The 207175-nt window shown below is 45.5% G+C and overlaps 3 protein-coding genes and 1 long non-coding RNA gene across 14 annotated transcripts; 2 read left to right on the top strand and 2 right to left on the bottom strand.

The window, feature by feature from the left end:
• Positions 1-9129: 9129 nt before the first annotated feature.
• Positions 9130-24319, bottom strand: LOC144320810 (uncharacterized). Its single transcript, XR_013386451.1, has 2 exons — positions 23901-24319; positions 9130-9936 (listed from the first exon to the last, which is right to left on the bottom strand). It is a non-coding gene; the product is annotated as an uncharacterized LOC144320810 (long non-coding RNA).
• Positions 23983-87280, top strand: EXD2 (exonuclease 3'-5' domain containing 2). 2 transcript variants are annotated; one of them, XM_077909764.1, is made up of 9 exons: positions 23983-24134; positions 39139-39527; positions 52110-52366; positions 56534-56660; positions 64908-65239; positions 66245-66351; positions 66591-66726; positions 72670-73026; positions 76344-87280. In XM_077909764.1, the coding sequence occupies exons 2-9, from the start codon at positions 39180-39182 to the stop codon at positions 76558-76560; spliced, it is 1881 nt and encodes a 626-aa protein (XP_077765890.1). In that variant the 5' UTR covers positions 23983-24134; positions 39139-39179; the 3' UTR covers positions 76561-87280. The 2 variants fall into 2 exon arrangements, with proteins under 2 accessions (XP_077765890.1, XP_077765891.1); XM_077909765.1 differs by lacking the exon at positions 39139-39527 and having other exon boundaries at positions 24020-24134.
• Positions 82787-95755, bottom strand: LOC144320809 (uncharacterized). Of its 9 annotated transcripts, none has more exons than XR_013386449.1 (4): positions 94442-94963; positions 93272-93940; positions 92385-92586; positions 82787-91650 (listed from the first exon to the last, which is right to left on the bottom strand). XR_013386449.1 is itself a non-coding variant. In XM_077909776.1 (3 exons), exons 1-2 carry the CDS (start codon positions 95577-95579, stop codon positions 92565-92567), a joined length of 624 nt encoding a protein of 207 aa, XP_077765902.1. In that variant the 5' UTR covers positions 95580-95755; the 3' UTR covers positions 82787-85585; positions 92385-92564. The 9 variants fall into 9 exon arrangements, 4 of the variants coding, with proteins under 4 accessions (XP_077765902.1, XP_077765903.1, XP_077765901.1 ...); XR_013386448.1 differs by having other exon boundaries at positions 93272-93841; positions 94011-94963; XR_013386447.1 differs by adding an exon at positions 93047-93134 and having other exon boundaries at positions 93272-94963.
• Positions 92615-186518, top strand: GALNT16 (polypeptide N-acetylgalactosaminyltransferase 16). Of its 2 annotated transcripts, XM_077909767.1 has the most exons (16): positions 92615-92712; positions 95435-95724; positions 154461-154618; positions 158025-158123; positions 159232-159299; positions 160047-160112; positions 162188-162309; positions 164545-164632; positions 166234-166318; positions 166599-166702; positions 171664-171790; positions 173061-173153; positions 174832-174915; positions 179896-180037; positions 180731-180853; positions 184353-186518. In XM_077909767.1, the coding sequence occupies exons 2-16, from the start codon at positions 95548-95550 to the stop codon at positions 184488-184490; spliced, it is 1674 nt and encodes a 557-aa protein (XP_077765893.1). In that variant the 5' UTR covers positions 92615-92712; positions 95435-95547; the 3' UTR covers positions 184491-186518. The 2 variants fall into 2 exon arrangements, with proteins under 2 accessions (XP_077765893.1, XP_077765892.1); XM_077909766.1 differs by lacking the exon at positions 92615-92712 and having other exon boundaries at positions 95227-95724.
• Positions 186519-207175: the final 20657 nt, after the last annotated feature.

Below are 207175 nucleotides of genomic sequence, written 5' to 3' on the forward strand. Positions count from 1 at the left end.
TTGGATGCAAAATTAACCGTAAATTAGGCATGATACAGGTAACTTATGTTTGTTGAATCTCAGATGCTAAAACAGCTTTCAATTCCTCAAATAATTTTTGCCTTTTCTCTTTTCTTCTTGATCATTCTGATGGGAGGCTTGTGGATTTTATTAATTAAAAAAAACAGCTTTTGTTTTCATCGGTTATTGCCGTTTTTATTCATTTTCTATTTTGTTGATTTCTCCTTTTATCTTGATTTTTTCCTTCTATTTCCCCTAGCCTTAATTTGATCTTGTTTTTTTTTAATTCTTTAAAGTGAAAATGTAAATTACTGCTTTTAGATCTTCTTTTCTAAGATAAATGTTTAAAGCTGTAACTTTCCCTATAAGCAGTGCTTTACCTGTATCCCACAAATGAAGAAATATTTTCATTATCATCCATTTAAAAACATCTCCTAATTTCTCTTGATTTTTTTTGACTTGTGGATTATTTAGAAATATGTATACTGATTTCCAAATATTTTTAGTTTTCTTAGAATCTTGTTATTGGGGAGCCTGGGTGGCTCTGTTGGTTGAGTGTTGGCTCTTGGTTTCAGTTCAGGTCATGGTCTCCAGGTTGTGGGATTGAGCCCCACATCAGACCTCCCTGCTCAGCCTGGAATGTGCTTGTCTCTCATCCTTTGCTCTTACCCCCACTCACACTCATTCTCTCTCTCTTTCAAGTAAATACATACATATATACATACATACATAAAATCTGTTTTTAAAATCTTGTTATTTATCATTTAGTTCCAGCGTCAGAGAAATTTTCTTAAAAATTTTCGAAATGTTAAAAATGTATCAGTGCTTGTTCTATGGTTTAACATATGGCCTATCCTGGTGAATATACCACTTTCACTTGAAAAGAATGGTGTTTTGTAGTTTTTGGGCCTCCAGTGCTATTAATGTCAATTAGGACAACATTGTGTTGTTCAGTTCTTATATGTCTTTGATGATTTTCTACCTGGTTGGACTGCCAATTGGTTAGAGAGAGATGTTAAAATCTCCAACTACAATTGTGGAATTGTCTTTTTCCCTCTTAATTCTGTCATTTTGGGGGGGAATCCCTGGGTGGCTCAGCGGTTGAGTCCCTGCCTTCTGCCAGGGGCGTGATCCTGGAGACCCAGGATCAAGTCCCACATCAGGCTCCCTGCATGGAGCCTGCTTCTCCCTCTGCCTGTGTCTCTCCCTCTCTCTCTCTGTATCTCTCATGAATAAATAAGTAAAATATTTTTTTTTAATTCTGTCATTTTTGCTTCATATATTTGGAAGCTCTGTTATTACGGATAAACATATTTATGATTGTTATGTCTTCTGATATACTGACACTTTTACTATTGTAAAAGGCCCCTTTTTGTTCCTCTGATACTTTTCATCTTGAAATCTGTTTTATTTATTTTTCAAAGATTTTATTTATTTACTCATGAGAGATACACAGAGAGAGGCAGAGACATAAGCAGAGGGAGAAGCAGGCCCCCCAAAGGGAGCCTGATGCAGGGCTTGACCCTGAGACCCCAGGATCATGACCTGAGCCAAAGGCAGATGCTCAACCACTGAGCCATCAGGTGCCCCTTGAAATCTGTTTTATCTGATATTAATACAGCTACTCCAGTTTCTTATGCTTACTGCCTGCATGTCTTTTTTTTTCTATTTACTTACAAATTATCTGTGTCTTTGTATCATACTTTATTTATAGTATGTATTTTATAGGTAGTAAATAGTGGCATTTGTGTTTTTATGAAGTGTTTCTGCCTATCTCTGCCTGTCAGTTGAAGTGTTTAATCCATCAGCATTTAATGTAATTATTAATATGGTTAGACTTGGGTCTTCTATTTTATTATTTGTTTTCTGTTTATCCCTTCTTATCTTTTTGTTTTGTTTTGTTTTTCCTTTCTTGTCCTTTTAATTATTTAAATATTTTAAAATTTTAATTTTATCTATTATCTTTTTAACTATATCTCTTATATTACATTCTTAGCAGTTGATCTAGGTATTTCAATGTACATCCTTACTTTTCACAATCTACTCAGAATTAATATTTAATCATTTTAAATAGAATGTAGAAATTTTACAAGTCTACAGATCAACTTTCTTCTTTTTTTTTTTTTCTTCTTTTTTTAAAAGATTTTATTTATTAGAGAGAGAGAGGAAGAAAGTGAGAGCACCTGCCGGGTAGGGTAGGGTATGGTGAATGGCTGAGGGAAAGGGAGAAGCCAGGCTCTAGGATCATGACCTGAGCCAAAGGCAGATACTTAACTAACTGAGCCACCCAGTTGCCCCTGCAGATCAATTTTCTACGCCCTCATTTCTTTATACTATAACTGTCTTATATATTGCAACTACAAATGTAAACTTCACAAGGCAATTTTTCACTTTTTAAAAAATATTTTATTTATTTATTCAAGAGAGAGAGGCAAAGACACAAGCAGGCTCCATGCAGGGAGCCTGACATGGGACTTGATCCTAGGACTCTGGGATCACACCCTGAGCCAAAGGCAGACACTCAACTGCTGAGCTACCCAGGCACCTGGTAATTTTAACTTTAAACAGTCACACGTGTTGTTGTTTTTTAATTATGAGAGGAAAAAAACCTTCTTGTGTATTTAGCCAGATATTTGCATTTCTGATGTTCCTCACTCCTTCCTGAAGGTCTGATTTTCTACCAGGTATCATTTCTTCTTAGCTCAAATAACTTCCTTTGGTCTTTCTTGTAGTACACTTTTGCTGGTGATGAATTCTTATAGATGATTCTTCTTCTTCTTCTTCTTCTTCTTCTTCTTCCTTCTTCCTTCTTCCTTCTTCCTTCTTCCTTCTTCCTTCTTCTTCTTCTTAAGTAAGCTCTATGCCCATCGTTGGGCTTGAACTCACAAGCAGGAGTTGCGTGGTCTACTGACTGAGCCACAGGTGCCCCCTTTTGGTTCTTCTTTCTCTTTCTTAATCTAAAAGTTTTGTTTGTTTGCCTTCATTCTTAAGGATGTTCTTATTGGTATAGAATTCTGGGTTGTCAGCATCTTTAAGCATTTTAAAAATGGTCATCATGGGGCACCTGGCTGGTCCAGTTGATAGCACATGCAACAATTAATTGATCTGGGGATTGTAGTTCAAGCCCCAAGTTAGGTGTAGAGATTATTTAAAAATAAAATCTTTAAAAATGGTAATTCATTGCCTTCTGTCCTCCATTTTTTCTAATAAAAGTTAGTAGGGTTTTTTTTTATTCATTCTCCTGGATATAATGAGTCATTTTTCTCTTGCTGCTTTCAAGAATGCTCTTTGTCTGGTTTTCAGCAGTTTGAATATACTATGCCTACACATGGTTTTCTTTAAATCTATACAACATGGGATCTGCTGAGATCTTTGAGCCTATAAATGTATGTCTATCAATAAATTTGGGAACTTTTTGATCACTTGATTGTTGTGTCTTCAAACATTTTTTCTGTCTCTTTTTCTCTTTCTCCTTTCCTTTTGGGACTCAATTTGATATACGTTAGATCTTTTGCTCTTGGCTGGGATCTCTGAGATTTTGTTCATTTCCTTTCCAATAATTTCTCATTTCTGTTTTTCATATTGGATCATTTCTATGAATCTATCTTGAAGCTAAGCTGACTCTTGTTATTTCTATTCTGCTGTAATCTTATCCAGTGAATATATTTTTAAAAATATTTTATTTATTTATTCATGAGAGAGAGAGAGAGAGAGAGAGAGGCAGAGACACAGACAGAGGGAGAAGCAGGCTTCCTGTAAGGAGCCGGATGTGGGACTCTATCCCGGAATTCAGGATCACGCCTTGAGCCGAAGGCAGACGCTCAACCACCAAGTCACCCAGGCATCCCTCCAGGGATTTTTTTTTTTTTATTTCAGATACATATACACCATATATATATATATATATATATATATATATATATATATATATATATATATATATTAGATCTGGAATTCCATTTGGTTCACTTTTATATCATTTCAATTTGTCTGTTTACAGAGATTTCCTGTTTATACACTACGAACATTTTTCCTTTACATCATCAAATATAGTTTAATATTAGTTTTAGGGGCACCTGGGTGCTCAGACTGTTAAGTGTCTGACTTTGGCTCAGATTATGATCCCAGATACTGAGATCAAGCCCCATGTCAGGATTCCTGCTCGGCGAGGAGTCTGCTTTTCCCTTTCCCACCCACCCCCTACTTGTGCTCACTCTCTCTGTCTGAAATAAATATAATCTCTTTTAAAAATATCAGCTTTGAAATCTTTGCTAATTGAGCAACTGTGTCATACTGCTGTCCATGTATGTTGATTGTCATTTCTCTTCAGAAGATGTGATATATAGTCTTGTTTCTTCATATGTCAAGTTTGTGGAGAGTAGATTCTGTTATTTTCCTTAAAGAGTGCTATTTTATTGTTGTTGTTGTTGTTTGTTTGTTTCAGCATGCCATTAATTTGGATGGACTTAAACTCTAATTTCTATTTCCAGGCTGCAGCACAAATCTCCATTCAGTTGTTTTTCCTTTGGTTGGGCTACTTGCAGACTGCCCTGAGCATGTGGTTCAGGGGTTCACTAGAAGCTGAACAGTGTTTAAACACAAATTATGGGGGCACCTGAGTGGCTCAGTTGGTTAAGCTCAGGTTACGATCCTGGGGTCCTGGGATTAAGACCCACATTGGGCTCCCTGCTCAGCAGGAAACATGCTTCTCCCTCTCCCTTTGGCCTGCCACTCACCCTGCTTGTGCTTACTCTCTCTCAAAAAAATAAATAAAATCTTAAAAAAAAACACACACACAAATTATGTGGCTCCCCCTCTCTGGTTCTATCCTTTGTTGGATTACCCTCTCACTGTCTGGCAGCTGCAGATCCCTCCAACTCTCTTTGGTTGTTCAGGCCACAAAGACTGTGGATTTCCTCTTAGTATTTTTGCCTAGGGAGCTCTAGCTAAAGCTTGCCCTCAGGTTAAAGACTATTAAAAAAAAAAAAAAATTCACCCTGTGCTTTTTCTTGTAAGTGTTGATTCCCTGTCAGAATCTATGTGCTTTTGTTCACTCTCCAATGCCTTCAGGGAGTTGGTTTTTGGTGTATTTTGTCAAGAGTTTGTGCCTTGTCCAGCACTAGGACATATCACAAGTCGATAACTCCAATAACATTTTATTAAGCTATCCATTTTAACTTAGGATACCAGGATCAATTACCCACTGCCAAAGATTCTTGCGTATCAAAACTTTCTGAATACCACTTCATTTCTGCTACTCATTATAATTGTGCCCACATTGGCTTTTTATTTTTACTTTTTAAATAAGCTTTTTATTTTATGTAAATATTTATTTATTTATTTGAGAAAGAGAGAGAGAGAATGGGGGGGGGCAGAGGGAGAGGGAAAGAGTCTTTAAGCAGACGCTATGCTGAGCATGGAACCCGACACCAGGCTCTATCTCATGACCCTGAGATCAAGACCTGAACAGAAACCAAGAACCAAGAGTCAGATGCTTAACCAACTGTGCCACCCAGTCACTCCAATAATCTTTTTTGTTTTAGAATAGATTTAGATTTACAGACAACTGGTGAAGATAGAATAAAGGGTTCCCCTATATCTCATACCCAATTTCCCGTTATTAACTTTTTATCTCAGTATGGTACATCTGTCATAAATAATGAACTTATATCATTATATTGTTAACCGAAGTCCATACTTTATTTAGATTACCTTAACTTTTACTCAATATCCTTTGTGTGTGCCAGGTTTTCATCAGGGATGCCACTTTACATTTAGTTCACACGTCTCCTAAGGTTCCTCTTGGCTGGGACTTTACCTTGTTTTTGATGACCTTAACAGTTCTAGAGTACTAATCAAATATTTTGTAGAGTGTTACTCAACTGGGATTTTCCTGATGTTTATCTCACAATTAGACTGGGGTTATGTGTTTTGAGGAGGAAGGACACAGGTAAAGTGCCATTTTCATCACATTTTATCAAGGGGGTATTGTTATGGACTGAATTGTGTCTTCCCTCAGCCCCACAAATTCTAATGCTGAGCCCTACACTCCAATTTTACTATATTTGGAGATAAGGTCTTTAGAAGGTAATTAAGATTAAATGAAGCAGTAAGGGTGGGACCCTAATCCAATAGGATTAGTGTCCTTATAAGAAGAGACACCAGAGATTTCTCTTTCTTCATCACATGAGAATACAGTGAGAAAGTGGCCATCTACAAACCAGGAAAAGAGCTCTCAACAGAAACAGAATTGGTCTGCATCTTGGTCTTGGACTCCTCAGCCTCCAGAACTATGAGAAATAGATTTCTGTTCTTGAAGCCATCCATTTCCTTTTGTTATAGCAGTCCTGATTTATATAGGAAGGCATATACTTTCAATGTGACTTATAACCTTGATAAGCTGGCTGAGGTAGTTTTGTCAGGTTTCTACAATGTAAAGTCACTCTTTCCCCCTGCCTCTTTTCATACTATACTCTTTGTTGTTGTTTTAAATATTTTATTTTTAAATACACCCAGCATGGAGCTTAAACTAACAACCCCGAGACCAAGTCCCATGCTCCACCACCTGAGCCAGCCAGGCACCCCCATACTGTACTCTTTGGAAGGAAGTCCACATATTATCTCTTGACACATGTAGTCTTTGACCTCTGTTACTCCAGGATCCCTATTGCCATTGAAATCAGGGGACCCATCTCAACTATAACTTCTTTCATCAAATATGTCTACAGGAAACAGCCACCACACAGGTTACAAGTTACAGGGATACTGGTGCCCAACCACCAATTTATTTCTCAATGCCTTAGTGGAGGGAGTATCCTCTGAAATAGTGAGGGAGTGGCAATACATACATGATAGATCTACTCCAACATTTCTATCTCCTTAAGATCTTGAATTCCTTCTTTTAAGTCATACCAGCAAGTTCTTGCATCTCAACTTCATTGAATGTAGGCCACTACTTAAAGTTTCAGTCAATCAACCATTAGAGCCATTTCCAGCCACACAAGCTAGCACATTAACTCTAGAATTGTGGTAAAAGTGCTCATCAATTGAATTGAATTGGTTAATAATTCAACTGAATCTGGTGTTAGATTGTCTTCCTTGTTTATTTTCTTCCTGGAAAAATAGAATCCATTCTTTCACATGTTCTCCAAATCTGCAAATATAAATGAACAAGATATTGCAATAAATAAGCACAAGTCATTTCTTCGTAGTCAGAGTTGGAACATGTTGAGATCTGACCCTAGTTATGGATCTAGAGCATTGGTCCTCTACTGAGGATGATTTTTTTTCTCCCAGGGTGCATCTGATTGTTGTCACAACTTGGGCTTGGGAAGTGTCATTGGAGCTAGTAGGTAAGAGGTCAGGGATGCTGCTAGATATTACAATGCACAGGACATCCCCTCACAACAGTTATCCATAGCCCAATATGTTGAGAAACTCTGATCTACAGGTAACAAGGAGTGTTTGGAGTGGAATTTGAGGAAAATAGACATCACTCAGATAATGTTGTTACAGGGATTTTAAGCAAGGGATGGAAGGCTGTCTCCACTGATTTTGGAGGCTTAGAGAGATTTGGGCACTCAAGAATCTTAACTTTGAGACAACCCAAATGTCACCATTTCAGTTTCAGTGTCTCACCCTTCTCTACCAATGCTGTATCTTTCACCAGAGATTTTTGGCAAGGCTATAAAATCAACTTATGTTGTAATTTTGATATCTGCAAAATTAAACTTTATGTTCAATTTTCAGCAAGATTAGTTTTCAGGTATAAAAGATAAGGGGTAGGGGATCCTTGGGTGGCTCAGCTGTTTGGTGCCTGCCTTCGGCCCAGGGCGTGATCCTGGAGACCCAGGATCGAGTCCCACGTCAGGCTCCCTGCATGGAGCCTGCTTCTCCCTCTGCCTGTGTCTCTGCCTCTCTCTCTCTCTCTCTCTCTCCCCGTGTGTGTGTGTGTGTGTGTGTGTGTGTGTGTGTATCTCATCAATAAATGAATAAAATCTTTAAAAATAAATAAATAAAAGATAATGGGTTGTTTAGGGCTGCCATAAGAAACTTTCTCTGTCATTGGACTGAATGTTTAATGACTTGAACTTTCCATTTTTTTTTAATTTTTATTTTATTTATTTATGATAGGCACACAGTGAGAGAGAGAGAGAGAGAGGCAGAGACATAGGGCAGAGGGAGAAGCAGGCTCCATGCACTGGGAGCCCGATGTGGGATTCGATCCCGGGTCTCCAGGATCGTGCCCTGGGCCAAAGGCAGGCGCTAAACCGCTGCACCACCCAGGGATCCCCAGAACTTTCCATTTTTTATGTAGATTTTTTGGTGGCTGCAAATGAAGCCACTCTCAACCTAGAGTTGTTATGGTCACCATTACCATCAGCTAGTCATATGTGGCTCCAAATCATTTGCTTTAGTGGTCGCTTCACCACAAATGACTAAAGGTGATAAGTTGATCATTTATGATGCCACAACATCCCATTTCCATCGACAGCTTGCTCAACATTCAATTTGAGTTTAAGGGTACAAAAAAAATCAACCCCAAATCCTATATATATATCTCAAAGTCTGTTACCTAGAACCACTCTTGGGGTCATTTACCATATTAGTCAGTACTCAGGAAAGAAACCAACTATACTAATTATCTTAACTAAGAAAGTTTATATAAAGAGCTATCAAAGGGGTGCCTGTGTGGCTCAGTTGGTTAAGCATCTGCCTTCGGCTCAGGTCATGATCCCAGGGTCCTGGGATAGAGCCCTGCATCGGGCTCCCTGCTCAGTGGGGAATCTGCTTCTCCCTTTCCCTCTGCCTCTCCCTGCATACTCATCTTTTTTTCTCTCTCAAATAAATAAATAAAATGTTTAAAAGAATAAGAGTTATTGGAGGGGCACCTGGGTGGCTCAGTTAGTTAAGCATCTGACTCTTGATTTTGGCTCAGGTCATGATCTCAAGGTTGAGATAGGGCTCCACATGGAGCTCTGCACTGGTTGTGGAGCCTGCTTGGGATTCTCCTCTCCTGTTCCCTCTGTCCTCCCCCCACCCCTGCCATGCCCATACATTCTCTCCTTTCTCTCAAAAACAAACAAACAAACAAACAAACAAACAAACAAACAGGACAAAGCCCAGATCTTTAAAAAAAAAAAAAAAAGATTTATTGGAGATACTACAGGCGTTGAAGAATTGAAAAGAGAAGTAGAACAAAGAAGTAGTAATTGCAAGAAGTAGATGGGGGAAATAAAAGGTCAGGGATGGGATTATTAGGATTAAACACCTGAAGGTGGAGCCCTAGAGGGCTGGAACCACTGTAGCTCAGTGGTCGGCCTCTGCAGTGTCGAGACTCAGATCTCCGAGGAGGATTGCTGCCTAGCTGGTACTGGTATGTCTAAGGAGCATGATGAGGCTAGTTCTGGGAATATGGAAAGGAGTCCAGAGCTGGAACCAACTGCTGCTGCTGGCACGAAGAGCTGTTGCCTGGGTGACTTGAATAGAAACAGGAAGCGAACAAGAAGGAGCAGTCCCTTTTCCCTTCTTCCCGCCTCTGATCTCCCACTATTGGCAGAACCTAACAGAGAGCCAGGCTGGCCACAGAAAAACATGAGAGGCAGAAACCCAGCCCCAGCACCACAAAACAGAGCATAGATGGGTGACTTTGAAGCTGAGGAACAGTTTCTTCATGACCAACACAGTTAGATAATCATTGCTCAAATTACACACAAAAGGATGAGGGGGAAGCAGGAGTCTAGGGCATTTCACAGATTTCTAGCAGGAGTAACTAAATGACTAGTGGAGAAAGAGATAGAATGAATGTGGAGAAGGGAGTCAGAAAGGAGCTAGTTTGTACCATGTGAAAAGATCTGCTGGGGTTGATGAATTTAGTTTGAGAAGTCTGGACTCTAATGTAGTACAGTTCAAAATGTAGTCTTTGGATTAGTTGGCCTGCAAAGAAAAAGAAAAGAAAATTGCAGTAACATATATATATATATATATATATAAAATATATACTAATATATATTATAATGTAATATAATATTAAATATATTAATATATATTATATATATAAAATCTATCATTTTAAAAAAGATTTTATTTATCTATTCATGAGAGACAGAGAGAGACAGAGACATAAGCAGAGGGAGAAGCAGGCTCCCTGTGGGGAGCCTGATGCAGGACTCCATCCCAGGATCCCGAGACCATGACCCAAGCCAAAGGTAGATGCTCAACCACTGAGCCACCGACGTGACCTAAAATCTATCATTTTAATCATTTTTATAATTGTGAAAAAATACATATACAACTTAAAATTTGCCATCTTAACTATTTTTAAATGTATAGTTCTGTAGTATTAAGTATATTTACATTGTTTTGCAACTATCACCATCATCTATCTCCAGATTTTTTTCCATCATCCCAAACTAATGCTCTGTGCTCAGGGGTGCCTAGGTAGCTCAGTTGGCTAAGTGTCTGCCTTCCGCTCAAGTCATGTTCCTAGGGTCCTGGAATCAAGCCGTGCATCCAGTTCCTTGCTCAGTGGAGAGCCTGCTTCTCCCTCTCCCTCTGCTGCTCCCCTAGCTTGTGCCTCTCTTGTCCTCTCTCTCTCAAATAAATAAATACAATCTTTTAAAAAAACAAAACAAAAACAGAACAAAAAAACCCTCTGTGCCCAATAAGCAATAACTTCCCATTCCTCCTTCCCTCCAGCCCCTGGTCATCTCTATTCCCCTCCAGTCTCTATGAGTTTGACTCTTCTAGAAACCTCATAAAAGTGGAATCATGCATTACTTGTCCTTTTGTGTCTGGCTTATTTCAATCAGATAAATACCTTCAAGGTTCATTCCTATTGCAGCCTGTATTATAATTTTATTCCTTTTAAAAGCTGAATAACATTTCATTTTGTGCAGTTTGTTTTTTTTAATTAATTAATAATTAATTAATTAAAAGTAAGCTCATGCCCAGCATGGAGTGCAATGAGGGGCTTAAACTCAGGACCCTGAGATCAAAACCTGACCTGAGCAAGAGTTGGACACCTAACCAACTAAGCCACCCAGGTGGCCCAATGCACTTTGATTATTAGTATTATTTTTAAAAGTAAATTCTCCTCTCAGTGTGGGGCTGGAACATATGACCCCAAGATCAAGAGTAACATGCTTTACAGACTGAAGCAGCCAGGTGCCCCACAATGGTTTTGTTTTTTTTTTTAATCAATTCTCAATAAGGTAAAAGTTTGTGCCAGAATGTAAAGTATCTACGTCAGCAAGCACATTTTTGTAGGACAATTTCTTCAGTGAAGGATGCCATATGCTTTATGTTTTAGAGCAAAGTCCTTTTCTCACTGCAGTCCAACACTTTGAATAGCACTAGGAGTAGGTATTTAGCTTTAAGATGGAGATTCAGGAACCATTACCCCATAAAAGAAAATAATTCAAACTAGCACCAGAATGTAGGTTTTTTTTCGCATGATGTAATTTACAGCCACCTTCTAGGAAGAAATTAGAACTTCTGATAAAATGCCTACATGAAATTCTAATAAAACTAAAGAGATTAAAACTTCCGAGAAGCCGCTTACCCACCCACTCACCTGTCAGTTCAGACTGTGGTGAATTTCACCAACTACTCTTTCCTTTTTTATATCTAATTTAAAATGATTTTTTCTTTCATTTTTTAAAGATTTTATTTATTCATGAGAGACAGAGAGAGAGAGAGAGAGAGAGAGAGAGATGCAGAAAGAGAAGCAGGTTCTCTTGCAAGGAGCCCAATGTGGGACTGGATTCTAGAACCCCAAGATCACACCCTGAGCCGAAGGCAGACGCTCAACTGCTGATCCACCCAGGTGTCCCTAACTATTTTATTTTCAAGGAATCTCTACATCCAGCATGGGGCTGGAACTTAACCAGCTGAGCCAAGCCCCTAAAATGAATTTCTAACCAATCTTTTTTCTTCCCAAATATCCCTACCAAAAGTAAATTCTTGAAATGGACTTCTTAAAGGATAATAGTTAAAAGAAGAAAAAGGGAAATTATGACTCAGATGCAGATATGAAATAAATACATGTCAAAGATTTAACTTAACTCATTAATTAATGAAGGAACTGGAAAAGGTGTTACAGTCAGTTTAAAGGAAAACCCAAAGACCAAATACCTAAGTTCATCAAAAATGTTGGAATATGGGATGCCCAGGGGGTACACTTGGTTTAGCCTTGGACTCTTGGTTTCAGCTCAGGTCGTGATCTCCAGGTCCTGGGATTGAGCCCCACGTTGGGCTCCCTGCTCAGTGCAGAGTGTGCTTGAGACTCTCCCTCTCCCTCTGCCCTTCTTCATCCTCTCTAAAATAAATAAGTCATTTTTAAAAATGCTGAAATAGGGGATCCCTGGGTGGCTCAGTGGTTTGGCGCCTGCCTTTGGCCCAGGGCGTGATCCTGGAGTCCCGGGATCGAGTCCCACATCAGGCTCCTGGCATGGAGCCTGCTTCTCCCTCTGCCTGTGTGTCTCTGCCTCTCTCTCTGTGTCTCTCATGAATAAATAAATAAAATCTTTAAAAAAAAATGCTGAAATAAATTTTCTCAGTAGACACAAAGCTGGCTTATTGAGGGATGTGTGGGAGCAGGGTTGTCAATAGAAGCTTCACCTAACAGCATTTATTTATATTTATCTAAAGATGATAATTATTTACATTACTATCAGTTTTCTACAAATTAATCTATATCTCTTCAGCATTGCATAAGAGCTCAAAGAGTATAAAAGGCAAGAACTCTATAGAATCTGATAAGTGGAAAGGATATGCCTAGGACAATGCACTTTTCCATTTCCTGATTATATTTTGGTCCACTTAGAAATATCCTACTATAAGTCTTCTCCCTTGTTACAAGATAGTAAAGAAATTTTGATATATGCTCATAACAAAATTATCTGAAATTTTTTCTTTTTTTTTTTTTTTCTTTTTCTAAAAAGTTTACTGGGTGCTTGGGTGGCTCAGATGGTCAGGTGTCTGCCTTTGGCTCAGGTCATGATCCCAGAATCCTGGAATCCAGCCTTGCATTGAGCTCTCTGCTCAGCAGACAGCCTGCTTCTCCACCCCCCCGACTCCCCCCCCCACCTGCTGCTCTACCTGCTTATGTTCTCTCTCCCTGTCAGATAAATGAGTAAAATCTTTTAAATATTTATTTGTTTGTTTGTTTGAGAGAGCATGGGGGAGAGGGAGGGAGAGAGACACTCTCAAGCAGACTACCTGCTGAGAGCAGAGATCATAACCTGAGCCTAGATCAAGAGCCCGATGCTTAATTCACTGAGCCATCCAGGCACCTCTCAACATTTTTCTTAAACACTTGGCTTCTAATATTGGTTGCTGATGTGGGAAACTAAGGCAGAGGTCTTGAAAATAAATAATTTTCACTGAATCCTGTTTTTGGTATGACACCCCTATTCTTTTTTTTTTTTAATTTTTTTATTTATTTATGATAGTCACAGAGAGAGAGAGAAAGAGAGAGAGAGAGAGAGAGGCAGAGACATAGGCAGAGAGAGAAGCAGGCTCCATGCACCGGGAGCCCGACGTGGGATTCGATCCCGGGTCTCCAGGATCGTGCCCTGAGCCAAAGGCAGGCGCTAAACCGCTGCACCACCCAGGGATCCCCCTATTCTTAACTAGACAAGGTATCTTCCACTTTATCCTCTATGCTTTATCCACTTATTCCTCACTTGGCAGCTAGAGAGGAAATCTGGTGGTCTAACTGCATCCGAAATAGACTTTTAACCAATTATTCTTCTTTTAGTCCCAACATTATTGCTGCTTCTTGAGGTACCTGGTGTTGCCAGTCCCTGAGCCTTTTGGGGGTTCCCTGGGGCAAACCAGGCTTGCTCCTGGCCTGTGTTTTGAAAGATATGGAGTCTGCTAAGTAAGTTCCCACTATCCTGTTTTCCAGCTTCCAAAATGTTAATGATTTTATCTCCTGTTCTCCAAGAGACTGACTATACAAACAGACAATAGCCAGACCATATATGACAATAGCACTCTGACCCATAACTTCTACAGCTACCAGCCTGAGAAGCCAAACTGCAGCCTCCAAGGCAAACAGCCTAGAATGGTTAGAACTTGTCGATGAGTCAGTTTCCTTATATTTTGCCCCCACTTCCAACACAGCACCAACCAGAGAAAGCCAAACCAATCACCTAAGAATCCTGGCTTCAGGGGCACCTGGGTGGGTCAGTCAAGGCTACTCTGCCCTCAGCTCAGGTCAAGATGCTGGGTCCTGGGATTGACTCCCTGCACCAAGCTCTCTGCTCAGCATGGGCATGGGGTGGGGGTGTGTGTCCTGTTTCTCCTTTTCCCTCTGCCCCTCCCCCTTCTTATGTTCTCAAATAAATAAATAAATACATCTTTAAAATTTTAAAGAAGAAGCCTGACTTCTAGTTAACCCATCTCCAGCTTTCCCGTAACAATGACCACCAATCAGAGCATATCTGAAGTCATCCCTGTTTTCACTATAAAACTTTCCCACTTGTCTTTCTGCCATTGAGTCTTTGCCATGTTTGCTCTCATTTTAGTGGTTTTCTTTTTCTATAACTTTTTTGCCTTGAGATTTTGTTTTTTCCAATTTTTAAAAAAATATTTTATTTATTTATTCATAAGAGACAAAGAGAGAGAGGCAGAGACATAGGCAGAGGGAGAAGCAGATTCCCTGTGGGGAGCCTGATGTAGGACTTGATCCTGGAACCCCAGGATCAGGCCCTGAGCCAAAGGTGGGCACTCAACCACCGAGCCACCCAGGTGCCCCTATTTTTCCCATCTTTAAAGAGAGATTTCACTAGGATGTGTAATTACATGTGGTTCAATCCATCATCTTTAACTGGAGTTCTCTCGTGCTTCTTGCTCTGTGACTTAGATGACAGCAATCTACCCTTTACCCTTCAGCTCCAGAAGGCCAGGAAATAACCTTTGCTTTTTCACTTGCAAAACTGGATACAAAATTCAACACCTATTCAGATTCCTCCAAAGAATGTACTGGAACAAAAACATTGGAGAATGATAGACTTTACTGAACCTTGTCTATGAGAGATATAAGATGAGGTTACATTACAAGTACATAGAACTTCAACTCAACTCCCCAAATACCTTAAACATTTCGTTCTCCCCCAAAGTCTCTCCTCTGAAATATCTTTCTATTTCTCCCAGGAAGTTGGGAACCTTGCTGACTCTTACCTTTATCTCTGACTGGTCCCCTGAATCTTCTAATGCCTCACCCTTTTACTCCACAAAGCAATTCACTTCAACACCCATGCATACCACTTACTACAAAACAAAAATGCTGATTCACCAGGATTTCAACCCCTATTGTTGGGTGAATTTGTCCCATGGCAGGGAGAGTCTCACCCTCATTAGCCGGGGCCTTATGAAGTTCTTTTCCAAGCGATAGTCTAGTTCCAGCTCTTTAGGGGAGAGAAAGTAGATAAAGATATGGATCTCTCTAAACCACAAAAAAAGGATACCTCTTCTCATTTGCTAACAAATTATCTTTTTGTCTTTCCAGCTAGCTTATAAGCCTCTTGAGTGCATAGCAACATAATTTTTGTAATCTGTATGATACCTAATAATATTATAAAAGTTTATAGAAGGGATAAGTGGGGAGGGAGAATGAATATAATTGAGATGTTAGTAAATAGGATTGGGGTGTCTGGTGGCTCAGTGGTTGGGCATCTGCCTTCAGCTTAGGCCATGATCCCAGGGTCCTGGGATCAAGTCCAGCATCGGATTTCCCACAGAGAGCCTGCTGATCCTTCTGCCTAGGTCTCTGTCTCTCTCTGTGTGTCTCTCATGAATAAAGAAATAACTTTATTCATGAGACACACACACACACACACACACACACACACACAGAAGCAGAGACACAGGCAGAGGGAGAGGCAGGCTCCATGCAGGGAGCCCCACGTGGGACTCCATCCCTGGTCTTCAGGATCACACCCTGGGCTGAAGGCAGCGCTAAACCGCTGAGCCACCCAGGCTGCCCAAAATAAAATCTTAAAAAAAAAAAAAAAACATAGAAGGAAATAGGATTTTCAGAAAAAGCTTATTTAGTGGTTCCTCTAAGCTTTATCTTCAACACACTAAACAAATCCAATAAAGTGTTTTCACTTTTCATTTGCTTGTTTGTTAGTTTTTAAATATTTTCTTTCTTTATTTTAAAAAATATTTATTTATTTTAGAGTGGGAAAGTGTGCACACGTGGTGGGGGGAGAGGCAGTGGAAGAGGGAGAGAGAATCTTAAACAGATTCCCTGCTGAGCATAGGACCCCCACCCCCACCAAGGTGGGACTCAATCTCATGACTCTGAGATCATGACCGGAGCTGAAATCAAGAGTCCAGCACTTAACTGACTGAGCCATCTAGGGACCCTTTAATATTTTATTTTATTTTTTAAAGATTTTATTTATTTGAGAGAGAAAGAAAGCACAAGCAGGACTGGCTGGCAGAGGGAGAAGCAGGCTCCATGCTGAGCCGGGAGCCTGATGTGGGACTCGGTCCCAGGACCATGGGATCATGGCCTGAGCCAAAGACAGATGCTTAACCCTGATATTTTATTTTTAAGCAATCTCTACATCCAACATGGGGTACGACCTCACAACTCTGAAATCAAGAGCTGGTTCCACTGACTGAGCCAGCCAGGCACTCCATGTAGTTAACAGGTTTTAGTTGACTTGTATGGTATGCATTCATCATTAATACCTTTCATTTCATGTATCAGTTAGGGCTTCTTCGCTGATAACAAAGACTTCACTATAGTGGCTTAAAATTAGTTTATGTTCTAATATAAAGAAGTCCAGAAGTAGGTAGTTCAAGGTTGATGTGGAAACCACAGAAGGCACCAAGGATCCAGGCTTCTTCTATCTCTCCATTCCACATTTCTGGGGACTTGGCGTCCATTTTCCAAGTACCACTGTGGTGGAGAGCTGTTGGAGCTCCAGCCATCAAGTCCTACTCTTAGCAAGAAATGAATGGAAGGGTAACGAAGAGGTGAAAAAGGTCCTGTGGCAATTGTCTGCCCCCCTTTTAAGAACTATGTAGAGTCCAGTGCAAAAACTTTTGTTTATACCTCTTTGGAAAGAATTTAACCACATAACCATACCTATTACCAATGGAGACAGAAAAAAATTTTTTGAATGCAATTTAAATGTATTTTTTAAATGCAATTTAAAATATATTTTTAAAATGCCCCCTGGAAAAAAAAATGCCCCCTTACTTTTTTTACTAAGCAGAAGGGAGAATGGAGATATTGGGTAGGCCACTAGCACCTCCTACCATAGTTCCTCTTGAATTTTCTGTATATGACATCCCAGTGTTTGACATTAAGTTATCCTCAAAATCAATGAATAAATGAATAAAGCATTTTTAGACAAATCAAGCAGTTTATGGCATGGTATTTTAAAATGAATTGACTTTTCTAGAGCAGTTTTAGGTTTACAGAAAATTTGAACAGAAAGCAGAGAGAGTTCCTGTAAACTACTTCCCCACCCCAACACACACATCCACAGTTTTCTCTACTATTAAATCTTGCACTAGTGTGGTACCTTTGTTACAATTGATGAACCAATCTTGATACATTATTACCAACTAAAGAGCACAATTTATTTTAGAGTTTTCTCTTTGTGTTGCACAATTCTATGAGTTTTGCCACATGCATAAAGTCATGCATCCACCATTACAGTATCATACAGAAGAGTTTCACTGCCCTCAAAAATTATCTGTGTTTCACCTATAAACCCCTCTTTTCTTCCCCAGAAACCCCTGGCAACCACTGATCTTTCTCTTTTTCTTTTTCTTTCTTTCTTTCTTTCTTTCTTTCTTTCTTTCTTTCTTTCTTTCTTCTTTCTTTCTTCTTTCTTTCTTTCTTTCTTTCTTTCTTTCTTTCTTTCTTTCTTCTTTCTTTCTTTCTTTCTTTCTTTCTTTCTTTCTTTCTTTCTTCTTTCTTTTCTTTTCTTTCTTTCTTTTTTCCTTTCTTTCTTTCTTTCTTTCTTTCTTTCTTTCTTTCTTTCTTTCTTTCTTTCTTTCTTTCTTTCTCTTTCTTGAGAGAGCTCACATGCATGTGAGCAGGGGCAAAAGGGCAAAAGAAGAGGGAGAGAGAAAATCTCAAGCAGGCTCCACACTTAGAACTCAGTGTAAAGCCTGACATAGGGCTCAACCCCACGATCCTGAGATCATGACCTGAGCCAAAATCAAGAGTCAGACGCTCAGCTCATCCTTAATTGAGCCATCCTGGTGCCCCACTGATTTTTTTTACTATTGCTGTATACTTGCCTTTTCTAGAATGTCATATGGTTGGAAACATACAGTATGGACCCTTCTCAAACTAGTTTCTTCCACTTAACAATATGCATTTAAGATTCTTCTGTGTCTTTTTATGGTTTGATAGCTCACTTCTTTCTATTGCTGAATAATATGCCATTGTCTGGATGTGCCACAATTTGGTTATACATCCACCTATTGAAGAACACCTTGGTTGCTTTCTTTCTTTCCTTTAAAGATTTTATTTATTTATTTATTCATGAGAGAGAGAGAGAGAGAGAATGAGGCAGAGACACAGGCAGAGGGAGAAGCAGGCTCCATGCACCGGGAGCCCGACGTGGGATTTGATCCCGAGTCTCCAGGATCCCGCCCTGGGCCAAAGGCAGGCGCCAAACCCTGCACCACCCAGGGATCCCAGCCTATATCTTCTTCAGTGAGGTGTCTATTCAGAACTTTTGCTCACTAATTGGGTTGTTGAATTTCAGAAATTCCTTGTATATTTTGTATAATAATCCTTTATTAAATAAGTGCAGATATTTCCTCTCAATCTGTGGCCTGTCTTTTCATTCTTTTGTCTAGCCATTTTTTTTGTTGTTGTTGGCATAAAGTTGTTCATCCTATGTTTTATTTTCTTAAATTTCTGCTTATTTTGTTATATCCTCCTGTTTATTCCTAATATTATTTATTTGTTGGTACTTCTCTTTTAACTAGATCAATCTCACAGAAATGTTTTTTCTTTATTAGTCTTCTCAAAGACCTAACTTTAGTTTTTGGCCATCTGTATTACATCTTTTTCTATTTTATTAATCTTTGTCTTGTCTTTATCTTCTTCCTTCTATTTTGAATTTATTTTTTTGTTTCTTCTAATGTATTAGGATGATCACTTAATAATTTTTAGTCTTATTTTCTACTATAAATGCATATAAGGTTATTACTTTACCTGTATCCTATAAATTTTCATATATAGTATTTTTATTACCTCTCAAGTCTAATATTAAAACTTTCCAGGGGGCAGCCCAGGTGGCTTAGTGGTTTAGCGCTGCCTTTGGCCCAGGGCCTGATCCTGGAGACCTGAGATCAAGTCCCATGTCAGGCTCCCTGCATGGAACCTGCTTCTCCCTCTGCCTGTGTCTCTGCCTCTCTCTCTCTCTGTGTCTCTCATGAATAAATAAATAAAATCTTTTAAAAATACTTTCCATTGGAATTTCTTCTTTGATCTGTTATTAAGATGTTTTTTAAATCTCCAGGAGCAATTAGGTAGCTCAGTTGGTTAAGGGTCTGACTTCGGCTCAGGTCATGATCTCAGGGTCTGAGGATTCAGCCCTGGGTGAGGCTCCCCACTCAATGGGGAGTCTGATTGTCCCTCTCCCACAGCTTGTGTTGTCTCTGTCTCTCTAATAAATAAATAAATAAATAAATAAATAAATAAATAAATAAATAAAAATCTTTTTAAAAAAAAGATGTTTTTTAAATCTCCAAATATGGACAGTAAAAATAATTTTATAATTATTATTATTTTAAAGATTTATTTATTCATGAGAGACACAGAGAGAGGTAGAGACAAAGACAGAGGGAAAGGAGGCTCCATGCAGGGAGCCCACTGTGGGACTTGATCCTGGCACTCCGGGATCATGCCCTGAGCTGAAGGTGGAAGCTCAACAACTGAACCACCCAGGGGTCACAAAAATGATTTTATTATTGACTTCTAATTTAATTGTAATATGATCAAAGAATGAGATCTGTATGATAGCAATTTTTTGCTATTTATAGAGAGTTGCTCAATGGGCTAAAAAAATTTAATTTTCTTAAATCTTCCTTGTAAGTTTCAAAAGTATTTGTGTTCTCAAAATGTTGGGTGCAGAGTTCTATACCTGTTCTTTAGAAAATATTAATTAATGGGGTATCTGGGTGGCTCAGTTGGTTAAGCATCTGACTCTTGATTTTGACTTAGGTCATGATCTCAGGGTTGTGAGATTGAGCCCTGTATTGGGCTCTATGCTGAATGTGGAGTCTGCTTAAGATTCTCTCTTTCAAAAAAAAAAAAAAAAAAAAAAGGTTATCTCTCTCCCTCAGCCCCTCCCCCACTCCTGTACATGCTCTCTCTCCCTCTTAAAAAAAAATGAAATGTTAATTATGGTGTTGGAGATATTCCTGCAATGGCTGGTGATTCTTGGATATCATTACATATGTAGGTGCTATTGATCGAATGTTTTGTCTCTTCTCAAAATTCACATGTTGAAAACTAACCCCCAGGCAGCCCGGGTGGCTCAGCAGTTTAGTGCCACCTTCAGTCCAGGGCGTGATCCTGGAGACCCATGATCAAGTTCCATGTCGGGCTCCCTGCATGGAGCCTGTTTCTCCCTCTGCCTGTGTCCCTGCCTCCCTCCAATCTCTCTCTCTCTCTCTCTCTCTGTGTCTCTCATGAATAAATAAACTCTTAAAAAAAAAAAAGAAAAGAAAAGAAAACTAACCCCCTCCTGGTATCAGGAGGTGAGGGCTTTGGGAGGTGATTAGGTCATGAGAGTGAACCCTCATGAATGAGATTAGTGCCTTATAAAAGAGGCCCAGGAGAGTTCCTTATCCCTTGGCCAAGTGAAAGCACAATGAAAAGATAGCAGTCTGTGAAGTAGATAGCAGGCACTCACCAAAATAAACCTGTCAGCATCTTGATCATTGACTTCCCAGCCTACAAAACTATGAGAAATCAATTCTTGCTCTTTATAAGCCACCTGCTCGATGGTATCTTGTTACAATAGTCCAAAAAGACCAAGACAAAGAGTGAGGTACTGAAAAGCTGATGGGGAATCCTTTATGTACAAATGGGGCTTGTTGGATTGGACTTTCAACTTAGGGTGATTGCTTATGGACCCAGACAGTTTATTATAGTGTAGGGGTGAAAATATTTTTCCTCTACCCTTCTAGATAGTTCTGGCTGGCCTATTAATTAAATTGACATAAGACAGATTACATACATAAGACAGGAGAGAACAAATTTAATTATGTACCTATGAGAGCCCTATAAGAACGAGACCCAAGGATAAAGCAGGCAATTGAAGCTTATATGCCATCTTAAGCTAAAGATTAGGATAGGGGCCCGGGGCTTCAAATGGGAGGAGGGTAATTCACAGGACAATAAGAAGAGCAGATATATGGTAACTAGATATTTGGCCCGCCACATATTAAAAAGTTATTAAAAATTATCTCCGGTAATAGCTCTTTTTCTGGGCTAGACCCCCATTCTAAATTCTTTCAGATAGTTAAGGGAGAGGTAAAAACTTTTCTTGAATCTGCTGGGTCTTTTTTTTTTTTAAGATTTTATTTATTTATTCATGAGAGACACAGAGAGAGAGAGAGGCAGAGACACAGGCAGAGCGAGAAGCAGGCTCCATTCAGAGAGCCCGATGTGGGACTCCATCCCCGGTCTCCAGGATCACTACCTGGGTTGAAGGTGGCGCTAAACCTCTGAGCCACCCCGGCTGCCCAAACCTGCTGGGTCTTAACTATCTTTAACTCAAAATAATCCACATGCTAAAGTGGCATATGTTGGTGTCATGTATTCTGCTCCTCCTCAATGGGATCCCTCAAATATCAATATTCTGTCATTCTAATCAAATTCATCTTATAAAGTTACACCGAGATTTGTTTGTCTGCTGATACCTCCACTCATATTCTTTTTTTGTTTTAATATTTTATTTATTTATTCAGAGAGACAGAGAGAGAGAGAGAGGCAGAGACACAGGCAGAGGGAGAAGCAGGCTCCATGCAGGGAGCCTGACGTGGGACTCGATCCCGGGCCTCCAGGATCACACCCCAGGCTGCAGGCGGCGCTAAACCGCTGCACCACAGGGGCTGCCCTTGTATTCTTTTTCTTCTTTGGGTTTATAAACTTTTCACTCCTTTACTTTCATTAAAAAACAAACAACTTTTTATTGAAGTATATATGAATTCAGGAAAGTGCCCACAAATAAGCAACCTGAACATACATGTAAATCAGCACTCAGATTGAGAAATAGAACATTATCAGCGCTTTGTGAGCCTGCCGATGTTCTCTTCCAGAGTCATTACTCCATACTGACTTCTAACAGCATAGGGATTTGGGTAGTTTCCAGCTTAGGGCTATTGCCAATGACAGGTATGGGCTTTTTTATTTCCTTTTTGAATTTTTCCTTTCAGTGAACATATGTTTTTTTTTTTTTAATATTTTTTTTCAATTTTTATTTATTTATGATAGTCACAGAGAGAGAGAGAGAGAGAGAGGCAGAGACACAGGCAGAGGGAGAAGCAGGCTCCATGCACCGGGAGCCCGACGTGGGATTCGATCCCGGGTCTCCAGGATCGCGCCCTGGGCCAAAGGCAGGCGCCAAACCGCTGCGCCACCCAGGGATCCCCCTTTCAGTGAACATATGTATACACTTCTGTTGGGTGTATACCTCAGAGTGAAACTGTTGGGACCCAGGCTATACATATACACAACTTTAGTTGATATTGCCAAACAGTTAAACAAAATGACTGTACCAATTTATATTCCCTCAGCAGCATATTAGAGTTTTGGTTGCTCCACAACCTTGTCAATACTCGGTATTTTCTGTCTCTTTCATTTTAACCTTTCTGGTTGGTATGTAATGGTATCTCATTGTGGTTTTTATTTGCATTTCCTCTTTACTTTTGTTTGTTTGTTTTTTTTTTTAAGGTGTTTCAGGATGGAGAAATTAAAATGCAGGGGATTAATCCTCTATATTTGCCATAAATTTCTCCCTTATGGGTACTTACCTCATGGAATTTAGAACCTCTTCCTATATGGAAGGTAATATAATATAGAGAATGAGGGCAACAAGCTTTGCAAGAAGATATACTGAGGTTTGATTCTCAGCTCCAAACTTGAGAAATTTATTTAACCTTTCTCCATTTTATGCAAAATGCCACTAATAATAATACTGCTTCAGGAGGTTGTTTTAAGGATTGAGATAAAATACATAAAGCAATTTGCAAAGTTCCTAGCACACTGCATGTACATAGTCAACAAATGGCAGCTATTATTACACCTTATATTCTTTATGTTCATCTCGTTTCTCCTGCTACACTTCTTATGACAGAGTAACAATACATAGCACCCATTAGCCTCTTCACATATAATAGTTGCTGATAAAGACTAGTTGACTGATGATTTTAAATATAAATATAAGGTATTGTGGTTATTGTTATAAAAGATAGCATAATTATTATTATGGCAATAGGATTAAATACACTGCTAATCAAGAATGCATTATGTAAACAAGTGTCTCTCTTATTTACCTTTATCGTTAAATACAGTCAAGAAAATTAGTGTGATAGAGTAACATTACTTGAGCTAATTAGTAATAACAATTAGACGTTCCATGTTGCATTTGTGAGGGTTCCAGAGGCTTCTCCTGTTAAAACTAAAACCTCAGCGGTTTAGCGCCTGCCTTCGGCCCAGGGCGTGACCCTGGAGACCCCGGATCGAGTCCCCATGGAGCCTGCTTCTGCCTCTGCCTGAGTCTCTGCCTCTCCCTCTCTGTGTCTCTCATGAATAAATAAATAAAATCTTTAAAAATAAGTAAATAAAACCAAAACCAATACAGAAACAAAAACACCCCTTTCCAATTCTAACAGACCCTTTGTTCAGCAGTGGAGAAACTGGGGAGGGAACAGCTGGCCCAGCAGCTTCCGTACGACATGGCGCCGCCCATGCGTACCTCCCTGCTAGGTTTACGTCCTCCAGCCCGCCGCAGGACCGGAAGTGGTTTCGGCCCTAGTGGATCCGGGTGGGTGCGCGCAGGTGGCCGAGGAGGGTTCCAGGTCCTCAGCGTGAGGTGCCGCAGGTGTTCAGGTTGGGTCCTGGGTCGCAGGTAAGTGAGACTGAGGGGCCCGCGGGGCCTTTCGCCCGCCTGGTGCGAGGGAAGGAGGGGGCTTCCAGTGCGGATCGAGGAGAGGCGTTGTGGAGCTGGAGATGTCACTGGGTGCGGGGGCGACTTATGCGGGGACCCCGCCGTCCCGCAGCGACTTGGCCCATCCCTTCTTCCCCTCCCCCGGCGCAGCCCCCCGCCCCCGCCCCGCCCCGCCCCCCGCGGCGGTTCGGCGCCCAGGTGTGCAGCAACGGCTCTCGGCGCGGGCCGCGGCCCACCGCGCGCTCCCCGGCCGCCCCCTCGGGGCCCCTTCGCCTCTCTGGGAGCACCCGCCAAGCCTTCTTACGAGGCTTCGAGACCCCGTCAGCCTGGCAACTCCTCCGGCGCCGCGCGCTCCCGCCGCTGCGGTCGTGGGGACCTGCCCCCGCCCCCGCCCCCGGTCGCCACCCCTTTCCTCCCAGACGCACCCGCTGCTGCGGGCCCTGCCGGGAGCCGCCGCTCCAACCTGGAAGCCGGGAGATGGCTGCAGGCTTGATGCTTGCTCAGTGGATCGGCAGCAGACCCAGCCCTTTCTAAGCTCTTGAGATACTGATTGGACGCAAACTCCCTTAGAAAACGCTGCATTATTTATACTGTATTTTTAAAAATAAAAAAAAATTTTTTAAATGATCTCTACCCCCAGCGTGGGGCTCCCTCGCACAGCCCCAAGATCACGAGTGCGGCCTGCTCCACCGGCTGAGCCAGCCAGGCACCCCCCACCCCCACTCCAATACCATATATATATTTTTTTCTTTCTTTTTTTTTTTAGTTGTATTACATGGATAGAAGGAACTGCACGGAAGATTTTGTTAATTATCAGAATTAGGAAGTGCGGGAGGAAAGCAATCTAATGCGAGAAGTACTGAATTGTCTTGGTCAAGTTGAGCTTTCTTTTTTTTTTTTTTTTTTTTTGAGTGCGTTTAAAAAAAAATTTTTTTTTTTAATATTTATTTTAGTTGTAGTCCACGCATACAGCCTTTAAAAAAAATTCAGGGCAGCCCGGGTGGCTCAGCGGTTTAGCGCCGCCTTCAGCCCAGGGCCTGGTCCTGGAGACCGGGGATCGGGTCCCAGGTCGGGCTCCCTGCGGGCTCCCTGCGTGGGGCCTGCTTCTCCCCCTGCCTGTCTCTCTGCCTGTGTGTGTGTGTGTGTGTGTGTGTCGTGTCTCATGATTAAATAAATAAATCTAAAAATTTTTAAAAAAATAAAATTCATGTGAGAAATTTAAACAAAATGGTTCCTTTTTTTTTTTTTTTTTAAATGGTTCCTTTTTGATCTCTTTCCATCTCTATCTTCTTTAATCTCTTACCTCTAAAGTAAGAACTGTTACTGGCTTGGGATGTGTGTTTTTTGTTGTTGTTGTTTCTTTTTCTTTACATTTTTTGACAAGTATTCATATTAGTTACGTATAGGTAAGATTTCATGTTAAACTTTTACTAATACATATTTTACAAATATGGCATATTGCATATTGCACCTATTCAGAAACTTGACTTTTAATTTTGTTATAAATATTTATTTATTCATGAGAGACAGAGGGACAGAGACACAGAGGGAGAAGCAGGCTCCGGGCAGGTGGCTGGATGCAGGACTTGATCCCTGGGGACTTTCAAATCATGACCTGATGGACCTGAGCCACCCAGGTGCCCCAGAAACTTGACTTTTATTCTTAAAAATGGGGCTTAAAACTTTTTCTTTGTCCCTATGTATGTAGAGATCTACCTTATTATTTCTACTTGGTCCATAAATTCCGTGCTGTAAGATTTTGTAGTATGTGAGATTCCATAGATTGCTACAAACACAGTGTGTCAGAGAACCTCCTTCCACATGTGTCTCTGTGCCTAGGTGAATATTTCAAACCTGAGATTGAATTGCTGGGTGGGAGGGTGTGGACATTTAATGCCAGACTGCCCACCAACAGTGCATAATAATGTCTATTTCCCTAGCTCTTTTAAACATTAAAAATATTTTTTATATTTTTTTGAGAGAGAGAACAAGAGAGTGAGAGAGAGAGCATAAGCAGGGGAGTGGCAGAGGGAGAAGCAGGTTCCCTGCAGCAGGAACCCCGATGCAAGGTTGGATCCCAGGACTCTGGGATCATGACCTGAGCTGAAGGCAGATGTTCAACTGACTGAGCCACCCAGGCACCCCTCTTTTAAACCTTTGATGCTATTAATCTTTTTCATTTTTTGCCAATCTAATGGGTGAAAAATGATTCTAATTTGTGTTTTACTTTGTATTTCCTTAGTTACTAGAGAGATTGGATATCTTTTCATGATTGTTGGCTGTTTGTATTTACTCTTTCAAGAAATATCTCATATCAATTGGGTTGGTTTTTTATATATAGTTTTTAATGTATTTTGGATATAATCTTTTGTCATTTATATTTGTTATCTTTATTCCCAACTTAGTGCTTTTTATTTTTTTATTTTTAAAGATTTTATTTATTTATTCACGAGAGACACAGAATGAGAGAGAGGCAGAGATGCAGGCAGAGGGAGAAGCAGGCTCCATGCAGGGAGCCCAGTGTGGGACTCGATCCCGGGACTCCAGGATCAGGCCCTGGGCTGAAGGCGGCACTAAACCGCTGAGCCGCCCGGGCTGCCCCCAACTTAGTGCTTTTTAAAATTGATGCTTGTCTTTTAACTACATGACATTTTTGTCAAATCATAGTTTTAAATTTCACAATAAGTGTATCAGTCTTTTACTCTGTGTATTTTTTTTAAAGATTTTATTTATTTATTCATAGACAGAGAGGCAGAGACACAGGGAGAGGGAGAAGCAGGCTCCATGCAGGGAGCCCGATGTGGGACTTGATCCCAGGTCCCCAGGATCACACCCCAGGCTGCAGGCGGCGCCAAACCGCCGCGCCACCAGGGCTGCCCTACTATGTGTATTTTGTATCTTGTTGCTGTCATTCCCTACCAGAGCTGTTCTCCAGTGGGAGATATTTTGCCTGCTAGGGGCTAGTTTGGTAATGTGAGCAGACATTTTTCGGTTGTCTAACTGGGGTTGTGGTATGAGGGCATCTGCTGGGTGGAAACCAGGGATGCTGCTAAACATCCTACAATGCAAAGGAAAGCCCTCCACAACAAAGAATTTTTCTGGACTAAAATGTTAGTAATGCTGAGGTTGAAGAACCCTGTTCTACCCTAAGACACAACAACAGGATTTTCTTTCTTTTATTCCTTACTTTCTTTTTTTTCTTTTTAAGATTTTTTATTTATTTGAGAGAGATGAGGGGGAGAGATTGAGCAGAAGGGGCAAAGGGAGAGGGAGAAGCAGACTCCCCACTGAGCAGGGAGCCTGACACTGGGCTCGATCCCAGGGTCCTGAGATTATCACCTGAGCCACCCAGGTGCCCCAGGGTTTTCTCTTATGACTGTCTTTTCTCCTATATATTATGTGTTTGAGTTTTTCTTTTATTCCTCTGGATGTGTGTGAATAAGTGAATGGTGTGAGCATAATTACTGTTTTCCCAACAGTGTCACCCTGAATATTAAATGCATTCTTGACCCATTAATCTGAAATGCCACATTTATCATTTACTACTTTCTCACACATACACAGTCAATTTCTGGACAGTCTTCTATTCTGCGGCCTAATTTTCTGTTTTTTTTTTTACCAATACCACAATATCTTAACGTTGAATATATGTTCTATTTTGATAAGTAGTAGGATAAATATTCCCTTATGATTATTACTGTCATTATTTTATTGAAAATTGTATATTTTATCAGCTCACATACTCATTTAAAAAACTATTTTGGGAACTAATCCTAGAATTTCTTTTCCAGATTTTTAGAATTAGCTTGTTAAATAATTTTTTAAGTGACTTTATCAAGATGTAATTTACATAACTCATTGTTTAACATGTATAATTCAGTGGTTTTTGGCGCATTCACAGTTGTGCAGACATCACCACAATTTAATTTTATTTATTTATTTATTTATTTATTTATTTATTTATTTATTTATTTTTAAAAGATTTTATTTATTTATTCATGAGAGACACAGAGAGAGAGAGAGGCAGAGACACAGGCAGAGGGAGAAGCAGGCTCCATGCAGGGAGCCCGACATGGGACTCAATCCCAGGTCTCCAGGATCACACCCCAGGCTGCAGGCAGCACTAAACCGCTGCGCCACCAGGGCTGCCCCACAATTTAATTTTAGAACATTCTCATCGCCCCAAAAAGAAACCCCTGCCAATTAGCAGTCATTCCCCAGAATGCGAGCCCTAGGCAATCACTAATCTTTCTGCCAGTTATAGACCTGAATATTTTGTATAAATGGAATCATACAATTTGTGTTATCTCATGACAGGTTTCTTTCACTCAACATAATGTTTTTGAGTTTCATCCATGTTGTAGAAAGTATCAGTACTCTTCTGTTACTGCTGAATGGCATTCTATCCTATGGTGTATTTGTTTCCTAGGGCTACAGTAACAAAATGACACAAACCGGGTGACTTAAAATAACAGAAATGTATTCTTCTTGCAGTGCTGGAGGTTTTAAAGTCCAAAATCAAGGTGTCAGCAGGGCTTTGCTGTCTTGATGGCTCTAGGGGAGGGCCCTTTCGTGCCTCTTCTTAGCTTCTGGTCGTTGCTGGCAGTCCTTGGGATTCCTTGGCTTACAGCTGCATAACTCCAACCTCTGCCTCGGTCTTCATATGGCTTTCTTCCCTGAGGATCTGTCTTTACATGGTGATTTTCTCTATGGGAGCCTGTTTCCGTGTCTCTTCTCCCCTTCATGGAAGGACACCATTTCTATTAGACTAAAGGCCCACATTACTTCAGTATGAACTCATTTTAACTTGATTATGTGTGTAATAAATTTTCAGTAAGACTCAATTTTTAATAAGGTCCCTTTCACAGGTACCATGGGTTAGAACTTCAGTATATCTTTTTCCAGGACACAGTTCAACCCATAACCTACTTTATCCACTTGTCAGCTGAAGGGCATATACGTTGTTTCCACTTTGTGGCTATTATGAATAATGGCACTATGAACTTTTGTTTGGACATTTGTTTTTGTTCCTTTTGGATATATACCTAGCAGTGGAATTGCTGGGTCATAAGGTAACCCTATGTTTAATCATTGAGGAGCTGCCAGAGTGTTTTTTCAAAGCAGCTGCAGCATTTTACATTCCCACCAGCAATGTGTGAGAGTTCTGATTTCTCCATATTATTGATACACTTATTATCTGTCTTTTTGTTTAGAGCCATCCTAGTAGGTGTGAAGTGGTATCTCCTTGTTGTTTTGATCTGTATTTCCCAAATAGCTTTTCATGTGCTTATTGGCCATATGTCTATATTCTTTGAAGAAATGTCTATTTAGATCCTTACCTGTTTTTAACTGGTTTGTCTTTTTTATTATTATTAAATTGTAAGAGTTCTTTATATATTTTAGATACATGGCTCTTACCAGATACATGCTTTGCAAATATTTTCTCTCATTCTGGAGTTGTCTTTTTATTCTCTTGGTGGTCAATTCATTTTTTTAAAAGTATTTTAAAATTAAGTTTTCATTGCATTTATATGTTATTTTGAGCATTTCTGTAAAACAATCTTCTCTTCATTAAAAAAAATAGAGTAATTATAGTACCTCTTTCAGAAGGTTGTTGAAAGGATTGTAATGTGTACATGATTAGATATAATGTAAGGTACCTGGCACATGCTACGTGCTCTGTATATGATAGCTGTGATAATATATTTCTGCTCTTCCAGTCTTCTATATCTTCAGTAAATTTTTCTATTTTTCTTCATATCAATCTTGCACATTTCTTTTTGGGTTTATACCTAGGTTTATGTGTGTGTCTATATGGTTATTATTTTGCGTGTGGTTTTTAAAAAGTATATATTGCTATTTTGGGATTTTCATCATATTTTTATAATGGTTTTGGAAAGCTATTGATTTTATATTCATCAAACTTTCAAAATAAATTGTAAAAGTTATACTTTGTTTACTTATCCAGGTGAGTTCATTGTAGCCATTCTGTTAGGAACCGTGGTTTTTTGTTTTTTCTTTTTTTAATGTAAGAGCTACACCCAATGCTGGGCTTTATCTCATGATCCTGAGAGTCTTGTGCTCTGGTTATTAAGCCAGCCAGGTGCCTCACCGCCCCCCCCCCCCCCCCAGTTCTTTTTCATTCTGCCTTCTTCCACCCTGATTTGGATCTTCCTTTCCAGGCTCTAGTATTGTGAGTCTTCCAACAGATCTTCCTGTCTCTTGCCTTGCTCTCCTCTAGTCTAGCACCCACATAGCTGCCATAGTAGTCTTTGAAATCTGAGTCTGATCCTAGCACTTCACTTGTAAGTCAATTACTGGCTCGCCATTACCTATAAGGTTTTATCCTATAAGGTACCCTAAGGCCTCTCATGACTCACCCTAGATCTGCTCATTCCAGCACCATCTGTCTTTGTTTTCTTCTATTCACATTTTGCTTTAGCACATCACTGTCCAATAGAAATATAATGTGAGCCCCATCAATAGTTTTCTAATAGCCACATTAAAAATCTAAAAAGAGGGGCAAAAATAAATAAATAAAGAAAGAAAGAAAGAAAGAAAGAAAGAAAGAAAGAAAGAAAGAAAGAGGGGCACCTGAGTGGCTCAGCTGGTTAAGTGTCTGACTCTTGGTTTCCACTCAGGTCAATGATCTCAGGGCAAGAGATCGAGCAAGCCCCGTGTTGGGCTCTGCGCTCAGTGGGGAGTTGGCTCTCTTCCTCTGCTCCTCCCCACTCTCCAAAATAAATAAAATAAATCTTAAAAAAAAAATATATATATATATATAAAGAATTAAGGTGAACTTAATTTTTTAAAATATTTATTTATTTGAAAGAGAGAGAGAGCATGAGCAGGGTGAGGGGCAGAGAGAGAAGCAGGCTCTCCGCTGAGCAGGGAGCCTGATGCGGAACTTGATTCCGGGACTCCAGGATCATGACCTCAGCCAAAGGCAGACACTCAACCGATTGAGCCACCCAGGTGCCCCAGGTGAACTTAATTTTAATAACATGTTTTATTTAACCCAGTATATCCAAATATTATTTCAACATAGATATAAGAAGGCAATGTCGGATCCCTGGGTGGTGCAGCGGTTTGGCGCCTGCCTTTGGCCCAGGGCACGATCCTGGAGACCCGGGATCGAATCCCACATCAGGCTCCTGGTGCATGGAGCCTGCTTCTCCCTCTGCCTGTGTCTCTGCCTCTCTCTCTCTCTGTGACTATCATAAATAAATAAAAATTAAAAAAAAAAAAGGAGGCAATGTGGAATTCATATAAAGTGTAATAGAGGTTACTAAGGGTTGTGGGGGATGGAATGGGAAGTTATTGTTTGATGTCTATAGACTTTGTGTTTGGGATCATGAAGAAGTTCTGGAAATAACTAGTGATGTGCAATATTGTAAATGTAGTTAATGCCACTGAATCATACACTAAAAAAGGTTAAAATGGTAAAATTTTTTGTTGTATGTATTTTACTAAAATAAAAAAGTTCCACCTCAAAAAGCTGATACGGAAATTTTCAATGAGATACTTCTACATTTTTTTATGGAAGGTCTTCAAAATTCTGTATCTAATACTTACAGTACACTTTAAATTCGCTTGAACTTTTTCACCTGTACCGTGGTTCTTCATGCCTTTCGTGTCGTTGTCCATGTTGTTCCCTGTGCCAGGAGTGCCATCTGCCCACTGCCTGTGCACCAGGGGGACTCAGGCTCACTTCTTAGCCCCAGCGCCAGTCTCCCATACCCTCCTCAAGTGTTTGTGTTAGCTCCCTGGGCTCCTTCCTCTCTGTTGTCCCTGTGCTGTGTGTTCTCTCCCTTCACTGCAACCTGTTCTCCAGGTATTTCTCCTTTTCTAAATCCTGAATTTTTGAAAGCAGATTGTGCCTTTCAGTCCTTTTTACCTAGAATCCAATGCAACGTCTGGCTTATTGAGAGTGCTGCATACATGTTTGCTGAATGAACCCTTTGGCTGGAAAAACACCCACACAATAACATCTCCATGTAAAAATGAGTTAATGCCTTTTTTTCTCCTCATGTGGAGGTACCCTGCTTGCTCTTTTGGTTTCCCTGTGAGGCCCTTCTTCTACATGGGCCACACAGGCAAAGAATAAGTTAGGAACCATACTATATGCCTGGGAAGTCTGGATCTGAGAGAGCCCTTCTCAGTGGAAGCAAATCAATAATACTTCATTTTTAAAACGTTTTCTACTTCAATATCACTTTAATGTTATGAAATATGGAGAGGGGTACCTGGGTGGCTCAGCGGCTGAGCATCTGCCTTTGGCTCAGGTTGTGATCCTGGGGTCCTGGGATCAAGTCCTGCCTCAGGGTCCTCATAGGGAGCCTGCTTCTTCCTCTGTCTATGTCACTACCTCTCTGTCTCTAGGTCTCATGAATGAATAAAACAAAACAAAACAAAAAAACAAAACAAAACAAAAAAACCTTAAAAAAAAAGAAATGAGTGTGAAATGCAAAAATAAATGTAAAAAAATGAATAAAAACACGTGAGAAGATGTTATTTTCTTTGAAAACAAAAATTCACTTATCTATGCAAAATGATGTTTAAGCTGAGAGGGAATACACAATCAAGATGCAAATTGGGCTCAAAGGATGAAACATTTGACTGAAACAAACAAGACAAAATTTCAAAGAAAGAAATGTAAAGCTTTGGATTTAAGTGAAAATATAAATTATAAATATATAAAATGGGGACTTAATTTGGTATCAGTGAATTTTAATTTACCACAAGCTTTATAAGACCCACTGTTGGGTTTCTTCTAATTAAAAACAAGTCATTTCACACAGCATTAATAAAATCTAGGGTCTAGACACTAGGAAGTAGTAGTACTGGTGTCCACACCAAGTGGATCCTGTCTCAAGTATTGAATACCTACCTGGGTGCCACATTTTAAGAGCTAAGTTGACAAATTTGGAGATGTTCAGAAGGACCTGGCCTCAATGGTGACCCTTCCAGGTCTCAGGAAGGCTGCTTGGATTATGAACAATGTTCTGAGGGGAGCCATAAAAGTTGTCTGAACATATTTCACAGGCTTTCAGGAGGGAGCACACATTGTCATTTCAGGGGCCAGACTGAACATCAAAGAGAGGAATTTCTGGGGTGTCTGAGTGCCTCAGTCGATTAAGTGCCCTACTCCTGATTTCAGCTCACATCATGATCTCAGGGTTGTGAGACTGAGCCTCATGTCCAGCTCCACACTGGGTTTGGAGCCTGCTTGAGATTCTCTCTCTCCATCTGTTTGCTTCTCCTCCCCTAAAAAACAAACAAACAAACAAACAAACAAACCCTAAACTAAAAAGTGAGCAGTAGGGAACTTCTGTAGAATACAAGGACTTTTCAACATAAGGTAATGAAGTCTGTTCTAGAAGTATTCAGGTAGAGACCAGGTCGTGATCTGTTAGGATTACCATGGTAAGGATTCTTAACTTGTGCAGGAGCTGAATTTGTCTCCTGAATTTTCACTCTATGATTCTTTGTTTTCCTTTAATAGGAATTCTGTGGTTTATAGAGCCCAATAGTGTAAGAGTTAACATTTATTGAACTCCAATATGTTAGCCAGTTATGCATAAGTCAGGTGTATCAATCACCCTACTTAAAGTGATTGATACACCTAACTTAAGCCTCACAGGAGTCCTATGTTGTAGGTACTATCTCTCTCATTTTACCAATGAGGAAGTGGAGACTTAGAGAAGATCAGTGAATTGCCCAACTTATATAGCTAACTGGATTTAGGGGCTGGATTTGAACTAAGGTATTTGACTCTAGGGGCCTCGTCTTTATCCTCTACCTTATGCTGCTCCTTGAACACCTTAACATATTTGTTTAATTCATCGAAATGTGATTTATTTCATTTTTTATAATCACATCTTAAGTGTTAAGTGGGATATTTATATTGTCTATCTCTAAAAAGCATCAATTAAAAAAACGAGTACTTTTCTAATTATCAAGAGATACACATACTTGCACGAAATTTGATAAATCAAAACTATAATCCTACTACCATTAGGTAACTACTGCTGTTGGTTTAGTGTTCAATTACTGTGTACAGTTTTATTTTTTTATTTTTTAAAATATTTTATTTATTTATTCATGAGAGACAGAGAGAGGCACAGACATAGGCAGAGGGAGAAGCAGGCTCCATGCAGGGAGCCTGACATGGGACTCGATCCCGGGTCTCCAGGATCACACCCTGGGCTGAAGGTGGCGCTAAACCACTGAGCCACCCGGGCTGCCCTGTGTACAGTTTTAAAAAGTAAATTAAAATAGATTGTTTCAGACATGGGAGATGGTAAGGCACCAAAGACTTTAGATTCCATAGCAAGCCTTGAGAGAGATGTCTTAGTCTGTTTGGACTGCTAAAGTAGAATATCACAGCTTGGGTGGATCCCAAAAAAAGGGACATTTATTTCTCACAGTTCTGGAGGCTTGAAGTCCAGGATCAGGGTGCCAGCATGGTTAGGTCCTGGTGAGAGCCCTCTTCCACAAGGCAGACTGCTGACTTCTCATTATATCTTCACATGGCAGGGATGAGAGGCAGGCAAGCTTTTATAAGGGTACTAATCCTGTCCATAGGGGTTCCACCCTCATGACTTCACTTAATCACCTTTCAGAGGCTCCACCTCCTAATACCATCACATTGGGAGATAGGATTTCAACATACGAACTTTAGAGGGACACAAACTTTAGGTTTGTAACACAAAATTTTATTTTTCTCACTTCTGGCCCAGTATTGAACCATACTGCTTCTTTATAGCATCAAGGCTCAGTTAAGGGGAAAAATATTTTTTTCATTGAAATAAAGATTGAAGTAGAGACATTTATCATAAAATAGAACACCTTGAATTGAGTTTTATTCATTCAATGAATATTTATTATTATGAAATATTCAATATTGTTATCAGCTCTGTGCTAGTTACTGGGGATATATATTATATATATGTATATATATACTATATATGTGTGTATATATACACATATAAACTGTATATATGTATATACCGTATATATGTGTATATATATATATACACATATACAGTACATACATACATATATATGTGTGTGTGTATGTGTGTGTGTGTGTATATATATATATATACTGTTGAAGAAGCCAGGTAAGGTCCCGGTTTTCATGGAGTTTACAATCTATTGTGAAAGACAGACGATGAGTGCACCAACAGTTATTCATCAGTCAGACCAATGGGAAAAATTTGGAAATATCACTGGATTTTTTTTTAATATAGCTGAATTTTTTTTTTAATTTTTTTTTTTATTAATTTATGATAGTCACAGAGAGAGAGCGAGAGAGAGAGGCAGAGAGAGAAGCAGGCTCCATGCACCGGGAGCCCGACGTGGGATTCGATCCCGGGTCTCCAGGATCGCGCCCTGGGCCAAAGGCAGGCGCCAAACCGCTGCGCCACCCAGGGATCCCTATAGCTGAATTTTGACAAATGTGTACACCTGTGTAATCCAAGCCTCCATCAAGACATGGAATGTAAAAAAAAAAAAAAAAAAAAAACAGACATGGAATGTTACACAATTCTAGAAACCTCCCTCTTGGCTGAAATACTCTTCCCTATAATTTTTCATGACTGGCTCTTTGATACTCAGTGCTCAGCTTAAATCTCTCTTCCCTGTCACCTACCATCACTCACCAGAGGCAACTATTGTTCAGATCTTCTTCTATTTTTTTAAATAAAATTTTATGTATTTATTCACAAGAGACACCAGAGAGAGAGAGAGGTAGAGACATAAGCAGGCAGAGGAAGAAGCAGGCTCCCCACAAGGAGCACAATGTGGGACTTGATCCTGAACCCCAGGATCATGCCCTGAGCTGAAGGCAGACGCTCAACCACTGAGCCACTCAGGAGTCCCTGTTCAGATCTTTTTCTACCATAGACTGATTTTAGTTGTTCTGGAACTTCATATAAATACAACATACAGTATCTCTTTTGTATTTGGCTTCTTTCATTCAGCCTAATATTATTTAAGATTCATGCATATATCAGTAATTCTTTTTATTTTTGCTAAGTAGTATCTCATTGTATGGATACCAACTGGACTGTTTCTGGGGTTTGGCTATTACAAACATTCTTATACAAGTCTTTTTTGTAGATAGATTTAATTTATCCAGCTTGGGACTCAGAGAACTATACTAAATCCATGTTCTCCATCTTCCAACTCTTCATTACATGGATGTTGAGTTTCTCAACCTATCTTCCATGTCTCTGTTATGTTTTCTACATCTTTCTCTCTGTGCTACATTCTGTGTGAGTTCTTCAGATTTATCTTCAATTCCCTAACTCTCTCTCTCCTCTCTCTGTCTGATCCAGGATTTAACCTTTCTATTAAGTATCGAACTTTTAAAAATTTTAACAAACATTTTTCATTTCTAGAATTGCTACTTTTTGTTTGTTCCTCTTCCTGTTTCAGATTTTATTTTCCTTAATTTCCCTGAGTGTTATTATTTTAAAGTTCCTTTCAGATCTCAGATATGGTTTTTTGTTTGTTTGTTTGTTTGGTTCTTCTGTGAACAGTTTTTATTGGCTTTTTGGATTTTTGGATTTTGGTTTTGTGTTTATTCATTTATGAGTGCTCCTCTAGGGACTGATCTTCTGTGGAAGTCCTGCATGTTTGAAACGGACAGACAGACACAGTCCAACAGAATTCACCAAGTCTAACCATTTTAGTTTCTTGGCTTAGGGTTTTTTGTGAAGATAATGTGAACTTGGGCCCTGTACTTCTTCACAATGCAGGCTTGAGAGTCTGCCTTCCCATGAGGACCTCCACTCATACTTTCAGCCTTGGGCAGGTGGCTTGCCTGGACAGTAGTGGGTGAACACTTTCAGGTTTCTGTTCATAGACAGGGTAGCACTCTCCTGGGTCCCAGCTGTGCCCTGGGCTTGTGGCCTAGACTTCTGGTCATGGGCTGGCAATATACCCCAGCACTGGGGCTAGTATGAGTTCTGGTCTCTGCCCAGCTATATCTCCCACACACTGTGGGTTCCCTGCTTCCATTTCTGGCACCTAATGATTTCCTTTTCTTTTTTGAGTTTAACTCTATATTATACTTTTGTCTTTTTTGTGTCTCCCTCCGCCCCCCCCCCCCACCGCTTTGTATTGTTTCCAATGGGAAAGGGAGGGTTTTGTGTTTGTTTGTTTGTTTGTTTTAAGAGAGAGCACATAAGCACAAGCAAGGGGGGCAGAGAGAGAGGGAGAAGCAGACTCCCCGCTGAGCAGGGAGCCTGATGCAGGGCTTGATTCCAGGGCCCTGGGATCATGACCCAAGCCAAAGGCATATGCTTAGCTGGCTGAGCTACCCAGATGACCTGGTGTTCTTTTTTTTTTTTAAGCACCTTCTCATTATTTTAATTAGAAATTTGTGCACAGGGTGTAGCCCCGGTGGCGCAGCAGTTTAGCAGCAGTTTAGCGCCGCCTGCAGCCCAGGGCATGATCCTGGAGATCCTGGATCTAGTCCCATGTCGGGCTCTCTGCCTGTGTCTCTGCCTCTCTCTCTCTGCATCTCTATGAATAAATAAATAAAATCTTTAAAAAAAAAAAAAAGAAATTTGTGCAGATTCTTTTTAAAAAAAATTTATTTACTTATTCATGAGAGACACAGAGAGAAGGCAGAGATACGCAGGCAAAGGGAGAAGCAGACTCCTCCCAGGGAACCTGATGTAGGACTCGATCAGAACTCTGGGATCACGCCCTGAGCCAAAGGCAGACGCTCAACTGCTGAGCCACCCAGGCATCCCCAGATTCTTTAATCTCATTAAGCCTTCAGTAAAAGTACTGGAGAAAGTACACATGAGTACTTAGCACAGTTTCTGCAGTTACTTATATATTTTTAAAACAACACAGCCATTTTATTGTTTTCATTAGCAGTGTAATAATTGTGATTTTATTTTTCATCTCCAGTGCCAAATATCTCTGTAGGCATGATTATAGGCCAGGGTTGTTGTAAATATTAAATGATTTAAAAAATAATTGTTACTTTGAAATTTTGAAAAATGATGAAAATAGTACACATTCAATAGGAAACTCTCAGCTCTATAGAAGTGTAGGCACAGTCTAGCAGATCACTATTTCTTTGGGCATTATAGATTTTAGGCCAGTGCCCACAGATGGGTGGCACAGAGCCCAGAGTGTTTTTGTTTGGCTGGCACAATGTTTTAAAAACTGTAGATTTGAAAAAAAAAAAAACAAAAAACTGTAGATTTGTTGCTGACACTTAAAAATAGTGACATTTCACATAAAATTTAGATATCTGACTTTTGTTGAATAATGGAGTTATCTGACTGCTTCCCAAACAATATCAATCACCTTGTGTTAAATGGTGTTTGTCCCATGATTGCTCTCTATGACTGAGGCCAAGGGCTGCTTCCCATTTATTATTATACATTTTTCTGTTGTTAGTTAAGTAGTACAGAAATAGTACTATATAACCATTTCTCTGTCAAAAATAGGAAAACAAAAGATAGATGGTGGAGAAAATCACATGTGATAAGAAAAATGGAAGAAAGACTATTTTGTGGGGTTTCCCTGACTAAAGCAATCTACCATTCTTATTTTTTTTAATTGTATAAACTAAATGAACATCAAACTGATCACACAGTGGTCACCTAAGGGTAAGAGGATTATAATTCATTTTGATTTTTCAAATTCTGTGCAAGTGTGTATATGTTCAGACACTCTGTTATCCCATGATTAAGTGAGCGCTGGGCAGCTAGTAGAGGGTAGAGGGGTTTTCTCGGGTGAGAATGAAGATAGAGATGGAGTACAGAATGTACAAAAGTGAGGAAAATAAATATCCCTCTCTGTGGAAATCTGTAGCATTTTGTCTTAGTTTGTGGACTGGTAGATTATGAGTGGAGCACTTTTTAGAGGAAAACATGTTTCCATCTGGGTTTGAATTCTATATGTAAATATATTGTTGCCACTTGTTTTGCAGATTGTGGGATTAGTGATATGCTTTCCTAAACAGCACAAAAAATGTTGAAGATCTCTAGATACTTAATGGCTTTGACAATGACCACCCTCGTCGGTGTGGCCGTGGGGGGGTTTGTCCTATGGAAAGGCATCCAGCGGCGGCGGAGGAATAAAGCGAGCCTTGACGCTGGGCAGCAGTGGCTTTGGCAGCAGCAAGCACCCGGTGGGAGACAGCTGCCCCCTCCAGAGGAGGACCAGCTGCGCCCCAGTGCCCCCAGAGCCTCATGGGAGGAGAGGATCCTCGGAGCAAAGGTGGTGACTGTGTCTCAGGAGGCCGAGTGGGATCAAATCGAGCCCTTGCTTAGGAGTGAGTTAGAAGATTTTCCAGTACTTGGAATCGACTGTGAGTGGGTAAGTTAAAAAGCAAAAATAAAATGTGTAAATCTTTTCTGCTTTTCTAAGTTGGGACCTTGAATAGTCAAGTAGAGAATAAGATTAAAGGAGAATTAGCTTGTTCTCAACTAGCTCACAAATAGAATTTGGCAGAAGGAGAAGCTGCTTCTCTTCTCAGGACAGGGGAGAGCTTATGATCATGAGTTCTAGAGTGGCACAGATCCGTACAAGTTCCATTTTGACCACTTATCATTCTTTGAACTTGGACAACCTACTTACCCTCTCAGTCTCAGTGAATTTGTGTCCAATAGGGATGTAATGGTCTCTCCCTCCCAGGGCTTTTCAAAGGATTCAAATGGACAAGCCCTATAAAGGGTTCATGATGATTTTCACATATAGTAAATGCTCATTAAATATTAGCTACTATTAATATTTTTTTTACTATAAATATTTTTAATAGTATTTTCATAAGGATACCATGAAGTAGTAGTTACTTGAGATAGAAATAGAAGTTAGTTAAGGAAGTCTCCTTAAATGGGAATTATTACACAAAGTAACATTTTAAGAGATAACAGTTAAAATTTGAAATACTGTTTACTTGTATCATCTTGTTTAATTTCTACAGTAATCCAATGTAGGAAGAACTATTATTATTTATTTTTTTTATTTTTTAGGAAGAACTATTATTATCTTTGCTTTACACTTTACTTAAAAAGGTAACCACTTGAGCCCAGGTCTTTCTTAACCATGTGGTTAATCTATCCTTTGTTCTTTTTTTTTTTTATTTTATTTATTTATTCATGAGACACACAGAGAGAGACAGAGAGAGGCAGAGACACAGGCAGAGGGAGAAGCAGGCTCCATGCCGGAAGCCCGACATGGGACTCGATCCCAGGTCTCCAGGATCACACTCTGGGCTGAAGGCAGGCGCTAAACCACTGAGCCACCTGGGCTACCCTCCTTTGTTCTTTCTTAAGATGTTTATTTATTTGTTTGTTTATTTTTAAAGATATTATTTGGGGCCTGATCCCTGGGACTCCAGGATCACGCCCTGAGCTGAAGGCAAACACTCAACTGCTGAGCCACTCAGGCATCTTAAGATATTTATTTATTTATTTATTTATTTATTTATTTATTTATTTAGCTAGCTAGCTGTGAACAGGGGGAGGGGCAGAAGGAGAGGGAGTAGGAGATTCCAAGCAGACTCTGTGACAAGTACATGAAGCTCAACATGGGATTTAGTCTCGCAAACCTGAGATCATGATCTAAGCCAAAATCAAGGGTCCAGCACTTAGCTGACTGAGCCTCCTAGGCACCCCATATCTGGTTAATTTTTCTAATAACTTCTCCTTTGAGAGAGTTGTTACATTGTAGTGAGGAGGAGCCTATGGTGCATCTATTCTTCCTGTCTTTCTGATTCACAGAGTGAACTTTAATCTCCTTGAAACAGAAGATAGTATAAAAGAAATAAATTATAGTTATCATTTCTTACTGATTCAGTAGAATGCCTTGCCAGGATTCTCTGATGTATGTCTTCTGGATATCTAGGATTTGGCCTAGAGCCAAGACATGGAATCAGAAGAGACTAAGCAGAATACTGCTGGAAAATCAGATCACAGCATGGTAGGAGGCCTAGCCTGTGCCAGTGTGGTGATGACCAAGGAACATGTGACAGCATGGGCAAGGTTTAGTAGTCACACAAGACCTCATACGTTGGCTACTGGGGGGTACATTGTATCCACAGTAATAGTAGTTGTTTCTACCAATAACCATGGGCAATCAGGAAAGGATTAGACACTTCTGCTATATTCTGTATAAGAAATTAAATCATTTTAGAAAGATTTACACCAACAATAATAGAAGGAGCCATTGCTAAATAGTGAGCTTTAGTAGATGAAGAGAGTTCACTTTTGCCATTTTCTAACTAAATAAAGTATAAGTGCAGCAACAGGGTAGTCTGAAGTGACTAGTTAGTGATAGCATTGTTTAATTACTGTAGCAGAGGCATGGATAAGTTAAAGTGACAAATAATCCCAAAACCTACTTCATTTTGGCTTTGGGTAAATATTGAACTCTTGCTGGAGGCCACATCTCCTTCAGGTATGATTCCTTTTCCCTGATTGCAGCCACAGAAAAGCTTTAGGAAAAAAAATCATCCATTCCTTTTTCTCTCCATTCTTCCATTTCTTTTCTTTTTTTCTTTTAGAGATGGGAGGGGCAGAGGGAGAGGGAGAAATAGACTCCCCACTGAGCAAGGAGCTGATGCAGGACTCCATCTCACAGCCCTGAGATCATGACCTGAGCCAAAATCAAGATTCAGACACCTAACCAACTGCCCCACCTAGGCACCCCTCTCTTTTATATTTAAAATATTGGTGTCTCCCTGCATTCATTCTCCACAGTTTCTTTAGGTCTCTTTTACAGTCCCCTTTTTCTTTATTTAGTTTTATCTAATCTGTTTAACTTGCCCCTTAAGTCTTTTTTTTTTTTTAACCTTTTTTTGGTGAAATAAGACACATCAAGAAAAGTGCATGAAACAAAAATAGCTAAATGATTTATCTGAAGAGAACAGCTGTGTAACTAGAAACTAGGTCAGTAAATGAAAGATTGCTAGTACCCCAGGAGCTCCCCTTATAAGCCCTTATAATCATTGTCCCCCAAAGGGTTATCATTAAACTGATTTCATAATATTCACATTCTTGTTTTTATTTATACTTTTATTACTTAAGCATGCATCCCTAAGTACTGTAATTTGGATTTGCTGGCTTTTAAAATTTAATATATGTGAAACGGTCGACTTATTTTGTCTCTGTCTTCTTTTGCTCAACATTATGTTTGTGAGATTTGCCTATGGTGTGTGTAACTGTGATTTTTTGCATATAGTAATCCATTGTATAAAAATATCATGATTTATTCATCCATTCTAATATTGATTGATATTTGGGTTGTTTGTGGTTTGGGGCACTTACAAAGAATGTTGCAGTGAACATATGCACTCATTATTATTTGGCATATGCATCTATGAGTAGAGTCCTGGATCATAGAATTGTGTGTATATGGATAATGCCAAGCTGTTTGCCAAGGTGGTTTTCACTAGTGTACCCTCCAATTAGTATTGTATGAGTATAACCATTGTTCCAGTTGTTTTCAGAAGTGGTTCTACTGATTTAACCTCTCACCAAGACTATATGAAAATTGTCTTTGTCATATATCTTGTCAATATTTGATACTGTCAGATTTTTATTTATTTTTAATTTTTATGTATTTTTTGTAATGTCAGTTTTTAAATACCAACCATTCCCATGAGTATGTAGTAATATTTCATTGTGATTTTATTTTTTTAAAGATTCTATTTATTTATTCTTGAAAGACACAGAGAGAGAGAGAGGCAGAGACATAGACAGGGAGAAGCCAGCTCCCTGTGGGGAGCCTGATACAGGACTCGATCCCAGGACCCCAGGATCACACCCTGAGCCAGAGGCAGATGCTTAGGCAAATACTAAGCCACCTAGATGTCCCTCATTGTGGTTTAATTTTCATATCCTGATTACTAATGAGATTAAGTATCTTTTCAAAAAATTTTTTTAATCCAATATATTTAGTTATACCATCTTGCATTTTTTAAAAGATTTTGTTTGTTTATTTATGACAGAGAGAGAGGCAGAGACACAGGCAGAGGGAGAAGCAGGCTCCACACAAGGAGCCCAATGTGGGACCTGATCCTGGGAGTCCGGGATCACGCCCTGAGCAGAAGGCAGATGCTCAACTGCTGAGCCACCCAGGCATCCCTACCATTTTGCATTAAAAAAAATTTTTTTTGGAAGTTTTTATTTAGATTCCAGTTAGTTAACATACAGTATAATATTAGTTTCAGGAGTGTAATGCAGTGCTTTAATAACACTTCCATTTAACACCCGGTGCTCATCACAAATGTGCTTGTTAATCCCTATCACCTCTTTAACTCATTCAACCCACTTCTCCCCTCGTAACCATCTGGTTCTCTACAGTTAAGAGTTAAGGGTTCTTTATATATTTAGGATACTAACCCTTTATCAAATATCTTCTGCCATTCAGTAGGTTGTCTTTTAGTTTTGTTGATTGTTTTCTTCACTGTGCTAAAAAGTTTTTATTTGTTTATTTTATTTTTTGATTGAGCATCTTTTTTACATTTTATGGATCATTTAGATATCTTCTTTTATGGAGTATCTGTTCAAGTGTCTTGTCCCTTTTTCTTTGAATTGTCTTTTTTTTTTTACCGATTTATAGGAGTTCTTTATATATTCTGGGTATGAATCCTTTGTGAGTTAAATGTTAGTACAACTAGGACAACCTAGTACAACTAGGTTTACCTTGAAAAGGTAAACATTTCCTCACTGCTCAGCCATGCCACTTCACCACAAAAACAAGTGTCTGTATAAGAGTAGATCTGTTTCTGGGCTCTCTAGTGATCTATTTTTCTATTCTTGCACCTATCATCACAAAATATCTTAGTGTTGTTTTATCTTGACTCCCGATATCTGGGACAGCAAGACTTGCCATCTTATTCTTTTTCCAGAATATCTTAATCTTGGTCCTTGACATTTTCTTATTTATTTTTGCTTTTCAGGTTCTACAAAAATTTTTTTGATATATTTGTTTAAGATTTTGTTTATTTATTCATGAGAGACACAGAGAGAGAGAAGCAGAGACACAGGCAGAGAGAGAAGCAAGCTCCATGCTGGGAGCTTGATGTGGGACTCGATCCTGGGACTCCAGGATCACACTGCAGGCTAAAGGCAGGCGCCCAACAGCTGAGCCACTCAGGCGTCCCCAACTTTTGATATTTTGATTGAAATTGTATTGCATCAATACATCAATTTGTGGGGAATTAACTTCTTATAATATTGAGTTTTCTAGTCTAAATATTTATATAGATCTTTAATTTCTCCTAAAAATCTATTTATAGTTTTCTATGATTTAAAAAATTATTATACATGAAATCTTAAAAAATTTTTGTGTTTCTGGTATAAAGAAATGCAGTTGATTTTTATATGTTTCTCTTATATTAAGGAACTTTACTAACCTCATTAATTCAAATACTTGTAGGTTTTTTGAGTTTCTGTGTACATGTACACTATTACATCATTTGAGAAATGACAGTTTTATTTATTTACAGTCCTTACACTTTTTGTTTCTTTTCCTATCTTACCGTAGTGACTAGGATCACAGTGTAGTGCTTAGTAGAAGTGATAATAGTAGGCATCCTTGGCTCATTCCCTATCTCAAAATGATAGCTTTCAACATTTTCATATTGAGTACGATATCTGCCATAGGTTTGTTTGCAGATCCCTTTACCAGATTAAGTACATTAAATTCTATTCTTGATTTGTTAAGAGGGTTTTTTTTTGTTTGTTTGTTTATGAATAGTTGTTGAATTTTACCAAGGCTTTTTCTGTGTTTTCTTTCTTTTTTCTCTGCGTTTCTTTTTAAATTATTTTTATTTTTATTTTTATTTTTTTTCTTTTTAAATTATTTTTAAAACATTTTTTTTGAGGTGGGAGAGGGGCAGAGGGAGAGAGAGAGAAAGCATCCTCAAACAGGCACCTGGCTCAGTGCAGAGCCTGATGGGAGGCTCACTCTTACTACCATGAGATCATGACCTGAGCTGAAATCAAGAGTCTGACACTTAACCAACTGAGCCACCCTAGCGCCCTTTTTCTGTATTTCTTGAGATGACTATGTGGGTTTTTTTTCTTTCTTTTTTTTTAAGATTTTATTTATTCATGAGAGATGCAGAGAGAGAGGCAGAGACATAAGAGGCTCTCTTAAGGGAGCCTAATACAGGACTTGATCCTGGGACTGCGGGATCATGCCCTGAGCCAAAGGCAGATGCTCAACCACTGAGCCACCCAGGCGTCCCTGTAGTTTTTCTTCTTTATTCTGTGGTGGTAGTGAAATACATTGATTTTTTAATTTCTGGAGTAAATTCAACTTGGTCATGATGTCTTATTCTTTTTATACGTCACTGAATTCATTTTGCTAATGCTTTTTACAGAATTTTTTAAAAACTATGTTCATGAGTGATACTGGTTTATAATTTTCTTTTCTAGAAATGACCCTGTCCAATTTTGATAAATAGTCATGCTGGTCTCATACAACAGGTTAAGGCTTTCCTTATTTTTGCATTCTCTGGAAGAGTTTGTATAAGATTGCCATTCTTCTTTTCTTAAATACTTGATTAGAATCTACTGGTAAAGTCATCTGGAGTATTTTTTTTTTTAGGGTAGTGTTTGAATTATGGATATAATTTCTTTAATAGTTTTGGAGCTATTCAAATTTCATATTTCTTCAGGCCTTTTAAAAAATTGTTTAGTTATAAGTAGATAATCTCTATACCCAGTGTGGAGCTCAAATTCCTGACCCCAATGGGGATCCCTGGGTGGCTCAGCGGTTTAGCACCTGCCTTCATGCCCAAGGCGTGATCCTGGAGTCCCAGGATCGAGTCTCACATTGGGCTCCCTGCATGGATCCTGCTTCTCTCTCTCTGCCTGTGTCTCTGCCCCTCTCTCTCTCTCTCTCTGTCTCTCATAAATTAAGAAATAAAATCTTTAAAAAATTCCTGACCCCAAGATCAAGAGTGGCATGCTCTTCCAGCTGAGCCAGCCAGGCGCCCCATCTTCATGTCTATTTTGAGAAGTTATATTTTTTATCTAAAGCTGCTTTCAAATTTTTAAATTATGGGCATAGGGCAGCCCGGGTGGCTCAGCGGTTTAGCGCCACTTCAGCCCAGGGAGACCAGGGAGACCTGGAGACCTGGGATCAAGTTCCACGTCAGGCTCCCTGCATGGAGCCTGCTTCTCCCTCTGCCTGTGTCTCTGCCTCTCTCTCTCTTCTCTGTGTATTCTCATGAATAAATAAATAAAATCTTAAAAAAAATAAATTATGGGCATAAACTTGTTTATAATATCTTCAGACAGGTTTTCCCCCATTCTGAAGGGTATGTAGGGATGGCTCTCTTTTCATTCTTGACATCACTTATTTGTGCTTCTCTTTTTTTTCTTGATCACTCCTTCTATGCACCTATCAATTTTATTAGTCTTTTCAAAGAAGGAACTTCACACTTTGTTGATCTTCCTTATTATGTTTGTGTTCTATTCATTGATTTCTGCTCTCTCTCTCTCTCTTTTTTCTGCTCACTTGGGTATAAGTTTCTGTTCTCCACTTATTCTTCAAACTACTTTAATCTGACTTCCTACTATATCATGTCACTGAAACTGATCAAGTTGATAGCTTTCTTGTTTTTTTTTAATATATTTTTTAAAGATTTTATTTATGTATTCATTGAGACACAGAGAGAGAGAGAGAGGCAGAGACACAGGCAGAGGGAGAAGCAGGCTCCATACAGAGAGCCTGATGTGGGACTCGATCCAGTGTCTCCAGGATCACACCCTGGGCTGCAGGCGGCGCTAAACCGCTGCGCCACTGGGGCTTCCCGCTTTCTTGTTTTCTAATCCAGAAGACACTTGTTTGGACTCGTGTTATTCTAGCTCTCAAAAGCATCTGCATGGTTCCTACATAAGATATTCTTCTTGGTGTTCATGACTTCATACTCTCTTGTCTCCTAGCATACTGTTCTTTCCTCTTTTTCCTCTTCTGATTTCCCTTTTACCGTACATCTAAATACTGAAGTGACTCAAGTATGGTCTCTTCTGTATCTGCCCCAGGGACTGCAAACTCATGTGTCTGAAAGTTCCAGACAGGAAATGTAAATGAGTGATATGGAGTAATGGTTTGCATTTTTGAACGGAAGAGATATTCTTAAATTTCATAAAGAAATAGGCCTTTTCCTTAAACACAAGGTCTCTATGATCTTTATTTTCCTAGTTTTAATAGAGATATGGATCCTGAGAAATATTTCTATTAGAAGAATAGTGATGGGGTGCCTGGATGACTCAATCATTTAAGCATCTGACTTTGGCTCAGGTCATGATCTCTGGCAGGCAGGGTGGAGAGGAGGGTCCTGGGATCAAGCCCCCATGGGTGCACTTTCTCCCAAGTGTGTGCTCTCTCTCAAGTATGCATGCTAAGTAAATAAATAAAAATCTTAAAAAAAAAAAGCAGTATATAAACACTGGTAAATGGAAAATGATAGTTGGCTTCAGTGTTGAGAAGACATTATGGTAAAGTAAAGAATTCATGCCTTATGTAAATGAGGAAGCTGCTATACAGATTAAGCCAAGTGTTCCTGGATTGTCCAATTCTTTAAAGAGAAACTTTGAATATAGATTTATTTTAAAAATGTGAGCTTTACTAATTTTTAAATTTTGGTGCAAGTTTTTAAATATGTGGAGACCAAAATAATAATAATATTAAACATGTCTGTGGATCAGCAGATGCATCCATGGAACACCAATTTATGTCCTCTAATCTACATTCTTCTCTTAAGTGATCTCATCTATTTTATAGCTTTCATATGCTGATGACTCTCAAAATCAGAACTCCAGGCTTTTATATCCACCTACTTGACCTCTTCCCTTCAATGTCTAATAGTCATCTCAAACCTAACATGTTCCTAACAGATTCTTGAGTTTTTCTCTTTAAATCTGTATTATCCTTAGTCTTCTCTACCTTTAAGATGAAAATCAGGGAGACATCCTCTCCCCTAAGGGCTGACCAAAAGAAATGATGAGATTGAAAGTCAGATACAAACAAAGTTATGGTATGCAGAGTTTCTTCAATGGCAAAATATATAGAAATTCAGGGAAGTGGTTACAGAAACAAGAAATAACACAGCATGCTACCAGATAGAGACAGAGGTATGGGTTTCCAAACCCCCCTGAATTACTCATGTTAATGTACAATTATGCATAAATCACTTGTACAAAATAAGGTTTCTGCCATGTTTTAGAAGCTAAAATATGCCTTTCTCTTGGGAACGTGGAGATGAAGATGTTAAATTTCTTTCTGGCCCTTGCCTCCTGCCTGATTTTTTTCTAGAGTCTCTGGCTACAGATGTCCTTGCTTAACAGGGGCAAATAATTGGTGCAACAAAGACTGAATAAAGTGAAGGTCATTTTCTGGAAGGCCATTGTTCTGCAGGCCCAGGCCTCAGGCCTACTGGAGGTCTACTCCCTTTTCCTTATTATTAACCCTTTTCTAGTAATACTACCTAATGCTGTATCCATCTACTTCTCTACATCTCTGCTTCCCCTACCCAAGCCTCAAGTGACTCTCATCTGGACCTTTGTAGTATCCTCCTGACTAGCCTCCCTGCTTGGATTCCTGTGCACCTACAGTCAGTCCCTCCCTCAATAGTAACCAAAGTGAACTTTTAAAAGTGAAAGTCAGATCATTTCAGTCTTCTGCTTAAAACCCTTTCATTGCTTTGAATAAAACAGAGATGGCTTAATTACTTATCTGTACTTAAGGATTTACATGCTCTGGCTTCTCAGCATCTCTGATTTGTCTCCTGTTCTCTTCCCATCTTATTTTTTTCATCCTCTTATTATTACTTGCCAGCCTCATTAAGCCTTTATTCTGTTACTTGAAAAGGACAAGCTCATTCGTGTCTCAAAGCCATAGTCTAAATTTAACTGATACATAAACTCTACAGACTAAGGACGCTCATTAGTTAATCTGTTTAAGCCCAGAAGATTGTCCCAAATCATTCTTTACTCTCTGCTGCCATCATGGGGTCATTTAAAGAATTGTGGGCTTTTCCAGAAAGTTTTATCAGCTCTAGACTTCTAAAAATCATGAAGCCAAAATGGATTATCCAGGGGCCCTCAGAAAGGAGACTCCCTAAACCAGTGCTCTCTAAGTGAATTACTGAATATAGAAAAGTGTTGGAAATTTTGTGTATAATTCTTTTTTTTTTTAAGATTTTTATTTATTGGGATCCCTGGGTGGCGCAGCGGTATAGCGCGCCTGCCTTTGGCCCAGGGCATGATCCTGGAGACCCGGGATCGAATCCCACGTCGGGCTCCCGGTGCATGGAGCCTGCTTCTCCCTCTGCCTGTGTCTCTGCCTCTCTCTCTCTCTCTCTCTCTCTGTGACTATCATAAATAAATAAATTAATTAATTAAAAAAAAGATTTTTATTTATTTATTTGACACAGAGAGAGAGTACAAGCAAGGGGAGCGGCAGGCAGAGAGAGAGGAGGGAGCAGGGAGCCTGACGCAGGGCTTTGTCTATAATTCTTGCTGGCACATTCATTAAAAGTTTTTAGTTTTGTGTATATCTAATGTCTCTAGCAGGGCAGCCCCGGTGGCTCAGTGGTTTAGTGCCGCCTTCGGCCCAGGGCGTGATCCTGGAGACCCAGGATCGAGTCCCACATTGGGCTCCCTGCATAGAGCCTGCTTCTCCCTCTGCCTGTGCCTCTGCCTCCCTCCCTCTCTCTCTCTGTGTGTGTCTTTCATGGTTAAATAAATAAAATCTTAAAATAATGTCTCTAACATGTTAGTATAATACCACATGTTTATAATGTATAGATACATATTTATATATGTCATGTGTTTTCCAAACATTTTTATGAGTTGACTAATTTTTTAAAAAATCATGGGGCACCTGGGTAGCTCAGTTGATTAAGTGTTCAACTCTTGATTGTGGCTCAGGTCATGATCTCAGGGTGGTGAAATCCAGCCCCCTGTTGGGCTCCATGCAGGGAAGGAATCTGCTTCTCTTTCTCCCTTTCCCTCTGCCCCTTGTCTCCTGCCCCTCCCTCAAATAAATAAGTACATCTTTATTTTTTTTTTTAAATACATCTTAAAAAAAAAAAAAAGAACAGGAACCAGTAAGTCAAGTTTCTTGTAGGTCTTTTTTTTTTTAAACTGAGAATCTCTTTTTTTTTTTTAAGATTTTATTTATTTATTCATAGACAGAGAGAGAGAGGCAGAAACACAGGCAGAGGGAGAAGCAGGCTCCATGCAGGGAGCCCGACATGGGACTCAATTCCGCGTCTCCAGGATCACACCCCGGGCTGCGGGCGGTGCCAAACCGCTGCGCCACCAGGGCTGCCCCTCTTGTAGGTCTTTTTTGACCTTGGTTAAGTGCTAAGAAACAAGACATATTAGAAATGAAACTGGCATGCTTTTATTTGAGAATCTGGAAATAGCCCTCATTGATAAAACATTACCTGAGAAGGGAAATCCTAAGCCTCTCATGAGTCAAACTGTGGTTTTACTTAGTGAAAAAGAAGTCAAAGATGAGAGCCCTCTCAGTTTTGTTTCTTTCTTTTTTTTAATTTTTTTTTTTTTATCAGTTTTGTTTCTAACAGCAGCTCTGTGATCTTGACTATTTCCTCTGTGGTTTTGGTCACCTCAACGATGAAATAGCCTACCTCTGATTACTTGTAACTCTTTGTTTCAGCCAATCCTTTGGTATTTACCATGTCATTTCTGAGGATGTGAGCTTGTGTGTATTGTACTCTACCAATAAGGCTATAATCCCTAAGCCACGTTCCATCTCTTGCATAACTTTATATCCACAGTGGCACGTGGTGCAATGGCTGGAACAATGATAGAATGGTAGTGAGAGAACCGCATTGCCCAAAGCAGGGTTCCCCACTGTGAATATTTCAGGCAGATGATTCGTTGTTGTGAGCAGCTATCCTGTACATTGTAGAATGTTTAGCAGCAGTCTGGCCTCTGCCTGTTAGATACTTGAGCACCCCATCCCCCAACTTGTGACAACCAAAAATTTCTCCAGACATTGCCAGATGCCCCTGGGGTGGAGGAGGGGGTGCAAATGAATCTTGGTTGAGAACTGCCCTTCTAGATCAGGGAATTTGGGTTCTAGTCCTGACTTTGTCATTATCCCTCCATGTGTAGGCAAACAGCTTCACCTGTAGGTCCTAAATTTCTTCTCCCAAAAAATGAGTAGATTGGGATTTATTGGATGTTTAACCTGGGTTCTGTGGATAGCTTTAGGGGACCTTTCATTAATGTGAATTTTGCATGTAAATTTTTCTGAGAATAATATTTTAGCTTTCAGCATTTTTTCTCCAATTATATGTTACCTTAAAAAGATTAAAACCAGGTCAATTAATATATAAGGTGAATTTCATCTCTTAAGATACAAGGATCTTAGCTTATGTTCAATATACTTTTTTTTCCCTCAGTGAACACCATTTGTGATCATAAAATGCTGAGAAAGCACTTTGTGCTATCAGAATATATTATATTGGCAGATACCACTTACTTATAGTACTGTATTTTCTACCTTTTTTCAAAAATTGGATCTTGAGACAGTAATGATAAGGTAAATGAGTCACATTCCTAGTGTGTGTGTTGGAGAGTCTGGATAATGAAAAGTATGTGTTTATCATTTGGCACTCTATTCCTTAGCCTTTTTTCACTTAGGCTTTTAAAACCAACACGTCTCATGTGACTCAGCTAGCTCTCCTCTGTGTCACTACTTACGGCCATTCACATTTCAGGCCCATATTTGGGCCCTTTGTTTAGGCCCCATTGCATTTGTTTGCCATAGGCTCATCCTTCAATTTGAACCAAAATTTGGTCAGACGCTTCCTTTGGGAAATTAAAGATGTACCTCTTAGACTTTTTTGCCAGTTTCATGTTGTAGTTGGTGCATGAACCGTGACCCTGTTTTCCTCTGTTGCAGGTGAATTCGGAAGGCAGAGCCAGTCCTCTGTCACTCCTTCAAATGGCCTCCCCAAGTGGCTTCTGTGTCTTGGTTCGCTTGCCAAAGCTGATCTGTGGAGGAAAAACACTACCAAAAACGTTATTGGACATTTTGGCAGATGGCACTATTTTGAAAGTTGGAGTAGGGTGTTCAGAAGATGCCAGCAAGCTTCTGCAGGACTATGGTCTTGTGGTTAAGGGCTGCCTGGACCTCCGGTACCTAGCTGTGAGGCAGAGGTATGATTTGCCTGAATGCTGGGATTCCTGTAGCTGCAGGCCAAACATTTTAGCAAGATTTGTCGATTACCAAGGACAGTGATAAAGCATCTAAAATTTTTTAGAAGCCTAGAGGTTCTGAGATGCATATGAATATGTGAGAAAATATTTCAACTTCTGAGAAAACCTTAGTTACCTAGGATTGGTCTCTTAAGATGAAACATTGCTAAGGTGTCTCCATAAGCTACAGGTTGCAAACTGATGGCACCATTGGCTAAATTAGGGCTTTACATTTTGGTCTTGCTTTCATTTTTTTTCTCCTGTATAATATTTTGGGGAATTTTTAGTTTAAATCCAGAAGATTTAATGTAAAAATCTGTATTTAGGGCTTTTGAAAAATCAGATGATTTGACTAAGCAAGGTCAGTGGTATGCGGATGGTAACAATTGCTGGAGAGAGGTTGGCCTCCTTAGATGCATATGCTCTGTTCAATTTGCCAGAATCCCTGCCTCTCCCATTGTAACCCCAACTCATCCTTATAAACATTTGAGTTTACAAATCCTGCTTTAGGCCAAAAATAGTGGTAGACTAATGTGTTACTAGAAGAAAGAGAGATTTCCCTTTTCCTCAGAATTCTATTCTTATGGAAATTCTATTCTAACTTGTTTTTCAGGGAGTGGCAATGACCTTTGGGGTGTGTGTGTGTGTGTGTGTGTGTACACACACTCCTTTTAATAATATGGAGTGAAGTAGCCTCTCCCCTGCCTCAAATGACAGTGACATTGAAAGTTCAGAGGATTTGATAAACTAATAAGAGAAAGCCTGATTAAAATTTCTTATCATTAAAAAAAAAGATTTTATGTATTTATTTGATGGAGAGACAGAGCACAAGCAGGGGGAAAGGCAGAGGGAAAGGGAAAAGCAGGCTCATTGCTGAGCAGGGAGCCGGGTGTGGTACTCAATCCCAGGACCCTGGGATCATGACCTGAGCCAAAGATAGACACTCAACCAACTGAGCCACCCAGCACCCTCATTTTTCAGTATGAAATGAAATTTTATTTTAGCTTAGTAGTTTGGCTTATGTAAATAAAACCCTTGTAATCCAGTGTTATCAAGAAATACACTGGCATATTTACTGTAAAAACTTTAAATCTGTTAACGTATTTGGAGTGTCACAGCAACAGCCACCTTTCACCAGGCTTCCCTCCCTGGGCACTACCTCCCCAGAGGTGTCTGCTATTACTCTCTGCTGGTAAGAATTGACCCTGGAGTGGGCTGTGTGGTAGCTCAGTGCTGCCACTTACCAGCTGTGTGACCTCTGTCAGGTTACTGAGCCTCCCTATTCCTTACTTTCCTCATCTGCAGTAATAATTAGGTTCCCGCCTCCCAGAATTAGTGAGAATTGCAAGAGTTAAACTGTGTGAAAAAGTTAGAAATAGTATTTCACACAGAGACATTGTGGTTACTGCTGTGTTCAGCTAATACTGTCATCATCATTGTCCTCATTGTCACTGCCTCCTTCAGAGCCATCATCTGATCAGTGTGTCCTTCCAGATCTCTTTGTGCAATTACAGTCCTCTCCATTAATAGATAGAAATTAGAGGTGTGCAGATTGTTTCATTAAGTGCAGAATGGCCATGCATCAAAATAAGGATTTGGCCAAAGCTGAATATTACCATGAACTTCTTTAGAAATAAGAATTAAGTATTTATCAGGCCTTTCAGTTTTTAATGAGATTTAAATTTTTTTCTTTAATTATTTTATTGTTGAACACTTAAGTAGAAAAATTTAACATTTTTGACATAGTTTAAGAAATTTGACATTAGAGTACAAGGATTATACTTTGTACTATTAGCTATAGGTTGCTCCTGATGTTTGCCGTAAGTTACTTTCAATTGATGTTGGGAAGAGCACATTTTTGGGGGTAATGCTCTCTTCTTTTCTTCTTACTCTTTATATTTTGTGTTATATGTTAACCAAAGATGATTTATTATAGAGATTGTTGTACATGACTTTGGAATCTTTCCTAGTGAAATTTTGAAATGGCAAAGATGGCATCTTATTTTTAATTAATCCTCAAGAAATGTGCAACCTTTCCAAATATGACATTTAAGAAAAGACTAACGACCTAAATGGAATTAAATAGCTTAAAAATTAAGTACTGTCCTTCAACAAGGGTAATGATTTCAAGAATTATGGACTATCCATGCTTGAAAAATTACACAGCTATTAAAAAGAATGAAAGAAGTACATTTATACTTATTATCATGGATGGAAGTCTCTGCTATATTAAGTAATAAAGCAAGTTGCAGAGCAAGATACAAAACAAGTACCCAAAATTGATATCTCCTTCTCCACTTAGCCATCTCTTTGTCTGTTAGTGCATAGAAAAGGTCTGGAGGGATCACAGTGTATTGTTAGGAGTCATTCCTGAGGAGTGGAAGTACAGGGCGATAGGCTGTTACTTTTCACCTGTGATACTTTCCTGTTGTCTAAATTTTTAATAATCATTCATTACTTTTATAATTCCCAACAAAACAAAAGAGAGTTTCATGTCTCCCAAAGCCTTGACTTTCACTAATTGACCCAAGACATTATGCATTTTTCCCTAAGTATGTCTGGACTTGTTTTTACTTTTTAGTCAGTGCTACCTTTTGGGGGTAATGAAATCCATCAATTACTGCTGGGTTTTGTAGGGAAAGACTTCCTTTTCTTCATCATTATAATGATTTCATTTCCTACAGTACCTGAGGGAGTCCTGCATGCAGTAACCCTGATGTGAACCCTCACCTTCCAGCTTCCTGCTTTAAAACTTCCAGTCTCTCACTTGGTAGCCAGGAAGTTAGCTCCACTTGTGTACACCAATGTGTTCTTAATTTTCACATTTATTTCTTGTTTGGAATCTCCAAACCTTGGACAAAATTAATTTTTTCCACCACTCTGCAGCTCTTTTCATCAGAAAGCGTTTAAAGGACAAAAAGGTTGTTTGGGGTTTTTTGTACCTTCACTTGCTCAATGAAAATACCATTATCATTTTTACAAATTTGAAAAGTAATTGCATGAATACTGGCCAATGCAAATATAGAAACATATAAAGATAGATAATCATCACAAATCCCATAACCAGAAATAATATCATTAACATATGTTTGATATCTTTCTAGTTATCTCTGTGTTTTGTCTCTCTCATACCTAGAATCACACACATACCTCTGGAATGTGGTATATATATTAACATAAATGTTTTCTCTCACAGTCTCTTTTTACTTAACTAATATGTCATGGACATCTTTTCACCTCAATATAGATCCACATCCTTGTTTTCTTTAAATATTTATGTATTTTAGAGAGAGAAAGAGCACCCATGCGAATGGGGGGCAGAGGGAGAGAATTGTCAAGTGGACTCCTCACTGAGCATGGAGCCCAGCAGGGCAATGATGTGAGGCTCAATCCCAGGACCCTGAGATCATGATCTGAGCCAAAACCAAGAGTCAGATGCTTAACCAGCTGAGCCACACAGGCTCCCCATCCATATCCTCATTTTGAATAGCTGTGTGGAATTTAATTGCATAGACGCTTAACCAGCCTTTTGTTGATGGGCATTTAGGTTGTTTCCAATTCTTTACTACTGTAAGTGGTGCTGCAATGAAGACCATTTTATGTACATTTGTCCTTAGGATAAATTCCTAGAAGTGGAATTCTTGAGTCAGAGAATTTTCATATTCAAAGTTTTGATAGCTCTTTATTGTTAAAACTAGTTTCTGTAAAGCTTGTAAAAATAGGTCATAAATTTTATTTTATTTTTTTTAAAGATTTTATTTATTTATTCATGAGAGACACACAGAGAGAGGCAGGCTTCCTATGAGGAGCCTGATATAGGACTCAATCCCAGGATCCTGAGGTCATCACCTGAGCCAAAGGCAGACACTCAGCCAAAGAGCTACCCAGGTGCCCAACAGTTCACAAATTTTAGGTTAGAGGTCTGATTCTGCATGCTCCACCAGTAGTAGATATAGATATTTTTTTAATCTTTGCAATCTGATAGATAAATTATTTATAATTTTTATTTTGTTTAATGTCTAGTGGGTTTGAGTGTCTGCCATCTGTGTATTGGCCATTTATGTCTTTTTTGATTTGCCTGTTCTTCTTTTGCCCATTTTTGATACATGGCTTACTTATTTCTTACAGAAACAATTTGCTCTGTAATGGGCTCAGCCTGAAATCCCTTGCCGAGACAGTTTTGAACTTTCCACTTGACAAGTCCCTTCTGCTTCGCTGCAGCAACTGGGATGCTGAAAATCTTACTGAGGACCAGGTACTTCTTACTAGTGTAGCTGAAGAATGGAAGAGGCATTGCTCATGAAATATAGTTGTAATTGTAATCTTCAAATAAAATTACTGGGTGGAAATACCTTAAAATAGACTCACTGAAGATAACTGGTCTATATTTTGTAAATAGTATTTTTTTTAAATTTTATTTATTCATGAGAGACACAAAGAGGCAGAGACAGAGGCAGAGGAAGAAGCAGGCTCCCTGTAGGGAGCCTGACGCAGGAGGATTCAATCCCAGGACCCTAGTATCACAACCTAAGGCAAAGGCAGACACTCAACCACTGAGCCACCCAGGTGCCCCTGTAAATAGTATTTAAATAACAGAGTAAGAGTTACTATTGTGTTTTATTTTTTTGAGCATTTACTATATGCGAGACTTTTCAGAAAACATAATTTTCTTATTACAAATATAAATGGATAATTGGAAAACCAAAGTGTTATAAAACTTATTATAAGAAACAGTTAATAGTTCCCTGTCTTCCTCCTACTCAGTGGCAACCAATTTCATTTCTTCCTGGTAATTACCATTATATTTTTAAATTACATGCATATATTACTCTTTCTTATTTTTCATATTATCTTTTGACTTCTTACAGTGGAAGACATGATTTAGTACTCTTGCAGTTCCTCTGTCCCCAGACAAATACTTATTCCCTTCCCTATCTCCTTAATATAGGTAAATCCTCATTTTTATCAGATTAATATCTACTTTATATTGATATTATTTATAGCTGAGCCACATAGTAAGCTACAATTAGGTTTTTTTCTTATATAACTTTTTGTTTTCCTAGGAGTAATAATTTGTACTTTTGTTGCTTTGTTTTCTGTCTGCCTATTAACTGTTTCAACCCTAGACTCTTTAATGGAACCCTATATCTTTTCTCAGCTGGTTCATGTCACATGAGGTGACATACTCCTTTTGTTTTCCCTTGGAGCTGTCCCTTCTAGACAGAGCCCTTTGTCATCTTGCTCCTTTCAGGAGCCCTGCTGCTCAGCTCTTACCCTGGAATTTGGATTTATCATAAGCCTAGCGAGTCCCTTCACCTTTCTTCTGGAGTAGATCCTCTGTCTTTCAAATTCCATGTCTTTTCCCTTTCTTGTCTTAGAGTACATTAAGAAAGGGAGCATAGGAAGTTAATTTATGATACCCTGCATGTCTGAAAAGATACTGGCTTCCCTTTCTATGAACTGATATTTTGGCTGAGTATAGCATTTTAGGGTGAAGATCATTTTCCTTCAGAACTTTGAAGGTGGTAATGTTCCCTATCTTAGAGCTTCCAGTATTGATACTGAGCATGTCACTTGTTTTTCTTTCTGAAGAATCTTCACTTTATTCTTAGTTCTTAAAATTCATGATGATAGGGCAGCCCAGGTGGCTCAGCAGTTTAGTGCCGCCTTCAGCACGGGATGTGATCCTGGAGACCTCGGATCGAGTCCCATGTTGGGCTCCTTGCATGGAGCCTACTTCTCCCTCTGCCTGTGTCTCTACCTCTCATGCTCTCTCTCTGTCTCTCTGTCTCTCATGAATAAATAAATAAAATCTTAAAAAAAATTCATGATGATATACATTAGTGTGGGCTATTTTTCATTGTAGTATTAGAAGCCAGTGTACTCTTTCAATCTAGAAGCTCATGCCTTTCAGTTTAGAAACTTCTCATAATATTTACTTGGAAATTTCCCTTGTTTCTAGAACTCATGTTATTTGGATATTGGACCCCCTTGGATTGATCCTCTGATTTCCTAGGAAAAATGTTTTATTTCTGATTTCTCTGTCTCTGTATTTTTTGTTTTTGTTTTTTAAAGGTTTTATTTATTCATGAGAGACAGAGAGGGGCAGAGACATAGGCAGAGGGAGAGAAGAAGGCTTATTGCAGGGAGCCACCACTGAGCAACCCAGGCATCCTTCTGTATTTTTTGTTTTATCTTCTGGGAAATTTCCTCAAGTTTATCTTCTAACATTGCTATTGAATTCCTAATTATTCCTATCATAATTTTAAGTGACAAGAGATTCTTCGTCTCCACTGACTATTCACTTTTAAGATAACTTTGTTCTTGTGTAACAGATACAATATCTTCTGTTGTCTTAGTGTATTAGATTTCTGAGGTTTTCTTCTTCCTATATTGTCTCATTTTTCTCTGAGTTCCTTATTTGAAATGTTTGATTTGGTCTTTGTCTTTCACATTAAAGATTTTTCTTCAAGGTTTAGATCCTTGGCTGTCCATTCATATTTAAAGACACATTAAAAAATTGATTAGGAAAAAAAAAGTTGATTAGGTCTATCAACTGATGAATGAAAAAATATGGCATAGCCTTACAATGGAATATTATTCAGCAATAAAAAAGGACACATGATACAACATGGATGAGTCTTGAAAACATTATGCTTAGTGAAAGAAGCCAGTTGCAAAAGAACACATCAGATTCTATTTTTGTGAAATGTTCAGAATATACCAATATATAGAGACAAGATAAGTTAATGGTTTCTTAGGGGCAGGAGAAGTAGAAGATGACTGTTAAAGCTATAAGGTTTCTTTTTGAGGTGATAGAAGTGTTTTAACATTGTGCTGATGGATTGCATAATTCTATAAGTTTACTAAAACTCCTGAATCTTGCACTATCTGTAAAAGACATGTTTGGAATGATTGGAGCCTTAAAAATAGAACCGTATATTACTGTATTTTGTCACCATTAAAGTTCTTGGCTGTGGTAATGGTGAGGTTATGTAGAAGAATGTCCTTGTTCTTTAGAAGCACATGCTGACGCATTTAGAGATGAAGTATCATAATAGCTAGAACTTAATTTTGAAATATGTTCAGGCAAAAAGAAAAAGTATGTGGTATCCATATTATAAAGAGATAAAGCAAATATTGACAATTATGGATGTGAGTTGGCATTATTATTCTTTTAACTTTTCTGTGGGTTTGAAAACTTTTAAAATAAAAAGTTGGGGAGGAGAAATTAATTGCTACCAAATTTGAAACCAAACTTGTAATCATTTTGTTCATTCTTTTTTTAAAAATTGTTTTAAGAGATTATTTATTTTCTTTCATAATTTTTATAGCCAACATGGGGGTCAAACTCATGACCCCTAGATCAAGGGTTGTATGCTTATTGGCCATGTCTATGTCTTCCCCTGTGAAATTTCTGTTTGTGTCTTTTGCCCATTTCAGGATTGGATTGTTTGCTTATTTGCTGTTGAGTTTAAGAAGTTCTTTATAGATCTTGGATACTAGCCCTTTATCTGATGTGTCATTTGCAAATATCTTCTCCCATTCTGTTGGTTGTCTTTTAGTTTTGTTGACTGTTTCTTTTGCTGTGCAGAAGCTTTTTATCTTAAGTCCCAACAATTCATTTTTTGCTTTTGTTTCCCTTGCCTTCATGGATGTATCTTGCAAGAAGTTGCTGTGGCCAAGTTCAAAAAGGCCTGTGTTCTCCTCTAGGATTTTGATGGATTCTTGTCTTACATTTAGATCTTTCATCCATTTGTCTTTGTGTATGGTGTAAGAGAATGGTCTAGTTTCATTCTTCTGCACGTGGCTGTCCAATTTTCCCCATACCACTTATTGAAGAGACTGTCCTTTTTCCAGTGGATAGTCTTTCCTGCTTTGTCAAATATTAGTTGACCATAGAGTTGAGGGCCCATTTCTGGGTTCTCTATTCTGTTCCATTGATCTATGTGTCTGTTTTTGTGCCAGTACCATACTGTCTTGGTGATCACAGCTTTGTAGTACAACTTGAAATCTGGCATTGTGATGCCCCCAGCTCTGGTTTTCTTTTTCAATATTCCCCTGGATGTTCGGGGTTTTTTCTGATTCCACTCAAATCTTAAGATGATTTGTTCCAACTCTCTGAAGAAAGTCCATGGCGTTTTGATAGGGATTGCATTAAATGTGTAAATTGCCCTGGGTAACATTGACATCTTCACAATATTAATTCTTCCAATCCATGAGCATGGAATATTTTTCCATCTCTTTGTGTCTTCCTCAATTTCTTTCAGAAGTGTTCTGTAGTTTTTAGGGTATAGATCCTTTACCTCTTTGGTTACGTTTATTCCTAGGTATCTTATGCTTTTGGGTGCAATTGTAAATGGGATTGACTCCTTAATTTCTCTTTCTTCAGTTTCATTGTTAGTGTATAGAAATGCCACTGATTTCTGGGCATTGATTTTGTATCCTGCCACGCTGCCAAATTGCTGTATGAGTTCTGGCAATCTTGGGGTGGAGTCTTTTGGGTTTTCTATGTACAGTGTCATGTCATCTGCAAAGAGGGAGAGTTTGACTTCTTCTTTGCCAATTTGAATGCCTTTTATTTCTTTTTGTTGTCTGATTGCGGAGGATAGGACTTCTAGTATTATGTTGAATAACAGTGGTGAGAGTGGACATCCTTGTCATGTTCCTGATCTTAGGAGAAATAGCCAGGGCTTTTGGACCAGTGAGCTTTATTATCAGTTCCTATAGATATAGTCACATGTCAGTAACTGAAACTCTTTTTTCTCAGGCTACTCAGTTTCTCCAGAGATGAATCATCTAGTCTTCTACCCAAGAGGTATAAGCCCCTCTGCGTATATTCCAGTTGTTGAGTAGGGAAAGGTATTGGTAGTTTCACCAATCCATTATGTAGACTTTCCCATAATCCCTTTCTCAGATGACACTTTGCCCCCACCCTCCGCCAGGCCTGGTATTACTAGACCCATATCCTCTGTTATCCATTATATCACTTAAACTTTACTCTTTGGGGGGTTGGAGGAGTTATTGCCCGCCCTGTGGTATAAAGGAGGAGATCTAGAGCTCTAAGTATTCCTTAGGGAGGCTTTCACTTTATTTTCTTGTTTTTTTTTTTTTTTAATTTTTTTTTTTTTTTATTTATGATAGTCACAGAGAGAGAGAGAGAGAGGCAGAGACACAGGCAGAGGGAGAAGCAGGCTCCATGCACCGGGAGCCCGACATGGGATTCGATCCCGGGTCTCCAGGATCGCGCCCTGGGCCAAAGGCAGGCGCCAAACCGCTGTGCCACCCAGGGATCCCTATTTTCTTGTTTTCACCCCTACTTGTACTCTAACTTTCCTTATGCTTTGCTATTCTCTGTGGCTCAAAGTAACTTGATTCTTGGATTTTTGATTTACCACCCCCATAGGCCTAGATTTTAGCCTTCTCTTGTTTGCCGAGTTGGTTACCACTTGTTCATCCTTCCAAAATGTTGTTATTGGAAAGATTTAGCTGCTATCTTCAGGTTAACATTATCCTATGAGAGAGTTTTGGGAGTCAGATTATCTGAATTTGTTTTCTGCAGCTATTTCTGACTTTCTGTGACTCTGAGTAAGTCACTTCTTTGTGCCTTGGTTCCTTTCTTTTTTCTTTTTCTTTTTTTTTTAACAGTTTTATTGAGATATTACTCACAATAAATTTCAGATATTTGAAGTATACAAATTAGGGTACCTCAGTGGTCTAGTAGTTAGAGCATAAGACTCTTGATCTCAGGGTCATGAGTTCAGGCCCCATGTTGGGCATGGAGCCTACTTAAAAAAATAATAAATAGGGACACCTGGGTGGCTCAGCAGGTGAGTGTCTGCCTTCAATTCAGGGCGTGATCCTGGTCCAGGGATTGAGTCCTGCATCAGGCTCCCTGCGAGGAGCCTGCTTCTCCCTCTGTCTACCTCTCTGCCTCTCTCTCTTTGTCTCTCATGAATAAATAAATAAAATCTTTAAAAAATAAAATAAAAAAATGTACAAATCCATGGATTTTAGTATTTTTATAGAGTTGTGCAACCATAACCACAATCTAATATTAGAACATTTTTATCACCCCAAAAAGAAACTCCATACTGATTAGCAGTCACTTCCCATCCAGCTCCTGCCCACAGCACCCTAACAGTAGGCAACCACTAATCTACCTTTTGTCTTTATAGATTTGTCTATTTTGGATATTTCATATAAATGGAATCATACAATATATGATCTTTTGTGATTGGCTGTTTCACATATTTTTATGGTTCATTCATGTGGCAACATTTATTGGTACTTCATTTCTTCGTATTGCAATGCAATATTCCATTGTATGGATATACTGCCTTTATCAATTGGTGGCGATTTGGATGGTCTTCATTTTTTCATTGTTATGAAAAATGCCACTGTGAATATTTGTGTATAAAATATTGTGTGGACATATGTCATATGTTTTTACTTAGCTTGGATATATACTTAGGACTGGGTCATAAATTTTATGTTTAACTATTTGAAGAACTGCCAGATTGTTTTTTGCTAAGTAGCTGCACCATTTTATATGCTCACCAACAATGTATGAAGGTTCCAATTTCCCACATCCTCACCAATGCTTGTTTATTGTCTGTCTTCTTGATTAGAGCCATCCTAGTAGGTATGAAGTTGTATTTCATTATGATGCTGAACATCTTGTCAAGTGCTTATTTGCTACTTGTATATTTTCTTTGGAGAGATATCTATTCAAATCCTTTGCTCATATTTAAACTGTTTGTCTTTATATTCAATTTTAAGAGTTCTTAATATATTTTGGAGACTAGTCTCTTATTAGATATATAATGTTTAAAAAAAAAGATATATACTGTGTAAATAGTTCTTCCCATTCTTGGGGTGGTCTTTTCACTTACTGGAGGCCATCATTTGAAACAAAAAAGGTTTTATATTGAAGAGATCCAATTATCTGTTTTTTTTTGTCTTGTCACTTATCATTTTGGTGTTGTATTCAAGAAATCATTGCCTACCCCAAGGTAATGAACATTTACTCCTGTTTTCTTCTACAGGTCTTAGGTTTTAGCTCTTAAATTTAGGTTTATGATCCATTTTGAGTTAATTTTTGTATATGATGCAAGGTAGGGATCCAACTTTATTCTTTACATGTGGTCATCCAGTTGTCTCAACACCATTTGTTGAAAGTGCCTTGGTTTCCTTATCATTTGTAAGTAGTTTGTTAAAAAATACTTTAAACTCTTCATATTCAAGCACATTCTTCCTGTGGGAGACAACCTGCTGATAGATGTGTAGATTGTTGAGTCTAGATGGAAAATTTTATCCAAACCTGTTTTATTCTAAAAGCATAAAAAATCCTTCCTAATAGTTTATTTACCAGGCTGGGTTATTAAACGTGAATTAAGAGAATTTTAAAGTCTTTACTCCCTTTATTGGGAAAAGCTATTAATGATAGTTTTGGCTACTTTTATTTATGACCAGCTTTCCTGTCACCAGTTGCTTGGGAGAATGATTTATCATTATTAAATAAATAAATTCCAGAGATGAGCTCTTGTGACTTTTGATTTGAGGCCCATGCTTGAAACCTATTTGTTTTGTTTTGTTTTGTTTTTTGAAACCTATTTGTTTTCCATATCTTATTAATAGGTATGGCAGGTTGTTTCTGATTGACAGTCATGCAGTCTTCTCAATAAATCTTGCTTTCAGGTGTTCTAAATGATGACCTAGTTGAAGTTCATGTACTAGTTGTCAGACTTGTGACTCACCCAAATTTGAGAAAAATCTGTCCATCAGGTTTGGTAACAGATAGAAAAAAATATACTGATTTTTTTTTAAAGATATTATTTATTTATTCATGAGAGACATGGAGAGGGAGAGGCAGAGACACAGGCAGAGGGAGAAGCAGGCTCCATGCAGGGAGCCCAATGTGGGACTTGATCCCAGATCTCCAGGATCAGGCCCTGGGCTGAAGGCAGCACTAAACTGCTGAGCCACCCAGGCGTCCCAAATTCACTTATTTCTAAAGTTTAGGATTTTTGAGCATTCAGAATAAGTCATTATTTTAGCTATTTTCATTAAAAATAGAAAAGAAATGGGGCAGCCCGGGTGGCTCAGTGGTTTAGCGCCGCTTTCAGCCCAGGGCGTGATCCTGGAGACCCAGGGTCTTGTCCCACATCAGGCTCCCTGCACGGAGCCTTCTTCTCCCTCTGCCTATGTCTCTGTCTCTGTGTGTGTGTGTGTGTGTGTGTGTCTCATGAATAAATAAATAAAAATAAAATTTTTTTTAAAATAGAGAAGAAACATGAAGATTCATTATAATATTCAGTTTACTTTCGTATAATGTGAATTATCTCATCATAAAAGGTTTTTTGAGAAGGACATGGTGCTTAGGGTACTGCACATCTTGAATTAGGATCCTAAGGGTTGTCTGCATCTTTGTGATTGACTTGGAAATTGCTCTCTCTGGTTTGCCTTCCAGATTCCACTGATCTCTGACTTTTCTCTTCAGGTGATTTATGCTGCCAGGGATGCCCAGATTTCAGTGGCTCTCTTTCTCCATCTTCTTGGATACCCTTTCTCTAGGAATTCAACTCTAGATGGATACAATGACCATATTGGCTGGAGAAAAGTCTTGGAGAAATGCCAAGATATGGTAGACATCCCATTCCGAAGCAAAGGAATCAGCCGACTGAGGGAAGAGTTTAATGGGGAAGCTGCAGAAGCTCAGCAGAAACCAAGAAATAAGAAGTCTAAGATGGATGGAACGATGCTAGGCAACCACCAAGGGAGAGACCCCAGAAGGCATAAAAGAAAGCCCCTGGGGGTGGGCTATTCAGCCAGGTAACTGAGTTCTCTGGCAGAGAGAGACTCAGGGCCCAGCCTCCAGCAAAAGGGTGCTCATCTTGAATCTGGGGAGAAAGTTGTGTGATAGGGTAGCAGAGATGCTCCAGGAGTTAATATTTTTTTCCAGGGGTTAATTTTATTTTTCCTTTCCTTCAAGAACATTTAGTGCTATCCTTTGATCTGTTTGTGTATTTTCCTCCTTTCCTCCTTCTTTTACTTTTTAATCTTTAGAATTGAGTGGAAATAAGGAGAGCTTAACCTAGTTTTGTCACTGATCCTGATATGACCCAGGCCCTAACTTCTCCAGTTATAAATGAGGGTACAATTATTACCCCTTGTTTGCTCAGGATAGCTGTTAAAATTAATAACATGAATTGCCTCATACATTTCAGGAGAAATGCATCATCTGATTTCCTGTTCATTTGGTATTTGATTATTTAGAAAGACATCCAGCTCTAAGCCAGTATCATTCTCTAACCAGTGAGAGTTTTTTCACACAACTTATGCCTGTGTTGCAGAAAGATGACTAATAAGTAGTTTGGAGTGGAAGTTTGGTCCCTGTAGCAGGGTGCCTTTAGGAATTAGATGATTAAATTGAAGTAAGTATTGCGTATGAGCCAGAAATAAACCCATGTGGCCCTCATTACTTTAGCTTGAAGTTCTCTAATTTTAATTTACTTTGTTTAACCCAATGATTACTCTAGAGCAGTTTTCTTGGTGCTGTGCTCCTATTCACTTTCACAACAGAGCTGTGTATATACTACCCAACTCACTCCTTGTTACATATATATAAACTACCTAAATGAATTCATTTTTAGTTCCTAGCCTCATACAGATGGAGGAACAAACATCTTTTTTTGCTTTATTTTTTTTTTCCATCAATGTAATGTTTGAGCCGAGGGTTGAGAATAGCTGGAGTCACTCAGACAACGTGGGAAAGCAACTGATACCTTGACCCATAGTTAGCTTCTAGTTTTAGATTAATCTCTCCTTTTCCTGCAGAAAATCACCCCTCTATGACAACTGCTTCCTCCATGCTCCTGATGGACAGCCCCTCTGCACTTGTGACCGAAGGAAAGCTCAGTGGTACCTGGACAAAGGCATTGGAGGTGTGAGACTCCCCTGTCCTGTTCCATCTACATTTAGCTGCATGTGGGCACAGGCAGGGGAGAGAGCCAAGGGGTAGAGAGGGATAGAAGAAGGCAGAGAGACCCTGAGACTAGTGGGACATGGCTATTCAAAATCCAGAAATCTGGGTCTCTGCCAGGACACCCAGGGAACATTTCAGGTAGGGCTTCTTTCCTGAGGGAGCGGTGGGTAAACACTGATCTTTAATCTTTTCTCTAAGAGCTGGTGAGTGAGGAGCCTTTTGTGGTCAAGCTACAGTTTGAACCTGCAGGAAGACCCGAATCTCCAGGAGACTATTACTTGATGGTTAAGGAGAACCTGTGCGTAGTCTGTGGCAAGAAGGACTCATACATTCGGTGAGTGTGGAGTTGGGCCACACAGATTCTCTGCCTCTGATGGAAACTGCCTTAGTAGCTACATGTGGAGCCCTCAGGGGCCTTGGTTGAATCTGCCCACTTCGGCTGAGACACTTGTCCCCACGGGTCATCCCAGTTTTCCTGAGAACTTCTGCCCTCTGTGTGGTCCTGCTATAGTGCCCCCCACCTATCCTGAGCCCCATTCTTGGTTTCAAGAAGGCAACACCCTTCTCAGTAACAGTTTGCTATAAGGAGAGTGGTTCCCCTTTGCTCATGAATGACTATTCATTCAGAAGTGACCTATTCCCTTCAGAAGCTGCCTTTCTCTGTACATCCTTATAATCCTCCCTGGAGTGGCTCACAGCTTTCTGAGCCTTGATACTGTTCGTGGAGTACATGCATACCTAGGCATACCTCAGAGAGACTGCAGGTCTGATTCCAGACTACCATAATAAAGCAAATACCGCAATAAAGTGAGTGTGTCGGGGCACCTGGCTGACTTGGTGGAGCATGGGACTCTTGATCTTGGAGTTGTAAGCTCGAAGCCCTTGTTAGATGTAGAGATTGCTTAAGTATAAAATCTTTAGGGATGCCTGGGTGGCTCAGTTTGTTCAGTGGCCAACTCTTGATTTCAGCTTAGGACATGATCTAGGCATTGTGAGATTAAGCTGGATTGGGCATCATGCTAGCCATGGATCCTTCTTTCTTTTTTTTCTTTTTTTTTTAGCATGGAGCCTTCTTTTTTTTTTTAATTTTTATTTATTTATGATAGTCACAGAGAGAGAGAGAGAGAGAGAGAGAGGCAGAGACACAGGCAGAGGGAGAAGCAGGCTCCATGCACCGGGAGCCCGACGTGGGATTTGATCCTGGGTCTCCAGGATCGTGCCCTGGGCCAAAGGCAGGCGCTAAACCGCTGCACCACCCAGGGATCCCAGCATGGAGCCTTCTTACGATTCTCTTTCTCCTTCTCCCTCTACTCACCCCCACACACACTCTATCTCTTTCTTTGTAAATAAATAAATACATAAATACATAAATAAAATCTTTTATAAAAAGTGATTCAAATGAATTATTTGTGTTTCCCAGTGAATATAATAATGCTTATGCTATACTGTACACTGTTGTGCTATAATGTTATATCTAAAAAACAATGTCTTTAATTTAAAAATATTACTGGGGTACCTGGGTGGCTCAGTTAAGTGACTGACTCTTGATTTTGGCTCAGGTCATGATCTCAGGGTTGTGAGATCCAGCTTGAGCTTCTCTCTCCCTCTCCCTCTGCCCCTTACCCCCTGCTCACTCTCTCTAAAAAACAAAAAGCAAAAACAAAAACAAACCTTTATTGCTAGGGCACTTGGCTGGCTCAGTCAGTAGAACATGTGTCTCTCTCTTTTTTTTAATTTATTTATGATAGTCACACAGAGAGAGAGAGAGAGAGAGAGGCAGAGACACAGGCAGAGGGAGAAGCAGGCTCCATGTACCGGGAGCCCGACGTGGGACTCGATCCCGGATCTCCAGGATTGCGCCCGGGCCAAAGGCAGGCGCCAAACCGCTGCGCCACCCAGGGATCCCAGAACATGTGACTCTTGATCTTGGGGTCCTGAGTTCGAGCTCCATGCTGGGTGTAGAGATTACTTTAAAAATAAATGAATAGGGATCCCTGGGTGGCGCAGCGGTTTGGTGCCTGCCTTTGGCCCAGGGCGCGATCCTGGAGACCTGGGATCAAATCCCACATCAGGCTCCTGGTGCATGGAGCCTGCTTCTCCCTCTGCCTATGTCTCTGCCTCTCTCTCTCTCTCTCTGTGACTATCATAAATAAATAAAAAAAATTAAAAAAAAAAGATTTTATAAAAAAAAAATAATAAATGAATAAATAAATAAAAATACTCTATTGCTAAAAAATGCTAACCATCATCCGAGCTTTCAGTGAGTCATAATCTTTTGCTGGGGAGGGTATTTCCATGATGTTGATGGCTGCTGACTGATCAGGGTGGTGGCTGTGGCAGTTTCTTAAAATAGGACAAACAACGAAGTTTGCTGCATCAATTAACTCTTCCTTCATGAAGAATTTCTCTATAGCACATGATGCTGATTGATAGCATTTTACCCACAGCAGAAATTCTTCCAAAATGGAATTAGTCCTCTCAGATTTTACCACTGCCTCGTCAACCAAGTTTTTTATGTAATATTTTAAATCCTTTGTTGTCATTTCAGCAATCTTCCCAGCATCCTCACCCAGGAGTAGATCCCATCTCAAGAAACCTCTGCTCATTCACAAGAAGCAACTCCTCATCCTTCTAAGTTTTATCATGAGATCAGACAATTGCAGTAACTCAGTCCCATCTTCATGCTCCACTTCTAATTCCAGTTCTCTTGCCGTTTCCACCACATCTGCAGTTACATCCTCCACTGAAGTCTCAAACCCCTCAAAGTCATCCATGAGGGGTGGAATCACCTTTTTCCAGACTCTTGTTAATTAATGTTGGTATTTTGACCTCTTCCCATGAATCATGAATGTTCTTAATGGCATGTAGAATGGTGAATCCTTTCTAGAAGGATTTCTTTTTAAGATTTATTTATTTATTGATGAGACACACAGAGAGAGGCACAGACACAGGCAGAGGAAGAAGCAGTCTCCATGCAGAGAGCCTGATGTGGGACTCAATCCCGGGTCTCCAGGATCACACCCTGGACTGAAGGCAGTGCTAAACCACTGAACCACCCGGGCTGCCCTCCAGAAGGTTTTCAATTAACTTTGCCCAGATCTGTTAGAGGAATCTCTGTCTATGGTAGCTAGAGCCTTATGAAATATAGCTTGAATAATAAGACTTAAAATTCAAAATTACTCCTTGACCCACGGGGTGCAGAATGGATGTCGTGTTAGCCGCCCTGAAAGCAACAAAATCTCTTTGTACATCTCGGTCAGAGGCCTTGGGTGACCAGATACACTATAAATGAGCAGTAATATTTTTTTATTTGTTTGTTTGTTTATTTAAAGATTTTATTTATTTATTCATGAGAGACACAGAGAGAGGCAGAGACATAGGCAGAGGGAGAAGCAGGCTCCCTGCAGGGAGCCCGATGCAGGACTCGATCCCAGAACCCCGGGATCACAACCTGAGCTGAAGGCAGATACTCAACCACTGAGCCACCCAGGTGCCCCTTTATTTTATTTTTAAAAGATTTTATTTATATATTAGAGAGAGCACAGAGCATGAAGTGAGGGGACAGGCATAGGAAGAGGGGGAAGCAGACTCCCCACTGAGCAAGGAGCCCGATGTGGGGCTCAATCCCAGGACCCCGAGTTCATGACCTGAGCTGAAGGCAGACAGTTAACCAACCAAGCCTCCCAGGTGCCCTGAGCAGTAATATTTTAAAAGGATTCATTTTTTTCCTGAGCAGTAGTTTCAACAGTGGGCTTACAATATTTAGTAAATCCTGTTGTAAACAGATATGCTGTCATCCAGGCTTTGTCATTTTCATTTATAGAGCCCAGGCAGAGTAGATGTAGCATAATTCTGAAGGGCTGTGGGATTTTTGGAATGGTCCATGAGCTTTGGCTTCAGCTTAAGGTCAGCAACTGCGTTAGTCCCAAACGAAGAGAGTCAGCTTGGATTTTAAAGTTTGAAGCCAAGCATTGACTTGTCCTCTTTAGCTATGAAAATCCTAGATGGCATCTTTTTCGGATAGAAGGCTGTTTCATTCACAGTGAAAATCTGTTAAGTGTAGCCACCTTCATTAATGATCTTAGCTAGATCTTCAGGATAACTCACTGCAACTTCTACTTCAGAACTTGGGGCTTCATCTTGCACTTTGATGTTATGTTATGTAGACAGCTTCTTTCCTTTTTTTTTTTTTTTTAAAGATTTTATTTATTTATTCATAGACACAGAGGGAGAGAGGCAGAGACACAGAGAGAGGGAGAAGCAGGCTCCACACAGGGAGCCCAACGTGGGACTTGATCCCGGGTCTCCAGGATCACACCCCAGGCTGCAGGCGGCGCTAAACCGCTGTGCCACCAGGGCCGCCCGACAGCTTCTTTCCTTAAACCTCATGAACCAACCCCTTGCTAGCTTCAGACTTTTCTTCTGCACCTTCCTCACCTGTCTCAGCCTTACAGAATTGAAAAGAGTTAGGACCTTGCTCTGGATTAGGCTTTGGCTTATAACCCTATGGCTGTTTTGATCTTCTGTCCATACCACTGACCTTTTTCCAGATCAGCAGTGAGGCTGTTTTATTTACATAGCATTCATGTGTTCACTAGAGCAGCACTTTTAATTTCTTTCAAGAACTTCTGTGCATTTACAACTTGGCTAACTGGAGCAGAAGGCCTAGCTTTTGGCCTGTCTTGGCATTCCACATGTCTTCCTCACTAAGAGTAATCATTTTTAGCTTTTGATTTAAAGGGGGAGACATGCCACTCTTCCTTTCACTTGAACAAATAGCGGTCACTATATGGTTATTAATTGGCCTGATGTCAATATCGTTGCATCTCAAGGAATAGGGAGGGAGGCCCCAGGAGAGGGGAATGATAAGGCAGTCAGAAAACACACATTTCTCTACTGAGTTCACTTTCTTAGTGGATATGGTTTATGGCCTCCCAAAACAATTACTATAGTGACACCTATGATAGTGATCACAAATCAGCATAACAAATATTATAATAATAAAAGTTTCGAATGTTGTGAGAAGTACCAAAATGTGACACCAAGATGCAAAGTGAACAAATGCTGTTGGAAAAAAAAATGGGGCCACTAGCCTTGCTTGATGCAGGGTTGCCACAAACTTTCAATTTGTAAAAAATGCATTATCTACAAAATACAGTAAAATGAGGTATGCCTGTATTTGGATGTCCTGAAGGCACTGTACTCCCCGGCTTCATTGGAGTAACTCACTTTCCTACTCTCCTCTTACAAAGTGAGACAAATAATTGTTGCTGCCAAGAGATTTTCCGAGAGCTCTGTTCTCCTTAGAAAATAATGATGGGTCTTGATGATGGGACGCCTGGGTGGCTCAGCGGTTGAGCATCTGCCTTCGGCTCAGGGTGTGATCCCAGTATGCGGGATCGAGTTCTGCATCAGGCTCTCTGTGAGGAGCCTGCTTCTCCCTCTGCCTGTGTCTCTGCCTCTCTTTCTGTGTCTCTCATGAGTAAATAAATCTTTAAAACAAAACAAAATAACGATGGGTCTTGGTGAGGCACAGAAATAGTCTGAGTAAGGAGTTCCTCAGATTGAGGAAATCGGCTTTTTTTAACTCACCAGGCTTCCAAAATTTCAGGAGTAGAGGTTTTTTTTTTTTTTTTTTTTTTTTTTTTAAAAGTTACCTTTTTAAGTATGCTGTTTCACCTCAATTCCTTTTTTTTTTTTTATTTATTTATGATAGTCACACAGAGAGAGAGAGAGAGAGAGAGAGAGAGGCAGAGACATAGGCAGAAGGGGAAGCAGGCTCCATGCACCGGGAGCCCGACGTGGGATTCGATCCCGGGTCTCCAGGATCGCGCCCTGGGCCAAAGGCAGGCGCCAAACCGCTGCGCCACCCAGGGATCCCTCAGGAGTAGAGGTTACCTGCTACATGCTTTGAGAGAGTTATTTTCCAGACTTAAAAGTTCTTAGAATTTTTTTCATTTCTCTGATACTTTTCCTTCTGGGAGTATAGTGTTTGCAAAGGTTGATAGCCTCTCCCTGCCCTTGGCCTTCCACTGACTCTTGCTAGCAGGTGGTATGAACTTGCTCCTAGGAGAGAGGAAACTAAGGCACAGCTAGGTAGGTAAGCTGAGAGTGGAAGAGGCAGTATTGCCTTTATGTAATTTCTGCTGGATTGTGGTGTCCAAGACTTCTCAATCCTGTCTAGGCCGAGACGAGAATCCCAGTAGCCTGCCTGCTAGTTCCACCTGTGTTCTGTGTCACATGCTAATGAGCACTGCCTTCTGGTTGGGCTTGGCAGGAAGAATGTGATTCCACATGAGTACCGGAAGCACTTCCCCATTGAGATGAAGGACCACAACTCCCATGATGTGCTGCTGCTCTGTACCTCCTGCCACGCCATCTCTAACTACTATGACAACCACCTGAAGCAGCAGCTGGCCAGGGAGTTCCAGGCCCCCATCGGCTCTGAGGAGGGTCTGCGCCTGCTGGAAGATCCTGAGCGCCGGCAGGTACGGTCTGGGGCCAGGGCCCTGCTCAACGCAGAGAGCCTGCCTGCTCATCGGAAGGAGGAGCTGCTGCAAGCACTCAGAGAATTTTACAACACAGATACAGTCACAGATGAGATGCTTCAAGAGGCTGCCAGCCTGGAGACAAGGTACAGTGTTCAGTTCTGGTCTGAGAAGGGATTGAGGAATAACCTGGTGATGTTAACCCTGACTACTTAGTGATAGTGCTTGCCGGGCAGGTGTGGTGCCTAGCCTCCTATTATCCCATGGAGCGTCTAAAGGCTTACACTACCGTGGGGCTGGGATAGAAGAATCTGTTTGGGAATTGCCTTTCCATAGGAGACTTGCCTTCTATCCTAGACCCTTTAGGGTCATATATGCCTAGTCATTTTCATGGTTAGCAGGTGAGTTCAAATGCAGTGTAGTCGTGCCTTAGAGATTTTATACAGAAGTAAATCCTAAAGTCAACACGGGAAATAAAAATAATACTCAAAAAATACCCTCAAATCTCTGAAGTTGCCCATGAGTATGATGTATGTGGTTTTGTGTCTCTTACCTTATCCAGATATGTGGGACCCAAGACCAGTGGACTCATGTTCACTGTCTAACCTGTACTCAGGGTCCTGGCCCACCGAATGGAATACTGGCTATAGGGGACACCTGGGTGGCTCAGCAGTTGAGCATCTGCCTTTGGCTTAGGGCGTGATCCCAGATGCCCGGGATTGAGTCCCACGTCGGGCTCCCTGCATGGAGCCTGCTTCTCCCTCTGCCTGTGTCTCTGCCTCTCTCTCTCTCTTTCTCTCTCTCTCTCTCTCTTGTTCTCTCTCTCTCTCTCTCTCTCATAAATAAATAAAATCATAGGGGAAAAAAAAGGAATACTGGCTAGAATTGCTCTTACCATTCAAATAACTTTTCTCCTTTTTCCCTCATTCTTGCTTTTTCTCCTTCCTCATCAGTACAGAGTTGAACTCATGACTCAATTCAGTGTTCCTAAATGAGAAACCTATGGTCCTGAGAAATGACGGAGGTGAAAGGGACTCTGGCCACCTGCTACAGTTTTACTTCCCATTGTCACTTTTCCAATACAGGACTGAAATAATTGCACTGATAAGCTCATAAAACTGTGAGAGCGATGCTGGTTGCCTATATAGTTTTGTCACCAAAAAATCTTAAAGATAGCAGCAAACATTTATCAAACAAATATTTATTGATATTCTTATCTATTTAACCAAACTAATCAACTTTCTATCAATTGCCTTAATTGGTTCTTATAACAACCCTATGAAATGGGATTTTGATTTTTTTACTGGTAACTGCTAGCATTATATCTTGCATTTTTTAAATCTTTCAAAGTTAAAAAAATATTACTAGTGAGTTTTATAACCATTTTATGAGGTTGTAGAATAGATGTTATTTTCTAAGTTTTATGTTAGCTACCCCAAGGCTAAAGTTAAGTGACTTGCCAAGGTCCCATGAGAAATTAATGAGACTGGTTCCTTTAATTAGTTTCTCTATGTTTTTGCTAAAACCACTGAACTTGCCCTTTCAGCCACAGACTTTTCTAACAAATCACCTTGCTGACTGGTACAGAAGGATGCTGGACTAGGATGTCTGGGGCCGAGAAGAACAACTGTTTGGGGGAAGATAGGCAAGTTAGTGAGCTAAGCAGGAGAGTGGCTGTGGATACCCAGAGGGCACTAGCCCTGCTAGAATGGGGGAGGGGTTCTTGGGAGGGAGGGCTGAGTGTGGGTGTGGATGGAAGGAGGAGAACTGATCAATGGGGAAGGACTTCCTAGAGAAGAGAAACTGTTACTCACAGGAAGTGAAAGCATTGTTTGGTTGGCATCAGAGCAGTTTTTAAGGCCTCTCTGCTTGGTTAGGAAGAAGGCAGGGATTCTCTTCACATTAAACAGCCCTAGCTGCACAAAGGAGTATTTCACAGGACCAAAACATGACTTTCATGGATGTGGTTGTATTCTTTTTTTAAAAGTAATTTCTACTAGGTGACGGGCACTGAGGTGGGCACTTGACGGGATGAGCACTGGGTGTTATTCTATATGTTGGCAAATTGAACACCAATAAAAAAATAAATTTATTTAAAAAAAAAGTAATTTCTACAGCCAACATGAGGCTTGAGCTTACAACCCCAAAATCAAGAGCTGTATGCTCTGCTAACTAAGCAAGCCAGGTGCCCTGAGATATTTATTTATTTATTTATTTATTTATTTATTTATTTATCTATCTATCTATCTATCTATCTATCTATCTATCTATTTATTTATTTATTTTTTTAAGTAATCTCTAGGCCCAACGTGGGGCTTGAACTCATGACACTGTGATCAAGAATCACCTGTTCTACTGACTGAGCCAGCCAGGTGCCCCATATTTTTTTATTATTTTTTTAAATTGTAGTGTAGTTGACATATAGTCGCACAATGTTATATTTGTTTCAGGTGTACAACAGGAATTCAACAAGTTTATGTGTTGTGCTATGCTCAGCACCAGTGTAGCTCCCATCTGTCCCCACAGAGTGCTATCACAATACCATTAACTGTACAGCCTAAGCTATACGGTTTGGCATTCTTTCTGTGAGAAAGAAGGCACTAAAGAAATGTACCACCTTGCATTTCAAATGCAGGTATTTCAGTGTTTGAAACATTGGAACATGTAGGGTGATTTAATATATATAAATACTGAGTATGGTTCAGATGGAATAACTTGAAATAAGGGCGAGCTGGTACCTAAGTAACCCTGGAATAAATAAAAGACCAACATTCTTCACTCACTGTCAGCCAGACAGTACAGCCCCTATAGTGGGGGCTGAGCATTGTGCAGTGGCCTTCCCACAAATATAGCTCAGAATCCCCAAATACTTTCTGTTGCATTGTGTGCAATATGTCCAAACTACTTCTTTTAAAAGGCAGGTGTAGGAAAGATGCTTTAAAAACAAAGTAGGGGCACATGGGTGGTTCAGTCAGTTAAGTGTCTTCCCTCAGCTCAGGTCATGATCCTGGAGTCCTGGGATTGTGCTCCCTGCTGAGTGGGGAGTCTGCTTCTCCTTCTCCCTCTGCCCCTCCTCCCACTCATGCTTTCTTTCTTTCAAATAAATAAATAAAATCTTTTTTAAAAACCCATTAAAGGAACACCTGGGTGGCTCAGCAGTTGGGCATCTGCCTTTGGCTCAAGGCATGATCCCAGGATCCGAGATCAAGTCCCACGTTGGGCTCCTTGCAGGAAGCCTGCTTCTCCCTCTGCCTGTATCTCTGCTGCTCTCTCTCTGAGTCTCTCATGAATGAATAAATAAAATCTTAAAAAACAAACAAACATTAAAGCAACCAACCCTTTAGAAGTCTCGCAACTTTCTCATATACCCTTGTATTTGTATTAGCCTGCAGCACCCAGAGCCATCTGTGGGACCATCCTGTGCTAGTCTTCCCTCAGACCCTTTTCCTTTGTGTCTTGCCAGGATTTCCAATGAAAACTACGTTCCTCATGGGCTGAAGGTGGTGCAGTGCCATAGCCAGGGCGGGCTGCGCTCCCTCATGCAGCTGGAGAGCCGCTGGCGCCAGCACTTCCTGGACTCCATGCAGCCCAGGTACCTGCCCCAGCAGTGGTCGGTGGACCACAACCATCAGAAGCTGCTCCGGAAATATGGGGAAGACCTTCCCATCAAGCTGTCGTGATAGCGGCTTTCCTCCCAGGTTAGGACAGCTGGGAAGCTGAGCCAAGGTGGGAAAGTCACCTCTTCCCGTGTCATTAATTGTCAGAGCCTAGTGTCACAACTTGGAATGCTAACCCACGCTGATCCCAGGATGCTTCTGGTGGAGCGAGGCTGTTGCTTCAAGGGGAGCTTATGGTTTTGGATTTTAGTTGGACAGGGTAAGAATTCTTTTTTGCCTCCTTATTTTATTTTTATGGACAAAAGGGCCTTGGCCTCCATTTTACTTTCCTTCTTTTGCTTTCCCTGTGCAGACAGCAAATGAAGGAGTCTCCCTGAAGTGACTTGTTAAGACGTTCAGGTTTTTAATACATTTCTTCCCTGTCTAGTATGTTGGTTTTTCTCAAACAGGGGAAAGTCAAGTATTTTAATCCCATTGGGTTAGGATGGGAGAAAACATGCTTCTAGAGGTTGGAGAGGTGAACAAGGAGTCGGATTCATTTTCCCAGTTCCAGCTCATAATTACAAACTCTTTGGCTCTCCCACAGTTCACCTGGTTGAGATCCATCCCATCTAGGTCACTTCAGTTTATTTCCATACTTGAGAATGCTCCCCTTTCCACGTCCAGGACCAAAGCAGCAACTTCCTGCCATATGCTTCCACCCTAACCCTGGAGGAAATCCTTTTCTGGAAATAGGCCTTCTAACTGGGTGGGGCAGAGAGAAGTATAAGCACCGTCTCTCAAGAGAACTTTGATATTTGCTCAGCTTTCCCTTTCATGCTGTTTGTTGTCTGTCTGTTGCAATCCTCCTGTCCAGAAGTACAAGGTTTTTAGCTTAATCCCTTTCTAAGACAAAGATTATCTTCTTTCAGAGTCAATGTCAGGTCCTTTCTGTGTCTATGTTCCATCAGATTTGTAATACTGACCTTTTTTAAACACTTAATTCTCTCTTGGAGTCCTTTGGTTTCTCCACCTGCTCTCATGCCTGGGACTCCTAGATTAACTCATATATTTACATGTTCAAAATGGTGGTGTTTCATCTCTTTATAGTAAAGCCACCACTTTGAGCATGAAATCAAGTTATTAGTGATTAGTATTTTTTCTAAACTATGAGAACTTTTTTACGTTACAAGATCATAGCAAACTTTAAAAAATAATTTTATGACCAGAATCCAACAGTTTTGAAATTGTGCCCAGGTTGGTGATAGTTATTCTAACACTGATAAATAAAACTTCTTCTAAGCACAAAGCTCACTGTAAATGTAAAAACTTTTTTTCTTCACAGCTTTATAAAATTAGTAAATCTTCTTGGAGGAGGAAATATTTATCCTTCAGGTCTGTGCCGTGTGGCAGCGGTATGGTATGCACACAGGTGTACTGTACAGAGCATGCACATAGACATACCATGCACAGATGTACCACACACGACGTGTGTGCAGACATACCATGCACAGATGTACCACACACAGCGTGCGCACAGACATACCGTGTGCATTGTGACTATAGCCCATCAACACATGGTCAGCAGATGGATGTGCACATCTTGCACTTTATTCCTCTGCTCCTTCATTTCCTCTTGTCCTCAACCAGGTATTTCTGGGATCTGAACTAGGAATCCTTGAAAATGAATAGTACCAGCCACCTTGGGGACAGGATGTTCAGTGTGGTAGGTAACTGTGGGGCATGTGCCTCAGTGACAACCCCAGGCTCGAGAGTCCAGAAACAATGGAGATTGATGGGTGGTCCTTAAAGTAGGCAGGCTTGCCACAAGGTGGCACTCACAGATTTTGTTTTATATTCATTCTTGAGAAATAGGGCTTTTATACGTGGTTCCTGAACATAACCGATGACTTATATTTCCAAATTTGTGTAGCTGATTTGGGATCATTTGGATAGGCTTAAAAGAAAAACTTCTTCCTCTGAAACAGGGAGTAGAGTGCCTGCATTCTCTTTCCCTCTGATCCTCATTCTAAGAGGGAAGAAACACAAGGTCATTTAGGTGTAATGGTTGCGGTGGGAAGAAGAAATGGATTTTCCAACAGAGCTTCCTGCAGAGCCCAGTTACAGAGCCAGCAACCACCGTAGAGAAAGAAGCTAGACTGGCACATGAGATTTCTCACCCTTCCCAGAAGTTCCTGTGTAGATTTGACTCTTTGTTCTCTGAGTCAGCCTTTAGCACCCTTTCCGGAAGACTGACAATTGTGATCTCAAATGAGATATTTTAGGACAGGCATATTTTAAAAGAAAAGCTTATTGTTTTTTGCTGATAGAAATGTAGTATATGTTCATTAAAGAGGATTAGTCTAAAAAAGGAATAAAAACCATCCATCTTCCCTCTATCTAGAAAAGAGCTAACCTTTGCTGGTATGTCCATGAATCTCTTTTTCAGTATTTAAAAATGCATATAATACAAACAAAATTCAGAGTCCTACATATATACAGCTTAGCATCTTATTTCCTCCCCCTTCACTTAACATGGTACCACAAGTAATTAATTTCCTGTGCCCCTAATCTTTAAAAGTAGATTTCTAGTGGCTCTATAATACTTTAGTTTAAAGTTCATTCCCATACTGTTGAAAATTTTGGTTGTTTCAAATCTTGTTAATATCAGTAATGCTGTGATGAACTATCTTTTATATAAATCTTTGACTGACTATATCTTTGATAACTTACTTAGGATAGGATCCTAGAAATTAGATGAGACAGAGGGGACTCACATTGTTGGAATGAGGAGTACCAATTGATATCACCTTTTAGGAGTATATTTCAGGGAAATGCTTCTCTCTGACCCTCTAGCTCATGTCCCAGTGCATTTGCTGAGCCTCCATGTGAACAGTAGTGAGAGGTCAGTGTCATGGCAAGGGCCTTTCTGTGCCCTGATTGTTGTGTTTTGAGGTTCAGAGTCTTTTCTCTGCTTCCCCTTGTCTCTTACCCTTTATTGGCTTATTTCCTCTTGTAGCCAATGTTTTTTGGAAACACTATTTTAAAAATGTAAAATAAAAGTTACAGATAAATATTTTTGTGTGTACAATACACAAGCAATCAGTGATTTGTTATTCTAAAGTGAACAAGGCACAATATTCAGGGATTTGTTGCTTTTTAAAGAGTGCAGCCATAAGTTACTTATTCTTATCCATGTCACGGATGGAGATCAGATGACAAAATGTGTTCTGTTGAAATAAAGCCATGTTAATCCCTCACTTTAGACTCTTAGGAACCCAGTAGGCAGAAAGAGCTCTTGTGCAGCTTCCTTTTCTACCTATTCTCAGGGGGCCCTAACATTTGACTATAATCTAAATTCTTAGTTTACCGTATTTCTCTGAGTTTTTCATTCGTTTATCCTTTCCTCCTTTTCTTTTTCCTTCATTATGTCTCATTGTCATAGAAGGTATCAGTTTTTACTTTTAAAGAAGATAGTTTCCTGGCTTGCTAGTCTATTAATTATTACATATGTTAAAAGGGTCCTTCTTTCTAATCTTTCATCTTTTCTGTTGCTTAGTGGCCATTTTTGGAATGCCTCATCCTTTAGGAACACAGTGGGTATCAGTTTTTCATGGATGAGATAAGCTGAATGAGGGTATAAGAATGATCTTGTTATGATGAACTCTTGATCTGAATAACAAAAATATAACACATAGTCCTCAGAATACTTTTGCTTTGGAACTCAGCAGTCTATTTAGGTATTCACCAAGTTACCTCCTCATGCTGCAGCCTTATACCTTCTGCCTGTCCCCAATCCTGGAGCAGTTTCACTTCAGGTGATGCCACAGGGCTTACATGCAGCCAGGGAGCCTGCTGGTTCAAATTACCCATCCCACCAACCTGCTAGGAGATGCATTAGTCATTCCCCTTTGCTCAAGGCACCAACACTTGCTTGCTAATGCCAGCATGTTATTCAGGAAGATGGGAAGTCCATTAGACTATTATTTCCATCTAACCAGGTCTGTCTATCGTTCAGTCTTGTTGGAGATCCCTAGACACTGTGGGTAACTGGACCAAATGGGTAATCATTTGGGGGATAATCTGGAACTTTCTTTGCATAAGAATGGGGAATATCAAACTAGTTCAGACATCCTAGGTTGTATCCTCTTCTAATGTAGGAAAGGTCATTTTCTACTCTGAATGGAGGTAGTTAATTTCCTACCCTCCAGACTGAACTCAGAGCATTTTCCCTCCTTCTAGCTTCCTTGTTATCAATTCTTGCATTTTCCTCTTGCTAAGTGAGTAGTCTGTTGCCTTTCTGCCTTCATAAGCTCTAAAAGCTGCTGAGTTTGTAGTCAGCATTATTATAAGCATGATGTGTGGTCCAAAATATTCTTGAGTTGGGGAGGCTTATATTCTACTCCTGCTTCCCAAAAATCTCCCTTTTCAGACTTCAACATGCTGGGGCAGAGTTTGGATTCTGACTATTCAGGTCACCAGGGTATCCATTAAGTCTTGGATAAGAACCAAGCATTTGAGCTTAGTAAGCTAACAGCTGAAAAGAAATGGGAGACTGAGACCTGGGTAGTTTTAAAAGAAGTGTGTTTATTTAGTTAGTGGATTGATGGGGGTGTAGCCCATGGATTTAACTTTCTATTTTGCTTTTCTCTATACTCAGTTCTGTTGTGTGTTGGATCAGAGGAATGGGCTGGTAATTTAGGTTTTGGTTCTGGCCATTAACTGTGTATCTTTGGACTAATCACTTAACTTCTCTGGGCTCCTTTACCAATAAAGTTAGAAGTTGAAGTTAGATGTGCTGTAAGGACCCTCCTAGCTATAGTTTTCTGTAATACATCCCACTGTTTCTTATGTGGCACTTTCCCTTTGGAGCTGTGTACCTTCTGCTTCGTTGCACACCCTCATCCCGCCCCCAGCTCTGGGAATGGAGACTGTGCATGGAAAGAGGGGGAATGAGGAAAGCAGGATGCCACACCATGTCCTCCTGGCCTCATTGACTAGAGAGAAGCCTGCTTCCTCCATCTGGTGTTCCACCTGGGGTCGGAATATACTTCTCACCAGAGATGTGCTGTGCATGGCCTTAGGGAACTCACATTTCTACTTAGTTCACTATTTAACAATAAAAAAAGAAGAGAAATATTTATCTTCAACTGCATTGCTAGTGCTGTAAGGTTTAATAAGAGATAAGCACAGAATGGAAATGAGGCAAGTTTGCCAAGTATTATAGATGGGAAGATATTGAGAAAGAAGGAGTAAGTGTTTCTCATTTTAAGGATAGGAGAAATTAAGACTATACTATAGAGGACTGAATAGAATTAGGTACTTCAAAAAGAAAACATTAAACCAATAAGCTAAAAATATTCTCTTTTTATGTTGTCATGACTGCCTAAGAAAATTGAGGGATCCACAGTGTTAACACATTGTTATCCACCCGTAAGTCCTAAGACATGATCAACTCACAGGGAGACTGGGAAGTTTTGGGGGCCTGCATCTTGTATAACCCTGACTGGCCTTGGACTTTGTCCCTCTTACCTTTATCTGGCCACCAGCAAGACAGACATTTGTAAAACATAAAGTTTATATCTTATAAGCTATCAAAAGACTTTTCTCTCTCTATATATATATCCCTATGACTAGACAGAGAGTACATTTCCCAGTTCATCCTTGTGCTTAGTTTCAGTCCCAAAGAGGGTGTTGGTATATTGGCTTTCCTTTGTGTAGCACAGATTTGGACCAAATATGCTAAACTTGAAGCTCTTTTTATAACAATCGCTCAGATATAGACATGAGCCCCCATTTTCTACCAAATTAGGGTCATTTTGTTGCTGTAGTTCCAAAAGATAGCCAAAAGGAAGGCTAAGGTGTGTTTCTCTGCCCTCTGATGAACCGTAACTTCATCTAAAATTCTGACATCTTTTGTTATATCCCATAGAGCTAACTAGAGTTCCAGTCAGCTAGCTTAGTTTTTTCAAATCAAAGTATGGCCTTCAAGGTTTGGTAGGTCTGAGCTATAGCCACATACATATGGCTTCCTCTGTGTTCTTGGATACAATGAACAGGACTAACGTTGGCTCCAAAAAGGGACAGAAGATGGCTTGTGGTTAGTTTTTCTTTCTTAAATGTTATACAAGTGCAGAGCAGTTGGCTGCCGTCCGCCTCTCAAACCATCAGCAGAGCTTGACCTTGGCCAAGATTTTGCCTCATCCTCTCGGCATTTCAGCATAGAGTTGCGTTTCAGCCATGGAATGCTTAACCAAAAGCACATGCTGTAGTGATGGTTTCCAAAAAGCAAGTTTTTACAAAACGTCTACATCATGTTGTCCTCTCAAAACAAGTTTTCTCTGAACCACCAACCCAGTAAACCTTGAAATGACGATTTTTGACTTTCATTCACAAAAGCTAGGATTTTTGTTGTTAATAATACTTTATTGAAGCACAGTATAATGAACATACAATAAAGTACAAATCTTGAGAGCACTGCTTGTGAATTTTGACAAATTGTATGCATCCATGTTACCATTCAGGGCTGGTGGTTTGTTCTCTTCTCTTCTCTCTTCTTTTTTTTTTTTTTTTTGGAGCAACCACTCATCATAGCCCCTTACTGGCTTATACTAGCTATGCCGGACCCTGCCACCCAGTCCTGGGGCCATGCTCCTTGGGAGCTCCCAGTTCCTGGCCAAGGATGGCCTGGTTCTTGGGGGCCTCCCAGCCTACCCACAGAACATGACCTCCTCTAGGGCCCTTGGCCAGGCCTGAAGCTGGAGAGGCAACTGGAAACAGTAGGGCAAGGGCCCTGCTGTCTCCCACTGGCTGCAATAGGTTTCAGAAAAGTGCAGGGGTGCTGGGCTAAGGAAAACAACGATTTGGGAAGAAAGAGGCTGGGCAGTGAGTAAATGGACACTCAGGATTGGGAACCATGCAAAAAAGAGGTGCCCTGTCTGCTCCTCAGTGTGAGAGAGTCACCCCTTGTGCAGCCACCACACCAGTGTCTGGCCCATCTCAGTCATGCTCAGCACAAGGAAGCCTTTGCATTTCAGCTCATCTAGGACTATGCGAGGAGGGTTATTAATAAAGTGCTAACAAAAGTTGTTTCCCAAGACACTTCTCTTTGAGGCCCCCAGATACTGAACCTGCTCTAGATCTGAGTACTTACCGCCCACCAGGGTGGGGCGCACTTCTGTGTGGATGTGGGTGCTGATGAGGAGATAGGGCATGGTGCATGGGTTCTGGCCAGGCTCCCACTCAGGGCTTTGGGCTCAGCATGGATGCCAAACCCTCAGGTTCCAGAACTGCTGCAACCCATGGCCTGAGTCCAGTTACTCCAGCTCTCAGGGCTGGGGTTTCTTATATTACATGAAACATCTAAAAATAAATAAATAAATAAATAAATAAACAAATAAATAAATAAATAAATAAATAAAACATATGATTATGTACAGCCTTGGATTGGAAGGTTGTGCATTCATCTGCTGGAGCAAATTATTGTAATAAGACAAAGAATCCAAGTCAAAACAGGATGAAGGTTTGGTGGTCTGAATGTGGGCTGTTTGCTCTTTTGTCATATCTAGTAGATGTGGTTACTTCAAAGCTTCATATTTGTTTTTTGACAAGTTACTGTTGAAAACAGGTAATATATGCACATAATACCAAAAAAAATTTTTTTATTGTGTAATGGAAAGGGAGTCTCCTCCCTCCACCCCTAGCCCTTTCCCTCCTTGAAGGTAATGACTTTAGACTTTACTGTTACTTAGGTGTTGTTCAGCCTGGGGCTGGGGCTGAGTGTGTTTTTTGTTTTTTTTTTTTTAAGTCTCAACTTTCTTCTTTGGTTATTAACCAGGAATATATTTCTCTTCTCTTCTCTTTACAATCTAGGCTCTAGTCTAGGGCATTTATGCAGAGACTTGGACCTGTAGCTTTGTATGACTAATCCTATTTGTCCTGTCCCATAAAGTTCATTCTCCATATCTGTCACCTGGCGCAAAAGTCCATGTTTCTCACAGGATTAGCCAGGAGGTGATAATATCTGGAGGTTTTTTTTTTTTTTAATATTAGGCTTGCTACTTTTAAAATACATATTTGAAATTTTCCATGATCAATTTTTAAAAATTCATATTTCTTTAGTAGGGGCTCCTGCAACACACCTATCTGATTTTTTAATTTGTTTTAAAGTAATACTTAATTGTAACCTACAAGTAAACTGTAGGTGGATCTCTAGACAGTCTCATCCCTACCCCCCATAGCCACTCAAATCAGACATTCAAAATTCCAAAGTTACAGACATGAACTGGGATGATTATTCACCTTCACAAGCCGTTCTTCTCTTTAAACATAGGATTGACCTCAAATTTATTTTGAAAAGCCAGCTTCTCTGGCAGGCAAAATTTGATTTGATTGATACACTAAGTTTTTCAAGAGTATAAATGTCATGCAGAGCAGAGGACTTATATTCAGCCTGGAACCATACTTTACACAATTTACAGGCTCAAGAGCCAGGGAAGGAAGACCTCTCGTGCCCAACCCTCTCAGTCAGACAGAAACCAAAGCATGATGGATGGCTGGCTTCACTCAGCCACTTTTACCTCCCAGCCTAATTTGGTACTCCTCCGTGGCAGGTGGTTAAGGAGTCAGGTCTTCTCCAAAGATACACAGTCTAGGGAAAGGAGCGAGGCTGTTGGTGTTTTCCAATTCAAGTCCCATATGGTTTGCCTGGGGCCATTTTATTTTTGATGTCCTTTGGTGCTCTCTTCTTTGTCTTGCTGTTACCGGGTCACCCAAGGCCTCTTCAGTCATCATTGCAAATATTCCCACTGGTCAGGGAGCTCCCAGGGAGCATCCCTTTAGAGCAGCTGTCACATTTGAACAGCATCTGCTTTCTGACAAGCTTGAAGACAGAATTAAGGAAGTCGTCGAGCCTTTCCCAGTGGAAGTGGAGAACACAAACAGCCTTTGGGACTTGGATCAATACACTGAGTTTAGTGGTCTGGCAGCTTGTGTCAGGGGAAGGCAGGCTGATTCCCAGAGGGGGCCAGGATCTCATGGTCCTGGCTCTGTTGTCCGTGCAGGGTCCTTATCCTGGAATGGTTCCCTCAGCCTTTGGCTCCAGCCTTTTCTAGACAGGGAAGCAGACCAAGGTAAAATGCTTGCTGTGTTTGAAAAAGATTCTGCTCGCTGCAGCCAATAAGCCCAATAGCCTGGGAGGTGAATGACCCTTCCCAAGAGATTTCTGTTGCGCCACTCATCCGGCCTCCGGCCCCTCACACACTGCCCGCCCCAGCCCTCCTGCTCCTTCTCTGTGACCTGACTCCACTCATGTCAGCTGTCCTCTTGCTGCTCCCTGGATGGTTTCTCTTCAGGCCTTTCTGGTTTTAGTACTATTACACTTTTATTGGTTTTCACTCTCTGCTTTTTCTTTCCCTGAAGCTGTTTTTCCTCATAACTCTGTATCTTTTCATCTCTTGTGTCCACTCTATCAAGTGTGTGTCTCCATCTGCTGCTCCTTGTCTGACTCTGTCATGGCTTCTCAGAATGTCCTCTTGCCTGCACCTTCGTATAGCCTGCTGGAGGACAACCTGCCCCCACCTGGGCTTTGCTGACCCTGGAAAGAAGTCGGTACGGGGATTTTGAACAGTTGGTGGAGGAGCCCTACCTTGAGCAATCCCAGTTGTGGGGCAGGTGACAGCACCAGTCTGGGCAATGACCTCAAAGATGGCGGCTGTCTCTGGGCAGTGTGGCAGTGAAATAGGAGGGGTAGAGGGAAGTAGGGGACACAGAAGTGACAGCCAGCACTCATCGAAGGGGATAATCAGAGAAGGAGGTGAAAGAAGGCCGGGCAGCAGCTAGATGTCACCAGGGAAAGCTGAGCAGGAGCTCCACGAGGGGAGAAAACCAGGGGAGTGGGACCTGCCAGAGATGCTGCAGCCCAGCTCTGCCCAGCAGAGGCCAGTGGCATGGGGACGGGGCCAGGAGAAAGGGGAGCTTTAAAGACCTTTTCTCCCCGTGCATCTCTGGTCCTTTTGTTATTTTCCTTTCCTGTTCCTGCCCTCATGTTATATTAGCAACAGAAAACAAAACAAGACAAAAAGCAGTCTGTCTTTGAAAGTGAATGGCAAAATCTGGAAAATTTGAAGCTGGATGTACATACTTCCCCATTTGCTGGACTCTTGGGCCCCTTTGCCCACCAGGCAGCTGGAGCCAGGAGGGCTAGCCCCTTCCTGGAATGCCTTGAATGGAGTCTCTATACCAGTTTGACAGCCGGAGTGCCAGTGGCAAGGGCAGCCAGCAGTGGTGCCCACCCACAGAACCCCTCCATGTACATGGTGCAGGCAGGGGAGCAGGGCTGTTGGCCAACCCAGCTGGAGGGCTAGGACTGGTCTTGGGCTGGGCCTGGGCTGAGGGTTGGCTTCCAGTGCATGATGCCAATCCTAGCACAGTCTCCTCTACCCCCAGGAAATGAGCCGCAGAGAGGCTTTGGTAGAAGAAAAAGAAAGGAAAACTCTTCTCTTGCTTAAAAAAATGTTTAAACTGAAGAGGTAATAAATGCATGTGGCAAAAAAAATTCAAAAGATACAAAAGAATAAATGATGAAAAGCCTCCCACTTCTGTTCTCAAGTTCCCCTCCTCAGGCATCCTGGATGTACCAATTTCTTGTACATTCTTCTTACTTCTCCTTTTTTAGGTCTGCTGTAATCCAGAAGTTTTTAGATTCTTGACCCAATGGAATATTTTAAATTGTTTGGATGTATATGTATTTATGTAATGTGTGTGGAGAGACTAAATGATTAATAAAGAAAACTGTATCTCGGTTTATTGCCAATAATTCTTGCTGGGGCAGGAATGGTTTGAAATATTAAAATAACTAAATAGAATCTTAAAATGCTAGCACTGGATAGGACCTTCTGAGTCCCTTGTACCAAAGCCTTCATTTCAAACACAAGAAAGAGTCCTAGAAAGTGACTTTTCCAGAGTCACCAAGTGAGGTAATGGCACTTTTTAGGTGGTGGCCTTTGGAAAGATACGGATCCCCAAATGAAAGACAAATGATTGGGCATGGGTTTAGAAACTTCCTTAATTGGATACAAATATAGGGAAAGAAATTGGTAATTTCCAGGAAAAACCTGAAGTTACAGCTAGTTAAAAAACATACATGTGCGCTTGTGTACACACGCACACGCACGCACGCACACACTCAGGCATTGGCAGTGGACAGAAGATGAAAGTCAACTGAGTCTACTGTCCTGCTGAGCTGGGCAGAGGCTGTTAGAGGCAGCATGATGTCACTCTGCTGAGGAATCCGCACCCCTCGGGCTCATGGCACCAGGCTGGAGGCAGAGGCAGGTATCTTTTGTTGGGCAGGAGGGAGAAATGCCCACCCAGACTTGAGTAAGAGTCTGTGCATGGACCCCAGGGTGGAGATGCCTAAGGTGTGAGGAGGGTATGCCTGGCTATGCCACTGTGGAGCTCTGGCACCACTGGATCCATGAGCACTGACAGCCCCAACTGTGTACAGCACCTCCTGGGAGGAGACACCCCACAATTTATATGCTGACAAAATGGCAGGATAATTTTTTAAAATTCTCTCTGCTTTGACATTTGCTCCAGACACTGTGAATGACTTCAGTGTCCAAACCAGATTGATGGGCCTTTTGATGGCTTCAGTGAGAGGGGACATGTATGACTGTAAACACTGGCAGTAAAAACCCTCAATTGCTTTGAAATGGTAAATTTCCAGGCAATGTGGATCTGATGTTACACGCCTCCTGCATTAACAGCTTTTTCTTCCTGTTCAATTATTTTGGCTGGTAAGGGAGTGGAAATTACACTTCAAAATATATCGATGGATATTTTCAGCCTTGCTGAGAGCTTCAAAATATGTACCAATCCCAGGAACATTCCCTTTCTTTCCAACTTCCAGTTTCTCAGGGAAAATGGAGGTATCAATGGCAGGCCCAATTAGACCAAAGGAGATGCAGGAGCAGGGCCGGGACAGAGGGAGGGGGGTGTCCCTTTGCATTTCAATTTTATCTGGTCTTATTGCATAATCTCTTTCTCAGCCAAAGTTTGCTCCAGCCCTAAGTCTAGGGGTCCATCCTAATATGTGCCAGGTGATGAGGTCCTTGATAAAGAAACAAGTATTCCCAAGAGCTTAGGTCTGGGGGCCTTGAAACAGGGTATCTGATGGAGTAGGGAAAAAACTGCCAGTTCTCTGTGGCTTCGTTTTCACTCGAGGGATCCAGAAGTCCTAATCTCTGATGCACATAGTTCTCTCCTATGGCCTAGATGCTGGGCACAATGGGCAGCCACCCAGGAGTGCATTTGCCCCAATTGTGCCTCTGGTTTTCTCTTCTCTATCTGACCACCTGACCAGCTTCTTCCACTCCTGTTCCTAAGCACCAGACCTGGACTTCCAGCAACCTTTCTGGGCAGACCACAGAGACCTCAGGTTCAGTTGAACATGTCTCTCAAATTGTTCCTCCTCCTGTATTTCCCATTTCAATGAATGGTTCCTGACCTTACACCAAAGCACTTGTCTTTTACACAAGAAATCTGCATACTATTCTTAACTCCCTTCTCTAACCCCACTTCCTACTGATCGCCACATCCTCTGAGTCTGCCCTCTCCCTCTCCTCCAGAGTTTGTTTCTGTCCTCACCCAGGCCCACAACAACTACTTGCTTGGACTATTATATCATTGTGATCTTCTGCTAGTCTCCAGCCTCCTCACTAAAATTTATAACTGATCATGTCACTCCCTGTTTCAAAATCTTAGATGGTTCTCCATGGCTTACCAGAGTCAGTCCAAATGTCCTATAAAGACATGAAAGATATCTGCTAACCGGTTGATGCCTACACCTCTAACCTTGTCACTGCCCCGTACCCCGTTTCCTGGGCTCCCGTGCACTTCCACATCCTAGTGTCCTCTGTTTGCCTCTTCTTCCCAGAACACCCTTCCACCTCTTGCCTACCTGCCTACCCTTAGAGATTCTGTTCCCAGATGAGTTCTTACTCTAAGAAGACCCCTTTGTGCTTCAATAGAATTCCATTATATCCTCTTGTGGCAATTGATGTGTACTTCCCCATGATCAGCTACTGGGCTCCTCTGAAGCTGTGATCAGGTTTTGCTCATTTTTGTATCCCTGGAACGTAAAATTGCCTGGTGTGGTAGGCTTCAAGAAGGAAAGGAAAGAAAAGGACCAGGAACAGCACCCTGTGGGTAAGCAGCCTTTGCATTCTGAGCAGGCTTGTGGAATTTTCATGGGACAGAAGGGGGAGTCACAGCAGCCCTCCACCCTAGGTATTTACTCATCCACTCATTGCACAAATACTCAAGGAGTGCTGCCATGATGCTCAAAAACTGTGCTAGAAACTGGTGACAAAAGAAGGCTGCCAGGCCCTGCTCAGAGGAACTCTCATTCAAGGGTGAGAGACGGACATGTGACAAGCACTGCCCTGGTATTTTGGGCCATCTGTTTGCCTCTGAGGACCTTTGCCACTCATCTCCATAGAGGCTGTGGAGAGGGGGAAGGGATGAAGGAGAGCACGGCAGAGATGAGGAGGGCAGGGAGGCCTTGCAGAGGGCTCTGCCTCTGGGACCAATTCTGCTGACCAGCTGGCTTTATTTTTGCATTTCTCCTTTGTAGAAATTCCTTACTGTTAAGAAAAAAAGCATTTGACACATTTCTAATTAACCCTCAGCCACTGCAATCTTATTATCCCCAAATGCAACAGCTGGCTCATTTTATGATCAGTAATAATACGTAGTTCCTGCAGTTATCCACCAGAACCAGGGTCACTCCTCCCAAATTCTGATGGGACCACAGGGGACCTTTCCATACCCCATACCCCCTGCCCCACCATCGTGGGGCAGCAACATTTGGCCCCTGGTCCCGTGGTTGCAGGAAGGGGAACAGTGCTCCTGGGGAGGCACTGTTGGGGAACCGAGTTACTCCCCCCACTGGCCCACGCTGACTGACCCCCAGATGAGTCACTCCCTTTCTCTGGGCTCTAGTCCTGCACTGATGGTGCTCACAGCCGCCCATTCCTTCTCTTCCCTCCCTTCCTTGCATCAATAAGTACTTAACAAGCATGTACTGTGTGCGGCTATATGCCAAGTGCTGTTCTAAGTGCTGGGGAGACAGTGGTGAAGAAAACACACAAGAACTCCTGCCCTCATGGAGCTTACATTCCAGTGGCAGAAATCGATATGAAAAGCCAAATGGGAGAACGATGACTGGGACGCCTGGGTGGCTGAGTGGTTGAGCTTCTGCCTTCAGCTCAGATTGTGATCCTGGAGTCCTGGGATCAAGTTCTGCATCAGGCTCACCACAGGGAGCCTGTTTCTCCCTCTACCCCTCTCTCTGTGTCTCTCATGAATAAATAAAATCTTTTAAAAAGGCGGGGGGGACGATGACTGATCAGAAGATTCTTGGAGTTTCTTTCAAAGAGCCAGGTGCTCTCCTTGATGGTTTATAGAAACTTAGAAATAACATTCACTTAGGTACAATGGTGCCTTAAGTGTGGCCAGCTGACAGTGGTGATCCTATGATGGCTGGGTGACCTCTTACGGGCACCAGTCTCTTCGTCTGTGAAATGGAGAGGGTCCCACCTTGGTCACCGGGTCATCGTGAGTATTCTGAGATCTTGCTTCGGCACAGTGCCTGTTGCACGGTAACACACATTCTATTCACCATGTCTGCCTCCTTTTCTGCTGAGGGCAGACACGGCGGTCTAACGAATCCTCCTCCCTCACTATCCGTCCCGGCTGCAGCTGCAAACAGGGCAAGAGGCTTCCAAGTTGATGGAGTCTCAAGGGTAATGGGTATGCTGACAAGAATGGACACCCAGCAGCAGCCAGGGCCCGTACTCTGCGTCTCCCCTGCCCCCTCGGGGCTGCTCAGCACAGGCTCTAAAGAGGGAGGCAGCCACGCACTTCTGGGGCAGGACGGTCATCCTTGTTGGGCCTGTCTGGGGTCTTTTCTCCTTCACAGCCCTGGTGAGCCGTCCCCTGCGTGCACCCTGGCCAGGCCTTTCGAGAGCCCCTGGTGCCAGCAGCCAGCAGCAGTGCCTGTGAGAGGGGCGGGGTGAGGTGGGTGCCTGGAGTGGTGACCAGCACTGGACTTTCCGTACTTTATTTCCTGTCTCTCCCAACAGTGCAGCAAGTTAAGCGCTGTCAATGCCCCTAGAGGAAACAGGATAGGAATATGCCCAAGCCACTCTCCTAATAGGTGACTCTCCTAACAGCTTTTTTTTTTTAATTTTTATTTATTTATGATAGTCACAGAGAGAGAGAGAGAGAGAGAGGCAGAGACATAGGCAGAGGGAGAAGCAGAGACATAGGCAGAGGGAGAAGCAGGCTCCATGCACTGGGAGCCCGACGAGGGATTCGATCCCGGGTCTCCAGGATCGCGCCCTGGGCCAAAGGCAGGCGCCAAACCGCTGCGCCACCCAGGGATCCCTCCTAACAGCTTTTGAATGCAGGTTACCTAGCTCCAGAGCTAGGATCCCACCCAGACTATATGCCCTTTTCCCCCTGTTATCCATCCCCACATCAAATGCACAGGGGCAGAGTGTTCCCTGGGGCCTCTGGGAGTGCCAAGGGCATGTGGCTTTGCCCAGCTGCTGGCTTCAACAGCTTCAAAAGAGAAAGGGACGTGCCAGAGAACAATGCCACATTTCGAAAGAAAGTGCCCAAGGAACCAGCAGTCCAAAAAGGCACACTTGGAGGGACCTTGGAGGTCATCTCCGCGCATCCCTCCTTCTCCAGAGGACAAAATGCAGGCCCCAATCTGGAGGAGAGGTCCCAGCCTACAGAACTTCTGACCACCCTGCAGACCACCTAGGGTGCTCAGAAGCCCTGCACAGGCGCCCAGACACTGGCATAGGGAATGGACTCAAATCCAGCCCACCTCTTACCTGCTGTATAAGAGTTTTCCCAAGTCCGGGTCTGCAGGCTGTGGCGCTTCAGAGATCACATATGTGAGGAGCCAGCTCAGCAGCTGGCACCTGCTGGGTACCCAGTGAACTACAGCGATTATCACCACTCTTGTTAATGGATGCTGGGCAACACCAAGTTTCTTAGACGTCGCTTTGATTCTATGATTCTACGGTTCCATTCCTAGGACCAGAGAGAAAACAATGCTCACTGTCATATCTGAACACTGAACGCCATCTCGGGGAGGGCTGAGCCTCAGCCGTGCACCTATTTAGGATTCAAATCTGGAAGAAAGCCCATGGGCTGTAGGTAAGGTGACAGCCCGTATTCCCAGGCTCTTGCGATGTACCTGTGGCTGGAGACCCATCACCTAACTCCTGCCTAGGTCAAATTTCTGTTGGCCAAATGAGCATGGTAATGACCTGCCTCCCGACCCCTGCCCCCATCCTGGCCCTGCCCTGGGGAAAGTTTACTGCGTCTACCTAAGGGAAGACTGGCTGTGAAGTCTAACATCACAGAGAAGTTATGGGGTTTTTCTGGTGGTGGTGGCATGGGGGTGTGTGGTGGGGGACAGGCTTCTCTTTGGGACAGAGCTCCCAGGGAGTGACAGTTGGTACAGCGCTATAGCATCCTCACCACTGACCCCTGAGGAGGAAGAGAAGAGCCATGCAGAAATCCTGCCAAATTCCAGCTTCTGCTTCCCTCCCTCTCTTCACACAGTCCTCCTCCTTCTAGAACCATTGGAAAACCCATCAGTCTGATTTTGGTTTCCAGCTCCACCACCACCACCACCCCCAATGCCTAGGGGTGAGTTTGGAGCTTCTCACTAGGAGTTGATGTAATGTCTTTGGATCCCACATCCTCTCACCTGGTTTTCCCAAGACCAGAGGCAACTAGATATGCGTAGGCCAGGCCTGGCTGAGGGAAGCAGCCAGTGGCAACAGAGGGCCATTCCCCAAGTCTTTCCACTTTGCTGGCCTGAGAGCCTGTGTGGAAGTGGGGACTCCAAGAAGCCAGTTCCCGTACTTTTTCTTGATGTTTGGAAATGCCTGTGGGGCCCAACTCTTAAGCAGCAAGGTTTTTCTCGCTTCTCATGGAGGACATGGCCACTGGATCAGCTCCATGATTCCGGTGGAAACCAGGCTATGGCTTAACAGTGGTTTTCTCCATCTATGGGAGTGAATCCTGCCCCTACTGCAGTCTAATTAAACTCCCCAGGCAAGAGACACCCAGGAGGGCAAGGCTGACCCACAGCTCCAGGGCCAGTGGCATCTCCACACTCAGGCCTCGGATTCTCTGCTACTTTGTGAGACCCTCTTTGTACACTCCTTTTCCAGGGTCGTATTCTTGGTGGAGTCATTTTTAGACATGTCTACGTTTCCTCGAGGTTCACGTTCTGAGTGAGGAGGAGGGTACTGCAGTGCCAATGATGATCTTTCTGCAGCAAAAACTCATTAGGCTTTTCCTTCCTTCATTTTATTTCATTCCAATAGCAACATAATGAGGGTCTATTACATGCATGGGTCAGTCCTTCATGCTGGAGAAACAGGGAAAAAATAAGTGGTGCAGATGGGGGTGGTTGGGGAAGGCATGCGCGGTGACCTCACCTTTGCCTGATTCCTGAGGCAGCTTCATTTAGAGTCAGGGACCTTATGTGGGCCAGGACCCTCCGTGAGAGCCAGTGTCCAACAGCAACAGCAAGAAGTAAGCTCCCTGCCAGCTCTGCCCCTGGCATTCCAGGGCTCAGCCTGCCCAAGTCAAGCCCCTCCAAGCCCTTTCCAGCATTCTGGGCCCCAGCAATGCCAGGCAGCTCTCTTTTCTGGAGCACATCAAGTACTGCCATCCTCTAGACCTTTGCTCTGGCTATTCCATGCATCTAATGCTTACCCTGCCCTCCCCCTGCCCCGCCTCTTAAGAATTTATTCAAAGGTTTGTCCACCTTCTGTGAGAAGCCTTCTCTAAGACTACCTTGCCATACGGGGTATTTATTCCTCTGTGCCCGACACTGTGCTGCTCTCCTAGAACTAATTCAGCCCACCTTGCCTTCTGCTCTGAACAACAGCAGTCCACACGGGATTCTCAATGCCTCCAGGGCTGGGGCCAAATCTCCGTGATTTCTGTGTCCGTCGTCTCTCACCACCGTGTTTTGCACTTTGTGGAAAGTGCAAACGGAGAGGTGGCTTCTCGGCTAGGCTCTGCCCACTAATTAGGAGTGTGTGGCCTCGGGCCAGTCTTCCAGCCTCCTCTGGCCTCCTTCCTCCCTAGACAAATAGCGGTGATGATCCCCCGCGGTTGTTCAGAGGACAATGAAAGGTCTGGAGGGAAGCCTCGTGAAAGCTGGGAGCCCCGGGCCAAAGGAAGATGTGGGGTAGTTGTACCCCCATCTTTCTTTCCTGGCTGTGAAGCAGAGCCCATCCCTTCCGCTCTCTGCGACCGTCGAGTGCACCGGCTGCCGCTCCTTCCTCCGCGCGGGCCCCGGGCCGGCTCGGCGTCCTTGGCTGCGGAGGATTCCCGTGCAAACTCCAGACTCTCCTCCCGCCCAGCCGCCCCTTCCCGAGGCCTCGCCGCACACACCTTGAACCCCGCGCCAGAGCGCAGTTGCGAGCGCAGCCGGGGGCTGCAGCTTCGCGGCGCGGGCCGGGGTCGCGCGTCTCGGCCGGTGACTCAGGGCGGCTCGGGCCGGGCCGGGGCGGGGGAGGGAGGCGGGACCGGCCGGGGCCGCGCGGGGGCAGCCGCCGGGCGCTCGGTCGCGGAGCGGTGGGAGCAGAGGCTGGCTCTGGCCCGTCGCCATTCCACCGCGGGCGGGCGGCTCTCGGGGCCCTGCTGCCGCGCCGCTGGGCACCCGCCGTGCTCCTCTCCCCGCGGCCCGGCGGGGGCTGGAGCGCGGGGCGGGCTCTGCGCGCGGATGAATGGGCGCCCGGGGGACGCGCGCGCTCGGGGCTGAAGGGCATTAGGACCGTGAGGATCGCTCCGCGCTCCGGTCTCTCCCTATCACCCCCCACCCCCCACCTCTCCCTTTTCTGCTCTGCAGGACTGAGCAGCCAGGCGCGAGCGAAAACAAACAGCTGGGGCTGCGCGCGCCCCCACTCCGGCCCCCAGAGCAAGCCGGCCCGCGCCCCCGCTCGGGGCGCCCGCCCGCCCACCATGAGGAAGATCCGCGCCAATGCCATCGCCATCCTGACCGTCGCCTGGATCCTGGGCACTTTCTACTACTTATGGCAGGACAACCGAGCCCACGCAGCATCCTCCGGCGGCCGGGGCGCGCAGAGGGCCGGCGGGAGGCCGGAGCAGCCCCGCGAGGACCGCACCATCCCGCTCATTGTGAGTACGCCCCGCGCAGGGCGGCCGGCGGGGAGGGGGCGGGGAGGCGGGGAGGCGGCGCGCGTCCGGAGCCCCGCTCGGCTGCGGAGGGCGCGGGGCCGGGGGCTGCGTGCCCGCCGCGCCCCGCCGGCTTTGTATTTGTTGGAGCATTCCTGTCCGTTGTTATGGCAACCCCTGTCGGGCCGGCCGGGCCGGGGCGCACGGATGGAGGGAGGGTGACAGCGGGTGGGGGCTGGGAGAAAGTGCTGCAAGTTTGGTGGGCCCGGCGTGCGCGCGCGACTGGGAACGTGGCTCCCTGAGCGCTGCGCCGCGCCGCGGGGGCGGGGGGCCGGGCGGGGGCCGGGGCCGGGGCCGGGGCCGGGGCCGGGGCCGGCCGCACCTCGCCTGCCCCAGGAAGGCGGCCGGACCGCGCGCACGGCGACCCGGCAGTGGGAACCTCGCGCGGCGGAGCGCGTAGGTGGCCGCGCGCACCCCTCTCTAGTCTCCGGGCGGCAGAGGACGTGGGGTGCGGCGCTGGGCAAGGGAGGGTCGCTAGGGGCCGAGCCCCGATCAACTTGAACTTGCTCCTTTGGCGCGGAGGACTGACTCCCCCACTCGCACGCGCGGCACTCTCTGGGTCCGGGAGAGGTCTCTTCCTGTAGGCGCCCTTCACCCCAGCGCGAGGGTCCGTGGCGGCGGGCGAGCCGGCGGTGTGTGCGCTCGGGCCGGCAGGTTTCTCTCTCGAGGTCAGCCCCGCGACGCGCGGGCAGGGAAACAAAGGTGGCGGAGCGCGGCGGGGGCCTCCGCGCCTCTGCCCGGGCCCTGGGCGCTCCGGGGACGAGGGGGGGGCGTGCGGAGCCCCCTCCGCCCTGCAGGGGGCGTCCCTGCCCCCGCCTCCGCCCGGCCCGGCTGACAGCCCCGTGGGGCAGGGGCACCTGTTGAGGCCGGAGGGGCGGGCGGGCCGCGCTCTCCAGACCCGGGCCGGTGGCGGCCGAGAGCCTCGGGCGACCCTGGGACACGCTGCCAGGCTGGGGCGGCTGGGCCAGAAGCGGCCCGGGAAGGAGGAGGGGGAGAAAGTGCGGGGCCCAGGGTGGGAGAGTGGAGCCGGGTGGCCATCCTGATGGGAAAGAGCTGGGCCCCGGGAGGCAGGAGCGTGGAGCTCCTCCGGGAGGTGCAGGTCCAGGAGGGCGAAGGCTCGTGTGGAGTAGGATCTGGGATATTTCTGCAAAGGCAGCTGAGCCCCGGGAATATGGTGGAGGCGGGTGTCGGTGTGGAAGCGTTTGTATATTCCCAACCTGCCCCAGATGCCGTGTCTTCTTACCCCCCTTCCTCCCCCGGGAAGAAGTAAAAAACCTCTGCAAAGGAACCGTATTTCCTAGCTTTGCCTGCTGCGACCTTGAGGTTTATGGGTTTTCCCCAGCCCCCCTTTTCCCCCATTGCCAGATCCCTGGCCTGTTGAACTCCCGGGAATGAGCCTGATCAGATGGAGTGTTCCCTTTTGAGCTGAGGGTCCCTGTCACCAGGAACAGTTTCCAGAGCACTTGAGGGTATTTGGCCCCAAAGGCCGATGAGGATAAAGCCTCCCGTGTAAAGACCCCAGGGTATTGGGATCTCGGCAGGCGGACAGCTTGGAGTGGGATCTGGCCAAACCAGTAGTGGCCCCAGGCCGCAGGGAGCTTCCACAGGCGGGGCCCCTACCGACTGCGGGCTCCTACACCCCGACAGGGCCGGCCAGGTCTTGGCGGAGGCGGGCTGGCCAGGCGGTCTGTCCTTCGGTGACGGTGACGTGTTGGGAGGAGGGTCTGAGCCCGAGGGGGAGGAGGAGGGGAGCTTCGAGGGGAGAATGAAAGGGGAATGCCAAGGAACCGAGCGCAGGAGCGCAGGGTGACCGCTCCTCGGAGCAGCGCCGGAGGCCGGGTCTTCTCACGTGTGTCTCTTCTTCAGAATCCTGACCTTGCTCTTGGACCTCTCTTCACTCCTCCTTGGCCTGCGACATCTGCCGGAAAGGCCACTCAGACTGAGAACCCTGGCGTGGCTGGGTGGGCCCTGCTGGAGGCATGTGGCACTTGTTTGGGAGGGGTGGAAATTGGAGGTCCTGGGGGCGCTCCAGTGAGCATCCTCTGGCCCGCTCCTTGTTCCCGTGGGGTTTGACTTGCTGCAGATTGGAACAGGGCTGTGAACTGGAAGCTAAGTTTAAAGTGTGAAGGATTATGTGGAAGATCCCAGGGAGCCAGGGAGGACGGGTGCAGGAAGAGAGGGAGAGTGGGAGTCCCCGGGAGTGAGGGGAGTGAGCCGCAGACAGTCCTCTGGCCCCCCCGGGGGTGGGGGGGGCATGGCCAGCTCCCTCTCTGTTAAGTTTGAGCCCTGGGTGTCTGTTTCATGAGCACCGGTCCCCACACCTCCCTGGATACAGCCTTGCATTGTCTTCCTACCTCCCGAGGTATTTGACTTCTTGACGATTCTTAGTCATATACGCTGTCACACAGCGACTATGCTGGAAGCTTCTTACATCTCCATACTGATGCACACAGCAAGACTTAATAAGTACTTGTTAGGCGAAAGAAGTCGGATTTCTGCCCATCTCTGGGAGTAGCCAAGCTTCATACCTGCCTCCCCCGCCCTCGACTATTTTGTTCCCGGCTTCAACCTGACTATAAGTAAGGGGATAGGGGAATACATGTTCATCTTCTCCAGAATTTGAACTCTGTGTCCAGCCTAAAAGAGGCAGGTGCAGCTGAGCTTTGCTTGCTCCCGGAACGCTGTGGTGAACCTCTCCCTGGTCTTCTTGCCATTCCAAAACACGTCCCTGTCTAGTTGGGCCAGGACGCTGCATGTGGGTTTTCAAATTCTTAGGGAATGATGTGGCCAGCCCTGCTGACAGAGGTTGAGAAAATTCAGACAAGCGTCATCATCACTCCCCTGGGGAATCAGAGAGCAGGGCTGGGAAGGGGGGGGAGGGTCTGCATAACAGCCTGGGCCAGGGGGGCAGCTCTGCCTTCACAATGTCTGGGCTATTCGAAGCCAGCCAAGTTGCTTCTAGACCTTGGAGGCGCCGTTTGGCATTGTGGGGTGTCGGCATAGCAACCGTATGGCCCGGATTTCTCAGGGAGGTCCTGATTTTTAATACTCTGTCCTGCTGTCAGCCCGTGTGTCACAAATTTTGATATGGAAAACTGGTTACGGAACATGTAAAAACTACAGGGAGATACTGACTCCATCCCTAAATGGCTGCTTGCAATGTGGCAGCGTTTGTGATTTTTCCATGCTGTATTTTCTGGGCAAGGCATGCATGTGGGGAAATCCACTTGAGTCCACATGGATGCACGCTGGCCCTGGACAGCAGCTAATGCGGGCGGCGGAGCAGACACGGCCGGCCTTCAGTCTTCAGACCTCACAGTTGGGAAGAACATTTGTGATTGGTTTGGCACTCAGGTTTTCCATATGCTAGTTCTCTAAGAGGCATGGGTGGGATGCTAAGGTGCCACACGGAATTTCACTTTGCAGACATATTTTTAAAAGACTGTCCATTATGAATGTTTTCGGATAGAGGTACTCATTTGCAACACTTCCTGTTTGGAACCGTTAAAGTCTTAGGCATGAGTTTTCTTAGACTAGGGTTTTCTTAACCTACAATTGCAATACTGCTGATGACCGTGGACAAAATATGTGTATGTCTGGACCTTGGTTATTTTATGTCAAATTGAGGTTAAATGATTTGTAAGGTTTGTTGATCCTTAGACAAGCTAATGAGAACTTCATTTCTAGGAGCAAATAGTGGCTTTTTTTTTTTTTTTCTTTAAATTCATGAGAGACACACAGAGGCAGAGACAGAGGCAGAGGAAGAAGGAGAAGCAGGCTCCTCTAAGGGAGCCTGATGAGGGACTCGATCTCAGGGCCCCGTGATCATGACCCAAGCCAAAGGCAGAGGCTCAACCACTGAGCCACCTAGGCACCCCGCAAATCAATGGCTTTAAGGGAATTTTCCTGAAAGGTGTTAGGTTTATTGCTTGCGGAGGGACAGGCCTCTGTCAGGAGAAGGTCCTGCAATGATACCCCCACTGCCCCCGGCCTCGCAGGGATCCCTGCTCACCTCTCAGGAGAGGACACAGATTTGGTGCTTTTTTGGTACTATTCCCTGAGAGCAGAGGCTTCAATCAGATCTGGATAGGTTTATATTTTATTTATAATGTGTGCATTTCGGAACTGTGGGAATATGCTTTGCCTAAATGACAGAAAATGATTTTATATTTCATTTGTCTAGGTGCCACACACCAGAAAGAGGGTGGAGAGAGAGAGATGTGTGAACACCCACAGCTCTCCCTTGCCAAAATGCTCAGATGGGCAGGGGCTGGTCTCCTGTCACTGTCACTGGGGCCCCATCCCGGGTCATGTTGAAGCCTGCCAATAGGACCTGCCATTAGGGACAGCACAGAGGCGCCAGGGCTGGTAAAGGCCTGACAGACCAAGAGTCACCTCCCTGAGAGGCCTGAGGCCCAAGGTTCCAGGATTCGTTTTAGGGTGATGCTCATTCTGATGGGCCCTATATTTCTGTGTAGTAGCAGCAGTTTTGCCACTGGCTGCGCCAGGCATTGGGCCTGTCTTTCTTCTCTGGCTCGCAGAGTTTACAGCTCTGCAAGCAGAAGAAGCCCTCAGGTCTGGAAATGTCATTTCAAGAGATGTGGAGGGCACTGGCAGGCAACGCCGGGTAGAACCACCCAGGGAACTGTCTTGCTGTAGCAGAGGAAACCACCTGGGGGGTCAGAGGTGAGCCTGTATCGGAGCAGTTCATTACAGTTAGAAGATTGAAGATTTAGCCCCTGTCTGCTTCTGGAGAAGACCTGAAACACCTTCCCTGTAACTTGGGGGCAAAGACATAAGGAGACTAACTAGATGGGAAACCCAGGGCTTCTGAGAGGAGCAGGGAGCAATGACTGGAGTCACTGATGATCAGGCCTGGGCAGCAGTTGTGTTCACTGAATCAGACAGTTTGCGCGGTACACTCACAGGCGGTGTGCAACTGGCTCTGGAAACGGTCTGCAGGGGCTTGGTGTCTCTCCGCTAAACAGATACTTGTGCTCTTTGATCTGTACCTGTGGGGCCTCTGTGATAGCCATTGCCTCTGTATTTTTATGGAGGCCACATTCATTGGATACTTAGATGTCTCACAAACTTTAACCTCTCTGATTCCCTCCAACAACCTAACAAGGTAGGTGCCATTACCAGGTCCAGTGAACATATGAGTAAACTGAGGCTTACTCATCCATGATCAGGCAACTAGGAAGTGCCTTTAAAACGAGGTGTTTCTGTTTCTTTTTTTTTTTTTTTAAGATTTATTTGTTTATTGATTCATGAGAGAGAGAGAGAGAGAGAGAGGGAGAAGCAGGCTCCATGCAGGGAGCCCAACGTGGGACTCGATCCCGGGGTCTCCAGGATCCCGCCCTGGACTGAAGGCGGCCCTAAACCGCTGAGCCATCGAGGCTGCCCGGTGTTTCTGTTTCTGCGGCCCATGTTATGTCTTCTTTCCCCTGAAGCATCGTTAGGGCAAGATCCAAGTCTGACGTACCTGCGTGTCCTTCCTGGATCCTAGATCAGCATCTTGCTTTGGGTTTACTCCATCAACATTTGTTGGGGGAAGAAATGCAAAAACCATATAGACCAAAATGTCAGCAGTAGGCAAGTAGAGTTATGGGTAATCTCCCCTTCTGTCTTTTGGCTTTTTCAACATTTTTTTTTGTTAAGTAGGCTCCATGTCCAGGGTGGGGCTTGAACTCATGACTGTGAGATCAAGATCTGAGCCGAGGTCAAGAGTCAGATGCTTAACTGACGGAGCCACCCAGGTGCCCTTCACCTTTTTTTTTTTTTTTAAGATTTATTTATTTATTTTAGAGAAAGAGAGAGCAAGCATGATAGGGGGCAGAGGGAGAGGGAGAGAGAAACTCAAACAGACTCTGAGCTGAGCACAGGGCCAGATGCGGGGCTCGAACCTACGACCCTGAGATCAGACCTGACCTGAAACCAAGAGTCCGGTGCTTTAACCAACTGCACCATCCAGGCACCCCTCAACATTTTTATAATAAACATCTCTTAACATTACAGTGATAAAGCCCATCAGGATAATTATTTTTAAAAGTATTCAGTGACTGAATAGAATCACTCTTGATTCCTCAATGAAAGTAGACTTCTTAACCATGTCTCACACTTCTGAATCTCCCATCAGTGCTTAGCATTGAGCCAACAGAAGAAGCAGCAGACTTATGGGACTTATTCTGTAGGGTGTGAAGGAGTAGAACTGGGGCCAGTGAGTAGAAGTTGCAGAGAGCGAGAAGGAAAACTTTGTCCCTGAACCATCCATCACTGGGATAGTCCAAAGCTGGCCAGTGTTTCTCTTCTCGCCCCCGTCAACAGGTCAGTGCTTCCTTCCAGCAGCAGTTGCAAGGTGGTGAGAAGAGGCTTGCTGTCCCACCCATCCCCTAAGACATCAGGCAGCTCTGTAACAGGGTTTGAAATAGGGTCCAATTTTTGCACCCCGAGAGACCTGGCGCCCTGGGAAGCAGGGCTGGCTGAGCACACGGACGCAGGCCAGGGAGGAGGATGACTAAAGGACCCATAACTGCTGCTGTGCTGTCCCCTCCCTGTTCCTTTGGAGCCGCCAAACAGGGAAGCAGACGGGGCCAAGGCTGGTCAGAGGCAAAGCTGCAAATAGCAAACATCTTTAGCGTCTTTCCTGCTCTTCAGAACGAGACCCACAAAGCTTTGCTGCCCGACTGAAGCCCAGCCCTGACTATCTCCCCCGCACCCTGAATTTCAGCTATACCGTGTAGGAGTATCTGGCCAGAGACAGAGTGACCACCCGGAGGACTTTTGTGAACACATCAGAATAGGTAGGAGTGGCAGGCTGGAGTATTTTGGAACAGTGGGGGCAAATGGAAGAACCCTTTTTGATTATACTCCCTAGGCAAGATAAGGCTCGGGCCACATTTCAGAGACACGGAGGCAAGTCTGCCCCAGGTATACCCTTTCTGCTCCTCTGGACCCATAAGGAAGAGCTCCAAGTGTAGCTCAAGGGCAGCAGTGCCTCCTTCCTGCCATCCCACGACGTGAGGTGTGGCTGTGTGTACAACACGAGCAACATTGTCTCAGAGCTCAGAGGTGGGGGACATCTCTTGGCATGCTCAGAGCGTGAGACCTGCCCTTCTGGCACTTGCAAGGCCAGGACCAGCAGAACAGAGTGGCCCCAGATGGAACAGATGTTGGCCACCGGGGATGAAGGTGTGGGGGGATGGAGAGATGGTGTGGAATGAAAACCAAGTGACCCACTTCTAGGGCTCAGCCTTGCCCTCAAGGGGCTATGTTTTCTTAGATGAGGCACTTCCTTTCTCTGAGCCTTAGTCTCCTCATCTGTCAGATGAGGCTTGAACTTAGGATCTCCGAGGTGCCTCCCAACTCAAACCATCTTTGATTTTGTTGACCTGCTTCTGTAGAAGTAAGGTGGCCCCAAGCATGGCTGAAGGGCTGAAAGTGTTTAGATGAAGGAGAATAAGGCCAGAGGGTGAAGTGTACAAAGACCCAGACCACTTGTGTTCAGTAGAGTGGGAAACCTTAAAATTCTCACAAAGAATAAACTGGACCTACTCCTTCCCCACTCTCTTCCCTTGAAACACTGTCTAATGGAGCTATGCAGCTCCCCTTCTGCTAAACTAGAAGCCTAAAATGCTTGTGGATGTGTCTGGGGATGCTCAAGACACCCATGTAGGAGAGTTTATGGGTGGACTCCAGACATCATATAGAAGGAAGCTACAAAGATCCCTGAGCAGAGAACTAATAGTCCTGCACCCTTGGACTTAACCCAGAAGACAGGTGTGGAATTGCCCTTAGGCCACAGCCTGGAAACAAACATTGTAAAAATCAGCTTAAGTACATCAGAGGGTTGGCCATCTCCTGGCAACCTTTAGGTTTTCCTGCATTACGAATACAGCAGATGAGAAGAAGCAAGATGAGAGAATTGCTAGGAGCTGCTGCTATACTGAGAAGGGACAGTTGACAGCAAAAGACCAACCAGGACGGGTCATAGGAGGTTGGAGCACCACCCCCCCTTCCCCAACAAGCACACGCTGGTCAGAAGTGCCGGTGGCATCCTTTAGTCCTTCACTTAGCCGTTATTTACTGAGCACTATGTGTCAGGACTGTTCCAGGCTCTGGGATAACAATATGGTAAAAGCCCTCCTCTTGAGGGGCTCACATCCTTGGGGGAGAGACAGACCATAAACAGATAAATATACAATGCATTGCATGGGCAGGAGAGGCGGGGAAGAGCACGAAAATAAAATCAAGCCACAGAAGGGGACAGAGAGCTGAGAAGGATGGCCAGGAAAGGCCTCTCGGGTAAGATGGTGTTTGAGCTGTGGCATGAATGGAAAGAGAGAATCATACAGGCATCTAGCGGGAGAGGGTTCCAGATGACCAGGGCCCAGGGCACAATCTCTGCAGGGTGTGCGCTCCTTTCGCTTGGCCAGAGGGCAGGCTCAGCCAGGGTAAAAGTGGCCCAAGGTGGAAGTCCAGATCATTAGGCCTGTAGGCTGTGGTAAAGAGGGCTCAGAAACATGTCCCTGAGTCATCAGGAAGTGATAAATTACACTCAGTGTACCGGTTTGGTACGTCAGCAGACTGTCATTCAGTTCAGAAAATTTTCCAGAAATATGATCAAATATAATAGGAAGTGTTGATTCTTAAAGAGGTAAACCTAAGTTCTTTGAAAAATATTCTATGGCTGGAACACTTCATTTCCTTATAATGTGAGATCAATGAGGTACTTGTGTGTTCTCTCTCTCTCTCTCTCTCTCTCTCTCTCTGGCTGGTGAGGGGGAATGGAGGGTGCTGGTGTCTGAAGAGATTTAAAAGACAAAAGATAATAGGGCCCTTGTTGAAATGCTGGAGTGAAGCAGGCTGGGGGAGGGCTCGTCTGGAGGGAAGAGTTCCTAGGAGGGAGCACCCTCTGCGGAGTACCTGATGGACCCCGGCCCTCCGTTGCCCCGTCCCACTCCTCGTGTCCTCCTTGTGCATTTGGGACTCCGGAAAGGACGTTTTCTGGCCGTGCAAGACCTTGGAAGTCTTGTCCTTCTTGTATAAACCGATTCCCCTTCGGTGGCAGCGGCACCCCGAAGGCGGGAGCATCCGGGCCTTCCCTGGGGGTGGGAGGGGGGCACCCAGGGCCTGGCAGGATCAAGGACCCCACACGCCTGCCGTCAGGAGGCAGTGCCTTCAGGAGCGACATGGCCCTGCCCCGGCCTGTCTGCCACCGCGTCCGCTGACGCTCAGGTGGCTTCCCCTGTGTCCCCGGAAAGCTGCCGGTGCTCCTCGCTGTGGTCCGGGTCACACGCACTGTCAGTCATGCCCCTTCGGATGCTGCTTTCCGGAGTTCAGATCGTCATCCCTTTATCTTTTCCCAGCGGTGCTGGCTTTAGCTTCTTTCAACCAACTGTTGGGGAGTATTTCTGACGTCCCCGGGCTTTCATTTCAGGGAGCTCTGGCCCTGGGAGGTCGTGGCCAGAGGGGACCCGTGTGGCCGCGTTGCCAAGTCTGCATCCATTTGGGGGTGGGGGGTCGCTTCTGGTGCCTCAGTCTGTGACCGGATTCCTTGCTTCGAAGCCATCTTTTCCCCTCCCTGTGAAATTCCTCACTAGGGAGTGGGACAGGGCAAGGTTGAGGGGAGCAGCATGACAGGTTGGGGGCGTTATCTCAGGGGTTGGGGATGGAGCCCTGCCGAGGCTCAGGGAGAAAGGCATGTGATCCATTAGTGACGTCTGCGGTGGTAGTGGTGCCTTTTTTTTTTTTTTTTTAAGATTTTATGTATTTATTCATGAGAGACACAGAGAGAGAGAGAGAGAGGCAGAGACACAGGCAGAGGGAGAAGCAGGCTCCATGCAGGGAGCCCGACGCGGGACTCGATCCCGGGACTCCAGGATCACGCCCTGGGCCGAAGGCAGGCGCCAAACTGCTGAGCCACCCAGGGATCCCCGGTAGTGGTGCCTTGAAGGAGCCAAGTGGTAGGATTGAGCCCCATCCCCCAAACAGTTCACCAACCTGAGGCCAGAGGGAGAGAGGAAGCCAAGGGACAGAGCAAACACACTGCAGGGGCCAGGGAAGGTGATGGGAGTCTTTTGGAGGCATAAACCAAAAGGAGTTTGCCAAGTAGAGATCAGAGGCTGCCCATGGTAATGTTTTATTACAGCCTTGGTGCCACCTTGCAGGGGCATGAAAATGGCAGGGGCTGTCTCCAATACATGGAAAGAAAATGGCTTGGGACGCCTGGGTCTCCATGCAGGGAGCCCGATGTGGGACTCCAGGATCATGGCCAGGGCCAAAGGCAGGCACTAAACCGCTGAATGGATCCCTGGGATCCCTGAATGACAATGTTCTGAAGAGTCAGGCCACAGAGACCCTGAGCAGAGTCACAGGGGCTCTGGTGGAGGACAGCACCTGCCCTCAGGCAGTGAGAACCTTGCACAGTCCAGATGTGCACTGACCAATATGTGACCACCAGCCACATGTGGCTACTGAGCACTTGATGTGTGGCCAGTGTGACAGGAGGAACTGAGGTTTAATTTTATTTAATTTTAGTTGATTTAAATTGAAAAGCAGATGCTCTTTTCCATTATTGATAAACTTTTAAGAGTGTTTAGAAGAACTGAAATATGTGGAATCTACATTTTCAACTGTAAATTTTATGAAATCTCAATATGGATCAAGCATTTCTGCTGAAAATTTAGTGTCTAAGTTGAAATGTGCTGTCGATGTAAAATACACTGGATTTCAAAGATTTAATAAAAGAAAAGATGAAAATATCTCACCAGAGGTGCTGGGTGGTTCAATTGTTGAGTGGCTGCCTTTGGCTCAGGTTGTGATCCCAGGGTCCTGGTATAGAGCCCCGTGTAGGGCTCCCTGCTCTGCCGAGAGCCTGCTTCTTCCTCTCTCTCTGCTCCCCCCGCCCAGCTTGTGTTTACTCTATCTCAAATAAATAAAATCTTTAAAAAAAAAACCTCATTAATATTTTAAAATATTGACTAGACTATGTTTTGAAATGATAATACTTGGAGATATTAGGCTAAATAAAATATATTATTAAAATTAATTTTACCTGTTTCTTTTTACTCTTTTAATGTGGCTACTAGATATTGTAAATTCTCTATGTGGCGAGCATTCTATTTCTTTGGGCTGTGCGAGTCCTTACACATGTTCATGACACGTAACTTGTGTATTATTTAATGCTGTGTAACAAATCACCCTAAAACTTGAATGGCTGAAAACAACCCTAAGCATTTATTCTCTCTCATTGTTTCTGGGAGTGACATGGCTCTGGATTTCTCAGTGAGGTTGTAGCCAGATGTCAGCTGGGGCTGCAGTCATCCTCTCTAAATGCTAAGAGGTTGTTGGCAGAAGATTTTATGTAGAGAATGTGACACATTCCTAGTTTACCTTGACTTCAGGCTAAGTCTTTTCTGGTCGAACTGCTGCAGAGTCCTTGGTTCCCAATGCACCATTGTCTATGGGCACAGGACACCTCCCAGCATGGACCTTCGTCCTCATACCTTCATTAAAACCAAGGTCAATGTTTTCTTGCAGCCTCTTCTCTTTTCAAAATCCCTTCTAAGCCCTCGCTGTGATGAAAATGGGTTTTGGGTAGGAGGGGTAGGAGCAGTGGAGATGGGGAGCCTTTTACTCCCTTGGAAAGTAGAGGGATTAGTTCCAGTCTGTTGCTTTTAGTGTTTCGTCTTTATCCTGTTAGAGCCAGAATGATAAATAGGTCTCAGCTCCACTGCCAGCCCAGAACCTGTGGAAGTGGCAGCCCGCAGCCTTGCAAGGAGAGTGGGAAAGAAGCGATTGATTAGCCATGTCTGTAAAGGGCATGGACTAGGACTGTAGAACTTGTGCTTTGTATATCCCGGTCCTGCCCTGATGAAGTCGTCTTCTTTGAGAATTTTTCCTCCACTTTAAAGATCTGACAGGGATCCCTGGGTGGTGCAGCGGTTTAGCGCCTGCCTTTGGCCCAGGGCACGATCCTGGAGACCCGGGATCGAATCCCACGTCGGGCTCCCGGTGCATGGAGCCTGCTTCTCCCTCTGCCTATGTCTCTGCCTCTCTCTCTATCTCTGTGTGACTATCATAAATAAATAAAAATTTAAAAAAAATAAAGATCTGACATGTTTTAAGAAGATGGCCAATTTGAGGTGCCTGGGTGGCTCAGTGGTTGGGCGTCTGCTTTTGGCTCATGATCCTGGGGTCCTGGGATTGAGTCCCGCATAGAGCTCTCCAAAGAGAGTCTGCTTCTCCCTCTGCCTGTGTCTCTGCTTCGGGGTCTCTCATGAATAAATAAATAAAATCTTAAAAAAAAAAAAAGAAGTTGGCCACCTTGAAGAAGCAGGGATGAGGTTTGCACGGAGTCAAGAGATGTGCAGAGGGGAAGTTGGTCATCTCAATGGATCAGAACCCTAACCAAGGAGATGTGACAAGAGCTTTAAAACACTGTGCAGACTTTAAGCAACACGTTTTCACTGACTCAGGAGAGGTGAGTTGGCTCTGGTCTGGGACCAGTCTATTGGCAGCGTGGATGCAGAGCTGTAAATCCGAGGAGGAGGGTGTAAACCTGGAGGATTGGGGAGAAAAGAAGAGGCTCAATTCTTTTCCTTTTTCTCCCCATCTTCCCTCCCTTAAAAGTGGGCTCTGTGAACTTTAGAATGTTTTCTGCTTCTTTTTTTTAAGATTTTATTTATTTATATATATGAGACACAGAGAGAGAGGCAGAGGGAGAAGCAGGCTCCATGCAGGGAGCCCGATGGGGGACTCGATCCCAGGACTCAAGGATCACGCCCTGAGCTGAAGGCAGATGCTCAACCACTGAGCCACCCAGACATCCCCATTTTCTGCTTCTTGATGCCACATTTCTGGTTATAGCTTTGTTCAGGATGCAGCATGAGAGTGGTCAGGAGCACAGCCCCTGGAGTCACACTGTGTCAGTGGCCATGTCCCAGCTCTGCTGCTTCCTGTAACTTATGTAAACATGCTATGCCTCAGTTTTCCTATATGTGCAATAGAGATACTAGCATTTCCCATTTCCGACAGTTGCTATGAACATTAAATGAGTTAATGCCCATAGGGTGTTTGGAATCATGCCTCCCACATAGTTAAGTGCTACGCTAGTGTTAGTGTACAAGTTAGTAACTACAATGTAAATTGTCATCATTTGTTAACTTGTGTATTACATATTTAATGCCGTGTAACAAATCACCCTAAAACTTGAATGGCTGAAAACAATGCTAAGCATTTATTCTCTGTCATTGTTTCTGGGAGTGGCTTGGCTCCAGATTTCTCAGTGAGGTTGTAGCCAGATATCAGCTGGGGCTGCAGGCATCAGAAGGAGCAGGAGTGAGGGTGGCTCTGTCACATGGCAGCTGACTGGTACTGGCTGGTGGCCAGAGGCCTTGGTCCTTCTCTGTAGGATCTCTCCATGTGTCTGCTTGAGTGTTTTCATGGTGCACTGGCTGGCTCCCCCTACAGCAAGCAATCCAGGAGACCAAGACGGATATTGCAAAGACTTCTTGACGTAACCTGGGAAGTCACACAAGCAAAGCAGTGATGTGATCCAACTCACATTTTGAGGGATGTCTGTGGCTGCTAGTTTGAGAAAAGACAGGGGAAGGGCAAGGTCACAAGCACTTTCTGACTGCCTGGTATGTACCAGAAGCCTACTGGTTGGGTTTCATATACTTTCCCTTTCCCTACTATCCATCGTAGCAGGCTTGTGGCCTGAGTATTACTACCCTCATTTTACAGATAAGGAACCTGACACAGAGAGGGCAGGTTACCTGCCAACAGAGCCAGGATTCACCTGGGCTGGCCTGGCATCAAAGCAAGGGGAGATGCACAACCTCTCAGGATGCCCACCTCATGATGGTATGGCTTACAAGGGAAAACAGACTTGACAAGGGTCTTAATTCCTATATTTCTTAAAGTCAGGATGAGGAACCTGAGAAGGCCAAGAGACACTCACAGGTCAGACAAGGGAGGGGAGTGGGGCCCCAGTGATCTTGGCAACTGCCAGAGCTGGGGGGGATGATCAAGGGGCTGGGGCAAGGTTTGGAGGATTATATGGACCAAAAGATATGTGTTGGGGAGAGTCCCCACACTTGGCTTGGCTCTCCAAATTAGCAGAACTTCTGAGGTCAGGGAAGCCTTGGTGTTACCTGAGCCCTAGGGATTTCCATGTAGAGGGATCAGGCTCTCCCACCTGGCAGTAGTGAAATCAATGAGCTAGACCAGGATATATCTGTACAAATGGAGCTTAAAAACATGATATTAAGGGCACCAGGGTGGCTCGGTTGGTTAAGTGTCAGACTCTTGATTTTGGCTCAGGTTGTGAGCCAGAGGGTTGCGGGATCGAGCCCTGAGTCAGGCTCCCTGCTGGGCATGGAGTCTGCTTAAGATTCTCTCTCTCCCTCTCCCTCCGCCCCCCACCCCCTCATGGACTCTCTCTCCCTCTAAAAAACAAAACAAAAAATCCCACCTGATGTCAGAGGGGGGATTGGAGATGATTTTTTATGATACTTTTATACAAATTTGAATAGTACAGTTGTGTCTATTGTTCCTGACTGTAATTTGTGTATGTGGGCATATGTAGCTCAAAGTGTAACAAAGAGGATGCACAGCACACTTAGAGAAGTGAATGTTCCTGGAGAGAGATGGAGGAGGGGACCAACAGGGAGTTTGACTTTATTTGCATATTTTGGTTGTTTTTTGAAAAGAGAGGCTTGAAGCCAATCTGACAAAATGTTAACAAGTTGTTAATTCTGGTAGCTGTGCAGGTGATTCCTAGTCTTTGTACATTTTGGAATTAAAAAAAAAAAAAGACCTTAAATCTAAAAACATTTTAAAAGGAAAGGAAAGAAAGAGCTAGTGCCCCGAGGTTGCTGGGTCTCAGCTGCGTGAAGATGGAGAAAGAGGTAGTAGAGGACTGAAAGCAAGATACCTGCCCCCCAGGCCCCCAGAAGGCCTGTCACCCACGCAACACTGTTTTCACTTGTCTGGAGGGCAGCAAAGCAATTCTCGATCCTCAATTCTCCGGGCCCAGGTGTGTCTTCTGTACCTGAAGATCGACCCAGGAGGGGCTGGCATTGAGGGTAGTGGTGGTAGAGAGAGCACTCTCTCCAACAAAATCCCAAGTGTTGGGGATGCAGGGGCTGGAGGCAAAAAAGGGTCAGGGAGGGGATGCCGGGAGCCCAGGCAAGAAAGATTGAGAGCTAGGGCCTGGGAGTTCCATCTATAAAGGACATGAAGAGTAAAAATGAATGCCTCTTCACCTCTGTCAAGGGTGGAGGGGATGGCAGTCTTTTGATAGATCAAAGTCATGAGAGTTTTCTTTATTGTTCTTTTCTTTCCCTTTAGACATAATACATGTTTAATATACAAAAGACGGAAAATAGAAAAGGAGGTGAAAATCACCCCAAATCCTACCATTGGGCTTACTATTATTAACATTTTGGTGAATAATCAATTCAGATCCTTTTTGGTGGGTTTTAAAAAATGAAATAATACATTTTATACTGTTTTGTAACTCAGTTTCTTTTTCCATTTAAGACTGTATTATGGGGATCCCTGGGTGGCGCAGTGGTTTGGCGCCTGCCTTTGGCCCAGGGTGCGATCCTGGAGACCCGGGATCGAGTCCCACATCGGGCTACCGGTGCATGGAGCCTGCTTCTCCCTCTGCCTGTGTCTCTGCCTCTCTCTCTCTCTCTCTCACTGTGTGCTTATCATGAATAAATAAAAATTAAAAAAAAAAAGACTGTATTATGAACACCTTTCTCTGTCATAGTCTTCTTCCAAATATTTTTAAATGGCTTGCCTAGATTTTCATTGCATGAATATTCCATAGATTATATTATCACAGTTCATGGACACTGGAGATTAAGTTAGTTTGGATAATACAAAATTGTTGTTTTTAGGTAAAACATGGTCAACTCTTGGCAGTTTCAAATGGTTCGACCAAATATGTTTTCCAGTTTTTCATTTTTATAAACAATACAACAGTGAATATCTCTGTAGGTGCACCTTTACACATACACATAGGCTCAATTAATTCCTTAGATAAAATCCTGGCAATGGAATTGTCGAACAAAATATCAAAAATTCTAATAAAGACAGAATCAGATAGGGCTGGGATTAGGAAGCAGTGAGTGGGGTGAGTGGTGTAAGTCAGGGCCAGATTTGTCCATATCTCAAATGTTAGTTTTTGTTCATTCTGGATATTTTGCAGTAATTTTGATTTTAAAAAATATTACTTTAAAATATCTATCTTGGGGATCCCTGGGTGGCTCAGCGGTTTGGCACCTGCCTTTGGCCCAGGGCACAATCCTGCAGTCCTGGGATCGAGTCCCGTGTCAGGCTCCCGGCATGGAGCCTGCTTCTCCCTCTGCCTGTGTCTCTGCCTCTGTGTGTGTGTGTGTGTGTCTATCATAAATAAATAAATAAATCTTTTAAAAAAATAAATAAAATATCTATCTTGGGGGCGCCTGGGTAGCGCAGTTGGTTAACCGTCTGCCTTCGGCTCAGATCATGATCCCAGGGTCCTGGGATCAAGTCCCATGGTTGGGCTCCCTGCCATGCAGGGAGTCTGCTTCTCCCTCTGCCCTCTGCACCTCCCACACTTGTTCACTTTCTCTCCCTCCCTCTTTCTCAAATAAATAGATAAAAATCTTAATAGAATATCTATCTCGGGGTGCCTGGCTGGCTCAGTTGGTAGAGCATGTGAGTCTTAATGGTTAGTTCAAGCTCCATTTTGGGTGTAGAGCTTCCTTTTAAAAAGTCTTTTATTTTTTAAAAAAAGGATTTTATTTATTTATTTATTTATTTATTTATTTATTTATTTATTTATTAATAAGAGAGAGAGTGTGTGTGTGTGAAATAGCATGAACAGGGGAGGGTCAGAGGAAGAAACAGACTCCCTGCTAAGCAGGGATCCAGACTTAAGACTTGATCCTGGGACTCCAACCTGAGTCAGAGGCAGACCCTTAACCAACTGAGCCACCCAGGCACCCCCCCACACACACACACCCCCGCAAAAAGTCTTTACAATTTTTTTTAAGTAGGCTCCATACCTAGCATGGAGCCCAGTGCATTACTTGAACTCATGACCCTGAGATCAAGAGCCGGATGTTTAACTGACCGAGCCACCCAGGCACCCCCCAAAATAAAATCATTAAAAAAAATAAATTAAAATATCTATCTTGGTTCTGGAGTTTGTGTGGTGCCCCCTTGCATTTTGCACTCAACATAGGGGCCTTACTACCTCCCCCTGCTCTGGCCCCAGATAGCAATATATTGTGTTTCCCTCGTGGAGTTGTCATGGTGAGTGAGGCTTTACTCAGAACAGCGTCCAGAGTAAGTGCACTCAGTAAGTGTTAGGTTTGTCTCCTCTCAGAAAACATTTGTCATCCAGCATATGACAAGCTCTAAGCTAGAAGCTGGGATGCCAGGGTGAGTAAGACCCAGTTCCTGCTCTCAAGCTGCTTGGGAGTGTAAGGGGGCCAGCCGGGTTGAGGAAGGTGGTGGGTGCCATTGCAGGGCGTGTGATGGGTACAGCGAAGTCTTTGCCTCACACACTGAGGGGTGATCATGTGGGCGCATGCTAGTGGCACATGAAGCGAAAGGCGCATCCTGCAGGAGGTGCGGCCTGAGCCAACAGGCAGCATGGGAAGCCCAGTTCCAAGTCATTCTGCTAGGAAAGTCATAGCCTGGAATGGGAGGAGGGCCAGGCCAAGAATGAGCCTGGGTGGCGGTGGGGAGACCCTGGGCTCCTGGGATTGTGCCCGGAGCCCCATATCTGTTCCCAAGTCACACTGACTACAGGGAGGCCAGCCTCCAACAGTCTGCTCGCAGTCTGGGGGGCCACTTTTCCTGTGTAACAGAAAAGGGTGACATGGATGCCCAACATTGATTTCTTCTTATTTTTTTATTTTTTAATCATGGTGTGATATACACAACATGCACTGTACCATGTTTACTATGTTTAAAGGGTACACGGTGTCATTAAGTAGCATTAACACTCACATGGTTGTACATCCATCACCACTGTCCATCTGCAGAACTTATTCATCATCCCAAACCCAAATGCTGTCCCTGTGAACCACTAATGCCCCAACCTCTCCTTCCCCACCATTCTACCTCCTTCTCTATGAATGTGCCTATTTTAGGTGCCTCATATAAGTGAAATCATAGGTACTTGTCTTCTTGTGACTGGCTTATCTCATTAGCATAATGTCCTCACGGTTCAGCCGTGTTGTAGCACATGTCAGAATTTCCTGCCCTTTAGAGGCTGAATAATAGTCCATTGTATGCATATACCACATTCTGCTTATCCGTTCATTCAAGGAGGGTACACTTGGGTTGTTTCTACCTTTGGGCTGTTGGGAATGATGAAGCTGTCAACATGAGTGTATAAATATCTGTTTGAGACCCGGCTTTCAATTTTGGGTGTGTAGTCCCTGAAATGGAATTGCTGGGTCACATGGTAATTCCATTTTTAACATTTTGAGGAACTACTGTACTGTTTGTCTATTCTTATTATTTTTACCAGATAAGTCAGCTGAGGCACCCAACACAGTGCCTGCCCCTAGAGTGTGCAGTGAACACTGGTTGCCTGGGTGAGGCTCCTAGAGGTTGAGTAACTCGCCCCAGGCCCCACAGCTGGAGGTGAGGAGAGGGCACAGAGCACATTGGAACCCAGGGGCCAGCCCCAGGAGCCAAAGGCTCTTTATTTCCAGGCTGCACCTGCTGTGTGAGAGCGCCTGGCTCTCATCAGCCTGGGAGAAGCCTCACCCTCCCCACTCCCCGCTTCCCTCCCCTTGGGGCAGAAGCTGAGGATACAGTCCTTAGGGAGCCCACAAGCTTCAGAGCAATGGTTGCAAAAGTTGCCAGTGACCATGACTACTCTTAGGAAAAGAAAGGGGCAGACGGGTCCAATTTCAGTCACCCCAAGTTCAAGAGAAAATCTCAGCTTGAGCAGCTCTTGACAAATAGAAACCAGGAGCATTCGCCACAGGCCCACACCACTCCCTGAGGAGCACCAGGGTCGTGCCTGTCGCTGTGTCTCAGCCCAGCCACACTATGATTGCTTTCCTTTAGCCGTTCGTGCACACAAGTGGCCAGGGGCGGCATTTGTGTGTGACCTCTGCAGGGCCGGGTACATGGTGAGCACTCAGGGACTCTGTGATGACTGAGTCTCCCGGGTGCCTACTGTATGCCAGGCCCGGAAGTCCTTGCCACACGCTCCTGGATTTAACTTTATGAGCTAGGGACCATCCCCATATCCACCGAACAGATGGAGAAACTGAGGCCCTGAGAAGGAGCAACTTGCTTGACGTTTGCAGCCGGTCAGTCCCGGTACTGGGGCAGGAAGCAGGCATCTGGGCTCCTCAGCACACTCTCATCTAAGGAGAGGGAAACCCACTTCAGCTCCAGACCTTGTCCCATTTGGGAGGCTGCACGGAGGCATCCCTTAGACCCCTGGGATGAGAGGGAGGAAAAGGATGGGAGGAAACAGGCGGTTCCCAAGCAAGTGGACCCCAGTGCTCTGCTTGTCTGCCCTCGCAGCCCTTCAGTGAGCTCCAGGGTTGCAAATGCCTCCTCCCCTCTGCTGCTGGCGACAGGGCTGTGTGGTCATGCCACCAGCCCTCCGTCCTCCTGGGCTCCTTATGCTCTCATGTGACCTCGGGGAGCCCAGGCCTGGGGGAGCCCAGGCCTGCTTGAGAAGGATAACCTCACTTTCTCTCCTCCCAGGACATTGGCCTGCAGCGTTTCTGAGACCTGATGTTTCTCAGGCCTGGGGACCCCGATACAGTCCCCTTTCACTCCGGGCGTAGCCCTCTGCCCAGACATAGGAGTGCTGGGTAGGAGCCGAGTCTGTCTAAACCCCAGGCCGCTATGATAGTCGTTAGAAAAACAATATTCATTCTCAGATTACTTCCTGCTGGCAAGTGCTTGCATACACAGAGCACTTCAGAGGCCCAGTGCTTGGACTACTACTTTTTTAAGTTAGGTGTTGGGATTTGCCCCAAAGGACCTCTGGGAGATGTCAGAATTGACCAAGTTTATGTCCACACTCGCTGATTTTTTTTTCTTTACCTGTAGACAACTCAAGCTGCACGATGAGGTTTTATAACCTTCAGAGGGGCTTGGAGCCCAAGACTGCCCCTGTTGTCCAGACCCGAATTCTGTGTAGTTGCTGCACACTGCCTGCTGCACACAGCATTGCGTGTCGGAGCGCACGGTCAGCCAGGCTTGGTTCGAGACCTCCACTTTGCCGAGCCCTTTCGTTCCCCCTGTTTGCTGTGCCCCAGCCACATGGCCCTCCCGTCTTCCCACGGGCACCCCAAGTTGTCCTGCCTCTGGCCAGCTGGCAGGTCCTCCCCTCTGCCCAGTGCCTCCTTTCCTCTACCCCTGGCTCCCCAGCCCCCCACACTGGCTCCTCTCTCTAACCCTCTCCAACCCTCCAGGCTCTTCACCTTGTTTTACTGCCTTCCACAGACTCATGGCTCCTGGAAATGCTCTTGCTCGGGTGCTCTTTACTGTGCTCTGTCTCACCTGCTCCACTGGCACAGGCAGCCCGCGGGGCGAGAGGAGAGACGGTGTGCTGTGCCCTTCCGTACCGCTGGGGCAGGGCCTGCCGAGCAGACACCTGTAAACATGTGTGGTTCACCACGGGACACATGACTTGCCTCTGTTTCTGCATCTGTGCAGTGGGTGTAAAGGCTCATGAGGGCCGCATTAAAAGAGCTCTACCTTGTACCCAGGGGGTAGCACAGGGTAGACACATCCACCAAGGACTGTCCATCTTGCTGTGCCAGACAGTGCCTGGCACCTAACGGGCATGCAGTAAATGTTGACAGATTTGGAGGGAGGCTGACCATTTGGGGTATGGCTGCTGTTTCTTTGCTCACCACATGGCCCTTTGTGGGCTGCCTCACCCGTGTCTGGGTTGTCAAGACGATGTGTTTGCCAGGTTCACACCTGGCCTCTTACAGGTCCCGATTCTTGGGCTCGGGCAGGTGAGAAGCTTGGTATAATATGCCAGGAAGCTTTTCCAGGAGAGGAAAGCTAGGGTGATGGGAATCACAGGAGCTAAGACCATGGACTCTGCCGGGGTTCAAATCTAGCTCCACTACTTACTGGCTGTGTGGTCTTGGGCAAGTTACTTCACCTGTCTGGGCCTCGGTACTTGCATCACATGGTAGTACAAGGGTTTGATTCCTTACTATACATAGTCTCTTAGAATCGTGCCTGGCACTTCGTAATGCTACCTGGCTTTTGTTATCAGTATCCCTCTGTTTTCTCCGCTTCCCTGTGTCATGTCTTCATGCATTTAAGATCTATTCATTAGGTATCCACTATGCGTCTCGAGCTGTGCAGGGTGCCAGGGAATCAAAGATGAATGAGACATCCTGGCCCCTGTCCTCGAGGTGGGGGAATAGATGACAGGGGCATGGATAAATGCTAGGGGAGGACATCTCTAAAAATGTTCAGCTCAGGGCAGCCCAGGTGGCTCAGAGATTTAGCACCGCCTTCAACCCAGGACGTGATCCTGGAGACCTGGGATCGAGTCCCATGTCAGGCTCCCTGCATGGAGCCTGCTTCTCCCTCTGCCTGTGTCTCTGCCTCTCTCTCTCTCTCTCTCTGTGTCTCCATGAATAAATAAATAAAATCTTTTTAAAAAATAAAATAATAAAATAAAATAAAAATGTTCAGCTCAGCCATGCCCTCCTGCTTTGGGAAAATGGATTTCTGCTTTGGGTATTCACACCTGCCTGCTGAACGATCTCTCTGGCCCTCTTCTGGGACTAGAATCCTAACTTCTCAGAGCTGGCAGGGGCCATGGAGACCCTGCACCTCGTTCTCCTCTTCCACCCGAATACCTGCTGCAGTTCCTCCAGGAAGGGATGCCTGTTCTTCAGCTACAGGGAACAGGGGGTGGAGGTGCCTCCTTGATGCTGACAGTGTAGTGTCCTGCCACCATCCAGCCTCAAGAGCCCCAGGGCCTGTCACCCTCAGCAAGGACAAATCAACACAGCTGTCTCGGGAATGGGGGTGGAGCAGCAGTGTTGTTCTGGCAGACACAGTGACACAGATGGGTAGACCTGAGGAAGGTGCAGGTCAGCTCCTGGGCATGCCACTTTAGGTAATTCACCTGCCTGGTGTGTTCCAAGAAAGGTGAGGTTAGGAGCCAGGGCAAGGAGGCTCTTTGCATGCAGGCTGCTCACTTATGACAAATGTTCCAGGGTAGAAAACTCGCCACCCACCCTGCACCTGATGCTGGGACCTCCCTGAGCACCTGTTCAGACACACGTGAGGATGGACGATTCCTGAATGCAGCGAACTCTGCTTCCACAGCTTTCAGTGAGCTTGAGCAAATGATGTCTCTGTCCTGTGTCTGCTTCTTCAACTGCAGAGCGGGGACAATGGGAGCAAAGTGCCTCTATTTGGAAAAGATTACTGGGAGGATCAGCTGAGATTATGCATTAAAACGTGCAGTATTGAACTTGGCTTTATTACCATTTATTATGCTGACACCATTTATTATGGTTCTCATTTTCCAGGGACATTTTGGTCATACCTAGAGCTCATCCCACACAGACATAGGATGGCTGTCATGTAAGAAAGATCTTTCTTTTCCAAAACAAACTGTCCTATATACCATTGTGTGTATTTCTCTTTCAGGGGGTGTTGTGGGAGTTGCACGGAGAGATGAATCCAGGTTGCCTCAGACTCCGGGCACCTCAGGGAAACTGAGGTTCTCTCTCCTGTCCCTCTCTTAGGGACCCTGTTGTCCCTCACACAGAGGTGCTGTGTCTCCTGGGCACACAACCCCTCATTCCTCATTGGCCCTGGCTTCTCTGTACCTCTGCTGGCATGTGGCTTGTGACCATTGTGACTCTAGCCCCAGATCTGCTCAGTGTCTTTGCCCAACCAGGGCAGCCCCACTCTCCGACCTCCTGAGAGAGACCCTGATTGGCCCAGCTTGTCCAGCTAAGCCAGGCCACAGAGGTAAAAGGTCTCTAGCGAACACCTAGAGGGGCTCCTTTGGGTCAGGTGCCCACCCTGGGCAAATCGCTGCATCAAAGCATTCAGGCACAGGACACAGAACACAGAGACTAAAGCAGCAGAGGGCATGGGGATGGGGTGGAGAGAAGGCGCAGAGTGGAGTTCTTAAGAAGGAGTGGATGGGGAAACTCTCCGAAGTAATATGGATGTTCTATTTCTTGGTAGAGATGTGGATTACACAGGTGTATGCGTTTATCAAAATTCATTTGAAGGTATTCTTAAGATGTGTGCATTTTACATCTGCTTGCACACACAACCTTAAACAGATTTTGAACTCTAGTTAATGATGTGTGTGCCAGAAGTATTTAGGGGTGAAATACACTGAGGTCCACAACTTCCTTTGAATACACCAAACCGTGAAGATGGACTGATGAGCAGACGAAAGGCTGGACAGAAGGATGGATCTATGATGCAGCAAACAGAGCAAAATGCTGATAGTGGAATCCAGATGGGGGGGAGGGTATGTTGGGTTCCCCATATAATTCTTTCAACTTTTTGGTACATTCAAAAAATTTTATGATAAAATGTGAAAGCTTTAGTAGAAAAAGAAGGGGCACTTGGGTGGCTCAGATGGTTAAACATCTGCCTTTGGCTCACGTCATGATCTCAGGGTCTTGGGATCGAGCCCCACGACAGGCTCCCTGCTCAGCAGGGAGTCTGCTTTTCCCTGTGTCATGTCTTGTATGCTCTCGCTCTCTCTCAAATGAATAAATAAAAAATCTTAAAAAAAAAAAAAAAAAGACAAAGAGGGACACCTGGGTGGCTCAGCAGTGTCTGCCTTCGGCTCAGGGCACGATCCCAGGATCCTGGGATCCAGTCCTGCATTGGACTCCTCGCTGGGATCCTGCTTTTCCCTCTGCCTATGTCTCTGCCTCTCTCTCTCTCTCTGTGTCTCATGAATAAATAAATAAAATCTTTTTTAAAAAGAAAAAGAAAAGGAGGGTGAGCAGACAGGCACTGTATGTCGTCTCAACACAGTGTGCCCCTCCCAGAATACTGGTGCCCCATCCTGGCCACAGAAGGCTCAACAGTGCTTGACCAGTATCTCACTCCCATCAGAAGCTGAGATGAGTTGATGAATAATTGAGAGAGTCTCTAGGATATGTGTGAGTCACCCACCACTCCTGTTTTTCCAGACCAGGCCCACATCAAGCCAGGTCATTGGAAAGGGGCATACATTTGGTGGTGATTTGGGATCTTGCTCCCTGTTGGATGGTTTTCCTTGAATTGCAGCTCTGTGCCACACCCTCACTTCTATAGTGAGCATCTCTTGTGCCACTGCTAGTGGCATCATTGTTGTATTTCCACAGCGTGAGAGTCTCCAAGATAAAACCCCTGTCACCAGGGCCTCGGGTCTGATTGCTTTTGTAGGCCAGCATGGTAGGGCCTCTCCCACATGCTCAGTAAATGTTTACTGGCTACATGCAGGGATGAGTGAATTGTAGAATTCAGTGCAGGAAAGAAGCCTCTCTCTCCTGACTGATGGGTAAGCTTTCTCTTAGCAAACAGTGAGGACAAAGCAGCACATAGCACTTCCCTTTTGGTGTGGCTAGAAATTCAATATAGCAATTACAGCTGCTCTGGTGGCCTGAGGTCCCTCACTGGCAGTGGGAAGACTACCGACTCCCTCCCTTTAGCGACTCCGGAGTTTTTGCCTCTTTATGTCTAAAGCTACAGGGAATGCATAATAAATACATGAATAATGTCAAGTCCAGTTCCTTTATTTTGCCGTTGAGGAAAATGATGCAGAGAGGTTTAGTGACTTGCCCAAAGGCAAACAGCAGTCGGCTGGGCAGCAGAGCCAACCCAGATCCTGCCTCTCTAGCCTCCAGAGTTCTTTCTCCTGGACCACACCGCCTCTCGTGCTCTGATCTGAGGCAAAGCCACAGCCTGGAAACGATGCAACTGCCTCTGAGTGAGATGTGTTAACCAAAAATCCTCACTGTGGGGCCCAAATCCAGTAGAAAATTCTCCATTTGATCCTCATCTGAGTGAATAATTCTGAGGACTCAGAGAGAGCCCTCCATGGCACCTGGAGCTCTGAATTGTCCCTGGTCTCCTGAGTCCTGAAAGACTGTGGTGCTAAGAAACCAAAATGTTCCTTGGGTTCAGTGACCTTGCAGGTCCAAAGAAAGCAAACTAGCCAAAGTATCTGCCACACCTCTCTCAAGCCCCAGCACCCTGCTTCCCAGCAGGGCCTCAGAGAAGGGCCAGTAGGGTCTGAGGAAGTGACCTGGAGGGCCACCTAGTGGTCTGATTTACGGGATGGCGGGAGGGTCACAGCTGGCTCCAGTAGATGAGGGCTGGGATCCAGGCCTCCAGTCTCCAGCCACAAGTCTTCCCACTACACCATGCTGCCTCTTTACAAAGCCACAGGACAGTTGTTCTGCATTAGGGCAAACCAGAAGGCAGTTGGAACGGTTGACAGCCAGCTGTGAAGAGACCTCTGATGCAATTGGTGGTGAATGAATTCAGCAGAGATGCTACCAAACCTGACCTGCACCAACATGTCAGGCCCTCGGGACCACAGGACCCCTGCCAGAGACTCCAGCACCAGAGTGTCCCCAAGGCCCTGCAGGTCCAGTGGCACTGCCTTTGTTACTTCTGCATTGAGTGAGCTCCTACGCTGGCCCAGGGCCTTGTGTTTCCAGACCTTAGTAGGAATCATTCGGACATGATGAGATTCATGGGCCTTTCAGAGGGTACATCCTGGAGGGCCAAAGTGTCCATTAGGTTTCCATCAACCCAGAAATCTGTGGATTGGAAAATAGTCTCTACAGCCTCAGAAACTTACAAACTCAAACCAGAGTCTAGAAAAGTCAGCACCTAGAGAATGAGAGAATATATGCCTGGCCCAGGCTCATGTTTGGATCTGATTTTGACAGGGACTTTTTTCCTGGCCAGTGGACAGAGGTGGTTAGTTGCTTTTCCTTTGGGGCCCCTGAGGGATGCTGAGGGGCTGGAGGCCTTGGAGAGGCTGAAAGTAGGTGGGCCTGTATGCAAGTCATCACTTTGATGGGAGTGCCAATTTGGAGTCTCTGGTGGTAAGTTAGCATGACAAACAAGTCATGGGCCATGTATTGCTAGGATACCTGGAAGGCTGGGAACCAGCCACATTAGGTGGTCCAAACCTCTGAAGACTTCACTTTGCTGAAAGGCTTAGACTACAATACTCTTGCTGCCCAGCTTCTGTCCTGTGGTTACCCTTTGGTAGGAAGAAGCGAGATGCCTCCTAAGGAGCCTGCAAGGACCCCTTTGGCTTCCTGGGTCATGTTGGAGGAGGTGAGGGAGAAAACCCTTAGAGTTACCCTCCCAGTGAGGTTGCCCTCAGAGACCAGAGGGAATTCCATTAAAGGAAACCAGGGTGCTCTCCAAGAGGTAGCTCAATTGGTTAAGTGTCTGCCTTTGGCTCAGGTCATGATCCCAGGGTCCTGGGATCGAGCCCTGTGTCAGGCACCCTGCTCAGCAGGGAGTCTACTTTCTCCCTCTCCCTCTAACTCTCCCCGATGCTCTTGCTCACTCTGTCTCTCTCAAATGAATAAATTTAAAAATCTTTTTTTAAAAAAGGAAACCAGGGTGCTCTTCCAAGGAGAAATGAAAAAACAAAACAAAACAAAAAACAAAGGAGAAATGGATGCTGGCTTCCCAAAACAAAGACTGTGTTCCATGGCCAGTGTAGAAATTGTTCTGGGCTATTTTTGTTAATTAACTTAATATGACCATATGCTTTGTTGGTCAGTGTCAGTGATCTAACATGTAAGATTCTTAGGAGTGGAAGATAGCACCACAGTGCTAATTACTGGTGCACACCCCTATGTGCATCTTTATTGTCAGAACGCCTATGCGTCGGAACTCTTGAGTTTGCACTTTGGCCCACACCGTCTTGCTCCATCTTTGTAAGGTTCCTGGGAGGCAGTTACTGGACTGCATTCAGTCTTCCTAGGAGAAGGACACTTTGCCTCTGGAAAACAACATCTGGGATGGCCTTACATGCAAACGGGAAGGCCGGGGAAGAGAAAGCTGGAACCTCAGCATGGAACCCAGGCTGCCTGTGCTGGGAACCACTCTCTGGGACAGACTCCACCATCATCTGTCTTTGGTGCCCTGGAGGAGCTAAGACAAAGCATCGGCGTGGGCTTTGCCCTTTGCTTTCACTGTTGATGATTTTAAACTGACAGAAGCAAACAAGAAGGTTATAAAAAGAGTAAGGTTCTCATTGACCCCAAGATGCTACAGTGGAAAGTGATTGAAAGATTCACATTAAGAATGTGACTCCCAAGAGCACCAACTGGCACTCGGAGCTGCTGGGGAAAATTCTCTGTATGCTCTACCTCTGGGCTGGGAACAAAATCACAGCCCAAATGGTAATGGTCTCAGAAAATCACCAGCACTTGAAAATGAAGGTGGAGGAAAAAAATGTTATTTCAGCCCTCTCTGGAAAGAATTAAATGCCCAAACCCTCCATCCCAGCTCCACTCCTGGTGATAGTTCAGTGGTGTCAGAGGAAGTAGACGTCCCCTGGGAAGGCTCCCAGGGCTTTCCGGACACATGGAGCTCCCTGGACACCTGTGATTCTCAGAGGAAGTGGCAACTGTGGCCCACAGGGCAGGAGAGGCTGTTGGAGGTCTTCCACCCATTGGGGCTCCCTGACCCTCTTTTCATGTTTAAATTCTCAGCTTCAGTGGTCTTTACCTTAAGGGTAAGGGATAAGGGAGATTCTTTTTGGAAGGACCGGTCTTTGTTTGGTTATACTTAATATCTTTAAATTTTTCATAGAAAGGGTTGGGGTTTGTCCCAGGTCTCTTGGGGAGACTCAACTCTGACCTTCTGACATCACTTCACTGGCTGACTCCAGGTGAACCAGGCAGCGGAGACAGCATCTTTGGTTGGTGCAGACAAAGCCTCGTGGGACTATGAGCCTGCCGCACCTGCCCTGTTCTTTCTGGCCAGGGCAGTGGGAAGGTCCACGCCTTCCACAGACACACACCAGGCCCAGACTTGACCCTGGCCTGCCAGGCCTGTGTTTGCTGACTGCTGGGCCCAGAAGCTCAGACAGGAGAGTGAGGGTGATGGGCCAGGTCAAACCCTTGCCTCTGCCAGTAAGACCCAGAATGACGTGGAACAGGAGCGTGATGCGTTGGGTTTCAGGCCCTCTTTCATAGCTGTGGAGCTCCTCTTAAATCTCCATTTTTTAATCTGTAAAATGGCTATCATGGTAAGACACAGAGGCTCATCAAACGAGATCGTGCGTGGGAAGTTGCTTTGCACACTGTCCAGTGTTGTAAGGAACCTACAGTCGTTTCTGTAGTGGGTACCCCAAGTCCTCTAATGTGTGCGATGCCACAGACACTGCTATCTAGGGAGCCAAGTGGATGTCCCTCCAAGGCCCAGACCATGAGGCATCCTGGTGGCTCCCTCTCCCAGATGGGAACCTGGGATGAGAAAGGGGACCTATGGATGGCCTGATCTCAGCCTCAACACTGGAGGCTGCTGTTTGTGGAGCACTAACTCAGTGCTCAGCACCCGCGCTAAGCATTTACACACACAATGTCATTCTCTTTTCCCTGCATCCCTGTAGGATAGGCACTGGGGCACAGAGGGGTTGAGTAAATTGCCCAAGGCTAACATGTCTGGTAAGTGACAGAGCTGGGACTCCCCACCAGGTTGTCTCCTTCTAAAGTTAATGCTTTTAGCCTGTATGCCAGATCACCTCTTTGTTTTCCCTTGTGACCACTGTGCTGGGGCAGAGGAGGAAGGTGGATCAGCTGCTTTAATGGCATTGCCTGTGCTGGGCCCTGCTCCTCCTGGGAGTTGTGACAGAAGCCAAGGGAGGCAGGGTAGGGAGCGGGAGCACCATCCTAGAGCTCCAGGGGAGCATATCTGACAGTATTCCCCTGAAGACACCAAGACAGGGCTCCCTCCACACCCTGCGCTGGTCTCCTGGGCCGCAGGATGTCCTTTGTGCCTCACCCTCTGGCCTCCTGCCCCAGCCTCCAGCCAGCCACACTCTCTCTGCTCCCTGGGGAGGATTATTCCCTCTATATCTTTTTCCAGACTCACAAATCTTCAAGTCCTTCACCCTTTGCTCCTCAGTGATGCTGGCTTCCCCTCACCCATTCAGTTGGCAGGCATCCTGTGGGGAAGCTGGAGGATGCCTCCTGGGGAACAGTGGCTGCGGTGCCCAACGTTCCTCCAGTATGAAGATGGGGTTGGCCCGCTGGGCAGCCTGGACCCATTGTGGACAGTCAGATCACAGTGCCAGGAGCAATGTTTGTTTAAGCATTTGGCTCATCTTCCTCCATGAAGAGCAATGCTTTTTTTAATGATCTGCAATGTGAAATGCATCTGTAGGTGACAAGAAATTTAGATAGAAGACATCACCTCTATTCGGGAAGGCCTATGTACCTGCTGGGAACCTGTGCTGCTCCCTCTACACATACTGTAGCCCTCACGCCCCCCAAGCTGGTACTTCTCTTTTCTTACTCATTCTACAGATGAGGAAGCTGGGACTTAACAGAACTTAAGTATATCATCATTGGTCGGATGGCCAAAATCGGTGGAGGAGCCAGGACCAAACCTCATTCTGTCTTGCCCCAAAGTCTTGGTTCTAAACTCCTCAGCACGCTGTCCCACCACCTTGCAAAGAAACACAGGCACTGAAGTACACATTAGAGATTGCATTGACTCCTCGCTACTGTCTCCACCCTTTAATGTCTAAACCAGATAGGAAAAAGATTTCTTTATGGCTACTCTGTAGAGTTAGCACTTTCTTTTCAGACAGACTATTGCTTTTCTTTTCAAGATTGTATTTTTTAAAAAGATTTTATTTATTTATTTATTCATGAGAGACAGAGAGAGAGAGAGAGAGAGGCAGAGACACAGGCAGAGGGAGAAGCAGGCTCCATGCAGGGAGGCCAATGTGGGGCTCCATCTCCAGGCTCCAGGATCATGCCCTGAGCCAATGGCAGACACTGAGCCACCCAGGGATCCCCTAAAGATTGTATTTTTTTATTTGAGAGACAGCACAAGCGGAAGGAGGGGCAGAAGGAGAGGGAGAAGCAGGCTTCCCACTGAGAAGGAAGCTCGATGATGATGATGTAGGGACTCAATCCCCGGACCCTGAAATCCTGACCTGAGTCGAAGGTCGACACTTAATCGACTGAGCAATCCAGGCGCCCTGAGACAAATTATTTCTTAAACAGGTTTGGCTGTTTACTCCATAAACATTTCAGAATACAACTGGATAACCCCAAGCCCTTTGAGTCAATTAGACAGTGGTTTCTTCCTTGGCTACCGTTTATTGAGTACTTAATGTCTATCAAGTATTTTATGTTAATCATTTTTATTTAGTTCTCATAATTTGAGTTAGGTGGTGGTATTGTGAGTGCAGTCCATGGTTAAGCACTTGACCCTTAAAATCAGGCTACCTGATCTGTGGCTTATGCGACCATGGGCAAGTCACTTAATCTCTCTGTGCCCAGTTTCCTCATTTGTAAAATGACCCGCACGGGAGAGTTGTGAGGCTTAAATGGGTTAACTATGTAAAGTACTTGGAACAGTGCCTGACATTCTAGTAAGCCTTAGTTATTGCACACCACTTTCCAGATGAGAACATTGGAAGGCAAGTAGCTTGCCCAGCTATAGCGGGAGAGCAGACTCTTTAATCCAATGAGTCTAATGCCAGGACCCGTGCTCTTAACCACTACCACCTCTTAGTGCCCCCAGTCCATTTCTTACAAAAAAAAAAAAATCACTTTACTGGGGCATCTGGCTGGCTCAGTCAGTGGAGCATGTGACTCTTGATCTTGAGCTTATGGGTTCAAGCCCCACAGTGGGTATAGAGATTGCTTAAAAATAAAATCTTAAAAGAAAAAAGAACAAACCCCAAAACCCACTTTACTGAGGTACTGAGGTATAATTTGCATATTGCAAAATGCACTCATTTTAAGTGTATATTTCAGTAACTTTTACTAATTTATAGAGTTGTGCAGCCATCACCGTAATGAAGTTTAGAACATTTCTATGAATCCCCCAAAAGATCCCTCCTGCCTATTTGCAGTCACTTCTCAGGCCCACCTGAAGACCTAGGCAACCACTAATCTCTTTGTGTCTACAGATTTGCCTTTTTGGTACATTGCATATAAATGGAATCATTCCACTGGGGGTCATGTGTTTGGTTTCTTTCACTTCCTGTGATGCTTTTGCAGTTTTTATTGGTAGTTTGTTCCTTTTTACTGATGAATAGTATTTCATTGTATGGATAGACCACATTTTGTTTATTCATTCCATTCATGCCAGCTGATGGTCATTTAGATTATTTGTACCTTTTAACTAGGATGAAAACCTTTTAAATTTTAATAATTTATTATTAAATAATATTATTAAATAATTTATTATTTTTCATAATAAAATTTTTCAAACGATCCCCATAGACCCATCAGTAAGCTTCATCAAGAGCATTAACACCTACCATGTGGTTTCATGTAGATCCCCTCAGATATCCTATCATCTCACTCTTTAACTTCTTCCTTCAAACATATGAATTTTCATTTAATTTTGAATAGGGAATATATTCATAAGATTCTAAGATCGAAGAGTATAAAAGATGTACAGTGAAAAGTTTCGCTCTGGAAACTTCTATCCCCCATCTGCTCAGTTTTCACTCAGTGCCTTTCAAAGACCGTTATTTTCGTGGATTCTTCTAAAATGCATATCTAGGAAAATATGAGTATACCATCTTTAGCCACTTTTTACACAAAAGGTAGCAAATATTATCATACTATTTTGCACCTTGATTTTTTCACTTAATAAGTTTAGAAAACCTTTTAAATCAGAAGATAATGTCTTTATTCTTTTATTTTTATTTTTATAGCTTCACATCATTCCTCTGTGTGAAGGTGCCTTAACTTATTCAGTCAGCCACCTACTGATGGACATTTGGGCTGTTTCCAGTCTTCTATGGGCAATGCCATGGTTCATAAACTTGCATATACATCGTTTCTCACTTATAAAAGAATATCTATATGTAAATTTCTTTAAAAGGAATTACCGGGTCAGAGTATATGCATTTGTAGCATTTGTGATTTTCATTGATTTGCCCTCCTTGGCAGTTGTACCAACTAACACCCCCCACCCCCATGCAATATATGCAAGTACTTGATTCCCCACATTTTAACTTTTACATAGTTCAATTCTTGCCTCATTTTTTTTCTTTTCTTTCTTTCCTTTCTTCCTTTCTTTCTTTCACTTGTTTCACTTTATACATTTTTATGTTCAGAAGTTTTGAATGGGTTATTACCTGCACTCCTTGAGTCATTTTTAAAAATAAGTATTTATTTATTTATTCATGAGAGACACAGAGAGAGAGACAGAGACACAAGCAGAGAGAGAAGCAGGCTCTCTGCAGGAGCCCATGTGGGACTCCATCCCAGAACCCCAGCATCATGCCTTGAGTCGAAGGCAGACAACCACTGAGCCACCCAGGCGTCCCCCTTGAGTCATTTTTTAAAGCATTTTTTTTTTTTTAATTTTTTTTCTTTGATTTTTTTATTCATTTATGATAGGCTCACAGTGAGAGAGAGAGAGTCAGAGACACAGGCAGAGGGAGAAGCAGGCTCCATGCACCGGGAGCCCGACGTGGGATTCGATCCCGGGTCTCCAGGGTCGCGCCCTGGGCCAAAGGCAGGCGCCAAACCGCTGCGCCACCCAGGGATCCCCCATTTTTTAAAGCATTTTTGAAAAAAAATAAATAAATAAAACATTTTTGTTAACAGCTCTGTTGTGATATAATTCACATACCACACAATTTACTCACTTAAAGTACACCTCTCGATGGTTTTTACTCTGTAGCCTTTTTTTTTTAAGATTTTATTTATTTATTCATAGAGACACAGAGAGAGAGAGGCAGAGACACAGGCAGAGGGAGAAGCAGGCTCCATGCAACAAGCCTGATGTGGGACTCGATTCCGGGTCTCCAGGATCACCCCCTGGGCTGCAGGCGGCGCTAAACCGCTGCGCCACCAGGGCTGCCCTGTAGCCCATTTTTAATGCTCATCTCTAACCTTTAAAAAAAAAAATGTTTTTTTTCTAATTACAGAAGTAATACCTGTTCAGTTCAGAAAACTTGGAAAAAACAAAAGCCACCAAGAAAAATGATAGTGCCATCACCTAAACATATCCATTGCTAACATTTCTTTTTAAGCAAAAATGGTACCTGATGTATCTACTATGCTGAGGTTTGCTTTTGTCACTCTTAAGCCCTTAATTCTGTCACTCAGGTCTTCAACCTCTAGGACTGCTAATCCACCTTGGCACCATCATTACAATCACGATGGCAATCCCAGTGCTAATCCTCCCCACTCACACTGAGTTTGCTATGTGCCATGGGCTGGCTGTTGCACACTATGTATTCAATCTCAACGAACCCTGAAGATAATTTGGTAACATTCATACTATGCTCATCCCATTTTTTAAGAATTTTATTTATTCATGAGACACAGAAAGAGAGAGGCAGAGACATAGGCAGAGGGAGAAGCAGGCACCCTTTGGGAAGCCAGATGCAGGACTCCATCCTAGGACCCTAGGACCATGACCTGAGCCAAAGGCAGATAGATGCTCAACCACTGAGCCACCCAGGTGCCCCTGCTCATCCCATTTTATAGCTACAGAAACTGAGGCTCAGAGTAGTTAAGTAAGCTGCCAAATGTTAAATAGGTAGCAAGTGAAGGAGCTACGGCTTGAACTCTGTGTGACTTCAGAAGCCCTGGTGACTAATCTGTACTTCAAACTAAAGACATTCAGGCTTGGTTTAAAGAAACCAGCTTTTCCCTTGGGAAGTCAGAAGGCACAGGGGTTACAGCCCCTGGAGAGCAGCCTGGGGCCCACCAACACCACCTCCAGAGGGCCTGCTCTGGAGATGGGGCTGCCTCAGGCACAATGCCTTACATCTACATTTGCAGGATTTTCTCCTGGCCTCGCATGGACTCTGTGGACCATCTCTGCTGCATGTGGGCATCTCTGCTCCTTTAGCTTGCAGAAAGGGAGTGGAGGGTCGGGAGATGAGTGGCTGGGGAAGTGGCTCCCATCACAAAAAGATGTGGAGACCTCCTCCAGTACCAGTCACCAACCCATTGGTGGAGACTCATGGAGCAATTGTAAAAGCACTGAACTCTGTACTTCATGGACACCCTTCTGTTCCCTGCTCTTATTTCCCACATCCCCCCAACCATGTTCCAGCCTCATAGCCACTTTGGGGGTATCTTGCCCTGAGTTTGCTAAGCCAAATAGCCAGCGGGAGGCTTCTGGCTGTTAACTAGAACAGCAGGCTGGCTGCTTGGTTGCCGTGGCAACAGCTGTTGTGAGTAAGTGGTCCTTGTGGCAGAAGACAATTTAATAAACCAAATTTGGAAAAAAAAATAAATTTGGGAACCCAGTGGGCATCTACTAGAGGCTTTATTGGGTGTTTTCTGTGGCACTGGGCTGCGTGCAGGGGTGTGACTGAGGAGGTACCAGCCCAGGGGTGCATACTATGTCCTCAGAGATCCTGAGAATCGGCTGTAACATCACCCAAGGCCGAAGCCTTGCACGTCATGTATTGGAGCAGCCCTCCCACTGAGAACCGCTGGAAAATCTGGACAAAGCATTAAAAAGCCTGTGTGAGTTTGAGAATGAGGCAGATAGGATAGATGTCCATCCCTAGGAGCCCATTTTGGGGCAGGCGCAGTGGCCCCGGGGGAAGCGGTGCGCTGTTTCTGTGTCTGTGCTGCTGTTTAAAGAGCAAAACTCCTGCAAAAAGTTGTCCAGGCTTGCTGCACGGCGTCTCTTCCATTCCCTTCTGATCCACTCCAGCCAGGCTTTTGTCCCTACCTTTCCTCTAAAATGCTCTTGTCAAGGTCATCGATGACCTCCGGACAGATCCCATCCTTAATTCTTGCTTCACATCTTTCTTTTCTAGCAGCTGCTTTTGCCACTGCTAGTCACCCTCTCTTCTCCTGTCCCTCTTGGCTTCAGGGAGACCACACTCACCAGCTGTTCCTTCCCCATCTCTGCACTGGGGCTTCCTCCTCCCTGACCCTTAGCTTTGGAGGGCCCCAGGCTCAGGGCTTGGTCCTCGGGTTTGTTCAGTCTTCACTTGTTCCCTGAGAGATCTCATGACACTCAGGTTCCTGGGAAACAGGCTCTGAGCCAGAGACTTGCTTGCGGGCTTCACTGGGAGCACCTCCGAATGAATACCTATAAGAGAGCAAGGGCCTCTGGTGCACAGAGGGACAAGTTGATCTGTGATAGTGTCTGTTGCAGCAAAGGCATTAACCCACAGCACTGGGATCTGGGGAGTGCCTGGTACTGTGCTGTGCAGGAATTCACTTAGTAGGGTACCTGGGGGGCTCAGGTGGTTAAGCATCTACCTTCGGCTCAGGTCACAGTCCCAGAGTCCCGGGATCAAGCCCAGCATCGGGCTCCCTGCTCAGCAGTGAGTCTGCTTCTCCCTCTCCTCCCTCTTCTTTCTTGCTATCTGTTTCTCTCCCTCAAATATAAATAAATAAATAAATAATCTTAACAAAAAAAAAAAAAGAATTTGCTTGCTAAATTTGCCTAAAGCCCTTGTGAAGGGTGTTTTGTCATTGTCTCCATCTGCAGGTATAGAGGTTGAGGCTGGATGAGGTTATCCAGCCTGCTCACCGCAAGTTGCTGGGACTCAGACCCAGGCTGGCTGCCTCCCAGAACCCTAGCCTCCTGCGGCTCTCCAGAGGTCCGAGCCAGGGCCTCAGGCCCCACAAAGCTGTGCGAGACTCTTGTTTCATTCAAAGATGCATGAGAAGTTTGTACCTGCTGCTTGGTTAATAGAAAAGTAATGTCCGCTCTCCAAAATACCTGAGCAAAAGGAAGAAGCAGTGTGATTATCTCATGTCTTTGTGCTTCCCTGGATGGATTACCTCATATTCTTGACCCCTTTATCTAGTAGATGTGGGGACTCATAATGAGGGCAGGAGAGCAGAGTCTGTGCGCCACCTCCCCATCCTTCCTTTCCTGCCTTTTCTCCAGGTGCTATGACTCACAGCCCCCTGGGCTGGCTGCCGTCAGGCTGGGGGTGGGGTGGTGGAAGGTGCTGCTAGAGGAGCCTCCCTCGGATTCTGTCCCTATCTGCTCCTAATATACCAAGGCTGCTGTGTTTCAGATCTGACAGTGCTATTCTCTGCTGATGAAAGAATTTGAGCAGCCCCAGAGGCAAGATGAAGGGATGAGCACCCGGAGAGCCAGACCCCTCTTTTCCCAAGGCCCCTAGTGGCTGCTTTCAGCAGACAGCGTGCAGATTTCAGGGAGGCACATTTCATATCTTACTGCCATATGTCACAAATGGTTCAGAAATAGGATGAAAAAAAAGTTCAATGCCAAAATAAGCAATGCTAACCTTTGGGGATGAACCCCTCTGCCTTTCTGAAGAGCTTTTATATTTAAAGGACACGGGGCACCTGCGTGGCTCAGTCGGTTAAGTGTCTGCCTTCGGCTCAAGTCATGATCCTGGGGTCCTGGGATGGAGCCCCACATCTGGGTCCCTTCTCAGCAGGGAGTCTGCTTCTCCCTCTCCCTCTGCCCTTCCCTCCCACTCTTGCTCTCCTTCTCTCTCAAATAAAAAAAAAAAATCTTTAAAGTATATGTGTATGTGCCACACATATATGCCCCACACTCACAAATGTGCCCGTATCCACACAAAATATACCTATGTATATGCGGAAGTACACCTGTGCTGCCCACAAGTAGGCCCGTGCATACACGCAAGCGTGCCCATGTACTCATACAAGCACGCAGACCCAGAACTGGAGACCCTGACCTGAGTCAGGACTGGAATGAAGCCATTCTCCCCATTGCCGTTGGTGCTGTGGTTGCTGCCAAGGCCACCTCCAAGAGTTGCTGTTCCCCAGGGGCTGGGCGACGGTCTCTGATCTCTCAGAAAACCATTCTTGCTTTTGCCTACTCAGAGCTGGGCTGATGTTTGAAGTGTGCAGAAGAGGCTTTGCATGTAGATTTGGGGGATGGCCAAGGAAGCATCTGCAGAATCTTCACAGCATCCACCCTGAGGCTGGAGGGAGAGTAGAGTAGGCTGGCTTTGGATGTGATGTCCTGGGTTCCTCTGACTTTTGAGGTGCTGGGGACATCAGATGGGGGCCCCCAGGAGGAGAGCTGAGGACCAGGCTCTTAGTGGGTGGTGGGAGTTGGAGGTGGAGGAGGGACACTGGTCCACTGTGGAGTCTGTAGGGTGGGGTCCTGCCCAGACCGGGGAGGAAAGGAATGACTGCCCCGTGGCAGAGGCCAAGGACTGCGGTTGGCCAGTACCTGAGAAGGCCAGCTACCTGTGGTCAGTTTTAGGGCTGCAGGCTGTGCCCCTAACCTTCGCCCAGCCAGACAGCACGGGAAGGACTGGAGCTTGGCGGATCCCTCCAGAGGAGCAAGAGCCACATGGCAGGCATTGTCCCCATTTCACAGAGAGGACATCGGGTCAGACAGTTCATGAATGACAGAATCAAGAATGAAAGCCCATGTTCTTTCTTTAAAAAAGATGATTAGATTTTTTAAAAAATCACAAAAGCATGGGCAGCCTGGGTGACTCAGTCGGTTAAGCGTCTGCCTTCCACTCAGGTCATGATCCTGGGGTCCTGGGGTCCCGGGATCAAGCCCAGTGGCAGCGGGCTCCCACTGCCCCTCCCCCTGCTCTCACCCCGAGCTCTCTCATGTTCTATCTCGCTCTCTCTCAAATAAATAAATAAAATATAATATTTTAAAAAATAGGGCAGCCCGGGTGGCTCAGCGGTCTAGCGCCTGCCTTTGGCCCAGGGTGTGATCCTGGTCCCTGGATCGAGTCCACTTCGGGCTCCCTGCATGGAGCCTACTTCTCCCTTTGCCTGTGTCTCTGCCTCTCTCTCTGTCTCTCATGAATAAATAAATAAGATCTTTAAAAATCAATCAATCACAAAAGCTACACATGCCTGTTTTAGCAAAGGCAATATAATACAGAGTTATCTAAAGGAGAAATTAAAACTCGCCTCCTGCCCCTTCTTGCCACCCCGCTCCAACACCATCTACCTGAGCTAAACAGTCACAGCCTGCCATGTAATTTTATTTGCCCCATGATCACAGAAATACACACACACATACATAGCTAGCCTCCTCTCCCCTGCTCCCTCTTTACACAGAAGATGGAATCTTACCCTTATAAATGATCTATCCAATGTGCTTTTCCCCTTAAAAACTGGGGACATCTTTCCAAGACAGGGTGCTGGCTTGGATCTGCCTCATTCTGTAAAACAGCCTTACCACAGTTTGTATAATGGGTCCCCACTAACGGACACTCAGGGTATTTCAAGCCTTTGCCAATATACATGATGCTAGAGGAAACACTCACACAGGGGACCTTACACACTCGTGCTTTTCTTTCTGTTGTGCAGAGTTCCCAAACAAGGGTTATCACTCAAAGCTCTGTATGTTTTATTTTTTTAATTAAAGAAGCTTTTTTTAAGCTCCATATGTTTTCCATTTAAACACACCTTGCCAATTTATTTTCCCCAAAGTGTTAGAAAGGAATACCTCTGCTAGCTGTGTTGTTCAAAGCCTGACCAGCCGCGGACCGTGCTCTTCTTTTTTCATGCCTGCCCATCCGATAGATGAAGATGGCCTCTTCTTTTATTCTGATTCTCTCTCAGTTGTTTCATGTGTTCATTTGCATTTCTTCCTTGAGGAATTGTCCATGTCCTTTGCCCATTTATTATTTGGCTTCTATTTATTTATTTATTTATTTATTTATTTATTTATTTATTTATTTATTTTAAAGATTTTATTTATTTATTCATGAGAGCCACAGAGACAGAGGCAGAGACATAGGCAGAGGGAGAAGCAGGCTCCCCGTAGGGAGCCCGATGTGGGACTCTATCCTAGGACCCCAGGATCATGTCCTGAGCTGAAGGCTCAGTACTTAACCACTGAGCCACCTAGGTGTCCCAATTTTTTTTTTTTTTTTTTTTTTTTAAGTAAGCTCATAGACCCAACACAGACATCAAACTCAAGACTCGGAGAGTGAGAACCACATGCTTTATGGACTGAGCCAGCCAGGCGCCCCTGTTTGACTTTTTCCTATCAGTTTAGCAGAGCTCTTAACATATTTCAGGCATTAACCTTTTCTCTGTCAAATGTATAAATATTGACTTATTAAATAATAGGAGATTATTATTTTGAATTTGTTAATAGTACTTCTGTTGTGGGAAAATTCTTGATTTTTGTATTACCCGGTCTAGCTACCTTTTCCTTAATTGTTTATGGGCTTCCTGTCCTCCTTAATGATCTTCCTCATTGTTTGGTTATTCAACCACATTTTATTACAATATATTCTTTTTCTTTTTTTTTTTAAGATTTTATTTTTTTATTCATGAGAGACACAGAGAGAGAGGCAGAGACACAGGCAGAGGGAGAAGCAGGCTCCATGCAGGGAGCCCAATATTGGACTCCATCCCGGGTTTCCAGGATCACGCCCTGGGCTGAAGGCCGCACTAAACCACTGAGCCACCCGGGCTACCCACAATATATTCTTTTTCATATGTATATTTTACTTTATTGTATTTTTCTTCAAGTTTTTATTTAATGTCTAGTTAGTTAACATATATGGTAAAATTGGATTTAGGAGTAGAGTTTTTTTAAAGATTTATTTATTTATTTATTTATTTATTTATTTATGAGAGACCCAGAGAGAGAGGCAGAGATATAGGCAGAGGGAGAAGCAGGCCCTGTGGGAAGAACCTATGCAGGACTTGATCCCAGGACCCGGGGATCAGGACCTGATCCAAAGGCAGACGCTCAACTACTGAGCCACCAGGTCCCCTCAGGAGTAGAAGGAGTGACTCATCATTTACATACAACACCCAGTTCTCATCACAAGTGCCCTCCTTAATGCCCATCCCCCATCTAGACGTTCCTCCGCCCACCTCCCCTTCATCAACCCTCTATATTTAAGAGTCTCTTATCATATGTATATTTTAAATTCATCTGGAATTTGTTTCAGTATCTGTTATGACGTGAGGGCCTAATTTTGTTTTCTTCCATATGAATAGCCAGTTATGCCAACACTATTTATGCCAGACTATCTTTTCCTCACTGAATTAGAATGCCAATTTGTCATATACTGAGTTCTTGTATATATTATTTCTAGATTATATTCTGTTCCACTGACCTGTTTGTCTTTTCCTCAGCCAGCACCATATCATTTTGATTATAGAGGCTTTAGGTTAGGTTTAATAACTGGCAAGGCAAGTCTCTTCATTGGTTTTGCTTTTTTTTTTAGGGTGGAGAGGGTGGGATGGAGATGTTAGGCTCTTTTCAGAGATTTGTTCTTCCAGAGGAACTTTCAAATCTTTTTATCAAGATGAAACTAAAGAGAGAGAAGACGGCTGGTCCTCCCACTGGAAGGGTGTCCGTGTGGGTCTTGCATGGGTTTGGAAGCCCATGCTCCCACCACTGTACAGGGCTGTCGCCGGCCTTGGCTGGCCTTGCAATCCCTGGATCACATAGGAGTGCAGGGAAAAAGATAAAGGCAGTATTAGCCTGAGCTTGGAACTTCCCCCCTGCAGAGTATTGTTGTGTTTTCCTTTGGAAAAGAGACACAAATTCCTATTATGTTCATTGGGTTTGATGGTTATGTTTTGGTTTAAAACCAATAATGGATCAGAGATAACCTTGTGCTGCTTGACATACTGCCAAAAACGCCCTGTACATGTCTTCTTGGGCATGTAGGGAAATTTTGTTTGTTCATTTTTAAGAGATGCCGAGAGAGTTGCTAGATGGGAGGGCGTGCACGTTTAACATTTCAATAGCTGCCTTCCTAGGCTCCCAGCAGTCTCCCCATCTTTTCCTTGGCCCCTGCTTGGTTCTCAGGGTGTAATCTGGGTTGGCTCGCTGTAGAGCTGCTTAGGAGAGCTACTCAAGAGAGTGGGCGGCAGACCTGGTGCTGACACAATACTCCTTTATCGACCCCACCTCCTCCCTGCCCCTTCAGCCATCTCCCGAAGGCACGGATCACCAAGTCAGAGGCACCAACTTTGCATTTCCTTTCTGGTTCTGCTTCCTGTCTGTGGAACCCCTGCCAGCTCTAATGCTTTCCAGCAGTAATTCTTCCTCTGCATCACAGCCCACCCCCTGACCCCCCACCCCAGACCCTCCTGCCCCACTGCTTTAGAAGTATTTGCTGTGTGACAGAGCCCTGGGAGTGCTAAGCCAGATTCTATCCCTGGCTTTGTCTCTTTTTTCAAAATCTATATTTAACCAGTTTGGCCCTAAAGGGAATTAGCCAAGTCAGGGCTCCAGTGAGTGCCAAAGGCTTGGGATTGCACCAAGGAGTTTTGAACTCAGAGTTCAGATATGGACCTCAGGGAGTCTGTGAACATAAGAACATCCCTGCAGCAGCATGTTGGTATCTGTGTGTTTTTTTTTCTTGAGGAGTGTCCTTAGCTGTTAACAGGGTCTCAGAACAGATGTGACCACTCCCCATCCCCCCCCAAAAAAAATAACCACTGCCATGAGGACAGGGTAAGTAGCTTTATAAGCAAGCAGAGTAAAGGAATGGTATTCTAGAAGTCTAGGATAGGGTCTTAATAAGAAGGGATGGGAGGGGAAACTGTATGCAAATTTTTGTGTGAATACCCCTTCTGATAATAGAATATAGAGCTTTCAGTAGCTCCCGATAGGGTTCATAACACCCAAATTTAAGAATCACAGATAAAGAAGCTCAACGAAATTAAAGGATTAATGTCATCTGAGAGAATAGATATGGCTAATAGAAATTTTATTTCAAAATGTAAATACACTTAATTCATTGTAGAAAAGCTGAAAAAAATTTTCTAGGAATCTTCTAGAACTCACTTATAATCCCAACTCCCACTTTTTTTTAAGGATTCTTCCAGAATGTCTGCTGTCTGTCTCTCATTTTCTCTCCCTCTCCCTCTCCATGTATGTGCATGTGTATATGAAAACTTTGAATCATACTGTTTTTCAACATGATTTTTTCTACTTATTATTTTATGAGCACTGTCACCTGTTAGTTTTCTTTTTTTAAGTATTTTTTAAAGGTTTTATTTATTTGTGAGAGACAGAGACAGAGATGCAGAGACACAGGCAGAGGGAGAAGCAGGCTCCATGCAGGGAGCCCGACGTGGGACTCGATCCCAGGTCTCCAGGACCAGGCCCTGGGCTGAAGTCAGTGCTAAACCGCTGAGCCACCTGGGCTGCCCACCTGTTAGTTTTCTAAAACAGTATTTCTCAAACTTCTCTTAGGGATGGAACCCTTCTTTTCTTTTTTAATATTTTATTTATTTATTCAAGAGAGATACAGAGGGAGAGAGGCAGAGACACAGGCAGAGGGAGAAGCAGGCTCCGTGCAGGGAGCCCGATGTGGGACTCGATCCTGGAACCCCAGGATCACTCCCTGAGCTGAAGCCAGATGCTAAACCGCTGAGCCATCCAGGTGTCCCTGGAGCCCTTATTTTCAAACCAAATCTTATGCAGAAGTCTAAAATATGAAATAAAAGACGTGAAGTTCTCACTAAAGCACAGGGAGAGAAACGATTTGAAAACTTTAAAAATGAGTTTTAATGGCTACATAGTATTCTATCATATGGGTGTGTAGTGCTGCCAGATTTAGCAAATTTAATATAAGAACATCCAGGTAAAAGAGAATTTCAGATAAACATTGAATAATTTTTTAGTATAACCATGTTCCAATTTGAATTTCAGAGCAACAGTGAGGTTTTTTTTTTAGAATAAGTATATCCCATGCAATATTTGGAACATACTTACATGAAAAATAATTATTCATTGCTTATCTGAAATTCTCATTTACCTGGGCATCCTGTAATTTACATGGCAACATTATGCTGTGCCATAGTTTATCTAACCAAGCTCCTATTGTTGGGCATTTAGATTATTTCCAATGTTTTAATAGTACAAAAAAACCTGAGTGGTATATCTTCGTACCCACATCTTCGTAGACACATTATATTATAATGCCCTAGAATCAGAATTGCTAGACCAAAAGGTGGTAAACACTTGAAAGGCTTTTGATACATGTGCCATCTTGTTTCCCACCAAGGGAAAGGTACTGTCAAGAGCTGTGCATGCAAGTGCCTGTTTCTAGAGGAGTTAAATATGCATCAATCCATTATTAGTGATTAGTGTTACGGGTTCACTCTGCTCCAGCAAGACCCCGAGACAGTAAGCTTCAAGGCTGGCAAGTTTGATCCTTTGGTCTTTTGGTCCAGGATAGCTAGAAGGGGGTGGTTAGTCCAACAGCATCTGGGTGCTTGGGGTCAGGAGTTAGGGCTGTAAAGAGACAGGGTAGAGATGTGCTGACCGTAAAAAGAGAAGGGGTTACTGTGACACACTTGACCCCGGAGAAGGAAAAGTAAGCTGTACAGAACTAGCCCCACTGAAGGCATTATTTTTAGTGCCTTAAAAATAAAACTTAAAAATAACTTTAAAATAAAACTTTAAAAAAAAAACTTAAAAATAAACATTACATAAACATAGTAATAACCAAAAGGATAGAAAATCATCCATAATCTCCCCCTCCTAACAAACCACTGTTTCTATTTTTCAGTACGCCTTTCTGGTCAAGCTCCATCATTTTCAGAAGGCTGCAGTCACCAAGCGTCTACGATTTATATCCTTTCCCTCTCCTCCCATTACTAGCATTTTTCTGGGCTGCTCCAGAGCTTTCAGAGCTAATATTGTTAATGCTATTTTTTTCTTGATTTCACAGGTAATAATTATTCATTAAGACAGATTAGAACATCCAGATAAACAAAAATGGAGTCACAATGCCCATATTAATTTCTAGCCTGCTTTTCTTCACTTAACTTTGAGTGGTGAACAGCTTTCCATCTTAAAAAAAATAAAGCTCTACATCTTTTTAAGTAATTGCAGTGTATTCTATTGAAGGCTGTACCATAATTTATTGAATCAATTCCCTATTACTGAAAATCTAGGGTCTTTTTTTTCCTCCACAATCTTTTGCTGTTATAAATGGAACCCACTTTAATAATTTCCTTAGGAGGGATTTCTAAAATTGAATCCTATGTATATATCATTTTCAGACCCTTGATATGTACTGGTAAATTTACCTCTAGAAGATCTGTACCAGTTTATACTCCCTCTGATAAAGAATGAGAGCATGCTTATTTCCCCACAGCCTATAACAATTATTATAAATGGCTACTAAATATTCTTTTCAATTGATGGAACACAATTTACCTATTTTTCCCCCAATGTTGACATTTAGATTGTTTTCAAATTTTCATTCTTATAAATAAGACCATTGTGAACATCTTTGTGCCTAATATTTGTCTATGATTCATTGTGTGATTAAAACAGGTATCCAATAAATAAATAAATAAATAAATAAATAAATAAATAAATAAATAAATAAAAATAAAACAGGAATCCTAGGGGGTGCCTGGGGGGCTCAGTACATTAAGAATCTGCCTTTCGCTCAGGTCATGATCTCAGTCCTGTGATAGAGCCCTGACTTGGCTCCTTGCTCAGTGGGGAGCTTGCTTCTCCCTCTCCTTTGTCTCTCCCCCTGCTTATGCTTTCTCCTGCACACATGCTCTCTCTCTCTCTCTGTCAAATAAATAAAAGATCTTCAAAAAAACAAAACAAGAATCTTAGATGAGAGGGCACATTTACTTAAGTTACTCCCTCCTTCTGAAGGTTAAATTTAAATCTTCTGGATATATGGGAGATTTGGGGCCCAACTGGCATCCTGCCATGGCTGGGGAAGATAATGGATAGAATAAAATAGAAAAGGCCATGTGCCAAAGGATATAGCACTAGAAATGTACTGCCAGATTGTTTTCCAAAAGGGTACTAATTTAATAACCATTCTGGTGGCTTAAAAACAATTTAATGTAATATTCAAAGATATTACTCAAGGAAGAAAAGCACTACCCACCATTAACCCACAACAATGTCATTCCCCACAAAAGACTCTTCAACGGCAATGAAACACACATCTCTGTCCCTCCCAGACTCAAAGCTAGCATGTGCATCTGCCCAGCTCATGCACTTGGCAGGAGCCACTGGTGGGACTCCCAGGCTAACACACATCCTGCAGCTTTTTCACTCTAGAGATCCTATGTATTTGTACCTCTTGTCCAAAGCTTAAGGAGGAAGCAGGTACTCTTCTGGTGACACTTATTCAGAGCTGCTGACCACTCTTGCAGCTGCTATGGAGCTAGGATCTCTGGGGCACCATGTATATACTTTCTTGATGTGACAAACATCCCCTGAGCACACTGTGTGTCAAGAACAGCAATTGGTCATATACAGAGAAGCTCTTGGCTCTTCAGAGGGGTTCCAGAATCTGAAATAAATACTAATTAAAGAACGATGGGGTGAATGGGTGTTGTTACAGATCATTTAATGTTTAAGATGGAAGAGGCGTCAGAGAGCATCTTGCTCAAACCCCCTCCTTTTGTTTTTTAATTGTTGAATCTCTGTTTTTAAGTTTTTCTTTAAACTCCAGTTAGTTAACGTACAGGGTTATATTAGTTTCAGGTGTACAATATAGTGATCCAGTACTTCCATACGACACCAATGGTCATCACGACAAAAATGCCCTCTACTTCACCAATCCCCCCCACCCCCCTCCTCTCTGGTCACCATCCGTCTGTTCTCTATAGTTAAGAGTCTGTTTCATAGTTTGCCTCTCTCTCTTTTTTTTTCTCCTTTGCTCATCTGTTTCAAACCTCCTCCTTTTATGCAATCATCAAGAGAGGGCCTTCCTTGGATGTGGACCGGGTGCAATGATTTTATTTAATGTGCTCAAAACCCCTGGGCAGTAAGCATCATTACCTCCTTTCTGCAGCTGTGGAAATGCAGAGGGTACCTCAGGCCTGCAGAATGGCTTGTGGGCTAGCCTGAGGGACTTGACTGGCAGCCCTTTTCAGCTCTCCTTGGCCTGCCTGCCCCTTTCAACCAAGTTACTAAGCTAAGCACTCCATACAAGGCACTTTACAGAAGGTTTTTTGTTTTGGTTTTTGTTTTTTTAAAAAAGCTAAAAATAGACAAAAGATAAAGGAAATGCCTGAGTACCAACCCCTTCAGAGTGTTCCGTGGTCCGTGCCTAGATTATAGGTGAGGTTACTGGCCCATGACCAGGGCTTGCCTTCTTAGCCCTCCCCCCCATACCCCATTTTCAGTTGTTAGGCTTGTGCTTTGGGGAGAAATCAAGCTGGGCCTCCAGGCTTTACCTGAACAGTTGAATTCACCTGCTACAACACCCACTCACACACTCTAGGGCTCAACTACCAGATATTGCTCCCTCTCGCCTCCACTTTGAAGGGTAATAGAAAACACCCCCCAAAATATGTTACTCTGGTATATTGATTATTTTGAGCTGTAGGTATTTGAAAACAAGCAAATGCAGGGAGATGCTTTCTCTGAATTATCTAAACTATCTAAACACTTATCCTCCAAAAGGAACTCACTGGTTATAAATCCCCTTCCCATGAGTTTCAGCAACCAAGGAAGATTGACTCTTATCATTGGAGAGAAGACTAGAAGTCCACACCGCACATGGACAGACTGTCACAAATTATCATTCCTCTTACCTAGTCTTCGAAGGGCCCATTCATCTTCCTAAAAACTATCTCCTCTCCCCTAAGAGGTCTACATCCTCTGCCCCTTTCCCTGTTAAGATGACGTGTAATCCTGGGCAGCCCCGATTGCCCAGTGGTTTGGCGCCGCCTGCAGCCCACGGCCTGATCCTGGAGACGCGGGATCGAGTCCCACGTAGGGCTCCCTGCATGGAGCTTGCTTCTCCCTCTGCCTGTGTCTCTGCCTCTCTCTTTCTCTCTCTCTCTCTCTCTCTCTCTCTGTCATGAATAAATAAATAAAATCTGAAAAAAAAAAAGATGATATGTAATCCTGAATTCTGAGTGCCTCGGGGAGTTATTCATTTTTCTCTGGGTATCTCCCATGTATACATGTTAATGGACTTTTGTTTGTTTTTCTCTTGTTAATCTGTTGTAATTTGTAAGAAATGTATCTTTGGTCTTGGTCCATGGTGCCTGGCTCACAGCTCCCAAACCCTTGGAATTTCCTGAGAGATAAGAGCAATGGGAGCATGTTTTATTATAACGGGTCTCCTGTCCTCAGTCATGTTAATGAGGTGACTTTGGGATGGGGGCTGGTTGCCAGGGGAACAAATACCTTGAACTGTGACTAGAAGAGTGGACCCTTCAGCCCTACCCCTCATTTCTGGGGAGGGGTGAAGAGGCTGAAGGTTGAATCAATTGCCAATGGCCAATGATTTAATCAATCATACCTATGTAATCCGAGGCCTTCATAAAAACAAAAAAAGGAGGGGGTCTGGACAGCTGCCTGGCTGGGGAACCAGAACGCTTTCACCCAAGCTCCACCAGAACAGAAGCTCTTTTGTTTCAGATTTTGCCCTATGTATCTCTTCATCTGATTGATTCCTATCCTTCAGTAGGCTTTGTAATAAATTCATGATGTAGTAAGCTCTGAGTGGCTCTAGCAAAGTAATTGAACCCCAGGAGGGGGTGGTGGGTTTGCAGCCAGTTCATCTGAAGTACAAGTAACAACCTGGGCTTGTGACTGGCGTGTGAAGTGGTGGACCGTCCTGTGGGACAGAGCCCTCCACCTGTGGGATCTGAGGCCGTCTCTAGGTAGACAGGGTCAGAATTGGGTTGAACTGTAATGACAGCCAGGTTGGTGTCTGAGAATTGCTTGTTAATGGCATGGGGAAAACCCTGCCATTGGGTTGGTTGGAATTGGGTCCCAGAATTCTTTATCTGTCTTTTCTCACAGGAGTCTCAGCTAAGAACTCAGAAAGATAGAGGGAAAATTATTTTTCTTCCCCTGCAACTTCCTTTCCCCTCCTCTGCATCGGGAGTGACTGTACCTGGCTGATACTTCTGCCTCCAGGTGTTTCATATGAGGAAGGGCTTACTTTTCATCTACCCGTTTATATCTGAGATTCATTCTGAAGATGATGATGTTGATGATGACAATTTAGTACAATTCTTTTATCTTAGGTAGAGAAGAATTAAGGTTCGTGGTTTTTGTTTTGTTTTGTTTTGTTTTTTTTGAGATTTTTATTGTAGGGGCACCTGGGTGGCTCGTTCAGTTAAGCATCTGCCTTGGGCTCAAGTCATGATCCCATGGTCCTGGGATCTAGTGAGTCAGGCTCCATGCTTAGGACAGGGGAGGTCTGCTTCTCCCTCTCCATCTGCACCCCACCCCCACTGCTCGTGCTCTTTCTCTCCTCAAATAAAATTTTTAAAAAAGAATCTTATTATAAAAGAATACTTATGTATAATAAAACAGGCTTGTATAAAGGAAAAGGTAAAATTCTTCAGTCTCCCAGCCCACCCACTCCTGTGCCACCTTCTGGAGGTGACCACTATTTACCAGTTTGCCATGTATTTTTCCAGATACATTTATGCATTTACATATGCATGTATTTATGAACTATTTATACAAAATGAATCACAATGTATATACATAACTTATTCCTTCTTTTTTTTTTAAAGATTTATTTATTTATGATAGACATAGGGAGAGAGAGAGAGAGGCAGAGACACCGGAGGAGGGAGAAGCAGGCTCCATGCCGGGAGCCGAATGTGGGACTCGATCCCGGGACTCCAGGATCGCGCCCTGGGCCAAAGGCAGGCGCCAAACCGCTGAGCTACCCAGGGATCCCCATTATTCCTTCTTTTTTAAAAAAATTATTTATTTATTCATGAGAGACACAGAGAGAGAAGCAGAGACACAGGCAGAGGGAGAAGCAGGCTCCACGCAGGAAGCCCGATGTGAGGCTCAATCCCAGGACCCCAGGATCACTCCCTGAGCCAAAGATAGATGCTCAACCACTGAGCCACCCAGGTGTCCCAAGATTTTTATTTTTAAGTAATCTCTACACTCAACGTGGGACACACAACCCTGAGATCAAGAGTCACATGTTTCACCAACTGAGCCAGCCAGACACCCCTAGGTTCTTTTTTTTAATTTAAATTTTGAGCCACCTAGAATTTATTTTGATTTAAGAAATGAATTCAGCTTTATTTGTTTCCATATTGTCTGGTCACTTTCCCTAACATCATTCACTGAATAGCACGTCTCTTCCTTTCCCCTGCCATTTGAAATGCAACTATATCTTGTGCCAATCCTCCATATGTACTTGGTTCTATTTCTAACCCCTCTGTTTTCTTTTATTGATTTGTTTGGCTTTATACCAGTAGTATCTTGCTATATAAATCTGCAGTCTTTCATATGTCTTAATATCTGGTAGATATATTCCCTATCTTCAATTTTTTTTTCAGATTTTTCCTGATTATTCACTCATGTTTAAATTCTTCCGGCTAAATCCTCTTCTCTCCCCCTCACTCCCTTTCTCTGTGTCTCTCCTGAATAAGTAAATAAAATCTTTAAAAATATATATCTGATAGGTTCAAGTTCAGTAGACTGAATATGAAGCACTGGAAGTGCAATGATAACCTACGAACACTGACACATTACACCAGTGTGATCTGCACCGTGTGCTGGCTGGAAGGTGTTTGGGGGGTCTGGGGAGCCCTGAGGTGACCCCGTCTTGGGCAGTTCTTTCTGCTCCCTTCTTTTCTCTCGGCTGCAGGCTGCAGAACGTAGCAATGTTGGGGTGGGGTTGGAGGGGAGGTGGTACCATCCAGCGGATGAGAACCTGAACAGGAATTGGCCTTGTCCTCCTTTTCTGTGACTGCAGCTACAGATCATCAGGACTGGAACGCCTGGGTGGTTCAGCGGTTGAACGTCTGCCTTTGGCTCAGGGCGTGATCCTGGGGTTCTGGGATCGAGTCCCACATGGAGCCTGCTTCTCCCTCTGCCTGTGTCTCTGCGCCTCTCTCTGTGTCTCTCATGAATAAATAAATGAAATCTTAAAAAAAAAAAAGATCATCAGGACCCTGAGGAAGTGCCTGGCGGAGAAGACCCAGGAGGGCCGGGACTGACCCAAGGAAATTTTGTTATGTGCTGTTTTGGTCTGACTAATACAAATGCTTATACTTTTCATTTTTTCCATGTCCTTTCTAGCCAGAGCAGAGAAGTGTTTCCATGCCCATGTCAAGCCAAGAGATGACAGCACTGGGCAAGTCTGCATCTGAGCCATGAGCTGATGCTCTGCACCCTGAGCCCAGTGGGGAGGCAGCCTCCAGCCTGCACTTGTCAGGGCTTGCTTGTGTTCCGGGCACCAGAGGCCAGCTTGTTTTGGAGCTGAGGGACTCAGAATCAGAAGGGGGTGCCAAGCACATCTGTGCCTAGGAGTAGTCTGAAGACATACAGAGAAAGCTTTGTGCTGACGTCCTGCGGCCAGACAGCCTCAATTCCAGGCCTGGCCCAGCCATTCAACAGCTGTGTGACCTGGCATGTTATTTCATCTCCCTGTCCCTCAGTTTCCACTTCTGTAAAAGCAGAATCAGAGGAGCACCCATTTGCCAGGACTGCTTAAGCTGGAAATAGGCATCTAGCCTAGCACCCAGTTCATAGTAGGCCCTCAGGGAGCAGCGGGCATCAGCTCATTACTGCAGGAGAGGCCTCATTGCTCCTTATACTCGACAGCAGCGGTGACGGGGATGGGGTGTGGGGTACTGCAGGGTTCCAGTACCCTTCACAGACCCGGGAATGCTCTTCTCAAGCTGGATAAACTGAGCTATCCCACTGCCCGTCCCTAGCCTTGCCCACCTTCAAACTCGTTCCATCCCTAGATGAGCTCTGGGCCCAGCAGAGTGTGGAAAATGGGACGTGGAAAGCTTGATTGGACTTGGAATCTCCCTGAACCTGAACAGAGACCATCTGGGGAATGCACTTCCCCTCTTTCTTGATGAGACCACTGGTGTCATATAGCTGTGCGGTTATCAGCATCCCTGGAGAAATCAGGTGGTGGTGGCAAATCTAACTGGAAGCCCAAGGTGGGCTTTCCAGGCAGCCCTTACCCTGTGTTCCTTGGTATGTAAGCAAGCTAGAGCCTCTAGGGCCTGTGGGCCTGTGTTGCAAGGTTGTAGTTTCTATAGTAACAAGGAAGGCTCCAGCTGAGTTCCAGTTGGCTCTGCTATTGGTGAAGCAGTATAAACAAAGGCCAAAACCCAGAGTCAAGGTGAGGCTCCTTGGGAAGGGGGTCAGGGGAGATAGCCTCCAAGGTCCCTTCTAGTCCTTGGTCCTGTGATTTTACCAGCCCACAACTAGTGCTTGCTCACCATCCTGCATCTATATAAAGCAGCAGCTCAGCCTCTTAGTGCATTGGGACACCAGGAGGGCTTTAAGAGCTCCGGATACTAGCCTCCCAGCTCCAGAGATTCTGAGTTGGTCTTGGGTAGGGCTTGGACATCAGGATTTTTAAAATCTTCCGATTCTTTGGATTCTAACATGCCGCCAAGGCTGAAAACGAGTGGTCAAAAGGCAGGTGAGCTAATAATGATTAATAATTATAATTTATGTTGCAAAAAAATTATAATTATAATTTATGTGCCAGACACTGTGCTAAGTGCATTATCTACATCATCTCTTTTAATCCCCTCAATAAGCTCCATTTTCCAGATGAAGAAACATACTCAGAAAGGGTAAGTGACTTCCCAAGGCCAGAGAGCAGTAAACACCAGCGTTCTATCCCAGAGCCATCAAGCTGGTAACCCTTACGTAACTGCTTTGGAGGCCATGTGAAAGGGGAAATGGGGACATGTCTGGGTCAGGCCCCTGAGGGACCCTCAATACCCTAGGCGAGGTTTCCTGTACCCAAGCCAAGGTCCCCAGCCCTATGCCACCCCCAGCATCTTGTCTGGTTGGATAGGAGTGCTGGCAGGCCAGGCGGGGTTGGCTGCTTCCCCAGAACCCAGTGGCTTGTGGGGAGGCCCTATGGGACCCACCTTTTCATTTGGGAGAGGTGGAACCTGACACCTTGCGCTCAGAGCTGGTGAATCATGTGCTCTGTTTCCCAGCCCTCCTGATGAATGGCAGTCTTTCAACTTTGGACACAGCATCAGATGAGATTTTGTTCCCAGGGGAGTGAGGAGTGGTTGGGAATCACATTTTGTTCACCAGGTGTTTGGGGTTTAGAGCAGACTCAGGAAAAAAGTCAGGAGCCATCCATAAAATAGAACCAGGGCCTTTTTATTTGTAGTTTCATTGAACTTGAGTGAAAGGCCAGCCCAGCAGGTACCTGTTTTACTGGCAGTAAAAGGAAATTAGGCAGCAATTATTTAAAAGGAGTTTGAGTTGTTTAAATCTCCAGTTTAGATGTGCATGTATGTTTTAAAAGAAAGTTTACAGGGCTGAGGGATTTGGGTTGAACCCTTTTTGATAAAAATGATGTGGAAAATATTTTCCTTTCTCATTTGAAACCTTTCCCTTTGCTGTTTGTTTCCTAAATTTAGCAGTCAAGAAGAAGTAAGCAAATCTAGGTGGAAAAAAAACTGAAGCCAGCCAGGCAAGATTCAAAGTTTAATTGAAGTGACAGACTGAAAATAAAACTCTCCAAGATGAGAAATAATTCTCCCCATTTTATAGAGCAGAGTCATTATTTCAGCTTAAACGATTTCATGTGTGACTGACCTTGTTGGACGTGGAAGTACTGGGTCGGTCACTTCCCAAAAGGACAGATTAGGGGGTCTAAACATCAGCCAAGAGCTCTTGGAGGAGGATGGTGGGCTCTGGGAGGCCCAGCAGGCTGTCACTCACCATCTCCCAACCCTCCTTCCTTGCCAGGGCAACTCAAGGGACTAAGTTGTGATCCAGATGGAACCCCCCTACCCCAAAGCCTGACAACAGTCATGGCTGCCGGAGAAGGCTCAAGTCACTGGGCCAGAGGCCAGGGACCAGCCTGGTATCTTAGAATGGCTGCCACCAAACTGTGTCATTGTCATCAGCGGCTCATTTTTTGGTTTTTATTTCTTACTTTAGGAGAGTGGTTTTCTATTCATTGGAATGACTGAGGGACTGACATCTCTGAATTTTTTACTATTAGAGAGGATAGTCAACTCAAACTAGTTTAAACAAAAAAAGGGGGGTGGGTAGTCCTAGGTGACTCAGTGGTTGAGAATCTGCCTTCTGCTCAGGGCATGATCCTGGGTCTGGAGATGGAGTCCCGCATCGGGCTCCCTGCGGGGAGCCTGCTTCTCCCTCTACCTATGTCTCTGCCTCTCTGTGTCTCTCATAAAATCTCTTTTTAAAAAAGACAGAGAGGTAGTAGATAGGTAGGTAGGTAGGTAGGAAGGTAGATAGGCAGATAGGTATAGATGGATACCAAAAGACCCAAGATGAATTTGTGTCAGATATGACTAGCTCCAGGGGCCCCCAAATAATATCATTATAGCTCTTTCTTTCTGTCTCTCGGCTATGATTGTTTTTTCTTGGCTTCATTCTCCAGACAAAATTTCTCCATGTAATAAGCAAGAGGACTTGCCTCCCAGGCTTAGCAGTGATGACAAAAAGAGCTCATCTTCTAGAAAGGTCTCAGGGTGGACTCTGATTGGCCCAGATTGAGTCAAAAGATAATTGCTTCACCAATCTCTGTGTCTTGGAGTGTGGTGATAGATCAGCCTATCCCGGTGGCCCGCCCCCACGCCCCCATGGTGGTGATTGAGGTGTTGGTGGGACAGGAGGATAGTGATTAACAGTCCTGTCAGGAGATATGAGTGGGAAGGAGGTCCCCAAGGCAAGCAGAAACTACCCTGCCACCAAGTTGGTCCACCTCAGTTCCAAGTAATGTGTGTTTGCCAAGTGTGTGTGTGTGGGAGGGAAAGGGGACTAATGGGGTCATGACAGCTCATCGCTCATGTATTCATTAGCCACTGATTTTGAATCCTACCAACAGGCATGGTTCCGGGTTTTAGAATCCAGGATTAAACAAAACAGATGATCTCTGCCCTGGTGAATCCTATATTCTTGTGGGGAGAAGCCATCAGAAAGATAAAATAACTAAGCAAAATGCACATAGAACATCAGATGGCCCTAGGCGCTGTAAGGCTATTCAGAACAAGGCAAGAGGTTCGGGAATGTGGGGCTGGGATCATAGTGTTACAGGTAGGGGTTAGAGAAGGCTCACAGAAGTGAGGTTTGAGCAGAGCCTTGCAGAGAGGTGAAGGAGGCAGCTACCCAGACATCTGGAAGAGCCTTCTATTAAGGAGAAGGAACAGAAGGGTTGAGGGGAAGGATACCAGCCGGCTCAAGGAACATAAGGAGGCTAGTGTGGCCAGCACAGAGCAGAGATGAGCAACTACAGAACCTGAGCCCAGGAAGTAACTGGGCCCCCACTCATAGAGTGTCCTGGGCCCCTGTGAGCTCCGGGACCTGTGCCCCGAGGAAGAGCAGAAGCCATGGAAGGTCATGTGATGTGTCAGAGGATCCCTTTTGTTCGCTATCGTTTTCTCCCCTGTTGATTATAGGGAAACTGAGAGCTGTGACAATATTTAGGTATTCATTCATTTGTTCATTCACTCATTCATTCCTTTACTCAGCAAACATCCACTTAGTACCCACTATGTGCTGAGTGCTGGGAGCCCGAAGGTGGAGAGCTCGCAATCTAGTGGAAAAGAAAGAGAAGTAAAACACAGATGTCAGTGCCACGTGATACGTGAAATCCACAAGCAGCTCCAAGCACCCTCATCCCCTCCAGAAAGGGCAGCAGTACGAGTCCCATATAGTGGCTCCAACTGGCTCCAAGCCCAGGATCTCAGGTCTCTCAGGCTGAACCAGATATAGCTTCTCATGGTCCTGCAGCCTAGAGCCAAAGGATGCATTTACCCGTCGCCAACGTGCTTAGTAAGCAGTGTGGGTGGGAAAACAGGAGAATAGCTACTCACTTCCCCTTTAGAAGAGGGGAGAAGGGGAATAGCATTCACTGGCCACCAGTCTATGGTGCACACACCATCTCTGGACTCCTGTTCCAGCTAGGGTTGGGGTGGAATGGGCTTCCATGGCCAGTTCTCCAGCTACCCATGATCGGAGGTTGAGAGTGAGGACTTCTTCATGATTTTCCATGGCCATGGGATGGCGGAGCAGAGGGGTGATCTAGGTTCCTAGATTTCTCTTCTGGGTCCATACTGCTTTAGGTTATTTCCATCTTCCCAGCCTCTTACATAGTGTCTGCACATACTAGACTTGCAGGAAATATTTATTGATTTAGCATTAGTGGGGAGCCCATAGGACACCGCTGTGGATGCTCAGGGCAGTGGTCTTGGTCAGGCTGTGGCACATTGAGGAGGACATCATGGATGACCCCTGCATGTGTTACTTGGAGGACCAGGAGGTCAAGACTGCACACCTCTGCAATAGGCAATGCGGGAGAAGAGCAACTTTGGTCTTCAGTGACGAATTCTTTTTGAGGTGTTAAGTTCAAAGGCCTGAAAGTCTCAAGAGCAAAGAACCAGGCCAAAGGAGAAGGAGAGTTTCAAGAGCTGGGAGGAAACCGGCTGCAGTGTGAGCTTCGTATGAGCTGTGATGTGGGTGTGTGAACTGGTTAGATACCAGGTAGAAGAGCTCTGGGTTGGGATGGGGTGAGGCCGGGGAGGCGCTGGATAGAGAGGAAATTAAAGCCCTGCAGAAGTCACATCCTAACCTCCCTCAGTGTCCCCTCCACTTGGCTGACTTGGAGCCAACAGATGTTTCAACTCAGGCCCCACAGATGCTGGGTCAACACAGAAGCAGAGCTAAGCCCTCTGGGAGGGAACAGGACACCCTTCCTCACAAGGTGGCTCACAGGTGAAGGCTTTAACCTTGGAGGACACTTGGAGTGTCACAGGCTGTGGGTCTGCAGGAGGGAGCAGCAGACACTTCTGAACAGCATCTTTGAGGATGTCTAGCTCAGTTCTGAAGCCCTGAAAGGAACTCTAATAAACCTTGGCCTGAGCCCTGCTCTTCCACGGTATTCTCTACAGCCCTGAGGAAGTTTCACTTGAGGGAAAGGCAGCAGGCTGGGGATGGGGGAAGAGTCTAGAAGCCTTCTTGCCCTTGGCACAAGGGAGTGCTCAGCAGAGCTCTGCTGAATGAATGGGTGGCTGAATGAAGGATGAATGAATTCAGACATTCTTAAACGAATGAATGAATGATCAGATAGGCCTTAGAACTTGTGGAGGAGAGCCCCAACGTCTGGTAGATGGGCCACTCTCAATCAATGTTTATTGTGTGATGGGGTGAGTGTGGGATGAGGACTCAGAGGTTTCTTCAGCCCACAGAGTGGCCAGAAGTCCTAAATAAATAAACACGGTTATTTCCCACAGTTGACTTGCAGGATAATTAAGTGGCATACTCTCCCTTTGGGAGCTTCTGCAGTTTTTCTTTATTTTACCTCAGACATCAACTGAAGACTGCTTTCCATTTCTCCGATCTGGTCTGGGAAGAATTGTGGGGACGGCGGGGCGGGGGAGTAGAGTTAGCTCCATCCTTCTCCCAGGTGGGAAGGACACAAAGGTCCTCTCATGCTCACTCTCAGAGTTGGACAGCTTGGGTCCTTCTAGCAATCCAGGGTTCGAGTCAAAACATTCTCCCTCTACCTCTCTCCTTCCTTCCTTCCTTCTGTGTTTCCTGAAATGGATTTCCAGCCCACATCTGTCCAATCTCTGGCATGGCACCAACTCTGAATACCAATCACAATGTAGCAGTCGAAGCCATGGTCACCATCCTGAGCATCTGTGTGTTTCATGGGGTTGGGTCCGGTGAACACGAGGAAACTTCCCTCACTGGCTCTGGTGTCAGGGTGCTCAGGGGCTGGCTCCCAGGATGGGGTGCACCTAGAGGCTGGAACAGAACTGAGTGGCAGCCCTGAAGGAGATACTTGATCCCTGGAGCCTTCTGCCTTCCTGTATGGTGAGGCCCGGGGCCAGGCTTTCAGGGGAACACGGACACCCTGGGCCACTGTGGCTGTTGCCCAACATTACCGAACACCTCAGTCTCCTCTCCCCCAGATCCAGCTGCCTTGCAGGGACCATCCCTCTAGGGCTAGGCCTGTGGTGGAGTCCTCACGCGGAGGTTCTGTGTATGGACCATCCTCGCCCACCCTGCCTCTGGAGGCCTGCAGCTCCAGCACAGGCTGCTGGGCAGGTGGAAGGGTTGCAGTCAGGATATGCTCAGTGTTGATGATGTTTCAAGGCACTCTGGGGAACATCCGGCCAGCAGTTTGGTTCAAATAATGAGATGTCAGGATCCATCCATCTATCCATTCATCTCAAATGTGTCCCTTCCCAGGGGCTTCCGTGAGGGGATTTTGGGAGCACCGAGTGGGGTGTGTCATCCATCACTCCCCAGCACTTAGCACCGGGGAGCCAGCGGCTCTGACATGAGGCTATTTCAGCAGCAAGCACCTGTCCCTGAGAAGATGCATCATTGTCTGCATTTGCGGTCTGGCAACTCTGGCACAAGCCGGGAAGGGCCTCCTTGTCCTCCCAGGTAGCTCTCTGTGCCGCTTGTCCAAGCTCTGGGTCACCTCCTGCAGGCCTAGGCCATGGTCAGGCCCAAATTCATCCCTAGGAGACTCTAGGTTGCTTGGCTACCTCCAGCTTGGTTGGTGGTTCCCCTCAGGACACCTCGTCTCGGGGGTCACCTTCTCCAAATCCAGCAAAGAGCACTGGTAAAGAGAATGACCTTCAGAGTCAGAACAACCAGTTTGAATCCAGAACCTGTGACTTATTATCTCTGACTTTGGGCTTTTTTTTTTAAAAAAAAGATTTTATTTATTTATTTGACACACAGAGAGAGCATGTACAAGCAGGGGGAGCAGCAGAGGGAGGAGAAGCAGAGTCCCCACTGAGCAGGGAGCCTGATGTGGAGCTCCCAGGACCCTGGGATCATGACCTGAGCCGAAGGCAAATGCTTAACCAATTGAGCCACCCAGGTGCCCCTCACCTTGGACTTTAAAAAAAATAAATAGGGGGTGCCTGGGGGGCTCAATTGGTTAAGCATTTGCCTTCGGCTCAGGTCATGATCCCAGGGTCCTGGGAGCCCCACATCAGGTTCCTGCTCAGTGAGGAGCCTGCTTTTCCCTCTCCCTTTGCTACTCCACCTGCTTGTGTGCTATCTCACTCTCTGTCAGATAAATAAGTAAAATCTTAAAAAAAAAATAGACTTCGGATCCTGGGTGGCTCAGTGGTTTGGCGCCTGCCTTTGGCCCAGGGTGCGATCCTGGAGACCTGGGATCGAGTCCCACATCAGGCTCCTGGCATGGAGCCTGCTTCTCCCTCCTCCTGTGTCTCTGCCTCTCTCTCTCTCTCTCTATGTCTATCATGAATAAATAAATAAATAAATCTTTAAAAAAATAGACTTCATGTTTTTAGAGTAGTTTTAGGTACATAAGTTGAGCAGAAAGTACAGAGGGTTCCTATATGCTCCCTGTATACATGGGGTTACTGTTTTTAACCTTCTTGAGCCTCGGTTTCCCTATCTGTACAATGAAGGAAATAATGATCTCTTGCTCACAGAGTTGGGATAAGGTACAAGCGAGGTGACAGCAGCTGGCTCCTGCCTGTGTGGTAAGACCTGAACACACAGTGGCTACTTTATCCTCCTGCCTGTGACCCCTCTGATGCTGACCTTTGTCTCAGGTGACAGGAACACCCTCCAGAGGCTTCGATGAGAAGGCGTACCTGGCAGCCAAGCAGCTGAAGGCCGGAGAGGACCCTTACAGGCAGCATGCCTTCAACCAGCTGGAGAGTGACAAGCTGAGCCCGGACCGAGCCATCCGGGACACCCGCCATTACAGGTACAGCCTCCATGGAGCTGCAGAGGAAGCAAAGTGGAGGGAAGGGCCGACCCCCGTTGGCTTACTTCCTTGCAGTCAACGTGGGCCTAAGAAATGAGAAAGATTTCCTCAGACTCAGTCTGGTTACTGAGATAATCAAACCCTCAGCTTCAGTTGTTCTCCTGACTCCACTGTTTCTCGGAATTCCTGGGGACCGGAGGGGGCCAAGGAGGCTCAGCGGGCGCCACAGGCCCCTCAGCACCTCAGTCTGGAGCCCCACTGAGAGCAGGCTGCCAGGGGGCCGCAGGGAGGTCGGAGGGGGCGGGTGAGCCTGCTGGTGCTGCCTGAGGTGAAGGGGGCCACCAGCCCTGCCCGCTGTGCACTGCCCCATCAGAAGCCCTTCTCTTTTCTCCTTCCGGCCCCCCTGCCCCACTTCCTCAGCAGTTCCCAGAAATGCTTCCCAGCCTCCCTCTTGGGCCTCTCAGTGTGGGAGGTGGGAGAGGCCCCAGACCAGGACCAAGGAAACCTTCCATGATGATCCCTGCTCTGACTCTCCTCCATGTGAGTGACCAACCTTGGGCAAGCCATCAATGCCCCATCCTTGGTTCAGGCCCTCGATGTGTCACGTCTAGGTTATAGTCGCCATTTCCAGTCCCCTCTTCTGGCCCTCACCTATGGGAACAATCTGAGGTCTTTACCTTGAAGTGCAAGCCACCCCTCCTGGCCCTGAGCCTCTGCTCCTTTTCAGCCAGCACTCAATGCTCCCTTAGTCCTATACCCCACTGTCTTCTCATGTCTATGCACACATGTTTCCTCTGCCTACACCCCGCCCCCTCACTTGCACCTGCATGACTCCCCTCAGTGTCCTGTCCTCCAGAGAAAGCTCCTTGCCAGCCCAGGCTGGTTTGGGGGCTTCCTTTGTGCTCTGTGCAGATGGGGCAGTGAGGGCCTATTGGAGCAGACTCACCCATATGTCTGCAGTTTTGAGTGACCAACATGGGCTCTTGGACCCGCTTATGTACCTATCACCTGCCTGGTCCTGGTCTAAGTGTAGGTGGGGATGATGCAGGTCAAGATTGCTTTTCCTTCTGAAGCAGCTACTCCACAGCACAGAAGGTATATGTGAGATAAGGGTGCAGGAGGGGACATGCTTCTAGCACCTTTCATGTTGCTCATGGAGGTGTGCCTGAAATCCAGTGGGCTTGGCAGCCTGTCAAGGTGAGATGAACATGGAGTTGGGGGTGCCCCAGACTGTCCCCACTGTATCGGAACCTCAGCACTGCCAGCCTCCAGAAACTCATGCTACCAAATAGGACAATAATCCTGCTACTTGGAAAGGCCTCCACCTGGGTCCAATGGCCAGCTCAGATCTCAGTTCTTTCTCAGTCAGTCCTGGTGCAGAGTTCACCTGTGCTCTGGGGCCTACAAGGCTATGTCCACACAGCTCTACTTGGAGACCTTTCCTGGCAACCCTGACCGTGGCCAGCCTAGACCCCAAGGCCTGCTTCTATGGACCCACATCTCTGAACTGATCCAGGGTTAGCCTGAATCACCTTTGCCCTCCCTCCCACTGAGTTCCCCTCATACCTTCTCAGGTGTTCACTGAAGAAATTAAAGGAGGAGTTCCTCTTGGGGCAACGCATGTTTTAAAATGTGTTCAATCCAATTCAAATCCAGGGCAAGGGTGGTGAGGCTGGCCTCCCTTTCTGCCCCAGTATTGCCGTCAGCCCTTCTGGAAGCCCGAGGTGGATCCGGATGTGTGTGCATGCCAGCGCATGTGTGTGGAGGTGGAGCAACCAAGGTGCTGGCTTTCACGTGGTGGGGTGAGCCATGCTCTTCCCCTTGGCCCTCCAGACTGCAGCTTCTGCTGGACTCCAAACTGTCAGGCCAGTTCCTAGTCCAGCTCTCAATCTCAATCTGTTCCCTCAAGAGGAACTGAGAGACCAGGCAAGACAGACCTACCAGCATCACAAATAAAACCCCACTAGCCCCAGACTTGAAACACAAACATAGGATAGACCTCTTCAGAGGCTCTTGACTCCTGGAATAAATCCCCATCATCATAGTTGTAAATCCCAGAGAAATGCAGAGTGGAGAGCGTTGGAGGGGGGCGGACTGGAAGGAGGTCAGGTCCACCCTCCAGATGGGGTATAGGTAGGTTGGCCACTTTCGGGTGGAAGATGGACATCACTATCCAGATTCTCTCCTATCCGGGCACCAGATGGTTGGGGTTCACAGTCAGGACCTGGTCCCTAGAGATCAATGCTGGGAGCTGGGAACCCAGGAAGTGGCTGTTTCTCCCAGCACTCCCCATCTCAGTAGGCCAAGCCCACTCCCACCCCCCAAAACTACATGCCTCTGGGAGGATGCATTCAGGAAGCCTGGCTTCTCAGGGGGCAGAGGTGCATTTCCCTATACATGGAGAATTATTTTAAAGCCTCCCAGGATTCCTCCCATGGGGGTCCCAGGCTGGTGCAACTCCTGCCTTTCTGACCCAGTCTGCTCTGCGGGGCAGGAAATGGGCCTGGGAATTCAGCTGTAAGCTGCTGTCAGTGGAGTGAATGCTGGAATGAAAAAACCATTACTGCTGGAATAGTCAGAGAGCAATTGTAATAAAGAAGATTGCCGTGAAAACCAGCTGCCTTCCCGCCGGCCCCAGGAGCATGAAGAGACAGGGCTGAAGGCTGGCAGGAATGGATTGTTTTAATTCCTTTTCCTGAGGAGGGGGAAGCCAATGGCTTAAAATGTGGTGTGAGATGAAGAGGAGCTCAGAGCTGCTGCGGGAGGGAGCAGGGTGGCAGGAACTACTCTGCGGACTTCTCGGGCTTCTGGGGGGCTGGGGGCTTCTCGGGGCTTCTGTGTGCTCCAGGAGTGAGGCTGCTCCCCTGCCTGGGTCACCAGCCTACTGTTGACGCTGGGCAGTGAGAGGGAGGGAGTCACAGCAGGATAAGAGAGGGATGATTCCTCGCCAGATCCTACAAGTGCGGTGAGCCAGGAGAAGAGAAAGAAGCTACAGGCTGCCAGACATGGAACAGGGGCTGTTCCCCCCGTCCCCCATTTTGTCTCTCTCCAGCAGGCCCGGAGTTCTGTCTTCTGGCCCAAGGCTGGGTTCCCCAGCCTGGAGGGATGCCTGCCCCCACATGGTGGTCAGAGCCCCCCTAAACACTTCAGTGATGGGGGCTCCGAGGCCTCTAGGTCTTTGGTAAAGATGACCGAGCCTGGGAAGGTGCCCCAACCTGTGGCTTCTCTCCAAGGACTCGAGGCCGGGTGGGCTGAGTGAGGTGGGCGGAGAGGGGCAGGGCGCACCCCTGGCTGCAGGCTTGCCTTCCCTGTCCTACCTGGGGCAGCAAGCTGGACAGAGAAAGGCCTCGAGCCTGCTCTGTGGATACTCTCACCGTGCCCTCTGACCTCTGTGCTCCATTCTCAGTTGCCCATCTGTGTCCTACTCTGCTGACCTGCCAGCCACCAGCGTCATCATCACCTTCCACAACGAGGCCCGCTCAACCCTCCTGCGCACGGTGAAGAGGTAAGTCCCATCTCACCAGTGCTGCTCCCCGAGGAGTTCTCGGGAAGATCTGCCTGGCTGGGGGGGGCCCATTGAGACAGGGTGCTGGGCCAGACAGCATGAAGATCTCACCCAGTGGGAGGGGAGTCCTTGTCCTTCCGAGAAGCTGGAGCTGATCAATCAGCAGGAAATCCAGTTGTCATTGGGACACACAAACACAAGGTCAGGTCCCCCAGGGACAAGGGCAGATATTCAAGGGTCGGGAGCCATGAAGCCATGAGAGAGGGACATGAAGCCTCAGGTTGATGGGATGTCCACCAGTAGGTGCCGGTCAGCGATTCAGAGGGAGGTGTCCCTCTGTCCTCCTCAACTTGGCCCTGTGGTCAAGTTTAACTCCTACTCACACCATTTCTTTTTTCTTTCTTTTTTGTTTTTTAAGATTTTATTTACTTATTCATGAGAGACACACAGAGAGAGGCAGAGACATAGGCAGAGGGAGAAGCAGGCTCCTTGTAGGGAGCCCGATGCAGGACTTGATTCCAGGATCCTGGGATCATGATCTGAACCAAAGGCAGATGCTCAACCACTGAGCCACCCGGGCACCCCTCACCCCATTTCGTTAATGAGAATAGGATTTGGAGTATTCCAGGGATTAAAGAGGCTTGGATCTCCTTTCTTCCCAAGGAGTAGAGGAAGAGGAAGGATGGTGGGAAGGAAAGTTAAGGAGATTCCTTTTCTGGCAGGCAGTTCCAGGGCCAGCTGGGTGCTGCCCTCCCCACCCCTATGCCAGGGCGGGGTTTGTTAAGCCTAAGCCATAGGAGCAGCTACAAGTCGTCCTGTCTTGACCTCTAAACTGAGGCAGTTCCCACAACCAAACTGAGGCAATCCCACAATCTGGCACGGGTCCCTGCAGGTGCCTGCAAGTCCAGACAGTGGGGTCAGCCAGGTCCTCGGAAGAGCCTGAGGACCACACCGCTCCTCAGCCATTGATCAGGGCCGGGGAGTTTTTCGAGAAGCTGCTCTTGGAGAGTTGCTGGCCCCTGAGCTGGGCGCGGGGGATCCCTGTGGCAGGGAGAGGTAAATGGAAGGTGACCCCTAAATCCAGGCTCCTCTGTCCCCATCACTCCAGTGTCCTGAACCGAACTCCAGCCAGCCTGATCCAGGAGATCATTTTAGTGGATGACTTCAGTTCAGACCGTAAGTTTCCACCTCCTATTATTTGCACCCTTCCGAACCCTCATTTTCCCAGAATGTGGAGGCCGCCCTGGATATCATGGGCAACCTCTGCCCCTCCCCCTTCCACCCCCACTGGGATCTTTATTCCTTTGTAGGTGCCCTCCCTGACTGTGCTCTCAGGTGCCAAGAAAGGGGAAAGAGAGCTGTTGTTTTCATGGGACACCAGTGAGATGACCTTTTTTTAAAATAAATATTTTATTTATTTAAGTCATGAGATACATAGAGAGAGAGAGACAGAGACAGAGGCAGAGGGAGAAGCAGGCTCCATGCAGGAAGCCCGATGTGGGACTCAGTCCCAGGACTCGAGGATCACGCCCTGAGCCAAAGGGCAAAAGCCAAAGCTCAATTGCTAAGCCACTCAGGCGTCCCGAGTGAGATGACATTTTTTTAAAAAGGCCGTATACTGAGGCTTGTCCCTTAAGTGTGGCTGCGCTGGTGTTGACCTGGCTCTGTGCGGACCTGCTGGTGCTCTCTGGCGCCCCCTGGGGGGCAATGCCCTAAGTACAGGCGGTCCCCAGTCGCCTGGGAGTGGCGCACAGGGCAATCCTTTGGCCATTGAGATGACCATGCCCCTGTGCACCTCCCCAGCCCCAGCTCTTTCCCTGGACCTACTATGAGACACCTTCTGGGCAGTTCCAAGGGTGACCAAACCCCTTTTGGTCTGATGCCCATATCTGAATGAGCTTGCTTCCTTCTCTTCATCTTCAGCTGAAGACTGTCTGCTTTTGACCAGGATCCCCAAGGTCAAGTGCCTGCGCAATGATCGGCGGGAAGGTATGTTCTTAGACCCTGGGTGCCACCACAGACCCATTTTGGTCTAGACCACTGCACCTCCTTTCTCCCTTTTGACACCGTGTCACACGAAGCCAGCATGCTCCTGCTGCGTTCCTGGGGGCCAGGACCAAGGTCTGTGGAAAGACCCTTCTGCTATCCCAGGTCAGCCCCTGTCATGGCATGATGGTAGGCAAGTTGCTCTACATCTGGCTGCCTGGGTTGTCTCTTGAGTTAATAATAGTACCCTTTCTGCCTTGCATGGCTGTTGTAAGGGTTAAATGAGATAAGCTCTGTGGAAATGCTTTGAGAAAACCAGAGGGCATTATCAAGCAGATGCAACCTCAATTCCAATTGAGAGGTGTTTTGGAGCATCAGCCATGGCATAGGATTGTACATGGCACTCTAGGAGGCACAAAAGAAGTATAAAACATGGTCCCTGCCCTCGGAGAGCTAAGGAGTCAGGATCCACCACAGGGACATGCTGGTCGTGATGATATGGGGGTCGAATGGAGACCCCAGAAGGGGGCATGATGGGGCACTGTGAAACAGGTGAAAGAAATAAGGCAGGGCAGTCCAGGTTTTAGGACTCTGCAGCCACAAGCACTGTTCAGGCCTGGGTACACCTGTAATACTAACAAGCCCTCTTCCTGAGTGCTAACCCACAGGAGCCATTCCCTTTGCCTGTGTCCTCACATTCATTCCTCATAACAGCTCATTGTCCCTGTTTTGAACATAAGGAAAGTGGGGCTTAAGGAGGCTCAATAATTTGCCCAGGGTGGTGAATAGAGGAGCCAGAATTCCAACATGGAGGAGGGAGGCCACCCTTAACCTCCCTCTCCTCCTCCCTGCCTGGGAAAATCTGGATCTGGTCAGCAGGGGAAATGGCACAGTGAGGGCAGAGAGCGGAGCACCTTGGAAGCCAGAGAAAGGCAATTTAGACCTGATAAGGCAACTAGTAGGGAGCCACTGAAGGTTTGAGAGAAAGAGAGAGAGAGAGAGAGAGAGAGAGATGTGAGAGGCATAATTAAGAAAGACCAGTCAGGCCAAGGAGACCTTCTAACTGGCATGGAAGAGGCCAGAGAGAAATTTCTCCTAGGCACTGGGTTGTAATTGCCTTTAGGCCTAGGAATATAGTGTTTCCTGGGGCTTGCCCAACACAGGTATAAACTTTTATTAAGTGCTTTCTAGCCACCAGTGGAGTGCAAGGATGGGACAGATGGATGGATGGATACTCCGATGGATAGAGGCAGAGTACAGGGCAGAGGTATGGCCAGGAAAATCTCTCCAAGAAGCAACTGTATTCTGAGCTCTTAGGGCACCAGTGACTGCTCTGTTAGCAGCACCAGATGGGCCTCCTCTCTCCTCACCAGGCAAGTGCCTAGCCCTGACTGGGGAGATGCCAAAAGTGAGGCCGTTCTTTGACTGGCTGCCAAAAGTGAGCCATCAGCAAGACTGTTTGGGATGAGGGTGGAAGCAGACCAGAATCTAGCATGTGTAGGGCTCCTAGACACAGGCACTCTCCCGCACAGGTGGGGATTATTTTCTCTTGGAGTTGTTTAGATAAGAAAATCCAGGCTCAGAGAGGTTAAATAACATGCTTAAGGTAAGTGAAGGTGCTGGCATACTAACTCCAGCCTGACTTAGTCTAGAAGATTCTCACCAGGTCGCACATGATGATGTAGCTGAAGGGGATGGCCTGGAAGTCCCTGCGGTGGGCAGGGGGATGGGGGTAGAAGGGTAAGAGTTGTGGTTTCTGGTTTTCTTTTGGTAGCAAAGCACACTTTATTGCACTGTCCACTCAACCCTGACTGTTCATCAGTGTGTTCCCAGAGCCCAGAACAGTAACCGGCATGCAGAGGGCATTCAGAGAATGACCTTGGAGCAGTGATAGTTGATGAGTGGATGAGACAAAAGAGAGGGAGGGAGAAAATAATCAAATACAAAGTAAAGCTCAATCATGGTAACTCAGAGAAAGCCTTGGCCCCTGACGGGTGCAGAGTCCTGAGACTTTGAGGGATGAGGGGGAGGCAAATTGACCCCATCTCAGCACCAACCCCTGTCCACTCCCATGGCAGGGCTGATCCGGTCCCGAGTTCGTGGGGCAGATGTGGCCACAGCTGCCGTCCTCACCTTTCTGGACAGCCACTGCGAAGTGAACACTGAGTGGCTGCAGCCCATGCTGCAGCGGGTGAAGGAGGTGAGTCCCTGTGTCCCTGGGGGAGCTCTGTCCCTTGGGACGGGCCCACCATGTACTTGCCGTAAGGGTGTGTGAATGGTCTTTGAAGTTGGATAGGCAGAGTAGGGGGCTAAGTGGTCTGCTTCCCCCAGAGTGACTTCACGTTCGTGAGCTTTCTCCTCTGAAAATGGGGGCAATTGTAATATTTGTCTCTTGGGGTTACTATGAGAATTCATGTGGATGAGAGCTTGGGTGAGCTAAAAGCTCCTCCCATGAAGAGTGGTGGTGTTTTCCTCCTAGGGGAGGCGGGTTCTGTTCTGGGGTAGAGGCAGCTTTGGGTCAAGGCTGGGAAGCCTGAGAAGGAGGGAGGGGATGGGGAATGGTGTTCTCAAGGAGATATGAGGACAGGGGGTCCCCACCACATGCTAGTGTTTGCTAAAAAGGGGAAGGGTAGGACAGGTGGAGGGAAGGATGAGGTGATTACAGATCAACCGTAAAAAGACAAATAACCCAACTTAAAAATGGGCAAAGGATTTGAATGGACATTTCTTCAAGGCAGATACACAAATGGCCAACAAGCACATGAAAAGGTGCTCAACATTATTCAGACTTCAGGGAAATGCAAGTCAAAATCCCAGTCAGATACCATTCGATACCTACAGGATGGCTGTAACCAAAGGATGGACAATATCCAGTGCGGGCGAGGATATGGAGAAGTAGGAGCCTTTTCACTCATCGCTGGTGAGAATGTAAAATGGTGCAGCCACTTTGGAAAACAGTCTGGTGGTTCCTCAAAAGTTTAAACATGGAGTTACCACATGACCCTTCCACGACTGGGTACATACCCAAGAGACATGGAAACATACTCCACACAAAAACTTGTACAGCAGTGTTCAGGGCAATATTATTCAGAATAGCCAAAATGTGGAAACAGCCCAAAGGTCTGTTGATATAGCCATACCATAGACTATTATTCAGCCATAAAAAGGAATAAAGTACTGATTTAATGTGGATGGAAACATTTCCGTAAGTGAAAGAATCCGATCAAAAAAGGCCACGTATTATATGATTCCATTGATACAAGATGTCCAGAATAAAACAAAGCCATAGAAATAGAAAAGAGATTAGTGGTTGTCAGGGGCTGGATTTCTTGTTGGGGTGAAGAAAGTATTCCGGAATTAGATAGGGGTGATGGGTGCATAATCTTGTGAATATACTGTAAGCCATCAAATTTGTATACTTTATCATTCATAGTGGTGAATTTTATCATATGTCAATTATGGCTTATGAAATTGCTATAAAAATGAATTATATCTCAGAATAAAAAAGTCTATAAAAAGGTGAAGGCGAGACCCCCACAGAGCTCTGTGAGAAACCATGGGTGGTCTCCCCTGCTCCGCCTCCTCCTGGCTTTCGCGGTCCTGAGACGAGTTGTGAACTGAGGACATAGTGAGGCTCCAACTGGCAGGCAAGAGGATTCTGAGGGTCAGCACAGAATGCGGGGAGAGAAGAGGCTCTGTCCTGGGTCCCTCCATAGAGGGAGAGCGAAGAGCGAGGGCTGACGGCGGTTGAGAGTTTTGATAGTTTTTTATACAACATAAGCTACCAACAACATCACTACCCACCCCTCCAAAAAAGAAAAAAACTAGTAAACCTAAATCTTCAGTAAAATGGACATTACCCACCAATGTTTTGGAGGTGGATTTGTGACTAGGAGGATGAAGGGAGTAGTGAATCTGACCTAGAAGCAGATGCGGCATGAGAGAGTGACACCCAGGTTGTATAGGGAAAGGAGTCCCGGCCCTCAAGCTTCCAGGAAGACTCGACTCAGACATGTACAAAGGTGGTTGGCAATTAATAAAACAACAATTCAAGCCAGCAACAGAAGAGTCACTTCAGGCAGCATATGATTCGGTGCCCCAGGAATTGTCTGGCCTGTACTTGGGAGGGCAGCTTAAGAGGAAGAAATCCTCAGCCTGCCTCAATCAGGCAGGGTTTCACTGAGGAGGTGAGATCCCAGCAGGGCTCAGCATGATGTGAGAGGAAGAGGCTGGGAGAGCACTGCGCCCGTGGGACCCAGGTAGAACCTTCCAGGAGCCTGGATGTGATGCTGCAGGACAGCTTGCCCGAACCCATGGTGTCCTACAAGAAGGGCCAGGTGCCCCAGGCCTCGGAGAGAACGTCTTCCCAGAGCAGGCAGCTAGGCCTTTCTTCACAGAGTCCCTGGCCTCACACCATCTCTCGTTCCTCGCCTAGGACCACACCCGTGTGGTGAGCCCCATCATTGATGTCATCAGTCTGGATAATTTTGCCTACCTCGCTGCCTCTGCTGACCTTCGTGGAGGTGCGTCCATCTCCTGGGGGAGGGGCTGTAGACTTGAAAGGGGCCGGGGTGGGCAGTCTAAAGCCTTGATGGGGTGCTCTTCTTCCCCGCTATGCCAGAGTGTCTAACACCACCCCCTTACCTCCAGAAAATGAAAAGGGATAGCGTCAAGCCGTCGGGTTCAGGACAAAGCCCTCTGGCACAATCAGGGACAGAGCCAAGCTAGTCTTTTGTCTTCCTCTCCGCACAAACCCTGACACATCCCTCCCAAATGCTGTCAGCCCAGGGAGCATGCCCACAAGTCCTGGCAGGAGGACATGATACGACAGTGTCTTGAATGAACCCCTGGTGTGTATGCCTGGAGGTGGTTCTGGCCCCAGGCTGGTAGCCACATATGGCTATTGGACTCTTAACATGTGACCAGTCTGAATTGAGATGTGCTGGAAGGGTCAACTACACACCAGGTTTCAAAGTCTTAGTATGAAAGACTGTAAAATACCTCATTGTTTTTTATATTGATTACATGTTGAAATGATAACATTTTGGTTATATTGCGTTAAAATATAGTGTTCAAATTAATGTTGTATGCTCTTACTTTCTGATATGGCTACTAGAAAAATTTAAATTACACATATGGCTTGCATTTCTGGCTTGCATCAGACTTCTTTTGGACAGCTCTGGTCCAGACTTTACAGCTGTGTTGTCCAATATAATAGCCATATTTGGCTATTTAAATTTTTTAAAGATTTTATTTATTTATTCATGAGAGACACAGAGAGAGAGGCAGAGACACAGGCAGAGGGAGAAGCAGGCTCCCTATGGGGAGCCTGTACAGGACTTGATCCCAGGACCCTGGAATCCCGCCCTGAGCCGAAGGTAGTTGCTCAACTACTGAGCCACCCAGGCGCCCCTGGCTATTTAAATTTAAATTAATTACAACTAAATAAAATTCAAATTCAGTTCCTTAAGTTGCACTAGCCACATTTCAAGTGCTCAATAACCCCACGTAGCTAGTGCCTACCATATTGAACAGTGCAGATAGAGAACATTTCCATCATTGCAGAAAGCTCTATTGGACAGGCTGCACTAGAGAATCTGTTGCTAGGAGCTAGTGGGCAGAGTGGTTTTCCTATTTGGGGCTCAGCCTTCCAAAAAATTGAAACAGCTATTACTTAGGTCTTAGAGTTGAATGGGATTCTGAAGGGAGCCAGGCATTTCTCCTGTGGGGAATCACCTCAGGGCCTTTGCACTTGCTGTCTCCCCCCTCCCCCCACCTGGACTTCCCTTTCCCCACTCCATAGATCAGTGCATCATTCAGGTCAAATGTGATCCCATTACAGAGACTTTCCTGACTACTCTTATAGAATGGGCACCTCTCTTCTTTATTTTTCTTTTAGCACTTTTCACCTTTGACTGGCAGATTATCCTCTTACTGATTTACCTTTGTAGTCTCTGTCCTACCCAGTAGATTGAAACTGTGAGGGCAGGGACCTGTCTCATTCTGAGTGAAGGAATGACCGCATGAATTGCCCATGCCCTCTGTGAGCTGGGCTCTGATCAAGAGAGACCGAGGGCAGTAGCTCTGCCCCCAAGCTCTGTCCTCACCCCACTCTATCCCTTAGGATTTGACTGGAGCCTACATTTCAAGTGGGAGCAGATTCCTCTGGAACAGAAGATTGCCCGGACCGATCCCACCAAGCCCATAAGGTCAGTGCTGCTGCAGGCTCTGCAGACACCCCTTCCTTCCCTGGGTTGGGGTCCTGGGAGGCCACTGGGGGGCCATCTCAGTTGCTGGTGCTCCTGAGATTGCACTAAGTGCTGACTTGGTTCTGGGCCCCAGGGACAGGGAAGACAGAGGCCAGGGAGCTGCCAAACATCCTGCCCCTGCAACTCTGCAAGCCAGGGATTCTGGGGGCAAGTGGCCCATCTGGAAGGGCTCCCAGCTTAACCAGCTTACACATGGCTTCATTCCTCTCCTTGCTCCCAGGACCCCTGTCATAGCTGGAGGAATCTTCGTGATTGACAAGTCCTGGTTTAACCACTTGGGAAAGTATGATGCCCAGATGGACATCTGGGGGGGTGAGAATTTTGGTAAGTTGGAAATAGCAATAGCAATTACAACAATAATGGGTAACCCTGCTCGAGCACCTTCTGTACATAAGACCCTATTCTATATGTGTAATTAATTCGTTTAATCCTCACAACTCCTGAGGTAAATACTATTATATCTCCATTTTACTGATAAAGAAACTGAGGTACAGAGAGGTTAAGTAATTAGTCCAGAGCCACACAGCTAGTAAACAGAGATTTAGGTGGCCAGGGGGAGTGTGTGGTCACATGGCTAGACATGTATGTGGAAAAATAAACTGTAACCAGGGCTGCAGCTTAAACACACGGCTGCTTCTCTTCCAGAAAAAGCCAGGGGTGGGGTGGGGGGTGCAGCAAAGTTTGGCTAAATGTCAGCAATGGGGGCAGACGGGCCTCGGTGCAAATCCTGGCCCTACCGCCCACTAGCTGTTAGGCCCTGGACAAGTTAAAGCCTCCCTCAGCCTCATGTCCTCAAGAGGCTGGCATAAGTACCAAATAAGAGAGGAGTTAAAATGCGTGGCGCACTGCTGGTGGCCGTTGTCATTACCTATGGCGCTAGAGGAGCCCTCTGGCTCCAGCAGGAAAGGCAAGAGCCCAGTGAGCCCCCAGGGTGGCCAGCGAGGTTCAGTTAGTTAAAGGCCCGATACAGAAGGAACATGGGACATGGATAACATAAGGGGGTCTACTGAAGACCCTATTCCCACAGTGTAGGCAAGCTACAGGGAGCCACAGGGACAGCTTAGTCCTAGGCTGGGCTGGTGACTGCTGCGAGGTGCAGCCACTCCTAGTTCTGAAGGATAGGGAGGGAGTGCCCTCTGACAGGAGCTGCGGTCTTGGGGCACCTGTAGGCAGCCCACAGAGCCCAGGCGGTGGGTGTTGGAGGATAAACACCCACCCTCATATTCCCCTCCTCCGACTCTGACTGACCCTGCCAGCCCGCAGGAGGGAAGCCCACAGTGCAGCCCACACAGCAAGAAGCAGGGTGAAGGATGGGGAACAATCCGGGGCTCTCCTGTTCTTTGCAGAGCCTTTTGTTTCCTTCTTCATCCTCACCAGTTTCCTTGTGAAGTAAATAGGGCTGGTGGTATCCCACCCATTTGACAGGTGGGAAAACTGAGGTCAACGCTGCCTTCCAGATTTCAATCGGGAAGGCCCATATCTGACAGGTTTATGTACTGCTCCTATGAGAGCCGCTGAAGTGTTGTGAGGTGTGATCAAAGCGAATTCTGTGTTTCTGGAAGGTGAGGAGCAACTCTTCCTTCTCTCTCCCCGATCGGGACACAGAGGAGCAGTGAGGCTTCTAATAGGTCATCCAGAGGCGCCTGGGTGGCTTAGTCAGTTAAGCACCTGCCTTTGGCTCAGGTCATGATCCTGGGTCCTGGGATCGAGCTCCACATTGCGCTCCCTGCTCAGAGGGGAGCCTGCTTCTCCCTCTGCCCTTCACCCTGCTCTCATGCTCTCTCTCTCTCTCTCAAATAGATGGATAAAATCTTTAAAAAAAAAATTGGTCTGATCCTAATTCAAAACCAACTGGAGTGGAATCAAGCGTGGAATGTTCTCCCCTTTGTAACTTACTCTTGGAAACCATTTGCAGACAGGCATTTGGAGAAATAAATTCTGGGAATTGGGGTGCACTGACTCTTCCATTCTGACCTCCTTTCACATGTCTTGGGCCCTTGTTTGTCCTCAGTCTCGGCCTCAAAGGAGCTTTGGTAAAGCAGGTTTCCCATAAAGACTCAGAGGTCTGGGAAACTAATAGTCTCTCCTACATCCAGGAGCCTTTTTCTTTTGTCTTTTTAGTCTTCTTTTTTTTTTTTTTTTTTTTTTTTTAAGGCTGATGATTGACAGAGAAACAAGTAAATGATCAAATGGCTAACTTCAAATTCTGCCTGAGGCAAGGGCTCCATGGTTGGGGAACTTGAAAGGTGAACCACAGAGTGGTTCTGGGAAGGGTTTTGTTTCTTAGAAGAAATTCAAAGAAATTTCTAGGCTAGCCATGGTGCTCAGATGTTTAGCTGCTGGGAGCAGTTTTGAGCCAAGAGAGCCCTGCTGCTAGTGGGTTTAGGCCTTTCATTTTTATTCTTTTGTTGAAGGAAGGGAGGTGCCCAGACTGAGACTCATTCCCGTGTCCTCTCAGAGAGCGGAACTCCGGCACCCCAGAGGCCACCGTATATGGAGGTGGCAAACATGAGAACCTTGGGATTCCCACTAGAGGTCCTTTTAAAAAGGTAGTCAGATTGTGGCAATCCTCTGCTCATGACCCTGCAAGGACTGTCACATCACTGCCATCAAAGCCCACAGTCCTCACACCATCTGCCCTGCCCCCACAGCATACCAGCAGCTCTGCCCACATTCTCCTGCCTCTCCCACTCAGCCTCACTCGGCCCCCCACCCCGCCACCCCCCGGCCACCAGCCCTGCCAGGCCTCCCTGTGGCCCCTGGAACTTGCCACCACTCCAGCCTGTACGTCTTTGCCCTGCTGGTCCTTCTGCCTGGAATGTTTCTCCCCAAAGAGCTGTGTGACTTGCTTCTTCACCTCCTTCAGGTCTTAGCTCAAATGTCCCCTTACGAGTGAGGACTTCGCAATCAGTCTGACTAAAACTCTAGCCCTCCCTGCTCCACTGGTGTTCTTCAGCCCCTACCTGCTTCGTCTGTCTCCACTGGACTTAATGCCGTCAGACAGACTACACATTTTACTCATTTTCTTGTCTACTTGCATTTTTGTTTCTTATCTTAGTGAGTTCCTGTCTCCCACCCATGAGTGTGGAAGGATTCTAGAACAGTGTATGACACATAAAATCGGGTACCCAATACAATTTTGCTGAATGAACTAAGGAGTCTGGTTTAAACAGTGCAGCTTGTTGGACAAAATGTGAACTTGACATTATAATTCTGCAACAGAGAGTTTGTGTGATCCTGGATAGGTTAACATGTTTGGGCTTCCCAGACCTGATTAAAAACATAGGAACAGGCTGGCTCAGTCTGTAGAGCATACGACTCTTAATCTCAGGGTTGTGAGTTTGAGCCCCACACTAGGCATGGAGCCTACTTAAAAAAGAATAAATAAATTTTAATATTTAATAAATGTAAAAGCAAGCAAAACCATATGAGGATGATAATACCAGCTTCACATGCTTGCTGTGAGAATTAGACTTGGGTTATAGAGCATGGCACATAGTAAGTGCTCAGTGCTCAGTAAAAGGGCAATGTTTACTGCTCCTTACTGTGTTGTGGGTGATGACTGTAACAGTATGGACGTAATGCGCTGGTGAGATGAAGTGACTTTCCTAGCATCACCAAGTTGGTCCAGCAGAAATGGAACTCCAGAATGCAGCTCTCTGTCTGTTGGCCGACCTAGGGAAACCCATCAATCTGGTTGATTGGCCAACCCTGATATGCCACATACCCAGCCCTGGCCCCTGGCCCACATCTGGAGTTGTCTGCTGTACATAGGCTGGCCAGAGATGGGCATTAGTCACTGCGGGGGTGGGAGTCGGCCCTGATGAGCTGCACCAGGTAAGAACCCCAAGGCCTAGCCAGGGACCATGAGTGTCCATACAGCCAACTGGGGAGTGGGAAGAGGGACCAAGGCTGGAACTCATGAGAAAATGGCCTTTTTTTAAGAAAATTCAAAACAGAACAAAAAACAAAGGTTGTGTATTTTCTGGGACAGGAAGGAGATGTTTTAATGTCATAGAGTGTCTATCCCACTGTAGGGTTAATATAAAACAGTAATCAGAAGAGATTAGGTTCAGCCAGCTGCTAAGGCGAGTCCTTGCCAGAAGTGATAATTGTTGAGTCAAGAAAAGAGTAGGCAGTTTGTGATGTCCCCCTTCCAGGAAGCAGAACAGCCCCTTGCACCTCTCAGCACTGAGGGACCACAGTTGCCCGCAGAAGCTCATTCAGCATCCCCACCACTATCAAAAGGAAACCAGTGGTAGCCTGTACATGGAGACCCCCTGCGCCAAGAGGGAGGTCTGGGACCAGAAAGACCTACTGGAGCAGTCTGTGGCCAGGCTGGTGGTCTGTTTTCCAGCCTCGTGGATGCCCAGAGCTGACTGACAAGCAAATGCATTCTTCCTTAACAATGTCTGGATGGGGCTTTCTAGTCAGAGGCTGGAAATGATGCCACATTTGATACAGTTTTCCTTCTCCTCATGGTCTTGGTGTTGCTTCAGAGCTTTCCCCACTGCTCTTCCAGGGCTCAGAGGCAGGCAGTGTATAGGGGGGTTGGCGTGTATGTGTGTGTGTGTGTGTGTTGTGGTGTCTGTGGGGTGGGGTATGTGGAAGGTGTGTGTGTGTGTGTGTGTGTGTGTGTTTGTGTATTGTGTCTGTGGGGTATGTGGAAGGGGTGTGTGTGTGTGTGTGTGTGTGTTTGTGTATTGGGGTATGTGTCTGTGGGATGTGGTATGTGGAAGGGATGTGTGTGTGGAAGAGGTGTATGTGTGGTATGTGTGTGAAGAGTGTGTGTGTAGTATCTGGGGTGTGTGGAAGGAGTGTGTGTGGAGGGGGTGTATGTGTGGCATATGTGGGGTGGGGTGTGTGTGAAGGGTCTGTGTGTATATATATGTGTGTGTGGTGTCTGGGGTGGGGTGTGTGTGGTTAGTGTGTGTTTGTGATATGTGTATATGTGGTATGTGTGGAAGGGCTGTGTGTGGTCTGTGTGATGGGGTATATATGAAGAGTGTATGTGTGTACGTGGTGTGTATGGAGGGGTGTGTGGGAGACAGGGTATGTGTGGGATGGGATGTGGGGGGTGTATGTAGGGGTGTGTGTGTGATGGGAGCAGGGTGTGCACGTGCATGTCAGGAACATGTACAAGGATGGGTACATCCTGTGTAAAAGGGCCCAGGAGCCCTGAGCCTGGCATGTGCCTCCAAGGAGACACCAGAAACAAGGGACACCTTCACTCAGCGGGGACTTGCTGGGGACTCATCCCTCCTGACGGCTGCCATCTCCTGCAGAGCTCTCCTTCAGGGTGTGGATGTGCGGTGGGAGCTTGGAGATCGTGCCCTGCAGCCGGGTGGGCCACGTCTTCAGGAAACGGCACCCCTACAACTTCCCTGAGGGCAATGCCCTCACCTATATCAGGTAGGTGCAAAGAGCACCAGGCTAGGAACCAGGACACTTAGGTCCTAGACCCCACCAGCCCTGTCAGTTACTCATGTGGCTTTGGGCAGGTACCCCCCCATTTCTGAGCTTCAGTTTCCCCATTTGTTCCCTCCAATTCTGGGATGCCAGGTGCTTTCAGGGGTGAAAGGATGACATTGAGAGTGTTGTCACCAGGCCTCCCTTGTCTTGACCATCTTTGTCCATAAGTGTCTTGGAAAACTGGCCCAATCATTAACTGGGGGCCACTCACCACTCACTGGGTCCTGGGTTCTGGTCATGAATGCCATGTCCTGAGCCTGACTTGCTCAGCATCTGCACATCCATGTCCCCAGTGACAGGGTGTGCTTGGACTGAGAGACCAGCTCTCCTGGTGGGGATGGAAGGGGAAGAGTGTCCTGAGCACGCCCTTTGAGGACAGTTCTTTGGCTCTATCAGGCCCATGTTTCCTTGTTTGCAGCAGTGGCTCCCTGGTCCAGCTAACCGAATGGCTTATTATTTTGGTTTTCTTCTCCCCGATACACACCCCAGTTTTTAATTTTTATTATTATAAAAGTAGTACATGTTCACTGTAAAATACAAGCTGTGCCAGTATATATTATATGGACCTACCTGTACATATATGTGTTTTTACTCTTTATATTGTATACAGAGGAAAAAACACAAGTTCTTTTTACCCAGTCTGACTCCTATCCAACTTGTCTCTTCAAAAGTAACCACAGTTACTAGATTTCTGGTCTATCATGTCAGGCCTTTTAACTCATTTTCATATATGTAGTTCATGTAGAGAGAAGCACATACACCGTAACTTTGCATTTTTGTATAAATGGGGTCATGCTCTGTGTTCTTTCTGCAGTGTGCTTTCTGCCCACACTAAATTATAGCCAACCTTCCATATCAGTACATCCTGACCACGGCATGTACCCCGTCATATAAAAGTAGGGGCCATTATTCTCCTATCAATGCACATTTAGGCTGTCACCTGTGTTTTATTAAACAAATATTTGGTACCTGTCCTTTTTGCCCACACGCAGGCATGTTGGCAGGAATAGATTCCTCAGGTGGAGTGTGAAGAGTATACGGACATGAATTGTTGGATGTTAACAAATCATACTCCTTGATACCACCCCAAATAGTGTTATTTTGCATACATTCCCAAGATGCGCATCACCCTGTATTGCACAGAGCTGATCTTGATCCTAACTCTGTCACCACACTGGTGACTTTATTTTGTTCCTTCCTCCCCTTTTAGGAATACCAAGCGCACTGCAGAGGTGTGGATGGATGAATACAAGCAGTATTACTACGAGGCCCGGCCCTCAGCCATCGGGAAGGCCTTTGGCAGGTGCGCCCCTCCACCAGCTGTTTGCTTCCCTCCACCCACGTTAGCACAACCATAGCAAAACATAAAATGGTCTGGACGCCAGGGAAGCACTCACAGTCTCCTTGGTGACTGAGGCCCTCCCTGCTGGGCTCTTGGGAGGGGGGGTTCTGATAGGATATGTGGCGTGAGACCGGGTCCTTGAGGCGCATGTAGCCTCTGTGGGGAGAAATAGCCAGAGAGGGCTCGGTGATGAGAAAGAGCCACCCATTCACAAGCTGCCTGCAGGAAAAAGGGTATGGGTGGGAGTACTCAGGGCTGGGCTCTCCGCAGAAAACACTTGGGGTTTTGCCGCCCCCCCCGCTGTTCAAAATACGTTGTTTTTTTTTTTTTTTTTTAAAGATTTTATTTATTTATTCGTGATAGTCACACAGAGAGAGACAGAGAGGCAGAGACACAGGCAGAGGGAGAAGCAGGCTCCATGCACCGGGAGCCCTACGTGGGATTCGATCCCGGGTCTCCAGGATCGCGCCCTGGGCCAAAGGCAGGCGCCAAACCGCTGCGCCACCCAGAGATCCCCTCAAAATACGTTTGTGATCAGTTAGCCTGTTTTCCTGTCCTGGACTGGCATGACTACAGTCTAGTTAAACATTTTCAAAATGTAGATTGGTTATGAAATCAATTTCATGGGTCGTGACCAGCATTAAAAAAAAAACGATAGAGAACACTCTAGATTGGTACAAGCAGAATATAAAGGAACAGTTGATTGTAATTAAGGCTAAGTATTGTTTGCTGAAATTTATTTCAGTTATACATGTATATGTGTGTAGCTATATATGCACACAGGAATACTTGATCACAATATAAGATATATTTCTTTTTTTTTAAAGATTTTATATATTTATTCATGAGACACAGAGAGAGAGGCAGAGACACAGGCAGAGGGAGAAGCAGGCTCCATGCAGGGCTCGATGTGAGACTTGATCCCAGGACTCTGGGATCATAATCTGAGTCAAAGGCAGATAGATGCTCAACCACTGAGCCACCCAGGCACCCTACTTCTTTTCGTGGAAAATTAACCTTTACTGAAGACCTCCCCTGTGCAAGGCTCTTAGGCACTCTTAATTCATTTGATTCTCCAAAAACCTTCTGAGATAGGTGGTCATATTTACTGGTGGAGAAAGGTCATCAGCCAGTGGCCATTTCCATCAGTGTAGCGGAGGATGCTGGGGAAGAGAAACTGTGGCATCCACGGCTACATCAGAGCGGTCTTGTTTGCCAAAATTCCTGAAAGATGTTTAAAGCATGCTTTTCTTGTTAGACCCTTTCTGCTAAAATTGGAATACCGGAAAGGAAAACTTAGAGCTCAGTAAGACTCTGCTCTCTGCAAAAGTAAGGACCAGCTAGTGATGTGCTGAGATCTCAAGAAGTGAGAAGCCAGAGCAAAGCGGGGCCCCAGCCAGCTCCCCTGATCCAGGAAAATAAGCAGGAATTTAAGGAAAGAAATCAGGAATGGCCAGGAGACCCAGGGTGACCTTGCAGGTCAGAGAAGGATTTATGGCAGGTGGCCACGGCTAGAGGGCAGGCTGGGGACAGCTCCTGGTTCTGCCCAACCTGGGGTGGGCAGAAAGAGAGGGCCAGCCTCCTGGGGCTTCCTCCCTGCACCCACTTGTCAAAGCCTGAGCCGTTCCTTCTCTTTCAGCGTGGCCACGCGGATTGAGCAGAGGAAGAAGATGAACTGCAAATCCTTCCGCTGGTACCTGGATAATGTCTACCCAGAGCTCACGTGAGTACAGCCCTCAGCTTGTGTGTCTTGGGGGACCCGCCCCCTGAGATCTCCCCAGCTTGGGCAGTCAGGCTCTTTCTAGTTGTCACTGTTCATCTTCACGTGAAGGCTCTGGGGGGAATGGGAAGGAGTTAAAAGTGAGAGGTGGTAGGAACCAAACTTTTAATGGACTGGGTTGTAGAGCCAGAAGCGGGTATTGTCCCCATAGGGAAACAACACTGCATTATGGAGCAAAAACCACAAAAGTAAAGATTCATTGCTTTTGACTCTGTTCTCTCCCTTCTGGGAGTTTATCCTAAGGAAAGAAAGCAAGCAAAGCAAAAGACTATCGACAAGATGTTCATTCAGCACAGGCTTCTCTGCTGCTGTGAAAAATCTGGAGATAACTAATAACAGGAGGTGGGCTTAGTGAATCCCAACGCGTGGATCCGAACAAATATTATCTGTCCATTAAGATTGCAATCATAGAGACGGAAAAGCCATGGGGAAACGTTTGCTTGACAAACTCTAAGGAGGATGCAAATGGTGTGTGCCCTGGAGCTGAGAAGCTGTATCTGAGTGTGTGTGTGCGTGTGTCAGCTCCTGGACTGGGGGTGAAGTTGTAAGGCTGGGGCAGGGCAGTGAGGATTCCTTTTTTCTCCTTTTAAAATCCTTTTCAGCCTCTTAACTACTTCCACATGGCTCATTTCCTCACCTCCTTCAGGTCTTGACTCAGATGTCCCCTTCTGAGGCGGGCCTTCCCCCCAAGCAGTCTCTGTTTGCAGAGCGCCTCCCTCCCCCAGCATCACCCGCTCATTCCACCCTTACCACCATCAGGGCCTATGTGGCCAGGTAATTTTGTTCTTGCCTCCCCACACGTGACAGTACATGTGTGAGGGTAGAGGTGTGGACCTGCTTTGTTTGCTGCTTGATCTCCAGCCCCTGGGACAGAGCCTGTCACAAAACGGACACTCGATAAATATTTTTGAGTGAATAAATTGCATAGTCAATAAGCCTCAATAGTAATAACTTGGAAATTAGCATTCTCCTTTCTATAGCTGTCACCTCGGGGAACGGATTATTTCATAACTGCCAGTTTTCTCCCAAGGATGGTGCTGCGGCTTTCCAGAACACTCACCCCTCAGAGCCTGCATGTCCTCGAAGAAGGCAGATCTTTGTTTTTTGAGAGCAGATTTGATTTTTGGAAAAGAGCCATAGTTAGGTTGTCACCAAATCCAGTGAACCAGGCAATTACCCCCAGATAAGGTGATCCTGGGTCCCATCTAGAGTATGACAAGGAATGGAACAGGTATCGAGAATAAACTGATTCTGGGAGCAAATTTCAAGGAATTCCGAGACAATGTGAGCAACAGCAGCATCCTTGAAAAGAGTTGGCAGCCTGGCTAAGCCAGATCCCCACACAATGGCTGTGGAGGGGAGAATGTTGATTTAGAAAAGTATAATAAATGAACCACTTTCTCCAGTGGCCACTTTTAAGGGGATGGTTTCATTCAGACATGTCATTTCTGAGGAAAAAAAACAGTCATTCCTTTATATCTGTCAGAGTTTAGACAACACTGGGAAGGAGCCATGGGCTCTAGACCTCAGGCCGGAGCTGGGAAGCCTGTGGGACTCATCAGGGAGGACTGGGAACGTTACCTTTCTGTTCCACACCCAGTCCCCACACACGGTGTCCCATGTCCTCCCCTGAGAACCAAGAGGAAAAAGTGCTTTGTAACTTTCAGAAACTTGGATCCATCACAAGACAGGAGAGTGGATGAAACCAGCTCTGTTAAATGAAGAGGATGAGTCATCTTCTGTTTGTTCTGGCACTGTGGGAAGTTTTAAAATATGTTTTTTGTTTTTTTTTTTTGTCGGTAAGATAGAAACAGCAGACCTCATTCCTGTCCAGGTTACTCGTCCCTGGTCTGCTCTTCAAGGTCAGCCTCAGTTCTCAGGGTGCCCAGCGAGGAGTGCCTCTAGTTGTTGGTTAGGAAGGACATCTGGATGCCAAACTGATACCAACTTTCCCCCAAACAGGGAATCCTAACAGTTGGCCCACACTTGCAGATGGTCGGTAGAGAGACAAAGGAGGCGAAGGGAAAGGCCTCTGCTTTCCTAGGCCTGCCTACAATCCCACCACAGCTCTGCCCCCATCAGACCGGAGTCCAGCGGCTGCCCTCAGCCGCTGCTCCTTTATTACTTTTATTAGGATGGTCAGGAACGGTAGTGCAAGCTGTGCATGTCACATTTGCAAGGGCGCTAGCCGGACAGTGGATATTGTACATTTATTATAACAGTTCCTGGCAGATGGCGATAAAAGTCTTCGGCAAAACCAGTATAATCTGACAGTTTTCTAACAGATGGAAGTGAAATGTCTCGAGGAGGGGATGCTTTTGCTATTTCTACAAAGGCATCATAAGGGCTCATGGCAGCCCAGCTGGGAGGAGGCCCACAGGGAGGGAAGCAGCTGCAGATGTAGCCAGGAAGCCGAGGAAGGGTGGTGGAGATGACCATCACAGTGGCCCCAGGGTTGCTGCCACATGGACACCCCTGGAGCTACATCGGGTTTGGAGATTGTTGCCCACACCCCAGGTTTGGGCATTGGTGGGCAGGCCTCCATGGACAGCACCCACCTCAGCTCTGAAAGCTGATCCCCCTATACATGTCCCTGAGGACAGGGGCAAGGAGAAGAACGCAGAAGGATCTGGAACAGCTTGGGCTCTGAGCGGGTCTGGGGGGAGGGGTCTCAGCAGGCATCTCACCTCCATAGAGAGGGCAGTAGAATATGTCCCTGGATGAAACAGAGGGTGGGATATCTTTGCACCCCAGCACCTTTGCCCTGGTAGAAGTTGTGAATTCAAACCCTGATCGGATGGGCAATGCAAATCAATCCGGTGGGCAGCAGTGAGACACTAGGGAGTTGTGGGGACCATGGCAAACAGGGATGCAAAAGCCCATCCCCCCGGGGCAGCCACTACTCACGATGGACCAACCATGTGTTAGTATGTCAAGAGCCTCGCTGGAATGCAAGCTCAGTGTGGCCTGATCTTTCTGTTTTCTCAAGAGAAGTTGGGTTCAGATTTCTTTGTGTAACCATCAGATTTTTAGTATTACCAATTAATTAAAAGCAACAACCACCACACTCTGTAGGTCGGACAAAATGTTTTTGGGACCATATTCAGCTTGGGGACCAGCAGTTTTTCAACCTGTGGTCTAGAATTATGCAAACTCTCAAGAGGGGCCTGGAGAGTGCACACTCCTGCCAGGAGTGTGCAAGAGGAAAGTCAAAGTATCTTCCCGAGGCTCTGTGGGAGGGGGTCATGGTTTGGGGCTTTCGGGAGCTTCCATCCAGCCCTGAGGAAGGAAGACCTGGTTTGGTTGAGATCTTGCAAGTGTCGACAGCAAAGAATGCCAAAAGTCTCATGATGCCCACCTCCCCAGCCCACCTGGGTTCTCTTTGGATAGAGGTAACAAGAGGTGGTTAAGATTAGGGATATGGCCAGACTCTAAGCCCTCCTGGTTCCCTGTCACCTCCGGGGGCCATAATCCAAGAGCATATATGACCAGGTGGGACCAGCAGCCTCCTTAACTTCATTATCCAGAGTAAGACAATGTGTCGTGTGTGTGTGTGTGTGTGTGTGTGTGTGTGTGTGTGAGAGAGAGAGAGAGAGAGAGAGAGAAAGATGTGTGTTTAAGCATATTTTCCTGCACGTATAAATTTTTAAATAATATAATATTTTGAAACACATCTGTTTTATTTGACAGTATGTTATAAACCTTTTCCATGCTATCAGATACTCATTTGGAGTCATTTTTTAATGGCTATGCAGTTTTCCATCTTACAGATGAATCAGAATTTATTTAGCCTGTCCTCTATTGTTGATATCTACGTTTTCAGTATAACCAATCACTCTGAGATGCATGTCTTTTAAATTAAATCTCTGCAAACATCCAGAATTATTGCTGCATGATAATAACTTTCCAGAAGTAGGATTGAGGTTGTTAGGCCAAAGGTATGCACATAATTTTTTGTGTGTTTTTTATTATTGAAATACAACTGACATCATCATGTTGTATTCATTTCGGGTGTATAACATAGTGATTCAACAATCCTATTCATTCTGCAATGCTCCCCACAATGAGTATAGTCACCACCTGTCACCATACGACATTATTACAGTATTATTAACTATATTCCCTGTGCTGGACTTTTCATCTCTGTGGCTTATTTCATAACTGGAAGTTTGTACCTCTTAAGCCCCTTTATCTATGTGTGCACATTTTTAAGGCTTTTGAAACACAATGAATGCCCTCCAGAACTGTTGGGCCAGTTTATGCTCTTACCCGTAGGGTATGAGAAGATCCGATCCCATAGCTATTGCCAATACTGGGAATCGGTATTGATTGGTGTTGATATAATTGTGTATATAAATGATAGATTTTATATAAATAAATATGTAGAAATAATACACATTTATTACATATTATATTTATGCACATGTATATGGTAAACAAACAGTGGTGATGCTCTAATATGTATTTCTTTAATCATTAGTGCGATTGAACACATTTTTTTTTTTTGAACACATTTTCATGTTTGTGGGTTTTAAATTGCCTCTCCAAAGTGAGCTCTTCCCTGTCATTTTGAGATCACATATTGAGTTCGTATTTGGGCCCCAGTGTCTCAAGTTTTCTTCTTTCTGGACTAGGGAGCCCTGGGTCTGAGCTGTCTTCCCAGGGTCCTCCCAGTCATGGCTTCCAGGGTAGGAAGTTCTCACAGCTGCTCAGACCTAGTGGGGCAAGGCTTAGTCTTCCCAGAAGCATCCCTCTCCTTCCCGTCCTCTGCCCTCCTGCCCCTGCTGGCTAGGGCAAGGCCCCTTCCCCTGAGACCGAGCCCAAGAGCATGGTGCCTGGGGAGCTGGAGCACCACCTCTGGCTGAGGGGTGAGCAAGCCTGGAGAGGACAGAGGACAAGCCTGACTGCTCCCTTTTCTCTCAGAGTCCCGGTGAAGGAAGTGCTCCCTGGCATCATTAAGCAGGGGGTTAATTGCTTAGAATCCCAGGGCCAGGACTCAGCTGGGAACTTCCTGCTTGGAATGGGGATCTGCAGAGGGTCTGCCAAGAACCCCCCAGCACCCCAGGTAAGCTGCTTACTGCCTCAAGGTCAGGATCAGGAAGGGGAAAGGAGCCAGAGTCATTGTCCAGGAGTGGGGTGGGGGGCTTCCCTCTGCTCATTCTCATTTTCTCTCTGCCTACACCGTCCACAAACCTACTTTCCCAGGGACCCGGCATGCTCTCCCCTCACATGGCTCCTTGGGTCTGCTTCTGCCATTCCCATCCCTTTTACCCACTTGTCATACAGTTGCCCTCTGTGCACCACCCACTTCTCCTTACCAAGGAAGAAATGCTACCCACACAGCACCCAGTTCTCTCCTGGGATGCAGCTATGGTCAGCGTGTACCATGGGCAGCAGGGCAGCCAGGACTGCTGTGTGCACATACGTGTGCCACATACAAGTGTTGGTGTGCCCATGTCAAACTGCTCCCCTGGTCCCACGGCCTGTCTCTCTCCCTATCCCCCCAGCAGAGCATCCCTTGGTACACCCCTGATTGCCCTCTGGCCAACTCCAGCTAAACTCCCTGCCAATACTTTTTATCACGAAAACTTTCAAACATGTAGAAAAGTTGAAAGGACTATATGGTGAATACCCATATACTCTTATTATTTGTAGAAAATTCTACCAAAATACACAGTGTTTGTTTTATCCCCTATTACCTACCTGCCCATCCATCACTGTACACTTTGACTCGGCCTTTCATGTCCCTGTTTTATAGGCATGGCTGTTCAGTGACCATCTCATCCAGCAGCAGGGGAAGTGCCTGACTGCCACCTCCACCTCCATCACCCCAGGATCCCTGGTCATACTGCAGGTGTGCAACCCGAGAGAAGGCAGGCAGGTAAGCCTCCTCACCCCCAGGGATGTGCAGGGTAGGTGGCAGCTTCTGGCAAGGGAGCCCTGGATTGAAACAGATGGACTCAAATAAGCCCTCCAGAGTGAGGATCACTCCAAGTGAGCATCCAGATCAAGTCTATTGTATTCATGAAGAAACACTTCTTTTTTTTTAAGATTTTATTTATTTATTCATGAAAATACACAGAGAAGAGAGAGAGAGAGGCAAAGACACAGGCAGAGGGAGAAGCAGGCTCCATCCAGGGAGCCCGACTTCGGACCCCATCCCGGGTCTCCAGGATCACACCCTGGGCTGAAGGTGGCGCTAAACCGCTGAACCACCCAGGCTTCCCTTTTTTTTTTTTTTTTTTAAGATTTTATTTATTTATTCATGAGAGACACAGAGAGAGCAAGAGGCAGAGACACAGGCAGAGGGAGAAGCAGGCTCCATGCAGGGAGCCTGATGTGAGACTTGATCCGGGATTTCAGTATCATACCCTGGGTCGAAAGCAGGTGCTAAACCACTGAGCCACTCAGGGATCCCCAAGAAACACTTATTTAAGTAAATATTTGTTGAATGTCCATCCTGCCAGCCTTGTTCCACTAGGGCAAGGACTGTCAGTCTTGTGTCCCTACAATACTGCATCCCTATCCCCTGACAACCGCCACAGCCAAACTCGTGTTGGCTTTTACCAAGAGCCCATGCTAGGAATTTTACATAGATTGTCTCATCTTATCCTTGTGCCACCCAGGGATTTGGGCCCTAGTACCATCCCCATCTTAGAGGTGAGTAAACCGAGGCTTGCTGATTTTAAGAAGCAGGTGTCAGATGAAACATAGTTGGGAAGGGGTGAAGATGAGATTCAAACCCAGGTCAGTGTGACCCCTAAGCCCAGAGTATTAACCAGGAACACAGTAGGTGCTCGATAAGTATTTCTTGATTGTGGCTGCTGGGAAACTGAGACCCAAATACACCGATTTCCAAGCTGACATGACAGCCTCACATGAGCACTGCCTTTTCCATTTGTCAAACACTCAGCCATCCTGTCTCCATGAATCCTGGGAGACAGGCCAGGCCCACCTGTCAAGAAATAAACTGATGTTCCAAGAAATGACATCACTTGCTCAGGATACACAGCAGCCCTGGGAGTCAGCCCAGCTCCCTCCCTGGCTGGGAAAGAGCCCCTCTGCCTGAGGAATGGGGACACAAAGGCCAGAGGTCTGCTCCAGCCTTCCACTGCCCACCCCGGTAGCCCTTCCTGTGCCTGAGCCTGGCCAGCCAGAGGGATGTGCAGGGGCCAGGAGGGCGCCTGGCTCTCAGACTTGGCCTGCAGGGTTTCCTCCCACCCTTTTCCTGTTTGCCTGGGGCAGCCCTTTCTGTAGAGATGCCCGGCAATTTGTTATGCCCTCTGGAAAAGCAGCCAGATCCTCTCCCTCCAGCCTGTGTGTGTGTGTGTGTGTGTGTGTGTGTGTGTGTGTGTGAATTGTGTGCCATGATCTGCTCACTGGGCCTGCTGGACAGTTCTGAGGGGCTTCTGATGGGCAGAGGAAGTCTGTCCTGCCCCCTCAGGCTGCCTGCCGTGTGCCCCTGCCCTGCTGTGAGGGATGGCCTCAGGCTCTCCTTCACTGGGGGCAGCAGACCTCTCTAAGGGTCAGGCTTTGAGCCCCCTCCCATCCCTGCTTGCCGAGGCCAAGCTAGGAAGTAGTTCCTGGGGCAGCCACCACTCAAATAATTCTCTGGAGCTGAAATATCCATCCCCCTCTATGCTGACCTACCTCCACCTACTCTGCTCCTGCAAGTCCTCCAGGCCCCAAGCAGCATCCTAGGTCCCAGGGCCTCTCCTCCAAGAGGATAAGATGAGCAGGTCTCCCACTGCCAGTGTCTTCTCGAAGCTAGGCCTCCTTTCTTGGTCCCCCTTTGGCTTCCAAGGCCACTGGGCATCATGTATCCGAGAGGCTCTGTGTCCTTGAGCCAGTGCGATGGAGTCAGCAGACCCCAGCCCGGCCACCTCTCACCTCTCGGAGCCTCGGGCTCCTCCCTGCCCGCCTTGCAAGGCCCCTGCTTGAAGGGAGGCTGACGAGACAGGAGAGTGCCATGAGGGACACTGTTTGACCAGGCCCAGGACAGAGGGCCAGGAGAGTGCCCGATGGCATGGGTAGGAAGTGGGAATCCTGCAGTTTGGAGAGCACCTCCAGGGATTGGGCCCTTCATTCATCTGCGCATTCACCCTTCATAAATAACACCGGGCTGGGTACCTGCCTGTGCTAGGGAGCGTGCAGCTCATGTTGGCCCCAAGGCAAAACAGAGGACATGCCCCAGCAATGCCCAGGAGGGGAGAACATGGCCAGCCCCTCCCAGGAGGTCAGGGACAAGAAGAGCACAAAGCAACAGGATGCTGTGAGTTTCAGAGGGACCAAGGCCCTCCTACCCACTGCTCTAACTTTTAAGCCAAGGGCCCCTCTCTGCTGGGGCCATATGGGCACCCCACAGGCCCACATTCCCAAGAGAAGTCTGCAGCTCCCCACATCCCTCCTGGGTGCACCTCCCAGGCCAGTTCCCTCCTCTGCCAGCCCAACCCCTGCAGACCTAGGCCTGGCCCCACAGCTGGGTGCAGCTCAGCCCCTTTGCAGGCATTCCAGCAAGCACATGGCCCCACTTTCTCCAAGTGGGGGGTCGAGGGGGCTCCATGCATCAGTCTGAGCACTCCCCACTAACTGTGGGGAACAGCAGAGACACAAGGAGAGGAAAGATGGACAAACAGATCTCTCTCACTATTTATTCTTTCCTGAGCCTTGCAGCCTGGGCCGGCCTCTCACCCTTTCTCTGGAGTGTTCCAAAGGACACCCTGTCCTTCCCCCAGCACCTCCAGATGTTCTGCAGGAACATGTCTTTTCCCCTTTGTCAAGCCTGGAGAAGGGGAGATCCAGGAGGGGATTGTAACAGGGACTCCAGGCCTCCCACCATCCTACTGGCCTTACCCCTCATCACTGCAGACATGGGGGCCAGTTCCCATTTAGGGCTGTCGGTCACCTGACACACAGGTACAGCCAACAGGGAGGGGTGGGGTGTGCTGCAGGGGTGGGTACACTGTCTGGGGCAGGACCTTGGTAAACGGAGAGCAAGAGCAGGAGCTCAGTCCCTGTTGCCCCCGTGCTGCCAAAGACACTGGGCCCGTGTCTAAAGAGAACCCAGAAATACAGATTTCTATGTGACAACTAAGCCAGATTTTAAACAAACACTGTACTGGCCAAACAAAATACATCCCTGGGTCAGATTCATTCAGCCCACGGGCCTCTGATCTAGACTCCATGCTGCACTACAGAAGCAGTGTGCATCGGAAGGGAAGGGGTTTGAGGCCATGTGTGGGGTCGGGAGCTCTTGTGAAAGGGACACAGTCTGCTCTAAATGAGAGGGGGGTGTCCTAGGGCCATTTACATACATGTCAAATGAAGCTCTGGACATTATTATTTTTAATCACTGTTTTCTTCCCGGTCCTTCCCCCCAGAGGTGGAGGAGAAAAGCCTCTTTCATCCAGCACTCAGTCAGCGGCCTCTGCCTGGAAGCCAAGCCCGCCCAGCTGGTGACCAGCAAGTGCCAGACCGACGCCCCAGCCCAGCAGTGGCAGCTGTTGCCGCACACATGACGGTAGCCCGGGGCTTCCTGTACCTTTTGCATGAGACTTTGGGACTGGAAGCGGGTTAGGGTGGGGGAATGTAAAGCAGGCCGTTCCCATCTCCTCACATTTCTGCCGGAATCATCAGCAAACACCCCTGCCACGACACACGTTTCTCCAAAGCTTGTTTGGGGCGGGCACAGGGGAGCAGGCCCTGAGCAGGCTGCCGTCCCTGCCTTGCCCCAGAAGAGAAGGTCAGGATGCTGGACTGCTGCTGGGAGAGACTGGGCAGGCCCCGTGGCCCTTTGTCCCCTCCTTTCACCCTCCTGGGGTCCTGGACAGTGTTTTGCGGGCCCTCCCCTGTTGGCTGGGGAGAGAAGGACAGAAGCCCACAGAGGGCCCCCACGGGATCACAGGGCCCACCTGTGGGATCAGCATGTGGGCAGCATGGCTGGGGAGGCTGTGGGCGGGAGCAGGGAGAGGCAGCTGGAGAACAGGAAGGAGGTCAGAAGCTCCATGGCCTGTCCCAGGCAGGTGCTGGGCTGAGTGTGGGAGGGATGGATCTGGAGCAAAGGATGAATAATTTGAAGAAGGATGTGGATGGAAAAGCAGCAGAGCACCAAAAGAATTAGTTTCTTCCCAACAACCCACAGTTCGTCCCATGCCATGTCAACCCTGGGCATTGTGCCCTGCACTCTGGTCTCCACATTCCCAGCAAGAGGCTGCCGAGGGGGTCTGCACGGGCAGCCTTGGGACACAGTTTATTAAACAGATCCCACTTCTGTTTGGCCATGTGTCAGGCCAAAACCTTTCTCTTGGGCCTTAAGACCTGCTGGTGCCCTGTTCCCTCTGCCTGAGCCTATGGTGATGACCGTGTAAGGGCAGGCAGCCACCAGTGCACCACTGAGCAGCCCCCATCGTCATCCAGACTTTCTGACTCCTGCCTTCTCAACAGCCTTTGCCTCTGTAAATGCAGCATTATGGTGTCGAGGCGGCTGGGAAGAACAGGACCTCCCTTCTGGAGCTAAGACACTCCAGAAGGAGTCACTCCCGAAGACATTAGGGAGTAAGTCCTGTGGCCTAAGCCTCATCCTCACCCCTCCCCACTGCAGGAGGGAGTTCTGAGAGGGTCAGTTCCCACAGTGAGGGGTGGGGGGCAGGAGCTGACTGGCGTCTCTCCTCTGTGTGGAGAATCCCCCGTTTCTTCTCACGGCCACTGGGCTCAGGGCCTGGTCTTGGAAACGTTTCTGCTGTTCTCATATTCTCTTCCCCAACCCTACTGGCTCAGGCAGTGTGATCTTTGGCAAAAGACCAGGGATATGAGGACCCCTGGGCATCCCCCTCCCAAAGCAAATCAGCCTGAGACCTCTAGGGAGTTCATGGATTCCAGAGGGCCTGGGAATCTCCTGAAATTGTCCCCCAGATAGTGCATGTGTGTGCATATGCGCATTTTCCTGGAGAGAGAGGGTCCATGGATTTCCCCAGCTTCTTACAGAGGTCCCTGGTCCCCAGAGGATCTGAACCTCTGCTCTAGATTGGAGCAAGCTGCCATGCCCCTTCTCCCTCCCTGGCGTGCCTAGACTGCTAGGGTCCTGCTCCTCCACGTGGCCCTCAGGCCAGCAGCCCCACCTGGGGGGGGTCTCAGTGGCTTCTTGTCACCCCCTGGCTCTCACTAGGCCCTCACAAGCAGTGCTCTTGTGCCCCAGCACGGGGCCCTTGGCCCCCAGGGCCACCATCTTGCATCCTCTGTCGCCACGTTTCTTCCATCCCCATCTCTGTTGTACGTGTCTCTCCCCCTCCCACAGGCAGTGTGGACCCTTGGGGATGGGGGGGCACAGCTTCCCTCACTGAATGTAAGGGGGCTACTGATCAGAGAAGCCTCTGAGAACTCCTTGCTTCCCCCTGGTCAGACTGCGCTTGTCAGCCACCCCTTGTGGGACTCAGCCCTGGTCTGTTCTTGCTTTTCCTTTCCTTGAGCAAAGCATGTGCCACTAGCTGTCCCTGAGGGCCTTGTCTTTATGAAACACACACTTGGAATAAAACCACTTCTCACATGTACATGTGCACCAGTGCCTTCCTTTCTGACTCCAAAGCCACTGTCCTCTGCCTCATGGAGAAGTTGGGGCCTCGATTCTATAAAAATGAAACTGAACACACTCAGGTCTAAGCCCCTCTTGTACCTGACGACTTGCTCTTCAGCCCATATGCCCCATGGACCCCAGGGAGCCAGCAGGTGGCCCTGCTGCTGGGCAGGGTGGGACCAGAGCCCAGGCTCCTGTGGCCTCATCGCGGGACCTTACTTGGGGCTTTGAAGTGGAAACCACAGGGCTTTTCCCAATGCTGGCCTTTTGCCAACCCTCTCTCCTTCCCTGAGTGACAGCCCTGACCCCCCCAGAACTGCCCTGCCCCACCTCTCCCACACAAGAAGGCAGTGGTAAAATGCAGGTGGGACATCTTCCTGGGTAGAAACAACAAAATAATTCCAGAAAGAGTCCTATCAGTGTAGCCTTGTTGATTGGGTAGCAGATGCTCTGCCTAATGTTTCCATGGAAACCAATAGAAGGCCCCCACCACTCCTGTGATCAGAAACTGAACCTACCCAGGTTAAAATAAACGCTGCCTCAGTGCACATCCAAACTGTGGTGGGCAGGCCCATGCGCAAGTGAACCTCTCCTGCACGCAGCCATTTCTGCCCCCAGCCCCCCACTTCATCTCAGGGTCGCTCACTCGGGGTTCCCAGAACTTCTGGCCACCATGCCCCTGGCTGGTGACAGTTTTGAGCACACAGGGTGGCAGCAGAGCCAGGCGTGGGCTAACTGGACACAGGAAGCAGTTTACCCCAGAAGCCTCTGGCAGTAGTCTGTCTCCCTCGTGGAGGGAGGCCATCCCCTCGCGGCGCACATCCACTGCCCACCTCCTTCGCAGGGCCTTATCCTGGCCAAGCTGGGCCAAGCTGGGCTCTCCCGTTCCATCTGTTTTCCTTCCCAGCCTCCAAGGGCTCTGGTGCTGCTTCTCATGCTCTCTCGCCCTCCTCCAAACCTACCTCCCTGGAGGCCTAGTTTCTCTTCCACCACCGCCACTTTTTTTTTTTTTTTTTCTGGAAAGCAAGACTTTAGCCAGCTCCTGGAGGGGTCTGCCCAAACTCTCAGGTGGCCCTTAGCAACAACGTGCCTTGCAGAGCACAGCAGAAGAGTCTCGAAGAGCACGCAGGTGGGGAGGGCAGGAAGGGCGTCAGCAGGAGGCCAGCCTCCCATTTATCCAGCAGGGAGGGTTCCCTCCGTCCCTGGACCCCTGTGACTTGGCTTCAGTTTTCCCAGAGGCTCTGCCCCACGCCTCTCAGGAGAGGGCTCTTCCGTCTGCAGTTGGGAGAAATAACACGGGTGACACCAGTCTTCCAGGGGGTCCGGCACCCCCAGGCTTGCAGAGGACCTTCCATCACCGAGCGGGGTGTGGTCCCCTCCCACCGAGGGAACAGGAGAAGAAACCAGGAAAGGAGAAGCTACAGTCGTGACACACACCGCTTCGTTCCCGACAGTGCTCCCACTGTCCCTGCTATTGCTGGGCGTCCCTGCCATGTTTGAGTCTGTTTCCTCCAGAGAGAGGGGCCCAGGCAGCTTCTCACCTTAAAATGTCTTCACTGCTGGGCACTCAGCAGAGACCTCAGGTGAGGCAGGCGGGGACCACCCTCTCCTGGGCCCACAGCTGGGCTGGGTGGGTCGCCAGGAGGATGGAGGCTCCAGAGCCGTGGGCCTGGACCCCACGAAGTGTGAGGAAGCCTGTAGATGGAGAGTGGACCTCAGGGCCCCTGTCAGCCAGTCTGTCCCCCACTCTGCCACTTACTGGCCATGTGGTCTTGAGTCCCTTACATCATCTCTCAGCCTTGGGTTCCTCACCTGGAAGAAGGCAGGTACTCCTAGCCCTGGAGGGGTTTTGGGAGGAATGATTTATTTCAGGAGTGCAGAGCATCATTCTAAAAGCCTAGTAAACATGCATTAGTGCTCCTATTAATAAACATCTTGGGAGTGCCCGCTACATCCTAAGCACTTCACCAGGGGTGGTGACAAACAGAAACAGAACAGAAACTGTCTCTGACCTTAAGGACTAACATTCTAGCAGGAGACATGGACAAAGCGGCAGGCCACCATGATACCCCATGATAAAAGCCACAGGGAATGCGGGAACTATGGGGGCAGCCAGGGGGGGCACCTCTCACTGTGGTGTGGGGGGCCAGGACTGCTGATGCTTCCAGGACAGCTGGACGGGCCCCTCGGGACAATGCCTGCCTCAGGCTGGGCCAAGGGCAGGCTGGATGAGGCTTGGTGGAAGCTAGCCATGCTAGCCAGGCTGGTGGCTCAGCAGGTTCATGCACACAGCATTGTGGTGATGTAGACCAGCCTGTAAATCATAGAAGGATTCTAGAAGGAAGCTATGGCAGCCGTTTAAAACCAAATAGACAAAGGGTGCCTGGGTGGCTTAGTGGTTGAGCATCTGCTTTGACTCAGGTCGTGATCCCAGGATCTGGGGATCGAGTGTCGCCTGTGGTTCCCTGCAGGGAGCCTGCTTCTCCCTCTGCCTGAGTCTCTGTCTCTCATAAATAAATAAGAATCTTTTTTAAAAATAGACAAACTCTTGGGCAGCCCGGGTGGCTCAGTGGTTTAGCACCGTCTTCAGCCCAGGGTGTGATCCTGGAGTCCCGGGATCGAGTCCCACATCAGGCTCCCTGCATGGAGCCTGCTTCTCCCTCTGCCTGTGTCTCTGCCTCTCTCTCTCTGAGTGTCTCTCATGAATAAATAAAATCTTTAAAAAATAGACAAACCCTTTGCTTCTTTTTTTTGTTTGTTTTAGATTTTATTTATTTATTTGAGAGATAGAGTGTACAAGCAGGGGGAGCTACAGGCGGAAGGACAGGGAGAGGGAGAAACAGACTCCCTGCTGAGCAGGGAGCCCAATACAGGACTCCATCCCAGGGCCCTGGGATCAGGGCCTGAGCTGAAGGCAGACACTTAACTCACTGAGCCACCCAAGCACCCCAAACTCTATGCTTCTTGAGCTAGTGACAGTTCCTCCAGGGCTCAGTCTTCTTTGTTGAGAGCAGAGGAAGGGAGGATAATAGATGGCCTGGAGAATTTGATGATTCTTATCTGGAGAGAATGAATACCAATGACCAGGTGGTGTTCCAGAAAGACTTGTTTTCTCCTTCCTCCTTGGTTCAGGTTATCTCTGATTCACTCAAACCATCTGGAAACCGAGCCTGTCTTTCAACAATTTGTCTTTCAAATAAGCATCTCTCCGGGTTCAGCCCAGATAACCTGCAGCAATCACCTGAGGTGCTTGTAGGCATGTTTGTCCCGGGGCTCCCACCCAGACCTGCTGACTCCGAATTCCCGTGTGTGCCCAGTGGCCTAGGTGATAACGGAGGCAGGAGGCACAGCGAGTCAGCAACCCTGTGAAGCAGGAGGGAGGATTGGAGGCCCCGAGAGGAGAAGCCATGCAGGGGATACTCGGGATGAGCCCTGGCTTTGGACCTAGTGCTCCAGTATGTGACCTCACGCCAAGAAGCAGAAGCCAAGAGGAAAGAAGGCCACCCTTGCGCTCCTTCCCAGCAGCCGATACAGGAGCCAATGTCCGAGCCAGAACTGGCTCCTGAGGAGAGCAGCCAGGAGGAAGCCCTCATTTGAACAAGGAACCAGGGCTGGCAGGAGAGCCTGGGTTTCTGGATCCAGGGCTAGGAGGGAGCGTCTCCAGACGTAGCTGCTGAGGCCTCCGCTGGGCCTCTCGCCACCATCTGAGTTAGAGGCGGCCCCCGCCCCGGCTGAGGTAGGGCAGCTCGCTGAAGTGCCCCTGGCCCCGAGGCCCGCAGCACCCTCAGACCCGCCACCCACGTCGCGAGGGCTGCCCTTGCCCCGGGATGACTGCTCTCTAGAGCCTTGTTCTTCGTGGGGGCGTGTTAGGGTCACGTCAGGTCACGGTGAGCAGCGGGGGCAGCGGGGGGCAGCGGGGGGGCAGCAGGGGCTTTCTCCGGGGCGTACGGTGCGCCCCCAGCCCAGTGCTCACACCCCGCAGCCGTCAGGTGGAGCCTCGTCGCCTCGTCGCCTCGTCGCCTCGCATCCATCGCAGTGGGTGCCGGGCGGGTGAGCGGCTCTGGCAGCGGTTGGAGCCCCTCAGGGCGCCTCTCGCGGACCACGCCATCTCGTACACCTGTGGCACCTTCGTCATGGCCACCACCGTGCCCACGACCACGCGGCTACCCCAGAGGATGTGGGGCCCAAAGAGTCCTATAAACCACCAGAGCTCAGGGCCATGGGTTGTCAGACACCAGACAGCCCGGCCAAGCGCAGCTCGCACCCGGGTCCCTCACCTGCCATCCGGCCGCACTCACCTGGGTCGTTCCTTGAGGCCTTCTCTGCCGGTGCTTGCTGCTCCTTCGCTCTCCGCCTGGCCGTCTCCGTGGCTCGGGCTACCCTGCTGCCACCAAGCAACCTTCCCAGGTCTCCCGCTCGTCTGAGGCCATCCCGCCTGCTTGTTTCTTCAATGCCTTGAGGGTTCCTCTCCGGCCACAGTGGTCCCCTCCCTCCCTGTGCTGTGACGAGGACATGTCCTCTCTAGGCCTTATCCGTCCTCTCCTGGCCGCCAGGCCGCAGCCCTTGGAGAACATGACCGAGGTCCGCTCCTCCCCCGCAGCACAGAGCCCGGCTCTCGGGGCCACAGTAAATGCTGGCTTGTCCAGAGAACCAACTCCCGGAGTCCCGCTGGGCCGTTTGGTTCTGTTTTGTTTTAGTGACGAGGCATTTTTACATTTAGGAATTAGGACCATGCATAGAGAAAGCCCTCAATCCATGTTTGCTCAATTTTCCTGTTGTTCCTCCTTACAAGCTCCATATCTTCCCAACTCCACCCTCCCTACTTATTAGTTGTCTCCAAACCCCCGACAGCAATATGCTGGTGAAGCCGAGGGCTGACGCAGATTGAGCATTTCCTGTACAATGTGAGTAACAATTTCCTGTATACCCGACACCCTCAATGAGGTAGGTTCCAGTACGCCCACTCCATGGATGAGGGGGCCGGGGCTCAGTCAGGAGAAGAAACTTGCCCAAGAACAAATAGCAAGGTTTAAACTTGGTCCCAGAAAAGTATGTGTCATGTGGTCCCACAGGTCAGGAGCATCTGGGAACCTACTAGCAATGCAAACTCATGGGCCCCACTCAAACCTACTGAATCAGAAGCTCTGGTGGTGGACCTCGGAGGCTTGCAATGCTCACTCAAGTTTGAGAATCACTGGTTTGGTGACTGGGATGGGTGCTGGTCCCCTGAGTGGAGGGCATGGGTCACCACCTGGCACAGCTGGCCCTGTTCTGCCAGGAGGGCTGCCTCCCACAGAGCCCTGGGCTGTGATGGGTCTCTCTGGGGCAGAGGGTGAGGAGATATGAGACGGGGCTGAGGCTTGCTGAGGAGCCACATGCCACATGCCAACCTTGCTTTGTGTGATTTATGAGTTTCTGCCCCAATAGCAGCCACAGATGGCTGACATGGTTATAGAAGAGCTCCCACCCCAGAAGATTCATTAATCAGGGAATCAGTGGTGCACTCTCCCCCTGGCCCCAGCCTGAAGGATGGGCAGACATTTTATCATGAGTTATGTATGTGGTTAAGTTCTCTCCATGGACCATCTGACCGATGACATTCTTGGCCAATCCCATAACGTACTCACCAGGCACTGAGCCTCCCACATTTTAACTTCTTTAATTCTCACAGCAGCTCTGCCAGCTAAGTGTTCTCATTAACACCCCATTTACAAGTTGGGAAACTGAAGCGCAGAGAGGTTAACACCCTTCCCCAAGATTACCCAGCCAGTAGGGGCAGAGCCAGGATTTGAGACCATGAAGTCTGATCCAGGCTCCGTGCTCTACGCTGTCCTTTATTGCCTTTCACAGATGAGTTCATAGCCTCATACCAACACTCACACTTCTGGATTGTTCTGTCCCCATCTTGCACTTCAGGAAACTGAGGTCCCGTCCAAAGCTCTTAGTCTCAGTCTGGAGCCCAAGACTTGTCCCCTGCCACCCCACATCCTTCCACAGCTGGTTTGTAGAAGCCTGGGAGGGTGCCCAGGGCTGACTCATCACCTACAGATGTAGAAAAGACTGAACAGCCGATGAGCCCTAAGTCACAGGGCAAGGCATCGGGAACACCAGGACTTGATGGGCCAGAGAGTGTGATGGTGCTTGTGACAGGGACAGAAGCAATTGCTGACGGCTCTGGGTGTCTGGCTCCAGGTGTCTTCTCTGGAGCTCAGGAGGGTGAGACCCTTAGCATGACCTGACCCCTCAGGCTCAGGGCTGCTTTGCCTTCTCCCTGCATGATGGCCGGGGCTTTTATTTTCCAGATGCATTATTTCTCTTCGGACAAAAGTCTTGTGCTTGTTCAGGTGGAGTTGCCTTCTGCAGATCTCTGTCACTTTGGCTCTATCCACTTACAGTGGGGGATTTGAGGGTGCTTTGTGGAGCCCAGGGGTTCACCCACAGTTTGCACAGGAATCTGGGTCTTCCTGTGCTCATCAAGCAGGTGGGCTGATGAAATTTATTATAACCAAATGTGTCCGTCCTGATTAGGTCTTGGCTGATTTACTGTGTGTCCACAGGGGTGGAGATGAGAGCTCCAGCCTTGTAGCAAAGCCCTGTAGTAAGAGAACATTCGTTCTACTTCTGGCCCAACCACTTATTTATGAGCCCAGTGAACTCCGGCAAGCCACTTAGGTTTCCTGAGCCTTAGTGTCCTCAGCTGAAAAATGGGGGTGTCATGGGGGAAGGTCAGATGAGAAAATAGGTCTGTGCCCAGGTCTCATAAACTGGGAGGCATGTACAGCAGTCTGGGAACCACAAGGGAGTGTTTCTCTAACCCTGGGGCAGGCCAGAGCTACCAGACCCCACGGCTATGGATTTTCCAAATGCAAAGGACAAGGATGTGCTCCAGCCATCAGAGCTCAGTCATGGGGCTCAGGGGCCAGGGTGGGGGTGGTGGTGGAAAGCTGACTCAGAAAGTAGAGATGAGGAGTCCAGGGGTCCACCTTGTTCCTGAGCTGGAGACTGCTGATTTGCCCAGGAGCATATTTCGAGTGGCACTTGCTTTTATCTTTGAGAAGCAAGAAAAGTAGATCCAGCAGGGGACTTGATATTACAAGAAGGCTTTGAAAATCTTCAGACTAGTGGAGTAAGCCAGGATGGGAGCCAGGAGGGAGATTGAGGCAGGAAGAGTGGCTCTGTCTGGGATCTCCAGAGCAGAGCTGCCTCTCTCTCTCTCTTCTGCATCCCCACCTGCCGTGGAGCAGGGCTCACTGGGCCTGCCCCCTGGAGCAGAGGAGATGGGGACTGTGGTGACTGTCCTAACCCAGGGGGCTCTGTGTGTGGAGGACACGCAGGATGAGGCCTGGCCACTCTCTGAAGGCCTCAGGGAGGCCACACGGTTAAGAAGGCCTCACAGATACTAATCAGTGACACAGAGAAAGCCATGGTTGGGAGGCTTGTCCTCAGTCCAGGGTTCACCCTTCCTGGCAGGGCAGGAAGAGCAGGGGCTGTGGAGCCAAACCTAGAGCTGAAGCCTGGCTCTTTCTCTTAGTAGCTGGGCAACATGTGGTGAGTTACTTTACTTTTCTAAACCTCAGTCCTCTCACTGGTAAAACAGGGATAATACAACCCGCTTCTTAGGGATATCATGAAATTTGAATCAACTGACAGCTGAGGATGGGTTGGAATAAGAAAGAAAAGGGGGCATGGAGGACAGAAGAGTGCCCAAACTCTTTGACAGGGTATTTGTCTTCTCACAGCTGGACCACCAGACCCTCACACAGAGAATATGGTCACTAAGTGTTTGTGAATGAATGAGTGAATGAAGGAAGGAAGGAAGGAATGAAGGAAGGAAGGAAGGAAGGAATGAATGAAGCTCTATGGGAGGCAAATGAGTCTCCCTGGGAAGGCCTTGACTGCAACCTGAGCCTAAGCCCTCACGCGGGGTCCCCAGGACTCCAAAAGGGGCATGTATTCAAGATAGACAGGTTAGGCTTGTTCACTTCACAGATGGATGGGTCCTGGCAGGGGTGGAACTGAGAGACAGACAAATGGATGGAATTTATGGGCGAGAATGCCTGAGATTCTCCACCTCCATCCCTAGCCACTGGGCAAGGGGCCTTCCTAGAGGTTCCCTGAGTGTCCATGCTTCCCCCTTTCACCGTGAATCAGGGTTGAATCGGAGTTGTACTTTCCTATTCTCCCACTAGGATGCAAACTGCATAGAGACATGTCCACAGCACCTGGTACAGTGCTTAGCACATGCTACGTGCTCGATAAATGTGTATTGAATGAAGAAATGAGTATAATGAAACGGCTATTCTCCCTGGGGGCTGAGAAGCTCTGGTCTTGGAACACAAGGTTTGGGACGCATGTCAGTTTGTTCTTAGCTTTCTCTTCTAATCTGGCTGTTGATTTGGGTTTTTAAGGAATCAGATGAGGTCTAACCAGTGAAAATTCCTTTTCATCAGGCACAGGAGACCCAGCATTTGCAAGTTAATGCCAAATCAGTGTCTGATTAAACAATGCATGTGAGAGCAAGGGGAGACAGCAGAGATGATGCAGCAAATTCAGATGGGGATGCAGGGACCTGGTGAGAAAAGTGCCTTACATACTAATGAACGTGTCAAAGGCTAGGGCAGTGAGAACTGCAGCTTTGAGATTATCTCAGGTTTTAGTTTAAACCGGCAGCAGAGAGAAAGGACGGAGGCTTCTGCGCAATAAGCTGTGGTCTTCCTGAGTTTTGGTCCAGGGCCAGGTCTCTGGTTCAGGATATGGGAGTCTTTAGTTTATTTGCATACAAATTGCTAACATCAACAAAGTCTTTGCTCAAGCAATTTTTAAGTAAAATGTTATTGCTTCCCCGAAGGCTATAATTCCTTGGTTTTTCTCCTCAACATTCTTCTCACTTAGCCACTCACACTGACCCAGATCTTCCAGCCCAGGAGTGTCCAGAAGAGTGGAAGAAGCCAAAGGAAGGGAGCAGGTTGCTGAGTAATCAAACCCGCTTTTCAGGATGCCCAGAACTTGACCTACAGGTTTTAAGTATTATTTTGTTTCATCTTCAAGCCAACTCTGGGGGGTGGACACTATTACCATCTCCATTTGTAACAAGGAAGTCAAGGTCAAGAAATGTTCTATGAGTCGCTCAAGGTCACACAGCCAGGAAATGGCAGGGCCTGGACTCCAAGGATGTCCGGCTCCTAGAATTACGTTCTTAAACTAACCATCCCTGTAAATCACCCACTCTGTACATTTCTTTAAATATGTAAGATGGTCCTGTTACAATCTGTGATAGTGGGCAGGGGCTATTAGTTTGTCCCTGAACTATTTTCCACTCTGAGTGTGCTGGGGAATTTTCTGGAGTTACCACCGGAGTAGAGCTGGCTACATAATTTGCAGGGTTCAGTGTAAAATGAAAATATGGTTCACCTCATTCATAAATTATTAAGAATTTCAAAAATGATGACAGCAGCGTTGGTCCCTGAAAGCCCTGCATGTCATACAACTTCCGGGTGCAGAGGTTGTATACCTGTGAGGCTGGCCCTGAGTCAGGGTTCTGGGTGGGACCTGCCATTAGGTCTGGCACACGATAAACATTAAACATGTTGGCTAACTGAATGGAACAATTCAACAAATATCCATCTACTGTTATATACCAAGCTGCATGCTAGGCACAGGGGATATAGCAGTAAGCAATATGTGTTAAATTCCCTCATCCCATGGAGCACATATTCTAGAGACGGAAAAACAAGTCAACCAAAAGACGAACAAGATCATTTCAAGATACTGATGGGTGTAAAGCAGAAAGTAAATGGGGCCAATGTGATTGTGTTGCTAGGAAGGTAAGGGCTAAGTTTAGATGGGGTAAGAGTTGGCATGTGATGCAAGACCTGCATGATGGGAGCCAGCTGGAGGATTCTCTGGGGAAGAGCGTTCAGGCGGAGGGAGCAGGGAGTGCAAGGCTTTGCAGGCGTGGCCCTTGGCCTGACTGCATGGGCACTGTAGGTGGAGTGGCTCCATCCCCATCAGAGACCCCCTGTGGGAAGCTAGGGCCCTGAGCTGTGTCCCTCCATTTGTGACAGTCCCCTGCCTACCGGTCTATCCTGCGTGTGCTACTCACTCTCTCAGTGTCTGTGCCAGTGTCCCTGGAATTCTGTAAAAGCACCAACTTCTTTACTGCTTAGAGCTTTTGCACCACGGATCCTCTGCCTACAACACGTGTCCCCCACTCTGTCTGGCTCTTTCTCATCTTTCAGATCTCAGTGTAAATGCCAAGCCGTACAGGGGCCTCTGCCCATCCAAGCTCAAGTAACTCAAAATATCATTCTGTTTTGTGAAACTCTCATGATTTCCTTCACAATGGTAGCCATGTCAGTGTCTAGTTTAGCCTGTAAGGACTGTGAGGGTAGTGTGGACCAGTTTCATTCACTATGAACCTGACAAGTTGATCCCCATGCCCCTCACTCCTTTATACTGGAAGCAGTGTTAACAGGCAAGTGCAAGTGGGAGTAGCTTCTTGATGCCTGCTAAATGATTTACCAATTAATAAACACATACTGAGAACCTATTATTTGGAAGGGACTAAGGATTCCAATATGAAAGATTTAATTTCTCCTTCAGAGTGGGATACCCGGGTGGCTCAGTGATTGAGCATCTGCCTTCAGCCCAGGGTGTGATCCTGGAGACCTGGGATCGAGTCCACATCAGGCTCCCTGCATGGAGTTTGCTTCTCCCTCTGCCTGTGTCTCTGCCTCTCTCTGTGTCTCTCATGAATAAATAAATAAAATCTTAAAAACAAAAAACAAAGAGTAGAGAATATTGAGGGAGGTGGATAAATCACACCAGCAATTCCACACAGTGAGATAACAGCCATGACAGAGGACGCTACTAGAGCCCGGAAACTAGGTAAGTAGAGGATTTGGTGATCACTTCCGGGAGGTGGTGATGCCTGAATTGAGCCTTAACCCACTGATGAAATTTTGGAATATAGCTTAAGTCCGGAGCCGACAGCCAAGAAAGAATTCTTGAGACATCTTTGGTGAAAAATGGTGGTTTTATTAAAGCACAGGGACAGGACCCGTGGGCAGGAAGAGCTGTTGCCCCGGGCCTGTGATGGGTAGCTGATTGGGAGGGATTTGAGGATAGTTTACTCTCTAAGGAATTTTAGAAGCAAGGTTTCCAGGAGCTTGAGGGCGCTAGCTATTGTTGGGGAAAGGTCATTTATTACTAATAAAACATTAGTCATGAGACCCTTCAGATGTGTATCGGTGGCCCATGTGCTTGGAGGATGATTGCCAACACATATCTTGGGGGTTTAGAGATAAAGAAAACTTCTAAAGGAATTTTTTTTTCTTTTTTTTCTTTTTTTTTTTTTCTAAAGGAATTTTTATACATTAAAGTAGACTTACAGGATCCTGGGGGTCGGGCTAAGATTGCCTTTTGCCCTTAGCAAAGTATGAGCATTGAGTCAGTTGAGTCCATAGTGGAATGTTCCTCTGCCTGTTTCAAGGACTTGTCCAACATGCTGCCCCAGGCTTGTGCTTTGTCTTCAGCTAGTCCTCTATTCCTCCATCATTATGATTAGGGGTTAGAGAGTGTGGGCCTTGAGGAAGCAGACATGCCCATTAAAGGAAGGGAGTGTGCAAAAGCATGCAAGTGATTGTGTGGCACAGTCTTGGAAGTGAACAAAGTGTGGCGGGGAGCAGGGATGGGGGACTGGTGGGAACCAAGTATGATAGGTGGGCAGGTGCTAATCATGAGAAACCCTGTGTATCAAGCTAAATATTTGGATTTTAAGAGTGACAAAGAGCTTTCAGCATTTTAAACCGGAAAAATGACATGATCAGATTTTTCATTATAGAAAAGCCCCTCTTCCACAGCAGGATAGAAGACAGAGTAGGAGAGAGTTGTAGGGGACACCTGCTCTTGTCAGCAGGCCCACCCTTCCTCTCCTGGAATATGTGCCCTCCCCAGTGCTGTGAATCAGAAGCTTCTGTTTTGTTACAGACTGTATTACTTAATTTATTGCTGTGTAACAAATTACTTCCCGATGTAGGGACTGTAAACAACTGGATTCATTGTCTCACGGGTTCTGTGGGGCAGGGGTCCAGAAATGGTTTAGTTGGATGGTTCTGGTTCAGGGACTTTCATGAGATTGCAAATAGGCATTGCCTAGTAAGTGGAAGAAGCTGGTCTTTGGGACACATGGAGCTGACACCTAAAGTGGGGAGAGAGACTGGAAATGGTAGGCATTCTTGATTACCCAAGTTTCTGGTTTCATTTGATCCTGAATTCATCTGTGTTCTGGCTGTCCCTGTAATTTGGAATATGACCCAGTATAAACTACATCCCCTCTATTGCTGCCTCAGCCCTGGTAGGCCCGCAGCTCTATTCAAGACAGAAGAGTTGTTTTGGATGGGGTCAGGGAGGAGGGCTGATGAGGTCTGTCTTAACTGGCCTGTGTTTTCTTTTCTTTTTTTTTTTTTTAATAAGGATTTTATTCATTTATTCATGAGAGACACAGAGAGAGAGAGAGAGGCAGAGAGAGAGAGAAGCAGGCTCCATGCAAGAAGCCCAACTTGGGACTTGATCCCGGGACTCCAGGATCATGCCCTGGGCCGAAGGCAGGCGCCAAACCGCTGAGCCACCCAGGGATCCCCCTGGCATGTGTTTTCAAGAGGAATGCCTGCTCTTAGGGAACAGAAAAGTTAACCTCCCTACAATGTTCATGTTGTTGGCCTCCTTGACCCTGACCACGTGACCAGCTGAGTGCCACAACTACCCGCACCCAAAGCATATTGACTCGGTAGAGTAAGACCTCATTTTGCAAACAGGCAATGATCACAATCTCCTTGGGGACTGGTGGGTCCTGGGTTAGGAAGGGATTGAAGTTGGCATGACAAAATCAGCTGTCACGTGTCAGCCTAATGAGTCCTTCCGACTCCTGGCACAGTTTCCTTGGACCTCTGAATGACAGCTCACTTCCCCACCAGACTGAGGGAGATAATGGAGATGGGTCGAGATGCTTGAAATTGGGTATTCAGAAAACACATTTGCTTTTCTCTAACAGGAACAGTGTGTCAAATGCAACTACCCACACTGAGGTTGGGCAGAGCTGGCAACGTCTTACAAACTGGCATACACAGCTGTCAGAGGTGCGAATGCCCCCTTTGATATTGGCACTCCCTGTCCAGTCGGAAGCAGGCTAGAGAGATGGTTAAGCAAAGGTTGTTAAATTCCACCAGAATTTAGTTTGAAGTGCTGACTCTGTTTACATCCCCGAAGGAAGCTCATTAGCATGTGTCAGAAATGTGGCTTCAGTGGCTCCAAACATCCCCTGCTGCTCTGGGCTTGCAGAACTGCCAGCCTGACATAGTACAACTAACTCGGTCTCCTTGCAGTTTCCTCCTGCCTGACTGGCCAAATTGTAGAGCAAAGGCTTCATTTGTGACCCAGATATGTTCTGCTTGAAGAATGTGGCATTTCTCTTGCCGGGCTCCGGTTGTGTGGAGGGAGCTGGGCAGAGTTCCAGGCTAGATAGAGTAGTGAGCACGAGGCGTGGCGGTAGAGGAGGGACCAGTGCTCGTGGCCAGCCTCAGAAAAGACCAGAGTGCCTTCAGCATGACAGCTGCATGGTAGTCAAGACAGGATTGTCACTGCCATCTCCATGGTTTTTGTTTTCCTTTTAACTTTTCATTGTGGAAAAGTTCAAGCATGTAAAAAAGTGAAGGGATTAATGATAACTGCCAGATTCAACAAAGATCAGTTTATGACTAATCTTGTTCCATCTACATACTTCTACTGGATTATTTTCAAACAAATCACAGGTATTATGTCATTTTATCTGAAAACATTTCAGTACATACTCTAAAAGATACCTTACAAAATAACACTACCATTACCGAACCTAAAAAGCTTCACAATAATTCCTCAACGCTGATGGAATCCATACTGGTGAGAGGAGGAAGCTCCTGCACTCTCTTCTTTTTCATCCTTGATTTCTAACAGGAACAGTGTGCCAAATCCAAAACAATAAAAAAAAAAGGTGAAGGACCAAGGCAAGACCAGATTATGCCCACATTAGGATCATCACCTATGTTCTTCACATCTTTAGTAACTGTATTTATTTATTAAAATTTATTTAAATTCAATTTTATTAATATACGTGTATTACTAGTTTCAGAGATAGAATTCAGTGATTTATCAGTTGCATGCAACAGCCAGTGTTCATTCCATCAAGTGCCTTCCTTAATGCCCATCACCCAGTTACCCCATCCCTCCACCCATCTCCCCTCCAGCAATGCGGTTTCTTTTCTACAGTTAAGTCTCTTATGAAATGTCTCCCTCTGTTTTCATCTTATTTTTTTATTTTTAAAGATTACATTTTATTTTTTTAAGTACTGTCTATACTCAACCTGGGGCGCCAACTCCCAGCCCTAAGATCAAAATTTGCACGCTCTACCTACTGACTGAGCCAGCCAGGCACCCCGCAACTTCAGTAATTTTAAAACATTTCTTGAAATAGCTTAATAAAGAAGGTAAAGAAAACAGCAATCTTGCATTTCTATCAGGCCTTTTTTTTTTTTTAAAGATTTTATTTATTTATTCATGAGAGACACAGAGAGTGGGGAGGCAGAGAGAGAGAAGCAGGCTCCATGCAAGGAGCCCAACGTGGGACTCGATCCCAGGACTCCAGGACCACGCCCCAGGCCAAAGGCAGGAGCTAAACTGCTGAGTCACCCAGGGATTCCCTTTATCAGACCTTCTGATGTTTCCCAGTGCTATAGGACAGCTCATTGGAGAGCCAACAAGTGTTGGGAGGTGAATAAAATGCTTTGTCTCATCAGCTGGTGCCTGGACTGCCAGAGGGTCCCAGGCCTCAATAAGGTACAAGGAGACTTCATGGTAACATGAATTTTTCTTGACTTCTTTCTGGTACTATTATTTAAATATTTCTGAAGAACAAATTTAAAGTATATATGCACAAAATTCTTAAGTTTGTTTCGTAATAATAATAATAATAATAATAATAATAAAGCAGCTTTACATTTGTCCTGAGGATTAAGATAAACACTGAAAATGAGATGTAAATAACACAACTGCTATTAGGGCAGCCAGTCATATAAATGTTTGCCGTGTGAAATCATCTTTATGGGTAAGCAGGATGAGAAAGGCCGATCAGGGAGTGGCATGGAATGGGAAGTCAGAGGCTAAGGGAGGGGAGATGCCCATGCAGAAGGTGGCCAGGTGGAGGCTGTCAGAGTACAGGTGGGGTGAGAAGGCTCTCTGTGGTGGGGGGAGGGGGAGCCTGAGTGATCTTTCCCATGCATGGACTCTCAGGACAGCATGCTCTATGTTGAACACCAACACGGACTCACTGTTGGGTGGTCCATTCAAAGGGTGATACAGAATCCTTTATACAAACTGTATAATCTCGATATCTAGATTGGTCAATTGCAGGGATTACTGGGCCATATTCAGTGACCACCCATTCAGATATGAGTCACACAGGCCTCAAATACTCTATTAAGTAGAAATTAGCCTTTTACATGAAGGAAAGGTATAATTTCTTAATCTAACTACTTGAACAGATCCAGAGAGGACTTGGTACAGAGAAGCTGGAGTATCAGGACTTCCTACTTTTAGAGATACCTAGGAGCTACATCAGAACTTCATACTAATGAGCAATTTTTCTCAGTGGCCTTTCAGTACCTGTACCTTCAGATCCTTTCATACCATTTCTGAAGGGAATATGAGGCTAACTCCCCGCCCTCACAACTGCAGCCTCCTATTGGGACTTGCTTAATAACTGGTAATCTTTTCTGGAATGACATAAGAGGTGGAAAGGGAGTGGGTAACCATGTTTCCAACATGCTTCTGGGCCCACTATCCGGGTCAAGGACAAAGCAATCTCTGGAATGTCCAGGGCCACTAGGGAGAAGGGGCCCAGCATTTTTAGATGCTCCTTAAATTGTTCACCTTGGAGCAGGTACTAAAAGACTCAAAAATACTCTTTTTTTTTTCTCAAAGGCTAGAGGGGCAGTATAATTGGCAAGTCTGGGAGGTCCTGGAACAGAGTAAGTAACCTATCACAAATGCCAGGAAGTGAGTTAGAGTCAGCATTGCCATGGCAACACATCCACCCTCAGGCTTCCAGGGAAAAAACCCTGATCTATCCTATTTTTCTTACAGTCCAAAGACCTTAAATTTAAACATCTGTTGACAAAGACATAGGGCCTGTCTCAGTAAAGTGATATAATCAGTCCTCATTAGCCTTCTTCCCACTCTCTTGGCAAGCATAAAGAAAATTACCTTGGGCACAGAAGAGGCTTTTAAGCCAAGCTCTTCACAGTATGTCTCAAACTGAATATCTAGTTAAAGCATATAATTGTAAAAAAGAAAGAAGTTAGTGTTAGATAAGTTGACATAGGATCTCTAAATGTAGCTGAAAGGACTACTACTGTCTTCAAAGGTAAGATATCTTTCTTAGATCAGGCCTCCAAGTGGAACTAGGTAGTGAAGGAGGCAAGGAAGTGAATCACTGAGCAATTATCCTCTCCTTGGGTTCCTATTGCTGAAATTCCCCTCAGATCATCATCTGGCTTCTTCTAACTTCTCTCCCAAATGTCTTCACAATTTCAGTCTCACAGCCCCTTATCTCTTAGCTCATCCCTTACATGCCTTTGTGTAGCCTGGAGCTTCGCTGTTTTTTTTGAAGTATAATTGCCATACAATGTTACATTAATTTCAAGGTTAGCCTTTCCATATCATGCTTGCTACCTATGATTACATATATAATAAAATTTTAAAATCTTAGATCCTTCCTTTACTTTCATTACTTATATTGAAGGACAAACTGCCTTTATTAAAAATAAATCTGTCCATCATTCCATATTATCACTTCTTTCTTTAAAGTTTCCAGTGAACTTTGCCTTCCATGCCTATTCTTCACTACTTCCTGTGCTCTTCACTTCCAAATTGATTTGTTTTAGTGTTACACTCGTGAAAAAACTTCCTAAATTCCAAATCCAAAGCTTTTTTTTACAATTCCTCATCTCATCTTGTCTCACTGAAAAATTCTCAACTTGGCTTCTGGGATATTAAATTCTCCAGTTTTCCGATCTAGTCTATACAGAACAGTGAATTTAAAACTCCCAATGCAGGGACGCCTGGGTGGCTCAACGGTTGAGCACCTGCCTTCGGCCCAGGGCGTAATCCTGGAGTCCTGGGATGGAGTCCCACATCGAGCTCCCTGCATGGAGTTTGCTGCTCTCTCTGCCTGTTTCTGCCTCTCTTGCTCTCTGTGTCTCTCATGAATAAATAAAATCTTAAAAAAATAAAACTCCCAATGCAGATTTGACAAGTTTGCCTTAAAAATCTTTAAAGATTATTCAAAGCCTAGGAAGTTCAACTCTGCAGCTTCATTTTCAAGGCATTCTACTACTAGCTTTCCTGGCCTTGACCCCACCCCACTCACCTAAATCTTCATTTTACTCTGGCTGTGATGGCTTACTTGCTGCTCCTCAAAACATCACAGTGCTGCACCACCTTGTTAATTCTCCTGTCCCATTGTCCTACTTTCCAAGTTTAGCCATCTTTCAAGGCCCAGCTCATATGTTACCTCCCTCATGAAAGCAAGCTAGATGTGTCATCTCACACTTCTTAAATATATGTGAAGGATTAGCAAAACTGCTGCTCTATGGACAAATTTGACCTTGGGTTAACTTTCTAGCTCTGTTCCTAAGGAAAAAAAAAATATGGTGGAATATGTTACAAGATTGTTGATTAGTAAAATGACCTCTAGTTGGTAATTTATACTTAGAGTGGGTGAAAACTACAAATTCCTGACGGAAGAGAGAACTTTGTGCTTCTCTGAATGCAATGACTTATAACTGGGGCATGTCGCTCAGTGACCTAGAAGCTATGTCTATGAAGTTATTATAAGAGATGGTGGCTCCTGCTATATATAAGACTTCTAGGCCAGAATAGCTCTTGCACTTACTAGTCTTGTCTCTTCCACCTGAGCTATCATTTGTGTGTGCAGACTAATTCTTGGATAACTGTGTGAACTGCATGAGGACTACTCCAATGGAAGAGAAATTTGGCTGGCAAGCTGTTTTATATTCTGTATTTTTTTTTTTTTTTTTAAGATTTTATTCACGAAAGACACAGAAAGAGAGGCAGAGACACAGGCAGAGGGAGAAATAGGCTCCATGTAGGGAGCTTGATGTGGGACTCGATCCCAGGACTCCAGGATCACACCCTGAGCTGAAGGCAGATGCTCAACAGCTGAGCCACCCAGGCATCCCTCCTGTATGCTTTTTTTAAAGATTTATTTATTTATGATAGACAGAGAGAGAGAGGGAGGGGCAGAGCCACAGAAGGAGGGAGAAGCAGGCTCCACGCCAGGAGCCCGACCTGGGACTCGATCCCGGAACTCCAGGATCGCGCCCCCGGCCAAAGGCAGGCGCTAAACCGCTGAGCCACCCAGGGATCCCCTATGCTTTTGATTAAACTGTGACAAATGTGACTTATTCAGGTGTCAATCTAAAATGCTTCGATAGGTGCCAGAGATCCATTATTTAGCTATTTCATTTTGTGGGGGCTCCCTACTCCCCTCTCAAGATCTGAGGTTAAGATTATGTCTTTTTCAGCTAGTAAAATCTTTGTGGCTATGCTGTGTGATCTGGGTAAAGGACTTGAACAATCTGAACCTATTTTCTCACCATTAATAGAGGAACAATTATTTTCAACCTACAAAGGGCTGCTATGAGGATTAAATAAGATAAATGTAAATATTTCCTCAGCAGGAAATGTCATGCCTAAGTGGTAATTAATGCTAGGAGCTTTACACCAACACACAAATTAATAATCTTTCTTCGAAATGTTTCTATACAAATGTAATAAAATTTATTGATTTATTTCACTAATTCATTGATTTATCTTTTTTTTTTGCCAATTTTCATTCTGATCTTTGAAAAATTAGTAAAAATAATTTGATAAAGGGCCAAACTGCTATGAAGCTGATGTCATACTAAGAACTGCCCTGTCCTTTTTCCAACCCTGTCTGGTCTGTTGCTGGAAAACAGGACCCCAGCCTTCCTACTGAAAACAACAGAAGTAAGATATATAACTTGTCCGAACAACGCCCAAGGCATTTAGTGAGGTGCTGCACGTATTTTAAAGCCAAAAGCTACCAGTGAAGTGAGACAATTAAAATTCCCCTTTACACTCCTGTAACCTCTTTGAGTGAATACTGAGAGAGGAGGTGCACTGTCAAATATTTTAGAAATGCTCAGGTAGTGGCAGCCCAGGTGGCTCAGCGGTTTTGTGCCGCCTTCGGCCCAGGGTGTGATCCTGGAGACCCGGGATCAAGTCCCACATTGGGCTCCCTGCATGGAGCCTGCTTCTCCCTTTGCCTGTCTCTCCTCTCTCATGAATAAATAAATAAAATCTTAAAAAAAAAAATGCTCAGGTATATAAAGTAAGATGGATAAGAGAATCAATTTTGTAATTTGTCTGGTAGGTCTCACTTGTAGGTAGCAATGTAAAATATCATTGTATGAACAGAAATCAAACCTGTTTTACTTGTGGTTGGGGAAAGACCAATCAATACACCAACTCTTTTATTTATTTATTTATTTATTTATTTATTTATTTATTTATTTATTTATTTATGATAAGCACACAGTGAGAGAGAGAGAGAGGCAGAGACATAGGCAGAGGGAGAAGCAGGCTCCATGCACCGGGAGCCCGATGTGGGACTCGATCCCGGGTCTCCAGGATCGCGCCCTGGGCCAAAGGCAGGCGCCAAACCGCTGCACCACCCAGGAATCCCCCAATACACCAACTCTTTAACAACAGGGAACAGTGGCTGTAGTTTGGCCAAATCACTGAAGATTTTATCAGACTTCACCTCAATGACAAAAGGCTACCTCTCCTTTCTGTGTAATGCTGGACATAAATGTGAATTTCCACCTTGATCCAGTCCTATTCTTTCATAAGCCTTATGAAGAATGATCCAAAATACTGGTCCCAACAAACAAACAAACAAAAATAATACTGGTCCCTTCCTCTTTGCTCTCATCACCCAACATCTAAGACTCAGATGTTTTCCACTTAGAAAATCCTATTTTCTTCCGCAAGCCCAATATCAGAATCTTGATATTCAGAATTGTATCTGAATGTTTGCATACTTGATGACTAGAGGTACAGTACAGTGTATGTTCAAGTCACAATGTCACTCCTTACATTAAAAGCAAGATTATCTTGTCCTTTTCTGCAGTCTTTCCATCCACCCTTACATTACAGCTTTCATATTGGAGTGGTAAACAGTGTTCAACTACTGAAGGCTATGAGAAGGACACAAGAACCTCCCAGAAAGAGTATGTGACCAAAATTAAGAAACTAACCTGGCTACTTCTGTAGACAAGATATGTCACCAGAAAAATCTTCTATAATGTTTGTATCAATAGCAAGCACAAACCTTGGAGCTACAATTGAGACTTACTTATAAAAGGCTGGAAAAATAAGGTAACAGCTTGTTAGTTTCACATAAACCACAGTGAAATGTATTCATCACATACATTAGCTTTCTTCAAATTCTTTTGTGTGGCAGCCTACTGGTTTTGAAACAGATAATGCTTTGTAAGA

The sequence above is a fragment of the Canis aureus genome, chromosome 9, assembly GCF_053574225.1.
Source record: "Canis aureus isolate CA01 chromosome 9, VMU_Caureus_v.1.0, whole genome shotgun sequence".
Taxonomy (NCBI): domain Eukaryota; kingdom Metazoa; phylum Chordata; class Mammalia; order Carnivora; family Canidae; genus Canis; species Canis aureus.

Coding starts and splice junctions, on each gene's coding strand:
- LOC144320809 (XM_077909776.1), bottom strand. CDS start 95,579: ATGGCGATGGCATTGGCGCGGATCTTCCTCATGGTGGGCGGGCGGGCG. Junction 92,587..94,977: donor GCTCTGGCGCGGGGTTCAAG/GTGTGTGCGGCG, acceptor CTCTGGTCCTAG/GAATGGAACCGTAGAATCAT.
- EXD2 (XM_077909764.1), top strand. CDS start 39,180: ATGTTGAAGATCTCTAGATACTTAATGGCTTTGACAATGACCACCCTC. Junction 39,528..52,109: donor TTGGAATCGACTGTGAGTGG/GTAAGTTAAAAA, acceptor CCTCTGTTGCAG/GTGAATTCGGAAGGCAGAGC. Junction 52,367..56,533: donor TACCTAGCTGTGAGGCAGAG/GTATGATTTGCC, acceptor TATTTCTTACAG/AAACAATTTGCTCTGTAATG.
- GALNT16 (XM_077909767.1), top strand. CDS start 95,548: ATGAGGAAGATCCGCGCCAATGCCATCGCCATCCTGACCGTCGCCTGG. Junction 164,633..166,233: donor CTCTGCTGACCTTCGTGGAG/GTGCGTCCATCT, acceptor TCTATCCCTTAG/GATTTGACTGGAGCCTACAT. Junction 166,703..171,663: donor CTGGGGGGGTGAGAATTTTG/GTAAGTTGGAAA, acceptor CATCTCCTGCAG/AGCTCTCCTTCAGGGTGTGG.